Below are 283,694 nucleotides of genomic sequence, written 5' to 3' on the forward strand. Positions count from 1 at the left end.
GCCCACCATTTTATTTAACTCACTCTGGAAACTTACTTAGTTCCATATACCATCAGAGACATCATAATTTTCATCCTATATGGCAACAAAACACTAATATGCATGTTCACACATTATTTATCACAAGGAAATTGTTGAGACTCAAGACTAAGTGTTGCATTAGGGATGTCATAATTCTCAATCCACCTGATGCACATGAACAAAGATCTCATGGAGTTCTCCTTAAGATTTATGTTCATAGGCTCCAGGTTCCCTATGATATCTTTATTTTGGTTAACATAAATCCAAAATCCTGATAACATGCAATTCAGTTCTGATCCACAACACCGTTGGGCAGAAGATGGAAAAGAACTTAATGGAGTCTGGCACATGATTATAAACGACGTTGGTCAGAAATATAATCATAATCCACATAATACTGACAAACTTGCCACTCGAACATTCATGTGTGATTCTCATAACGTTCATGAGGGATTAAAGTACATAATAAAAGGAGTGTGACTTTTATATTCATTCTCCAAGTAAGACTTGGTGATTCATTTTCCAAGTAAAACTTGGTGAAATCATGCTCCAAGTAAGACTTCTCGTTGGTTCCATCTTACTTGGAGACATTCATCATTTCTATCCCATATTTAATGAGACTTTTCATTCTCCCCCTCGAAATGTGGACATAACCATAATATCGATGAGGTCTCATTATTAACTTCTCTTATATCTTTAATTGTGTCATAGCACACATAATCATTACAAAGGTCATTCGGTTTAGACAAAACTTGTACTGCCTCATTGCGAGATTAGCATTTGGTACATACATGATCAATGCCATCCATTATAGAGACAGAAATTAAGTTCCTCCAGTAATTAACTAGGAGCATACAATAATAACATCAGCCATCTCGTAACATTAGTGTATAAATTCAATTGTTTCAACTTTATCACCTTAATTTGCATCAGCAATGTGCACAACGACACCTAATTCAAATCAACATAAAGAAATATCCTGAAATTTGGCTCCAAGGATAGGAAGCCCTTGTAGTAGTCCTCAATAGAGGAGAAATATTCACATTAGCATTCTGGAATTAGGGATTGCTCCCCCATACCCAATATAAACATTAATTAATGACATCTATGTGACATAAGACTCCACTCCCATTTTCTGTCATAACATCATCATCATCATCATCATTAATAATAATAACAAAAAAAAATAACTTTAGCGACAGAAGCTATGAGAGATTCCATATGTTGATTTGAATTATTGCTCTAATCTGTATCACCGTTGGGTAGAAAAACAAAAAAGAACTTAATTTATTCACAACTGACACATGACAATAATCAACGTTGGTCAGAATATTATCATATGACATAAGAACATCTGGTCATTAATTGAATCTCTAACCAAAACTTCCCGTTGGTTCCGTTTTGACTAGAGAAACTTAAAATTAGATAATGACCAGTAAGAACATTTGCTAAATTAATATCCATCATTTACATAGTACAATAATATTATGAAATCCATGATGTTATTGTACACATGGATTCATAACTTGTTACTGATCATTAACCGTTCAATGACATGTTACACAAATAACATTCATTTTGAACATTAGCGTGAGCAGTCATAAAATGACATCTCTGAGATTGACCTCAGTGTGAAAAAGACATTGGTATTAATAATAAAAAATTTGTACAAATGATATTTGGATATCAAATTACATCCGTGGTAACCAAATTATAATACTTGGTGAGTGATAATTGCCAAATAAATGACAATGAGACCATGATGTTAAGGATGACATTAAAATTCCTTAAACATAGGCATTAAAAATACTTAAACATAAAAACCTTTCTTATTTAGAGAATTAACTTAAATTTGGTCAACATCATTATGAGCCTTTATGACCTTTTAGAAAGTTCATGCCAAAAGGCATAAATACACCAACAGAATACTTTAACATATTGGCTCAACATTATTAGTCAGCACAATACGTTACGGAAAACCGTACCACACATTAATTAAAATTTCCGTTTACAATTAAACTACATCAACTCATTAGAGATGATCATATTAAGAAATGACATAATTATGATATCAACATTAACTCAGTAGTTATGAACATACAAATAATAAAATGACATAACATGACATTATCATAGACTTTCATCATTAATTCTAACAATAAAAAATATATCGAAATATGATACAAGCATCAAAATTGACATTATACATTAAAATTCTCTATACAAAATTTCTCGCTAGATCAATTTTGTTTAGATAATCAAACACCATTTTCAGCATCAACATTTTGGGCGATTAACATTAAAATATAGCGCAAAACAACATTTTAATCATCAACTTTTTATATGGTAAATGCACTCGAATAAAGAAAATACATTAAACCTTATTTCGGCCACATATTGGGTTGGCCCATGAGCATAGCCCGCGTGGTGTGCAGCGGAAAACATAAGTCGCGTGGGCTGTTTCTATGCTCAGCCCGAAAACATTCACGGCCCACCTAAACTTGGGCCGAAGCCTCTAGGCCAAATCGGCCATTTTCATTTCCGCAGTCGAACAAAAACAGCAGAAAAACCCTAGCCGCCTGGTCATTTTCTCTTTCTCTTCCGGATCTCACCGAGACAGCGGCGATGCACATGCGGTCAGTGGCCATGGTGGCGTGGTGGCGATGCTCGCTAGAGCAGCGTGCGCTGGACTCGGTCACGTGCGCTCCTCCATCGAGCACTGCCGTCGGCGCCGACGTTCTTTCGTGTGGGGCGGTGGCGAGGAGGTCCAGCGAGCCGCGGTTCATTCCACATGCCGGCGAGGGCGGTGTACTGGCAGCATGACCCCATGGAAAAAATATGTTGATTCCCATCCTTACTTCTTGCTAACCGAACATGCATGACCCCATGGAAAAAATAAAACCCACGGCATAGTACAATCCGATTGCATTCTTAGGCTAATTAACAGTGCTAATTTAACACTAACAAAATCTAATTAAACATTATTAGCACTAAATCGGATTAATTCCTAATCACGTTGAATTGCTGCCCACATGAAGGCCCATTATACCACCGCATCGACCCAATTCATCACCTCATAAAAGACCCCTATTGCTATTCATGCATGAAAAGTGCTAAAAATTCCAGAGACTTTTTTTAAAATTAGCCAAACAGCAGCAATCAGTTATTAACAAAGGCTAACTAAAACCAAAATATGATTAATTAGCACTAATCCATAGCAATTCAGATTAACTAGGGCTCTAAGATGATCAGATCAGCTCTGATACCGATGTTAGATTTTATTTACATAAGGGAGATCTTGATCGTTAACTGATAATGCATTAGAGCACCTAATAGATGTTGATTTGGGATATTTTACATGTAATGTGTGTAGACATGGCATGATGCAGAATCGACGTGGTCGTACCAGTGGAGCGACGCAGATGATGGTGCTCCTCCCATCTGTACTGGCGCTTTTCATATGCAGGAACGTCGATGGCACTGGTCGGCGGTGGCAGCGGCCTTCCCGTGCGCTTCAGCACCTCCCTATATTGGTAGGGACCGTTAGGTTGTCGGGTGTGGCGATATTCTCACATGAACTCGACCAAATGTGTGGGAGCCGAACTCCCCTTTATATAAGGTGCTGCGCGACGGGGGGCCGAAACCATAAGTTGGTTAGTGCCCCCGATCAGGGCGTGATTAATGAGATTAAGGCCATAAACAACATTGGTTTATGGCCTCTCCTCATCAATTTCCGAAATCAACGTCCTCTGATAAATGGCGTGATCTACGGCATCTATTGCATTTAATTCGGCTAAAACCAGATCAACCAACAGGCTGGTCACAGGTGATTTCAATTTGATGCTATCTGCGGCAGATAAAAGCAATGGAAACATCAACCGCAGGTTCATTAAGATGTTTCGGGAAACTATCAATAGACGTGATCTTGGAGACATCAAGCTTCAGGGGAGGCGTTTCACATGGTGTAATGAGCAGCATCCCCCTATTCTGGCGAAACTTGATCGTGTGCTTTGCTCTGCTGATTGGTCTAACCGTTTTCAGTCATATGCCCTCATTCCTTTGGCCTCGTCCATTTCAGATCATTGCCCGATGTTGTTCTTCCCTGAGCACTCAGGTTTCAGAACTCATCGTTTTAAATTCGAAAATTTCTGGAGATTTTTAGATGGTTTTGCTGAAGCTGTCAGTCAGTCCTGGACGAAGGCGATTGTTGCATCTGGGCCAGCTCACGCCCTAGCCTTAAAGCTACGCCGTCTGGGCAGAGATCTGCGCAGATGGTATGCCAAGCGTGTTGGTGACATTGCCCTTCAGCTGTCAATTGGCCTGAACATTATCGCCCAGCTCGACGCTGCTATGGATTTCAGGTTGCTCAGCACTGCAGAGTTCAATCTTCGTAAGGAGCTTAAACTCAGGGTCCTCGGCCTTGCCGCCCTTGACCGAATCAAATGGAGGTAGCATTCCAGGACGATGTGGTTAAGGCTGGGAGATGCAAACACTAGAGTTTTCCATTCTAAAACCTCGGGTCGACGTAAGAAAAACACAATCCGCACCTTGTTCGTCAACGGTGTTCTATGTGCATCTCATGCCGCCAAGGCTGATGCCCTTCGTGCTCATTTTGTTGCTCTTCTTGGCACGCCGTGTCCTTACTCCAACTCATTTGATTGGAGTGCGCTTGGTCTTTCTCAATTAAATCTGCAGGAGCTTGATTCCCCTTTCAGCCTTGATGAACTGTCGTCTGCAGTGCGTGCCATGCCCGCCGACAAGGCGCCCGGTCCCGACGGTTTCTCCGGCATGTTCTTTCACGCATGTTGGGATGTCATCAAATTTGATTTTTCAGAATGGTACAGTCCTTTGGTGCCGGAAATTGTGCAGGTCTTGGACAGGTTAATTCAGCCTCAATTGTTTTACTGCCCAAAAAGGATGATGCTACCTGTATCAGTGACTTCCGGCCTATAAGTCTTATTCATGGGGTTGGTCGTTTCCTCTCCAAGATGCTCGCCCGGCGGCTGGGGCCGCGTATGCATGAGTTGATCTCGCAGAGTTAGAGTGCTTTCATCAAAGAGAGATGTCTTCAAGATAATTTCCTTTTCGTCCAGAATTTAGCAAGAAGGTTCCACCGTTCCAAAGAGGCCATGTTGCTCGTCAAGCTCGATTTTGCAAAAGCGTTTGATTCAATATCATGGCCATACCTCTTGAGCGCACTGCGTGCTCGTGGCTTCCGTGATCGATTTCTGTCCTGGATTTCGGCCCTACTTTCATCTGCTTCAATGCGTTCCCTATGTAATGGCATTGAGGGGGATAGTTTTCGTCACGCAAGAGGACTGCGGCAGGGCGATGCCCTATCCCCTTATCTTTTCAACATTGCGCTGGAACCCCTAAACCAATTGTTGCATCTTGCGACTGATCAAGGCCTGCTGCATCCTTTGCCGACCTGGGTGGCAAGGCTTCGAGTCTCCTTATACGCCGACGACGTGGTACTTTTCATTGCCCCTTTGCAAGACGATCTTGCATGCTTATCTGCAGTGCTTAATGCTTTCGGGGAAATATCAGGTCTGCGTGTTAATGTTCAGAAAAGTCTCATCATTCCTATCCGATGTGCTGGGATTAATATTCAAGAAATTACAGAGGCGTTCCCAGCACCGCTTGGATCAATGCCGGTTACTTATTTGGGGTTGCCTCTTTCTCTTCACAAGCCTCGGAAGGTTCTGTTCCAAACCTTGCTAGACAAAATTGAAAGTAAATTGGCAGGTTTCAAGTCCAGATTTATGTCTAAAGGTGGCAGGCTGACACTGCTACGTTCAGTTCTTTCAGCTATCCCAACCTTTCATCTCACCGTGTTCAAATTGCCAGCTTGGATACATAGCCGTATAACCAATTGCATGAGAAGCTGGTTGTGGAAGGGTGATACTCAGGGTGGTGCCGCTTGTTGCCTTGTTCGTTGGGATGTTGTTTGTCGACCGAAGGATTTTGGCGGTCTTGGGGTGATCGAGATCGATAAATTTGGCCGGGCTCTTCGCTTGAGTTGGGAATGGCTGAGATGGACGTGTCCATCGAAACCATGGGCTCTCATGGAAACTCCGCTGGATGAGCAGGACAGGTTCCTTTTCTCCGCCTTAACAAAGATTTGCGTTAATGATGGCCGCACTGCTTCCTTTTGGTGCAATGCATGGCTCCAAGGCGAAAGAGCGAGGGATATTGCGCCTATGCTTTTTCAGGCGGCGAGAAGGAAAAACAGATCGGTTAAGGATGCGATCACTGAGCATAATTGGATTAGGGACATCAGGCAGAATTTTGAGCACCACATGATCCATCAATTCGCTAACTTGTACATGCGCGTGGTCCAGGTTCACCTGCAGGAGGACGACCCAGACACAATTAGTTGGAAATTAACTTCTAGTGGCAAATATTCAGCTAAATCGGCATACATTGCTCAATTTCAGGGGCTTACTTGTCAGCCTTTCAACCTCTTCATTTGGAAGGTTTGGGCCCCAGAAAAATGTCGTTTCTTCGCCTGGCTGCTTGTTCAAGAGCGTATCCTGACTGCTGATATCCTAACTATCAAAGGAATTCTGAACGACAAATGGTGTCCTTTTTGTCAGAGCGTGGAAGAAACGGCTATTCATCTCCTCCTTGAGTGCACATTTGCCAACCAGATCTGTTGACAAGTGGCCATTTGGACGGGGGCTAGTTTCTGGAACCCAAACACCTAGTAGTCTCAAATGTCAGTCAAGGAGTGGTGGTTATATATCTTTGATTCCGCTTGTTTGTCGAGTAAGGCCCACGCAAAGGCTGCCTCGACAGTCTCGATCGTTGTCCTATGGGAGACTTGGAAAGAGCGGAACCGTCGTGTTTTCCAAAACAAGCTGAGTTCCTCTTCTCGTGTCCTGACAATCATCAAAGAAGAAGCTGCTGCTTGGAAGTGTGCAGGGGCTGATGTCGGAGCGTTGGCATCTGGTTCGGATGACGTGCCTTGATTCTAGGTCTCGATGACCATGTATATTCTGATTTTTTCTTTTTCTTCTTCTTTTTTTGTTTTTCCTTGTAAACTTCCAGGCCGTATTTCGCGACCTCTTCGGCAATAAATGGATCGCGGTATCCGTTTCGTCAAAAAAAAATTAAGATAAAAAAGGAGGTCGTAGTCTAGTTTTTTTTGACAGTTTGTGCAACCCGGCTAATATGTCTATGCGATTGTACGTTCGTCTTGGAACCCCAGTAAGAAGAAAATAAGAAAGTAGGAAAGCTTCGTGTGACCGACTGAATTATGCCTTGTGGCATATTCAGACAGAGTTAACAAATTGCAATATTGTTTCAACCAGCTAAGTTGCTGTCTACCTAACCTCCAGAAGGAAAACGAAGATAACATACAGTATTGAACACAGAGAGCACTTTGCAAACCATGTAGTATTGCTCCTCTATTTTAGTTGTGCAAACTATATATAGTATTACGACTAATACCGTGGGGACAAGCATGAGCCAGATACTTCCTTAGACATGAGCAGATTAGATATGACAAAGGACGTGCAATTAAGTTGCTGTATGATCGAGCTGGTGCATGCATACTTGACTACTTGAGCAAAGCTTAGCCTTAATTGTGAACTGAGCCTAGTTCAAGTGGTGTGGTTCCTTGTGGTGAAACCACCTCTCCAGGTTCAAATACTAGACTTGACATGGGTGCTCACATTTATCTGAATTTATTTCAGGGTTTAACCGACACTATTCTTTCGGTGGTAGGTGACGTACCTGTCAACAACGAGGCGCCTGCGGTGACTTCGTCAATCTCTCAAATCTGCCGGCCCGATCTTTCGGAGGTGTTCATAGGGATAGGGATAGGGTGTGCGTGTGTGCGTTTATAGGGATGAGTGTATATGCGCGTGTGAGCGTCTGCGTTTGTACTGTGTTAAAAAAAAAGCTTAGCCTTAATTGGGAATGGGAGGGAGAGGAGGGGCTGCATGATTGATTAAATTTCTGCTGGTTCAGATCGTGTAGCCAGTGCTTCCTATGCATGGATATATGCATCATGCAGGTGTGCATTCAAGTGTGCACAGTAACGGTTACCGACCTCATTAACAAAGGGTCATGCATATACTGTATACACAGGGTGATCCAGCAGACCCCAGGCCTTTAAAAGGTTAAGCCTTTTCCTCTCTGGTCTTCGTCAATTCCCATAAATACCGCATGATCTTTCATCTTGTCTTCTATGTCACCCAAAGTTCAATCTAGATTGATCTTGTAACTTAGATGATTAATCCATTAGCCAAAAGCAGCAGCACGAGATGTTTGAAAATACCGTGTAATAGGGATAGGAGGCACGGGGAAGTTCGCAAAGGCATTATGACTCAATGAGATAGCGATCGTTGTATGTGAATCGTGAACCAAACGACGAGCATTTCTATGCATCGGTGCCAAAGGTTGTGTCGGAGGTCAACATGGGGGCGAGCCGTCGACCACACCATCTTGAAGTTCCTTCACGGTCACATGCGAGTTCAGTATTGGTAATTGGCTGTGTGAATTGTAGGTTTACTCCATGTCTACGGAGGACTTTGGCAGATACCGCTCGACTGTTCGCTTGGCCACCCAAGGGAAGCGAGATATTGCAATGTGTGCTTGCGTATTATTCAGTAAATAAGATCTTCAGCTTTGTTTTGTATGTCACCCAAAGTCCTATCGAGATCGTTTTCGTCAGCCAAAAATAGTAACATGAGATGTTCGAAAAATGTCAAAATACTATTTCCACCATGTCGTCGACGCATACGAATAGGAGACATGGAGAACTTGGGCTAATAGCCTAATGCACCTCACATGTTCGCTTGGCCATCCAAGTCAAGCAAGATATCCCAGCTTACGTTGCTGCGTGAGGAACAAGACAGAATGGCCGCACATGCATGCATACGACCAAAGATTTTTTGCATTCCGATGATTTTGCATTAATTATATTTTTCTAACCCATGATTTGTGAGTTGTGGCGCGACTGATTAATTGCGCGGGAACATTGTTGTTGTGTACCCTTCATGTGACTGACCGTGTTCATCTTTTCGATGCAGAGGCGGAACTTCCATCCCTCTTTTCGAAAAAAAATGTGACTGACTGAGTTATTATGCCCTCTGGCATATTGAGACAGAGTTGGACGACGAAGCTTTCCTCCTCCTCCAGACGAGCCACGACAAGGACGTGCTCAAGTTAGCATCGATCGAGCGGTGCATACCTAAACAGCTTACTTAGCCTTTGGGCCTAAAACTGGCTGCACAAGAGTAATATAAAAGTATTAAACGCCGCTGATTCAAATCGTGGTAGCTAGCTAGTGCATGGAGCCTGGATCCATTATTCAAGCCTCAAGGCATATATGCACACAACGGACAAGCCAGCGAGCAACGAAGGCCGGCCGGGCGCGGGACCCTTCGATGCATGCAGGTGTGTATTCAAGTGTCCACAGTAATAGTCACCTACCTCATTACTACTACCAACAAGGATCACGTACACGTACACAGGCCCATTCCCTTCTCCTGAACCCTGATCTCATCGATCCATCCAAGTATCCAACACATTCTAGCTAGCTTCTCTATTTTTTAGAGAAACCAAGCATGTACAACACACACTAGTGTCACCATAATTTTAAGAGACCCCACCCTCCTGCATCGCTGTCGTTGCTTCACTCTTCACTCTTCTCCGGCTCCCAATGCATATTGCCATTGCCTCGAGCTCAAAATTATTCGAGAGAATGAAGAAAGAACCTTCCTGGCAAAACGTGGTTTAAAGCACTAAGATCACACAAAGATCACGGGCACACCATGCAAAAGCAAAAGCAGATCGAGTAAGCAGCAGCGGTCAGCTCAACACTGTGTCTATCTACATGGAACATGCATGGCATCAAGGAAAAGAAAAGGAAAAGAAAAGATGAATGTAAGCAGAGGAGCATGTGATCCGACGACTCCGACCGCTCACCATCAAAGTTGTTTACCAGGGAGAAATGGGTCCACGGCCACAGGGTCCTTAATCAATTAACTATCCACAAAGAAATGCCATGCTGCCAGCCTTGCAATTCCTCCCACTCTCCAAAACTGGCTTTGACTCGTGTCCCCGAAGCAATCCAGTATAAAAACACCTGAGCACAAATTACGGAGGAATTTTTTTCATGCTTGAACAAATTCGTGCTTGCTCCCCATGCATACACGAATGAACAAACACAACGAAGAGCGGGACGACGACAAGGAGGACACTAGTAGCAGTACGGTACACTAGACCCATCATCATCATTCAGACAAGCACAGGCTGGCATTGGTTCTTGTCCTCGCCTTTGCCCTTTTCCCAAAGTCCCTCCTCATCACTCCCCCTGTCCCACACTCTCTTCACTTAATTACTTGCTTACCACAGACTAATCACTCACTGCCATCGTGCTAATTTGATCTCGCTAATCCGAAGCTCACTTCGTCGGAGCTAGCACTTGTTGGGGGAGAACCCGACGGTGTTCTTGGCGGTGTCGAAGCTGACCCGGATCCCCTGCTGCTGCACGTTGCCGACGATGGACACCGCGCCCCCCGTGGCCGCGAAGGCCAGGCAGTAGGTGCCGGCGCCGTCGACCGGGATCAGGTAGTTCTTCGCCGGCAGCTTCAGCTCCCCGCCGCCCTCGAACCGCAGCGACACGGCCGGCACCTGCACGCTGCTCCGGCCGGCCAGGTCGTAGCACGTGTCGAACAGCGACACCCCGGACGCCCGCGGCAGCGCCTGCGTGCCCCTGACGAAGGCGTCCCGGAGCGCGGAGTAGGCGGAGGACTGGAGCCGGGTGACGGCCGTGCCGGAGTCCACGATGACGCCGCCGGAGCCTTGCTCGTCCATGGCGAACGCGGCGGGCGGGATGTCGGAGAGCGTCTCTCCCCCGACGGAGATCCCGTTTAGAGCCACGTAGTAGAACGTGTTGCTCCTCGGGCTCCGCATGAGCGGCGCGGTCACCGTGGAGCTGTCGGAGGCGCCGAACTGGAGGGTTGAGGCGGAGGGGGAGTCTCGGTCGACGAGGCAGTAGGAGAACTCCGTGGCGGAGATCTGCGACGGGAACGACAGCGGGCCGCCGCCCAGGGCCAGAAGCCCTGCGGCGCCCACGAAGAGCCCCTCGTTGTCGTGGCCGCATCCGATGGCCACGTCGTGCACCGCCGCGGAGCCGTCCCCGCCCAGCGTGAGCGTCTCCGTCGCGAAGTCGCCCACGGTGTAGGAGCCGTCGCCGTAGGCCACCTCGTAGACGCAGGAGCTGTTGCCGTTAGCGGCGTTGTTGTGGCAGGCGGAGGCGTCGAGGGCGCGGCAGTGCGGGGAGTCGCAGGGGACGGTGGCGTAGGAGGAGGAGAGCGCCGGGTCGAAGAGCGGGTCGGACTGCGCGTAGCAGTCGGCGCAGGGCGCGCACTGCAGCCAGGTGACGTCGCTGCCGGTGTCGAGCACCATGTAGAGCTGCCGCGCCGGGCTGCCGATGCCGATGCGGGAGAAGTACTCGCCGCTGCCCTGCCCGACCCCGGACACCACGGGGCCTTGGAGGAGCGCCGCGGCGGATGCGGCGGAGGCGGAGAAGATGGGCGTTTGGTCGGAGGGGATGAGGCCGCCGGCGGAGGAGATGGTGAGGCCCTCGGAGGAGAGGGACGCCCGGGCCGAGACTGCCGCGGCCCGGGCTGCGTCGCGGCGGAGGCGCGCGTGGATTAGGGACTCGTAGGTCGCGTGGCGGGGCGCCATTGAAGAGCTCGGCCTGAAGGTCCTCGTGGGGAGGAAGTCTCTGGAGTGGAGGTGGAGGGTGAGGCGGTTGTTGTTGTTGCCGGTGAGGTCGCCATTGAATGTCTCGCTGGTGGTGGTGGTGGCGGTGGCGAGGGAGGAGTGGTGGAGGAGCTGGTCGGCGGTGGAGACGAGGGCGGCGCGGGCGAGGGAGAGGGAGGCGGCGACGTCGAGCGTCTCGGTGGTGGTGGTGGTGTCCGGAGGCGCGTGGCGGCGGGCGAGCGCCGGCGAGGCCAGGGCTAGGAGGAAGAGGAAGAGGAGGAGGAGAGGGAGCTGCATTGTTGGTTGGTCGGAGCGGTGGTTGGGGAGGAGTCAAGACTGGAGAAGACCCACGCACACACTGTGGTGTGGGGGAATGAATGTGTGGATCGATGGTGGATGGAATGAAAAGAAGGGGAGATTGAACTAGATCGAATCTCACGTCATTCTTCTTCCTCCGGTGCTCCAACGGAGCAGTACATGACACATTATCTGCTGGAAGCACAGCAGCAGGGCCAAAGGCCAAGATGAAGATGGAAAACGGAAAGACGCAGAAAACAGAGCACGGAGGGGGCAGAAGAGGCACGCTCTTCAGGTCTCATCACTTATCCTTTTGCTTTTGTTTACACTCTCGTCCCTTGCTGCAGGTGGGTTGCAGAGGCTGCAAGGAGGCAACGTCCTCGTTATAACTTTTCGACACGAAATAATTCATGCACACGTCCATTCGTGCTCCGCCTGGCGGCTGGAATAGATCGACTTGGAATTTACAAGTGTGTAACGCCAGGTGTGTTGCGGATCTAACATCAAGTCCGGGGGGTGTTGGTAGCACAACGACCAGAACCTGAACGCGTTATTAATTCTGGAGGGTGCTAGTGGTTGCAGTAATTAATCGCATAGCAATGGATGTATGTATGTACTATGTATGATCAGGGGACAGGTAAATAAAACGGCAACAAATGCTTGGGTGCTTCGTTGCTCAGGGCTGAGAGTACCACGGTGCACCCGGTGGACGGAGCCCACGTCACGTCAAGTCGTTCAGCACAGTAACACATGCACAGGAGTGAACCACGAAAGTCTCGCTGTCAGAGGATCTCCGCCCGCGCCCTCTAAAGGCCCGGGCTTGGGAGCGCCAGCGCGTAAAATCCGACCCATTCGGTCTCTCCAATTTGTGTTTTTAGCCGGCGCGGCCCAAAAAGTTAGCCGGCGCCGGCAGAAGTTGAAAATCAATGCGGGCCACACCTGTCGGCGAGATAATTGTTGTTTTCCTCCAAATTTTCGGCGGCTACCCTTTTCCCTCCACTCCCCCACCCCCGCCTGGGCGCCAAGCCATCCCGCCATTTCCCCCCCATTCTCGCCGCCGTCAAAGCGCCTCGCCGACTCCGGCGCCGCTCCAAGAAAAAACCATGCCGCCGAAGAGGTATGCAGCGCCTCGCACGCTAGCCGGCGACCCAGCACCGAAGAAACCCAGGGAAAAGGAGCGGCCGCTTGGGATGAGCAACACCGACTAGGCGGCGGATGTTACCCGCCGCAACGTCGAGAACGCCTCCCGCCATGAACGGGAGGCGTGGGCCAAGGAGAGGAACGCCGACCTGGCCCGGCAGATGGAGGCGCAGAGGGCCGCGGCCTCGGCTGGCATTCCTATGCCGCGGCCACCGTCCACCCAACACTGGAGCGGCAGTGGCAGTCAAGGGAGCTTTTCGTCGTCCCCGTCGCCGGTGTCGCCTCACATGCCCCATGACCACCAGGGGAATGCCACGCCGTCCCTCTCGCGGTTTTTCTTGCCGGACTACCCCGACACCGATCCCCTCGGCGGCTTCAACCCCCACACCTTCGCCTCACCTCCTCTGCGGCGGGGGCCTCTATCCTACGGCGGTTCCTCGCCGTCCACCTCTTTCCAACAGTTCCCCGCCGGATGCAGCCAGCCCGCGCCCAACCCGTTCGGCGGAATGTCGTAAGGCGAGTCCATCATGGCCGACATGATCAACGACGGCTCCCAGCACGCCCACTACACCTACACCCAAAAAGAGGAGGAGCCTTACACCGCCGAGGACACCGAAGAGCGAGAAGAATGGGCCGACGGGATAGAGGAGCCCGTCGTCGCCGCGCCGAAGGGGAAGAAGAAGGGTGCGGCCAAGAAGAAGTCCGGCGGCGGAGGTTGAGGCCCCAAATGGACCGCCAAGGAAGACGAGTGCCTCGCCAAAGCTTGGAAGGTCGTGAGCTTGGATCCCTTCACCGGCGCGAATCAATCCGACAACACCTATTGCCAGCGTGTGAAGACTGCGTATGATGAGCGCCGGGTCATCAACCGGGAGTTCGCGTCGGTGACCCACGATCGCAATGAGTCCGGCTTGTCGCACCGGTGGCAAATGATCCAACAAGCGTGCAACAAGTGGCATGGCATTCAAGAAGAGGTGCGCCGGCGACCCGCAAGCGGCAGCAGCGCCCACGATCAGATGGTCGCCATGTTCACTGCCTTCCGAGACGACAACGACGGTGCTGAATTCAAGTTCATCCACGTCTTCGCAAGAATTGAGACGTGCGACAAGTAGACGGAGACGCGTGCCGGCCTCGCCAAGACCAGCACCTATGACCCGACAGCCGCTCCTCCGGCGGCAGCGGAAGGCCGGCCCATCGGCCACAATAATGCAAAGGCAATGAGGGATGCCGCGCCGGCCACAGAGCGCCTGTACAACATGCGTCGAGAAGTGCATGTCCGACGCCGCCGCACAAGCCGCCAAGAGGGAGGAGGTCGCGGCGTCACGGTGGGCGACGGTGATCAAGAAGCAAGATGACAAGCTCGAGATCCTCAAGGCGAATATCTTGGCGAAGAAGAGGCGGGAGGACTTGTTGATCTTGACATGCGACACCACCGGCATGGACGACGAGGTGAAGGCGTGGTACGACGGCCAGCGCAGGCTCATTTTGGCCGAAGCGAGAGCGCCGGTGTCGGCGCCCCAAACAGCAGCAATGGCCACCTCTACTCCATCGGCGCCCTCACCGCCCGACACAGCAACTCCGGCCACTTCTACACCACTGGCGGGCACGGAAGAGCCATCAGCGCCGGCGGAAAACGAAGCGGCCGAGTGATTTCACTTTTATTTAAGTTTGATGTTATTTTGATCGCCGAATCTTCTGATGAACTTGGACGATTTCATGATTTGGGCCGGCCTGTGAAATGGCGGCAATACTTTGTTTCAAATGTGTTTTTTGGGGGGGCGACGTTTAGGAGGGGTGGCTGGGTCGCGGCTTGGCCTCAAACGAAGAAGGTGCGCCGGCGCCCCCTCAAATGGCCTAGCGCCGGAGGTGAAATGGGGGGGCCGAGTGGAGATGCTCTTACATGGCGTGATCGGCGCCACTGTCCTGTTGATGCTAGCCTCCGGTGATAATACGCTTACATCTTCATTCTACATCGCTGACTATGACTTAGAGTTCGGTCGACTTTCAGAACTTCCCCATGTCTCCTAGTCTCATGCATCAAGAACAAGATGGATTGGCATCCTGGAATTTCTGACCACGACTAGTCTCAAATGGTCCACATCAGGTCCTGTGGACGGCAGGGCTTCATTTGCTCGCTGGCTAGCTTGTCCGTGCTGCGCATATGCCTTGCGCGGTATATCCGCCAGAGTCCACCGTGAATACGGAGTAAACCTACCATTCCCACAACCAATTACCAATCCAGAACGCATCTATTGAGGTGCGAAGGAACTTCAAGATGGCGCGATCGATGGCTCGCCCCTACCTTGATCCTTGCAGGACCCTCTGGCACTGCCAGATAGAGACGCTCGTCGTTTGGTTCACGATTCATGTACAACAATAGTTATCTCAGCAAATCACAATGGTTTTGCGAACTTCCCCGTGCCTCCTATGATCCTATCCCTATGCGTCGAGAACATGGCGGAATAGTATTTTGGTATTTTCAAACATCTCGTGCTACTGCTTTTGGCTGATGGATTATCTAAATTAAAAGAACGATCTAGATTGAACTTTGGGTGACATAGAAGACAAGATGAAAGATCCTGCGGTGTTTATTTGATGGGGAATTGACGAAGACCAGAGAGGAAAAAGGCTTAACCTTTTAAAGGCCTGGGGTGAACTCGAATGAATGCACACCTGCATGGATGCATATACGCTCCATATAATAAAAAGAATGAATGCACACCTGTGAAAAATAAAAAGAAGCTAGACAACAACGACCCCCCCTTCTTTTTTTTTCTTAATTTGCCCTACAATATTTTTCTTTTTCTTCAGCCCTTTGTTATCGGCTCTTGGTTATTTGGCTCGTACTGCTGGCTAGTACTCACACGAAGAAAAATTAAATCACGGGAATGAGATCTGTGCAGCCCGCTGGCTCTCATCCAAGCAAAGATGGACATGAACTACCTCGGGCAAATTACTCGCGAGCAAGACGGAACACACCCGGCCGTGACCCTCGGTGGAAGTCAGACATGGCGTGGTCGACGGCTCACCATGCCAGCCATCTTTGTAGCAGGTAATTTCTGCCGTACCCAATACTGCATAGAGTCCAAATGGAGTATTAGGGAAGGGTACTCTAGACTTTTCACATTAATAAAAATTAAAATAATAAATATAACACTTTTTTCCAGCGACGTCTCCCCGCGAGAATCCCGAACCCCGTTATGCGCTCGCGCCGCCGTTACCACGGATTCCCACCCCAGGACGCGCCGCCGTGTTCTCCTCGCAGACCGCGCCGCCGCCGTCCTCTTCCCACGCCGGCGCTATCCTCTGCTTGCGCCGTCGTTCTCCTCCCAGACCCTGCCGTCGCCGTCCTCTGCCCACGCTGATATATGCTCAGAAGAGATGAAATTGGACGACAAATTGAACGAGTCGCCGATATATGCTGCTTGCATCTTAATCACCAATCATGACGGCAGGAATCAGCAGGAGTTAGGTAGTTCTCTGTCTGCCCAAGCTCGTCCTCTCGCCTTCTTCGTTCGGGAATTTGGAATCCTTCGTCGTTGCAAATCAGCAAATCGCTGATTTCTGTTGTTTGTTCTCGCAAGGGAATATGCGGAGCTGGGCTGAGACGCTGCTGAGGCGCGAAGTGCGGGTGCTCGCAGGCGCGGTAGCTTTGGCGGAGGGTGGTGCTGCTGCGCTGGTGGCTCAACGTCGGCACGGGTCCGTGCACTCCGACTTCAGCGCCGACGAGGCCGAACAGATCCGCTTTACCAGCCCGTCTTCTCCTTTTTTCTTGGCAGTTGGATTACAGATTACAGTTTTGCCCTTGTCGGTTGATACTTCATCTGGAGCTACTCCATGCATCTAAATTGGAGTATTAAGGAGTAACAACTACGTTAATTTCAGGGTACTGGAGAAGGGCTTTTGTAGTAACCTCACTACTCCTCCAAGATCTTCGTCTTTTGGTGCACCACATCTGTATACTTAGTGCTAGTTCGCTATGTTATGCCGCTTCTATGAATTTCCCCATGCCTCCTACTCACATCATCAAGAATACAACGAAATAGTATCCTGGTATTTTTGAGAATCCCATGCCACTATTTTGGTCCTTGGATCATCAATATCCAAACAACAATCTAGATTAAACTTTCGGTGACGTACTAGAGTATATCCCTCACTTTTTCCTAGAAATTGTGTGTTATTTATTCAGCTAGGATGTGTGTGGAGTGAAGATCATGCGGAAAAGTTTCTCCTTTTAAAGGCATGAAAGTTAGAAGCTTGCACATGGATGTTAAATGAGAGCCCAAGGTACCAATTAAACCAAACAAACCATGCATGCGCATGTCACCTAGTTAATTTGCACGGCCTTTTCTTGTTGCATGTATCGGGCGAAAAATTAATGTGTTGACGTGCGAGTAGCTAGCTGATGTAGAAAGGAGCCTCAGATCGACCATGACTAGGTGATTTTAGGCTAGGCACACTCTGCATGAGCATGCAAGTATACGTTTTTGCCGAGAAAATCCTGCATTAAAACGCACATGTGCACGCCAAAAATCTATTTTGACCAGAGATCTAAAAAAGACATGACAACGGCACAAGATTCTGGAAAAGAACCGGTTGATATGTACAACGCCTTCTTCTATGAGAAAATTAATATCAAGTGTCGTTCTATGATACATAATTACAAAATAGGTGTGGTTCTGTGAAATTTACTCCGATCCTACTGTATTAAGACTAGTTGCTTGAAATACACCGATTTTGCAACTTCCCTGCGCTTCCAATTCTTATGCGCCGAGAACACGGCGAAATTGTATATCTGGTCCATTTGCATGCGGCCATACTATATTGTTCCTCACGCAAGCTGGCGATCGATAGCTTAACTTAGCTTGACTCCTTGGTTGGCGAGGTTCATAAAAACCGTTACTTTTTGCACGGATGGAGAGACTCTTGCTCAGCTTTCTTTCCAAATTACTTCAGTGGCCGCCTAATTCTAATTATCCTTGAGAGCCAGTAGCTAGCTAGGATCACTTACTCGCCGGCCCCATCATCTCCTAGTTAAGATCCTCGAGCCCGATACGCTTGGAGGGAAGAAGGAAAGAAGGGATGACGGTGGTGGATGGGGAGTTCTCCAGCCGGTTCTCTTTGTGGGAGCTGGAGTCCGCCGGTGATGGGATCAGACGAGGAGAGTGTGATACGGTATTCGCTAACATGTGCTGATCCACCCAGTTTGATCGGCCACTTGGGCTGCATTCGTAAAATATTCTTACATTGTAGTATTTACAATCCACAACACACTTTAATGAGGCTTGTCTGATGGCTTTGCTCGGAAGCAAACCTGTCTACACAGACATATGAGCCGTGTTGGGCAGAAGTCCTTCACTCATCTAACATGTACGGACCTTACTCCTTTTGGGACGTGCCATAAAACTCGGACATGGCGTGGTTCATGGCTCACCGCTTCAACCACCTGCAGTGCCACCACCTGCAGTGCCTGTTGTAGATCTTCGTCAATTGATTCATGATTCCCACACAGATTTTGCTAGTTCGCTGGTTTAGGATGGCTTTGCCAACCTCCCCGTGCCTCCTAATCCTATGCTTCTAGAACATGCATGACAAAAAATAGTTTCCTTCAAAGAAAAAACATGGCAAAATCCTGGTGTTTTTTGTAACATTTGGTGCTACTATTCTTGGTTGATGGATCCTTGAGAAAAGCAATCTAGACTGAACCTTGGGTGGCATACAAGACAAGATGTGATCGGTGCTCTATTTATGTGGTGAGGACATGTGTGCGATGAAACGCGAGGAGGACAAAAAAAAAATACATGAGAGTTGGAAGCTTACACATGGATGTTAAAGAGAGCAAAAGGTACCAATTTAAACCAACAAATAGACCATGCATGCATTAATGCATACACATGTCTGCAGGTTATTTTGTACTTCCTTGTCTTGGTGACGAAAAAAATAATGACACCAACACAGACGCATGTCGAACACAGCTAGATGATTAATTGGCTACTTACACCCATACATATGAACAAAGTTCTTAATACGGCGGAAAAAAACATATCCATGCATGATAATAATCTTTTGACCTATGTCTGAAAAGACCAGCACAGATCCTCTGACTTGATGCCTTGTGACTTTGAGTTGCTGTCATGTGGGGCTCACAGCTGGAGGGCGCAGCCCACCTGCAAGTGACTCAAGTCACGCGGTACCAAGTCAGACAGGTGCCTGAAAAGACACATAACAACTGCACAAGACTCTAGAAGATGATCAGTACACTTACCTGAAATTTTTTAACTCCGGTTTTATATATGTATTTATTTGTTTTTCTAAAAAAATCTAATCATGATCGGAGCAAATTAGACAAACAAATTCCACACTTCATGGATTATGACCTTTGTTGTGCTGGCGAAGGAAACATTGCTTTATTCGTTTGGTGGCTGCATTGGAATTGGAAACCCGCGAGTATTGAGGTAGCACCGATTTGGACGCTTCCTTGAAAAGAAAAAAAATATCACCAAATTGAATGAGTGAACTGAAGTTGCATGCACATTAGGATCATTAGACCTTGGTGAAATTTAATCCAGGTTTTATGCCATCATGCTCCATCTAGATATAGCGATGACCGCGACTGCTTACTCGATCGGCTTCGCTTTTCATGGTGTGGCCGTGATCTGTGATTCAGAGGTGTTGGTAGTTCTTTAAACCACGTTCTGTGCCAAGTTTCTTTCGTCATTTTATCCTGCTGATAAAACTCACCGGCGGCAGCTCTGAGCTTGTTGCAATGGCGCATGCATGAATCAACGTGCTGCTGGTGCTTTCCGCGAAAAAAAAAACTACTGCTTGTGTGGCAGAGACTCCAGCAAACGGAGAATATCTCGCTGTTTTTGGTATTCTTCGTTTGCATAAAACCACGACAAATATTTAGGAACGGAGGAAGTACTATTTCTGTTAGCTGAAAGAACACACACGCACAAAGATACGTCCATTCGTCCTGCGCTTGGTGGTTGTAATAGATCAAAAATATAGGAGGCCGAGAATTTTCAAGTGTTGAAAATAGTTGTGTTGCTGATCTAACGTCCGTCGGGGTGTTGGTACCCCACAACGACCAGAACCTGAATGTGTTGCTAATTCCGGTGTACATCCTGAGTAGGTGCATCTGACGTCGGAATAAGAGTATCAGACCGGGTGATTTATTAGGAGTTCGAGCCTACATTATAAATCAAGAAAGCAACCTCATGTTAACCCTTATAGCTAGCATCATTCTACATTACTAACTATGCGTTCGAGTCTCATCGACCTTCCTAACTTCTCCGTGCCTCCAACTCCTATTCATCAATAACAAGGTGAATTTGCATCCCAAAATTTTGAACATCTCATACATGTACTGCTACTTGATTTTCATTCGATGGAAGAAGTCTGCTCCTTTCTCTGGCAACAGATTACTGAAGGTTCTCTTCTTTTTTAGATGGAACGAAAAAGGAGTGGCGTTAGAGCTCTCCTTGTGTTCGATACTGAAGATTATCTTTTTTTTCGTTCTGGGGAGTAAAATAGTCTAGCTCTACGGCTCTTAGCTGGTTGTGACAATGCATTTTATGAACTCTATTTGAATATGCCACTTGGCATATATAATGACACTCAGTCACCCACACGAAGCTTTCCTATCCTCGTTTTTCTTTCTTTTCTTTTCTTACTGGGGTTCGAATATAAAGGTGCATTCATCATACAATGTCCCCCCAAATCGGTCGGGCACCTACTTAATCAAATACTCGCATATTCTAACAGAGTTAATAAATTGCATAGGTCCGGTTTGGGTGCTGGTTTGCATCAGAAATAAGAGACCGGCCAGCTCTCTGCCAGAATTTGTTGGACTTGTATCACTCCAATTAATCCACAATTTTGCTTGGATGGCCACGCGAACAGGTGAGTTGTATTAACCGGAGTCTTGGGGAAGAATGCTAATTCACGCATTCATTACCAATATATGCACACCCGTGACGTCAGGTGGATCTTCGACATGGCGTGGTCAATGACTTGCCGCTACCTTCATCACCATGGCAAAGATATATCCTCATTGTCTGGTTCACGATTGTCCGGTCTACACTTCTTGCTAGCTACCCGAGTTACGGTGGCTTTGCGAACTTCCCTGTACCTCCTATTCCTATGTGTCATCGAGAACAAGGCAGAATAGTTTTCGGTATTTTCGAACATCTCATGCCACACTATATGTCTTTGGCTGATGGATCATCTAAAACTTAGAAGAACAATCTAGATTGAACTTTGGGTGACATGCAAAGGTGGAAGATCGTGCGTTATTTATTTGGTGACGACTTATGGGAGATGAAAAGCGGGGAGGAGAAGGCTTGTGCTTTTAAAGACAAGAGAGTTAGAAGCTTGCACACATTGACGTTACATGAGAGAGCAAGGTAGGTACGTGCTACCAATTAAACCAAGGAAACCATGCACCCGGTCACATGCGAGTACAAGATTCTGTCACAATTATATATTCTTTAAACTGAAGTTTAAACTAAAGAAATCATGAAGGGTAGCGGTATATGATTCTGGAAGTGAGTGGGGTTGGCATGCATCATGCATTTACCCGACGCGAGCTGTTCGATCACCTACCGAATCCTCCATTTTAAGCCCGAGTTTCTTTACTTCAACACCTCATGCTCGTCTCTTTTTTTTTCGTTTCAAAAAAAAATGCTCGCCTCTTTTTTTTTCGAGGGGCCTCATGCTCGTCTCTGATAAACTATTCACTCTTCGTCACAATTTTTAACCCTATCACTAATACACGTGCGGCCCACTTCAGCATGATGGGCCGTAGGGAATGAGCTAAAAAAACATCTGCATATAAAGGTATCGCAGTGCATCATTCGGCTTTCTCAAAAAAAAAAAAAATGCAGAAGTCTTTCCACTAGTACATGCAATCTATCGGCAAGAATGCATCATTTGGCTGCATTGCAGAAGTCTTTCCACTAGTAGATAAACGTATTGCCCTGATGGCCGGTGCTCTCGTAGCTCTAGAGCTCGGAAAGTTGGGAGGGAAACTTGGTTTGAATGAGATCTCTGCAGCCTGCTTGATCGCTCAGAAGCAAGGAAGGCTAGGCAGACACATGAACTCCCTCGGGCGAATTATTCCGTGGATCCGGAGTGATCTACCGTTCACGCATCCAAGCAAAACGGCACGCACCCGGCCGTGACCCTCAGTGGAAGTCAGACATGGCGCGCGGTCCACGGCTCTCCGCGACATTCATCTCCGTAGCAACCTCACTACCACTACTCTAAGATCACCGATCTTACACTGGTTCTATGAACTTCCCTGTGCCTCCTACTCCTATCATCAAGAATACAAGGAAATAGTATCCTGGACCTTTTGAATATCCTGTGCTACTATATTTTTGGTTGTTTGGATCATCAAAATCTGAAGAACAATCTAGATTAAACTTTGGGTGACATACTAGATGTACAGGTGGGAAATTGTGCGTTATTTATTCAGCAAGGATGTGTGTGGGGTGGGGTGAAGATCGCGGGGAGTAAAAGGGTTGTCCTTTTAAAGGCATCAGAGTTAGAAGCTTTCACATGGGTGTTAAATGACAGGCTAGTCATAGTAGGAAGTAACGTATAGTAACATCCATATGCTATTGTTCTATGTTACTACTTCAATAGTGGGAAATAACATAATTTGTGGTAACATAGAAACTTTATTTATTGTATTGTAGACACATTTTACATTGAAGAGTCCACAAACCTATCTTCCCTCATTTAATACATGCCACATCATCAAATTGCTTACTTGACACCTCATGTTACCACCTATGTTACTCCCACTATGAGTAGTAAATCAAACAAACCATGCATGCATGCATGCGCATGTCTCCGGGTTAAATTGCACGTCCTTTTCTTGGTGCATGTATCCGGGCAAAAAAAAATTAATCAGTTGACGTGCGAGTAGCTCGCTGATGTAGAGAGGAGCCTCAGATCGACCGTGAGTAGGTGGTTTCTGGCTAGGTATACTCCGCACAAGCATACAACTATATGTTCTTGCCGATAAAATCGTTCATTATTTTTCAAGAAAGAAAAAAGACATGTGCATGTATGACAAAAATCTATTTTGGCCATAGGTCTGGTAAAGACATGACAACCGCACAAGATTCTAGAAGACAACCGGTTGATGATACGTACACCACGCGTTCTTTTGTGAGAAAATTAACATTAAGTGTGATTTTGTGGTACCATAATCACAAAATATGTGTATGGTTCGACTAGTTGTCTGAGTTACACCGACTTTGCAACTTCCACGTGCCTCCGATTCTCATGAGTCGAGAACATGACGAAATTGCATCGTGGTATATTTTACCATCTCGCGCTGTTTTTCGGATGATGCTCATGAAGATTAGATATACTAAACAAGATGTGAATCGGGCACTAATTATTTGGTTATCGATGATGTAGGTGGGTGAGAAAGAGAGGAAAAGGCTTGTCCTTTTAAAGATACTAGAGGTCGAAGCTCATGAGAATCTTAACCAATACAGAAGGCAATCTTGCCGCGGCGTGCCATAGTATTCTGACATGGCGTGGTTGATGACTCGACGCCGCAATCCCCACCATGGCAAGCACCTACTATTCCTGTCGTAGATGTTTTCCATTTGTTTAAAGATTCCGGCACAGTGTTTCCAACTTCGCCGGTTTACGATGGCTTTGCCAACTTCCCCGTGCCTCCTACTCCTATGCTTCTAGAACATGAATGGCGCAAAAATAGTTTCTTTCAAAGAAAAACATGGCGAAAATGTTGGTGTCTTTTGAACATCTCGTGCTACTATTATTGGTTCATGTATCCTTGAGATCAGAAGAGCAATCTAGACTGAACCTTGGGTGACATACAAGACAAGGTGCGAGATGGTGCACTATTTATGTGGTGAGCACATGCGTGATATGAAAATCGGGAGGCCAAAAAAGGTACATAAGAGTTAGAAGTTTACACATGGATGTTAAATGAGAACATAATTCACTGATTTAAACCAAACAAACCATGCAAGTATAGGCATAGGTCTCTTTTGGTCATTTTGCACTTTCTTGTCGTGGCGTATACAACTGGATGAAAAAAAAATATAAACCGTTCACCATGCGTGTATGTCGATGGTTTTTGGCTACATACACGGTACACCCATACATATGAACGATTCTTAAGAGAAAAAAGAGATCCGATAAACAAAAAGTTCTTACAGAGAAAAAACATGCCATGGTTTTACGCCTGCATGCTCCATCTAGATATAGTGCTTTTTTTGCGACCACATCTAGATATAGTGCTGACCGTAGCTGCTTATAACTTGATCTGTTTCGCTGTGCATGATGCGGCATTGTTCGATTCAGGTCTTAGTACTCCTTTAAACCATGTTTTGTACCAAGTTTATTTCGTCATTTTCTCTTGCTAATAGAACTCACGAGTAAAATGCACCACATATCCATATTCTTTTGTGAAGGTGCCAAGTTAGTTCCTAATCTTTCAAAACGCACGTTTAGATCCTAATTGCTTGTCAAGTGGTTCATCCCAGGTCCCTTTGGTGTATGCGCAGCTTCGGCTGCATGACGTGGATGCCACCTAGGTTTTGGGCCACACGTCAGCCTAGGACGTGGCTTTGCAACATTCCATGACCCCCCCCCCCCACCTATCTCCCTCTCATTTCCCGACCCTCTCTCGTCGTTCTCCTCTCCACCTCACTGGTGCTAGATGAGGCGACGGGTAGGCGGCTCCGGCAGGATTGCTGGGAACCCGGCAACAGGGGCATCTCACCAACGGTAGCACACCATCTCCAGTGCAACGACTGCTAGTGTGTGGCGGCGCCATAGGTCCTGTCCTTCTACCTCTCTTCACCGCCGATGAGCTCTTGTCAGCGGCGGTTAGGGTTCACGGGAGTGGGCAGAGGTCGACGTGGGGGAGATGATCTGCAGGGACCACAAAATGGAAGGGAATGAGACGCGGGTGGATTTCTGTAAGATGGCCAAAGCCTAGGTAGTAGGCACGTCTTGTGGCTGGAGCTGCGCATACACCAGAGTGATATGGGATGAACCACTTAACAAACAATTAGAGGCAAACGTGCGTTTTCCGAAAAAGTAGAGACTAACTTGACATCTTTGCAAAACAATAAGTACCTGTGCTGCATTTTACTCAAAACTAAACGTTACCGGCTTTGAGCTGGCTCGTGGCAATGGCACATGCATGATAAACGTGCTGCTGCCTGCTGTGCTTTCCGATTTTTTTTTAATAAAAAAAACACTGCCGGTGTGGCAGCGACGCCAGCATGGATCAAAGTGGTGCGTGTAAGAATTCGACGTGGCTGGACAGCTGGAGCTGCAGGGTCTGTACGTACAGTCGTGTCTTGTCTGGTTAAAATCTGACCCTCTGTCAAGTTTAACCATGTAAAGCTGCCGCGCCGGGCTGCGCACGCCAACGTCGCGAGTGCAAAGTACTCGCCGCTGCAAAACAGAGCATGGCGGGACGGACGGGGCAGAGGAGGCACGCACTTTGGTCTCATCATTTTGTTAAGCTCCTCGTTGCCGAAAGAAAAGTTGACTCTTTTCTTGCTGCTGCTAACTTTTTCTCTAGTCAATCACACAAATCATTCGCACACACGTCCATTAGTCCTGCGCCTGGTAGCAGGAATAGATGAAAAAACAAGAGACCTGGAATCTACAAGTGCTGAACGCCGGGTGTGTTGCGGACCTAACGCCCGTCGGGACTCGGGGTGTTGGTAGAACAACGACCACAACCTGAACGCCTTGTTAATTCCGGGTGTGGTTGGTGCAGTAATTCTATTCAAATAAAAAGCGAGTACCTCCATGTACGGGTAGAAAGAGGACCACTTGTGTAGAATAGCAAGTTACACAAAAAAATGCGTATCGGATGGCCTGATCAACGCCATTGTCCTCTGCAAGGAACACGATGCCGTTACGTGGTGTGATCAACGCCACTGTCCTGATAGAGCTAGCTTCTGGTGATGACAGATTTGCATCTTCATGCTACATTGCTGACAATGACTCAGAGTCCGGTCAATCTTCGGAACTTCCCCATGTCTCCGACTCCTATGCATCAAGAACATTACGGATTGCATCCTGAATATATTTTTTTTGAACATCTCATACTCTGCTACTTGATTTCCGGTCGATGGAAGATGGTTGCAAAATCATCTACATTTTGAACTCCTGCTAGCATAAGAGGTGGGAGATTTGACACTACCTTTGTAGGAACTTGTGTAGAATGAGAGTGGGAACAAAAGGAGCACCTTTTATAGACATGGAAGTTAAATGCTTGCATCCTGGATATAAATGTGGGCCATGACATCGTGGTAAGTCAGTAGGTCTTATTTCGGTGACGACTGGTTTACTTGTGCTTTCGGTTCTTGCCATGCGGCATGCCAGCAATTCATTAGGAATAAATGCTTGAAATGTAATTTGGTTAAATTGGTCGTCAAATTTTCACTCTTCCTTGGACGTATGAGTATGAACATTTTTAAGCCAGGGAAAAAAATTCCCTCGTCTGTAATTGCAATTGAGCAAGAATGCAGTGGAAACAATGTCATCGGCAGCAATGATTTGATATCGGTTCGTAGCTCAGAGCTGGAATTACCTCATCAACGAGAGCTGGACGGAGACCGTGCCACATGATTACACCAGTGCATTCTTTCAATGGGCGCTACTGCAGCGGGACCCTGCGAGCTTGGTCAGCCACGCGACGCCTCTGTTAGTAGAGCTCGTTCCAATTATCAAAACAAAAATGCATGCCGTCCGCTATGGCCAGACCAGCAACTTCTTGAAAATGTGCCTCTGTGTAAGACAAACGAGATAATGCCGTCCGCTTACTGCAATTTCCGTTGCTTCGTTCCAGCTGACGCCATGGAGACTTTTTGCCCGTTTGTTGCAAGCAGAGCCACTGGATGGACCAAGCACAGAGCTGAACCATACAGGTCGGAGTCCTATGTCACTACCGTTTGGAGACCATCCTTCTTCGATTCATCGTTCTTCGATATTGTTGACTAGATGGCCATGCTACAATGACTTTGCAAACTTCCTCGTGGCTCCTAATCCTATGCAGAGCATTGCGGAACTGCGTCGTGGTCTTCCTGACCATCTCTCTTGCTGCGTCGTGGATCACTTTGAAGTTGAACTTTGGGCTCGTGTTGGATGAGAGCGGGGATTGAAAGACTAGTCCTTTTAAAGACGTGAGAAGTGTGTAGATGCTTGCATGTGGATCTGAATTAAATAGAATTGTCATACAGTACATTGAAAACCCTCTAGCGTTTGAGGCCTAGTACTCCAACGCACTCCAATTATAATGGAGCACCCAAGACAACAGCATATCGAGTACCTTGATCCAAGGGCACTGGTTCGTGCATGCAATTGTTGTTTCTGTCTCACCAATGCCACAGGACAAGAATAATAATTTAGTCACTAGCTCGTACTAGTACACACGAAGAGAAACCAAAATCACCAGAATGCACGAATTCCTGGTCCAATATGGGTGCGGCCATTCTATTCTGTTCCTCATGCAACGGGGCCAGCTGGCGATCAATAGATTAGCTTAGCTTGACTCCTTGGTTGGCGAGGTTCATAAAAACTGTTACTGTATGCACGAATGGAAAGACTCTGGCTCAGCTTTCTTTCCAAATTACTTGAGTGACCGCCCAATTCTAATTATGCTCGAGAGCTAGTAGGGTCACTCACTCGCTGGCCCCACCACCTCCTAATTAAAGATTCTTGACGGGAAGAAGAACACATAAGGGAGGACGGCGGCGGATGGTGAGGTTTCCACCCCCGGTTCTATCTCTGGGAGCTGGCGATCGCCGGCGATGGCACCAGACGAGGAGAGGGAACGGGGAGGGGCCAAGGGAAGTGTGATACGGTATACTCGCTGACTTGGGCTCCCGCCAATTTGATCCGGTCACTTGGGCTTGTGTCTCCGATTCGGACGGGCCGTATATATTGGTAAAATATTCTTACAGTGTAGTATTTGCAATCCACAACCGACTTAACCAAACATGGCTTCCTGCCTGCTTGCAAGCAAACATGTCGAAGACAGACATGAGGGTCGTGTCAGGCAAAATTCCTTCACGCATCTAACCAATGCGGAACGAACTCCTTCAGTCCTGCTGCTACGTGCCATAGACTTTGGACATGGCGTTGTCGATGGCTCGCCTCTTGAAGGACCTCTTCGGTGGCAACCACCTGCAGTGTCTGTCGTAGATCTTCATCAATTGCTTCACGATTCCCGCACAGAGTTTGCTAGTTCCCCGGTTTACGATGGCTTTGCCAACTTCTCCGTGCCTCCTATTCCTACATGCATGGCGCAAAATAGTTTCCTTCAAAGAAAAGCATGGTGCCTTTTAACATCTGGTGCTACTATTCTTGGTTGATGGATCCTCGAGATCAGAAGAGCAATCTAGACTGAACTTTGGTTCACCTACAAGACAAGGTGAAAGATGGTGCACTATTTATGTGGTGAGGACTTGTGTGAGGTGAAAAGCGGGAGGCCGAAAAAGGTACATGAGAGTTTGTTAAATTCAAGCAGAAGATACCAATTTAAACCAAACAAACCATGCATGCATACACACATATCTCATGATTATTTTGCACTTCCTTGTCGTGGTGTATGCATCTGGACAAAAAAAATATTATGTTCCCTAAGGAATAACTGACATAGAGAGAGGTCTCGCGATAGAACATGGCTAGATGGTTACTTTTTGGCTACGTAGTACAACCCTGCATATGAACAAAGTTCTTACGCAGAAAAAGGTGCATCATTTTGCAGGAAAAGAAAAAAAAATGCGCATGCATGATAATAATCTATTTTTACCTGAAGTCTGAAAAGACAAATGAGAACTGCATAAGGTTCTAGAAGACGACTGTTGACACTTGCCATGTGTTCTTCGTCTACCTTAAAATTTTAGTTCCGGTTTTATATATGTATTTTTTTTAATCACGCTCGAAGCAAATTAGACAGTCAAATTCCACTATTCATGGATTATGAGCTTTTTTATTAAGCTGGCCAAGGAAACATTGCTTTATTGGATTGGTGGCTAGATCAGAATTTGGAACCCGTCCACGCAAAATATAAAATAAAATTAGAACCCAAGTATATAGTGACAAGTACCGATTTGGACGATTCTCAAAAAGGAAGGGAAAAAAAGAGCATCAAATTGAATGATCGATTAGGATCATGAGACCTTGGGAAAATATAAGCCACGTTTTATGCCATACATGCACCTTGGGGAAATAGATACTAGTGCTGACCGGCTTACTCGATCCGCTTCGCTTTTCATGTTGTGGCGGTGATCTGTGAGACTGTGACCTTTGTGCTTTAAACCACGTTTTGTACCAAATTTCTTTTCGTCATTCTCTCCTGCTAATAAAACTCACCGGCCCCATACTCATGTTCTTTGTGGTGAGGTTAATTATGGGTTGTTGTCGTTGTACGTATGGGTTGTGTCCTCGTTAATTACGTGCAAGGATAACTCTCGGACCTGCGGGTTTGGGTGGTTTGCATTAATCCAATTGTTACTCTACACCTAATTAACCTGACTGAGATATCTCGTTTGCGTTATGTCAGCGCCACTGACACAGGTGACCCACTTGTTGCTGGGCAACCAGGCTCCCCATGGCAGTGGATTAGGCATGATCAGCAAGCACCGACTAGTTGTGTCATTTCTTTCTTGTTGGGAGACTTCATCTCCTACCTCCGTAATCCTTCATATACGACTTCATCTCCTAGGAGTGAACCAATCATTCACGCATCCATTACCAATACGGAACACATCAGTCAGCCTGGACGCTTCTGGGGTCAAGCTCGGCTTGCCTGGCTCGGGGGAGTTCGAGCTCAGCCCGTAAACTAAAAAGCCCGAGCCGAGTTTGTATCTGGAGCTAGTTTTTTATTTCGGGCCGCTCGGCGAGCCCAAAGCCCAGTTAATTCTGCATGCTGATGCCCAAGACTCGACCAAAACTCCTCCCTGACAGGCCCAACCGCCGGACTCCTCCTCTCCTCAGCGCCAGGGCCCAAGACTCCCGTGCCTCTTCGTTAGGTTTTCCCCGTCTCTCTGTTCTTCGATCACCGTCCCGTGCCGCCGCTGACCGTCGCACAGTCCCGTGCTGCCCTCCGCCGCTTCCATCAGCAGCCCGGGCCGAGCCCTGTTCTGTGGCTCGCCGGAGCAACGAGCCGAGGGAAGCTTTTGGCTGGTTCGTTCCGAGCCAGGCTCGGCTCGCGTCCATCGGTGACGGCCGGCGGAACTCCGACATGGCATGGTCGACGGCTCGTCGTCGCCTTAACCGAGGCAGCAGCCTCAAGGACTGCCGCATGGCGATCCTCCTTGTTTGGTTCATGATTCACATGGATGGCGTGCTTGGTGGCTGAGCTACGATGGGTCTGCCAACTTCCCCCGCGTGCGTCCTATTCCTATTGACTCGAGAACATGGTGGAGTAGTATTTTGGTATTTTCGAACATCTTGTGCTACCGTCTTTGGCTGATGATCATCTAAATTAGAAGAATAGCCTCGCGATTGAACTTAATTTTGGTGACATACAAACACAAGACGAAAGATCTTGGCGTATTTATTTGGTGAGCAAGTGTGTGGGACGAAGACTTGGGAGGAAAAGGCTTGACCTTTTAAAGACACTGGAGTTAGAATCTTGCACGTGGATGTTAAATGAGACGTGTGGGGGTTGCGATTAAACCAAAGCATATAAAGCACTAAGCACTGCTAGCTACCATAGCCAGCCGGGCTTCATTTCACTGCTTGCTAGTTTGTCCCTGCTGCATATGTATATGCCTTGAACAATCGATCCACGCACCATGAAGCACTAGCCACCACGATTGGAACCAGCAGAAATTATAATCATTTCAGTGCCGTATCTCGTACTCTGTTGTAGTATGTGGTACTTCCTTCCCGATTGTGATGCCTATCTCGGCATCTCCTAACTCGTACATGTTAACTAAAACAAATATCTAATTATTTTTCAGACTAATCATTAACAAAGCATGTCTTCTTAAGATAGATCTTATAAACTGAAAAAACAATACTATCGATTCAAGTAAAAAACATCAAGGGTCGACGTGGCACAGTGCAGTGTAGTATTTCGCTCGCCAATTACCCGAACGTGACCTTTGCTGCCTGCTGCAAGCATAGGTGACCAGGTCAGGTAGACATTAAAGCGGTCGTACTAGTACAAAAAGGAATAAAGCTACAAGTTCCGGTAACAGCGATGAAATAAAATGACTAGCGATGCGAACTAATTATCCAAACATTACAGAACCACACTATTCATAGTTTTCAAAAACTTCCTGTCCGTCACAGGAGACTAAGACACCAGGCACAGAAGATGTTGGGAACACTACCGTAGATCTTCAATCCTCGTCGGTGATGCCAAACGCATCTGTGCTCCCTGTCTTTTCCCCTTCTTTGCCTTCATGGCCATGTATGCACGGGTGACGCGCGGTCGAAATCCGACATGGCATGGTTGACAGCTTGCCGTGGCATTCATCTCCGTAGCGACCTCTTGCACTATCCCAAGTGTTTGGTTCACGATCCTTATAGAATGTTTGCTAGAGTGCCAAGTTATATTGGTTATGTGAACTTCCGCGTGCCTCCTAATCCTACCATCAAGAATACAGCGAAATTGTATCCTGGTATTTTTGAACACCTCGTACTACTATTTCAGGATTTTGGTTGATGGATCATCAAGATTTGAAAAACAGTCTAGATTGAACTTTCGAAGGTATCATGCGGTATTTATTTGACGGGGACCTGTGTGGGATGAAGTCACGGGTAGGAAAAGGTTTGCCCTTTTAAAGACATTGGAGTTAGAAGCTTGTACATGGATATTAAATGGAAGTATGAGGTGCCAATTAAACCAAGCAGGCCATGCATACCCATATGTCTCCGGGTTAGTTTTCATGTCCTTGACATTAATCTGTTCATGTGCTTGAGCAGATGACGTGGAGGGAAACCTCGTGATCGACCACACGAGCCAGGTGGTTTTTGGCTACATACACTTTGCAGAGCATATGAGCTTAAGTTCTTAATCAATATCGTTAATTTGCTAGGAATAATCCAACAATCTCTTTGCTTATCAAGTTCATCAACCCAAAAAAATTTACAGTGCTTATCATTTTTCATAGCATTGCACCTGTATCTAGTAACATCGATCAAAATGCTAGGAACTACAATCTCCATAGAGCAAAACAACAAAAGTTTTCTTCTTCAAGTTCGTCGGACAAAATTAATAAAGTCCGACAGAGAAGTGATTTTTCATCGCTCACCGCAAAGCTTTGAGAAATTTGACACTGGTGGTCCTAAATCTAGAAGAAATTGGAAAAGGGGGTTACGACCTTCAATGAATTACCCATCGTCCCGGTGAATCCATTAAGAGAAAGAACATTTAAGAAATCAATTAAACCACAAGTCCTCGGTGAAGCATTCTAGCGCCTGTCCCATGGCTGCCGATTAGGAGCCGCGTTGCTCGGATGATGCCCGGGAATATGCTAAGCCTCTAACATCTTGATCTTCGTCCTGTCTTTGTTAGTTTGTTGAGGAGCGCTGGAGATGAGGATGAGGCTTCTTGGACTTCAACACGCGGCGATGCTCGACGTGAGGAGAGAGGAGGGTTAGCGCGGGATACAGAAGCTCGTCTGGCGCGAACTTCCCTGTGCCTCCTACTTCTAAGCGTAGATAAAATGGCAACGTATATACGTAGTATATTTTGCTATTTTCGAACATCTTGTATGTGCTATTATTTTTGTTTTTGAGGGATCATAAAAAAAAATTAGAAAACAATTTTGATTGAACTTCCATTACATACGAGACAAGGTGGAAGACCCTGCAGTATTTATTTGGTGAGGACGTGTGTGTGCCATGTGCGATGAAGAGCTGGAGGCACAGGAAAACCTTATTGCACAGATGGATATATAGCAAATGAGAGGTACTCCCTCTGTTCCTAATTAATTGGCGCCGGCCTTTTTGCAAAGAAACTCTTGTAATTGCCGAAATAAACTTGCAGTCCACATCTTCAATTAAACGTGGACTGCGCGTTAATTTTGAAAATTTACAAGAGGGTTTTCTCAAAAGTTCCAATAGAGTGGACTGCGCGTTAATTTTGAAAATTTACAGGAGGTTTTTCTCAAAAGTTCCAATAGAGCGTGGACTGCAGATTTATTTTAAAAAAATTTACAGGGGTTTTTTTGGTAAAAAACGGCACCAATTAATTAGGGACGAAGGGACTACCCATTAAACCAAAGCACACCATCCGAATACACATATTCTCTAGATTAACTTGCACGTCTTTGTCTTGGCACATGCATCTGGACACAGAAAAATTAATCTGTTCATACGCGATCAATTGAAGTACAGAGAGGCATCACGATCAACAACCACTAGTTTGGGTGGTGCCTTCAAAGTTCCACGAGGCTGTCCTTGAGAGCACTCTGCGAGTCCTTGTGCGTGTCGCTGGCAGCGGTGGGGATCGGTTGCTTGGCCACCGGGCACTCTTTCGGGATGAGGTTGTGCCGCGGCATTCCGTCGAACAGTTGGCCGGCGGCACGGAGGCGTGCATGGTGCGGCATAGGGCCTTGGGGTCATTTTGTCGAGCAGCCGAGGGGTGCGCCGTTGCCGGCATGGTCGTGCCTCCGGCAAAACTAGTACTGCTGCTACTCAAGTTTGCAAGCAGTTATCTCCGAGTATTTTTGTGTTGGCTTTACCCGTAATGCGTTAGCTAGCATAGCTGGGAAACATGTCCCAACTTCAAACAGGAATAAAGCTCCGGGCTGCATATCCCAAAATTACAGCGAGTTTTGACAGAGCCGCGTATCACGGCCTCCAAACTTCCTGTCACAAGAGACAGAAAGGCCACCTTCAGGCCTTGTCGGTGATGTGCTCCCTGTCTTGTTACCTTCAGGCCGAAGATTGCCGGGAGGAAAAGGCTTGCCCTTTTGAAGGCATGGGAGTTATAAGATTGTACATGGATTGTCTTTTTTTTGAGAATGATTGTACATGGATTGTTTTTTTTTAGCGAGTACATGGATTGTTAAACAAAAAGGAACGAGGTAGCGATTAAACCAAGCAGGCCATGCACGCATGTCAGGGTGAGCTCAGGAGCTGGCCTGGGAAATAGGGCGCGTTAGGCCTTTGGGCCGGGCCGGCTCGGCCCATCTCGCGAGCTGGAGTGGGCTGGGAACACGGCAGGCGGCAGCCCACTTGGGACGCGGCCCAGTCTACAGTCGACGCCCAGTCCCCCCGATCCACGCAGTCCATCGACGCCCTAGGGCAACTCCTCTATAGCTGCCGGCGCTCTCGCCATGGACAAGCCGCTTGCGCCGCCGCCGCTGCTCCTCTCAGCGGGTGCTGCTGCTCCCGCCGCTGCTCCCTATGCGCCAGCTTGCGGGCCAGCCCGAGCCGAGCCGGCAGGAGCAGCTTGTTTGGTCTTCGGGCCAAACCTGGCTCGGCTCGGCGGCATTGGGCTCGTGGCGAGCTCGGCAGGCCGGCGCGGCGAATCGGCGGCCCTCGGTCGGTGCCGGGTGGTGCCTTCAAGTTCCACGAGGCTATCCTTGAAGGCACTTTGCGAGTCCTTGTGCGTGTCCAGGTGCGTGTCGTGAGCAGCGGTGGGGCTCAGTTGCTTCGCCGCCGGGCACTCTTCCCGGACGAGGTTGTGCCGCGGCGTCCCGTCGAACGGCATGCAAGCAGACAGCAGTTATCTCCGAGTACTTTAGTGTAGGAGCACGTACAGTACATGCACAACAGGTGAACAGGTCACATTCTTTAGTTCCATTCGCTTGCCCGTACTGCGTTAACTAACTAGCATAGCGGAGCTTTTTCTTTTTCGAAGGGCAGCGAACAAGTTATTCCAAGTTTCCAACATTACAGACACTACAGAGCCACTTATCACCGCTCCAAAATTCCTGTCACAAGAGATGAAGCCACCAGACAAGGAAGATGTGAGGAGAAACGTCGCGGATCTTCAGGCCTTGTCGGTGATGCGCAGTGCATCCGTGCTCCCTGCCCAATTCCCCTTCTTTACCTTCATGGCCATGTATGCATTGGTGGTGCAAATCCGGCCGACTTGGCGTGGTCAACAGCTCGCCATGACATTCATCTTTGTTGCAGCCTCTTGCACCATCGGTCGTGTTTGGTTCATGATCCCTACACAATGCTTGCTACACTGTCAAGTAACACAGTTTCGCCGAACTACCGCGTGCCTCCTGCTCCTATCATCGAGCGAAATGGTATCATGGTATACTATTTCGGTTGATGGATCACCAAGAGTACAAAAACAACTTAGATTGAACTTTCGAAGTCATACGAGATGAGGTGGAAGACAACGCAGTATTTATTTGATGGGGACCTGTATTGTGGGATGAAGATCGCTGGAAGGAAAAGGCTTGCCCTTTTAAAGGCATGGGCGTTACAAGATTGTACACGGATGTTAAACAAGGCACGAGGTACCAATTAAATCAAGTAGGCCAGGCACGCATGTGCACGAGCTGACGGCCTGTAAAAAAGGGGCGCGCTTGACCGGCCCAGCTCGCGAGCTGGAGTGCGCTGGCATCACGGAAGGCGGCAGCCTACTTGGGACGCGGCGCAGTCCACAGTCGACGCCCAGTCTCACCGATTCACGCAGTCGACTCATCGACGCTGCTGCTGCTCGTGCCGCCATGGCCGCTGCTCCTTGCACGCCAGCTCGCGGGCCAGCTCGAGCCGAGCCAGCACGTGTCCCAGCTTGCTCCGCGTTTCCATATACAGGCAGGAGTTCCAGCAACATGGAAGATGTGAGAAAATTTGATCCTCAAAGTGAAAAATTAATAAAATTGAAATCTTAGTGAAGCTGGACTTAAACTTAAATGAAACTTGAAATGTTCAGAATTCAATAAAAATTCGCTGATCCGCTTTCACTATAATGGCCGGGATGCTTTCGTCGTTCGTGCTTAAGATTAATGAAGTCGCTACAGAGGTTAATTAATTACTATCAGTGGGGATTACTCCGTACTCAATCTTGAGCCGACTTGATGGACAGATTATGCCTGTTGCTTTCGAGCGCAAAGACCCCGGGAGGACCAATCACATAGTTGAACTATATTGGTCTGGGTCTTCGATGGATACGGGGTGAAATACCACGAAGCTCCTTGGTGACTACTAAGTGAATTCCAACTTGGCATGGTGGACGGCTCATCGCCACCTTCACCATAACAGCATCTTCCTTAACCACCTCATGGAGATCATCGTTCTTGGGTTAATCCGCCTTGTGCATTGTTCACCAGTTGGCCAAGTAACATTGACTATGCAAACTTCCTCATGCCTCCTACTCCTATACAGAGAGATCGTCGCAGAACTGTGTCGTGGTATTCTTGACCACCTCTCTGCTAGCTAGTACTATTTTTGATTGATGGATCACTTTGAACTTTCGGCTTGTGTTAGGAACGGGGAGTGAAAGACCTGTCCTTTTAAAGAGGTGAGGAGTGAGTAGAAACTTGCATGTGGATCTGAATTAAATAGAGTTGACATAATGTACACTGAAACTAATATGAAGCCTCTAGTGCTTGTGACCTAACACGTTACCTGGCGCATTAAGTTTGAGCAATCTGTACTCCAACACAATTATAATGAAGTACCCAACGTAACACAACGTACAGCACATCGAGTTCCATGATCCAAGGGCACTGGTTTGAATGTCCAATTGTTGATTCTTCTGACCAATGCCAAAGGCTAGGAAAAATAATTCAATCACCAGCTCGTACTAGTACATACGAAGAGAAATCAATCACCGGAATATACGAATTGGGGTAATTATACACGTGCGGCCATTCTGTTTTGTTCCTCACGCAAGCTGACGATTCATAGATTACCTTAACTTGTGAATTGACGAGGTTCACAAAAACTGTTACTACTGTATGTACGGGTGGAGAAACTCCGGCCCAGCTTTCCTTCCAAATTACTTAATTTAGACCGACTAATTCAAATTATCCTTGAGAGCTACAAGGATCACTCACCTGCTTGCCTCATCATCTCCTAATTAAGATCCTCGGCTCCAATGTGCTTAGAAGGAAGAAGAAAAGGAGTGAGGATGGCGGCAGATTGGGAGTTTTCCGGCCAATTCTCTCTTTGGAGCTGGGATATCGCCGGTGATAGTGATGGGACCAGACGAGAAGACGTTGCAACTGGCTGGTCTGTCTTGGGCTCGCCCAGTCCGATATGATCCGCTAACTTGGGCTTGTTGTCTATGATGCGGCCCACCTGGATTGGCTCCCAGAAAAACATTCTGCAAATTGAACGAGTGAATTGGTTTCGTGCATGTTAGGACCAATAAGCAAGGGCGGCAGCACATACATGGCTCGATAAATGCACCAGCAAAGTGTAGTATTTCCAATGCACATCTAACATGGACGAGATGTTGCCTGCTTAATTGGTCGCAAGGAAACATGGTCACGCAGACATATGTAGGAATTACTTTATCGGGCCAAGTTCTCCTTGGATACAAAGGGGATCTACCTTTCACGCATCTGACCAATACCAATCACACCGTTGCCGCGACGTGCATAAAACTCATACATCGCGTGTTCGACAGCTTCCCGCTACAATAACCTCTGCAGAAAGCCAGAAACGTCTGGCACAAGCGCATTGTAGATCTTCGTCATTTGGTTCACGATTCCCACACAATGACACAATGCTTGCTTGTTCGCCAATGTACGATGGATTTGCTCACTTCTCCATGCCTCCTACTCCTATTTCCAGAACATGCATGACGCGAAATAGTTTCCTACTTCCTCCGTTCTTAATTACTTGTCGCTGTTTTAGTTTAGATAACATCTGGTTCTACTATTCTTGGTTGATGGATCCTTGAGATCACACAAGAACAATCTCGACTGAACTTTGGGTGACATACAAGACAAGATGGAAGATGGTGTGTTATTTATGTGGTGAGGACATGTGAGAAGCGGGGAGGAAAAGGTACAGGGAGTTAGAAGCTTGTACATGGATCGATGTTAAATATACAAGAGCACAAAGTACCAATTGAAACCAAGCAGGACCGTGCATGCATACGCATGTGTCTCCGGTTTAGTTTGCACGTCCTTGTCATGGCGTATATATGCATCTGGACAAACAAAAAAAATCTGTTCGCCTGAGAGTAGCTGAGATAGAGAGAGAGGTCGCTCGATCGACCAAGAGTCGGTGTTTTTTTTGGCTAAGAAGTACGAACATGCCTACAAATGAGCAAAGTACTTCTTGCAGATCGAAAAAGGTGCAATGCATGATAGTAATCTATTTTGATCTGAGGTCTGAAAAAAGAAACAACAACTACACAAGATTCTAGAAGACTTGATTACCATGTGTTCTTCGTGTACCTGGAATTTTTTATTCCGATTTTGTTTATGTTAATTTTTTTAAAATATTTTTCTGATCACTCAAGCAAATTTCACAGTCAAATTCGACTCTTTGTGGATCGATGACCTTTATTAATTAATCCGGCCAAGGAAACATTGCTTTGTTCTATCGGTTCTAGTATGATGCAGTAAAATCAAGTAGCAATTAATTGAGGGAGCAAGCATCGAAATCTTGGTGAAACCGGAATGAAACATCAATAATTTTTGATATTTCACTCTGATCATTTCACTAAGTTTCAGTAATTGGTTGTAGAAGGGCTGCCGTGAGGCAGCAACCTCTAGAATTTTTTTCCCCATTTCACGGACATAGACCATGTCACATGATGTTGTTTAGGGGTTCACCTTTGATGTGCCTCCGACCACCACCGGTCTCTCCTTCCTCTTCGGCTCTCCGTGCTGTCGTATTTGCTAGAGTTCCTAAAACATTTGGTCTCACATTACTGTAAAAAAAACATTTGGTCACCTTCCATTCCACACCTTACTGATAACGGGAGGTGTGTTGCAAATATAATTAACGTCCTTATGTCACAGATAACTAGTACCGATGTCATCAGCCAGAAATGCACGCAGAGCTGGAGAGAGCTGAGACTTGAAGTTGTTACAGAGTTTAACTATACTACTTGCGGGGATTAACTAGTACCGGTGGAGCAGCACCAGCCGTCGAGTACAGGGCAAAACACCTGTGCATGCTGCTCGCAAGCAAAAGGCATTCGGAGGGCCGTGCAGATCGACTGTATTGCCCGGAGGCCTCGACGGAGAAGGCATGAACCTACCCTCACCACAACGGCAACCCTTGCAGTATCTCCATGATATCTTTGTTATTGGATTCACGATCGTTGCGAATTGCTGATAGTTAGTCTGCCAAGTTACACTCACTATGCAACTTTCCCTATGCCTCCTATTCCTATGCGTCGGAACATGGTGAAATTGTTTTTTTTTTTGAGAGATCAACGGGGGGAGGAATCCCCACCTGAATATCATTAGAGTGTTACATGGGTCAAACCCGCGAAGAGAGGTAGTCACGCCACGCGGTGGCCGCTACCTGAAGATCGACTTTCCTGAGTCGATGGGACCATAAAGTAAAGTTAGCGAGAATGTTCCTAACGATTACATGGGGTGGTAGCGATACATGCCGGAAGACCATACTGTTCCTGGCATCCTAGATTTTCCAAAGAACAATGATTACAACAGTAGGCCACAACATCGGTGAGGCGGCGGCAGAACGCGGTGGGGAAAGCCATGGCGCTGCAAGTGACGAGGAGGGGCTGAAGCCGAGGAGATCCCAGACCACTGCGCTCGCTCTGCAGCGGTAGAACGGGTGAGCGTTTGTCTCGGGGTGGTTACTGCATCTTGAACAGACATGGTGAAATTGTATCTTTGCGTTTATCATCATCTCATATGTTGCTATCTTCAGAGTTGGTGGATCATGGATTTTTGAACTTTCGATGGCATACAAGAGAATGGGGAGATCGTCATGTTATGTATTAATTTATTTGATGAGGAAGTCTGCGGAACAAAGAGGGGGGAGGGAAAGGAATGTCCTTTTAGTTAAAGACAATTTACATGTGCATCTTGAAAAAATTTAATTTGTTCACACATTAATTAGTAGTTGAGATAGAGGGATGCCCTGCGGTCGACCACAATGTTGGTGGTTTGGTTACAAACAATGTGCATAGTAGCATATGAGCAGCTTAAGATCTTGCAAAGAAAACGAGCATGCATTATTTCTTACTCCATTTTGATCCGAGGTCATAAAAAGACAGGACATCATCGGCACACGATTCTGAAAGACAGTAGTTAGTACATATGCCATCTGTTCTTCATCTGCCTGGAATTCGTCGCCAATTCTGATTTTCTTTTCACCTCTTCTGATCTTGCTCGTCCTGTAGGAACAGAGTAAGCAAATTAGTTCGTCAAATTCCACTCCTCCTGCACGTATGACCTCTCTTAAGCTGTCCAAGAAAAACATTTATTCATTGGATCGGTGGCTGGATTGGAATTAGGAAGCCGGGTAATTTAAAACTGCCGACACCATAGGTTTTTTTTTTTGAGAGGATTTCTGCCGACACCATAGGTGTGTTGCAAATCTGGCACACATCAATAGCACAACCACCTGGGCCAAGCTTTAGCTATACTGTACGAGCCCAAACGGCCCAGTGGGCGTGCGACGCATGGACGAAGTTTTGGTGTATGGGCCAAGCCCATCGCGCCGCTCCTGCTTGGCATTGCGGAAGAAAAAGATCCACGATTCCTCTGCTTTACGTTCTCAAATAAAAAGATCCACGATTCCGGAAGAAACGCCCGGCGTACGTGCCACGCGCGGCGCATCTCGCGCGTTGAAAAGAATCCAACGGCGCTGCCTAGAGTCATGAACACGGCCCTTCGTGGGACCCACAAATCAGTGACCTCTGCGTCACCTGACATACGTCAGAGGATCCGGCTCGATCCGCTACGCGTAGCTCGGAGAGCTGCGTGGGTACATTATTGTATTGCGTGTTGGTCAATGGAAACTCTGGCACACGTTTCGAGATGTTGTTAATGTATTATAGAGGTGAATTAATTAACTACTGCTTATCATCGGCGGGTAAGATAAATGGACTATAGTATTTCCAACCCACGACTTGCTCAAACAAGACTTTGCGTATGCTTGCTCACAAGCAAAGGTTGCCTTGCCTGGTAGACAAATGAGTTGTATTGGGCCAAGTCCAACGTAGGTATGGAATGCAGTTGTGGTGGGCCATAGAACTCAGACATGGTGTGGTCGACAGCTCGCCGCTACAGGGCTCTAAGCACGTGTGGAAGTGAAAGCCTCAGGGATTATTGAACGTAAATCTGTGCACAAACCCATGCAAACAGGCTTAAAAGCAGTGGATAGCCTGGTTCCTATAGGCCGTGGTCAACAAGAACTTAGTAATTCCTATGGCACCACCACTCGGAGATCTTCGTCATTTTGCTCGCGAATATTGCTACCCCTTTGTTAGTTCATTGAGTTACGATGGCTATTCGAATTTCCCCGTGCCTGCTAGTCCTATGCGTCGGGAGCATGGCAAGATAGTATCAAGCACAAAGTATGCTAAATTATCAGAGTTACTATTTGGGTTGATGGGTCATCTAAATCAGAAGAACAAGAGATCTCCAAGAACAATCTAGATTGAACCTTGGGAGGCATACAAGAAAGAGTAGACGATCTCGGGTCTTATTTATTTGGCGAGGACGTGGGCGTGACATAAAAAGCGGGTACGTATGAAAACGTACATGACATGGATGTTACATGAGAGCGCAAGGTACAAATTAAGGACGAGACTGCGCAGCGGCGATTGCGATACGGCTCCGGAACGCCTTGGAGGCGTTGCCGCGCTCACGCGCGAAGGCCCCGTACACACTGGCCATCCCGCGCGGCAGCTCTCGCCCCAGCCACGGCCCAAACGAGGACTCAACAGGCCAGACACGACCCAGATAGCTGGCCACCTCAGTTTGTTCGAGATCTGAAAATTTACTGCTCGGTCACGTTCGGTTGCCCGCATCTTTGACATGTCCCGAGTCTTTTTTTATGCTTTTGGCTGTGGCACTTGTGTCTTGTGTCCATGGAAACGAGCACCTAGTGATTAAATTATTTTCTTTAGCCGTGATTAGTCTTCAAAGAGGACAAGAACTAGCCTTTTGCCGTGAACTTCAGTTCCTTCACTGGTCTGAGAAGTTCCACGAGACATGGTAACTGACGCTACGGGCAAAGACAAATGCAACTAAGACCGAATAATCTGGCTGCGAGTGGCAATAAACATGGTAATTGAGTAGTGGTAAACAATATGACAACTAAGATGAAATAACCTGGCATAAATAGTGCATGATGTCATGTCAAAAATGACCAAAGAACATGGCAACTAGATAGTATACACATGACAACTAGTAGTGCACGATATGACAACTAGGACATGATAATCCATGCCTCTTTGACATATAAGTTATTTCTAATTACCGGGTTATGCTTACTTGCCACATCATCAATACCTAATTACCGGTTAACTGTGTGTTTTTTGCTATAACGGTCCCTGCTTGTCGTGTTATCAATGACTAATTGTCAGGTTAACCGTGCCCACCTACTAGATTAATTGTGCCTAATAGGCGGGTTAACCGTGCCTACTTACCAGGTTAACCATGCCTAATTGCCAGATTAACTATGCATACTTGCTGGGTTTTCAATGCCTACTTGCCGGGTCGTTATCAATACCTAATTGCTTGCCGGGTTATCAATGCCTACTTGCTGGATCAATAGTGCCTAACTACTGGGTGAACCGTGCCTACTTGCCGGGTTAACAATGCCTACTTGCCGGGTTAACCGTGCCTACTTGTCGGGTTATCAATGCCTAATTGCCGGGTTATCAATGCCCAACTGCCGGGTTAACCATGCCTACTTGCCGGGTTATCAATGCCTACTTGCTGGATCAACAGTGCCTAACTACCGGGTGAACCGTGCCTACTTGCCGGGTTAACAATGCCTACTTGCCGGGTTAACCGTGCCTACTTGCCGGGTTATCAATGCCTAACTGTCGGGTTATCAATGCCTAATTGCCGGTTAACCGTGCCTATTTGTGGGATTATCAATGCCTACTTGCCAATTTAACCATGCCTACTTGTCAAATTAACTTTGTCTACTTGCCACATTAACGATGCCTAATAGTCGGATTATCAATGCCTAATTGCAGAATTAACCGTCCCTACTACTTTTCAGATTAACCGTGCCTATTGCCGGGTTAACGGGGCCTAGTTGCCAAATTAGCCGTGTCTAATTGCTGTGTTAACCTTGTCTACATGCCATATTAACGTTGCCTACTTGCCGGGTTATCAATGCCTAATTGTCGGCTAACCGTGTCTACTTGTCGATTAACCATGCCTACTAAACATTAACAATGCGTATTTGTCAAATTCACTGTGTCTAATTGCCATGTTAACTTTGTCTACTTGCCACATTAACGGTGCCTAATTGCCGGGTTAGAATGTCTACTTGCCGAGTTCATCATGCCTACTTATCGGGTTACGTGGGCAGCCCGCTTACAAAGGAGCTGCCTCTCAAACTTGGCGGACCCCGCAGGCAGTAGGCAACGAGGAGGACGACATGGCGGGGACCCCCCATGGGCGTTCAGGGAACATCGATCCTGAATACTACGATCCAAAGCCACTCGAACTCCAACTGAAAAGTTTCAGACTTAAGCTCCAGCCATCGTCTGAACCAACAACTTCCAACCACCACCTTACCAAAACCACCAAGTGCAGGCACCAAAAGAACACACGGCTAGGATCAACTTCAACGCCACACCAGCACCTCCTAATCAACTTATACGTACAAAAGACATGAGTGGCTTGAGAGTTGAGACAGTCCGCCGCCGACGCGCACCGTCAGCCACCGCCGTGCGTTTGCTCCGCCGTCTTACGCGCTCCGCACCGCCGCCGCCACGCACAGCTCCGCCACCGCCGACGCGCGCATCTCCGCCGCTGCGCAGCCTGCTCCCCGCCGCGTAGCTCTGCCACCGCCGACGCGCAGCTCTGCAGCCGCCGCACGGCCTGCTCCGCCATGCATGTGGCTGGGATCTATGCAGGCCCTGGATTTCTGGAGGAGCCACTGAGGATTGAGGAGAGACGTGGGGAGGTAGGCATCGGGTGGAGGAGAAAAACTCAGGAGGCTTGGGGTAGGAGCTAGATCGGCGGAGATTAGCGCGCCGTACTGTAAGACTCCGCGGGGCACGTGCCCCACGTAGAATTTCTGACAAATTAAACCACGGTAAGCAGACCATGCTTGTGCATTCACACGCATACGTCTCTGGGTTATTAATTTGCACGTCCTAATTGTGACGTATGCATCTGGATGAAAAATATATGTTCACCTGTGAGTAGCTGACGTCACTACACCACTGCACAGGATTTCCGACAGCCAATTTGGTCGGGGAAACAGCTTTTAGCGACGGAAGATCGGTCAGGAAAGGGTTTTCTCGACCAACATTGTCTGTCACTGAAAGTCTTGTCGGCAAGGGCCTTTCCCGACCAACATTTTTTACCGACCGACTGTTTATCGCTATTATGAAATCTTTCCTGACCGACAATGTCTTTTCCGACTGACGGTCTTTTCTCGAAAGACAACCCTTTCCCGACCAACACTCCGATGGCATGCGTTTCGCCGACCGACCGTCTATTGATGGTATTCAGTTTTGCCGACCAACTTTCTGATGCCACTACATCATCTTTTCCCGACCGACTGTTAGACGATGGTAATTTTGCCAACCCAACTTTGGGTTCATTGCGTACGTACGTGCACACTCAATCAAGTTACATATATCACAACAGTAAGTTTTTGACACACATAAATAATTCATATCATCGAAACATAGTTACCATTTAGATTCTCATAAACTAAAGGAAACATCGTTCAAAGTTCAAGAAACCATACAAGTTTACAAAATAATTCATTGTTTGCTCCATTACACAAAATATCCATTTGACAGAAACCCCGACTTCATGGTTTCTTGCCCGTCAGCTTCTTGGATCTTTGTCCTTACGCATAGCATCCCTATAAAAGATAAGAAGGCCTCAATACATTTATAAGTTGGTAACACAATGACGTTCTAAACATTTGCATCATGAAAAAGTAAAATGCAATTCATGTTGTTATAAAACAGATAATGGATCTTATGTTGGAGAGAAAATTTTGATGTACTTAGACACGTAAAGGCAAGGTCTCAGGTGAATCATGTACGAAAGAGAGCACACATACATAAAAAAGCTGTTATTTTACATATCTAGGTACATGACAGCAGAGAGAAACAGCACAATGAACCAAAAACTTGTTTCACATATCAGTATAGCAATTATTCTTATGTAAACAGCCTATCTAGAATTAATCTCCACATGATTATAGCTAGATAGAGGAGCACCAATAGTTGGTCCAGTGTTACATTAACAAATAAAACAAAAACAATACACTAGCAGAACACTCTGAGCATGAAATATTTTTTAAAACAGGGCAATTTGTTGTTGCTTCTGTATTCCACAACAGACCAAGTGAGAAGATAACAAATATCCAAGATCAAAACTAATTTGGTATTACAAATAAATCCAGCCAGCAGTTCTTCTCTGAAATATATTAGCAAAAAATACAGGATTTTGTATCAAGATTACTAAACCACAGATTAACAAATACAGATAGTAGTTTTTGGCTTGTGCTTGTTGGTGTGTATAGTTTCAGACTAATGTTCTGACATAATATGAGGTGTTACTTCACATGTCTTGAACCGAAGATATCAGATAAGCACACACAAAAGAATTCTAGAACAGTACAGAACTGGATGTCGACAAAAATCAATAAGCACAGCAGCAGTGCCATCACAAAATAAAAGGCACTGTATTTTCAGATGTACTGATACTTAAAGCACAATTGCTAGAACAACTGCAGAATTAGGCATACCCAAGTGTATGTGTTTTGATGAAAACTTCATCTCTCCGAGGGGCATACCCGAGTTCATCAGCTTACAATCAGTCCAAGTTTAGTACAATGTATTAGGCTTTGAAATACAACATCATATCATTCGTAAGATAACCATTTCATGGGTAACACGGGCATCACTCTTTCTACCAGTTGTATGCGACACCGTCAACTTGGCACGATTCTCTTTCGCTCTTGCACTGCGAGCCTACAAGAATAAAAATTTGATCACCAAACTTCAGGTTAATGATTGTTAGGACAACTGAGCAAGGGGATGACCATCAACATAAAAAAAACAGTTCTTGAGGGTACTGTTGGCGTATGCAAAGTTTTATCAGCATAATATAAACTCTTCCAAGCAAGGCTGCTGCCATTCAGTTTAGTTTCTGTACATAAAGCTAAAAAAATGCTAAAATATCCAGTTCATATCAAAAGTTTAAAAAGAGCAGCTCAGTATATCTATATATATGTAGGCAGGATGGCTTACTTCAAATTCTGGAGATCGCCAATATTCAATAAGGGTAGCCCAATCACGTTTACTAATTCTCTCATCCATCTTCTCATAAGTTGTTCATCAGTCAATTCAGGATCAAACTTTGTCTTCTTTAAATCAACCTTCCATTCCTTCCATTTAGTGTGTGAAGTGTTATAAACATAGCTCAGAGCAGTGGAGTCCAGCTCATAGAAAGCCTAATAATTGAAATCAGAAAAGGACGATCATCAGCTACATAGCAACAGACATAAGAACATAAATTGTAAGTAATAAGCCATGTCTGCAACACATACCTGTAAGTGATCCCACACCAATGACTTCTGTTCTTCCAGCTCAACATCTCTCCAATCTAACTTCGCAAGTGATATATGCTTCCTCACCAAAGTACCAATGAAATTTGCAAATTCAGTTGCATCTGCCCCATAAGGCTGGCCAAGCTCATTAAATGGAATTTTGATTTTAGGCTTAGTCTGCCTCGAATAAATGTTTAACTTCTGAGTAATTTTTCTTCCACCTTTCTTTTCACCATTACCATTACCATCAAGCTCATGAATAACCTCTCCATGACAATGGTCATAGTTACTATCTAGTGCCATGAGATCACTATAATAAGGAGAAGTATAATTAACTATATGTACCTTTCGATGTTGTCCAGAATCTACAAGATCATCTTTTCTTGCGCTCGACCTTAAAACACGATGTTCATTTCTACTGTCAGGTATTTTGGAGGATGCCTGCATAGATGACGTAGGTATCAACATAGAAAAGTCATAGTTCAAACTACAATTTCTACACTTCAGGAATAGTTAGTGTTGGAAGCTCCACATGCACATGTAAAACATGTAAACATACCTTTCTTTTCTTGTTAGGAGGTTGGGTTGCTTCCATATGACCTCTAAGTGCATCTCATCTTTCACGAACAATTGCCAGCTTCTTGCTATTTTTTTCTATTTGCCTAGTTATTTGTAATTGATATTCAACTGCCTTTAGTTCGTCCGACGTGACCCCACCATCTTTATCCTTTCCTCTTGCACTTCCCATTCTTTTTCGTGAAAAAAAGACATAATGTAAGAAAGTATGTGGCTGAGTTTACAAACAAACATAAAAGCAAAATCTTACATCACACTTATTTTTTCCAATATCACTTGCCTTAAAACCTAATCCATCTACATCTGCCCTAGTAGAACCAACTTTTTGTTTCATTCGGATTAATTTGATGGAATAGAGAATCTCTAACAATGGAAGAGGACAGACTAAATTTGTGGTATGGCAAAAATCAATCGGATGAACCAAATCACCTAAATATAAAATCAGCAAAAGAGTTCTTCACAAGTACATTAAAATTCACATCAAGTCTTGGTGCAAGACTGCTACTGTTGCGGTCTAATACACTAATACACTAAATGCTTCGGTTTTATTCTTTCTAAAATACAAACTAACAGAAAAATCCCAGTACAGAACTCTCTGGCACATGGAGAGAGAGAGAGAGCAGCTCACCAGACTGAAGTCGCCGTCAGCTTGGGGGTGTGAGCACGTACAGGACCACCTCTGCGAGGAGAAACGACGGGGCTGCAGGCAGTCCAGCTCCTGTGGCGACGGGGTGGCGGTACAGATCCCGCGGTGACGGTCCAGAGAATAGCGGAGAGAAGGGATGGGGGCGGCGCTCTAGCGGCAAGGGTGGATTGGTGGCTGTCGAGCGCAACGGCAGCAGTTCTTGGCGGGGGTGGCAGGCGGCGGATGGGATAAGCCGGCGAGGAGGCGGGGCGAGGCGCGCGGCCGGTGGTGTGGGACGGGGCGGAGGCGAAGTGGTCGCACCGGCCGGATCGAAATCGGGACCAGCGGCGGCGGCCTGCTCTCGTGGACTGCTGTCTCGTGGACTGAGAAAGGGAATGGGAAGAGATAAGGCTTGGCTAGGGATTTGGAATTAGAGAGCGGAAATGTTCGCGGGCTGGGCCAAAATATGGCGCCCAAAATTTCATTTTCGGGTGGGTAAGGCCCGACCCACAGTTGGTCGGCAATTTTTTGCCGACCGACAGTTTTACACTAACACCAGAATTGCCGACCGACTGTTCGACTCCTTTGTATTTTTCATTCCCGACCAACGGTCCGTCGCCCTACATATGAATTCCTGACCGACCGTCCGACATCAACTTCCCCGACCAACCGTCATACGTCATATGTACACTTTTCCCGACCAACAACAGTCGGCAATTCTATGCAGCGGTGTAGTGCGTATATAGACAACGTCTAGGTGGTTTTTGGCTACGCACGTACACTCTGCCGGAGCATATGAGCATAAGTTCTTGCGCAGAAAAACGTGCATTATTTTTCAGAAAAGGAAAATAGAACATGTGCGCGCATGCATGACAATACTCTATTTTGACCGGAGGTGTGAATAAATTAAAAAAACACATCACAAGATCACAAGATTCTGGAAGACGAGTATGGTTCATAGCTAACAAGCGTGTTCTTCGTCTACCGAGGAAATATTCTTTCGTTCGAGCGGGGCTGGATTAGAATTGGGAATCTGGGTGATTTGAAACTCCTATTTGACAACCACGTCAACCTGCTTCAAACTGTTACTATAGTTCTAGTATGATGCGGTAAAATCCAGTAGCAATTGATCGAGTGAGCAAGAAGCAGCGAAATCTTGGTGAAACCGGAAAAACATCAATAAATCTTTAAATTTCACTCTGATCATTTCATTAAATTTCAGTAAATTGGTTGTAGAAGGGCTGCCGCGAGGCAGCGTCCTAGAGTTTTTCCCCCCATTACATGGACAGAAACCATGCCACATGATGTTGCTTAGGTTAATTAATTACAAAGGTCAGGTAGCAGCACGTATATATATACAAGAGGTGCACAGCACATCAGTGCAGTATATTGCTTCACAACTGACTTGAATGTGGCCTGTTGCCCGTTGCTCCCAAGCAAAGGCACATGGAGGAATGGGGAGGCGCATGAACTATATTTCCTGAAGTTCCTGATGCCATCGTACATGCATCCAACCAGGACGAAAATGATAAAGCGATGCGCTAGAGAACTCAGACACGCTTTAAGGATGCTTTCAACCTCTAGCAAAGTCGTTAGGAGATCTTGACAGACTGATCAAACTCCGTCTATATTGTTGAGTAGTTACATGAGCTACGTACACTGAATACGTGAACTTCCCTGTGCCTCCAATTTCCACGCGTTGAGAATATGGTGAAATTTCATTCTGGTAGTTTGTTTTACCATCTCACCCTACTTTTTTGGTTGATGGGTCATGAAGAGTAGAAGAACAATATAGACTTTAAACTTTTGGCAGTATGGAAAAAAAAGTGGTAGAAATTATTTATTTGGTGAAGAGGTATGTAAGTGGGGTGAGAGCAGGGAGCGAAAAAGGTTTGTGCTTTTAAAGACATGGGAGGTAGAGCTTGTGCCTCGATGTTAAAGAAAGTTGTTTTACGGTACCTGAAATCATTTATTTGGATGGTTATGATTGTCTACGGAGAAATAACTATTTCTAAGTTGATTGAGAATTAGACATGCGCTCTCAATTACCTAAGTGAGCAAGCAACAGGTACATTAATAAATTTATATGTTACACTAGTAACAATTATTTAGTGGTACGGGGACCAATGGAGGGCCCTGTCAACATAAAAGAAATTTAGTGAAACCAACATGAAACAAAAGATGAAATATTAATAAAATTTTGAAATTTCCAAATTTTGTGTATTTTTCATTTGGTTTCATTAAAAGAATTACGTAGGATTCAATCACATTCCACAACCAAAGCGAAGCATTAATAAATTTATAATCTTACTGACAAGAATGAAACATAAATGGAATTTGAAATGTTTAAACTTTCACTCTCATTTCCTAGTTTTAATTTAATTTAGGGAAGGGCCATGCGGTGCCCGTCCTATAGATTTTTTTCCCATCACATTAAGGGTGCTTTCTGGAGTTGGAGAGTCCTGAGAGGGTAGATGGATGAAGACCATGCCTCATAAAGTTTTTTTAGGGTAAATAATTTACACGGGTGAGGTAACAAGACTTATGTACATGAGGCACGACATCAGTCCAGTGTAGCGATTCACAAGCGACCTGGATGTTTCTTGTAGCTACCAAGAAAATTTCACAAGGAAGGATAGGTAAGACACTCAAAGAGTATTCCCCGGAGTCCTCAGTGTTGCCAGATTGAATCTATCGTAGTTGCATCTGACGAAGATAAAATTCTCAAGCGACATCCTGACAAACTCAGATTTGGTGTGGAAAAAAATTGACAACCTCAAGCAATATCGCTCGGAGATCCTATGCTTCAGTCCATGATCCTCCTACATCATTGATTAGTTGTGTGAGTTACACCGACTTTGCAAACTTCCCCATGCCCCCAATTCCCATGCATGAGAACATAGCGAAATTGCATCCTGCTATATTTTACCAAACTCGTGCTGCTGTTTGTTTTGGTTTATTGACCATGAAGATTAGAAGAATCAAAATCTAGACTTTGAACTTTTGGCAAACAAGGTGGAAGACCATGCAGTATTTATTTGGTGAGGACGTGTGGGGTGTGTGGATCTTTAAATAAAGTATAAAGTCTCTTAAATAATATAATTGCTATACATGGTACACTGAAAGTTGCATGCGGAATCCACGAACTCTTGGTCCTATACACGCGTGCGGCAATTCTGTTTTGTTCTCGCGCAAGCTAGCGATTGATATACTACTAGCTTAGCTAGACTCCCTGGTTGGCGAGGTTCTTTAATTTGGCTGAAAGTTCAAAGTAGTAATAAAAACTTAACCTGTACATACTGGTATGTACGAACGGAGAGCCTTCGCTGTAGCTTTCTTTCCAACTAACCACGAGAGCTACAGGTATCTTTCCAACTTCACTCCTCGCGCGCCCCAGTAGTGATCCAGTACTACAGACCAGCGATCTCACGTACTTAGCACAACGCCAGTGCAGTGCACTCCAGTACTGCACGCAGGCGCGCAGGCCGCACTGAACCCTGAACGATCGAAGTCCCCCGCGGATACTACCATTCACAGCCATTAACCCATTGTACATATTCGCCATTTGGTTCATGCTATACATGCATTATTTGCTAGTTCCTTGATCTGGGATGGCTTTGCCAACTTCCCTGTGCCTCCTACTCCTATTATGCTTCAAGAACGTGCATGGCACGAAATAGTTTCCTTCAAAGAAAAACATGGCAATAGAACCATGGTATTTTCTAACATCTCGTGCTATGATATATTCTTGGTTGATGGATCATCGAGATCAGAAGCAATCTAGACTAAACTTTGGGTCGTTATATGCAAGATAGGTTGAAGATGGTGCACTATTTATGTGGTGAGGGGCATGTGGGAAATGAAAAGCTGAAGAAGATACAAGAAGCTTGCACATGGGATGGGTATTAAATGAGCAGCACAAGGTACCAATTAAACCAAGAAGACCATGCATGCATGCATAAGCATATGTCTCCGGATTAATTTGCACGCCCTTATATGAAAATAGTATGTTCACCTGCGAGTAGCTGACGTAAAGAGATGCGTCCGATGACTGAGGTCTAAAAAGAACATGACAACTGCACAAGATTATAGAAGACGACTGGTTTATACCATGTGTTCATCGTCAACCTAATTTTTTTAGTTCCGGTTTTATTTATGTATTTGTTTGTTATAATATTTTTCTGTACTGTAAAATTTCACTCTTCCTGGATGTATGGCCTTTATTAAGCTGGCCAAGGAAAAAGTTGCTTCATTCTATTGTGGCTGGATAAGTATTTGGAACCCAGGTAATTTGAAACTTTTTGACGTTACATGTGCTGCAAATCTAACGTCTGTCGCGGTAGCACAACCACCTCAATGGGTCAACCTAGTTGGTTTTGTTACTATTTCTGGTGAATTGTAGTAAAAATGTGATCGGCAACGAGCCAACGAGGGAAATTGCCGAGATAACTGAAATTTAGTGAAAACCAATGTAAAATCAAAATGAAATATTAATAAAATTTTGTATATTTATTTTGTGTTGACTAGATTTTACTCGGTTTCACAGCACTGCACAACAGGCTGCCTGTTCGTGACGGTTACTATATATCAGGATTTTCTGTCTTTCCGTGACACCTTGCTCCTGACGGTCACTGTCAGGAATAGATGTTCCCTGATGGTTTCCGCCATCTGCAGGAACTTCCACATCCCATTGTACATCTCCGCCGTTTGGTTCATGCTATGAATGACCTATTTGCTAGTACTCCGATCAGCGATGGCTTTGACAACTTCCCTGTGACTCCTACTCCTATGCTCAAGAATGTGCATGGCACGAAATAGTTTCCTTCAAAGAAGAACATGCATGGCAAATACAACCATGGTATTTTCTAACATCTCGTGCTACGATATATTCTTGGTTGATGGATCCTTGAGATCAGAAGAGCAATCTAGACTGAACTTTGGGTAATACTGATACGCAAGACAAGATAGAAGGTTGTGCATTGTTTATATGGTGATTGGTGAGGGCATGTGTGAAATGAAAAGCAAGGAGAAGGTACAAGAAGCTTGCACATGGATGTTAAATGAGAGCAGAAGAGCACAAGGTGCCAATTAAACCAAGTAGACCAACATGCATAGGCATATGTCACCGGGTGAATTTGTACGTCCTTATATGAAAATAATATGTTCATCTGCGAGTAGCTTACGCAGAGAGAGAGAGAGAGAGAGAGACGCCTTTGATAATAAAATGTGATCGTCAACGAGACATTGCCTAAATAACTGAAATTTAGTGAAACCAATGTAAAATCAAAACGAAATATTAATAAAATTTGAAATTTCCATATACATTATTTTGATTTGACTAAGATTTTACTCGATTTCACATAAGTGTACAACAGACTGTCTCCTTGTGACGGTTACTGCAGGATTGTTTGTCTTCTCCTAATACCTTGTTTCTGACGATCACTGTCAGGAATGGAATCGGGAATGGATATTCCTGACGGTTTTTGCACCATTCCAAATGGTTTCTAGCCGTCGGGATTTTGTCTGTTTGTGGTAGTGTGTACCCCTTCAAGAACTTTTGTGTATTATTGAGTAGTATCGGTTTGGATGCCTCCTCGAAAAAAAAACATCTTATTTGAATGGACGAATTGAAGTTGTGTGGACATTAGAATCATGACCTTCCAGAAATTTAAACCACGTTTTGTGCCATGCCATGCATGCATGCAGCACATTTTCCATCTAGATAGATAGTGCTGACCGGCTTACACTCTCGATCGATCTGCTTTGCATAATGTGGCCGTGATTCTTGATCTTAGTGAGTGTGTGTGTGGGAACAAAACGAAGATATACAAGTATCAGAATACGAGATCGGCCAGCTCTAATGCAAGGATCAGAAATACGACCGGCTGAATGTGTTGTATTACTGCAATTAATCTACTCCCTCCGACCGGAATTACTTGTCGAAATGTTACATGTATCTAGACGCTTTTTACATATAAATACATCCATGTTTGGACAAATTTGAGACAAGTAATACCTATGGGAGCCTCGGAGGGAGTACTACTAAACTGAGATGTCTTGCTCGACTTAGATGGCCAAGCGAGCTTGTGAGTTGTACTGGCCCGAGTTTTCCGTGGATACGGGCATACGGGACTGCGCTTGCCATGCAAGTGAGTCGCAATGGTTCTATGAATTTTCTTGTGCCCCCTATTCCTAATTTCCTATGCGTCGAGAACATAGCGGAGTAACTTTTGCACCTCGTGTTCCTATTTTTGGTTGATGGGTCATCGAGATCAGACGAAGAACAAAATTGATTGAACTTTTCGTTGGCATAAAAGACAAGGTGGAAGTGCATACGTGCCCTCTCTGTAGCTAGCACGGATACCAGACACACACTAGCATGTGACAACAAAGCTCATCTCGGAGGTAGAAGCTTGTAGGTGAGTGTTAAATAGATTTGGTTTAGGGTACCTAAAACCAATATATTGTCTAGTGTTTGAGGAGCAACGTGTATGTAACTAATATTTACTCCTAGAAAATCACAAAGCAAAAGTTGGTTCTATCAGATGTAGAAGTATCACCTAGGCAATATGCAAAAGGACTGAATGCCTCTATCAAGGGGAAAAACTGTATTCTGTTGCTACGGCCCATACTCAGCACCTCTCTTGTAGGTGGCTTATGTTTCCCACACACGGCCCACGTAATGGCAAGAAGACGTATTGCTCTAAGGGTGATGATTTTGTCGCTCGGATACATTTTCCTGGCGGTATACCATAGCATTATGAACACCCCCCAGGTGGCTCAGCATATATGATTAGAACAATAGAAGACAAGAGTTGGATCTCGAGGCGAGCCCAAACTGCCTCCGATGCCGATCAAGTTACGAAGTGGCGGCAATCGTCGATCGACAACGGACGGGCATTGAGTGTGGTTCAGGATCCTTGTATATTATTGACTAGTTCCCCGAGTTACATGGATTTTGCAAACTTCCCTTTGTCTCCTACTCCTATGCATACAGAACATGGCTTCGAACTTTCGGTAGCTTACAATACAAGGTGGGAATGAAAATCAGTTGCAATATATTCTTTTTTGTGACGACTTGTAGTGTGGGATGAGAGCCAGGGAGGAAGAAGCCTATCCTTTTAAAGAGACCGGCCTAAGAGGAAGAACCTTACACGTGGATCTCAAATACATTTGGTTTACAGTAGACTAGAACTAATATGAGTCATCAGGTTTTTCAGATTGAACGTGTGGTGTGAGTAATTGTACTCAATTACAAAGGAATACCAACACAACAGCACATAGAGTACCATGATCTAAAGTGTAAAAACCTGTACCTGAGACCATTAATTTATGTTTGTATGGGTATCATTCTATTTTTTTGGAAGCTGCGGGTAAATAAATCCTCCCTGAAAGGAGAGTGAGAGAGTGGTTATATCCTTCCTCGTGATGCAATTTTAGAGATGCAGATTAATCGGTTAATTGGACCATCAAATTTTCACTCTTCCTGCGCATTATGACCTTTCTTAAGCTGGCACAAAAACATTCCTTCATTCAGTCGATGACTCTATTGCATTTAGGAAGCGGGGTAATTGAAAACCGAATTGCTAGTCCTCGGGGCGACTGAGAAAAATTTGTGTGCGGCTTTTTTTTTTCTTTCACGGACAAGCTAGGGGCTGAGCATTATTCTTGGACCAGGCACCGTGTGGGTGTGGCCGTGTGGGGCTGTGTGTGTTTTGTTTCAGTGTGCCCATGTGTTTTGTTTGTTCTTTTAGAAAATTGGTGGATTATTTTCTAATTTTTTCTTGACCTTGCTTCGAGTGTTTGACATGCGATTTTATTTTACACTTAGTATTATCAGTTTTGTTAGTGTCCAGTCGTCTGAGAAATAGCTCGATTGTATGAGTCACCGATTTTGGACGTTGAGATCTGTGCATGATTTTCTTGCAACTTGTTTGCGTTGTATCACCGTGAGAATAGGCTAACGATCTTTCTGTCCGAGCATGCCACGTGAGGAGGTCGGGCCTGGTCTGTGACGTTTTGTGGGCTGGCTCCTGATTAGACTGTGAGTCTATTTTCTACTGTGTACTTATGGGCTTTTTTTATTTGCTCTTTTTGTTCGTGTGGAGCGTGGACACGGCAAAGTGGGCTCTACGAAATATATATAGTTCTTGCCTTGTTCTGTTACTCTCGTCTTCTTCTCTTTTTAAAATCACTTGATATTTTAAAATCCTTTGGTACTTTCTTACTTGTATTATCTTGTTAATATTTTCATGGCAGTACTCTTTTATGGAATTTAAGTTTCCTTCCTTCTCCTTCAAAGCTTCTTGTTCATTGCACTTTTTGCAACTGCATCCTAGTTTAATAATTGTAATTTTTTTTTGCAGTTGCAACTTAGTGTCTTTTCATAAATTACAATCGAAATTTGTCTGCTGACTTTTGCAACTGCAACTCAGTTTATTTATACAGCACTACCGTAAAATAGCAGTATGGCTGCGACTGCAATTTTCTCGGTTGCATGCATATTGCAGCTGTAATTTTTGCAGCCACACGGTAATATTCTTCGTTGCAAGCAGTTGCAACTATGTTTTTTTCAACCTTAGTTGGGTCTCGCCTAGATTTATGGTGTGGGCTCGGTCTATGGTTTTTTTTGTCATGGGAGGCCCATTTTAGGGGGATGCTAAGGGATGCCTACATTTCTTCTTTTTAAAAATGTGCAATGGATAGTTTCAGCCTAAGAAAATTGCACATAAATTTCAGTTCAATTTTAAAAAATTCACGCGCAATTTTTAAAAATTCACATGCAATGTTTAAAAATTCATGCAAATTTTTTAACCTTTCAGTGCAGATTTTTAAAATGTGATTGTTGTTCTTTTTATTGGCTTTTTTTTCCTTTCTCCTTTTTCAAAGAAATTGTCACAGCGATGCAACGTTTGGTTTGTCTTGCATGTGTTATGTTTTGGTCCGGAACGGTCAATTTTTTTCCAGCCGAAGCATTGGTTTGGCAAGCAAAGTACTACTCCTTACGCTTGGGCTTATATGGCCCCTATTGAAGATTTTGCCATACTTTGACCAACAATTATTCAAATTATATTTAGTATATGTATCTGAAGTTATAACATTAGAAATAGTTTTCAATACGAATTCAACAATATATCTTTTGTGCCGCAATAATCTCATATTAAATGTAATTTTTGATCAAAGTTTGGCATAAAATTTCGGTCTTACAAACCCAAAAGGAGGGAGGCCAATTTTTATTGTGATTAACCTGCTGGGTCAGTGTACCAAGGAAAGTCCGTTGCTACTACGTACTTATCGACAATCACAAGAAGGTTTGCTTGCTTTGTGTACAACACCCATCGGTAATTAACAGAATCATTAAATCAAGCTAGTTAGGCCGGTCGACTGAGAAATTAGAATTCTCAGTCGACTGAGCCATATTGAGACCCAATTGAAAACTGGTGACGCCAGGTGTGTTGCAAATATAATTAAGGTCCGTATGTCAGAGGTAGCACAACCACCCGAGCCTGCATGCCTGGATGGCTGGTGTTGTTAAAAAATTCGGTGGATGCAGTAAAATCTACTGCCAGCAGAAATCATGCAGTGGAAATTAACGTTTCATCGACAGGAATGCATGCATTAAGGGTGGTTCATAGCTCAGAGCCGGAGAGAGCTGACTTGAAGAGTACTCACTAATTAGGGAATTAGAACTAATCGATGGAGTAGGAGCAGCAAATACATGGCACAACAGCGCTGCGGTATTTCACGCCACGGTAACATAAGGAAGGCCTGTTGCGTGTTGCTCACAATCAGAAGGCATTCGGAGGGCCGTGCAGATCGACGGTATTGCCCGGAGACCTCGATTGAGAAGGAATGAACCTATCAAAGACCTGGCGAGTGGCGACGTGCTGCAAACACCTGGGCATGGCGTGTTCCACGGCTCGCCACCGCCCTCATCACCACAACGGCAACCCTTGCAGTATCTCCAGGAGATATTTCTTCTTGGAATCACGATCCGTGATCGTTAGTTTGCCAAGTTACACTCACTCTGCAAGTTTCCCTATGCCTCCTATTCCTATGCGTCGGAACATGGTGGAATTGTATATATCTTTGCGGTTCTCATCATGGACAGTATTAGAAATGCAATATAGAGTTTTGAATTTTTTCGATGACATACAAGAGAAGGTGGAGAGAATCGTCGTGCTATTTATTAGTTTATTTGATGAGGAAGTCTGCGGAACAAGAGTGGGGAGGGAAAGGCATGGTCCTTTTAATTAAAGACAATTTTGCATGTGCATCTGGAAGGAAATTAATTTGTTCACACAGGAGTAGTTGAGACAGAGAGTTGCCCTGCGATCAACCACGACTCCACGATGTTGGTGGTTTGGCTTGGCTACAAACAGTGCGCATAGGAACGGAGTAAGAAAACGAAATGTGCATTATTTCTTATAGAGTAAATTTCATAGAACCACGCTTCTTAGGTCAGGCTTCTCATGGAACCTCACATTTGCTAATTCTGTCGCAAAACCATAGTTCTTCGGGCAGACTGTCTCACTTTACCCAAAACAGGTGTTTAGGCCGATTTGACAGTATTCCTTACAAGTGGGGCCCACTGTCAGTTGCCACGTCGGATTGAAACCCGACCCGACCCGTTAACCCGTCTAGACGGTCCTGTGAGCATGGACGAGGTTTTGGCCTTTGGGCCAAGCCCATCTCGCCGCTCCTGCTTGGCATCGCGGGATTCCGGTTCCGATTCCTCTGCCCTTACGATCACATCAAACTCTCCGCCACTGCTCGCTTCTCCGGCACCGAACCACGATTCGTCGGGGGAGTTCCAGAAGTCGGTCTGCGGCGCCGGCGGAGGAGAGCTGCTCGTGCGAAGTGAATTGACGGAGAGAAGGGTTTTTTCAAACCTCTTCTTTTTTCGTTCTTTGCGGGTTTACATTTTTACGCATGCCTGCACTATACTCCATCTTGTTTCCACGTGATATTCCACACATTCGAATTGACGTATCAAGGAAGGAGTATCGACTCATCGAAATGGACGATCTGAATTAATTTCGGGATATAGAGCTCTTATATACATACTATATACTGTATATACCAAGTTGTTAGACTAAAATAATTGGTATTCACTTGGACACCTTTGACTTGAACTGAGCACGTCCCATCTTGCTCGCACCAATAGGAGGGGCAGGGACAAAAGTGAACTATATGTACCCCAGACCATGCCGGTTATGGAGTGAATTTACCATAGACCTCCTGATGAAGTCAAACATGGCGTTGTTGACAGCTTGCCGCAACCTTTACCACCATGACAACCTCTTACAATATCATTTGAAGATTTTCATTCTTGAGTTCACGGTCCTCCTATGTTATTGCCTAATTGTACACTGACTATGCCAACTTCCCTGTGCCTCTTACTCCCATGCATAAAGGACCTGGCTTTGATTTTTCGGAGGCTTACAAAATAAGGTGGATATCTCAGGCGCTATTTTTTCCAGGGAAAACATGTGTGGGATGAGTGCGAGGGAGGAAATGGCTTGTCCTTTTAAGGACCTGAGAGATATTAGGCTTATACATGGATCTTAAATAGAGTTGCCTTACCAGGTTACACTAGCACTAATATGAGCCGTCCAGTGTTCCAGTATCGAACGTGTGTGAGTAATAATTTCCATGGCAATAATTACAACGCAGTGCTAGCACATGGCATCTTGCTGCTGGACAGAATAAACGGAGAGATCTGAAATCATTCTGGCCTCCTCCAGTGCACGTATCGTACCAATTAATTACTAGTACCAAGTAAAGCCAATACAGGTGAGGAAGAAGGGTCGAAGAGAGAGAGACACACATTCTTGGAAGCTGCAGGTAAAGAAATCCTGGTTGAAAAGAGAGTGATTACAGGATATATACTTCCCAACGATTCACTAACGCAGATTAATTGGTTAATTAGATCGAAGCATTCCTTCACTTCGGTGGTGGTTGTATTAGATTTTTAGGAAGCCGGCCCGGTAATTTAAAACAGTTGATGCCAGGTTTGCTATACAAATTAATCCGGAGTACTAATTGTAATTCACTGGCGATGATATGTACGGCTAGTAGTATCTAGCGGCGATCGAGATCCAGTTAGCAATGCATGCAATGAAAACGATATCATTGGCATGAATGCATTAAGAGTGTGTGGTTCGTCTCTCAATTCATTGAGAGAGTTGACCGACGACACGTTACGTACATGGAAGGAAACGATATGCCCTTGCTTCGATTAACACTCATCAACGATATCTGGATACAAGTTTGCAGTAGAAGAAAGCAACGGAGGCTAGAGTCAGATTAGAGATGATGAAGAGGAGCAAGGGAGGCTGGGACTCAGTACGCTGAGCATGTAGCAGGAGCAATTACATACGGCGCAACACCGGTGCAGTATCTCACCCCACGGCTGACTTGATTGAGACAGCCTCAATTCAAGTATATCTGATTGGTTGGAGCCGTCCAGTGATACCGACCGAATATATCAAATACCAAGGACAACGAAGGCTTGATTCGCTGCAGTGATTCGACCTGACCCCACAATCTGAACCACAGGGGCATCCTCAGGCAATATTTTTAGGAGATCTTGGCTATTCCACTGATGATCTATGTACGTTATTGACTAGTCGATCAAGAAACATTGACTCCGCAAATTTCCCCATGCCTTCTATTCCTATGCGTAGCATGTTGAGATTGTATCCTCGAGCTTTTCTTTATCTCTCGTGCTACTATTTTTGGCTCATGGATCATGAACATTTTTTTTCTTGAGAATGGATCATGTGCACTACAAATATAGGCTAGACTTTGAACTTCGGGTGGCATACAAGGCAAGGTAGAGATCATGCGCTATTTATTCGGCGAAGTCGTGTGTGGAGCAAGAGTCAGACTGAAAGACTTGTCTTTTCAATTAAAGGCACGGGAGGTAGAATATAACCAACCTTACTGCACGAGGACAAACGAGCCAAGTTAGTAAGGTACAGTAACAATACGATTATACGAGCCCAAACGGATGTGTACATTTTGTGATTTTGTTTTGACGGGCATGTGTACATTTTGTTCTGTCTGGCTGCTCCATGGATGTTCAGGTGATTGAATTTAGGTGTACACTATGGTTTTTGTGCCTGATTGGCAGTGGAAACTACAAAATTGATGTCCAGATTGAAACATTGGCTGCACCGAACGGGACAAGTGTGGTTGCTTGCTGTTGTTATCACGCCATTCATTCTTGCTGTGCTTTGCCCCAACCACCTCCTACCACATGTGCATCCTAAACAGAGTTTATTTCCTCTGTCTCCGCATCCCTAACTCCTTGGCATTGACAGCCATAAATTTGTTGAAATCCATCACTCGAATATCTGATGCATATTGGAAATCAAAGGTCGATCTATCCATATTGGACGGCTACAGTCCAAGGCTCCAACCCCCTTCCCAGGGGCTTCCACCGGAGACGGAGAATTATTCTGATTCCGGTTCCCCCAAGGAGAAATTCTCTTCCTCCCAGCAATATATCCGGCATGCTGCGTGGATTAAGAGTTATTATAGGGGTTAATTAGCTCGTTAATTAACTACATACTACTTGTGGTTAACTAGTACAACACTGGTGCAGTATATTTCACGCCAGCGCTAACATGATGCAGACCTGTTGCAACTGCATGTTGCTAGCAAGCAAAAGGCATTCGGAGGGCCGTGCAGTTTGACCATGCTGTCCTGAGGCCTCGATGGATAAGGTGTAAACCTACAAAAGATGGATCCAACCAGCAGGGGTCAGTTACGCGCTTGAACACTTGGATATGGCGTGGTCGCGGCTCGTCGCCACCCTCACCTCAACGGCAACCCTTGGTAGTATATCCAGGAGATCTATCTTCTTGGCTTCACGATCCTTGTAATTTTATTTTTTTTACAAATAAAGGGCTCTTCCTCCGGTTTCATTAAAAGAAACCATATGCCTTTTACATAAATAGTCTTGCAGTTAACACAAAAAGAAAGCACAGGATTACATCAAAACTTAGTTGAGCAACCCACACTATCCAGGCAGCAACAAACACACCGTTGCTCCTCCCAGTTTTGTCGACAAGCTCTTACTGCTACAACACTCACAACGAGCTCATATCCCCTCAGGCAGTTAACCTCGATATTTGTCGGCGCCCATCCTTGCGACCGGCGGAAGGCCTCACCCGTTGCTTGCCACAACCGCTAAGAACAGCCCTGCAGCAGCTCTTGGGATGATTTTTCCCGCAAGCCGGCCCACGAGCCAATGGTCGATCAAATAACAAATATCACAGCAGCAGGGTCATTTGGCCAAATATTACGAAAACAAGCGTCGTTTTCATGTTTTCTAAATTGACCACAGAACAGCAGACATACCAACAAAAACCAAAACAAATTCCTTCCTACAGAAGCACAGCAGCCAGAGATCAAATAAGTCCTGAACAGACACAGGAGCAGACTGAAATCCAGAGCTACAAAGCACAACTTGCCAGACACACCTAGCAAGCGAGCACGAGAAGAACAGGTGATCAATACTCTCCTTTCTTGCACAGAAAAGGCAAAGATCATCCCCCTCCCTGCCCCTTTCCTTGTACATTATTGATCACTAGTTGGCCAAGTTACACTAACTCCGCGAGTTTCCCCGTGCCTTCTATTCCTCTGCGTTAGAACATGGTGGAACAGTATCCTCGTATCTATCATCATCTCATTCATCCTACTATTATTTTCGAGTTGGGTTAATGGATCATCCATGAACAATATTATAAATAGAATCTAGATTTTTTAAATTTCTAATCGCATGGATCTTAAACGGGCACACTCCACGGGCGCGTGACATCGTTCACGAGATTTGAGGGAGATGGCAGGTGGCCTGAATCGAAGGAAGCATCGAGATCGTTCTATACAGGGACTTTTTTTTTGAGAATGTATATAGAGGGACCTGATTTGGCCCAAGATGCAGGTCGGGTCCAAGCTGGGCAAAACCGGCAAACATGAGCCATTTGCCCGTTGGACTCCGTGAGGACTACGCCGGGCCGGGCCCAAAAAGCATGATCGCGATCGTTCTGTGGCTTTGGCATGATAGCAAGCGTCCTGTAGCTTGGGCGTGATTTTCACTGGCTCGTAGATCAAAGCTCGAGACAGAGAACTAGGTAGCAACAGCAAGTACGTACTGGTACTGCTGCAGAATTTCGCACAATACCGGTGCAGTATTTCACAGCGTGGAAGACTTGATTACCGGGACTTCTTTCTTGTTGCCCGCAAACATACCGCCGTGAGTCATCCATGGATAGCTAGTGAATGTATCAAAGACGCCCAAGGTTTCGGTGATGCCATCGCTGCAGCACTCGGTTATGATCCCACCACCGACCCCATGAAGGCAACCTCTCGGAGTACCTCTAGATGATCTCCGTTCTTTCGGTTCATGACTAGTTAGGCAAGTGACACCGGCTCCGCCATCTTCCCCGTGCCTCCTATTCCTATGCATCTTAGCATAATAGTCCTTGTGTTTCTCATCATTTCGTGCGACACTATTTTTGGTTCATGGATCATGAACACTAGAAATACAATATAGACCTTTGAACTTTTGGTGGTCTACAAAATAGGTTGGAGATCTTGCACAATTTATTTGGTGAAGTCGTGTGTGGAAAAGGGCAGAAGTGAAAGAGTTGTCCTTTTAATTAATTAAAGACATCGGTGATAGTAGAAGGTAGCACGGGATCTTAAATAAAAGTACAGAGTATATATCATAAAGAAAAGCTCATATACTAGATAATCATTACACGTACAATACGCTTCGGATCATATACGAAAGAAACTGCAAAAATAACTCGATCGTATAACTAAAGATTAAAATGAAATATCTCAAATATATATCTTCTCCATGGTATCACTCTTTGCGACACGAACTACAATCGACGCTTCAGCAAAGAGATTGCAATTAGACTGGAGCGGCAATACTGCCACTCGTGCCCCTGCACAAACTTCAAAAGGCTCCTTGAGTCGTCCATCCAAAAAGATGAGAAGCCATGGACGTGAACATACTTGAAACGGGGATGATCCTCTAAAGGTATACGTTGTCGAACTGGAAGATTTTCACCAAAATATCCGAAAAGGATTCCAAAGCCACAAACGACCCTACCAACAAAAGCATCTTGACACACTCACAAAAATATACTCAATGAAACTGTATGAACAGAGTTGTGAGAACATAAAACCAAAATCCGCAAAACCAGACCTCAGACCCTGCCGCAGCAGAGGAAGAACCAGCATATCTTTATTCTCATCGGCATCAGACCCTTCGTCATAGTGTTGCCGATTAGGTCCACAAGATTCAAATAGCTAAAAGCTTCTAGATGCTTTCTCCCCACCTTGCAGCACTGGAAGGCGGTGAACATGCGATTCTGATGGCATTGACTCTGTCTGATTGCGATTGTGTTGTCATCGAAGATGTTGCGAGATGAACTCCGGGGCGGGAACGTCGAAGGCAACGAAGGTACTGAGGGCCGTGACGGAGTCAAGGCGGCCGCAGTCCAGGTTGGCCTGGACGAGCGCCAAGGAGAAGATCCTGGAGCTGCAGCCCGAGAAGTCGCACCAGGATCTGAAATAGACCGAGGTGACAAGATTTTTTTTAGAGCCTTTTTCTTTTTCTTTTGGTTGAGTCGAAGGTATCGGTATACAGAGGGACGTGATTTGGCCCGGGATGCGGGTCGGGTCCAAGCTGGCCCAAACCGGCAAACATGGGCCATTTGCCCGTTGGACTCAAAGAAAAGAGAGAAAAGATCGAAACACGGTCGGGCCGGGCCCAAAAAGCATGATCGCAAGGCACGGTTCGGCAGAGACGCGAGCGTCCTGTCGCTCGGGCTCGGAAACGTACCGCCGTGAGTCATCTATGGATAGCGAGTAAATCTAAGTCATCTACGGAAGGATTTGATGACGCTTTAGCCGCAGCACTAGGTCATGATCTCACCACTAATCCCACAAAAGCAACCTCTCGGAGTATCTTTCTGGGAGATCCATTCTTTCGATTCATGACTAGTTAAGCAAGTGATACCAGCTCTGTGCCTCCTATTCCTATGCATCAGAGTATGGTGATGAAACTTTATCATCGCATGCATTTGTCACTATCTCGTGCTACTATTTTTGGATCATGCATGAACATTAGAAATACACTATAGAGTTTGAACTTTTGGTGGTATAAGTTGTATATCTTGCACTATTTATTTGGTGAAGACATATGTGGAAAAGAGCTGAACGAAAGACTTGTCCATTTAATTAGTTAAAGACATAGGTCATACTATAAGCTACTCCAGCTTGCACAAGCATGGGATCTTAAATAAAAGTAGAGTATCATAAAGACAAGCTCAGGAGTCAGGCCTCCTGCCGTATCTTTTTTAAATCATAACTTATTCAAACTAGATAATCATTACAGGTACAGTTCTTCGGATCATATAACAAGGAAATTACAAAATAACCCCTATAACTAAAAATCAAAATGAAATATCTCGAACATATATCTTCTTCATGGTATCACTCTTTGCGACACGAAGTACTATTGACGCTTGAGCAAAGAGATTGCAATTACACTGGAGCGGCAACACTGCCACTTGTGTCTCTACACTAACTTGACTAACTTTAAAAGTTTCAATAGCCTATTTGAGTCGCTCATCCAAAAAGATGAGAAGCAGGCCATGAATGTTGAACATACTTGGAACGGGGATGATTCCGTAAAGGTATACATCGTCGAACCGGAAGATTTTCACCATAAATCCGAGAAGGACTCCAAAGCCACAAATGATCATACCAACAAAAGCATCTTGACACGATGACAAAAACGTACTCATCGAATCCTTATGAATGGAATTGCAAGAACATAAAACCAAAACCCGCATGACAAGACACATCAAACCTGCAGTGAGTAAATCTCTCTGGCCCTGAGACACTGCTGCAGTAGAGGAAGAATCAGACTATCTTTATTATCGACGGCGCCACACCCTTCGCCACAGTGTTTCTGATTATGACCACAACGCAGCTTCCTCCCGAACTCGCAACCACCACGGCCTAGGTAGGGGAGCAGAAGAGGAACGGTGCCCAAAGCCGCAAGATCTAGAGGGGTAAGGAGATTGGGGTCCGGCTGCAGCTGCTCTAAATCCCGAAACTTCTGCACCGACCATGTCGATAGTGAAGGAGTAAATTTCACAAAACCACACTTCTTGAGGCTAGGGTTTCAATGAGCCACAATTATGACTAATAGTCTCCCAAAACCACACTTTTTCGGACAGATCTTCTCACAGAACCCAAATTAGGTAATTAAGAGCGTTTGATGGTGTTTCTGACAAGTGTGGGACCCACATGTCGGATGCCAGGATCGAATCGGGATTTCCCAGGTAGACAGAGGAGCTTAACGGGGTGTCATGCAAAAGCTGACGTGGACAAAAACGGTTCGACCGGTCCGACCTGGCATCCGACTTGTGGGTCCCACTTGTCAGAAACACCATCAAATGCTCTTAGTTACCTGATTTGGGTTTTGTGAGAAAATCTGCCCGAAAAAGTGTGGTTTTGTGAGACTATTAGTCATAATTGTGGCCCGTTGAAACCATAGCCACAAGAAGTGTGGTTTTGTGAAATTTAATCATAGTGAAGAGCAGATCGAAGCATCAACACAGCAAATTCCGGCGGGAGGTCCAACCTGATGATGTACGGACCATAAACGGCATCTCGCCAGGTGCCTCTAAGGCAACAACGTCATGGATCCATCCAACCATACCACCACCCTGCAAAATCGAACATGGATAAGTCGTATCACTCGTAGGTCTTCGTTCTTGGGCTCACGATGTTTGTGCATTGTTGGCTACATGGATAAGTCACACAGACTTTGGGAACTTCCCAGTGTCTCCTACTCCTATACACAAAGAAGATGACAAAACTGCCGTGCGGTATTTTGAGCTTCCCGTGCTACTGTTTCTTTATTATGTTGATGGATTCACCAAGAATAGAAAAACAACAATCTAGACTTTGAACTTTTGGTTGCATACAAGACAAGGTCGGAGATCATATTTTTTTGACGAAAGAAGCACATCGTGCTTTTCATTAAATAAGTAGTCGAGAAAACTCAACCAGGAGAAAAGTAACAAGATACGGATTTACAAAGGGAAAGGAAAAGAAGAAGAAACAACACAAGAAAAAACCAAAAGAAAATCACGTTCTCAGACAAAGAGAAACCAAAGGTCGGAAATCATATTGACGAGGACTTGTGTGGGATAAGAGCGGGAAGGGAAAAGCTTCTCCTTTTATAGTCTTGAGTGTGGTAGAAGATCGCAGCTGGTGGGTACAGAGTTTCTTTACGGCAGAAACTAATATGAGCCATCCATCCAGTACTTCGTATCTAACGTGTATGAGTATACCTGTACTCCAAAGAAAAACTTGCAACAGAGTACGGAGTACCAAATCACACTAGATGCTGGGGCGTGCAGGGGGCGCCTCCTGGGCGTCAATGAATCTACCTGATGTGTACCATTTGGTGGATATATACATGAGCTGCAGAACGGTGACAAAGTTTTCTGTGCAGTTTCCTAGGAATTCAAATATATTCAAATATAGGAGCAAAGCAAACAAAGAAAGGAATATCCAGACCACCGAGTTTTCTCATATTCGTCCATCTCGCTAGGCGTACGAGGGAGAGGAGGCACACCTGTTTTACAGGGGCAGAACAGAAAACATGTGAATCCAGCTTTACCGTGATATGCACCATAAAGCAAACAGAAAACATGACAAAGCGAAGAGCTATAGCACAACAGGAACACAGGAGGAGGTGAGATGACTGACCTATTTTAAACAAAGAGAAACCAAAGATGCGCATCACATAGACATTAACATTAGCTGACAGAAGTCATAGAGCTTATACACACCAGCAATCCAAGAGTATTATAACATCATAACAAAAGATTGTAACAACGTAATACTGCAATTTCATGCAGACATAAGACGGCGCCTTCATTGCCACATTCGTGCTAAGATCTTGTATCATACAGTGCACCCGAATTGACAGTAGTCTAAAGCAAAATAACTGACCTGCCTGAGCTACGCTGCTAGCAAAGGACATGTCGGAGGCCTCGACGGAGAAGGAATGAACCTACCGGGAGGCCTCGACGGAGAAGGCATGAACCTTCCAAAAAAGGATCCGGCCAATATGGAGATCTCCTGCGACGTGCGGCAAGCACTTGAGCATGGCGTGTTCGATGGCTCGCCGGGCACCCTAACCACAACGGCAACCCCGGAAGTATCTCCATGACATCTTTGTAGTTGGATTCACGATCCTTGTAAGTTATTGATTGTTAGTTTGCCAACTTACATTCACTCTGCAACTTTCCCTATGCCTCCTATTCCTATGCGTCGGAACATGGTGGAATTGTATGTTTGCGTTTTTCATCATCTCATGTTGCTATCTTCAGAGTTGATGGATCATGGATTTTTGAAGTTTCGATGGCATACAAGAGAAGGTGGAGAGAATTGTCGTGCTATTTATTAGTTTATTTGATGAGGAAGTCTGCGGAACAAGAGCGGGGAGGGAAAGGCATGTCCTTCTAATTAAAGACAGTTTGCATGTGCATCCGGAAGAAAATTAATTTGTTCACACATGAGTAGTTGAGATAGAGAGATGCCCCGCGATCGACCACGATGTTGGTGGTTTGGCTACAAGCAATGTGCATAGGAGCATATCAACAGCTAAAGATCTTGCAAAGAAAACGAGCGTGCAGTATTTCTAAGGAAAAGAATACAAAACACTTGTACATGCATCATAATTCATTTTTATCTGAGGTCATAAAAAGATAGGACATCGGCACAAGATTCTGAAAGACAGTAGTTAGTACATATACCATCTGTTCTTCGTCTACCTGGAATTCGCCGCCAATTCTGTTTTACTTTTCACCCTCTTCTGATCGTGCTCGTGCTGTAAGAACAGAGTAAGCAAATTAGGTCGTCAATTTCCACTCTTCCTGTACATATATATGACCTCTATTAAGCTGGCCAAGAAAAAACATTCCGTTCATTCAATTGGATCGGTGGCTGGGCAAATCTTTGATAACATATGCATGATCGCGGGTGTTTCTTCCGTCTGCAGGGACGGCGGGGGGAGTGGAGCCGGTATGCGCTCGTGCGAAGTGAATCGACATTTTCTTTCTTCCTTTCTGTGGTTTTACATTTTTACCTCTGTCCGCCCGATGCTCCATCTTGTTTCCACGTGATACTTCGTACATACAAATTGAAATATCAAGAGTAGCAACTCATCCAAGCCTTTAGATCAACGTAAATGGACGGCCCAAATTAATTTTGGGTACAGGGCATATTTATACAGATTATATACCAACTTATTTGACAAAAACAATTTGTATCCACTTGGATACCTTTGACTTGAATTGCCCGCACCAAAGACACTCGAAGGACCAGCGACAAAAGTGAAACTATATAGAGCAAAGACGTCCTGAAAGGTTATGGAATGAATTTACCATAGACCTCCTGCTGAAGTCAAACATAACGTGGTTGACAGCTTGCCACCACCTTTACTACGACAAAAACATCTTACAACATCCCTTGAAGATCTTCATTCTTGGGTTCACGATCCTCATATATTATTGTCTAGGTCACCAAGTTTCACTGACGATGCAAACTTCCCTGTGCCTCTTACTCCCATGCATAGTAGAGAACATGTCTTTGAATTTTGGTTGGATTACAAGATAAGGTGGAAGATGAGAGTGAGGGAGGAAAAAGCCTGTCCTTTTAAGGACCCGAGAGATAGAAAGTTGTACATGGATCTTTAATAGAGTTGCATTGCTAGGGTACACCAGTACCAAGTAACATGAGCCGTCCAATACGTGTTCCAGTCTTCCAGATCGAATGCGTGTGCGTAATTTCCATGGCAATTACAACGCAGTACTAACACATGGCGTCTCGCAGCTGCTGGACAGAATGAACGGAGAGAGCTGAAATCATTCCGGCCTCCTCCGGTGCAGTTACCAATTAGTAATTACTAGTACTACAGAAGTACAGAGTAAAGCCAAGAGAGATGAGGAAGAAGGGTAGGGGAGAGAGAGAGAGAGAGACGTTCTTGGAAGCTGCAGGTAAAGAAATCCTGGTTGAAAAGAACGGAAAATAATTTGTTCACGCGCGAGTAATTGAGGTAGAGCGATGTGCCCCGATCGACCACGATGTTGGTGGTTTGTAACGTATACCATCTGTTTTTCGTCTACTTGGAATTCTTCCCCAACTCTGTTTTTTCTTTTCATCTTCTCATCATGCTCGATCATCCTATAGGCGTGAACAATAAAACAGAGTAAACAATAAAACGCCAATTCTTGCTAGGAACAGGGTAAGCAAATTTGATCATCAAATTCCATTCTTTCTGCACGTATATATGACCTCTCTTAAGCTTGCCAATAAAACATTCCTTCTGGATCATGGATTAGGATTAGGAAGCCGGGTAATTAATTTTAAACTGCAGGCACCAGGCGTGTTGCAAATCTATCTCACATCGGTACATAGCACAACCACCTGAACATGCCTCCGTTTGTCACTGTTACTCGCAGGTGCTACATTCCGTTTGTTACGATCATATCGGTAGCACAGCCTGATAGCCACATGAAGCTGATACATAAGTGAATTAACTACTTCCTCCGTCCAACAAAGGATGTCTCAAGTTTGGCTAAATTTGAATACATCTATACACTAAGTCATATCTAGATACATTCAAATTTTGACAAACTTGACATCTTTTGTTGGACAGAGGGAGCAGTACGATTGATAGGGTGGAAGCACATACAAGTCACAACACGCGATAGTGCACTATATGGCTAACTTAACTGAGACTTGTTACAAGTTGCTCACAACCAAAGGCACTGGGAGGAACAAGGAGACAAGTGAACTACGAGCGTGAACTATATGGGCCAGAGTCCTCGATGGCGGATATGAAGTGAATCTACCATAGTTGCGTCCAACCAATCAAGAAGGATCCGACGTCTTGCTGTTGAAGTTGACCATGGCGTGGTCGATAGCTTGCCGCCACCTTCACCACAGCAACAACCTCTTGCAATATCTCCCGAAGATCTTCATTAACCCTTCGGTTCACGAAGCTCATATACCACAAGCTAGTTGCCCAAGTTACACTGACTATATGAACTTCCCTGTACCTCCTACTCCCATGCATATAGAACTTGGCTTTGAGTTGGCTTACGAGATAAGGTGGAAATATCACTCTCTATTTCTTGAGGAAGACATGAGTAGGATGAGAGCTAGGGAAAAAGCTTTTCTTTTAAAGACCTGCGAGATATAAGCTTATGTGTGGATCTTAAATTGAGTTTCTCTGCGTAGGGTACACTAGACTAATATAAGCAATCTGCTAGTGTTTTATATCGAACGTGTTTTAAGTGTACTTCATGGCAATCACAATGCAGTACTGCTTTGTCAGCCGTGAGATCCTTGCCCTGCTGAGCAATTTCAACAGTTTCTCTTGTATTTGGATTGGTCGGGATAGTAATTTGGTTGCCCATAGCATTGCTCAGTATGCTAGGATGAGTAGAACGTCAGGTTGTTTGGTAGGCTCTCTGCCGACGCTGATGGTCGGTAATGCCGGGAATTTCTGTAATCCGTTGAACATGAATTAATGGATTGTTTTTCCCTTTAAAAAAAATCACAACGCAGTACTAACGCATTAAATGGGATGGATCCCGAGCGCCTCGATGCTCTTTCTTTTTTTCTTATCCCTGTCCGGCGGTTTTGAAAACAATGACCATGAATACTGGGCCTAGAACTGGTGTATGTTTCCAGAAATACGTTGGTTAGCCCAGTTATAGGTATTTTTGGCAGCTCTATACTGGACCAAACAAGGGTTATATCCTGGGCCAAATGGCAGGCAACGATGGGATCTCGAAGGCCAGGGGCCGTCCATCCCGGCACACTCCACGGGCGCGCGACTTCGTCACGAGATTCGAGGGAGATGGCAGGTGGCCTGAATCGAAGGAAGCATCGAGATCGGTCTATAGAGGGACTTTTTTTTTCAGAATGTATATAGAGGGACCTATTTGGCCCAAGATGCAGGTCGGGTCCAAGCTGGGCAAAACCGGCAAACACGGGCCATTTGCCCGTTGGAGTCTGTGAGGACTACGCCGGGCCAGGCCCAAAAAGCATGGTCGCGAGCGTCCGGTAGCTTTGGCATGATAGCAAGCGTCCTGTAGCTTGGGCGTGATTTTCACTGGTTGGTAGATCAAAGCTCAAGACAGAGAACTAGGTAGCAACAGCAAGTACGTACTGGTACTGCTGCAGTATTTCGCACAATACCGGTGCAGTATTTCGCAGTGTGGAAGACTCAACCGGGACTTCTTTCTTGTTGCCCGCAAACATACCGCCGTGAGTCATCCATGGATAGCGAGTGAATGTATCAAAGACGCCCAAGGTTTCGGTGCTGCCATCGCTGCAGCACTCGGTTATGATCCCACCACCGACCCCACGAAGGCAACCTCTCGGAGTACCTCTAGGTGATCTCCATTCTTTCGGTTCATGACTAGTTAGGCAAGTGACACCGGCTCCGCCATCTTCCCCGTGCCTCCTATTCCTATGCATCTTAGCATAATAGTCCTTGTGTTTCTCATCATTTCGTGCGACACTATTTTTGGTTCATGGATCATGAACACTAGAAATACAATATAGACCTTTGAACTTTTGGTGGTGTACAAAATAGGTTGGAGATCTTGCACAATTTATTTGGTGAAGTCGTGTGTGGAAAAGGGCAGAAGTGAAAGAGTTGTCCTTTTAATTAATTAAAGACATGGGTGATAGTAGAAGGTAGCACGGGATCTTAAATAAAAGTATAGAGTATATATCATAAAGAAAAGCTCATATACTAGATAATCATTACACGTACAATACGCTTCGGATCATATACGAAAGAAATTGCAAAAATAACTCGATCGTATAACTAAAGATTAAAATGAAATATCTCAAATATATATCTTCTCCATGGTATCACTCTTTGCAACACGAACTACAATCGACGCTTCAGCAAAGAGATTGCAATTAGACTGGAGCGGCAATACTGCCGCTTGTGCCCCTGCACAAATTTGACTAAGTTTGGCAGTTTCAAAAGGCTCCTTGAGTCGTCCATCCAAACAGATGAGAAGCCGTGGACGTGAACATACTTGAAACAGGGATGATCCTCTAAAGGTATACGTTGTCGAACTGGAAGATTTTCAGCAGAATATCCGAGAAGGATTCCAAAGCCACAAACGACCCTACCAACAAAAGCATCATGACACACTCACAAAAATATACTCAATGAAACTGTATGAGCATAGTTGTGAGAGCATAAAACCAAAATCCGCAAAATCAGACCTCAGACACTGCCGCAGCAGAGGAAGAACCAGCATATCTTTATTCTCATCGGCATCAGACCCTTCGTCATAGTGTTGTCGATTATGTCCACAAGATTCAAATAGCTAAAAGCTTCTAGATGCTTTCTCCCCACCTCACAGCACTGGAAGGCGGTGAACATGCGATTCTGATGACATTGATTCTATCTGATTGCGATGGCGTTGTCATCAAAGACGTTGCGAGATGAACTCCGGGGTGTGAATGTCGAAGGCAACGAAGGTACTGAGGGCCGGGACGGAGTCAAGGAGGCCGTAGTCCAGGTTGGCCTGGACGAGCACCAAGGAGAAGATCCTGGCGCTGCAGCCCGAGAGGTCGCACCAGGATCTGAAATAGACCGAGGTGACGAGATTTTTTTTTAGAGCCTTTTTCTTTTTCTTTTGGTTGAGTCGAAGGTATCAGTATACAGAGGGATGTGATTTGGCCCGAGATGCGGGTCAGGTCCAAGCTGGCCCAAACCGGCAAACATGGGACATTTGCCCGTTGGACTCGAAGAAAAGAGGGAAAAGATCAAAACATGCTCGGGCCGGGCCCAAAAAGCATGATCGCGAGGCACGGTTCGGCAGTGACGCGAGCGTCCTATCGCTCAGGCTCGCAAACGTACCGCCGTGAGTTATCTATGGATAGCGAGTAAATCTAAGTCATCTACAGAAGGATTGGATGATGCTTTAGCCGCAGCACTCGGTCATGATCTCACCACTAATCCCACAAAGGCAACCTCTCGAAGTATCTGTCCAGGAGATCCGTTCTTTCGATTCATGACTAGTTAAGCAAGTGATACCGGCTCTGCAAGCTTCTCCGTGCCTCCTATTCCTATGCATCAGAGTATGGTGATGAAATTGTATCATTACATTTCTCATCGTCTCGTGCTACTATTTTTGGATCGTGAACATTAGAAATAAGCTATAAAGTTTGAACTTTTGGTGGTATACAAAATAAGTTGGAGATCTTGCACTATTTATTCGGTGAAGCCGTGTGTGTGGAAAATAATGGATGGGAAAGACTTGTCCTTTGAATTAATTAAAGACATACTCCTGCTAATTTATTTGGTGATGGAAAAGAGTAGATGCTAGCTTGCACATGCATGGGATCTTAAGTAAAAGTAGAGAGTATCATAAATATAAACTCAGGAGTCAGGCGTCCCTCAGTGTTTTTTAAATCATATTACTCCCTCCAGCCCATATTACATCTCGAAATATTACATGTATGTAGACGTTTTTTAAACATAGATACATTCATATTTGGGCAAATTTGAGACAAGTAATATGGGTCGGAGGGAGTAACATTATTCAAACTAGATAATCTTTACATGTACAGTGCTTCGGATCTATCGAAGAAATTACAAAAATAACTCCTATAGCTAAATATTAAAATGAAATATATCGAATATATATCTTCTCCATGGTATCAATCTTTGCAACATGAAATAACATCGACCCTTCAGCAAAGAAATTGCAATAAGACTGGAGCGGCAACACTGCAACTCGTGCTCCTGCACTGACCTTTGAAGGTTTCAAAAGGCTCCTTAAGTCTCACATCCAAAAAGATGAGAAACCATGGACATACATTGAACGGGGATGATACCTTAAAGGTATACGTTGTCGAACCGGAAGATTTTCACCGGAACTTCTGAGAAGGACTCCAAAGCCACAAATGACCTTACCAACAAAAGCACATCGTGACACATTGCCAAAACAAACTCATCAAATCCGGATGAACTGAGTTGTGAGAACATAAAGCCAACATCCACAAAATCAAACACATCAAACACGCGGTGAGAAACTCTCTGACCCTGTAACACTGCCACAATAGAGGAAGAAAAAGAGTATATTTATTCTCGACGGCATCACACGCTCGCCATAGTGTTTCCGGTTATGACCACATGATTCAAATTCCTAAAAGCTTCTAGATGCTTCTAGGAGGATCGGAGGTTCTCTCCCCACCTCGCAGTGTCGCCACCAGGAGGTGAGGGGAACAGGCGATCCTAACGACGACCATGCGTTATGCCTCGAAAACCCCGGATTCTCTCATGCAGCGGCCGTACCGTAGCATCTTTTTGTGGCCCCTAACAAATTACTATTCCCTCTGTTTCTAAATACTTGTCGCTGTTTTAGTGCAAATGAACAGAGGGAGTAGATCGGAGACAAGGAGATTTACGTACATGCCCCCCCTCCATGGCTATCACAAAGACTAGACACTAGCAGAGGCAGCAAAGCTTTACGGGACAACTTCTCTCCTCAGTATCGGTCTCCTTAGACATAGCTCTTTTTTTTTAGCGAATCCTTAGATCCCAGCTGATGCTGCTTCTACTGTACGTATCCAAATTAACCGTAGATATAATATGAGACCAAATGGCCCACTGGGCGTCAGACACATCAACGAGCCACGGTATATGGGCCAAGCCCATATCTGGGCCTGGTTGGTTCCACCGGAGATGGAATTGCCTCGGTATCGCGGGATAATTCCTCTGACTTACGGTAACGCCAACTTTTTTTTTATTGCTGGAGTATCGAGTACGGTCGATCAGCAGAACGCGTGCGAACTGCTCATGTCAAGCAACATGTGTAGATTCGACATGTGTGTGAATTATGGTCTTCGCGACGAGCGCTCCATCGTGGTCTAGTCTCTAGTGTGTACCAGTGAACACTGATGCTAGAGTGCAACTGAGTCTTCATGGATCCTGTCTGGCTGGCTACTGCACGGATGTTCAGGCGTATTCGCCTCTTGCTTGGTAGTGGGTACTAGGAAACTGATTGGACGAGTGCCTACACCGAATGGAAGATGTTTGGTTTTTGGCATCCACACCAGAACGACAACCTATAGGAGATATTCGTATACCATTGGCTAGTTGACTCGGCGACGTTGACTCCGCAAACTTCCCCGTGTCTCCTAATCCTATGTGTGAGACCGTAGTGGATTTAATTGTGTATCCTTGTTTTCTTTTTCACCATGTCGTGCTACTATAATTTCTGGTTTCATGAATCACGAACAATATTGGAAAAACAATCTAGATATACTTTTCAGCTTCCGGTGGCATAGTACAACACAAGGTGGAGACGCTCTATTTATTTGGCGAAGTCGTGTACATGTGGAAGAAGAATGCGGAGGTAAACACTATATATGAGAAACATAAGAGGTATAGAAGCTAGCTTGCAAATGCATGAATTCATTTATTTTAAATAAGAGTACAGGTACCATACAATACGCTCAGGAGTTACGGCTAGACACACGCTGTGTGTACCCTCTCCATAGCAGAGAGGCTACATACTAGTAGGTGACGGCAAAGCACCACTCGATTTACATCGTGTGGCATTGTTCAATTTTCCTGACCAATTAAACCAAAACAGACCATGTATGCACGCGCGTACATAGTTTGCACATCATCATTGTCGTGGCACAACATATGCATGCATCTGGACAAAATTTATTTTCTTCACAACATATGCATTGACGCTGAGAGCTCGACTGCTCGCGAGATAGAAGGGAGGCCCTGCGATCGACCACGACTTAATAGTTTGGCTAGCTAGCTACACTGTACATCAGCATATTATACAAAGCATAAGTTGTTAAAAAGAACCACGTTCGTTCTTACAAAGATCGAACCTAACATGCGTGAGTAACTTGTAATCCAAAATAAAACTTACAGGTACACAACAGAGTACCAACACATGGAAGTACCATGATCTAAAAGGTTAAAACCGTAACTGTGACCATCTAACTCATGTTCGTATGTGTATATTGTTTTTTTTCGCACATAATCTAGTCATATACAAGTAAACACTTGGTTCTATAGATTTGGTAAAGAATTAAAAACAAATGTACTAGCATCAGAGGTCGAACGGCGAAGGAGACGGTGAGGCCGTCAGAGGTGCGTGGGTGGGGTGGTTGGAGTGGAGTGAAGAGTGAGCTGAGAGTGAAATACTGCACCGTGGTGTTGTGACTCCGGTGGAGACTTGTTTGATAGGTAGCTATAGAATTAGAAATAGTGTAGTCTAAAGGTTAATTTGATCGGGGTTTGTTGCCTTTTGCTCGCAACAAAGGCACTCGGAACGCCATGCATATCGATTATACTGGACGGAGGCCTCAATGCATACAGAATGAAACTATCAAAGACCCAAATTAATACAGAAGGCTTAGCAATGTGCTGCCGCACTCGAACAAGGCAGCTCATCCCCGACACGACAAGGGGAAACCTCTCGCGGTATATCTAGCAGATCGGGGATCCACGGTTCATAATCCGTGTAAATAACTACAAAGGCCAAGAAACACCGCCTCTGCAATCTTCCCCGTCCCTCCTATTCCTACGTGTCAAAAAATGATAGAACTGTATCTTCATGTTTTTCACCGTCCCGTCATACTATTTTTTTCGTCATGGATCATAAACATAAGAAATACTCTCCCTCAGTTCTATAATTCTTGTTTCAAATTTATCAAAATATGGATTTTTTTGAGAGCCTTTTTCTTTTTCTTTTGGTTGAGTCGAAGCTTGCCAAGATGCAGGTCGGGTCCAAGCTTGCCAAAACAGGCAAACATGGGCCATTTGCCCGTTGGCTAAAAAGATAACAAGCCAAATACGCTCGGGCTGTGACCAATACGCCGGGCTGGGCTCAACAAGCATGATCTCGGTGGCACATGGAGCTGCAAAATTTCAAAATAACACAACTTTTTAAAAATCTAGTTCATTTGTTTGAATTAAGAAGAGTCAAAAGGTACCCTGAGGGTCACCATGTTGCACCTCTAGTGACACAACACTTGTGCAGTGTTGCACTCCTCGGCAGACTCGACTAGGACTTGTTTCCCCGTTGCCCGCAAGCATACCGCCGTGAGTCGTCCATGGACAGCGAGTGAATCTCTCAAAAACGCAGAAGGCTTCGGCGACGCCTTAGCTGCAGCAGTGCAGCACTCGGTCATGATCCCACCACCAACCCCACAAAGGCAACCGATATCCTTTCTTTCGACTCGTGACTAGTCAAGCAAGTGTCACCAGCTCTTCAAGCTTCCTCGTGTCTCCTATTCCTATGCATCAGAACATGGTGATGAAATTGTATCATCGCATTTCTCATCATCTCGTGCTACTATTTTTGGATCATGAACATTACAAATACGCTATAGACTGTGAACTTTTGGTGGTATACAAACTAAGTTGGAGATCTTGCACTATTTATATGGTGAAGTCTGTGTGTGGAAAAGAGCGGAAGGGAACTTTTGGTGATCTACCGACCAACGCTCCATCGTGGTCTAGTCTCTAGTGTGTACCAGTCCAATTGAGTTATTAAGGATCCGCTCTGTCTGGGTACTGCATGGATGTTCAGGCGTATTCACTGCCTGCTTCGTAGTGTGTACTAGGAAATTGATTGGACGGGTGCCTACACCGAAAGGAAGATGTTTGGTTTTTGGCATCCACGCCACAACAACAACCTACAGGAGATCTTCGTTCTTTGATTGATGATCCTCATGCATTATTGACTAGGTTACTCGGCGACCTTGATTCCGCAAACTTCCCCGTGTCTCCTAATCCTATGTGTGAGAGCAGAGTGGAATTAATTGCATATCTCATTGTATTTTTCATCCTCTCGTGCTACCTTTTCAGGTTTCATGAATCATGAACGATATTAGAAAAACAATCAAGACTTTTGAGCTTCCTCGTGGCATACAACACAAGGTGGAGAAGCTCTATCTATTTGGTGAAGCGGTATGTTGAACAAGAATGGAAAGGTAGAGAGTATGAAAAACATATATAGAGGTATAGAAGCTAGCTTGCACATGCATGCATAAAAGAGTACAGGGTACCACAAATGACCCTGAGGAGTTAGGGCCGTTCACACACTATGCCTCTCCGTAGGACGGAGACTACACACTAGCATGTGACGTCCAAGCTCTACGGACCAATCAACTTCTTCTCGAACAATTGTTGCTACATCTAACGTACGCGTCCTTCTGCACTCAATTTACATCGGGTGACATTGCTTAATTCTCCGTGCCCGTTAAAACTCATGTAAGCATGCACGCACATCGATCTATGTACTGTATCAGTTTGCACATCATCATTATCGTGGCGGCCCATATGCATGCATCTAGGCAAAAATTATTCTGTTCACGCATGGTGATCAGTAGCTGAGAGCTCGGCTGCTCGTGAGATAGAAGGGAGGGCCCGCGATCGACCACGACTTGAGAAGTTGATAGTTTGGCTGGCTAGCCACACTGTGCACGAGCATGTGCATAGCATAAGTTAATCCAAAACAGCACACCAACACACGGAAGTACCTTGATCTAAAGCTTGAAACCGTAACCGTGATCATTATTTATATAGAAGTATATGCACTTGGTTCGATAGATTAGGATAGAAACAATTGTACTTCTTCCGTTCCAAAACACAACTCATATAGATTTGTACATTTGGACCAAGCCAGCTCTCGTTTGTAGTGCCTGGCCACTCATATTGGATTAATAGTAATAGATGTGAGTAGTTATTGGCCGGGTACGGATACCAAAAAAAAATGAGGTGTATTGTGAAACAAATGAGAAAAATCTATATGAGTTGTGTTTTGGAATGGAGGGAGTAGTAGTATGGGAGATCGAACGGCGGAGGAGATGATAAGGCAGTCGCAGGTGCGTGCGTGGATTGGTCGGAGTGGAGTGAAGAGTGAGATCAGATTGAATTACCACACTCCAGTGTTGCAGTGTTGTGCCTCCGGTTAATTTGATAGATTATCTTAAGAATTAGAGTAAATTTCGGAAAAGCACAGTTGTCAGTCATCTTGCTGAAGAATCGCAATTAACACAAAAACATCCACAGAACCACACATTTCTTAGTCATTTTTTTGTGTCAACTAGTTCGAAACCGGGTGGTTGGGTGATTTCACTCGATTAAAAACAGTATAATCTCAAGTTAAAGACTTAGTTGACCAGCGTCTGTTGCCTTTTGCTCGCAAGCAAATTAAGGCACTCAGAACGCCATGCAGATCGATTACATTGATTGGAGGCCTCGTTGCACAAAGACCGACACTATCAAATAGCCAAATCCAACCAAATGAGGAATGCTCGGCCACGAGCGGGCCGACGAATGCTGCCGCACTCGAGCACGACATGACCGTACACGACAAGGGCAACCTCTGGCAGCGTTTCTAGGAGATCTTTCTTCTTCTGTTACACTATTGACTACCTATCCCAAGAAACAGCGGCTCCGCAATCTTCCCCGTCCCTCCTATTCCTACGGGTCAGAACATCCTCACATTTTTCACCATCTTGTGCTACTCTCTTTTTTGCCATGGGTCATAAACATAAGAAATACATTCTAGACTTTGAACCCACACAAGACAAGGTGGAGATCATGCGCTATTTATTTGGTGTAGTCCTAAGGGGAACGAGAGAGGGAAGGGAAGACTTGTCACATGGAAGATGCACATGGATCTTAAATAAGAGTGTGCATAGTATCATAAAAGTATGGTAATTAAGTAGGAGTCAGGCCCTCTTCGTACTACACGCTATCAGGTGGCAGCAAAAAACGCTCTACAGCTGGCTGGACACATTGTGCATGCTGCGTTTTTTTTTCTTTTTGAGCGAACATTGTGCATGCTGCATGCATGACCGAGCCGTGAGCTGGGCTTTCTTTTCCGGAGCATGCATGACCAAAACCAACCAGGGGAAACGGCCCGGTGGGCGTCAGACACATGGAGGCTGCCTAGGTACATGGGCCAACCAAGCCCATCGTGCGGCCTGCTTGGGGAGACAGAGAGATCAGAGATGCCTCGGTGGTATCGCGGGATTCCAGCTCCGATTCCTCCATGATCCATTCGACCGTTCCACGAGCAGCTCGCGCTTTGATTCAGGGAGAGAAGAAAAAATCGGAGAAGGAAGAGGATAAACAGGTAGGAGGCGGAGGTGGGTGGCAGGCAGATCCCGGCGGCTCAGCGCGCGGGCGGAGGCAATCCGGCAGGCAGGCAGGCAGGCAGCAGAGCACTTTTCTCGTCTTCCTTTTTCTCTCCAGGCGAGGAGGAGACGGAGATCTCCCTCGCGAGGTACGTGCGTGCGCGCTGCGGGCAGATCTCTCCTCTTCTCTTCCTTCCGCTTCGAGAACCGTAGGTGCATGAGGGGTGCGCCGCGCCAGTAGTGCTTGAAACCGGATTAGTTCCCCGATTCTCGCGCAGCAGCGGCGGCCGGCCGCATCAAAATCGGAGGAGGAGGTAATTGAGGGGGAACAGCGCTAGCACGGCGCGGGCAGGCTGCGAGGAGGGGCGTTCTTCCCGTGTGGGCGGGCCGAGCAACGATAACTGCAGCAATTGTTGCCTCGATGCGAGCCACCGCGGTTGTTTTTGTTTGTTCCGACGAGTACCAGGAATGTTTGTTCATTTCTAACCGGCTGCTAGTCTAATAATAATAGTACCTCCTCCGTCCAAAATAAGTGACTTGGATTATACAAATCCACTTATTTTGGGACGGAGGGAGTAGTACTAATAAAGGATGCACTGATCCGGGTCGTCTTATTCGCAGTTTCATCATCTGAGCTTTAGTGTTGAGGTCTGGCGGCACTCCACCCTCACCCCCACACGAAACTTGAAATGATGTCTATTAGATTGGCTGCATTGGACATTGTCATCATACGTGCTGTGCACTGCATGTTCAGCGGAAGTCAAGCAAGCAGATATGGAGTTTTTTGTTTGTTGGACATGTGTGTGAATTTCGTCCCACCAACGGTTCCATTGTGGTCTAGTGTGTATCCGATTCTGTCTTCCTGCTTTATGAATGTTCAGGTGATTGAACTTGGGTATATGTGTTTTAATGCCCTGCTTGGCAATGGCCACCACGAAATTGATGTCCAGATTGAAAGAGTGGCTGCACCAAATGGGACAGGTGTGGTTGCTGCTGTTGTTATCACGTCATTCATTCTTGCTATGCTTTGCCCCAACCAACTGCTACACCACATCCACACCCTTAACTCCTTAGCATTGACAACCATAAGTTTGTTGGAAACAATCGCTCCAATTTCGATGCATAAGTTTATAGGAAAGCAAAGGGAAAAGATACTGCACAGATAACATGCTCGAATTAGCTTGTTTTGAATAATGGGTTTTGATTTCATCTATTGTCTGTGCATTTGTTTGATTCTCTGTTCATTCCTCTTCTGACGTGTTGAATTGACAGTTTGGGTTTGAAGCTTAACTTCTTGGAACTCCTCTGATCTCGTGGGTATTTGTATGAGCTCACGAGACATTCAGCATGAAGCTTTTAGAATACACCCCGTTCGACAGGTAAACATGGCGTCTTTTGCTTCTAACTTGTCGTCAAAGACTCAAAAGTGCTATTGGTAAAATGCATCCCCCCCCCCCCCCCGTAATTTTGTACATTTGTTTTTCTTTTCAGTTTAAATGTGTTCCTTGATGAACTGAACCTTGGTGATTGTACAATTAGGGGAACCCTTGAAGCCTTCTCATGTAAGAATATGCTCCATTGGTTTTTTATCGAGTATATTACTCTGTGGCAATGCTCAATCTCTGTGCTAATTTACAGGCAAACATGCTGGGAATGATCGTCGGCTTTCAATAAGTCTAGAACATGAGGTACATACTTCCAGCACATGTATTCTTGTGACAATTGGTATGCCTTCACTTTTTCCGTGATTCAGTGGGCATTTCCACTTGTGTGGTTATAGTTTTTTTTTTTACCAAAAACTGTAGGAGAGGCTCCGACAATATACATATGGTTATAGTTAGGAGATTATATGTTCAGTATGACCTTTTCCCCGGATAAGCATCTTTTTCGAAGATAGCATATCATGCCCTTTGAAAGCTGAATGATTTGCCCCTTTGGAAGTTTACAGAGTGTATTTAATATGTATGCATCTTTTTCAAAATGTAGGTATCTTGATATGCCAGCATTAAATTTCCACATATACATGCCAATCTATCTTCTCTGTTGTGCGTATAGATTCTTGATTACCTCGGGAAGTCTTCTGACAGTGATCCTCCTTCACCTGTGGAGCATTTGTCTTGTAGATCCAGGTATCAGTGTGTGTATATTACCTTCATTGTACACATTTTCTGTTTAATCAGCCTGATTCCTTTTTGTTTTTCCTGTTTATTTCAGCCGGAAAATGCTGATTTATCTAGTTCTCACTCTTGGTCATATGTATCCGGATTATGATTTCAGGTATTTTTTTCTTACAACGAGTGTGTTCTATTTAATCTGGAAGGAAGGATATTGGGTAATGTCATAGTCAGCTTTTTTGGGCGATATGACAACCCGCTTTTGTCCTTTCCAACCAGCCTAAGGGGGTGTTGTCAAATGGAATGACAGACGGATTAATAACCGTTGCTCTTTGAGCTGAGAGTTCAATTCTCTCCATTTCCCTTTAACATTTTGGTATTTGGTGGTGCTGTAACTTTCTTAAGGTCTTCTTGCTGTTATGCGACACATGCATGATGGGATGACCTTGAGATTAAATTTAACATCCTCTTTGTCAACATTTGTTCGGTTAGCAGTGCTGTTCGGGCACACCTATTCTTCAGAGAAGAAGATTGGGAAAGTTTCAAGCAGATGCTAGACACCTACTTATCAGAGACTTCCACGGTAATTCTCTCACCATGAACTTTACTCTCGGTCAATACGCATGTCTACAAATATAGTTGTCACTCTACTAACTGCAAATTATACGGAGCACTGTTTTCCTTCACTGGTTTTACATGCTTAACCTGAAAATCACACTATTCAGCTCTGGGCGGCAAACACTGATGGTTGTTCTCTTCTAGACAGTATGACTAAAGTTATAGATGAGGTGAGAATTGCAGTAAATGCTTAGTCCAGAAAAGCTGGCAATCCTGTATTATACCTTTATACCTTATTTTGTAGGTTATCAAAATCAGGGAGTGTGACATCTACAGCTACAACCCAGACTCTGACGGGGATCCATTTCTGGAGAAAGGGGCCATGTATGACCAGCTTATAAACCATATTTGAATCCAACTTAAGCACTGCAGGGCACCTGATATCGAAATGACATTTGATTTTTCTCGTAGATGGTCGTTCAACTTTTTCTTCTACAATCGGAAGCTAAAGCGGGTCGTGAGCTTTCGGTGCTGTTGTACCAGGTAGGCGCAATTGTTAAAAAAAAATGAGAAACACAATATGAAATGTTTTGAAGCTGGATGAATTACTAACTAGCAAGTTTGAATCCCAACCTAGCAAATTAGCAGGAGATGACTTCCTAGCCGGTGCAATCTCCGATGGCGAGGAGGAAGATGCGTTGATCGACATGGACATATGACTGACTCGGCCCCGCTAGGAAACATGACCAACCAACCAGTGTGACCTGTTTGTGTAATATACCATGACACATATATGATGGCAGTTCCCTGTAGGAACCTCCTAGCGTATCTGGAGATCATACGACCAGACCAGGACTCTGTTACCTATGTTTATGTAATTATGTTTGTAGATTCAATATGCCCTATACATTTGTTAGATTATGAGAACTGACTTCAATTCTGCACGGTTTTAACTATACATGTAGCAGTCTTATGGCTGTAAACTGGGTTGTCAAATTCAGATTAGGTCCATCATCTGTAATACTGTGCACGTTTGATCCCTGTGAGACTTGTCGTTTCTGCAGTGTAATGGTGTATGCAGTCCAGGTTGAATAAATAAGGGTGTGCTGCACTTCAGATGTGTTCCCGTGCAAACTGCAACGCATCAAAAGAAAAATGAAAAACTAATCCAGTAGGCGTACGTACGTGATTGGCAGGCATTACCAAGAGCAGCCTTTTCTTACTCGAGTTCCATTAAAAATCATACACAAGTACGTTGTTACCGTACGGTACAAGATCCGTGGACACGGTCTTTCTTTTGGCGTCTCCCGTGCCACGGCCAAGTTCCTGTTCCCTCGTGAACCAACGGAATGAAGGTAGGTAGGATTACTAATTAAATAAACATTCTAGCCTTGGTGTGTGTACTCAGTCAAGCTTAAGCTAAGCCGCTAAGCTTGTTCCTTCCTTGACCCAGACAAAACCGAATCACAGTACTGCTAAGCTGTTGTTGGCGCGCACGTCGCGGCACGAACTGAGATTAGATTAGATCAGAGAGCCCGAGAGAGAGAGAGAGTGTCCCTGCAATCATGGCGCGATTAGATGGAGTAATTGCTTTGGGGGTCCCGTGGCCATCCATCCATCCCTCCTCACGTGATTCGCATCTCGCTTTATTGCCGACGGCCAACGCTTCTCCGCCGTCCGATCCACCGCGCCCAGATCCAACGCCTCCTCTGCCATCGCAATCCCCTCGTCTTCTTCCTTTGCTCCGCTTCGCTGCCTTCCTTCCCCACTACTGCTCCACCACCACCCTGCGCTCCGGCGGAAGCAGAGCAAAATTCCCCAAACCCCAGCGAAATTCGAATCAAGCTCCAATGCAGCTCCTCCTCCTGCTGCTCCTCGCCGCCGCCGCCGCCCGCGCCTCCTCCTCCGACGACCCCTTCCTCTCCGGCGGTAAGCACCTCTAAACCCGCCTAAACCAACTCAAACCAAGCTCATCTGCACTAACGCTCCCTCTCCGTTCCCCCCCGCGGCGTGCGTGCGTTTGCAGCGCAGGCGAACCACAGCTACAACATCGACTGCGGGGGGACGTCCAACTTCACCAGCGCCTTCGGCCGCAGGTGGCTCTCCGACCGCTACTTCTCGGCGGGGGGGAACGCCGGGATGGTGGCGGAGCCGCACCGGTTCCCGCAGCCGCAGGAGCGCACGCTGCGCTTCTTCCCGCCTTCCTCCGCCGGCAAGTCCTCCTGCTACTCCCTCCCGCTCCAGTCGCCCGGCCGCTACTACCTCCGCGTCTTCACCGTCTACGACAACTACGACTCCAAGCTCCGCTCCCCGTCCTTCGACGTCTCCGCCGCCGCCACGCTCGTGCTCTCCTTCCGCTCCCCATGGCCCGAGACCGCCGCGCGCTACGGCGCCTACTCCGACCTCATCTTCCCCTCCGACGACTCCGGCTCCGGCGCAACCGACGTCTGCTTCTACTCGCTCTCCACCGACGCCCCCGTCGTCGCGTCCATCGAGGTCGCCCCCGTCCACCCGCTCGCCTACGACGGGGCGTCCACGGGCTCCGGCCTCGTCCTCGTCAACTACGGCCGCCTCACCTGCGGGAACTCCCTCTTCGGCCCCGGCTTCACCAACGACTCCGACGCCTTCTCCAGGGTCTGGCAGGCGGGCACGGACTTCCGCAACAACGACCTCACCTACGACGCCATCACCGCCGGCGGCCGGAAGATCTTCGGCAGCAACCAGCCGCCCAATTACTTCCCCACCAAGATGTACAGGTCCGCCGTCACCACCGGCGGGGACGACACCAACGAGATCGAGTACCTCATGCCGGTCGACACCAGGATGTCCTACATGGTCTGGCTGCATTTCGCCGAGATCGACGCCGGGGTCAGGGCCCCTGGGCAGAGGGTGTTCGACGTTATGCTCGCCGGGAAGAATGTCACCAGGATCGACATCTTCAAGCAGGTCGGAGGCTTCACGGCGTTCAAGTGGACCTACATTGTGGAGAATCTGACGAGCTCCATCATGAGTGTGAAGCTTGTGCCGGTGGTTGGACGGCCCATTCTTTGCGGGCTAGAGAACTATGCAATGGTGCCGCTTGAGATGAGGACGGTGCCAAACCAAGGTAATTAATTGTTTGATCAAGCTAATTGGAGAACACCTCCCTGCGTATTCGGCTGAGTCTGTTGCATTGGTCTTGGCAGCGGCTGCAATGAAGGCACTGAAGGATTCACTCAAAATTCCAGCCAGGATGGGTTGGAATGGGGACCCTTGTGCCCCAAAGAGGTGGGATGCATGGGAGGGAGTCACTTGCCATCGCGGTAACAAAGGGCTTGTGATCACTCAGCTGTGAGTACCTTTGGACATCCCAATGCTATTTTTATCCACTTGCTATTTCATTAGAGTATTTCTGCTTTGCAGACAAGCACTCATTAATCTAAGTTTGATCTACCAAGTGTATTCCTGTTTTTTTCTCCTAAAAGATGATAGTATTATTTTTCCAAAAATACTGGCAGCGGTTTAAGAAATACAGTCGCACATAGCTAGCAGCAAACCTGTGTACCTCAATGAGTGCTGCTCTACCACTCAACCAATCTGAACTGCACTGAAAAGCTGAAGTGCACAATTATTTGTCTTAAACCTTAATTGTGTTTTTAGTTTAAGCTGCTGGTCTTGGTGTTGTTCTAATTTCAGTACCGGTAGCTAAAAGTGTGGTGTCCTACAGCATAGTACGTCCGTATCGTTATGTGGACCTAGACCAAACTTCACTGTAGAAGTATTGATTGTCCTTTTAAAAAAACTGCCCAGAGTTTTATCTTGTGAAATTGTTCTAATTTCAGTGCCAGTTGCTAAAAGTGTGGTGTCCTACAGCATAGTACATCTGTATTCATTATGTGGACGTGGACCTGGATCAAACATCACAGTAGAAGTATTCAATAGTCCTTAGAAAAACTGTTCAGAGTTATATCTTGTGAATAGTTGAAATGGTTACTTATTTTTTTGCGAACAAGTTGAAATGGTTACTGCTATAACTCTTATGTTATTTGATCTGCCTCGATAGGGATCTTGCAAGTCAAGGACTGAAAGGTTTCATCACTGATGAAATAAGTCATCTGACAGACTTGGTAAGCTTGTAAGTATCATTGCACACACTTAAGTTGATTTCAAATTGATCCAGGTCATCGTTGGTATTTGAAGTTTACGCATATCAACACTTGTTTAGTTTCATGTCATTAGCTTTACAGGAGCCATGAACTCGAACTTTCAAATTTAAAATTTGGTAGTTTTATGACAACTGGTTGACCTTTTATGTCATCTGAGAGAAGTAAATAAAATAACATACCTTGTTATTTTCTCTCTACGAACTACAGTAAAACTGCTACAGTGTCACCTGGAAACAAATGAAATCTGAAGCTTCAATGTGAAAGTATATTATTGGAAGTTTCCCAAGTCAAAATAGGACCAACAGCACATGGGTATATAATGAAAGTATGTCAAGGAGTGGTAGAGCACTATGAATAGCAATCCTTGACCTGGACAGGCATGCTAGCACACATCTGGATTCTGGAATGAGCAGAGTGGTTTTCCCAACCCCACCTAGAACCCACAGTTACATTGGAAATGCAATCTCCCAACAGAGGATGTGCTAGCTATTTCATCAGAATTCTGCAACTTCTTGTAGAAGGTTTTAGCAAAAGAAAAAAAGAATCTCTAGCAAGCCTCCATTATCCCATTCATATTAATCCTATTGTAATAGGTTTATCATGTCTTTAGATGTTTCTATCGACTGAGGATCTGTGGTCCTCACAGCCCGTTTTAATTGCATATTCAGTTATTCACATTTCTTGTAGTTTGTTTTTTTCCAGATAGGGTTTGAGGGTAATACTCTTTCCTATTCTGACTATCTTGAGCTGGTAGTCCTTTGGTATTGTTTTCCTTTCTGTGAGACTTCTGCAACTTTCTAATCTAAGGCTGGGTTAGTTTCGCATGGTCTAAAAAACAGCTCATGAAATTCATTCATGCTCAAAAGTGAGACAGTTAAATTGAGTCCTTATGTTCTTAACACTAGATTCTGTCATAAACATTCTGGAATCTTTAGGGGGTGTGAGTTCTAACCACCAGGTTTGTTCTCTCATAAATTGCACATTGATGATTTGACTCATGCAGCAAATGGGGTGTTCTTATTTCTTAAGCCAAACTATTGATGTATGAATACCAAATGACCAAAAAGGATGCTCCAACTTGTGTATAGATTCTGTTGGTTTTCTTTAGTGAAAAGCTGGGTTTTTTCGCCTAGTATATAGCTTTTTTTTTCCGAAAAGGAGGCATCCCCCTAGTATATAGCTAATGCCAAGAGGCTGGAGAGGAGAGAAAATGGGATTGCTGGAAGGTTTTTTCTTTTATTGTTATGTTTCCATCTGTTTGATGAAATTACAGTTGTCAAGTTCTGGTCAGATTGTCCATGCAGAGCATACAGGTCCAGTGGTAGTGGGTAGTGCCAGTAGGTGTTGTTCCTCAAAGATAGTATTTTCTCTTTTGTATTCTTTGCTTTGAAACAATATCGATCCATCTCTGCAAACGACGACTACAATGTTAAACTACAGACAGTATTAGTTGCATGATGCATCATGCCAATACCTCACTTCCGTACTAATTTCTCCAGAACCTGCTTAATTGATACCTCTCTGTTCCAGATATATTATCGGTAATATCAAGTTTATACATTGTTTACCATTTCATATTTTTATCTATGCTCATATGTTCTCTGAACATACTTGGTTCTAAGCTGTAGAAATGCGAGTTATCTTACTTTTGTGGTTTACGCTTCGTAATATGTCCTTGTAGAATGGTGATAATTGTTAGTTCTGTCTGGCCAGGAACTTGAGCTCTAATTCCTTGACTGGAAGCTTGCCACCAGGTTTAGGCCAACCTTCACTTGCGACACTGTGAGTGCAATATTTCTTTTACCATAAGGTGCAGAATTGTAATATTTCAATTCACGCTACAAATTTGGCGCATTATTATCACTTATTACACCCACATTCTGCAGCAACATGCTCTAGACATGTTTCTGACAAAACGTTATGATGTCTATTCATCATGAAACTTTCAAGAATATAATTTAGTAAAATTGACCTGCCCTGCACAAGTAGCATTCTCATGCAGAATCATAAAGTTGGTCGGTACCAAGAAAGTAGTTCTAGGCATACTTTCTGTGGCTTTAGGAGCTAATGGTTTTAATGACAATCTTAGCTGGTAATTGTCTACACTGACTAGATAATGCATAATACTACTGGATGCGATAGTATAATATTTTGACTATAATGCCCATTCTCAGTTTTCTCTTGTCTTTCTGCACACGCTTGGCTGTAGTGGTCCTGATCTTTCTTAGTTAACTTCAGCATGTTGTATTTGTTAAAAATATATACTAAATTAACTTTGCTCGTTCATTCTGGCTTAGTGTTCTACCGTCTACGTTTGTCTTCCAATTCATAAACATAGTGTATTTACGTTCTTGTTGCTCTTATGCTTCTACAAGACCTGGTTCTCTAATAAGTTCTAGTCATTTGAGCAACTGTTCTGTTTGGTTCTTAGGGATCTGTCCTCGAACCAGTTTACTGGGAGTATTCCTGGCACCATTGGCTCATCTAAATTACAGACTGTGTAAGCACATTGTTTGACAGTATTATTCAATTTGTTCATGTAGGTTAATAGCTATGCGTAGGCGTATGTATGCAGCAATACTGACTTCTTAGATGCTACCTCCTGTGCAGTTTACTAAATAGCAATCAGCTCGACGGGCAAGTTCCAGAAGTACTTTATTCAGTTGGTGTGCATGGTGGTGTGATAGAGTAAGATGTCTTCACAATTTTCATAGAACAGAACTTTCACTTCATGTACAGTTTGAATAGCATATTCAGGGGTGGTCGTCAAGAAGAGTTACTGTACCTTAGGTTGTCTGTCCTGGGCTCCCAAATGAGGTCCAAGACATGAGGATTAGGTGTGTCATCATGCCATGCTGAGTGATTTATAGATAATGACATGAAGTATAATCCTCATCTTTCCTCGTCACCTTACGAGAACTTAGGTGTGCAAACCCAAAGGTGAATTGGGTGCATCGAACTCAGTAGGTGAACCTGTTGTTTGGGAGCTGGATAATGTCTTGGGGATTGGTTAGCTAAATTGCAGTCCTAGAACGAGTTGCACACATGCACTACTTTGAAAATATTCTGTTATATATTACTTGTGTCTTACAATGACGCATTGTGTTGGCAGTCTGTCAGGTAATAAAGGTCTGTGTGGGGTGCCTACTCTACCTGCTTGTGCATTATTCTGGGAGAAAGGAGGCTTGAACAAAACCGGGAAAATTGCACTTGGAGCCTCATTTGGACTTCTTCTGCTCGTCATACTTATAGTGGTCTACATAGTGTGCATAAGACGGGGACCATATGACTACGATTTTGAGTTCCCTCAAGATTTGACTTGTAAGTATCCCGTAACTCTTCCACCTTTATTCATTCAGCTTCAGACATGATTAGAGTTGCTCAAATGGCCATCATTTTGATGTTATACGTTACTGCTGTATTTCACGAACTGTAGTTTGGCTATTCATATCAGTTATCAACCTGTCGTGCTAGTCTTAAAACTTCAGTTGGGTTCATATGTACTGAAATTGCAATATAGCAGGTCTCAGTTATTCAAACTGCCATAGTCTGGGTTATTTATTTGTGAACTAGCTGACACAAGTCAATTGTCTATCTTCACAAATGTATTATCATCGCTTGTATGAAGCCACTATTAAATTTGAGAATTTTTCCTCTGCAGCGATATCAGCAATCTCAGCAAAAAGGAACAGGTATCAGCGGGCGAAGTCAGTGATGCTTGCAGAGATGGAGGCACACAGCACAGACGGTTTCTACACGAACGGGGGCACTCATTGAGTGACGCACGCTGGAAACGGCCTCCGGTCAGTGTATATTCAAAGAGTGAACATTCATGCATATGATGGCTGCAGGCTTGAAGCGGGGACAGAACGTGGCGGTTTAATTTTGCCAGCATCATCGGCATGGTGCACTTGTAGGCTCCATTCCATGCCATTCTTTTGCAGATACAGGAACCCACGATGTAACATATGTCAGATGTGTAGTAATGTACTATATGAGGGGTTTAGTGGCAATTTTCCTCTTCGGAGGCATTTGATCCAGGTTAAGTTCGCCGTTGGTTGTAGCTTTAGGCAGTCATGTCCAGTAATTAAATTTAAATGGACCATGTAAGAGCAACCAAAAGACTGGCGGATTCAGGCGTTGTATGCTGCTGGGGTGTGTATTGTGTAACTAGTTAGGTTAATTACTGACCAAGGCAGGAAAGCCAAGAGTTTGCTTTTGAATTAGTGTTGTTACCACACGAAGTAACTCGAGTTTTTTTTTTCCCTTACGGGCTGGAAATCCCAAGTTGAAGTGTTGACGGAGCCAGCTGCTGAAGCCTGTACGTGTCCGGGTCTAGCTAGTTAATTGGTTGTGCTGCATTCAAAGGCAAAAAGAAGAGGCAGTACAATGTGGAAAAGTCAAGTGAGAACGAGACACTCTTGACTTTTCCTAGAGAGATATAGAGATGGATATATATGAGCTAGCTAGCTCCAAGCCAAGTTGCCTCGTCGTAAAGAAAAAGAGAAGAGAAGGTACAAGGAAATTAATACTGTCAAGTTGAGCTAGCAGCTGATAGATTGCTGTCTGCATCTCCTTTTTCCACGTACGGGTTACATATGCAGAAGCTGGCTAACATATATGCTTTCAGGTCCACGCGGATGGCAACGGGGGTTTCGCCAAGCCAGCAGATAGGAAGGTTCCATGGATCGAGTCTTGTTCTTCTTCTTTTGTTGCTGCTTCATGGTGGACTTCCAAGAAGACAAGAAGCCGGCCGGTTTGCGAGACCGCGTGCACTTGGGTAATACCATGACGGCATCGGCATGACCTGACCACACTTGGGCGCATGGCCACACGTACGGCCGGGGAACCACGTCAGTCCTTAACTCCATCTCACTTGGCGACATTCTTTAAACTCTCGTGAAAGGAAAGAGACCATGCTGAGAATGCATGTATAGATGCACGCGAGCCAAACAACTTAACGACGACCGGCGACCAGCTTTTAGCTGCATTTAGCTCTAGCCAGCTAGCTAAGCTCGTCTCATCCTTGACGTTGAGAGTTGAAACCAGCCATAACCAATCGTGCGGGTGCTGACACCTGAGAATACTTCCTCCCTCCAGCCAATAAAAGATCTCGCTCGCTAAGGTTTGGAAACTGAAAAACAAAATGTTTGCGTTCCAATAATGGGGTCGGAAATTGTGCAACCAAGATCATACAAATTTGATTTAGGACAAAGCTAGAACATCTTACATTTATAAAATGGAGACAGTATACCTTCCTAGCTAAGTAAACAGAAAGCCCAACCTAGTATGAATCTCAGCTAAAATAAGCATCAAAATGCATGCAGCTAGCTTTGTAGGCAGTAACCACCAAACATGAACAAAAATGTATAGTACGATCGTACGACAGTCGACAAATTAACACTGGATAGATGGATCGATGGGCCCCGGCCCGAAAGTGAAGGAAGGGATGCATCTAGTCCATTCATCTCTACATTCAGCCCTGTCACGCACCACGCATGCATGAATCCATCTCTGCTGCCTCCACTTGGCCTTCTTGCCTGACCAATCATCAACATGGCAACATGCAGATAGGAGTACCACTCAAACTCTGTATGTATACCAGTTTCAAAGAATACATATCACTACCACGCTAGCTAGTTGACCATCCAATGACTGTCCTAGTGTTTGTTTCCTTATATATATTTTTTCTTATGTTTGTTTTCTTATAGTATGCCACGTTCTAGTAGATCTGTATGCAGGTTAAAAAAAACCACACATAAGAAGAGATAATATTTGTAATTTTCCTCAAAGGTAATTTGATCAATACTAAGAATTTTTGAGTCTCTAATTGGAAACTGGATATATTTAATTGGAACCGTTGCCAACTTTGGATGATCTATTTGGAAATGTATAGCCTTTTGAGTGACATATTTACAGCCGATCTGTGATATTAATGAAGTTTTCTTGTGCAGTACGCGTCAGGTGAAAAGTATCAAAATTCTAACATCGACCTCAAAAGTATAGATTTGTATTTAAGCCGACCACATAAATAGTACCGGTCAATATGTGCATAATTGTATTTTGTGCCTCCTCTTTCCGTGATTTTTATGTATGATGCTCTATCACATAATAAAGAGGATCCAATGTGATGGTTATTACAAAGACCCGGATGACCTCCAATATGTCAGCAAGTACCTCGTTTTAACTAATGAGAGCGCTTCTGAAAATTCATCAATATTACTAGATTACATGATACTGGCAGAGATAAAGCTAAAAAAACGTGTTCTCCTTATTTTTCACATTTATAAAAGTTAGTCATGTAAGTGGCCAACAAAAGGTGTGCCCTCATCCATGGGTTCCCAACTTGAAAAGCACCCAGCCACTAGGTTTAATATTGACTTCACCCATGATTTTCAAGTTACCCTATATTTATTCAGTCAACTTTCATTTATTTGGTCATGGAAAACTTCAACCTTGTTGAAGAAATGGACAAATTTTATTATGGACAATTTCGCTCGTAATTTCCTTGTCCTTGAAAATTTATCTGTTGTTTCACCTGATAATTCATCAGTTAACCCATGTTCCAAGATTATGAGTTGGTGATCACCTTGACACTAGTTAATTGAACAACTGTGTCTAGAAGTGTGTATAAAAGGCGTCGCTTCGATATACATAGACAAAATTATATACCACCTCATTTTCAGAATATAAGGCGTACGTGTTAGATTAATTTTGTCAAGACAATGGTACGTTTTGACCAAGAATTACTATTAATAGATGGTTTATATGCATTGACATGATATTTGTATCACTGGATTCATTTTAAAAAGTACTCACTGATAATTAACTGTGAATTCTAGCATATAAATTAACTATGTAGTAATATATACTAGTCAAAGGCTTGCCTTAACGGAACCTAATGTGTCTTGTATTAAGAAAAGGAGAACAATGTAAGTATATATAATGAGCTACTTCTCTCCCTAAAAAAGTGACAATTAATTTTAACATGCCCGTGGTAAAACTTTGAATAATAATTTGATTGCAGATATCTGTCTAGCTAAGTATTTACATTGGAAACTTAGAAAATTCACATATATAAATTTGTCTTTTGAAGTACTTCCAAAATATATATTTGTTGCCCGTTATACATATAAACTGCGTCAGTAGATGTCCAATGATGAACACTTACACAAGTGGCGACAAACTACATTTCAGAAGGCAAAATAATTGAACCCTGACGTGAAAAAAAAAGTTCACAAGAAGACAACATGCACACACATGTATATATGTACAGCATAAAATAACAGCTTTGACAGCTTAAAGCTGCAGATAAAAGCATATCCAGACGCCAACATAATTAAACACACAACCACACAGAAAATCCATATAGTACAAGCTAGCTAGCAAGTGAAATGGAAACTCAAATTAAATTAAACTCAATATATACACAAGAAATCACCGACCGGCTAGCTACAATAATGTCGAGAGAGATCCCCACGATGGCGTTCGGCAACGAGAGTAGTAGTACAGCAACACCCCAAATAATGGATGACGACATGCCGGAGCCGGACTACTCCTCCACAGAGTCAGCCATGGAAATGGAGTGCGAGGCGCCGGCGCCGGGCTCGTCGTCGTCTTCTCCGGCGCCGGCCTCGGGCGCGCCGCGGCCGGCGGCAGCGGCAACATCCTCCTCGTCTTCTTCGTCGCGGTTCAAGGGCGTGGTGCCGCAGCCCAACGGGCGCTGGGGCGCGCAGATCTACGAGAAGCACGCGCGCGTGTGGCTCGGCACCTTCCCCGACGAGCCCTCCGCGGCGCGCGCCTACGACGTGGCCGCGCTCCGCTTCCGCGGCCGCGACGCCGTCACCAATTACCACCACCAAATTAGCTCGAGCTCTTCTTCGCCTTCGTCATCGTCTTCTTCGTCTCCGGCCGCCACGGCTAGCGAGCTCGCGTTCCTGGCGGAGCACTCCAAGGCGGAGATCGTGGACATGCTCCGGAAGCACACGTACGCGGACGAGCTCCGCCAGGGCCTGCTCCGCGGCCATGGCGCCGGCGCGCGCGTGCGCACCCCGGCGTGGGCGCGCGAGGTGCTCTTCGAGAAGGCCGTGACGCCCAGCGACGTCGGCAAGCTCAACCGGCTCGTGGTGCCCAAGCAGCACGCCGAGAGGCACTTCCCGGAGCCGGAGAAGACGACCGGCAGCAAGGGCGTGCTGCTCAACTTCGAGGACGGGGAAGGGAAAGTGTGGAGGTTCAGGTACTCTTACTGGAACAGCAGCCAGAGCTACGTGCTCACCAAAGGCTGGAGCCGGTTCGTCAGGGAGAAAGGGCTCGCCGCTGGCGACACCATCGTCTTCTCCTGCGCCTCGGCGGCGTATGGGAATGGGGATCAGAGGCAGCTCTTCATCGACTACAGGAAGATGGCGACGACGAGCAACAAGGATGATGCCATGGAGAGCCATTCTGTGGTCAAGCTTTTCGGCGTTGACATTGCCGGAGGACAAGGAGGAGGAGATCGATCAGCTGAAAGGTACACGGTACGTTAATTACTATGTAGTTCTTGAAGAGATGGATAGCATTATATCTTCGTTAAGTTCTGCCCTAGCTAGCTGCTTGTTGCAATTTCATTGCATATTAGATGGATTGCTGGCTAATCGATCGATTCATCTGCACTTCAAAATTGGGGGGATCAATTAGGAGAGACGCAGCTGGCTAATCGATCGATTCATCTGCACTTCAAAAATACTACCACATTCAGATGCATGATCACACACATATAGACGCTGGAGCCTGAGATGGATCGGAGCAAGAGATTGATCGAAGACTAGTGCGAGTCAAGAAGTACTGAAGATTCGATTGATCATTCGATAGGGTTGTAAGAGAGAAACAGTTTCTTGTACTTATGTTTTCTGTTTATCCTAAATTAAATTTTGCAATTCTCTCTTACTTTTATTAATTGTTTTCGAAATCTTTGTTATTCTTGAAACAGTGCATGCTCATGCCTACAATAATACTAGATCGGGTGATCAGGAGCGGCCATAATTAAATATATGACAGTTGCAAAGCATATATTTAATTACTAACGATGTCAATGTTTGTTTTGGAAAAAAAACAATAAGTAGTGCTACAACTACTTATTAGGTTCATTTGATGACCGCCATTAAGGGAGCGAAAAGTATTGCCATCATGCATGGAAGCGTTATTAACTTTATTGAGTCTTGCATGGATATTCAAGAGGACCCTGAGAAAACTATCAAAATGTTCATTCTTAGAGGATCATGAAGTATATGTCATTTTGACATCGATCAACATTGCTTACGTATGCAGAAGTCATATGAAAAGGAATCAAAATAACAAGGAAACACATGTATGCTATCATGAGACAAAGGAGCAAAGCTAGCCAAAAAGACCACACAAATTACTTCTGGTATGTTGGTGTCTTTATGTACAGATAAACACAGATTATCATCAATTTATAGAACAAATCACAGTGTGTCATCAGTGTCAACTGGTATTTATACTCAACTTAGCAACGCCCATGGATGTCGAAGTGCGTGTGACAAAATACTATCCACACATTTGAAGCAAATGAGGGGTGCACGCTTAGAGAATCTCTAGTAGATCCCGTAAATATCCGGCCCTTAAAACTCATATAAGGTAGACCTGAACAGATCCCTTAGAGCATCTCCACTCAGCCCCCCTAAAGGCCCCCCAAACTGGTTATGGGGCGCCGATACCAAAAATCTCACCCAGCCCGCCCCCTAAATAAAAAAGAAGTTGGCATGGCCCATCAATTCCGCGCGCCCAGGCCGCACCCTACTCATAGGGGGGCTAGCTGGGGCATCGGATGAAGCTGAAAAGCAGTGCGGTCCACCCCCTATTGGCGAGAAAAACCAAATTTGGGGGGCCGACGTTTGGGGGTGCGACTGCGTGCCGGTTCCACCCCAAATGAATTTCGTGCTCCGGCTATTAGAGCGCACACAATGGTTCAGCTCAGCTACTCGCACATGAGCTGGCGCCTTACCGGCCGAGGTCCACGGGAGCCCACAACAAATAAGGCCTTGAGCCTAACTCAACCCAAAAGACCGATCTGATATGTGAGGTTTGCTCCACCTTATATGTTGTGCTCCCCCACAGTCAATTCCCGATGTGGGACTAAACTCAACACCGGCACCACCCCATATGGCCATGCGTTGGACGCCTTATGGAGGGGGGACGAGTGGAGATGCTCTTAAACTTGTATATTTTTACGGAACTGTGCAGGCTCGGGCGGATTTGACCGGATTTGGTGGTGGCAGACGTGGGGGAGGTGGAAAAAAACGAAGAGTTAGATAAACGCTTGCTAGAATACTCGATATAGCGTGTGGGTGGAAATTTTTACAGTGACCCATACAAATTTTTAAATACCGATGTTTTAAGGGGTCTTTTGATTTGGAGCAATTTTTTTTCTCAAAATCCAAAATATTTACGAGTCAACGCTGTATAAGGGATCGGCTCGAGCTCTTAATGTCGTGAAAACATGTTTCAGAGATACCTATTTACGGTCTACCAGCTGGTCCTGGATGAAAGTGCAATTTATTTTTTCTCTCTACACATATATATGTTTGAAAGGGAGACCTTAACGGAAGTATGTATTTGCAGACCTTGGATGTGCAACTATTCACTTAGTATATTGCAAAGAGAACGTCGTTTACTAAGGCAGAACATTATTCTTGCAATGATTTGGTGTGTGTAATAATGCATCACTTCACATATTGATGGGAATTATACCGATCTATATATGTTTCGACATCATACTTAAGCAATTTCAAGGTGGCTTCGCCCCAAATCTATTTGTGTCATGATCGATCTTTAGTTGTTATTATTTCTGTCCTCTACAAGATCCATGTACTCCATCTTTTTTATGAAATATATGCACATTTATGTTGTATTTCAAAATATCTCATCGGGTACAAAGAACTACGTTGCACGTCAATGATGTCATCATATACTATGTATCACATCCAGTTAAGAGTGAACTCCATTTTTTAGCCCATAGTTTGGTTTGAGACCCAAATTATCTCATTTAGCAGGATTTCTCTCCATTTGCGTACCCTAGTTAGTGAAACTTGTTCCTTTTTTTTATCTCATCTAAGTTTTTCCCCGTATGGACATGTAGGGCTTGATTTTCAGGATTGCGTGGCTTGCCATATGGATGGCTTATTTTTCTTGTTATCTTTGATTCAAAGGATTTTCACTCAAATTTTGGAGGGTTGGAATCTTTTGGATTTTTTCCTGGGCAGGCCGTTTAATTTGTAGGAATTAAAACTATATGATTTTTTCGTAAGAATTCATTTGCACTTCATATTACTCTTTGTTCCTAAAAAACATGGAGTATTTTGTTTCCTTTGACTAAGCATTTGACCAATGATTACTCCATCAAAATATGACTTGTGTGGTACGAATTGTAACCATAAACAAGTACTTTTGAATACAAATGCAATAATTTTTATTTAAAAAAAATATTAATAGACCAATTCTTGGTCAAAGTTCGGTCAAAGGAAACAAAATACGCAATATTTTTTTGAACGGAGGGAGTATAAGATACTTTCTATCTACTCTCTTGGAAAGAAATCTTTGGTTTTCCTTTGGTTCAACCAAACAGATATAGCAATAATCCTGCACTGTTTTTCCAATTCTTTTAATCAGAGAGGCCAATATGTGGTTCGATACCAGCAAATGGATTGCACTTTGAGGCCTAATATTGCAAGAACATGCACAAATACAGGGAAAGCTATGCGCATCCGAAGATGTTATATGCATGGCACTAAAGACAAGTGAGATGGTTTTACATCACGTGCACTAATCTGTGCTAGCTAGCTAGCTATATGTAGCTGCAGGTCTTGTCCCAACCGGCCGGACCCAATAATACTAAGGATTGGCTGAAACATTCTTTGCCGCCACAGGGCCGGGACACGTGACTTATCCAGCTTGGTTGTAAACGGACCATAACAATCTTTTCTTTTTATGTGTGAAATTAAGCTAAATTAACTTGTTGCCGCTTGCCGCTCAAACAAACTGCATTATAGGGTGTACTGGCTGGGACTTAATTACGAGGGGAATACAATGCTAGGGGACCTTTGCTGTTGACACATACGCATGGTGGTTTAATTTGGAGCATTATACTTAAGGTCCCTCCCATGGCAGCTAGCTGCCTGCTGCCTGCCGGCGACAGTTCAGATCGTGACGACTCTTGCTGCAATCATGCATGCTCTGCTCTCCTCTTGGACGTATATATGAATCTATAGCTTGTAGAAGATAGCTAGGATGGGGTATATATATATCGATCGATCCTTCTCCAATCAGGACATGGATCTGAAATTTGTTGTCGTGAGACTTTTCAGCGGCTGCATTAATCCATATCCCCATGTGTTAGTTCGATGGTGCATGGTTTGTTCTGTGTGGCAAACAGTACTACTCGTAGATATGTCCATGGCATGGTGTGATTTTTGTGCCCATTCCCTGGAATGGTTAGACGCAAGTTCTTGGACACTTTCCTCTTCTGTAACGAAAATAATGATGCATGTTGTCATGCGCACGCCCATGAATTTCAATTTATGGTAAGATTTTAATTTACGTCGATCCCGTCGACATTGGCCTACCGCCGTCGATCCATGTGCCAAGGGGCATCTCCGGCCACGAGACCCAAACGGACCACTTTCTGTGGTCGTTTTCGTCCGTTTGGGTCGCGTGCCGGATAGAAAATGGCCCGAGTCCGGCCTTCGTCCATTTGGGTCGGGCCGCACGTCCAGCGGGGAGACGCAAATTGAGAAAAAAAACATGCGGAAGAACACAACATGAATCTAAATATTTGCTTCATTTCATAGATGGCCCCTGAGCGGTCTTCGTCCTCCTACACCAGGAGGGAAATGATGGTTATAACAGAGTGGGTTGTGAACCACTTTTAGGAAAATTAAATTTCCAAAATGGTTCATAACCCACCCCAGTGTAGCCAGCTTTCCACTCCCGTAATCTACTCGTCCTCGCCGGGGAACCGGAGTAGCGGCGCCACGTCCTTGTCGGCTTGCTAGGCCCGACGTTTTATTTCGAACGCATGGTGTGCCGCCATCCCCCTGGCGATCTCCGCGTTGTCCAAGGCCTTCCGGCGGGCGTCGTCCTTGGCGCCATGTTCTGATGAGGCCTTCTTCGCGAGGGAAACGAGGCGCTCCTCCTCTTCCTCAAGAGGCGATCAATAGGCGCTGCCACTTCTTCCACGCGCGGCCCCTTCTTCCTCCGGCCGGCGCCGCCGCGCCTCCTATTGCAACGCCGTCCGGATCCATGGCTGGCGCCCACGTTCGTACTGAACGCCGACGGTGGCCAGATGCCGAGGAATCCATGGTGGCGGTGTCCGACGGGACAGGTGCCGAGGATTCCATGGTGGCGGTGGCCGACGAGAGAGATGTCGAGGATGCCATGGTGGTGGTGGCCGACGGGAGAGATGCCGAGGATTCCATCCTAGGTTTTTGGCGAGGTGGGTGGAATGGGGATGTCGACAGGGGCTGGTCACCTTTTAATATGACCGGGACGCGTGTTTCTGCGTCGCTGCCATGTGAGGACGGGGAGGCGAAAAGGTTTGACCGAGCGGACGTGTGCGGACCGAGCCGGCGCTCCGTTTCTCGGTCCGTGGGGACGCAAATTTGGCACAGATTTGTGCCCGGAATGCGTCTTTGTAGACGACCCGCCCAAATGCGTCGCCCCGCTGGACCATGCTTTTGGTCCGTTTCCCGCAAACGGACCGTGCCGGCCCAAATGGGTCGCCTTGGAGGTGACCTAAGGTTCCTTCCACCCAAAAAATCATTGTATATCTATTAAATGATTCAAACCATAGGACAACAAATCACCTCGTTTGTCACCAGTTCTTCTACTAATTAAGCTAAATGATTCATTCGGTCATGGACCGTGGATCCTGATTATACATAACTGTTAACATGACACGTACCACTACTACAGAAAGGCTTATCAGTAACGGTCGAAAAACCACATCAGTAACGGGCGGGGTGACCGTTACTAACTTCCTGTTACTGATGATGGCATCATCAGTAACGGTCGGAGCGACCGTTACTGATGTACAATCATCAGTGGCGGGCAGCCTACGTGGTGACCGACAGTGATGAGTTTTGAGCGAAATTAAAAAAAAAACTCATGGCCGGCATATTATTATGCTAGCCATGATTTTCTTTTTCTAATTGCGTACAAAATTCTGCAGTAGAGATAGTAGCAGCAGTACGGGAAAATCAACATCAAAACGTCGAATGCATTCATAGCAGAAGATAATTAGTAATCAAGTTGCGTGCATTCGCAGCAGAATAGAATTAGAAATAAAAAATTACATGGTCCCATCCATTCACAACAGAGATTACAAAAACAAATCACGAAAGAAAAGCCGATGTCCATGATCTGCTATACACAGCGACGGGAGGCCGGATCCGGCGGCGATGGTCGTGGCCTATGAGAGAGAGACAGTGAGAGAGAGAACGAGATAGATAGACAGACGGAGAGAGAGAGAGAGAGAGAGAGAGAGATGGGGGGTTACTGGCGGCTGGCGACGGGGGAGCCCGGATCCGGCCGCTGCTGGGCCGAGGGAGAGGTTGGATCCGGTGCCGTACTGGGTTGGTGCCTGCGAATCCGGCGATGCCGCGCCACGAGGAAGGAGACCGGGGGGCGGGAAGAAGATGGGCGGGCCTCCATGGCAGCTGCTTCGGTACCTGCAGGACAGGGAAGAGAGCGTGAGAGAGGGAGGATTGTGCGAGGGGAGGGGAGGAGATGGCAAGGGCGGAGGCGGCCAGGGATGGGATTAGGGGCGGATCCGGCGGTGGCTTCCCACGGCAGCACGAGGCAGGAGGCAGGCGGCCGGTGCTGAGGTTAGGGGTCGCCGGCTTCCCATGGCGCTGGCAAAAGAAAGAAGGGGTGGGGCTTGGGGATCGCGTGAGAGAAGAGATCGCGCGGGCAGAAGAGAGGGAGAGCAGATCGCGTGAGAGAAGAGAGCAGAGGGAGAGAAGAGAGAAGGGGTGGGGCTTGGGGAGGGGTTATTTATACCATCCTCTCAAACCCTAGCAAATACTGGGCTGGCCCAATTAAAGAGCTGGGCACAAATGTCTCCAGGGCTCATTAGTGGCGGGTTTAGATTTTAAGCCCGCCACTGATGTGTGTTTTTGTGAATTTTGTTATTTTTCACATCAAATCATTAGTGACGGGTCTTGCGAGCCCGTTACTGATGAGTGGTCATTAGTGACGGGCTCTGTGTGCCCGTTGCTGATGAGTGGTTATCAGTGACGGACGTACCACACCCGTCACTGATAAGGGGTCATCAGTGACGAGCGAGCACGCGACCGTCACTGATGAACACTCATCAATGACGGACGTGGTGTGTCCGGTCACTGATGACTCGTCACATATACACTGTTTTATATACACTGTTTTGTAGCAGTGCACGTGCAGCCTAATTAACCAGCTACAGTTTTGAGAATGACGAAGTTCGCCTGAGGCCGGGCACGTATATATGTACGTACACGATCCAGAGACTTTTTGCATGTGGGTAGCAGCGGACCACCACGAACGTACGTACGTATACGTACCACATGCAAATTAATTTGCCCGATCGTTATTGCATATGCCACAGGATATGTACGTACGCCTGTTTATTAAACTTTGCTGCATGCGTCCACTGCTTAATTAAATTTAGCTAATGCTTATCATAATAATATATATACTAATACTGCTACGTACGTGCTGTCGACACGTAGCAAGCATGCATGTCCACATGTACCTGCAGACAGCCACTGCACTATACTGCTGTACTGCAGCATGTTGCATGTACATAAAGTCTCTGTCAGAAACTTTATACGCAATGCATGTGACCGCCTCGTCGTCTAAATCGCTTAAATATATACGGTTTTGATACGAGGAAGAAGTTTATCTGTTTTTTAGTCTTTTAGATTTTTTTTCTCATCGGATCTTAATCCAATCCAAAGACGGCACGTGGAGAAGCAACCTGATGACATCTAGATTTTAAGCAAACTGATTAATACGTCTATTAAGATTAAAATCTTTTAAAAATCAGACACATGATCAGTCGACCCAGCCACAACCCTACTACTCTCTCCATCCCATTTTAAATGACTTTCTATTACATTTATTTTTAAATAAATTGGAGTCAGTTAATATAAAACGGAAGGAGTATATACCAACGGCAATTACTTAACAAGCTCGCATATGCGTAAGGACAATAACGAACTAAAAGACAGACATTGAGATAAATATCTAGTGAGAGGCGCCTTGCTTGGGTCTGGTGCTGGCATGGACCAGGTTTTCTCATTGGGTGAGTCGACAGGACCCGTACGTAGTGCTTTAAAGTTAGCGCTTCCAATTGCGGCAGAGAGACCCGCATGGGCTTTAATGTCCGAACGTTGCAGCAGCCTGCAGCGTGATCGTACGTACCTACATATGCTAGTGAGTAGCAAAGGCTCTGCAGCTTTCAACACGAGCCGTCGATCAGCAGCAGCAAATGTTTCTTGTCGTTTGCTCAGGACAAGAGAGCTAGCTTTCTCTGAATGATCGACCCACTTCTCTGTGCCTTCACCTGCACATGCTCTTGTTTCGCTTAATTTCTTTGCCCGGCCCACGGTAGAATTGTCAAACATGCATGTCTGCCTCTTAATTTATTTCCTCTCCTAGTACATGAAAAATTACTAAATGTAGTAATGTGTGCATGGTCCTCTTCTGGCTACTACTAGCTAGGAGGAAGATGCACCAACCGAATGTTGATGTTTTCTTAGGATACCAAATGTAGTATGGCCCATGATAGGCGTTTTTTTTACACGAACCTTGAGTTACTCAAGGGTGAGTATCCATTTGTCCTTGCTACTTGTTGATTTGAAGATTGTTCGGACAAATAAGGGTAGACAAATTAAAATGGTACTCAATGGGTCATTTGTCCTCGTTTTCCTAAATTATTCCTATTTTGTGTTTGTATTGACGTTAATTATTTTACAATTACTATCCTCTTGCTTCGATGTATGAGAAATTCAATGTCGCCCCTCCGACGCCTCCACCGTTGGTAAATTATGATGATGTTACTCCTGCTTGCTGAAGAACCGCATGGTTGAGGCTCTATGACAAATTGCTCCACTCCTCCTGCACCGAGAACAGAGACAAAACATTTACTTATGGGTTCATCTTCTATAAATAAAATTAAACATTTTTTTGAGAGAAATTAAACATTTATTATGATATACAGTAGTAGTGTCTTAAGACTTAAATATCGTAGTGTCTGCGTTACCAAAACAACACGCAAAAGCATGCACATACGCTTCCATTGGCATGAAGATCCCTAACTTTCTGCAAAACTAATCTACACTCAGTGATGAAACGGTACACGTAACACGTTTCACAACATGCTAATTGAACAAGCCGCCGTTGATTGGCTGCATGCATGCATGGTAGAAAGTGCCCCCAAATATTATAAACACAAAGAGAAGCCAGCCGTCATTCTAGAATCAATGCGTCAAGACTTGAACACGAGCGTCAAGGCATGGGAATTTTGGCGGGAATAGACCAAAATAGAAACAGCACGAGTACTACTAGCTAGGACTATCTTATTACACACTGATTTCTTTATAGCTAGTGTCTTATTGCATGTTTATATGTTAGTTAGCCCAAGAAATTAAAGGGAGAACAAAGCATGCACGCAGCCACGAAGATGCATGCATGTATCCATCTGGAGTAATTTATTTATTTATTTATTTATGATTTCAAGAGTGACTACCGTATATATGAAACTGAATGGACTTAACTATAATTAAGTGTATGGTTGATCGATATTGCTGCACATGCCAGAATTAGTGGATATATCTGGAAGCCTATTGATCGTGCCAGGTGAATATTACATATACAAAAACTAGAATCAACTTGATGCAGTGGACGAACCGGACCAATCTCTCTAATTTGTCCAGCTATGGACCACTACTCCACTTGGAATTATTATATATGCATTATGCAGGATTTTCCAAGCATTTAGCACGAGGGTTTTTACCTTTGAAGCTAGCTAGCTAGCTACTTCGAATACAAAAAACTTACAGTATTGAAGCCAACTTGTTTGCGTTGACCCTTTGAATTATCTCTAAAAGAATTCCAAGAATATATAATGGTTAAAAATATTAAGGCTACTTAATTAAGTATTTAAGTTGCTACTGTTTTTGGTTAGGTTAATTATATATACAATAAAAAAAAGCAACGATAAAGTCGGCAGGAGAAAGAGAGCCGACATGTGTATTTTTATTTGAGGTGCATGCGACAAGTTGCAAGGTAGCGGCAACATATCTCTGTCGTCGAGAGAGAAAAGCATTTAAATTTCCCATTTTTAAGCCACTTGAGTACGTGCTGCAGTCCAGAGGCACGTGGCGACAAAGTTAAATAATGGGGCCGCATCGCCGCCTCGATAATTACAGTGGGCCACGCTGGGCATACTTATGCAACTAGCGTCGTATACGGACGTACCTTTGCCGTGGTTTTTGCAAGTTGTTCTAGAAATATGTTACCGGCGGAGCTGAGGTTCAACAGGAATCCCGTTTAATTGATGCATGCTAGTTCGAAAAAATTGTTCAATACAGTAGTTCTTTCGTCTCGTATTAAATGTCACAATTTTATTTAGGTATGAATATAGTCACGCACGTACTCTATCTGATCCTAAATTTTTGGTTTAAATTTGCTAAATATGGATGTATCTATTCTTAAAAAGCGTCTAAATACATGTTTTTCAACAACAATTTAGGATCGAAGGAAGTACTAAAACACTATAAATACATGCGTATCTAGTCAAAGTTGCAGCACTTTATATAGGACAGAAGAAATATTTAGTTTGAAGATTTGAATATTGGTTCAGAAAGAGAACATCTGTAGGATCCTGTTTGCATCCCTAACTCTTGGAATGGTACCGACAGCTGAATTGGCGGTGCGATACGATACTAGAATAAGGACTTCTTTAAAAAAACTAGAATGTATGCCTATATATGCACTGTATAACAAACAAATGGTGAAAATTGTAGCGTTAAGGACTTCTTTAATTTGTAGTAACTTATTAGCAGAAAATAAGACTTCTTGGAAATACAAAAAATATAAAGTTGAAATGTAGTGGCATTGTTTAATGTTGCCTAGGAAAACACAGGTAATTTTGAGATCAGAAAGAGACAAACATGCATCTAAATACAGGATAAGATTATCAATTTGGAAGGTTCCAAGCAATGCAAGGAAGCAAAGCAAGCATGGAAGCTTAGCTCAATTAGCCTAGCGAAGGAGGCGCGCAATCAACGCATGGTCGGCTGAAACGTCACCAGTACCAGTAGGTGGTGGTGTGCGCACACTTAATTGCCATCATCATATTCATCGCTATGAACATACACACACATGCCTGAACGCGACTGGACCGGACGGACGGAGACGATAAGCATCAAAAAATAGCAGGATGCAAACAGGAAAAGTCGACGGGAGACGACAATAGAGACGAGAGATGTGTGTGTACAGACATATGGGCCCGGATGCTTTACTACAGGGATGAGGGAGAGATCGAGAGCTAGTCAGTGAGGGGAGCTGCACTTGGCTGGCTGCTGGCTGCTCGATGATCAGCCTGTCACACTCCATCTGCCACTTGCATGCCCACCATGGCCACCTTGCTTGCAGCTTGCTGCTCAGACAGCAATATCAAATGTTAGGCGCGCGCACACATGCATGCATATATGCAACCGGCCCGACAAGGACAAAGTTCAATTCCAAACCGCGGCCGCCGGAGATTTTCAAGTCTCCGACCCATGGAAAACATCAACGGAAGGAAAAATAATCTATACGACGGTAAAGATCTGAGTTGGTGGTCGCGAGTTCACTCCAACGAAATTATCCCTCAATAGCTACGGACTCATCTAATTGCTACTCATTTTATACGTATCACGATCTTTTGACTATTCTGAATAGGTTTTGATGACTTTCAAGACAATTGTTTAAAAAAAATATTTTGAGATAATAATTATTTATCGGAAATGTAACAAAAACAAAAAAAAAATAACAAAAAAAGTAATGAGAGCGTAATTAAGTATGAGTAGGCTTACTAAAAGAAAATATAGTATTAGCCACCAACCACAACCATTAGTAACCAGTCTGTCTGGAAGTTAGAGTGTAGCGATAAATTAGAAGCGACCAGGTAGTGTCAGTGACAATAAATCAATAGTAACCAATTTTGGAATTATAGCAACCAGTAGCCTCCTTGCAATTGGTAGCTTAATACCATATCTCTAGTAGTGTTTGGTTTTATTGTATTTTCATTTTATATATTACACCATCATAATATACCTATATTTTTATTTGAAACTATGCTGCACACATATTTTTATTTTCCTAAAAGTAAACTACTAACAAAAACAGGTAATGATGGTGTAATCAGGCAGGGTTTTTTCTTCTGTATTCTACCTACCGTAGATCGCTACTTCGCGGGTAGAACGTTTTATTCTTCTTTTGGCCGGATATTATGGGCAAAATTTAGGGAGCACGTCGCGGAAGATTACACATGACATTTAAAATTAATATTTAGCTATCTTGGTGACCTTGCGAATGATATATAATCAGAGATGATGCTCATTAAATACCATTTTTTGCAACATCCTTCTGTTTGTTCAAAAACTCTGAAATGTCTTAGAAATCAACTATGTTGGAATTCGCTACAGTGTACTCCACCAGTTTATTTGCTAGTTGGACTCAGCTGGTTTTGGCTGCAGCATCGATCCAACCAATCAGACCCCACATAATCATCGTCCCACATATGTATGTCCGTACTACATGTCAGTGACACAATAAATCAACGGAAACCAACATTTGTATAGTGACAAATAGTAGATATTTCAATATCATTTAACACTAACCGTTGCGAGTAAACGTACAGGGAGTCGTGTGGTCACTGTATATATATAACCGGAGAAAATGCTTGGCTCAACAACCATCTCTCTTTCTAAGAATCTTCTTCTCTTGATTGACCTACTTATTAGTTATTTTAGTTAGTTGACCTATATACCTTCACTTTACTAATCCGTCACATGCTATTATCTTAACCACATGAAACTAAGCTAGCTTGATCGGCTTTACATTTTCTTTTGATTGTATAAATTTTCGTTTTTGTCTCACTGCGTTTAATTTTCTTGCTGCGTATTCCAAGCAGAAATTTTTGTATCTTACTCCATATATTTAATTTGTATATGTGCCAACCACACTCCAGTAAAAGGATGACATCCCAAGCATACCTATTCCTCAATGACGTACGATACCAGCCTTAATTGACTTTTCCATACACGTGCACATCGAATGGGATCACAACTGATTATGTATGTATATGCTTATCTCACGATAATGATTGTTATGATCACCTAATCATATAATGTAGGCAAAGCATGACTTTGGAAAATCTAGGACAATTATTCAAACAAAAACTTACAGTTAGTACTAAGCTAGGTTGTTTATTTTACTTCAACCGGAAATAATTAATGGAAGGACCAGAGAAAGTATTGTTTCCTGTTTTCATGTACCTAGCTTGTCCATTTACTTTGGTGTCATATGATGCGATATTGTAATGATTTTGTGATAATTTGAGTTGTATATATGCATATTTTGATGCAAATTAAAGACCATGACACAATTTCTGGCTTTTACAGATGTAGTATTAATATTTGTGATCACACTTTGTACATGCACCAACACCGAATCGTAATAGTTAGAGTGATTAAAAAGCCCACTCAAACTATGGCAAGTACACACTGGAGATCAAATATGAACATAAATAGGATTAGTCTGGATTTTGTTAGTTGTATAGAAACACTTTTTAGATCAAAAGACCTAACCAAATTCGATAGCATAAGCTATCATATTAAGTAACTTTTCATGCAACAATTTTCATATTAATTAGTGTTGAAAAGTTGAGAACATAGGAATGATAATCATAAAGTATATATTATATATACCACCACATGATTGATACCTAATCAAATATGCAACTTGCAGGAAACAAAATTAGCCCGCCGGGAACCTTTAAAAATTGGTTGGAAAATGTCAACATTATTTGATTCGTTGGTCTTGTACCGGTGTGAAAGCATGTCGCTTCTAGATGAGGAAGATCGAAGAAAGTCCTAAGTAGAAAGAACAAAGAACAGGACCGAAAAAAGGAAAACTTACATCGTGTACTGTACATATACAAGAATTTAAAACAGAACAAAACATTAATTATATAATTATCAAGAACTAGAAGATATATTCTTCATGCAGATCCTCTATTCAATTTTACACATTTCCCATGGATTTTGGATAAGCAGCATGTCATCGACCAACACATCAAGTGCGTTGTACCACAGCTCATGCATCAACATCCAAGTGGCTAAAAATAAAAAAAATCTAGCTCCCACTTTTTTACTCCTCATGCCAGAAAAACCAATATGTAATATGAATCTATGTGAGGGTGCAAACAGCAAAATCTCCACTCTAACAATCACTCTTACCTTGAACGACACAAACTAAATACGTCTGAAAAGTATTACCACTTCCTATCTCCACCCACAGTCACACAAATGCACACATGGATCCAAAATAGAAACCCCACAGTATCTATATATACACCACCAACACGTAGCACACCCTTCATGTCCCCACAGCAACCACCTCATCATCATCGATCTTGGCCAGCCCTAGCTACAACAGCAACTCCCCACATCTTACTCTCATCATCCATACTAATACGATCTTTACATCCACCTAGCTTGCAAGAGCTTAAGCTAAGTAGCTACTAGTACTACCACAGCATCACAGTTCACAGCCCACACAGAGGTTTACCAAGAAGGCAAGAAGAACACAGGCCAAGAGAAGACAAACCAAAGTAAAGCAGCAAGCTTTCGCTCCCAAATCAGGCCATGGGGGTGGAAACGGAAATCCTGAGCTCCACGGCCACCCAGTACTCCTCCGCGGCTTCCACGGCCACCACGGAGTCCGGCGCCGGTCGGATTCCGACCGCGGCCCTGCCGGCTGTCACCTCGCGGCCGCCGACGTCATCGTCTTCTTCGTCTTCCTCGCGGTTCAAGGGCGTGGTGCCGCAGCCCAACGGGCGCTGGGGCGCGCAGATCTACGAGAGGCACTCGCGCGTGTGGCTCGGCACCTTCCCCGACGAGTCCTCGGCCGCGCGCGCCTACGACGTGGCCGCGCTCCGGTACCGCGGCCGCGACGCCGCCACCAACCACCCCTCCACGGCCGGCGCCGCTGCCTCCGTCTCCGGCGCCGAGCTCGCGTTCCTGGCGGCGCACTCCAAGGCGGAGATCGTGGACATGCTCCGGAAGCACACGTACGCGGACGAGCTGCGGCAGGGCCTGCGCCGCGGCCAAGGCGCCGGCGCGCGCGTGCGCACCCCGGCGTGGGCGCGCCAGGTGCTCTTCGAGAAGGCCGTGACCCCCAGTGACGTCGGCAAGCTCAACCGGCTCGTGGTGCCCAAGCAGCACGCCGAGAAGCACTTCCCTCTCAAGCGCCGCGCGTCCTCCCAGCTGCCGGAGCCGGAGAAGACGGCCGGCGCCGGCATCGGCGCCGGCAACAAGGGCGTACTGCTCAACTTCGAGGACGGGGAAGGGAAGGTGTGGCGCTTCCGATACTCGTACTGGAACAGCAGCCAGAGCTACGTGCTCACCAAGGGGTGGAGCCGCTTCGTCAGGGAGAAGGGGCTCGGCGCCGGGGACGCCATCGTCTTCTCCTGCAGCTCGGCCTACGGGGAGAAGCAGTTCTTCATCGACTGCAAGAAGAAGAATGGCAAGCTCGTCTCCATGCCTACGGCATGCGCGTCGGCAACGAAGGGGGGAGAAGAAGAAGCAGGACGTGTGGTCAGGCTGTTTGGCGTCAACATCGGCGCCGGAGAGAAGAGAGCGGCGCCGGCAGAGCAAGGAGGGTTGTTCAAGAGGCAATGCGTGCAGGCTGATCGTCGGCAGCAGCAGTCTCCTGCCCTAGGTGCCTTCGTCTGCTTATAGTAGATCTCTGCACATACATAGATCATATATTCGATCCCGGCCCGGACACTTGTTGCTAGTGATGGATATGTTAATTTGTTTGTGGATTTGAGTTGTTTTGTTCCTCAATTTTGCATTGGAGAAATCAGTTTCAAGTTAGATTGCGAAATGAGTTGTATGTAATTAATTATGTACTGCTATATGTGTAGCTGTTTTTACACACTTAGGAATTGTAGATATCATCATAATAAGCCTGAGATAGATCTTGTCCTACTCCTGGCTAGGTGTACATCAGTAGGTTCCATTCTGCCTGTTTTAAAGATGTGAACTCTCTGTATTGTTTTGATGATATTGTATATTCATGACTTATATGGAGTATTGCTGAGATTAATTGGCTAGTTTTCAATACCAACAATATTCCCTCAGCAATTAAGCAAGTTAAGATACATGCATCCATGGAGCATTTTGGGGATTTTTTTTTCAGGAGAGAACATTCGGGGGTTCGAGAGCTTACATGGAAACTATTTGAAACGTGTAGTACTGATTTCAACTTGTCCATTGCTATATATCTCCCTTGGCATTCACACAGGACGTAGTTGCTATTTCTTTCTTGAGAGAATCATAAAGTACTTTGAACATCCATCTTGTTTTGAACCTCCATTGCCTATATGATTGAACTAATTACTTGTCCACTCCGCCGGGTTGCTTCAGCTTGCTGTCTTACATGCTTTTTCCCTATACCAAAACCATGTATCGCAAAAAGAAAGACAAGGCATTGATCTTATTCTGTCGATCATTGCATTTCTGTTCCTATATATATATCTTGACTGATTTCTTGTATGCTCATGATCATATTGTTCCAGGTTATGTTACCTTAATTTATTGTTAACCGACTTGTCCGTGAAATTTCACATAATACTTCAAACTACTGACTTTTCCCCCCAAAATGTGGAGTAATCAAGCATATGGCTTAATGTGTATATATAATTAAAAGGTAACTAGCTAGGTTTATGTTGTTTTCTTTAATTTTTTGTAAGATTTGAGTCGGTCATGCAATCAGTGAAATCATATTATTTGAATTGGCAGTTTTCGGTAGATCATGTGTCACGCCATGATTCTCTAACATAGATTCTAGCAAAAATCACTTCAGTTTGAGAGTAGTATTTCACATGGATATGAAAGCTTCTACCCAAATGTTGCTATTCTTTTCTGCTGTAACACATCATAGTTAGCCATGAGTACATCCAAAGATCAACATATATACATACAAACTAAAGTGATTTTTCGTTCAAATATATGGATGAATGCACATGATTTCTAATTGCATACTTCTACATGCATGTAAAAATCATACGGAAGTCATACATTTTTGCCTTGTTTTTTATACTAGTTTATAGATGTATGCCCCGTGTTTATTACACACCATGTTGCATTATAAAATTGAACTTAATTAGACTGCTGAAAAAAGGCAATAGGTTATAGCCGTACTGTTCATAAGTTGTTTTGCATACTCTCCGCATAGAATGCGGAAGAAAAAAAAAGCAATAGGTACCGAGTGTCGGCTTGTGCCAAGTGTTTTCTTCCAGCATTTGGAATGCGGATCGGGGTTGTTGCTGAGTGCTCGATAAAATGCACTCGGCAACTACAGCATTTCCGGTAGTGCTTGGTCATATTTTTACATGGTTTTTAGGTGCAGATAAGATCGATTTCTGGGGGGGTCTTTGTTTATTGACAACAATTAAACATGATCGTTGTCCGAAATTGTGTGCATCTACCCATATATGTACATTTTGTTTTTCATTCCTATATGTACAATCACTTTAGTTCTACTTCTGAAGATACAACCACATTTTTACATAGCTATTTTTGCAAATATTTTCATGTGGCAATTAGTTCTGAAATTATTATCATAATTGTTTCAGATAGATGTCTCATCTCCCACGTTTATGTCAAAGAATGTATACCTCATGTTAACATCGACAGGGTCTTAAATGTTCCATCAGACAACATGAAACTATAATTGACAAAATATAATGGTAGGGATCATACTGGTTGAAAAATTGCAGAAATCATGATTATCATTCCTGAAGTTAACCCACATATATGTACGCAAGCAGCAAAACCAATATGCATGAAACCTGAATTTAGGATCGGAGTACCTTGATTTGTACTTGATTACTGTTCATCTCTTGTTGAGCGGTTAATTTAGGATCGGAGTACCTTGGTTTGTATATTTTTGAAGGAAAATTAATGGCAGGAACCAATATATAGAAAATATCTTACATCCACTTGCATGATCGATGCACTCACACTCGGTACTACAGACTGTAACAGCAGCCAACTTGCATGAGCAGGAACTTGTAGCTATAGCAGGTTCATTGTACCGAAGAAGACACATACGCAAACATTGCAGTTCAAGATGAAGCTAGCTGCTTATAATTAACCTGTCATTGATTTTTATTACTCTGTTGCTGCATATATGCATATACTCTTCTAAAATGTAGGACATATAACTTAATTTTGCGAAATGTCAAACTTTCTAAAATTTGACCAAAATTATATAAAATTAAATATCGACATATACAGTGTCAAATCAAAATAATATGAAGATGTATTTCATAATGGATCTAATGATATTTATTTCGCATCCTGGATGTTGATGTTGATTTTTTTTTTTGCTATAGGTTCAGTCAAAGTTTATAAAATTTGACTATCAGTAAAAAATATGTTGAAGCGAAGGAGTATGTGCAGAAGACAGGAAAGCAGTAATTCTTAGCTAGGATTAACCATTAATTACTGGATGGTGTACGTGGTAAAATTGAGGATTTAAGGTGGGTGGGGGTCTCACACTCAGCATTAGTAGCAAGCAAGCAAGCACGATCTTAGCTTACCCTTGTCCACTTATGATATGTAGCACAGTTCGAGCATATACGACAAGCTGGGCTATATATAGACAGTACGATTCAAGTGGACAGTCGATCTCTCACCGCATAGATATAGATCTAGCATATCTTTCTATCTACTCCCTGTGCAGCATATACTGTGTGGTCTGTCATAGGCCAGCCAGCCAGCCATGAGCATGCATGCTGCTCTCCGGCCGTACTGAGACGAGACACATTTACGTGTCGATCGAGCCATTAATTTCTATCTATTCTAGGCCAATGTAGATGTAGTCCATTTCCTCTTTTAGAGCAGTACTATATAGCTCACTCACTCAATACGACAAATTAAGCCTAGCTAGCTGCTGCACACTGCTCCTACAGTTACTTCATTGCATTTGCTGCGTCGCCACCAATGGACGTCAGAATATGTTTGTCCATCAGAGAGATTCTTTGCTCCGTTTCTTGTCGCGACCTTCCTCTTCTTCCTCGAGGCAGGTTTAGGCCAACCTTCACTTGCGACCTTCCTTTCCTTCCTCGATGTTCTGCCCGCTCCGTTTCATAATTCTCGTCGAAATATTATATGTATCTAGATATTTTTTAAATAGTTATATCATTAATAGTTATATCTAGTTTTGAGCGAATGTGAAACAAAAATTATGTAAGGAAGGAAGAGTAGCTCGGCAAGAAGGCCAAAAACTTTCGTCGTGCATGCATGCATGCGTGGTCAATGGTCATTGGTCAATGTACATGTTCCCGCGTGTACATATGCATGCGTGCCCGCTGCGTACGTCAAGGGAGCTAGTCTTGCGATCATGTCAATTTAAGCGGTGATGTCAGGATACATTTATGTCTATGATTTTTGCATTCTTTTTTTATGTAATTTTGTTTGGTATATAAAAGTTTTGCCAAAAAGCTGTTAGGTCATTTGACTACACATCTTGTAGTGTCGCTTCGCCACTGGCACCGACCCCCTAAACTTAGCTTCAGCGCTGGCATTGAACAAAAGGGACATGTTTTGGTTAAAACTTTCCATGCAAAGTTCATTAATTCTGCGCTCACGTTTCCGAAAGAGGTCATCAGGGTTCTCGAATTTTCACCAAGTAAGAGGTTATTCATCCATCCACCCAAATTAAGGCAACATGGATAGATGATATATCACCACAAAAATCTTTGTGGGTAAGCTAGCTAGCGATGTGGGGGTGGAGCAACTTGTTGGGTTTCCATGGGAAAACCTTTAATTTGCCCGGCAGCACACAGTTTCTTACTCAGCAACACAGCAAGTTGCCGGCTCAAGTTCCCATCCATATCATCAGCCAACCTCTTGCAACTTGCAGCCTTGTGTTCATATCAAAAGGACAACTATAAAACACCCTTCCCCATCAACCTTTAAAGATCTATCGATCGATGCATGGTTCAAAGAATAAAGCTTGCCACTTGCAGGTACTGTATAATACTATACTATATACAGTAAATTAATAATTAATGTGAATATATTTCTAGCTAGTTTCTGGTGAATCGATCTGCTCCATGGAGCATGCAGGTCAATTCTGTCGTCCATGGCGTCACGCAATGATCCATGTATCCATCCGTGAATAGATAAGCATAAATATTGTGCGTTTTACCTTTCTTTATGTACTTTTTAATTGCCTTGAAATCAATCCCCTTGCTGCAACTTGCATATATTTTATTGATTCTGCAAGCTGTTCATCCATTGGTGGTTTTCACAAGTCCATGCATGAATGGATATGCATGCTGCAGACGCAGTATTCGATCCATTGGCCAGGTACACGGAATCCATTTTTGGAGCATGCACATGCAGGTGGCATATATACTTAATTTGACAGGAGTTAATTTGTTAATTTGTTTTGGAATTAGCTTGTGGCAACGTAGCTGCTTCGCATTTGCCCACATGTATATATAGTTCATGCATTTCATGGAAAACTTAATTAATATAACATTCCCAACTTTTTTGACTGATTAATTTATTTTATATTTATATGTTAGTAAAAGTTAGGAATTATCACACTTCCAGGTACAGAGAATGAATAAAAAAATCAATAGGCGTACAATGTAGAATGATGCCTTGCAAGGATTGTCTGGAAAAAATGCAGTATTGATGGTTAATCCCATGCATGATGGGAAATATCATCAGACATTCTATCCACGTTTAGTCAGGTTTTAGCATCTCTATCTCAATTAACTACTGCAAAATGTGTGTCATCATTGACGGCTGAAAAAGTTTTGGCACGTTTCACCAAAAATTGACGACAGATATCCTTGAGAGGGAAAATGAATAAATAGGGAAGGTAGCTAGCTAGCTAGCTAGCTGGTCGTGATATTTTCCACCATGGAAAGACTGCCCACTTGTCAGGTTTTAAACATGCCAAAAGGATGAAGTTTGGAATAAAGTCTCCCCAAAATTCAATTGACCACTTTGAAATCATCAACTGTATTAAAATATACTAACTATATATAGGTGAAAATGACATATACCACCTGTACATACATGCATGCGTGAACCTCTCTTTGTCTTATGTGTTTCTTTCTTGTGCTTAACAATTAGTATATGTATATGTACGCATTTTGACATGTGGGTATATTAGCTATTCCCTCCGGTCGGTATTAATTGTCGAAATATTACATGTATCGTCTAGACATTTTTTAAACATAGATACATTCATATTTGAACAAATTTGACATAAGTAATATGGGTCGGAGGGAGTAGTTATTCTTTTCAACAATTAACAGAGGGAAGTACAGATTCCACTCTCCTCCCACCGGGCATGTGTTTAGAGGTTGTACTTTGCATTGGTGCATGGTGCATTTAAGGATTATTTGATCTGAGAAAACAAATAGTACTACAACATTAATTCTCTTATGAAATATTGATAGCAATATTTTACGGACGTCCACTTGCATGATGCACTCAAAGTCACAGTCACAGCAGCCAACTTGCATGATGCAGGAACTTGTACGTAGCTATAGCTATGGCAGGTTCACTGTATTGAATTAAGGAGACACGTACTCCACTCAACATTGCAATTCAATTAAGGTGAATTGGAGCTAGCTGCTTAATAATGAACCCGCCCGCCGCCATTGATTTCACTCTGCTGCTTAATAATGAATCCGCCATTGGTTTCACTCTGCTGCTGTACTATATATGCATACAGGAGCTGCATCAACAACAACGGTAAAGCATATAAAGACATGTACAATTAAATTAAGACCGTACCAGTCCTCACGTACGTCATGTACGGTACGTGGTATTGCTGCCTGCCATGAAGAAGAAGAGTCGTGGTATAAAAAAAAGGGTGTGTTCATGTTTCTGATTTTTAAGCAAAATACATAAATCTCACTCGATGGTATCAGAGCCGTCAAATTAGTATCTGAACGTCATCCCTACTCCCTATTTCCTCTTATCGATTGTTCTTCTTCCCGATTCTTAAAAAATGATCTAGATCCAACGGCTGAGCAATCAACTTATCTTTATATTTGTCACGCGACTTGGATATAGCAAAGTGGCATAAAGATGTGCAATTCCTGGCTTGGATTATACTCCCTCTAATTCTAAATTTTTGACTCAAATTTATCCAAATATGAGTGTATCTATTCTTAAAAATCATGTAGATCGACAACAATTTAAAGTCGGAAGGAGTATTAAGATGGGTGGGGTCTCACTCTCATACTCAGCATTAAGCAAGCAAGCAGCTCCGGCAAGCAGCAGATCAGCAGAGCTGCTGCAGCTGCACTGTGGCTATACGACAAGGTCGCCTATAGTACAGTACGATCTATCTATATGTGGCATCTGCTGTGTGGTCTGTCACAGCTAGCTTTAGCTGCCCGATCGATGTAGTCCATTCATGGCCATGATAATGCCGATTTCTGTACTGTGACGGGACATGCATATTTACTCGTCGAGTTATTTCTGTTCTGTTCTTGGCCAACATATATAGTCCATTTCCTCTTTTGAGCCATATAGGCATATAGCCCAATACGACAAAATCTATAGCTAGCTGGAGACTGGAATACTACTTCATTGCACTGCATTGCATTTGCATCACCACCAATGACGGTCAGAATATGTACTGTCAATGGTTTGTCCAGAGATCGAGAGAGAGATTCTTTGCTCCCTTTCTTGTCGCGATCTCTTATTCTTCTTGCAGGCAAAGCTACATATATACTCCTATAAGCTTACAGTATACGTACTCTTCCCCAAATGAATACGTTACGTCAGAGGGTGAAAAACTTTCTTCGTGCATGCATGGTCAATGGTCAATGGTCTACGTTAATTCCCGCGTGTACATGCATGCGTGGCGCCAAGGAGCTAGTCTTGCGATCATGTCATAATTCATGCCGTGTCGTTTCATATATGTCATGTATCCATAACGATTTAATTAGTACAAAATTTATATTTATTACGGAGCGGAGGGAGTAATTCATATTGTGACACACGCACGATATATACATGCTTTGACTAGCTAAGTTAAATTGGTAAAGCCCTCAAATTAAGGGTATCCATCGTACCTACCTTGTGATATCCTGAAAACGTTTAATTTGTGTGGCGCTGACCTTGGCAATATGGATCTAAGCTCACACAGCTTAGCGCCAATGCCTCTGGTTTTGAGCATCGGCGCCGATTTAAATGGTGTGGAGGTCACGCAGCTTGGTGCCAAGGCGTTATTGCGGCGACCCCCTAAACTTCACTCCGCTTGTGAGTTTGCAAGGTTTTTCCAATGCCGAGGTGTACATAAGACACTAAAGTAACAAAGTTCGGCGCGTCGGAGTGTCTGGATTGAGCAAAAAGGGACATATTTGGTTGATCTTTCCAAGCAAGTTTATTTTTGGCTTAAGTTTCAAACGGCGGTCAAATTTGTCAATTTTCACCAAATAAGAAGTAATTATTCATTCGGTCAAATTCAACATCAAACATAACATGGGGATAGAAGATCACCACAAAAATCTTTGCCGGTGGGAGTGGAGCAACTTCTTGGGTTTAACAAGGGAAAACCTTTTGCCCGGCAGCACACAGTTTCAACAAGTTGCCGGCTCAAGTTTCCATCCATCCATCCATCCACCAGCCACGTCCTCTTCTTCCAACTTGCAGCCATGTGTTCAGATCAAAAGGACAAGCATTATATGTTGTGTGTCCTTGTCCCCTAGCTGGCTATATGGTTCAAAGAATGAAGCTTTGCCACTTGCATTGCATGAACATGTTTCTAGCTATAGTTTCTGGTGACTAAATTCCAGGGAATCGATGTGCTCCACGGAGACGCTGCAGGTCAATTCTGTTGTCGATGGCGTCACGCAAAGATATATCCATCCGTGAAGAATAGGTAAGCATAATATTGTTCCAATGTAGTATATACTTTTTAATTGCCTTGAATCGATCCCCTTTAATTTGTTGCAAACTTGGATATAATTTATGGATTCTGCAAACTGCTCGTCCAATTGGTGGTTTCCAGAAGTCCATGCATGAGCAATTTTAGAGCATGCATGCATGTGGCATATTACTTTTGACAGGACCTTTTTTTTAATTAACCTGTGGCAACGTAGCTGCTTCGCATTGCGCACATTTATATGTATAGTTTGATGAATTTCATGGAATACTTAATACTAGTACAATATTCCCCACTTTTTTGGCTGCTACTAGAGTACTACTGCAAAATGTGTGTCATCATTGGCGGCTGAAACGATTTTGGCACGTTTTACCAAAATTGACGGTCCTTAATTGGGAGAGGATAAAAATAGGGAAGCTAGCTAGCTGGTCATGATATTTTCCACCATGGAAAGACTGTCCACTTGTCAGGTTTTAAACATGCCAAAAGGGTGAAAGTTTGGAAAGCCACTCCAATTAAGTTCAATTGACCACACTTTGGAACCATCAACTGGGTTTAAAATAAGAAGGTGATGAAAAGGACATATCCCACCTGTACATGCATACATTAAACTCTTTTGTGTTATGTGTTTCTTTCTTGTGATTAACAATTATTAGTATACGCACACAATTGGACACGTTGGCGTATTAGCTGTAGTTGTTTTGTCAACTGTGGATGGATTATCTTAACCCCAGTTTTATGTTCAGTACTGCTGACTTAAGACCCTAAACTTGTTACGTTGCCTCAATTTAATCCGGAAACTCGCCAGCAAGGAAAATGAAGCCTACGTGGAAATTAAGAGATGAACACTGAGAAGCAATGAACCACCCATAACTCGAGCAGCTTGTGCATGCTTTCTTGAGTCTTGACCAAACCGTTTTTGCGAACAACATTTGTTTTTGCTCGCACATACGATCTGCAAACCAACCAATTTGTTGTCCCTAAGAACAATTGCTGGTGTGATTATGTAGAGGGAAACTGATTCAAATCGTACCCAAGTCTTAAGGTAATGCACAATGCACAGGACAGTGTAGACCTCTTCTGTCAAGTTGGAGCTTCAGCCCAGCACCAATCTTCAACCACATATGATAGAACAAAAAGTTATGAAATTTACTTTCTTAGATGTTAAATTTCTGAATTAAGGATATCAGCAGTAATTGCAAGAACAAAACACAAAGAACGAGTAGAAATCAGATGCAGGCTGCACCACAAGAACTCCCCACAATAAGAATTATTATTCCTTAATACACTTGTGGAAAATTCCAAGTATAACGGAGTGTAAAAATCAAATGAGTTGACAACACAGGCACAATGATAGCCCAGCATAATAAAGCCGCCGTAAGTTAAGCACAGTAAGGCTACCAGAGTGTACAGATCTGCGAATCTAACCCCAACAAGCGGAACAATCAAAGTTTGGTAAGCAATATACATTTCTGTGGTGCAGCTGTGCATAAGATGGGGGCATTCACGTACGGCGTATCAACCCTCCTCGCCGAACTCTTTCGTAAACCTCTCGTGCACCTCCAGGTCCTTCTTGCCGACTGTCGGTCTCTGCCTCGCGAGGACTTTCTCGAAATCAGTCTTCGAGATTGGGGGTGGAAGAATCTGCAGCCATGCAGTACTCCCTTAGTAACTCGATAAATACTTCTCTAACAACTAATATGGAGGAAATGGCATCAAATCGTGTCTTACCTGTGAGGCTAGGCCTTTGGATGCAAGCTCCTGCATGGTGGTCTGTACAGCGCCTGGTTGCTTTGATCCACAGGGCATCCACATGTCACCATCCGTCTTAAAGAAGTACATCGCATCCTGTGTTTTGCGCACGGGCTCAAATAACACATCCTTCACCTGTTAACAAATAGCAAGAATCAGATATGTGTCACATTGTACAGACCCATGTGAGTGTTGTGCAAAATTTACTTACGCAAACAGCAATATCAGAACCAGAAAACCCATCTGTCCGACGACCCAAGACCTCAAAATCACTTTCAGTCAAGTTGTGTGGTGTATCCCCAAGATGGACCTGAATGAATTAAAGTACCCAGCTTTAAGCAAAGAATCATGGCAACTTTTCTGAACAGAACCATTTTATGTTGTGTTGTACGAATGTTACTCAAGTACCTTAAACATATGCTGCCTTGCTTTCGCGTCAGGTAGAGGAATGTAAATACGTTTGTCAAACCGCCGCCGCACAGCCTGAGGTAATAAATATGTAAAGTACGAAATTGGTAAAAAGATACTGAGAAAAGTTTATGAAGTGCAAATTGCAGAACAGAGTATCTGAGTTTTCTGGAACCTGGTCCAAAGCATATGGCGTATTCGTAGCAGCAAGAATGAGAACTTTATCATCATTATGGCCAACTCCCTGGGAAATTACACGAAAACAAAGCAAAAGGTAAGTTAGTTTGACACAGGAATGTATTTAAAAATGGTGCATCACATAGAACTGTTCTGTGGATAAGAATTAACATGTTCTACAAAATGGTCGAAAATAGAGTGTTAATAGCAACAAACTTGGCAAAGTTTGAAGCCCAGCAAATTCACTGGTCAACTATGATGGCCAAACTGTGTGTTAATAATAAGAAATTATGCGTAATTTCCTCAGATGGAGGAGTTAGTTATTGGCACAGATTTTAGTAATAACATCTATAGTTAATGAGGTCACATCCCATACTAGGTTCATCTATCCAGAAAGCAAATAATCTGGGCAATAGTCAACTTATGTAAACTTACTTAGCACACAGAAGAAATGTTAAGCTTTGGCCAAGATTCCTAAAAATGGTACACGCTGGATACTACTTAGTAGTATTTGCTAGCAAATATATCCATCAATGTTAGTGTGCTACAAGGGGTGGCCAGTCCAGTATTAGCCAAAACTTTTGCCTTTTTGGATGAGGAAGTACAAAAACTTAGCTCAATTGTAATTCTGTAGCCTGGTACAGTGCTTGGAAACACTAGCCATTGCTTGACCCCCCCCCCCCCTATATACAAGGAAAATATGAATATAATTTTTAGGGACTTGTAGTTTTTATTTGGCAGAGCTCATGACATTGCTTAGCCAAAAAAAACATCCTTTAGAATATTTCAGAGTATCATATATGCCTCCGTGTCTGATCTTTTGGAAGCATTACCATCCTAGGTAGGAAACTTCCACTAAGCATGTCTAGTCATCATGTTCTGCCGAAGAATGTATATTCAAAAATAGTTCCGGATATAATAAGCTACAAGGACTCACCTGCATCTGTACAAGAAGTTCAGTCTTGATTCTCCTAGAAGCTTCACTTTCATTGCCTTCCCCGCGTGTACCGCACAAGGAATCAATTTCATCAACAAAGATAATGGAAGGAGCATTTTCGCGGGCCATTTGGAAAAGATTAGCAACTAATTTCTCGCTTTCTCCCATCCATTTTGAAACAAGGTCTGATGAAGATATGCTGCAGTAAATCAAACACGTTGATATGAAATAAACTGAAGGATATTATAATAGAAGTAAATAAAAATAGAAATATAGTAGAAATTATTTGCAACATACATGGAGCAATTATGTAAAAAGAAAAGAACATGCAAGTTTGTTCAGACATCTCCTGTAAAACTTGTACTGAGCGGTGGCACGAGCACCCCACATAAACATACATGGTATTGCTTGAACCATTCATTTGGAAGTTCGAAGTCATTTGCATGGTATGGTTACAAAGTTTACTCAAATATTCGTATCAGGATTAGGGATGTCCGGACATGGGGAGTACAGTTGTTTTACTACTTCAAAACTGATGGCAAAATTATATGTTCAAGAACATGGTTTTCAAGTCGCGAGTCGAGTCACCCTCTCACAGACTAGGGGACTAGGTAGACTAGTCTGGGACTAGGCTGAACTAGTCAACCCAAGTCGACTTGACTAATATGAATATTTATAGCTCATTTAGTGTATCAGGAATATAGTTGTATGCAAAATACACAGACCTGGCGACTAGTCACCGATTCAAAAACCATGCTCAAGAATACACAATTTGACCCAGCGATTGTTACAGGATTATATCTCTCATGAACTTCCTTTTGTGGATTCATAAAAATGCATGACTAAAGTAGTAAGATTCTTTGGTATGATACTATGATAATAATATGGCTACCACATCATCTTCCAAAACAAATTCCATGTAGCACCTAGAGTTCCGAAGTTGAGAACAAATAAGGAAACATGCAGAAGTTCTTTCGAGCGATTAACGTTTGTTTCTTGATATGTAGGAACTAGGAAGGACAGGAGCACCTGCTTCTGTCATTTGAATCTTAGATCACTGCAGTAATTAGATGACCATTATGTTCAAGTGATTAGCCACTTGCCTTCGATTTCAACCAGCATCATATATTAGGTAACTGGAAGTCAGTGATAACTGCTAACCCAAATATTTTGGCTAGTGTTCAACAACCCGTATACGCCATTATGTGATGACTATCATGTCCAGGACAACTGATGTGGAGTGAAGTAAATAGAATATAAAATCAGATAGAGTGCGCCATGTAATGTGTAAGTGTAACCTTATATCAAGCTACCAACATGATGGCAGGAGATCAAGTCCTACCAGTCCTACCATAAGGACTGCCAATATGCCAGAGAAACTAAAGTGGTATAGACTTAACGTGTTAAATGATAGTGTTAAGAAGAATTCAAATTTAATTAAGCATAAATACCTACCCGCAAAAAAAAAGCATAAATACCGCATAGTCAAACATGTGAAGGAATTTGTGAGATGATTACTCCAAAAGGATAAAGAGTAACAAACTAAAACTCAGGATAGAGAATATAATTGAAATGAGAAGCTTCCTTAAATTTTGGCCAATGGCTTTTATATATTATAGCTACAGTACGTACATGAAAAAGCGAAACTCATACCAAGTGTAATTATATTAGAGCTGCTATCTTAGGACACACGTTGCAAATGACAGCTTTCCTAGTTTTGCAAAAGTTCTTTTTATAGCAAAACTCTCTTTCCTGCATCGACATACAATTTTCAGGAAGTGGCCTCCGAACAATCTTTAATGTTGCTACTGTAGCAAGAGAACAAAAAATGAATCCTAACAATCTAGTATGTAAGGTTGTTAACTTGGCACACACTCAAGGTCGGCAGATAATGAATTACCGAAGATAAACTTAAGGGGTAATAATAAAGGATGTTGTGTAGGTGAAATACATAATTGCTACCTGAAGAATGTCGAATCAGCTTCGGTTGCAACAGCTTTAGCCAAATAAGACTTTCCTGTTCCTGGTGGACCATATAAAAGAAAAGCCCTCCATGGCCTCCGCTTGCCTAAAAGAAAAGCATTTTCCATTAGTATAGCATACGAGAGCTAAGAACACAAAATCCCTAGACCACACACCAGTTGTGAATAGTGTTTCAAGATCAGAATTAACTGGAAAATGTCCTTGATGTTCAAATTACATTAATTAAGACCACTGGATGCACAAGGCAAACGAACAATTAGGAACTGAAGCTATCTTTTCGCATATTAAACAACTGAAGTCCATTAGTACAAAATTTGATCTACCCTAATTTGATAATCACCTTTTAATTAACACTGCCTATAAATGAAGAATTTGATTCTACCCTGTATTGGTATCTGGTATGATACAAGGTAATTTCATGTTCAACAAGCTTCATTACGAAGACTGGACAGCAAATAAAATCCTGGATGTAACTTGCCAGACACCCCTATACTGCAGTGATATAGCAATAAGCTTGTACAGTCTACAACAGAAATATTGGCACCCACCCAATCTCTAGTCGGCCGCCCAGGGCAGTAGGTTCATAACAAATGTTCATTGAGTTAAACCATCACCTACAGACGAAAGCCATTATTTGTAGCATCTTTTCAGTTAACTACATCTGCACTATGCAGCAACAATCACAACTGAATAACTAGGAAATATATGCATGAACGAACTTATTCCCCCCCTATCTGATTCAATCAACATCAAAATCCACGCAGCCTACAAGATGATCCACGACAAGCTACAATACTCTCATCCTTGGCAACAAACAAGATAAAATTACTGCCTTTCCCTTGCACAAACGCTCACCTGTGAAGAACTGGGGGAACTTGACGGGCAATATGACGGCCTCCTGCAGCGCCTGCTTAGCGCTCTCAAGTCCGGCGACGTCGTTCCACTTGATGTTGGGCTTCTCGGTGATGATGGCCGAGTTGAGCCCGGCCCTCAGCTTGGACTGCTCCGAGTCATCCCCGCCGTCGCCGCCGCCGCCGCCGTCCTTGCCCTTGCTCTTGGGCTTCGTGGCGACGGCCGCGTCTCCGCCGTTGGGCGCGCCCGGCCCACCGCCGCCCCCCTCATCGAGGACGGCGCGGATCTCCTCGGCGCGACGGAGGTACTCGGTGAACTTGGCGGTGATGGCCTCCTTGATCTTGGGGTTCTTCTCGTACTTGAGGTGGGTCTTGAAGTACTCGAGCGCGTTCATGTAGAGCGGGAACGCCTTGACGTAGTTGCCGGCATTGTCCTCCTGGACCGCCTGCTTCACGTACTCGATCGCCTGCTCCTTGAAGTTGCTGTACATCGGATCCGGAGGGGGGGAGCTAAAGGCGCCGCCTTTGCGGCGGATTACGGCGGATCGGCGGCGAGGGTCGATCGGGGCGCGGCCGGGAGGGGTCTGGGGCGACGAATTCGGGGACGGCGGCGGTTGCTTGGCCCCTGAGGTTTGACGAAGGAGATGAGGACGAGGAGAGGAGGAGGAAAGGGGAACGAAGACGGAGTGGGGAAGAGGAAACGAAGACGGGGGGAGAAGCGTGTTTTCTTTTCTTCTTTTTGGTTTTTTCTTTTCTCTTCTTTACTTATTTTTTTTACATCGTTTTCTTATAATTGGAAAAAGGAGAAAGGGATCATGTTGCTCTATATTTAGATTTAGGTCCTTCTTTAGGTTTTTCTTTTAGAGACAAGTTCACATATATTTGGAGATAATTCAAGTCTTAGATGGATTAGAATATTTCTTTGACTACCCTACGTAGCTACCTTCTATTTTTTTACGGCTTTACCATTCTCTCCAAACTCATCTCTCTCCATCACTTATATGCACAATATTGTTATGGTGTAAATTTACCTATCTCTCCGAGTCCCGGACAGACTTGTTCAATCTTGAGGCGTAATCCTGTTATGATGTAAATTAACCTATTTCTCCGGATTCCGGATATGCTTGTTCAAAATTAAGGGGTAAACCACTTTATTCCAAGTAAAAAAATTTAGACGAGACTTCAACCTCTTTTGCCGACCCCCGATCAATATGGCCCTTCAACATGTTGACGAAAATACTTACATCTCTCTTATGTTTGTTGAGGCTATCCATCTATCTTTCATTCACCGTGTTTCACCGCCCAAGCAGCACATCTTAGTGGACTATATATATGTGCGCGCGTGGAATACTTGATAAGGATTGGAACCCTAGACTATCATATCTTGCATTGTCCCGCTTGCTCGCACATCTCCTCATCTTGGTGTGCCACGATGACGTCTCTCTGGGTCGGGATCGATGATCACTGAACTTTCTCTCCTATTAAAATTTTGGTCATGACCAAAACTTCGGTCCTTGTTGGATAAAAGCCAACTTTTTGACAAGCCAAAGACCTATTACCAGCTCTAGTTTATTTTCCTAGTTGTCCGTTGACCTCACTAGCTTTGGCCGGAGGGGCGACGAGCCGCTCGCTAGCTAAGATGAGATTGTGAACGTCCTCATGTTAGTTCTTTTTTCCAATCAGTTGTTGCGGCCATTCTCGATGACTCGTCGTCGGCCAGAAACAAACAGAGGTCCGTCCTCCAGTCCAGGTCGTGGTGGTAAATAAACCGTGTGGACGACTGCGCACCCCGTGTGATATGATCTTAAAAAGAAAAAACAAAGGAAAAATGACGTACAGGCCCATGCATGGACGTGCGGCCCAATGTATCGATCGAGCGAGCCCATGGGCGCGGAGCCCGATGGAATAAAATTGATCAAAACTAACCAAAGTACGTACGCACCCGTGTTTGAATTCGCATACGTATAATAAACCGAGCTGTACGTACCCTACAGTACGCTACTCAGGCTACGTAGCATGCATGGCTAGCCTATGGCTTAGCTAGAGGACGCCGCTGGACGCCCTCCGGTGCCGCAGAGTACCCTCCTGCGTGCACCACGCAGCCGTCGCCGGCTTCCGTCCCCTGCATAGTCGTCTCCTTCTTCTTCTCTGCCGTCTCGAGCGTCTCATGGGCCTGGAGTTCCTGGGCCATGGCAGCGAAGCGGTGGTCGCGGGGCGCGAGGGCGGCGCCGGCGAGGAGCGCGGCGCGGGCGGACCCCAGCCTGCCGAGGCCCAGGCAGGCGCGGGCCCGGCGGAGGTGCGCGCGGGCCATGGTGGGGTCCATCTCCGCGGCCCTTCCCGCGTCGGCGGCCGCCGCCGTCGAGGAACGCGCGCGCGCGCTCCGCGTACAGCGCCGCCGTCGCCGGGCGTCCCTCGTGGATCGCCTCCGTGAACAGCAGCAGCGCCCCCGCCAAGTCCTCCTCCTCCCTGTCGCCGTCCTCCATGTATATATTCAGGTAAAGCAATCGGTCGATCCAAATTAAAGTTTGCTTTGATTCGACTCGTTCGATCGAGCTAGCGTTGTTGCTGTGGTCGATCTCGAGCTAGCTGTGTGTGTGTGTGTATATATATATAATATATATACACATGTCGAGCTCGACCGATGGACCGGCTCGGTGAATTGACGCGTGATCGATCCATGCATATATACGGAGTATACAGATATGCAGCAGATACGGATCGGGAGGCGGGTGCTTGGAACTTGCATAGCCAAACACTTGCCAAATCTCACATGCCTCTATAAACAATGTACTGTATATTAATTTTCCTTCAATAAAGGATTGCCTTCGTAAATTGAATATCTATCTGGAGGGCACGTCAAGTTATCACTAGCAGTACCAAACTCGGTTATTTATTAATCAGTCAACCAACAGTTATGGAGATCGAGATCGAAGCAAATCCCAAACGTGTACACTTTCTTCTTCTTGTTATAAATGAAGTGCAAAGTGTGGCACTGTATATGTGGACATGACATATACTCCTTCTAATTCTAAATTCTTGACTCAAATTTGTCCAAATATGAATGTATCTATTCTTAAAAGCGTTTAGATACATGTAAATATTTCGACAACAATTTAGGAGCAGAATCGGGTGCACCCGCAGTCCTACTATTATTTACGAATAAAACTCTTTTGAAATTGAAATGAAACTGTTTTTGAATGTGCCCCCTTGCCGACGTGTACGGGGTCAACTTGCCACATAGGCAAGTCAAACGGGTCGGAATCAACTTGACACGTAGGCAAGTCAAACAAGTAAAATTAGGACCTAAGTGTGTAATTTCATAATTTTAGGACTAAACCGACACCTGCTAAATAATAGTAGAACCGCGGATGTATTTACCTCTATAGGAGCACGACATATACCGGTCAAAGTCCCAAGGATACGGTTCCGCGGTAAATACGAAATGAAGTGCAAAACGTTAAAACCTGAATTCGGCGCAAACTGTGCAAACTCCATAAAAACTATGTACTCCCTCCGTCCCATATTAAGTGATGTAATATTACATGTATCTATACGCCTTTTGGGTATAGATACATCCAAAATTGAGCAAATTTGAGTTACTTAATATGAGACGAATGGAGTATAAACTTTTCAAAAAAATCCTATAAAAATAGCAAATGTTAGAGGTGTGGTGGGCTACAAACATGCAATGTCAAGTTCAAAATCAAATGAATAGTGTCAACACTGATGTCCCACTACTCATGCTGAATTTGTCTTTTCTTTTTCATGCTACCAAACACAATTAAGTTTGGAATTGAAATTTACGCTACACATATATAAAACATCCTTCTCTGACGTTTGTAATTTTTTGAGATTTTTTTTAAACTTTTTCCCGTGGAGTTCTCCCAGTTTGCACCATCGTTTCACCTGATATTTTCCCTTAGAAATTTGTTCTTTTTGCTGCAACTTAAAACCAGTGGACTGTAAGCGGCGCTACCTATCCTTCCACGGGTTCTTCTACCCACTGGCGAGCTCAGTCCATAGGACCAACGGAGCATGCTCTCCGTCGGCGGCCGCTTCCATGGCGGAGCTCCCCCATGGCAAAGGCCCCGGCCGACCTCGTGCCTGACGTCGCCGCCGGCCTCCAGCAGCGGCGGCGGTGCCCCCGCCGACGACTCCGAGTTCGTCCCTAGATTGACTCCACCGCTCACTTTCTCCAAATTCCTGCCACGATTTCTTCCCCTCTTTCTCTTTTCTGAAGGACAAGTGTGCTTCTCTTGCAGAAAGTTGAGGCCTTTGCTCGTGGAGAGGTACCGGGACGGCGTCGCCAAGAGGTCTCTTTACTTCTGATGAAATCATTTGGTTTGCTGATACATCATACACCTGACTGGAACTAGCAAATAATTGCCAATTCTGCATTTGGAACCGTGGATGATGAGCTTCGCGATAGTGCCGTGTTTCACGTCATCTGATTATTGTGATGAACAGGTACATGTTGGACGGCGACTCTAAACTGCAAGTTCGTTTGGAGAAGCATGAACACCTGTTGAACAACGCGGAAGATGGAAAACCAGATTCTTCGATTCCCCGGGCTATTACGGATTTCGTGCTCCCGGCCGGGTTTCCAGGTGAGAGCCTGCCGGCATCCCTGTGTGGCTTGGTGTCCATCCATGTACAAATTTTCTTTTGCTCTTTATCATGGGGTGAATTGAGGTGTTCTCTGATCATGATGCAGCAAACAAATTATTTTGCTTGAAAGTTGTTACTTTTATTAATATGGTGCATCACGGGGCTACAGATGTTACGACTATCGCTGTCAGGTGTAGTCATGTAGAGGCGTAGAGCTTTATTTTCAATAGGAAATTTCCTCCTCTTCTCTGTTTATCCTGCATAAGAGGTCACTATTGCAGAGTGCAGACAGATAATGGAAGTCTGAAGTGCACTACTTCTCAAACCTATATCTCTCTGTTGTCTGTTGTTTATACATTCCAGGATCTGTTTCTGATGATTACCTGCAGTACATGCTATGGCAATTCCCAACAAACGTGACAGGATGGATCTGTCACACATTGGTCACATCAAGTCTTTTGAAGGTATCACATAATTTATTGCTTAAGATGTTAGAAAATGTAATTAATGTTTTTGTCACTGAAACAATGCGCTCAGAAACTTCAAGAAAATATCATTTGCGGGTAGCCATCTTATGTATTGTGATATCTGATCCTATGGATTGTATTATGTGATAGCGCAGTTATGTGTTGACCCTGTGCTCCAAAACAATCATAATCTTGAGATTTCCAAGTCAATACTATTTGGCTATAATTTTATGCCACAACTGATGATTAGCTGATTATAGATTGGCACAGGCTGTAGGTGTTGGGTCCTTTACAGGAACTTCAGCAGCTGCTTCTGCTGCTGCTATCAGGTCATTACCATCTTTGCTAAGTTGTATGGATTATTAGAAACTTGAAACTTTGAAATTATTTCTTTCAAAGAGATGGAATCTTGATATTGGTTCTTGCTTAATTTGTTCCATCATGGTTTAAAGAGAATGTGATGAAAACACAATTTAAAAAACAAGTGATGCAAACAAAGTAAAGTGACACAGTCCGAAGGTGCGGACCGCCGCCACCAATCATGTCTTCTATAGGAGTAAATATAAAGGTTGCTTGAAAATACTAGAAAGCACCTTCATTTTGTGCTGATGTAAATCCTTTTCTGCAGATGGGTATCAAAAGATGGCATAGGAGCTTTTGGGCGTCTTCTCATTGGTACGATTATTCCTAACCATCTGAATCCATTATCCTGTAAGATTTACGAATGACTTTTGACTTGTTTTAGGTGGACGTTTTGGAACGCTTTTTGATAATGACCCAAAAAAGTGGAGGATGTATGCAGATTTCATTGGGAGTGTTGGAAGGTTCATCCATTAACCCTCTTAAATAATAATAACAGTAATTATATAAAATCAACGGAAGAAGCAAAACCCACTTATAATTTCATCTGTTCAATACGGCAGTATCTTTGAGCTCACCACTCCCCTTTATCCTGGTTACTTTCTCCCACTTGCATCATTGGGGAATCTTGCAAAGGTATATTGAAAACAACAGATGTTAATCCCTTCACATTTATTTTCACATGTAACTAAAGCCTAACTTGAAATTTGTAGACCTCCCTGTATAGAAAACCATTGACTCCTGACTTCTTAAGCAGGCGGTAGGAAGAGGATTTAGAGATCCTTCTAATCGTGTTATCCAAAATCACTTCGCAAAATCTGGAAATCTTGGGGAGATTGCTGCAAAGGTACTTAATTCATTCCAGTTCTCTCCATGACTATCAGTTCATGTCCAATTGTCCAATCAATTTTGTGAAACTGCAGAACAATATTACTTGTGTATGGGAAAAAGAATAGTATTATGATCATCCAAAAGCGCCTTTGGAATGTGATCATGAAACTGACTAAAACTTCTTTGGTTATGCACTATTTCGCACTTTTTGTCTCAGTATATAAGAAATCTTTCCAGATATTTTGCTGATTTTCACCAAGAGACTGATTTATTTTTCAGGAGGAAGTATGGGGAGTAGGAGCTCAGCTGTTAGGACTTTCTATCGGTGTACTTATTCTGGTATACTGTGCATTAAGTTCTTGTACTAGTAACATGGAACCTCCTTTTGGCATGCCGACCTTAACTTTATTACAGTTTGATGATTAATTTCTAGTTGGTATTTCATTCCAGGACACATCAGGTGTACAGTCATCATACCCAACCCTTACTTTGACATGGCTGGGTGTTCGTCTTCTACATCTTTGGTTTCGTTACCAGTCCCTAATAGTTCTCAAGTTCCGCACAGTAAGGTGCTTGACTTAAATTATGTTTGGTCAATTTAATAAAGCTCAATTCTTGCATGTTAGTCATGTTTTCCATTCATATAAATAAATACATAAGGTATTGGTTGGTGTTACTAGTTTTTGATTCATCACCTTTGTTCCCTCTTCATGTCTATGTTGGTAGGTAAACCTAAAACGTGCTCGGATTCTTGTGAGATCACATGTTGCACACCATACAGTTCCTGGTGACATGTTCTTTACCTTTTGATTTTGAAATTTTCTTCCTTTCTTTATGACGGAATTGTTAATACTTATTTTGTTCCTTCTATTCTAGGCTATGTTGCTTGCAATGAGGAAGAGAATATTTTAACATGGGAGAGATTCTTACAGCCCCAAATTTCTTTTGGTGTGCCCATGGAGAGGATGCTCGGTGGAGGGGAACCCAGTGACATGGTACGAGTCTTTTGCAGACGGCCAAATTGTATAGAAAATGTGCAGTGACATATACAGTCATAACAACTGTTTTAGGACTCATCCATAGCTAATTTTCCAATGAGGCACTATCATCAGTCTTCACCCCACTAGCCAGTATCTTTAAAATTTACTACTACGCTGAGTTGCAAACTGTACTTCAATCCTTCTATCATTTCAGAATAGTATGGTCATGCACAATATTTTCTATCAAAGAAAAAAATATAAAAGCAGTTTGTGTCAACTAAAATCAGTTAATTAGTCTGACAGAGTTGAAATCAACATGCCTCATACCTAGTCCTCACCAGGACAAAAGACACTAGTGGTTACCGACCAGTTCCCAGTGATATTTACCACCAATGTCTTTTGGTGTCACTTGTTGATGCGTGCTCTGAACTCTCAAAAGCAGGTGAGTAGGCTGCTGAAGCTATACAAGAATGAGATGTACATCCTCTTTGTTGATCAGTCCGAGTCAAAAGAGCCAGCTTTTGTTGTTACATTCAAGGTGATGTACTGCTAAAAGTCGTGTAGGCAAATAATTTGGTGTCATACTAACAAATGCATATGATCTGTCTGCTTCCCTTGTTCTCAGGAAGCGGCAACGAGCATGTCGGTTCTAAGGAGCCTATGGCAAGCGCATTGGCTGCACAAAAACAAGCCAAAGCAGGACGATGTCTTCGCTTTGCTAGAGGAGAGCCTTGCAGCATTGGAGGGTGGATTCACTGATTTCATCGAACAAATGGAGAGAGCTGGTTGGGATCAAAGCCAAATCTTTTTGAAGGTGCCAAAAGAACCTGTATTGGTGTTAGAGCAGGAGCACCTTGACCAAGAAGCGTAAGATAACAACCACCTCGTAGTGGCAGGGCAGCCAAACTTGCGATTTTTGGGGTTAGACCGGTGCTAACCAAACCGATTTCAACTGAACAACCAATAGAAGCCCAAAGCCTCTGATGGCAGATATTCAGTGAGCTAACAATCTAGTAAATTGCAAGAAATTTTGTTTGGCATGTGACCCAATCTTCTCACTGTCAAAAAAGAAATTTACTGCTAATTCATCAGTTTGTTTTGATTCTCCTTAATTTGAACAATGAGGTATCTAACTCCTGTCAACTGTGGGAATTGAATTGTTACACACTTGCACTGATCTCTCTATCCAACATCACCTGGCAAAATCAGTAGTTCAGTACAATGATATTTGACTTGATACATAAGCAATACAGACTTCACGTAATGCTACATGCTTCTCCATGCAAGAGTTGCTTAGTTTATTCACTCTTCACCCTTCGGCATGGACGCATGGACAAAAAAACAGAAAATAAACACATACGGCTGTGTACATAACTTTTTTTTTTGCAAACGGCTGTGTACATAACTGCATTCAAGCAACAGAGCAGGGGGTTATATATAATTTTTTTTAAAGATATATACACACATAGTTAATGATTCAAAGCAACAGAAGCCTAATTCTAAATGTTTGTCGCTTAGGATGGCTATGACATACTACCATGGGCAATATGGTACCAGTACCACCAAAAGAAGCTACAGCAGCTGCTGTTAACAAGTTGTTTCTGCCAAAATTGCTGCCGCACTAACTACATTTATAATCAAACTTTGGATTTGCCCTTTTCCTTTCCCTTTGCAGTATGAGTGAAGCGAGTCTTCTTTGCTTTCTTCTTCTTTCCATCACAACCACCATCTGAGTCGTCGTCACTACTATTGTCATGCTTGCCATTTGCTTTCTTCTGTGAACCTGACCCATATACATATTCCTTGACCTTCTGGCTGGTCCTCTCTTCTGTATGGTCAACGCCAGTCTTTGGTTTCCAAATGAAAATGGACCTGCATGGACAGAACCTTGTAAGAATGAAAAAGATCAAGATTTGGTAGGTATGCTGGGTAAATACAGATTGATTGGTCTACCTTGAGCTTCCTGTAGCCAGGATATCATCTTGAGGATGTAGCTTGTTCACCGGGCTGATAGTTGTTATGTCGGGGTCCATCACCTCAGCCAGAAGCTTCCCACTGCTGGTGTCTATGAAATCAATGGGATGTAGAGCAGCCCCATTGTAGTTTTCACTGATGTAACGACCAATAACTGCAACTGATTCTGAGTAATCCTGTAGAGAGTTACCATTCTATATCAGAATTACTCATGTAAATTGTTGCAACATGATCACAAAAAAATCTGGAAAAAAGAAAGAAGCAATCTATATCCAGAACTGAACCTTTGGATCCCACTCGGCTTTAAAGGGAGTTAAGTGGCGGTTGAAGTCATGGCTGTGCACGATTTCTCTACTTGGGGATTCCAGATTACCAAAAATATAATCCCATACACGAATTCGGTTGTCCTGACATGTTGTCAAGATCTTATTCCCACTCCGGGGAGAAAAATATCCGGAATTAACAACCCGGCCATGAGCAAGGCTGGCAAGGGAGGAGTTGGGCTCGAGTTTCCTTGTATCCCAAATACGGGCCTAACAGAGTGATGTGAAAATGTTATTTATCAGATAAAGAAAGGGATATGATGTACATATGCAGCGCAGAGCGTACTCACATAGTGATCATTTCCGCTGCTTAGAAGAATGTCAGGTTGAGCAGGGTTGCAATGGAGGCCAGTTACTTTGCTGCCCTTTTTATGTATAAGAATTGGTTGCCCAACTCTTGTCTTCGACCGTCTATCCAGTCTGCAAGAATAAGGCATAAGAAACACATACATAGCTCACAACAGATGCCAGATACTATGATATGTTGAAGAAATATATGGTATATGTCAAATATGACAATATGCAATGATATCCCCAAATCACATACGACAGTATACAGCAATGTGTCCAACTCAAATACAAACTCATCATTTATAACAAACTATTTGGAACCAAGCTAACAAATGCATGGAATAAATCATATTAACATCCAAGTCAACAGTTTCGAAGGAAGCTGCATACAGTGCATCTAAGGTATTAACTGATCTCACGGAAGATGTCAAACCGCCCCTAGGGATACTCACAAGTAAATAAAGCCAAAACTATCCGCCACCAAAAGAAGACTTTTTTCGGTGTTTAAGTCCATCCCGTATATCATGCGCCAAGTGTTCGGACCCTGTTGAGAGCAACAACCAGGGTTTATGAAATAAAGCGCAAAGTCAACGCAAATTTGCTCAGAATAGTGCAAACAAATGATTGTATAACTAGTTAACTACAACAAAATATGCATAACCTGCAAAAGAAGCGATGCATAAATATAAGATTAAATGCCTTTTGAGCTCAGCATTCTATATGAGCATGATGTGAAAGCAATGGGGAAAACTTACATTCCAACCATCTGGGTTGAGATTTAATAAGGGTGAGCCTAATCCAGTGTCCAAGTCTGTACAACTGATAGTCCCATCCGAGGAAGCTGTGTATAGCACTCCATCATTGGCAGCATCAACCCTGAATAAGACCACATCAAATTTCCATATTCCATCTTGAACAAAAGAACTGATAATAGCCATCAAGGAAAAGCTCTTACTTCATACTGTTCAGGATGCAGGAGTGCACAGAGTCATAAGTAATCTTCTCATGCAACTTAACATAATCCCAGATACCAAGTAGCCCTTTCTGTGTGGAAATAACACAAAAGGGATTATTACGCTTATATGTTCCTGCAATGCGACTATGTTCATACAGAATTAAGTGGATAACGAAGCCCAAATTGTGTGACTGCAATACCTTGTCTCCCGATAAAAGCACATTGTTTTTAGTTGGATGAAATTCCAAGCAAGTCACACGTCTTTGGTGAAATTTAATGTTCCCGCACTCCAATTGGTTGGGTACCAGAAACTGAGGCTTGACCTAAAATTAGGGAGAGAAACTTATTTTGGCATGAACGGTGCAAGCAAAAATAGTGATATAAAGTATTTCAACTGACGAGTATATGGAAAAAAGGAGAGCAATCATCGACTCACGCACCATGGGGATCTTGCCTTTCACTTGGCTCTGAAAGACGTAATCCAATGAAGTGTTTGTGTTCCTTCTAGGGGCTGGGATAACACCATGCTCCATTGCTACCCTATGTGGGCAAGTCAAGGTCGTATGACCTGCAAAGTGCAAATCATGAGAAAATCATGGCGTCAGCGACTCAGAAAGCCTCCATTGATGTCACTTTCATCTAAGGATGCATAATGCTAGCGGACTCCACATTTTATCTGGCACTCCCTCTGGTCCATAATAAGTGTCTCAGATTTAGTACAAAGTTGAACTAAGTCCGAGACACTTATTATGGATCGGAGGGAGTACAATTTTCAGCCAAATATCTCAAGTTCCAAATGCATATATACAAGTCATCATGGAACATCAAAGGAAACAGCTATTTGACACTCCTGTCTGAATACACGAGAAAATTAATATGTGACAGTTCATAAACACCAAACAATTTTTGTCCCTCTCATCAGAATAGAAGTGCAACATTCTTTCTGAAACCATCTGGAACAAGCAGTTGGTCTAAAATCCTGTGAACATGTGCACAAGAAAGTTCTGATTCATAAACCCGAGTTCTTGAACTACCACATTCTTACTACTTCACAAAGTACAAACAAACAGGCATAGTTAGAGATATCAGGACCTGGCATCTTGCATAGGAAGCAAGGCTTCATGGGGCAATCTATATACACTGCCCCCTTAAACCCTGCCTCATGCCCTGTCTTCTTGCAGACCTGCAACCAGACACGACAAAGCACACATCAGAACTGCACTAGAAGAACACCCACTGCAAACTTCAGGCAACATTAATGAAGTAAATCTTTCCAACAAAGAAGCTCGAAGAAATGATGCTGAGGTGGATAGGGAAGAAGGCAACTTAATTAGGCCTTTCCCTACAGAGACCCCAATATAAATGCTGAATGAAGCAGACATTTGCCCAGCAAACGCGAGGAAAGCGTCAGATTGTACCAAGGGGAAGCAACTGTCTTCTACCTCTAAACCACCAAAACACAGCAACATGCGCTTGCGATGGCAGCCGCTTCAGGGCCAAGGATAAGCCCAGAACCTCAGTATAATCGAACGCACGTAATAGCAAAATCGAGAGAAAGGCAGGCTAATAAGCTCAAAGAAGAAGAAATTAGGTGAAACCCCGGCGTCGGGCGGCCACTACCTTGCACACTTTCTTGAGGCTGATGGTAATCGGGCCCTTCCTCCCGTTCCTCCCCGCCGCCGGAGACGGAGACTCCACGGCCGCCGGCTCCTCCTCCTCGTCGGCGACGACTTGTCCGGGACCCTCCTCCTCTTCTTCTTCCTCCTCGTTGTCGTCGGAGGACGAGGACTCCACCTGCTGCTGTTCGTCATCGGAGGAGGACTCCTCGTCGCCGCGGCGGCGGCGGCTGTTGTGGACGAAGCGGGCGCGGGTCGCCATTGTGTGGGCCCAAGTGTCGGCTGGGATGGGCTTGGGCTGGGCGGCCTCGGGAGGCGGGAAGGTAAAAGGTGTGGTGTGGCGAGAGACGCGAAGGCGACGCGACGGGGAGACGAAGAAGCGGTTGCCTGGGAGAAAAAACCAGTCTTGCTTCCGATTTCCGAACAAGAAAGAACATGTCTCACATTTTAATTTTCGTTTTCTCTTGGTGCCTCTTTGATTTTAAAGGATCTTCTTTTTTAATACATATTTTATTGTCTTACTAGCCGAAATGTCCATGTGTTGCAACGGAACGAAATAAAATGAATTTTTTCTTCGGGTATTCCAGGGAGCATAACCAAGGAATTGTACTCCTAGATCTTTGTTCTCTTCGTTCATGTGATTGTTCAATTTGCAGTAGTTGTTACGTTTCATCTCTTCCAAAACGACCACCACGGGCGTCGTACTTGCGGTTCCCCGTCGTTGCCGGACGATCGAACAGAACCATAAAAGAGAAAAATTCAAAGGGCTGAGCAAATCATGGAAAGAATCATCACCATGGATAGTAAAGTGGAGAGGAAAATCCACTATGATCTAAGGACCGAGAACCAATCTACACAGCGAATCAAACCCATGCCATGAAGAATCCATCCTTGGTGAAAAAGAACCTTCAAGATAAATGAATAACCCATCCGTATATCCAACTTCTTTTGGCGGGGAACGACCCATGGACGGGGCGGCGGTCGCGCAGCAGGAGGTGGCCAAACATGCTGATTTTCCCATTTGTAAAACCAGGTTCCAAAGCACAGGCGAACGAACAAGCTGCATCCCAGACGATCCCAGTACCATAATATTTACAAATTTTCTCCAAACAAGAAATACCAAAACAAGACGTTTCTCAACTTTTCAATTCGAGCTGTTCTTCAGTTCAGACATCAGAAGGTCGGGCTGAGAATGTTGAGCAAGGAGACTCTAGTGTTGACCAGAGCTTGGAACACCTTCTCGCCGCTGCAATCGACGCTAGCGATGCACCGTTCCAGGTTCTCATGGAGTTCGAACACGGCCTTCCGCGTCTACTCCTCCGGCTTCATGCGGCCCTCGGGTCGAAGCTACACGGTGGATGACTCATTGCCATTGTTGTCGGCGCTGCTGTTACGTTTCCCTACCGACCAGTGCTTGGCGAGCGACATCCAGCGCATGAGGTCGGCCACCCACCATATGCTTTGTCTGGCTCTCGGCGCGTCCGACGAAGCAGCGATGAATCCTGAGCGGGACGTGAGCCAGCAAGGCGTGGAGGCGACGTCGACACGAGCGGCGGCGGCGTTGGAGAGCACGGACACGCCGGAGAAGAAGGCCGTGGAGGCGGAAGCAACGGCGACGGTCGAGTCTGCAACCGCCGCGGCAAGCGCCGGTCTCCGGCTGGAGGTCCTCGGGCAGCGCAACGGCGGCGAGACGTGGGAGGTCGCGCTCGGAGGCGGTAGGCGCTAGCACGGCGGGATGTGGCGGTGGTACGTGGGCGACAGCGCGGAGGGATGCAGCGACGGCGTCGCTCAAGCTTCAAGGGAGGGGAGACAGAGAGGACACACAGAGAGAAAGAAAATCTAGCAGGGGGGAAAACGGACGAAGCGGGGTGGGGCCACGCGAGCGGAGAGCGACGAAAAAGATGGAAAGTTTGATAGGCGACGAAACCGCACGGTGAAGGGAACGGTCCGTATTTTTTAGATAGGTATAGATATCTTTCTCTTCTTTGATAGACCCACATGTCATATTCTCTATTTTCTTGGTACCCGTGTAGTACTGGTTACTTGTACAAATAACCACTACTTACTTGTGATACTCATCCCTCCTCCATATTGGTTAACATTTTCTTGGTACCCGCGTAGTACCCATTGTTGAAGATGCCCTAATCATTTGAATTTTGTCCGACGCGTATCGATTGATTCAAAGAATTGCAAATCATGGAAATGTTTCATTATCTATTTTGAGCTAGATTTATAGAAAAAACATACATCTTGTTGTTTTTGTGAAAAAAATACATCTACTCCCTCCGTCTCATATTAAATGACTTAAATTTGCCCAAATATGAATGTATATATGCCTAAAAACGTTTAGATACATGTAATAGAAAGTCACTTAATATGAGACGGAGGGAGTAGTTTACTCTAAGCTTGTTGCAAGAATAAAACATTCACGAAAAGTCGGAAAGTAAATTTTTGCTCCACGTGGACACACTTTTCCCATCCGCATTTTAGAGTCTTGTTTGTTTGTGTGTGTCGTAAAAATAGGTCCACATGTCATCACTTACGATACAAGTCCCAACCACCTTAAAAACTCAGACGCATCATAGGAAACTCAAATTATTCGGACACATTTCTACACCAGTAAGATTCATCCATATTACCAGCCATGTCTATTTGTATGGATATTCTCGTAAAAAATCTTTGAAATAATGAAATACTTAAACTCGATAGATGTGGTGCTACCCACGCGCATCTATGCTAATACGTGACTTCATGCATGGTGTTATCTTATCCATGTTGATATCCTACATGCACTGGCAGAGCTACGAAGTCTCTTGTATTATTTAGCAGTGATCTTAACATAAATGCTAATTAGATTGGTTTATCCTCTATATCTAAATAGAGGCAACCCACTAACCTATTTCTTTTAACATGCAGCCTATCCACATCAGCAACCAATCATGTCAACAATTTGACATGTCAAGCATCCCAATTTTTGGTGGACTAGCTCTTCCTCTTTTTTTCCTTTTTCCCCTGGACCTTCGACCGATCGCCTACTGAGCCCATCACGCCTGATGCTTCGTTCGCTTCGTCGTTGTTACTCCATATCAAATCACATGTCCGTCCGTTCACCTCATAACCGTTAATGTCAAATGGCATGTCCATCCGTTCCCCTTGAGTTCCAGCTTCAATTTCCCATTCAATACGAGTCCTGTGACTTCTCCACTTCCTCTTCTTTCTCCTCACCACATCCTATATATCTCCAAGAATTTCAGTGCGAATCTGGAAGCCACCACAGATCAACAAAAAAAAAGATCGACGTCACAGATCAATAGAAAACTGAAAAGAAAAAACCTGGCATCACAGCATCAAGAACTGAGCAGGAGGATGCAGACGGCGACGCACGGTGGCGGGCTGGAGGCGCCATGCGGGGGCGGGCGAGGTGGGGCGGAGCACGGTGATGAGCGAGCCGGAGACGGTGCGCGGTCGCGGGCGGGCGGAGGCGCTGTGGCAGGCGCTGGCGGCGCACCGACTATAAGGGTTTAGGAGTTTCTGGTTGGGGTGAGGAATCAGAGGGCGATTGGTATAAGAATCAGGTATCGGTACGTATAGGGGGATTGGGGGGTACGAGATGGGCCTTTTTCAGAGATGGGCCTGCTAGATGGAGTAGGTATCAGGGGGATTTCGGTTCAGGTTTTTTTGGATGGGCTGCTCGAGACATACCAACGATCTATGATCATGTTTCAACACTACCTAGCCAGCACAACGATAAGAAAGGTGGAAATAGAAAAAAGAAAATCCTCTTTTCTTATTTCTCATGTTGTGTTTACAGTACAAATCATCTTCATCAAATAATGTATTATATAATACACTCTTCATATTATTTTAGTATGTCTCCTAAATCGCGAATCAAAATATCAGGTCCGCGAACTACAGACAGGCCGGCTCCGTCAATGCATTTTATTTTTTTCTCTCCTTTTTCCTTGCATGCCATCAATGGAAGAGGAAGGGAAGGTTCCTCGGCCACCTTGCCGTTTCTGGAAAAAGACAAGATTTGAATAAACCATTAACTGAAAGTTTGAAAGAAAATTTTTGGCGCCATGTAGGACGTCTCCAATGTGGTTAGAATCCAGGTCTCAAGGAAAGAAGAAATAATTATGACCCACCCTTATACGTTGTGAGAGCGATCTTAAAGAAAAATTCTCAGAATTCACTCTTAACACTATGACTAGGCCAAAAAAAAATACAATATTCAAACACTAAAACTATCTATGAAATTTGGGTTACATCTAAAAAGATATTGTAGGTGGGGTCCATCTTAAAATCCAAACTACTACTAGGTTTTAAACATTGTAAATTTTCTAGGAAGGTGTAACCCATCTGATGATTTAGTTGGGAAATAAGAAGTTCTTACCGTTTTCCTATCTTATGCTTTGGTTCGGAGTCTTGTTTGGGGGTAAGACCACCTGGAAGATTCAGAAGCAATTTAAAAGAAACTCAAAATGTGGGTTAAAGCGGTGAAATTAGGCCAATTGCATTCTACGACGACCGTGTACTTATAAACAGAGGAAGTACTAGTACATCTAGAACATCTTATACTGTAGGAGTGTTTTCAAAATAGCTCTGAGTATCTTCCATAAACTACGGTACTTTTTAACAAAGGTCCAGGTTCATCCCCACAGATTCAAATTGCCAAGACAGATTAACAGGTAGATTCAAGATGCCTTCACATCACTGTCACCACATTTACTGCCTCCTCCAAGCACTTCCTAAACACACACAGGGGTCCAGGTCCAGTCACACTCACTCCTCCCCACCAGTGGAGTACATTTCTCAAAACCCAGATGAATTCAAACCTCAAGTTAATTATACTAACAGGAGTACTAGTACAGCTCTTTTAATTAGTCCCCACCCAGACCCAATTCAAACTTCATCCCAAAGCCAGAGCCTTTGTCCTGCTTCTCTCCTCTCTCGTCGCCGTTTGCTTCACTCTCACTGCTCTTGCTTCCGTTGCTGCTGCTGCTCACGGGCGCAGGCTAGGCTAGCCCACCCAACCCACTGACTTGCTCGCGCGCTAGATCTCCCCTTGAAACCCTAGCCAGACAGCAGGCCCTGCAATGCCGGCGGAGTGAGGCGGCGAGTGGATCGACCGATGCATCGGGTGGCCGCCGCGATGGGGGACGGCGGCGGCGGCGAGGGGAGGGGGAGGACGCTAGGGGCGGTCATCAAGGAGAAGGACGACGAGCTGGCGCTGTTCCTCGAGATGCGCCGCCGCGACAAGGAGCGCGGCGCCGCCGAGCTGCTGCTCTCCGGCGACGGCGCCGACGCGGCCGGGGACGGGCTACTGCTGCTCGACCCTCCCCCTCAGCCGCCGCCGCCGCCGCCACCCGCCGGTAAGACAAGAGCTCCGAGCTTTCTTTTCGGACCTGTCCGTTTTTGTTTTCGATTCGGCTCGTGCTTTTGGGCGAAAACCCTAGCTTAACCCTCGTCTGGGTTTAATGGGGCGGCAGAACCCAAGGCTGCGCCGGCGGCGTACAGGATGGGCGGCGGATTCAGGAGGGCGCCCGGCGGAGCTGACGACTTCCTCAATTCGGACGCCGGGGACAAAAACGATTACGACTGGTCTGTGCTCCCGCTGCATTTCACTGTATCGTCTGATAAATTTGTGCTCTTTTTTTTTCTTTTATATCTCGGGCAATATGAGCAATCGGGCTTTCCGATTTTGAATTTAACTTTGCGGCAAAGTTTGAGCTCTCAGTTTCATCAGGAGTGAAAAAAAGTCCTTACTTGGTAGGGGTTTCTGAACCTTACTATTTGAGGGATTCTGTTTTAGGTGGTCTCAGTTGAGGCCCCATTCTTCAATTGGCAACTACATTAATGTAGGACCATACTTCAAATTTGTATGTAGTTTCGCGTGCAGAGTTCTAGAATATATTCGGGGTTGCAGCAAGTTGTGCTTTCAGCTTCTGTTGCGGCCATTTCCCTGCCAAATTTAATGCAAAGCGATAAAGTTTGGCTTTTTGCGTAACTTTAGTGGTTGTTAGAATTTAGCTGTTGTTGCTGGAAAAGTTGGGTCTTAGGTGGTTGTTGGAGGTAACAGTTGGCTCCCTTGTTGACCCTGCCTTCTGCTTCTTTCTTTGATTGATTGCAATTACTTAATTCGTTGTAATCAAGTTGTGCTCTTTCCTTGAAGTTGTTGCGCTTTAGGGCTCTCAATCTGCATGGAGATGTGACTGTTAGATCTTCCAGATGTGTATTTGATTGGTGTGGTTTGATATAGAATTATAAATCATATAATGATACCTTAGCCCCCTACAAGCTACTTATCTTAGCCCTAGTTAATATGAAGTGTATTTGGACTTTGGTCGCTGTGGTTTGCCTTGTTTGCTAAATTTCTGTCCTAGTATCAGCTCAATCATTTAGTGTGTCAGTAGGTATGTGAGCGTTAGGTCTGTCAGCATAGGCAGCCATGTTAACTTTTCAATCATATTCTTTTTGTCAAGAGGACTATTGGATTGCTTGGTGGTGCTTGGTTGGTTGGTGGCAGACTGGCACGTGGGCTATGGAACAAGTTCACATGATATTTGTCTTGGTTGGCTACTTGACTTTGTAGGCATGACATTACTTAGTGATTACTGAAATGCGTTAGCACGAGTGATGAAATGGATTTGAGCGCGCACTTTTTATTTCAGCTACTCAGTGTTGGTGCATGAATTTCATCATAAACACTGCCAGCGCAATGAGATTTTATTACTTCATATCGATATTTATTTGTAAGTTAATCAAACAACATAGGACGGTTTTTGTTGTCTTCACGGACCCGTCTAACATGTTACAAATGATCGTTTTTTTGCTCGCCTCTTTCAGTTTTCAACTTCCAAGTTCATTCTGCTGCACCATACATTTTATTTGGAGGCCATAGCTGGGCTGCACTTTCAAATTATTTATTTAACCTCTGCCACGATGAACTTGTTTGCTTTCAGGCTTCTCACTCCACCTGGAACTCCACTATTCCCATCTCATGAAGCTGCACCAAAAAGGTCTCCAGTAAGCCAAACTGGAACACCAAAGACTCGCCAAGCCGCCTTAAAATCAAGGGTGAGCCACTTGAACATGAACATTATTTGGTTTCTTCGCGAGTAGTACCTAGCATGTCGAATACTTTTTATTATCCCCACATAATTTAACAAAATTTCCTCTCATGGTAGATATAAAGTGACATGAGCTTTGAACCTGTAAACCACTTTATAGTCTACTAGTTGATTTCTTCACTGTATCATTTCGAATTTTCAAAGATGATCAGACAAGCTCTCAATAAATAATCCGTTGTCTGCTAACTGAAGCTTTCAAAGATGACCAGACAAGTTCTCAAAGATAGTACTTTTGATACATTTGTAATGTATTTGACTGAAGCTTTTTACCTGTCTATATATTAGATGGTTTAGTAATAAATCCTCTATAGTGTTGGCAATTAATTGTTTCTATTGTTAGAAGTCCTCTTAAGAATCTAGTTTTGGGGTTACTGCTTTCTGTCAGTGTGATAGGTGCTCATATCATAAGCATTATGGTGTTCGATCTTCATTAACTTTCTTTCTATCTGCTCTTGCATGGTATTTTAGTTGGCCAATCATCAAGATCCTCCAGCAAGAACCACACTTCCTTTGAGAACAGCATCATCGAACAGCTTGAACTCAGCTGTGACAACTCGTCGTCCGTCATCATCTGGAGGGCTTACGTCTAATTCATCTAGGCCTTCAACACCAACTGGACGTGCTGCATTGACCACTACCTCCAAAGTTTCACGACCTTCAGCTCCCAATTCTCGGGCAACTCTGCCTGCAAAGACTGGACCTACTGCCCCAAGATCTTCGACGCCCACTTCCAGGTCAACACTTCCTTCAGCAAGGTCAACAACCCCTACGTCAAGGACCTCTGGCCCTGCTACCAGGACATCGGTTCCTTCAGGCAGAGCATCAGCACCTGCTAGCCGATCATCAACACCTACTTCAAGATCATCGATACCTGCTACTAGGTCAACCACACCATTGTCCAGGCCATCCTTACCAGCACAGAGCAATCCTGCATCAAGGTCATCAACTCCAACAAGACGATCTTCTGCCCCTTCTGCCCTGCATGGGAACTTGCCAGGACCAGTTCGACCTTCCTCAGTCTCAAGATCAGGATCTACAGTATCCAAAAGTTCTGCACCGGCAGCGGCAACAATAGCGCCACCATCTTCAAGGGGTAGCTCACCTACTGTCAAATCAAGATCATGGAAACCATCTGAAATGCCAGGCTTCTCACTTGATGCGCCTCCAAATCTGAGGACGTCGTTGCCAGAGAGACCAACCTCTGCTACTCGAGGTAGACCAGGAGCACCTAGTTCTAGATCTTCCTCTGTGGAGCCTGGTCCAGCTGCTCGACCAAAACGTCAGTCTTGCTCTCCTTCAAGAGGGAGGACTTCAAACGGCAGCGTGCCTTCAGGGAGTTCCATGCCGGCAGTGAGAAGATCACATCTTAATGGAGGTGACAGTGTGAACCCAGTTCAAATGGGTAATAAGATGGTTGAGAGGGTAGTGAACATGAGAAGACTAGTTCCTCCAAAACATGATGATCAAAGATCCAGCCTCAATAGTCTATCTGGAAAATCATTAAATTCTCCAGATAGCTCTGGTTTTGGTAGGTCATTGTCCAAAAAGTCATTGGACATGGCACTTCGGCACATGGTAATAATTTTTTCCCCTCAGTTTAGTAAACACACAAATTTCTTTATTTACTTAAATTAAACATGAGGTGTAATATTGTTCACAGGACATACGCCGCAGCATACCGAACAATTTACGGCCTCTTATGACGAGCATTCCAGCGTCATCTGTGCACAGCGCTCGGTCGGGATCCACAAGGGGCAGGCCAATGAGTGTTTCAGACTCCCCTCTTGCAACAAGCAGCAATGCCAGCTCCGAGCCGAGCGTCAACAACAACCTGATGTGCTTTGACAGTATCGACATTGACGATGAGCTGTGCAGCGATAGAGCAGGACAGTATGGGCGGTGATTTGCCACTTTGCTAGTAAAGAGTTCTGACTGTGATGAATATTCATGACCACTGAATATTCAGAGCGGCTGCATAGAAGATCATCTCCAAGATGACCTGATGAGCTCTATTCTCATATGTAGGTTATTTGAGTGTCTAATATTTATCCATTCATGTTATGTGGGAGCTGCTCCATGCCTGACTATCATCTGGACCTTATATGTTATTGATAAGAATCTGTCTTTTTTTTCTGTTCCTTCTTCGACCAGTTCACTACGAGCAATTCGTGCTACATGCTGGTAGCAAAGCATTTCCCTCTGGATGATCTGTGTGATTTGTTGTACCAGCAATGTAAATTAGTTAGCTTTTTCTTGGGAGTATATGATTTTGGAGTTCCAGTTATGGTAGGTATCACTGAATGTAGAATCATATACATTTCAGTTCTACTAGATTAATGACACTGATGGTGACAACGTTCTGAAATTTGTACTGGTAAATTGCATGTCAGGTCTGTTCATAGCAAAATTGCTACTAGTTGCAAGAATCTGTCATAAACTGATCAGCACAACTCATCACATAACAGCTACAGCCTGCAGCAATGTATGGGACCATATTGTTCTACTCTGCTCAAGTATCCTGCTAAATACAAGGATAACACTAGCACACTAACACAAGAAAAACTCCTGCTTTTATTTTGCTACTGCAAGGAGCAATGGAGCGTCAAAGGCTCCAAGGAATTGTGAAGGTGAAAAACATCTCACGGATACAGTTGGAGGAAGAGAAGCTTGATAGTTTTTGCTCACTGTTTCTTCACAAGTCAAAGTCAGTCAGTTGTGATGGGTCAAAGGGGAATGGGTATGGCAGGCAGACCAGAAGCCCCAGGAACAAAATGGCGACACCGATGCCAATGTAGTTGTTCTCGGGCTCTGTAATCTCCTCAGAGAGAGGAGCAATTGGACCCCTCTGTAGGAAGAAGATGAGCACCACCCAGTAGAATGCAACGTCACTGAAGAGAGACGAGAGCCCCAGCAATCCGATGGTTACGCTGCTGAGCCGAGATGATATCTGTCACAAATGCAAGTTTGGGTTCATCAGAGAGTGCATCACAAGTCAAGGGAACAGAGGTTCTTCATAGCTTCAGTTAAAAGTTCAATCTTCCTTATGGTCCAAACAGCAGCATCTTTACCTTTCTTCCCCACATGGCGAATGCTATGCGACCGCCATCAAGCTCTCCTGCAGGGATGCTATTGATGGCGTTGATTAGGAGACCAGCCCAAGCCCACAAAACCAGTGGGTTGATGGCTAGTTGTGTTCCTTCTTTCAGGGCATCTCCAAGAATAAGCTTTGCTGTGCCAAGAAAAAATAGGTCAAACTAAACAAATTTTCCATAGTTCAACACCACACTACTGTTTGTGCAGTACACAAAGCAATGCAATATTGCAAAATTGTTTTATGAACATCCAAGTGCTGATTAACATCCAAAATAGAAGGGTCCCTTTTTAAGTTATTATGAACACGTACCAAGACCACCCAAAAGGAATGATTCGTGAAAGACGGTTGGATCTACCACGAGACCAAGACCATCGCTTGGAGGCAAGATGAAGCCTAGTAGCAGAAGAACAAATCCGAGGGAGAATCCTGCCACTGGTCCAGCAGCTGCTACCTTCAGTAGGTCCTCGCGATTGCGGACAATATTGACTATTCTTGTAATGGCACCAAAAGATCCTATCTGCAACAGTAAGACACCCATATATTATGGCGAGATAGATAAGTTAGCAATGGTGCAACAATAAATCTTACTGCCGTAGCCATGGAAATATCCCATATTTACAGTTTTTATATTAGGATATGCAATCAAACCAAAACAATGTTTAACAAAGCTCTTCCAGTTTCTCATAATCCAGAATAACATGCTTCAGTTAAAGAAGATAAACAATGACATTTCAGACATTATTTTCCTTTTATAGAAAATGACAAAACTAAAAAGAATTACTGATAATAAAAACATATATTCCATAGTTGAAAGTGTATGCCTGCAGCTTACTTGCCAGCTAGGAACAAAATATGGTACTGCAAGCTTGACACCAACATCCTTAGCAGCAAGGATATGCCCAATTTCATGAACGCCTACTATGAGCGCAGTTACTAGGGCACCAGAAAGTCCATCCTTCAATAGCTCGAGGTTATCAAATGTTGATCTGGAGAAGAAAAAACTCATGAGCAGAACTTGTAGACCAGTTTCTGGCTTGTGGCATGAGAAGGTGTTTGAGAAAATATAGGTTTTCTTTTAAAATAATTAAAATCAACCGCAATCGGTGGCTCAAAACAATGCAAAAGCATACAATTATTCACATGAATCAGAATGCTAAACTAATATAATTGACATTAGAAATTTCATGTCTATTAAGAAGACATCACCATAACAAGAAGGCACAAGTTTTAGAAGCCAATATCAAGTGTCGAGTATAGCATCACTTGACCCCCACATGAGCCTTCAAAGTTGTGAACACACGGGTATAAGGACGTGTTGTAATTGAAGATAATATGAAGCAAAATAGTTTACCTTAACTCTTTACATTATAGAGGAATGAAGAATTTAACACAAGATAATATGAAGCAAAATGTTGAATAAATGGAAAAGGAACCTCATACAGCAAGTTGTCCTGCAAGACAGGTACATTTCGAAGCAATAGCGTGAAGATGGTAACAACCCCGAATACAGCAGCAGCAGCCCACTCTGGGATGGCTGAAATTTAATTTACCAAGAATCAGATCAGCAAGCTTAACATGAACTTCAGAAAAATATTAGACCAGTCCGAGTAGTGAGCATTGACCCTGGTGAAGATACGAGGAATTTTTTTTATTACCTCCAGTTGCAGGCTCCAATGTCTGTTTAGGTACAACTACTGCAACTGGCTTCTCATCCTCTGGATTAATGAGAAGAAAAACCTTATATTCATCACCAAATTTGTTCTGTTGATAACCAGGAGTTGCACACAGGTCAGAACATTCACATATTTCTACAAGCTTTAGATTTCTGAAAGGATCAGCTTTTAAAGTAGCTCGCTACCTGTAGTCGAGTTGTGATCTTCTCAAAACTTTTGGCTGGCACACCGCGCAAGTTCCCCTTAAATAGTATTCCGCCCTTATGTAAACAAACAAAAGTACTAAATATAGGCAGTTATTCTAAGCAATTTTATATCTCATGAGGACCTTCAAAATCTGAATATAAATCATATACATGATCATAGCCATATTTTGTAAGAGCATTTGGTTTGTTTTGCCCAACTGCATGCCTTCTCGTGTCACCAGGTATTAGTTAGATTACGCATGCAAATTTATAAACACAATTAGTAAAGAAAAATTGCAACTGATCTTCAAGAATCTGATGTGTGCACATGAAGCTAAACCATGATATCTCAGATATTCACCTCATAGGGCTCGTGGCTGGTCACGAAGAAGGTGTCAAAACCAAAGACTTGGTCCTTCAGAATGTCTATTGTAGCCTTGGGAATCGTAACAGATTCATCAAGCTGTTGCTGCACATCATTGCGATTTAAAAAGTAAATCTTAAGGCTCATTACCTCATTCGGTTCCAGAGTTCAGAAACATTAAATTAAATAGCCCAAGGGAGTAATACATAGTTTCCCATTAATTAAATAACCACTCTACCCATAAAGATATTGATGACCAAGAAGTAATATGTCTGATTTTTGATGCCCCAGTCAACTTATGAACATATACACCGAGAAAATTAATATGGAGACGGTTACCTTCATTCCAGGCAAAGGCGAGCCACTAGCAACATCAACAACCTCCACCTGCTCCTATTTTGTAACAGAATATCAGATATTCCATGATTGCATTCTCAATGTCTAGTAGTTGAGATCATCTAAAAAAATGTCTAGTAGTTGGTCAAGTTGTTGTGGCATCAACTAAGATTACTACAAGCATAGATACCTGCACATCGCTGTCACTGGCCGCATTAGCTCTAGCATCTCCATCGATGTTCTGAACTGTGTCGCTGGCCGAATCAGCTCTAGCATCTCCATCGACGTTCTGAACTGTGTCGATGGAGTTTAGCAGTTCTGCACTCGGGGATTCATCTTTCGTCTGGCGAGGCATGGGAAAGCTAAATATTATAGTTCAGTTACATGTTCATCTAGCTAGGATCCTAAGTCTGACAGAGTGGCATGCATTAGGAAGCACACACTGCAGACCCAGCTTGAGAAACTGTAGAAGTAAGGATCGTACATTATCTGCACTGGAGTCAATCTCTGTAACTCCATTTGCTTCTGCAACACTACCAACTGAAGGCGATGAATTAGACTCATACCCAGCCTCTTTTTTCTCCTGGAAGAAGAAAGAAATCTGAATATTTACTGTCTGGATTTTTTTTCTTCCATTAGAATAATTATCATTCATAGTATGCCAAAGCAGCGTGTTTAGCTGGATAATTCCAGAAGTTTCTACCGAAGCTCTGAAAGGGGAGAGCTTTCCTCCTTACCTCATCATCGCCATTGCTCGCAGGCACAGGCTCAGGCTCATCCACAGCTTGGCACGCAACCCTTCGACTCCCAAACCTTCAATCATCGCCATGAAATCGACGATGAGAAATCTCACAAACCACAATTAAATTCCCTTTCCCAGACAAAAAAACCCAAGAAAGAAAAAACATAGCTAAGCTAGCTCACCGAGGCCCGGCGGCAAGCTGCGGGAGGGCGAGCGTGAAGCGAGAAGCTCCGCTCCTCCTCGCCGGCACGGCGGTCGACGCGATGGGGAGCCGGCGGCAGCAGCATCCGTACGAGGAGGACGACGACGACGGAGAAGAAGAAGCAGAAGCAGAAATCATGGCGGGCATTCGAGGGAGGAGAAGGAGAAGAAGCGCGCGCCTTATCTCTTCGGGAAACAGAGAGAAGAATAGATAGGAGATCTTTTCTGCGGCCAGGATTCGTCGCCGGCACGAATCTCAAAGCTGAAAGAGCTTCTCTCTGGCTCTCTGCCCTCCTAACCTACTACGGCTTGTCGCCGCCGCCGCGAAGAAGAAGAAGACGAAGGAGAAGCCGGAGCTCATCGCCGGCGAGCGGCATGAAGAGCTTCCCGGTGGCCCGCGGCCACAGCGTCTCCCTCGCGCTCTTCTCCGATGTCTCCAACAGCCGGTACGTTTCCTCTTTCACTCCAGAGTCCAGCCTCCCCTTTTCTACAAATCCTATGGAGTTCTTGCTTGGCTCAAGGGTTCTGCTTTTCTGGTGCTGGATGAACAACCGCAGGGAGCTCCTGGACCTGATGCAGTCTGGGAAGCTGGAGCCGGAGGTCGCTTTCCTCAACGCATCGCTGGTACTCTCTTTCTGTATCCTGAATCAGCAATTTATGTATATAACTGAAGTCTATATCATCAGCTGTCTGTAATGTGTGCAAGTTCATACTTTTTTTATGCTTCTGTGTGACCAAATTAGCCGGTGTATATCTATCAGGTGCCGGATGTGTTCCCGGTTCTCGCGGCGGCGCACAAGGCGCTGCTCGCCAAGTCGAGGGAGGCGCTGACCACAAGGACCCTTCACTCGGAACTCGTCTACAACTACTCCGGTTCCAAGCATGTGGGTTACTCTGCCTTTTCTTTTCTTTGTTTCTAGGGAATTACTCTAGCATTACATGATGGCATTATTCTCGTTGCGGTGGCTGTGACAGTTTGTATGGTTTCTTGTTTCAGATAACGGAATCCCTGAAGCGATGCGGTGTCGCTGATGACACGCAGTATATCCTCGCGGCTCGGTTTGATGCTTCGGATGAGGAGGTACTACGTATAATGTTTAGGATCCACCCCTTGTTCAGTCATGGTTTTGAACCTGCCAGTTTCTTGGTAGTAACCCTGCAGCAATCGACCTTGTATCTCCTTTCATAAATTGCATTCTTGAGCAGGTTAGTCTACGTGAAATGTGGTTGGATATGGAGTCCATAGACTACTTTGAATCATGAGATATATGCTAGATTTCCAGCATGCCTTGGCGTGAGTACCACAAATCTGAAGTTTTAAACTCTTGTCCTGTAAAAGCTGAAAATTGTTTAAACATCTTGCTGAAACTTTCTGTAGCTGGAGACCTAGTGTTAGTACTCTCTTTGTGGACCTTGAATCAAGAGCTTCTTGGAATGACCTTAGTAACTAACTTGAAGCATGCTATGTGCGGCACAATCTGATATCATGGTACACTGATATCCGTGGCTCCATATTTGTTTTCTTGTAATAACAACCTAGCAAAAATGTATGAGTTCAACTGTGTTGATGAACTGCGCAACATACCTGCAAGCATTGTCTGATGAACTGATGGGGGCTCATCTCCATCTCCTTCTCAATGCAGACCACTCTAATTGTTTCGTAAGCACTATGAGATGAATCGAACAGGTAGTGTTATTCTATGTCGTGCTCTCTAAGGGAACTGCATTCATCCTCATTTTCGTGCCATTTATATTCCATTATTCCATATGCATTTGTGCGAGTCGTTATTCTTCTGAGTTGAGGAATATATTTTTTAGATGAACTGAGTTGAGGAATATAAACAAGTGATTACTATTGAATTTCAAATTGTATCATCCCAGATGAAAGCAGTGCAAGAACTCATCAGCGGAACGGACATTGATCTATCAGAATTGGAAACAAGAGCGAACCAGCCAAAGATTCTGAAGGTTTTTTTTCCTTCAAATCGACACTAGTTATATGCTAATATGGGTTTTGTAATAATAATGTTTTATTGTATTGTGATTCTGAGTATCATAACTATTTTATTTTTCCTTCTCTTGACCCCCTTTTTTCTGCTGGCAGCAATTTAAAATAACACCCCAGGAACTATCGATATCTACACTGCCAGAGGCAATCGTATGCAGGATCGCCGCTCGAGATGCTCTCTAAGATCTTACGACAGAAGACTTTTTCCACCGTTGCGTGTTGAATTCTCTGGACGAAAACATTGGTTGCACCTCTCTTTCACTTGGTCCTCAATGTTGTGTGTGTGTCTGTAATAGCACTTAGTCAGTGTTGTAGCAACAGCTAAATACTTGTAAGGTCACAGTTGAATGTCTGCAAGGTCATTTTATCAAGATTTCGTGCAAGCAATCTGCAATGACATTTCTGATGTTGACTCAGAACTTATCTTTCGGTTCACGTGTTCTGTCCAAATGTTTCCTGCAAAACTGACCCAAAGTCCAAATTGGGTCATCCTCTTTTTGCAAGCTGAATTTGTGCAGACTACATTTTCAAAATCTTTCGTAGGTCATATTTTTTTTTCCGAACCGGAATCTATTACGGAGTAATTAAAAAGAATAGAGACGGAAAACCGGGTAAAAACAAAAACCGGACCTCGAAGGTCATACTAGTATTTGCTGTTAGCATTCCAGCAGTAGATGCTCCATGGACAGCAAAAAACTTGCAGTGGAATATACCCAGCACAACATCATAGGTGGACGCATGAATTTAGTAGATAAAAATGACATGAGATCTGAGCTCCCCCCAGCTGAAACAACCAAAACAAGATGAGCCCAATTAGTATTTTCTTGTTAGGCTGAGACCAATTAGTATTTTCTTTTAGGAGTAACTTTTCTTCTTCTTGTTGGGCTGGGCCCAATTAGTCTTTCTCTTTTTTGCTCCTTGCTGGGCTGGGGAAGGGCCGGGCCTTTTACAGGCCCGTCTGGACCCTACACAGCCGGGCTTGAGGGGCTCGGTCCTGGCTTAGGCCCGTTTAACAAGGGCCGGGCCGGTGGCCATCTATGCCCCCATCTCGCTGCCGAGCGCCCCAGTCCCCTCGCTCCCTGGCTCGTCTTCTTCCTCGCGCGAGCGCCGCCGCCCCTCCCTCCCCATCCGGCGCCGCCTAGCGCCCAGACCCCCTAGCTCGTCTTCCTCCTCACGGGAGCGCCGCCACCGCAGGTTGGTCTCCCCTTCGATTTCCCTCGCCCCCGATCGTTTCTCCTCCCATCACCCCACGAACGGATCTCGCCCTTAATCTTCCCAAATTCAGTAACTGAGGCAAAATTCAAGCCGCCCTACCTTGCCCTACTGGGTCCTCCGCCCGTGCGGGTGGTGCGTGGGGGTCTGGGGGGAGTTTAACTGAACCAGTTCACTGATGCTTCCATTACTATCTAGAAAAATGGTTCAGTGATACTTTTTTCCTGCCGTTCGAATGGCTCCTTCTTGCATTAATTAATGACTGCGTGCTTGTGCTTAATTTTGGTACCATTGGAATGGCTCTTTCTGCCGTTAATGCTTACTGGATTGGATCTTTCTTGCGTTAATGGCTACTGATGTTTGCAGGGTGAAGGTGTGAGGTGGGAGTTTCTTCCGTTGCCGTCGAGTTTGCTGATGTTTTCTGTAAGGCAGGATAAGTAGTTTTGTCCATCCTATAGAGCTGCTCAATGATGGAAGGCAACAAGGTTACAGTTGAGCCAGCAGATGGTCAGGTTATGGTTGAGCGGGAAGACGACCAGGTTTCAGTTGAGCTGGAAGAAGACCAGGTTTTAGTCGAAACGGATGATGACCAGGCCTTAGTTGAGCCAGAGCAGGACCTTGCACTGCGTGAGCAATTCCTTGTCATCGGCCAAGAGTTTGCGAATGTTGATGCTTGCCGGAGAGCCATCAAGGACATGGCCATTGCTTTGCATTTCCAGCTTCGCGTCGTGAAATCTGATCGTAGCCGGTTCATCGCCAAATGCTCCTCAGAAGGCTGCCCGTGGCGTGTGCATGTCGCCAAGTGCCACGGTGTTCCGACTTTCACAGTCCGGACATTGCATGGGGAGCACACATGTGAGGGTGTTCAGGACTTGCATCATCAGCAGGCCACTGTTAATTGGGTGGCTAGGTCCGTTGAGGCAAGGCTAAGAGATAATCCACAGATTAAGCCAAAGGAGATATTGCAGGATATTCGGGACCAGCATGGGGTTGCTGTTTCTTACATGCAGGCATGGCGCGGAAAGGAGAGAAGCATGGCTGCTGTTCATGGTACTCTTGAGGATGGATATCGATTTCTTCCTTCATACTGTGAGCAGATTGTGAAGACGAATCCTGGTAGTGTTGCGGTATATAAAGGTTCTGGACCGGAGAATTCCTTCCAGCGGCTCTTTGTTTCATTTCGTGCATCTATTTATGGTTTCTTAAATGGGTGTAGACCCCTTTTAGAAATTGACAAGTCAGACCTGAAGGGAAAGTATCTTGGGACGTTGCTATGTGCTTCAGCTGTTGATGCTGATCATATGATGTTCCCTGTAGCATTTGGTGTTGTTGACTCTGAGAGCGATGAGAACTGGATGTGGTTTGTTTCAGAACTGAGGAAGATGCTTGGAGTTAACACAGATAAGATGCCTGTCTTAACAATACTCTCAGAGAGACAAACACAAGTGGTTGAAGCTGTTGAGGTCAACTTCCCCACTGCTTTTCATGGATTTTGCTTGAGATACGTGAGTGAGAATTTCCGTGAGGAGTTCAAGAGTCCTAAACTTCTGAACCTTTTCTGGAGTGCTGTCTATGCTCTCACAACAGCAGAATTTGATTCAAAGGTAAAAGATATGATGCATATCCAAGATGTCATGCCATGGTTTGAGCATTTTCCACCAAATCTCTGGGCAGTTGCTTACTTTGACGGTATCCGATATGGCCATTTTAATCTCGGGATAACCGAGATATTATATAACTGGGCCCTGGAGTGTCATGAGCTTCCCCTTGTGCAAACTGTAGAGTACATCAGGAACCAACTGACCTGCTGGTTCACTGAACGAGATAAGCTGGCACTATCCCTCAACTCAGTCCTTGTTCCATCTGCTGAGAAACTTATTTCTGAAGCTATTGCTGATTCACGATGTTACCAAGTCCTCAGAGCAAACAAGGTGGAGTTTGAGATCGTGTCATCCGAGCGAACAAACATTGTGGATACTCAAACCAGGTTCTGCTCGTGCCGCCGGTGGCAAATTTATGGCATTCCATGTGCACATGCTGTTGCTGCACTGCTTTCATGTGGTGAAGATCCTCGTCTTTATGCACATGAGTGCTTCAGCGTAACAAAGTATCTGGAAACTTACTCTCAGCGGATCCATCCAATTCCAGATAGGAGCCAATGGAGCAGTTCATGCTCTGGGCTACGAGGCCCAGGCTACAAATCAGACGCGATACTTCGTCCACCCAGGATCCGGAGGCCTCCTGGCCGTCCCAAAATGAAGATCCTCAAGATGGAAAGCTTGAAACGGCCGAAACGGATCGTTCAATGTGGCCGATGTCATCTTCTTGGACATTCTCAGAAGAAGTGTTCATTATGAAGCTGACACATACTTGTATCCATCTTGCTTCTTTGTATGGTCAATAGAATTAGTATCTATTAGTTTCTTACTGGCTTTTGGTTAGGTAGGCAGTTTTGTTTTACTGTTGTGCATCTGACTACTGTCCTAGGTCTCCTTTTCTGCACATATATTTAGGTTGGTTACATGTCATTCAAGCAGATACAAGAAAATTTGCTGGATAATTGTTTGACTGAAGATGTTTCAAGCGAGAACTGAGTCAACTGAGTTCTTGTAAAGACCCTGACCTGACTGGTAGTGTTAGTTCATATGTATATTTATGCCTTCTGTAATCAGAATTTTCTAGGAGCCTTCCCTGTTTCTTTCCTGGACATGCCTGCTGGATTATGGTTATGGATGCAAACACTTTTAGAATAGATACATATTGGGCTTCTTGATTCTTCCTTTTGATCTGTAGTATCCAGCAATCAGCTAGGCGAAGGAACGTTGGCGGGCACTGGAGTTAGAAGATGTTCGTTCCCTGCTGAGCCAATGCATCTCTTCTTTGGAGGTGTGCACTTCTATCCTAGAAACGCCGATGGATAAAGCCATTGAGGTGATTGCCTTGCTGTGGTGCTGGTGAATGAATAGTAACAAGGCATTGAGGGGAGAGCCTATATCTTCTGTGGGCGACTTTCAGTATACAGTCTGCTACCATGTTCACGAATGGCGGACGTTCCTGAACAAGAAGAAATGAGAATTTCCACCGAGTGAGGATTTCATATTCAATTGTGATGGAGCATTCTCTTCAGCGACCATGCAGGGTGGATGGGGATCAATGTGTTGCTCGAGAGTCGAGACTCAAGACTGCACCAGTGACATCTTGTTTGAATCTCAAAGCTGGAAGAGCTTCTCCCTGACCTACTAACCTACTACAGCTTGTCGCCACCACCGCGGAAAAGAAGAAAAGAAGACGAAGAAGGAGAAACCGGTGCTCATCGCAGGCGAGCGGCATGAAGAGCTTCCCGGTGGCCAGCGGCTGCAGCATCTCCCTCTTTCCCTCCAGAGTCCAGCCTCCCCTTTTCTACAATTCTATGGAGTTCTTGCTTGGCTCAAGAGTTCTGCCTTTCTGGTGCTGGACGAACAACGCAGGGAGCTCCTGGTCCTGAATACCTGATGCAGTTGGGGAAGCTGGAGCCGGAGGTCGCTTTCCTCAATGCATCGCTGGTACTCTCTTCTGTATCCTGAATCAGCAATTTATTTATACAACTGAAGTCTATCATTAGCTGTCTGTACTGTACCGCGTGCAAGATCATACTTTTTTTATGCTTCTGTGTTTTCAAATTAGCCGGTGTATATCTATCAGGTGCCGGATGCGTTCCCGGTTCTCGCCAAGTCGAGGGAGGCGCTGACCACGAGGACCCTGCACTCGGAGCTTGTCTACAACTACTCCGGCTCCAGGCATGTGGGTTACTCCCTCTAGCTGTTATTTTTTGGGGAATTACTCTAGCTTGTTCTTGGTCTTGCATTACATGACGGCATTGTTTGCGGTGACAGTTTATGTGATTTTGGGTTTCAGATAACAGAGTCCCTGAAGGCTGAAGCGATGTGGTATCGCTGATGACACAGTACATGTACATCCTTGCGGCACGGTTTGATGCTTCGCATGCAGAGGTATAATGTTTTTGAGTAAAATGCATCAGAGGTCCCAATTCTCTCGCAAAAGTTCCAATTTAGTCCTAATTTTTTGATACTGCACATTTTAGTCCTAATAGTTTCATAAGTGATTCATCACAGGTCCTATTGTGTTTCGGGCGTGTCTCTCCTACTCACGTGGCTATTTGGGCCCACATGTCAGGTGCCAAGGTGGACGCACTTTTGCTAAAACAAAACCTGCCAAGGGCCGACGGCAGAGAAGGAAGAAAGAGGCAGGGGATTTCTAGCACAAATGCGTCCACCCTAGCACCTGATATGTGGGCCCAAATAGCCACATCGGCAGGAGACACGCGCCCGAACCACGATAGGACCTGGGATGAACCAATTATGAAACTATTAGGACTTAAATGTGCAGTTTCAAAGAATTGGGACTAACTTGGGACCTTTGCGAAAGAATTGGGACCTTTGATGCATTTTACTCAATGTTTTTTATGCGCCCCTTGTTCAGTCATGGTTTTCAACCTATCAGTTTCTTGCTAGTAACCCTGCACAGATCTCGTTCCTAAATTGAGTTCTTGAGCTGGTTAGTGTACGTGAAATGTGGATGGATCTGGAGTCCGCAGACCACTTTGAATCATCAGATATATGTTAGATTTGCAACATGCCTTGGCGCGAGTGCCACAAATCTGATGTTTAAAACTTTCTTGTCCTGACGGTTAGTGTAAAAACTGAAAATTGTTTAAAAATCTTGCTAAAACTTTCTGCATTTGGAGATGTAGTGTTAGTACTCCTTTTGTGGTCCTAACCAATAGCGTCTTGTAATGACTAACGATTTTAGTAACTAACTTGAAGCATGCTATGTGTGGCACAATCTGATTTCATGGTAGGCTGCTATCCTTGATTCCATCTTTCATTCTTGCAACTATAACCTAGAAAAAATATAAAGTTGAAAAGAACAGGTTGAAACATGTACATCTTTACCCACAGATGTATGATCATTATATACCAGAATTACCTATCCCTGTAATCAGCATAATGGTGTGGATGAGCTTCAGAACATAGCCGCAAGCATTGTCTGACAAACTGATGGGGCACTTCTCCCTCTCCTTCTCAACGCAGACCACTATTTGTGTTGGAAGTACAATGAGTTGAATCGAACGAGTAGTGTTACTGTATGTGGTGCACTCTAAGGAAATGTTACTTTCTGCATGCACCCTCAGATTTTGTACTATTAGATATGCATTCGTGTGAGTCATCCTTCTGAATGGAGGAATACAGACAATGATTGAATTTCAAATTGCATCATCGCAGATGAAAGAAGTGGAAGAACTCATCAGCGGGACCGAGATTGATCTATCAGAATTGGAATCAAGAGCAAACCAGCCAAAGATTCTGAAGGTTTTTAGTTGAACTCGGCACTAGTTATATGCTACTAATATGGGTTCTGTAATAATAATGTTTTAGTGTATTGTGATTCTGAGTATCATAACTACTCCCTCCGATCCATATTAATTGTCGAAATATTACATGCATCTAGATGCTTGTTGGGCAAATTTGAGACAATTAATATGGATCGGAGGGAATATTTTATTTTTCCTTTTCTTGACCGAATTCCCCTGTTTCCACTGGCAGCAATTTAAAATAATTCCCCAGGAACTATCAATATCTGCCAGAGGCAATCGTATGCACGATTGCTGCTCGAGATGCTCTCTGGGATCTTAAACATCCAGAAGACATTTTCCACCGATGCGCGTTGAATTCTCTGGACGAAAACATGGGTTGCACCTCTCCTTCATGGTTAAGCCGTTGTGTGTTGTAATAGCATTTAGTCCTCAATGTTCTAGCAACAGCTAAATACTTGTAAGGTCACAGTTCCATGTTTGCAAGGTCATTTTATCAAGATTTCGTGCAAGCAACATGCAAAGACATTGCCTATGTTGACTCAGAACTTATCTGTTGGTGACATCATAGACTGATAGTAAAATATGTGCATCATGTGTGACCTAGGTTCAATGGTTGTATGGCTTTATTATGCACATAACGATGCGGCACCGCTGGTATATTGTCTCCATGTTAATTTTTTGTACTATTGGTTGTTTTGAAAGTTATATACTATTGGTTGTTGGCTCCCCCGGTTCACATGTTCTGTCCAAATGAAGTATGAATATGATATTGTTCTTTGTATTCTGCCAGTTTGCCAGCAGAGCATAGCTTGAACTCTTTGCAAAACTGACACAAAGTCCAAATTGGGTCATCCTCTTTTTGCAAGCTGAATTTGTGCACACTACATCTTCAAAATCCTTTGTAGGTCATACTAGTATTTACTGTTAGCATTCCAGTAGTAGATGCTCGATGGACAGCAAAAAACTTCATAGGAATATACCCAGCACAACATCATAGATGGACCACATGAATTGAATAGATAAAATTGACCTGAGATCTGATCTCCCAGCTGAACCAACCAAAGCAAGATGAAGTGACAACTATTAAATCCCCCAAAATGAACACCATTATCATCCTGTATTTCCAATTTTTACACACTTTTCTCAAGGCTATCCATGGGTTTCTTCTTCTTTTTGAAGGCTATATCCATCAGTATTTTCTTGTGTCGCTCTCTTCACTCTTGTCACTGCATTGAAAGGCACTAGCATTGACCTTGTTCTCCTGCTAGGCTCCAAGGATTTCTTCTGAGAAATTTTTTATTCTTACAAGTGCCTATATTTAGCAACTAACTTAGCATGGCAGGCAACTCAGCTGCACACTTGCACATCACTAGAGATTGGATTGGGTGCGAAAGATTTGGGTTTCAATAATTGCAAAAGAAAAAAAATGCAATTTGGGAAAGAGAGTGAGAGACATGAGATGAGAGGGGAGGAGATCTTGGAGGCAAAAGCATATGCTTTGCAAAGTTCCCTCCAATATCCCCTTCTCCTCCAATGGAATATCCCCCAAATTCTTCCAACTCCCAGCTCCAATCCCGCATCTCTCTTCGCTCTTATATATATACGCAGCACGAACTCGCCGTCTTTCTTGCTCGCTCCCACACGCTGCGCCAACCCAGCGCGTACACGCAAACAATTTGTAGCTGGTAGCAACACACAATAGGTATAGCGCCGGCAAGAGATTCTTCTCCGGTTCTTGCTGGTTTCTTGCGGGGGTGGTGGTAATGGCGATCGGTGGCGAGATCAAGGACGACCTGGAGGAGGCGCCGCCGCCGCCGCTCCTCGACGAGGCCTCTCTGCGCCCGCGCCGCGTGGCGCTCTTCGTCGAGCCCTCGCCGTTCGCGTAAGGAATTCGCCCCTCCTTGAGGGTTCTTGGCCTTGTGACTGTACACATGCTTGGCTGGTTTGGTTGGATTGGATTGTTCTTGAACTAGTTGGGAGATTTCCACTGGCAGTAAGGTCTGGTCTGATATTGCGGCGTCCTCACTAGGTTTCTGGGTTAGTCCAAAAGTTGGGATCTTTGCTGTGTCTTGGGATGTGTGAAGATATGATAAAAAGTTGATTAAGTTTCTGGTGAATTTCTCTAAATCAATTGGTTGAGTTTAGTACTTTGTACAGCTACGGTAGTATGTGAAGAACGGGAAACGGAAAATTGTGAATTTCAGATACTAAACCGTGGAATGCAATTTTGTTTGGTAGTACCTTGGAAGGGAGAAGTGGTTACTGCTGATGGTGATTAAACTGTATTTGAATGTATGTTTTTGCATTTTAAGCTAAGTTTGTGTTCTCCGTGTTTGCAGCTACATCTCTGGGTATAAGAACCGGTTTCAGAACTTCATCAAGCACTTGCGTGAAATGGGCGACGAGGTGCAACTCTTTCTGTCATTTGTTATTTTGTTGAGTACTGGAGTTATACTGTTGTGGCGGTTTTTGCACAACATTACAAGGTTGAGGACAATAGATTAGTAGTATATGCGACATAATTTGGCTTTCTGGTGTGCTGTGCAGGTCATTGTTGTGACTAACCATGAGGGAGTTCCACAAGAGTTCCATGGTGCCAAGGTTATTGGTTCATGGAGGTAAGTTCTGAAGAGACATATTTCTTTTTCTGCCATGGTATACCAATTTAGGCAATAGTTCTTTAAGGCCTAAATTTAAAAGTAAATGGGAACTTTAAAAACTTTAGCCTCTTGTATGAACCATAGTGAATTAATCTGAAGTTATAGTACATGATTTGAAATGCTAGTTTTAAGGTTCAGGACATTCCGTTAGTTTATACTCCCTCCGTTTGGGTTTATAAGGCTCATATTGAAGTTCGTGCCACACTTTGACTAACAATATTCAAATTATATTTAGTAATATTTATATAAAAATTATACCATTAGAAAGAGTTTTTCAATACGAATACAACAATATATCTTTTTTGCCGCACTAATCTCATATTAGCAAAGTTTGACATAAAATTCCGCGTGGGCTTATAAACCCAAACGGAGGGAGTAGTTCATAAGCATCGTAAATGCAATTAAGTAACACGTAGTAAAGAAGTATAACTCATGAACTGTATGATAATCAAGCTGTAATAGGTCCGAAATGTTGCAATCCTTTCGATTGAATCGCATGATCTGCTGCGCCTTTTGATGGCCTCTTATGCCTATTTCTGATCTTTTCCAGCTTTCCATGTCCATTGTATGGAAAAGTTCCTCTCTCGCTTGCACTCAGTCCTAGGATCATTTCAGAGGTTGCAAAGTTCAAGCCTGATATTATTCATGCATCATCACCTGGAATTATGGTAACTTTATTCTACAGTCATTTTGTTAATCATATGTTCTCTGGTGGTTAGCCACTAAGTATGATGACACTCTGCTCCACTTTCAGGTTTTTGGGGCTCTTGCTATTGCAAAGCTGCTCAGCGTCCCCCTAGTGATGTCCTACCACACCCATGTCCCAGTGTAAGTTAACGTTAAATAAACTGTAAAATATGTTAAGTTATCTGGCTAGTTCAATACTGTACTTGACATATTCCATTTTGAAGTTCTTTCTCTTAATACTGCTTGTATGGATGTAAATTAAATAATACTGCAGTTTCTCACGGGCAGTTAATAATTAAATCGAGCACATTCCAAAAGAATTCAAAGTGCCCTGTGATAACAAGCCATATACCATTGAATGATTTAGAATTGGATGTTGCTTATAGCGATATCATGCAATTCACGATTAAGATTTGTATATAACATAGAAGTACATTAACATTTTGGATTACCATTTTTTGAATACAAAAATACTTAAGCAAGTAACACAGAGATAGAAAGCCCTTTATTAACATAGAAGTGAGCAGACTTATAAGAACTATTTGATCTGTCTGCCATAGATGCTGAATTGTATCTATATTTCCCATGCAGATACATACCAAGATATACGTTTAGCTGGCTTGTAGAACCAATGTGGCAAATCATCAGTAAGCCATCTACTCACACCTAATCTGCGCTTACTACTTACATAGAGTCAGCTTTTGTGCAACGAAAACACTGATTCTGTCTCCTTGTTCTCTGCAGGGTTCCTTCATAGAGCTGCTGATCTAACTTTGGTACCGTCTGCTGCTATCAGCAAGGATTTTGAAACAGCCCATGTTATTTCAGGTTTGTTGATATCTGCTACAATCTACATTGATATTACATGTCTGGTTTTATTTTTATCTTGTTAACGATATGTTTTACATCCTTATTCAGCTAACAGAATACGCCTTTGGAACAAAGGTGTTGATTCTGCCAGCTTCCATCCCAGATTTCGCAGCCATGAGATGCGAGTTAGGCTAAGGTGACAACTTGTTTTTTCCTGAATGTTCTGTACATAACACATACTGATTGAGATTAACTGTTAACACTTCTACTGTGTGACCTATTATTTTCAGTGACGGTGAGCCTGAAAAACCACTGATAATTCATGTTGGGCGCTTTGGGCGTGAGAAAAGCTTAGATTTTCTGAAAACGTGAGCAATATTCCTACTTTACACTGTGAATGTTATCTTTGACAAGCGTAAAGTTTCTACACAAAATGGGAAAACTACCATTTGCCCTGTGTTTTGTCCTCTACACTACAAGCTGCTTGGTATTAATCCTGCTTTATGATTGAGCAGGGTAATGGATCAGTTGCCTGGTGTAAGAATTGCATTTGTTGGAGATGGACCATATAGGTATGTCCCATGTCACTCCTTTTATTTCTCAGGCTCAGATGTTCTCAGCCAGTTCAATTATCTCAACGTTAGTTTAGAATTTATGCCAGTAATGATATTCTGTGTTAACTAACTTAGTCTTGCAACAGTAACGTAATGTCGTGCGAATCAGTGTTGCTGACATTTTACCACCAGTGTGCTGACATGCTTCCTGCAATTACCTTACAGGACTGAGCTAGAGAAGATGTTCGAGGGGATGCCTGCAGTGTTCACTGGAATGATGCAAGGAGAGGAGCTCTCTCAGGCATACGCCAGCGGTGATATTTTCGTTATGCCTTCAGAGTCTGAAACACTCGGCCAAGTAGTCCTGGAGTCCATGTCATCTGGAGTCCCTGTAGTCGCAGCACGTGCCGGTGGGATCCCCGACATAATTCCAGAAGAGGAGGAGGGCAAGACCAGCTTCCTCTTCACCCCAGGAAACCTCGACGATTGTGTGGGCAAGATCAAGCTGCTGCTGACAGACAGGGAGTTCAGAGACAGCATGGGGAGAACCGCTAGAGCCGAGATGGAGAAATGCGACTGGAGGACGGCCTCGAGGACGATCCGCAACGAGTTCTACAACACGGCGATCTTCTACTGGAGGAAGAAGCGCGCGGAGCTTGTCCAACCTTTGCAGTGGCTGGCGCAAATGTTCCTGCCGGCAACTGATCGCACCCGCAGCATCACCCAACATTGATGCACAGTGATGGCCAGATCCACACATTCCCTGTAAATTCCTGATCTATATAGTGCAGTGTCAATAGGTGAGATAGCTCTTCCTTCTGTGTGGGATTGGAATACAGTGATTGGTTGTAGTTCTTTTTGGGGTAATATTGTAATGGTGCAAAAAAAATGTGATGGAACTTTGTGTTGACCATGATCCATGCATACATCATCAAGATGCTGTTGTTGGAACTTTGGACGCAAGAAGAATCCATATAAGCTTATGAAATGTTAACTCTTTTGTCAGATATAACATTCTAAATTCAAAAAACATGTCAGATCTATTTCATGGGTACACACCTGTGATTGCATGGACAGGGTTTGCTGGGATCTTAATAGGTTCCGTTGTATGCTAAATGCTTATTAAAAAACTTAATGCCTAAACTAACAAGCAAGTCGTTGTAGTATAGTGGTAAGTATTCCCGCCTGTCACGCGGGTGACCCGGGTTCGATCCCCGGCAACGGCGAGCTCGTTTTTATTTTGGCCAAGGAATGTGCTTTCCCAAAGATATTTCCTCCTTTGGCTTTGCTCCCAGAAGGAAAAGAGGCATTTGCTCTTCTCTTAAACCTCCATCTGCACATCACATTCATCTTCTTTGTCCTTTATGACTCGATGATGAATCATGTATCCCTGCTGTGCTCAACCTCTTCTTTTCCTTGATGAATTTTTCCTCATGTTGCATTAAACAAAACCAAAAATAAAATAAGTTACTGAACCTGTTATTTTCTTCCTGTATGTACACACAAACACACACATGCAATGCAAATCTGAAACCTTGACTCATTTCGCCTGCTAGCACATGGCATGTCTCACACTGGTTTGCAAAGCTGATGATGACAAGCGATACTAGGCACTAGCACCAGCACACCTTTCATCCGGACCAGTTCCATCAGGCTACAGTGCCCCTTATTTCTTGGCAAGGTTTCGCAAGAGGAACCCAAATGGCCTTCCAAGTTGCTCGCCCCAATTCAGCATCCCCTGATAACGCCTCCGCCCCCAAAGGAAAAGCAAAGCAGATCCATATTCTTCCAGCTTTGCTCAATCAATCATACCAGGGATTATTTATCATCTCTTGTTCTTCTCTGTGTTTTTTTTTATGATGGTGGTACTGGTACTGAAAGTCTGAAACCAGTCCAAGGACAGCGAGATCGGTTTCGATCGATCGGGCTTCGGGGATGATTACTGCTGACAAATCTTGTTTGAGAACTTTGTTTGTTCCTGTCAAACTCGATATTGGTTTAAATAAAAAAAAATCTGAAACCATTTAGTTAGTTTTATATGATAACTGTCATTGTTCATCAAGGTGAGTTAGGGGCTTTGCAATAATTTTGAGACAAAAGGGGGGTAGATCTTTCTGATGGGAATGCTACCATTATTGGCTCCTGCTGCCACTTCTCCTTCCTGATAGATGTTCTTCTGGCCATATTAGAATAGATTCTGGTTTCTGCAGCAGCATTGTCAGTTGCAGTGCACCACACTACACCTTGTCTGCATCCTGGATGCAGAAGGTCCATCAACTTGAAAAGGAAAAAAACTGAATCCTGGATGCAGAAGGCCCATCAATCTGACACTGTAACTGTTTGTCAGGCAATGTGGTGAGATTGCTTGGGACGATTGTGATTCTTGGAGAAGTGATTATTCCTTTTAAATGCTCTCATCTTTTGATTTACAGAAAGAAAAAGGCTGGTGTTTTTGTTGTTGTTTAAAAAAATGTTTCACATGCTTCCGACGGTACTAAAGTCGTTGTTAGATGACAGAACCATAACAAAGAACCAGGTTTTATGGTAAGAAAAAACAGCACGAGAAGTTGTCGAATACCACGTATTTCCACTTTGATCGTTCATGCCTATAGAATGGATGAATTTGTCCATAAAAATATTATTATATAATAATGTGATATTGGAAGGAATTAAAAGAACTATAAACAGGTGACATGGAAAGGCAACAGGCCTGAAGAAATGCTGCTTGAGGCAGCAGCAACCACATCTATCACACCCAGAAGCTTCTGTTGATGCAACAGTGCCTCCTCCATCATCATCGTCATCAGCAGCAGCACAGAGTTGAGTGAGTGGTTTTGTGTCTCTGTACTGCAACTTGCATAAAAGCACAAGCACCCACACAAGTTGGCAAAGAGACAGAGAAATAAAAATTGGGGCTCTCTATTCTGTTCTTTACTCTTGTCACAAGGATCTGCCTCATATCTGTGTGGATGCCTTTCTCAAGGAGGGAAAGAACAGGGCCAAAAAGGAGGCAGAAAAGGATTTTGAAAAAGTTGATGGAAAGAAAGGCAGCCAAAGCATGAGATGCCATATGTAGTGCAAGTCTGACTCATTTCCAATTTCATAGTTTTGGTGGAATCAGCATCATCAGTAGTATAGAGCTACACAGGAATAACCCTGTCTGTGTAGGACTTAATTGCACACAAACAATGAAAAGGTCAATCTACAGACTGAAAAAATGGGAGCTCGTAATCAAGAAAATTGTTGACCGGGTGGGAAGGGCCAGGTAAGGTAATGCTGAATGACTCACTGCAAACTCATTTTGCGCTTATCCGAAAAAATAATATATATGTGCAAACATGAGGTGCATGGTGCATATACACCAATAGGTTAAAATGATAGTTGTGGATAAGTGTGCTGCATGAGTAAGGTTTCCAATACATGAGCTGACCAAAAAGGCAGGATCCATGAAGATTGAAAAATAAGTCCACTTGGTAATGTACATGATCAGCATTGAGTACTGTGTCACTCACTGTCTGAAAATACCACATGCATAAGTTCTTGGACTCTTTTTTGTTACATCCTCAGTATCATCACCAGCAATTATGGACTACCAATAACATCCCCTCTCTGTTATGTTCTGAAAATTTCCCATAATTAATTACTCCAATACAGGTAACCGAAGCTAAAGTAAAGACCATATTACACTAGACATATGATCCGTGGGCGCCAGGTGGATCGACAGATCGCCATCTAATACAGCATACTCCGGTTCGGGGCCAACTGATCATGTAGAGGCCCACACTGCAGGCCTTGATCTTGCAAGCTCACCCCATAAGGCGGCATCCCCGAACACGGCGAATCGAAGGCCGCATTCGGGGCTCCACCATGCTGCTTGGCGTCACCTGGCAATGAGAACTGGCCTACTGACACGCTCGGGGTCGATGGTGCGTTGGACTGGTTGCTGGTGATCAGGGATGACTGGGACGGCGAGGGAGGCCGGTCGTCGGTCAGGTGAACCGTGGTGATGTCGTGAATGCTCGACCTCCGCTTGTCCTTGCCGCCCCCTGAGCTGAGCCTGATGAAGTACTTCTGCGCGTGGCTGGCCACCTGCGTCGGCGTCCTCGTCTGCACAAAGTTGCGCGATATGTTCCTCCAATCCCCTTTGCCATACTTCTTCAGGCCCAAGAGGAACAACCTGACCAATGATCAAAGCATGATCAGCAACCAATATTGATCATGAAATCTTGCTTTGAAATATTAAGGCCTAAACTCATCACACATCAAGCTAGATGACTGTGTCGATCCCTAGTGAAGAAAGATACAAAGTCGCAGTTCTTCATGGTCTGAATCATTCAAATTTCCTTGAGTTTTAAAGGCCAGCAGAGCCATCGGATGATGTAAAGCCCATTGAATTGATGGCGAATTCAAGAGAACGAAAAATTTAGCTCCTAAGAAGTCTTGCGCATGACACAGAGCAATCGCTCTCACAGCTTTCACAAGTCAATGAGATGCATACAAGCTAAGTGCTAAAGTATGACAAGGAACAGAGTACTCACTTGTGCTCGTCCTCGGTCCATGGCACGCCCTTCTTCCTCTCCTGCTCCGGCGTGCGCCCGGCGTGCCGCTTGGCGCCGCACCCTCCGCCGAACCTGTACCCTCCATGCCGGAACTCCCCCGCCCCGCCATGGCCACCAGCGCCGTCCCACTGCAAGGTGAAGGCCGCCGAGCCGCCATGGCCGCCGCCGGCGTAGAAGGGGAAGGGCACCATACCGGACTCGATCTGGCGCACGTCGAGCTCGAGGTCCTTGAAGTGGGTCATGACCTCGAGCACCGTCTTCCCCGTGTCGCGCGCCACCCTGTCCCAGTCCGGGCAGCGCAGGTCCAGCGCCGCCAGCGCCCGCTCGAACTGCTTGTTCTCCTGCGCCGTCCACGCCGGCGGCGGCGCCATGAACCACCCCCGGGACGCCGCCGCCGCGTAGTGGTCCATCGCCGGCAGCACGTCCATCCACGACTCCCTCATCATCTCAGCTCAGCGCACAGCAGGGGGGATCGCTGCAGGAGAAATCACACGGCTTTTGTCAGCTGAGATTACCTTTTGGGGGCATCTTGTAAAAGAAGATCGGATTTTCAGCTCAGGATTTTCGGTAACAATAATATGATCTCTCGTTGATATGCGGATCAGTGAAGGTGAGCACGGAATTGGCGGGGGAGAATTGCAGGAAAAGCGGGATCTTTGTTTCTGTTTGACGAACAAAAAAGCTGGTTTGGATTCAAGAACAGCAAGTACCAGTACTACCACACCAAGGACCTCCGAGCTAACTGCTCTCCCCAAATTACACGATCAGGATCGCGAATTACTCCAACCCAAACCCAAAATTCGCGTCCCCAATTCTGCACGAACGGTTCCATCCAATCCCTAAACTAAAATTCCACTCAATCACCAAACACCCACAGCAGCAAAACCTCCGAATTTCGCCAGGAAGAAGCGGAATTCCGCCCCCAGTAACAGACTAACAGCAGCAAGAACTAAAAAAACATCAAAAAAGGAGCAAAAATCTCTGACCTCTCGTTGATCTCCGGCGGCTGCGTCCGGCTTAGTAGCAGCCCCTGTTCTTGGGCTTGGAGGACAAAAAGGCGATCTTCTTGCTCGGATTCTTAATTATCTGAGCTGAGCAGAGCTTCTATCTCTCTGTCTCTCTGTCTCCGAGAGCACTAGAAAAGAGATGGATCTCTCCAAAGGGCAAAGGGCAGTAGCAGCTCAGGTTCCGTTCTTGAGAGAAAGAGGGAGGGGAGAGTGTCAGCTGGTGATTGGGTGGAGCTTTGTGGCCGACTTTTGCGTATATATATACGATATACTCGCATTTATAATTAGTGCCAAAAATTGAAGCATACTTGTGCGTGCGCACACACGGGATGCACACTTGGGATTGTTCTTGGCTTCTCTAGCTTCTTACATCTGCTTGCCACAAGGTTTTCTCTTATTGGTCACCTATTTTAATCTCTTCCAAAAAATTAAATAAATTTAGACGCCTTCTTTTTCCTCACGTAGTATATCAATATGTGTTTTTTAATACATGCAATTTATATCAATAAATTCGTCTTCAAAAGTTTTTTCTGATAAATATGGTTTCTATTATCATGCTCCTTATGGAACATGTAGAGTATGGGGCCACCTGACAGTGACTCGTCTCTGCGATTTCGTTCTTAACCCCGCTTATCTGGAAAGCTTTAACTATATGCTCAACTACAAACAAATGTACTACAATGATCACCCCTTTGCTAATATTCTTTTGGTGCTTAGATCTGTAGAGTTTTGATTAGTTGGGCCTTGAAAGTATAGTTTTTTTTTTAAAGTAAAGCCTTGAAAGTATAGTGGAGCTGATTAATCGCTGCACTTTGTGGTGGCCATGATTAATTAGTTGCCGTTGACAAGTAGCTTTAGCTTAGCTTAGCTCTAGGAAGGGGCAAGCATGCACGTTTGATGTTGCTGTCAGGCGTTTTGGCAAAGCACATGCATGATTTGATTTGATTTGCCCCTCTCTGCTGGCAGATGTGTTAATTGGGCGGTCATTGTTTTATTTCTAGGATGGATCGATGCAACACACACTAACACGTTGCTTTCTTCTACTACTTACTTGGCAGCTAGTACATCAGCTGTTTCTACTTGGCTTATTCGTCTAGCTCAATATATTACCCAAATTAACCTTGACCAAGATGGCTAATTGCTGCCTCACACCATCTAATTAAACCCCATCTAATAATACTCACTACGTGCCGAATTAACTGACGTGGATTTATCTAGATTATTATACAAATCCACGTCAGTTAATCTGTGACGGAAGGAGTACTTGATATCCAGCTCCATCTAATTAATCTCTAATTTCAACGTGTTAATTCCTCTGTCTCTTATTTTGCCGATGACGTCCCCTTATTACAACGTGCATGCTTTTCAGTTGCAAGTGACAAGATTCTGAAATTACAGCAGCAGGCCGGCAGGCTGCATACTTGATTCACAGAATCTCCCTGCGATTAGCATCCCTTTCAATTTCTTGAAAGCAAAAGGAAAAGATAGGAAACAAGTATTCTTTCCAGAAAACCCGATGGGATCACTGCCTATTTCATTAAGGATGCAGATAAATAAGTTTATTACACCATGCTACTTTGACACAGAAAACATATTTCCTGGACCTTCTGACTAATGAGAGAGATTCTTCCGTTGTAATATACTCCCTCCGTCTCATATTAAGTGACTCAAATTTGCCCGGATATGAATGTATCTATGCCTAAAAAACGTCTAGATAAGTCACTTAATATGGAACGGAGGGAGTAGCTAATAATCAAATAATCACATTGATTTGCTGCTCGATTAATTAGCAATATGTGAAGACAGCTGAGCTATCCTTCTGCTAGTTTTCATAATTATTTGAAAATTTCATTTGTGTCAGGCAGGCAGATGCTTGCTCGACAGCATAATAAGTAACCCAGGTGTTCATCCAGATGAGATCGCCACGAAAGCAGGAGCAGGGATTAAATTAATTTAATCGTGTAATTTTAAAACACAGAGAGAGAGAGAGAGTACGGCAGAAGCTGAGGACTAAAGCTCTCTCATGGATCTGACCATGAACAAGCCCATGGTCATGGTCATGTCAAGATCTACAACTGACTACAGTTTTTAAAATAAATAAAAAATAAAGATTTTGAACAGCCGCCTAGCTTTGATTCCAAGCAACATAGTGGTAGTAGTATGATGTAAGGAATTGAAGGAACCTACAATCCTTTTATGCTTTCTACCCTCCCAATGGAGCTTTGACCAATCATGCCGACCCGAAAATCAAATTGTTTTTCCGTCAAAAAAAATCAAATTGTTTCCGCGTATCGCTCCAATTATATCGGATGAAGTAATGCGAGGGACTGAAATATGTTAGAAGGGGGGAAAAGATTGCACGAACTTTCCCTTTTTTCAGGGGAAGAAAATGGTGTTCTTGGACCACAAATGATTACTCTCTCTCTCTCTATATATATATATATATTATATTATATTATACACAAGAACCTTATACTACTACTAGCACTTAATTAAGCTATAAGATTCGCAACTAACTAACCAGGGCTACTTAATTTCCCGGCACGTTGGCAGTTTGACCTTGTTTTTCCCCCTATACAAAACTGCTGAAAGTTCAGTTGATTAACCCCTGAGTCAACAATGCAAATCATTTCAGTTCAGTTGGAAGCATTATACAATTCTTCAACAACAGAGTACTAATTTGGTGATTCTGATGGGCATATGAGGGCATCAATGGGCTTAGGTCCGTTTGAATGCCAGCTGATATGAAGGTAGTTATTAATCAGGGGTCAGATTAGGAACTAAACAAGAGGCGTTTTGGGGGCAGAGATGGGACTGAAGCATATACACGGCAGTGGCTCTTGTGTGCTCCATGAGCCACTGTACGTTAAGCACTGGATCTCCTCATGAGTCTCCTGCTGCTTTAGCTTGCAGAATTAGATCACTGGCTACCTCCTGTTGCTTGCCCATTTGTTTATGCACTTACAAACTGGGTCTCCTGGTCGGGTTGGTCAGCCTTCAACTCCAAGAAAGCGGCAAGAACTTGAAAAGGGTTTTGTTTTGATTTTGTTAATTGATTTGGTCGTCGCCTGCTCGTATTATTATTATCCCAAACTAATTGACTAGTGGCGGTCATCTTCTCTTATTATTAGCATATATTGGTTTGATTTTTGTGCAGTCTTGTTTACACCGTCATGTCTGTGTCGCATCTGTTGGACGATGCTCTGTGTATGTAACATAGTACCATTCATCATGAAACCAGGCAGTAACAGTCTTAACAGTTCAACGAAAACAAAAACAAAAACAAAAACAAAATAATAGGAAGAACAGCGACCATTTCGCTAAGTTTCGCAAAGGCATAGACGCTCCACAGCAGTTTTCATTTCTCAGCTCGAGCATCGCGCCTCAGCCTGTGCATCAGGCAAACCTCCCGGAGCTTCTCTTGTAAAGTTGGGTTTGGGAATGGCAGCACAGAGTTTGGGCTTGCAGCTATGAGCTTCAGGGTGTGGAGGGAGCGCCCAGCAGCTTCAGAGATCGAAAGCTTCAAACACCCAGCAGCTTCAGAGATCGAAAGCTTCGAACAGCTGCCCACCAGCCCGGCCTTGTCCATATAGCAGCAGCATCAGGTGAAAAGAAGCTAACATAGCTCACACCCAGGTAACCAGATGGGGGCTGTTGATGATCAAGGAGATCGGCCGAGAGACAACCACCATCTGGGGTAACAGGTCCACCTTGAGCAGGATTTCCCATTTCTTTATGGTTTTCAGTATGATCCACCAAATCTGCTTGATATCAGACCAAGAAGAGTTGTTAAAAATTAAATCATTTCTATGAGTCCATAGACACCATAGAACAGCAGCACAAACTACATTCATTATGGAATGTTTTTTGTTAGCAATCCAGAACTGTGAAATTTTATAACTATTTCATAACTATGGAATGATAAACACTCACAACTATTTCATTTTTTTTTTGGAAATTTTATAGTGGGAGGAACGGTTTTAGGAAATACATGCTCCTCTTTTTATTTGATTCGATCCAATGTAGATCAGGTGATCACACACACACACACACACACACACACACACACACACACACATCCCTTGCATATTTTACTACTTCGTAGTACTGTTTACTTTCTTTTTAGAATCATCTGGAAATCAGCAAACCGGAATCATCTGGAAATCAATGTAAATCAGAATTACAGAGCTGATAACAGGCATATGGAAACTCTGGATTGCAGCGCGAATGGTCTTGGAGCACGGCATTTTAAGTTGCCCAACATCCTCGCCCAACTGTTCCATAACTGCATCACATGAAGAAAAGAAACATGAGAACGGATCAAAACTCCAGTGAGTCAAAAGCAAATAACACAACTCAAGCACTGTGACATATCATAACATTCTGATCGGTATTGAAATATTTATACATTCAAGATTCTAAATACTGAAAAAAGGATGACTCGAAATTGCAGTATGTGCAGCAGCGCAAGCGTGTGGTCTTCCGATTTGCTCGAGGATCCATTGGTGTTGCCATTATATGATCAAAAGTACCTGAAGAAAGAAAAATAAATCATAGAAACCTAAAAGAAAAAAAAAAACAGCTTCATAAAACTTACTCCCTCCGATCCTAAATTGTTGTCGAAATATTATATGTATCTAGACGCTTTTTAAGAATAGATACATCCATATTTGAGCAAATTTGAGTCAAGAATTTAGGATCAGAGGGAGTAGATCACAAGCCTCCAACCTCCTGGGACAAGCCTAGAAAAACTAGACATCTTTGGCTGTTCAAGGAAATGATCAAGATATAAGAAGCTATTATGTCAGTACGTAAATACATATGGTCAAAAGGTGATTATTGATGACTTTACATGAAGGATGCTGCAATAGCAATCTGATTTCATACAAACAAGTACTCCCTCTGATCCTAAATTCTTGACTTAAATTTGCCCAAATATGGATGTATCTATTCTTAAAAAACGTCTAGATACATGTAATATTTCGGCAACAATTTAGGATCGGAGGGAGTATACTACAACTAGTAGCAGATAACAATGTGGTAACTATAGAATGCAAGCAATAATGTTAAACAGTCTGTTTGTAATCAATATACATTTGCACCTTAGCAACAGTTACTACATATACAAATTGGCCTGCATTGTACAAAAGCTCCAATAAACAGAGCACTTGTGACCTAGGCAAATCCGAACAGTCTGTATATTGTGATAACAAAAACTGCAAACTAGTCAGAAATTTGATGGTTTCGCTCCTACCAAATATCAAAATATCATAGGCAGGCAATGCATGAAACATGAAACCATTGTAGTCCCAAATAAATGTATAATTAGAAAGTACAGAGAAAACCGAAATGTAATATCCCAGACAGCTGTGTTGGCTGCTAAATAGTAAATAATACTTACATGTGCGCACATCCTTGTTCCAAACGCAGGCAGACCCAGGAGGCCAGGATAAATAGTAATCTAGATATAAATTAGTAAAGCAAGAAAGTGTTGTTAAATTCCATCAGTAAAATCGTAGGGAATATTGACAACATTTGCTCCTAGCTACGTCAGGTAATAAAGATTTCTCAATGAAGAGTTCAAGCAAGAATTTTGATATATATAGAATGGAGACATTCAAACTCTCATTTCATATGCAAGACCTGTAGCAGTCCCTATATCCATCAAAGATGACCCGACATTTTTGTATGATGGGTTTAACATGAGCAAAATCAACATTTACCAACTCGGGAACCTGGAACGAGAATTGGACATTCAATTTCTATAAATTAGTACATGTGTCTGACATTCTCAAGTTGATTCTTCTGCCTTTTGTGATATACTGCAGACATCACTTACACACAATTTACTATCAATCTACCAACAATAACCAGATAACTTTGCCCCCTGCATATGGACCTACCAGTTATAGATGGAGGCGGAGAAGTGTATGAACTCCACCCCACAGCACCTCTCCTTCCAGCACTAAAAGCTTAGATATTAGAGCAATAGATAATCAATCAAGTAACTGTCAGTGCTATGAAAACTGCAGATAAAATACTGAATTTTGTTGACTAAGTCTTAGCTATCATTGACAATATAAAAATGTTACACATGTAACTAGTTCATCTTTTATTAGGTTAAATTTGTATTATAAAACATTGAGTTAGCCATTTAACATTGAATTGTTCAAGAATATAATCAGGATTTAAGTAGGGACGCAAACATCAGAAACAAACAGGTCAAGCACAACAGGAGATAAAGGACAAGTAACAGTCATAAAGGTCTGCCAAAAGCCCAAAAGCATTGCCATACAGCAAATGTCTTTCTCATACGGGCCTAAGGGGCATGTAGATAGGGAGACAAGGAGTTCAAAATGCTCAAAAACAAGCATGATGATTAATAGCTATCTCTTTATTGTGTCAAAGTCTTTGAAATTAATGAATGAATTAGTGCCAGTATGCCGCAATATTACAACGTACAACAAATGGAGTACAGAAAAACTCCAGTATGTGTGCTCCTATGGTATTAAGACATCATACAAAAAAAAACTCCTCAGAACCTCCAAATCTCATCCCAACATTTGTCAATCACTCTCCAAACCCTCTTACGCCGGCAAACACCTCTCACTACCATCTCCAAAACGGCAGCCTCTGGCACAATATACTTGGCCAGCATCACCATTAAGACCTCTCCAGCTGCCTTATTCCTTTTTCTATTGCATAACCTCACCACTAGACCCTCCAAGAACTCCTGCCCTTTTTGTCCAACCTCAATCTCCCGCAAGAACGTATTGCAAGTCACTGTGTCTGGATCACAAGCTTGGTCAAGCATCTGGTTGAGCAAGTCCATTGCCCGAGGAAGGTCCTTCGCACGGAGCAACCCATCAAGCAATACATTGTAACAGATGACATCTGGATGAGTATCGCCCCTTGCAAGCATGTCATAAAACAGCCGTAAACCAGCATCCACCATCCCAGAAACACAAAAGCCCTTGATCATTGAAGTATAAGCAATTGTATCAGGGACACAGCCACGGCCAAGCATATGCTTCCAGACCATCATAGCATCCTTCGATCTCCCTACATTGCACAATCCATTGATCAACACGCTGTAAGTAACAGCATTTGGTGTGCATCCAATCCTTAACATATCCTCCCAGAAAGAAAGAGCCTGTGATGAATCTCCAATTTGGAAATATCCCCGAACCATCGAGCTATAAGTCATAATATTTGGTACACATTTTGCCTCAATCATCTCCCTGAATAACAGCTCGGCCTCAGTCATCTTCCCACACCGAGCAAGGCCATCAATCATTGCTGAATACAAGACAACATTTGGCTTTATCCCAGCAGCTACCATTGTGTCCCACACCCTTGATGCCCTATCAACCTCTCCTAACTTGCAAAACCCAGTGATCACAGGCGAGAACACAAACTCATTAGGCACAAGGCCCTTGCTCCTCATTTCCTCAATCACCTTACATGCATCCTCCAATCTTCCACACCTCACTAATCCATCTACCACTGCCCCATAGGTCATCACGCCCGGCACCACCTCCGCCCTCTCCATTCTCCTCATAACCCCCATGGCCGCTTTGGCCCTACCGCAGAGCAACAAACCATGCAGCAGCACATTGTAAGTCGCGGCCGAAGGAGCACATCCCTTCAGCTGCATGAAAGAAAACAGCTTGGCCGCGCCTGTAACATCCCCGGTGCGCAGCATTGCACCCAGCACAGGATTAAACGCCTCGGCGGCCACCACCCCATCCACCACCATCTCGTGCACCAGTGCCACGGCATCGTCGACCCGCCCTGCATCCGCCAGCGCCGACACGACCGTCGAGTACGTGAACTTATCCGGTACAAGTTTCCACGCCGGAATGCTTCGGTGGACAACCCGTAAAGCGAGTTCGAGATAGAGCTGGTGGTTCCTTGGGACGAGCGAGGAGCAGACGCACTTGAGGAGGAGGTTGAAGGAGAGGAGGGTGGGGGCGAGGCGGGTGAAGCGGCGGAGGGAGTGGGAGAAGAAGGCGGGGAGCAGGTGAGGGGGGAGCGGGAAGCGGAGGAGGGCGGAGTTGAAGGAGTGGTGGGTGATGGCGGCGGAGGTGGGCGGGCGGAGGAAGAGGCGGAGCGCGAGGAGGGGCCGGGGCGAGCGGGAGAGGGCGGCGATGAGGTGGGGGAAGAGGTGCGGGGAGGCGTCGGTTGGCAGGCGGCGGAGGAAGCCGAGGACGGAGGCGGCGGATGGGCTGGGGGAGTTGGCGAGCGAGCGCGCGACGGATAGCAGAGTCGGGGCGCCGGCGGCGGGGAAGAGTTCGTGGGCGAGGGGTGGATCATTGTCGTCGGATGAGGAGGAGACGAAGTGGTCGGAGTGGCAGAGGCGAGCGGCGGCGGCGGGGTGGAAGCGTGGATTGGGGGTGAGGCGTCGTAGGGACTGGACAAAAGCCGGACCGAGCCGGGCTCGGCCCGAGCTCGCCACTTGATCGCCGTCGGCGAGCCGAGCCGGCTCGGTCCGTGGCTGCCGGCGAGCCGCCAGGAGCAGCTCGGCCCCCGCGAGCTGCCGCAGTCAGCAGACAACACCAGCGTGGAAGCGGAAGGTGGCGGGGTGGTTTGCTGTCCTTGCCGCGGACGGCGAGGACGAGGACGACGATGAGGAGCTGCCCCCGCCCAGCAGCGGTGGGCGTGGCCGCTGATGAAGAAGAAGCAGGGCGCGGAGTTGGAGGGGGCGAAGACGGTCGAGGCGGAGGAAGGGGAAATGTGCGGCGGCTGTGTGCTGCGGGAGACGGGAGGGAGCTGATTTCTGGCGGCGGCGGCGGCGGCGGCGGCGGCCGAATCGTGTGAGGGAGGGGGCGAGCGGGGGAAGGAGGCCGGGAATGAGAGGAGGGCTGCAGACGTGTTGGATGCCATAGCCCATAATGGCCTATCTCCTTAGTCCTTACTGGACAGCGCGGGATGAGTCGGGCCGCGTAGAATGGGCCTTATCTTCGGGCCGCAAAATGGGCCTATGGTTTTGAGGAGCTCTCTTTTTTCCGGCAACTCAAGGGCTTTTTTGAAACCTCTAACAGCTCGTTTGGCACCTTTAATTTTTGATATGATTTTATTTGGTTGAATTTGAATTTCGGGTTCAAAAATCATGTTTGTTTACCACACGGAATCGTAGAGTGAGAGACAATTCCAGAGAAATGATGACTTTTAGAGAGGAATTGAGGTTGGTTACAGAGTAATTCCATGAAATTGCAAATTGAATTCATGTAGCCAATTTCGTGCCAACCAAACAAATTAGTTTGTAGAATTCGAGATGATTCCACAATTTTAGACCCAAATGATGGGTGTCAAACGAGCTGTAAAAAGGCAGTAAGTCCATGCAGGAGTCTGAGCGAGGTGTTGCTGCTTCAGTCTAATTGCAAATCTCTCTATTGAGACATTCATAGCATTTCATGTTTGCAAAGAATGATGCCGCGAAGAAAATGTGTTTGAAAGATTTCATTATAATTCTTAATTATATAAGTTACCACATATTTTGTTGGGTTTACGATCCAAAACATCGTACCGTACTAGTGCGTGTTTGAATAGTTACATGTTATTTTTCCTCTGTCCGGATGGAGTATAAAAAGCTCTTATTCGTTCGATACTGATACTAGAAAATTAACTTTGGATCAAGCATTGGACAACAAACTACCATAATGTACTCCTTTCCTGCCAAATTCTTCCAAGACACCAACAACAACAAACATCAATCCAGCTGCTAGTCACAAACACTACACATTCAGTTTCCCCCTACCAGACCACTACCAAATTCCATCCACCTTCTTCCAAGAATCCCTTCTGTTATCTTCTCTCTTCTGAACTTCTCAACAGCAGCATCAGTACACACATTCAGACAAGAACAGAGCCACTCCACTCACTGCTCATGCTGACGACCATCTTCTCCTTTCAACTTATCCTCCGCCGGCGCCGGGCCATCCTCCGCCGTCTTCTTATACGTATACCAGCTCGCAATCACCAGGTAAACAGCGAAATTCGCCACGCTAAGCGCGGCGAGCAGCCAGAAGAAGTAATCGAGGTGGCCGACATTCAGATTATCCGGGATCCACCCAACATTGCCGCCTTTCGTCGTCACCTTGCTGACCACGGTGACGAGCAGCGTGCTGAGGTAGCTCCCGAGCGCCACCGTGGTGAGCGCGAGCGCCGAGCACATGCTCCTCATGGCGTCCGGCGCCTGGTCGTAGAAGAACTCGAGCTGCCCCACGAACGTGAACACCTCGGCGGCGCCGATGACGAAGTACTGCGGCACCTGCCAGAAGATGGAGATGGGGATTATATCCTTCTTCCCGTAGAGACCATGGGCGGCGATGGAGCGGAGGCGGACGAGCTCGAGGATGCCGGCGGCGAGCATGGCGAAGATGGAGATCACTAAGCCGATCCCCATCCTCTGCAGCTGCGTGAACCCGCGGGGTTTTCCGGTGACGGAGCGGGCGAGGGGCACGAGGAGCTTGTCGTAGACGGGCACCCAGGCGATGACGGAGAGCGTGTCGAAGATGGAGAGCGAGGCGGAGGGGATCTTGAAATGGGGTCCCATGGAGGCGTCGAGGGTGTTCCCCTGGAGCACGAAGAGGGTGCCCATCTGGCCGTAGACGGTGGCGAAGACGATGCCGCTCGCCCAGATCGGGAGCAGCCGCACCACGCTCTTCAGCTCCTCCACCTGCGTCACCGTGCACAGCCGCCACGACGAGCTCGCCGGCGCCGGAGACGAAGAAGCGGATTTCTTGTCGGAATCGGTCTCGATGGCGGCCCTGTCGAGGAAGGCGAACTGCGGGGTGTGCTCGAGCTTGCGGCTGCCCTCGATGCCGGACTCCTTGTCCGCCGTCTCGTGCAGCGCCGAGGGGTCCTCCGGCAACGGGAGGCTCCATTTCCGGGCGGCGGCGACGAGCACCTGGGCGACGCGCGTCAGGGGCGACCCGCCGGGCCGCTGGTGGCGGTAGAGCGGGGTGCCGACAAAGAAGCTGCCGACGGCGATGGCCATGACGACGGCGGGGATGCCGAAGCCCCAGCTCCAGCCGACGTGGGTCTGCACGTAGACGAGCACCGACGAGGCCACGAGCGCGCCGATGTTGATGGAGAAGTAGAACCAGTTGAAGAAGCTGCTCTTGCTGCGGCGCTCCAGAGCGTCGTGCTCGTCGAACTGGTCGGCGCCGAACGAGGACACGCACGGCTTGATGCCGCCGGTGCCTAAAGCGATTAAGTAGAGCGCCACGAACACCGCCGCCGTCTGCCCCGACGTCGGCGAGCACGTCCCGCCGGTGCAGGTCGGCACCAGGCCGTGCACCGAGGTCGCCATCGTCAGCAGCCCCAGCCCCTGCATCAAATTAGATCGACATTACAGATAATACAGATTATCAAAAAGAGAAATTGAGCTTAGATTTGTGATTTCTTACGAGGATGTAGATGATCATGAAGGAGGCGATGGTCCAGAAGCGGCCGAGGTAGGCGTCGGCGAGGAAGGCGCCGATGAGGGGCGTGATGTAGCAGGTGCCGGACCAGTTGGTGACGCTGTTGGCGGCCAGGGCGTTCTCCATGCCCAGACGGTCCTTCATGAAGTTCACCAGGTTCGTGCTCATGCCGTAGTACGCCAGACGCTCGCAGCACTCGTTCGCTGCGGATTTCAATTTCGTTCCATTCAGTCAATCAATCGCCATGGATTCAAGCAGGAAGGAAGGACACCAAGAACAATGGGGTACGGGGTACCGAGGATGTAGGGGCAGGCGCGCCAGTTGCCGGTGTTCTCCTTGAGGGCCGGGTTGCCTTTGAGGTCCACGGTGCCGTCTTGGGTGTACATCTCTGCTGCTGCCACCTCCCCCATGGCTGGACCTGGACTGCCTGCTCTGCTCTAACTCTTCTCTTCTTGCTGCTTCGGACAGAGATTCAGAGTAGCTGCAGCTGCTTCCTGCCAAGTTATTCATTTAACTGAAATGAGATGGAATTTTAATCTGGATTGCAAGACACTACTACTCCACTCAAGGGGATTATGATAATCTAGACAAGAACTTGGGTCTAATTTGAGACGGGGCTGAATGGAATGGACCAGAGCTGCTAGTCCTCTGTTCCTCACTCTCCCTCAACAGACACCTACTACTGCCTGGTTAAGCTAGCCAGTGGTCACATACTAGCTAGCTATGAACACTGGAATCAAAGAAGACGAACCCAATTGTATCTAGCAAACTCCCCTGTTGATTAATCAGAGCAAACAAGTTCCTGCATCGATACTGCGAAGCAGAAACAGATACCAAGGTATACCTGCTGGAATTCAACGGGCTACAACATACAGTGAGGATTCAGCTGAATCTGAATCCGAATCCTCACTCGCAGTTGCAGCAGTGAGACGCACGTCCATCAATTCCATCCATGTAAGCTGCAAGACGAGGACGAAGAAGAAGAAGATAGCTAGCTAGGCAAGGTAGCAACGAAAGAAGAGCCCAGATATATCTCCAGTTCCAGCCAGCAGCCAGCAGCTGTACTAGGGACCAACCAGCCAAAGCAAGTTTTCCTTTTGCAGGAGACTGCCTACACGGCTACACCCACCATACTTTCAAGGACTGTGGAGTAGTAGGATCTTCTTCTCCGTGCCGACTGACTCGTGTGGCAGCAATCCAATGCAACGCAACACGTTTGAATCTTCAGAAACGACCCGTGTTTTGTCCAGACCAGGAATGTATGTACAAGTGGCGTAGACGAAGAAGAGCCGTTCTGAGCTCATCTCATCTGATCTTGATCTTGATCTCTTGGGGGGGTGTGTGCTGTGGCTGGCAGCTAGCGTGGGGCCTGGAAGGAATCTTAAGAGCAAAAGGAGCTCTGGTTGTTGTGATTAGCATTCGATCCATCGATCTCCTCACTCTACTCCTTCAGTAGCTAGTGGTGGCACTCCTTTTCTTTTTTTTCGAGGGAGTGGCACACTCTTTCTTGAAGATTTGCAAAGGTGAGACAATAATGCAAAGCTTGCAACTCCCTATGATGGAGATGTTGGACGTGGACCAGCAGAAATTTTTTCTCTCTTTTTTTTTGGGTGAATTTTGTCCGCCGGCTTTTAATTCTTTCCATGGTTTCATCCAATTCTAGTGTTCTTTCCATGGGTGTTCTTATAATTCTTTTAATGTAATCTCTAGTGAGTTACAAGTGGCATCATGGTAATCATGTTGCTGTTAAGGCTGTAAAAAGAACACTAGAATTATGCAACTCAAGATTGGGTGAGGTACAGGTGAAAGCTCAGCCATGGGCACTGGTTAGTTTATTTTTCTGTGCCATAATCTCCATCACAGTGAAAAGGTCTGATTAGCTAGCACCACAAAGATAGTACTAACAGCAGGAGTACACTACTTAACAACCTAGGAGTAGTCAAGAGGCAGCAGAAAGAAGGGCACGCAACAGCAAACAGTGACGTGCGCTGACTTGGACTAAACAGCGCACGCCCGCACGCATGATGCCATCCTTCCTTTCCTACGTTCCCACTGCGGACAAGGACGCAGCCTCTTGTCTGCAGAAGAATTCTGCGTCCAGAACACGATTTGGATGAAACAAGTATTTTTCTTTACTTTTCTTTTCTTTTCTGGATGAAACAAGTATTTTTATTTTCTTTTCAATTGGTGCTCAGCTGAATTAGGCTCCCGTCAAAAAGCACCTTGGGTGGCTGACTTGTGGGCCAACGAGTGGTGGAACCCACATGTCAGTCACCCAAAGTCAAAAGTCATGTGAAGTTATTTCACGCCCTAAATTTCTTCCACGGCTGGGGCACAAAGGATCAACACTCACCAGGTGTCATCCATGACAAAATGTTTCTCTTTGCAGGTTGTTTGTTTGCTTGCTCGACTGGTTGGACGAATGAGCTGTTATCACTTATCAATCACAATCAGTCTTCCATGACAGATGACATTACGGAACTTTCACAAGTAAAATCAAAACAAACAAACAAACAAACTCCAATAGTACCTGTCCTTGTAAGAAAATGATCACTGGTGGGCTCAATACATAAGAATCTTGAAGTAATCCGAAAACGATTTGAATGAAATTTCTATTCTTTTTGGTGGTCTGAATTAAGCTCCCGTCCAAAAACGGCTGGGGGCCCGGATCAAGCATGACTCATCACGTATATCAGTGCTTGAATTGATTGATCGCAGGCTGTTTGTTTGCTTGATTTGGTGGACGAATGAACTATCAGTCGACAACCATCATCAGTCTTCCATGACAGATGACATTATTGACGTTTCCCAGGCAAAAAAAAATTAAAATACACCAGTTCATGAAATCAGCAAAAATGAGCACTTTAATCACGAAATCGAAAAACGCACACTTAGACCCTTAAACTAGGACCATTATGTCACTTGAGTCAAAAACGGTTCGAAGAGTTTTAAACACGTCACGTGGCCGTCACGTCGGCTTCGGCCAGGACCACCACGAGCTGCTACTCGATTTTCTCAGTTTTTTTTTTACAAAATCACCATGCCCGAGCCGGCCGCGAGGGGCAAAGCGGCCACGCCCAGACGGGGATCTTAGGACCCTGAGAACCACGCCACCGCCGCCGCCTCGCCTAAGGTTGCTATCAAGTCCACAATGTTTAATTTTGACGAGAGGACGCCGGTGAAGGGGTCACCGAAGCCAACGTGGTGATCACGTGGCGTGTTTAATTCTCACCGAACCGTTTTTGGACTAAAGTGACACGCTAGTTCCAGTTTAAGGGTTTAAGTGTGCGTTTTCCGAGTTCATGGATTAAAGTGTTCATTTTTGCCGAGTTCATGGACTGGTGGTGAATTTTACTCCCAAAAAAATTACTCCCTCCGATTCATATTACTTGTCGAAATATTACATGTATCTAAACGTTTTTTAGACATAGATACATTCATATTTAGACAAATTTGAGACAATTATGGATCAGATGGAGCAACAAAGAGACTCCAATACTACCTGTCGTTGTAAATAAAATGATCATTGGTGTGGTCAATGGTACATAAGAATCTTAATTAATTTCGGCCTAGCTAAGAGTCCTACTACAGTAGTATAAGATCCAATACTCCTTTACTAATGGAAACTCTAAGCAATACTAGTACTACTCCCTCCCATCCATATTAATTGTCTCAAATTCGTATGGATGTATCTGTATATCTAAAAAGTTGTTCAGGTACATATAATATTTCGGCAATTAATATGAATCGGAGGGGCAGTACTTTGTTTTGCTTGCTTGCTTTCTGTTGGACACCTACCTGATCAACCTCCCAGAATAAAATTATATATTAACCTGCCTGTTTATGTAGAGGTTAAATAACTGAGGATGATGCATGTGTGAACAAACAACCCAGTCAGCTTTATTACAGATTAATCACTCCCTGCCTGTTTACCAAGAAAACACAAGCAACGGTCGGCCCAAAGGGAGTGTCGTGGACGTACGATGAATAGATGACTAATTGCCAAGCGGCCAGAAAAATGAAATAATCTCAATTAACAAGAAACTTGGAATTCATCGAGCGACTATCAGTACTAGTATTATTATTCGTCGATGGATGTTATGTTATTTTACAGCCGGGAGGGGTGAAATTATCACACGAACACAGCCGGTTAATATTTGCGGCCAAATAGGAGTAGTGCTGTACTGTATCTGTATTCCTGTAGAGAGGAAACGGTCTCTGAATCCCATTCATTCGGTCGACATTCATTCAGTCTCCCCTTTCCAACAACCGGAATGAAAATTACTTAAAACGGAGAGAAGACAAAGGAAAGGATCCCCCCAATATACGGACGAACGATCGATTAAGCACTGCACTAACAACAACAGCTAGTTCGTTCGTTCGCCCAAGACGAAGATCCTTGTCAAGTTCTGAACCGAAAAGGAGACTAGACCGCATGGAATGAACGCGTGATGGAAGCTATGATGGACGAGGGCAGGAGGAGTTAAATCTTACCTGGGACGGAAACGGCGGCGGAATCGATCAGAGTAGGGGATCTCTCCTGTCTTCCTTATTAATTGGTTCGTCGGAATCGGACGAAATTCCCCTCGATCGATCTGCAGCTTCTGCAATCAGCACTGCCGGCTTTCCTCTCCTCTCTTCGGGCCGGCCGGCCGGCTGGTCTGTTGTGTGACTGACTGATTTGTGTTGTCTGAATATCCCTGCCCGACCCACACTACACGGGTCTGTATTTATAGTAGCAAGGAGCCAACGCAAAGGAAGGAAGGAGCCTCAAGTCACATAGATTAGCCCATAGATTAGGCAGGCAGGCAGGAGTGTATCTCTCTCGTCCCAGATGACCTTGATTACGACTCCAATTAACAAACAAACAAGATGGTCTCGTCTGAAATCTCCGGCGGATCAACTTTCCATTGGCGCCGAGACCTCCTACAGGTCAGTCAGAGATACGTACGTAGACGTACAATGATTCCTTTTTCTTTACGGCCAGTATAAAACCAAAAGTACGTATATACTCACTCAGTCTCATAATTCTTGTCTCAAATTTGCCTAAAAATGAATGTATCTAGTCTTAAAAAACGTTTAGATACATGTAATATTTCGACAAGAATTATGAGACGGAGGTAGTAGATACTTACAGACTACATATTACATTACAGAGTGAACGCAACGCACCCGCCGTTTTCCTGATTTGTGAGCTTTGATTATTAGTAGAGATGGATGGGCGTCAGGGCTACGGCGTTCGTTGCGAGTATAGGATTATTGAATTCCTCTTTGAAATGAGGACCCCCGTTTAATGCACGATGGGCTCATATCTTTGCTCCTATGCTCGTATCCTATTTCCTTTCCTTGGACTGCGATTGGGCGGGTGCTTTTTTTTTCTGTGAAGTCAACGATCCTGGGTTGGTCAGATTGGGCTCGGCCCATTTTCTATCGAACTTGGGCCTCTCTTCACACCCATCGCTTCTTCTTCTTCTCTCCTCCGAGCAGGCCTGCAGCAACGGACTGCGCCGTGATGTAAAAGAACCAGAGTTCATATGCGTCCGGCTCGTCAGGCCCAAGTTACTCTGTTAGCAGGAAGCCCATGCAGTTCTTACTGTTGAAGCCTAAGCCCGTTTTACTGTATTTTGTTGTTGAACAGCATGTATTTTCCACTTCTTCTTTTTTGAAAGTGGCGGTGTGTTACATAATAAAGTTTGCATTAAAATCATGCATAACTTGGCACATCGTGTAGGACGACACAGAATCACAAAACACCACCTCTCGACACACTACAACGACATCAACGGACAATACAATTTCCTACATTTCATAGATAAACGTTGCAAACTATCCACCGCCAAGCATGGGATAAGTACGTCAAGTTATGTGAAAAACGTTTTTAAGTGATTGTTTTGATTCCCACCTTTGATTTGCGCCCGCACATTTTCAGGTTCGATAATGCACCTGGATACTCTAACCATTCAAGTGTTTTAGAGACAAAATGAGTTAGAGAAACCGAATTGCAACTCGTTCTTCCTTTTCAGATTTCTATACAATTAATTACTCCCTCCGATCCATATTACTTGTCGAAATATTACATGTATGTATCTGGACGTTTTTTAGACTTAGATACATCCATATTTAAGCAAATCTGAGACAATTAATATGTATAAGAGGGAGTACATCATTTATTTATTTATTCTCGAATCTCAGCTGCTCAGCTCCACCCCACTCACTCTTAGGATTGTACCGTTAAATATTTTTAGGTTCAATTTGTATTCTGAAAAGCCAAAAAAGTATCTAACGAAATACGAAATACTTTTTATGCCACAAACGTTATACGGAGTATATTGATACAATTGATGGTCAAAGTTGTACTTTTAGAAATACATGCATGAAACGGAAAGAGTACCATGTACTACCGTGGCATATGTGGCTAGTCAGCTAGTCCCCTCTATCCTAACAATCCATAAAAGCTAGTACGAACTACTAACAGATCCATGCAAGTTAGGTCGCCGCCTCATCACCAGTTAATTAATTGGGAAAATTTGCTGGAGTACACCGTTATTTTGTGGCCTTTGTCAAAACACACCGTCGGAATGTGTTTTTGCCCAGTACCATTACAATTTTGTGGACATTTGCTGGAACACACTGCATCGACTAAAATTAACAATTTGACATTTTTACTTGGGCGACAACCATCTTAAATCCGATTTTGAACACTTTTTTCCTTTGTACGAATCGATATTTGACATCTACTAGGGTTCGCTGTTGGTTGGGGTGGGCATTTGTCCCTATGTTGCTGCACTCTGTAGGATAGGAAAACGCTTCGAACAAAGAGTTTGAAAAATTCTAGACACATTTGCTAAAGGGTAGAATGATAATTCAATGTGAAAGAAAAGTCAAACTTTCCGTTTTGGACCATACAATGTGTTCTAGCAAATGTCCACAAAATTGTAATGGTACTGGACAAAGACACATTCCGGCGGTGTGTTTCAGCAAAAGCCACGAAATAACGATGTCCTCTAACCAATTTTCTCTTAATTAATTAAGCAACCATTGGCACATGGTGTAAGTCTCATCAGCGATGGGCATCGATCTCAAGGAAGACTGGGCTGGATCATGCATGAGACCTTCAATTCCAGTCAAAGCTAGCGCCAGCTGATCAGCATCGATCCGGTATTCTTGTTACTTAACCAACTTGTTTATATACACTAATATGTGCCATGGTACTTATATAGATGTGTTTGTTATTCAGAAAGGTCCATCGACAGTCTTAATAAAAAAGATCCCTACCTTGGCTCTGCTTTTCAAATTTGTTTAATACTATATAATACATATTTGGGTCTACCCAATGCATCTGATGGTCACATGGTTAGAGACGAGTAGCGCATGCTTTCGGCAATAAATTGATTAATTTCCTCTTGATCTATATAACCCAAGCAAGGAATTACTAGTATTGTTTTTACAATTGAAGAAATTAACCATAGGTTCCATGGAATTAGCTGGTAGGAATAGATCGAGCAAGGTAATTAATTAACTGCAAGGACACTAGCAAGAACTTCAGGTGAATTATCAACACGCATGGAGAGCTTAATTTCTTTTTTTTTTGCGAGGAGAGAGAGAGAGCTTAATTTCTACTTGTGTTGATCATGATTCATGAACTTTTGAATAGTAGAAGATAAGAACAGAGGCACTACTAACCTCTGGCATATACGTAATCGCGTCTCAAGCTCGATCTCGAGTGATTGATCATGCATGCTGTTGCTTATGAAACATCCAACAAATCGTCAGCAGAACATGATAGACTTGGAGCAATCGATTGACAGCATACCTTGTAACAGAAACCTGCAGCTCATTCAAGCATGGAGATGAAGACGATCGATCGAAGCAACAAATAGCGAGTTAGCTAGCAATGGAATTAATGGAATGCTTAGTGTAGTAATGGCTAGAGGAAGCCTCCAAAAGGATCGCATGATCCGTCGTCGACAATCAGCAGACGATGACGAACACCATTAATGGAGTCGAAGGATCAATGCGATCCCTTTGGATGCTTCCCCAAGACATTGTTGCCCTCTCGCTCTCATACAATATTTCTCTCTCTAAGAAGAGAGAAGAGACAGAGGTGTTGTGCAAGAAAGCTTCAGAGGTCCTTATATATAGGTACTTAAGCAACCTTGCTTAAGTTTTGCCCATAAGTTTCTTCCACGGTTGCTTTTCACCAAATACATTTCGATTAATTTATTTTGCCCATTCTTCTTTTCCCATGGATTTCTCGTGTTGATAAGATCTAAAGAGGTTTTATTTATTTATTCACGCCGCTAATCAAGAAAAGCAGATTTTCTGAGTATGGGCATCTCCAGTTAATGATGATTCTTCTGCTTTTCTTCCAAACTTTAAACCCATGATCTGAATTCCCAAATATGCACTGAGCTTATAATGATAGTACCAGATATAGAATTTGGCAATTTGCAGCCACAGTATTTTTAAACTTCATTTGTAAGCTTTTTTAGGAAGTTGTTAGCAGTGGACGTCAGATTTATGCCATGACATTGTTAATTAGCATAAGCAATGGTTTGTTTATGCTGTAAGCAATTATGGCTGCATCATTAGGTGAAGCACAAACCGAGGCTTCTCAACAGATAGATGCCCTTTTCACTTTTTTTCCTGAACTTTTATCCATCTTGTAGCTAGTTTACAGGCGTGGCTTTACAAGCAAAATATGCTTGTGAATGATAGATTAAGCAAGCTAGAAAACGTTGGGTGACTGTATCAGCACCTGTATGATCTCTTGATGAGATTGAGGATGCAGTTTCTTTAATTAAGAAAACCGAGATTAGAGATGCATGTCAGCTTGTGGCCCTGGGAACAACTAATTGCAGCCATTCAATCATTAAAATCCACCCATTACTGTGATTCCTCCTACCTTGTGCTGATGTGCCCCTAACTGCTTTCTAGCTACTACTGCTATTCTCTTGGCATCTTGCCCTCTATCTTAATGACAAGTGCTTAATAGCATTTCGAACAGTAGCTAGTTAGCTAAGGTTGGTTTAAATATTTAAAAGGTCCTAGATTGGCAAGTGTGTCATGCAGATCTGAGTAGCAATCAAGCCATGTACGTTAGTTGTGTCTAGGACATTCTTATATTACTTATTTGCCATGTTACAGAGGTTGTTAATTAGAGTGGTGCAAGAGGCCTGAATGTCCTATTTTATATACTGCCTCCTCATGTTCTTCTGTTGTTGCCTTGCCAGTTTTGCTACAGTGCTGCAGAAGAGGCTGCAAGCTGCAGGGCAACAATCAGACAGATGGGCTATGAAACTGACATATTTCCGGTGCTCCATATATTTTCAATGTAATTGTATATTCTCTAGTTCACGGGTGTTACAAAACCTGAAATCCTTAATGAATTGAGTCATTACGCGATCAATTGCTGCTGCCATGTATTTATTCTTTCGGCATCCATATGATTTCTTTTCGCCTTTTCGGCCTAGCCGAAAGAAGAGATATGAGCTCACGATCTGCCATGTGCATACCTATGATTCCTCCTGACAAAGCTCAAAACATTCTTTGTGTATGTGTGATCAACCACCAGATGCAATCTTATCATACTAGCTAGCTAAGCTCATCAGGCTCCTTCTAGGACATTGCTCACATGTCTGCAATCCAACCACATGAAGAGAAAAGAGCCGAAAGATCAAATGTTTCTGCAATGCTGGTGCCCCAACAGTATGTAACCCATGAACTCACATGTAGAGATCTGCAAAATGGGCATATGTTCTACCACTCACATGCAAGGCATACATGCCCATGTTGCCATCCATCTCTTCCTTTGTCATGTGTCAACTGTGAACAGAGATACATAAATATACACAAGATGAAAGGGAAAAACAGTTATCGCTTCATCCACTATTCTTTGATGCAGCAATAATTGTGGAAATTCTGGGTGGTTGTAGATCTGAATGCCCAGTAACTGAAAGTCTGAAGAACTGTTCAGTCTGAACTTAATAGAAGGCCCCCCTATTCTTTTTATATGTACACTGGAAGAATTGGCACAGATAATCTTAGGCTGAACAAATTTGATTAGATTATATATGTACTTACACCAAGTGACATAAATCTACAAATATTCAGAACTGAAGGATGGGAATGAAAGTATGAAACCCTGAATGAACGTTGTACATCACGTTACAAAAACCACCTAATTAAGGATTCGTTTGTTTCTGAAAGTATTTCATATTTGATAACAGATCCAGGAATGAAGAATGCGTCGTGGGAATGGCTGTTCTTCTACGCAACAATAATTGGAGAAATTGAGGTGCAGTACTGCACGTGAATGCCCAGGTCATGAAAATCTGAACAACTGTTCATTCAGTCTGAAGACTCTGAACAAAATTAGGTCTTCTCCATTTGTACACGCTACAAATTGGCACTAGTGCCTTAAACTCAGCAGATTTCAATACCAAAATTTCTTTCAACATGATTGTAGCTTCTACATATCCCAAGTGAAATAAATTACAGATTCAGAAAATGGAGGATGCAAATCAGAGCACTGAACATCACCTGATGGCCACTCCCTAGGATTCTTTCTGAAAATATGTCATCTTAATTTGTCCTCCAGGACTGGAATCATTGTCATCGAGGATCCGGTTGGCACATTGTGAAACAAAGATTTTGGCTCACCTAAAAGCGTAGGGGATTTTCAGAGATGATTGCAGTTAAGAACGGCCGTCCTCACATGCACCGGAGAAAATCGCATACCGTTTTCTTGAGCACATGCGCTTGGATTGGAGCTTTTCTTTCCTTGTTTCTTCCTTCTCCAATGATTGAAGTGTACACTCCACAAAGAGACGGACGTCCAAATGTGAAATGTGGGTCAGATAGTTCTTCCTTTTCTTGCTGCATCTTATAATAAAGCTGATTTGACTAATCTTAGTTATTAGGGACCCGCTGATCTGATCTGGCCGTTTATAAAGCTGCCCAATCATTTGCGCCGATGATGAAACCCATCATTAGGTGTTACTTAATCATATAAAGCTTTGCTCTTTTTCTTTTTAAGTAGAATGCATCCACGGTCCTATAACTACTGGAAGCGTGTCGATTCAGTCCTAACTACATAAAACTGCATATTTGGGTTCTAATTCAATTTAAGTTGTAGATCGCTAGTCTTAAATGTGTCCGACAAACCGCTGACTTGACATCACGGTGATTACTGATCGATTAGGAGGAGCTGAACCTGAACATTCTTTCAGTTTTTTGCAAGAAGAGAGAGGCGGGCCTGGATCCTATCAATCTCAGCTAGCTGCGCGGGTTTGTAGAGCGGGCAGCGCTCGCGGGCGTTGCCATGCACACCCAGGTCGCAGAGGTTGCAGGAGAAAGGAGCAATGGAGGAACCGCCGGTGGGGCAGAAGAACAGAGGATTTTTTGTTTGCAAGTTTATCCAGTGGATGGACGTGAACCGGTCAGCAGGGGCCAGCATAGTAATTTTACGATCCAGACGTGCGTTTAAAAAAATTCAGAACTTTACGAAAAAAAATTAAAACTGTGATTGCGTTTTATTTTATTTTGTTCAACTTTAGAATGATGTAGTTAATTTGTTCCGTAATTCGGGTGTCGTCATGGGTTAAAATTTACTCCGGTTAATTTTTCATTTTTGGCTACAATGCCCGTCTGACTTGTTGGGTCTCGATGAAAAAGTTGGGACCCTGGTCATCTAATTTTTTTTCTTTCTTTTCATTTTTGCGCATGGCGCCTTTGGGCCGGAGGGTGCCCCTACTTAATTAGTTATGCAATTTCTGGTACCATCATGCATGTTTTTTTTTTTTGAGGGAACCATCATGCATGTTTGGGACATGTGAGTAAATGAATGAATCATTTTGTAGATAAATGAGTCAAGCGTTAAGCTTCTGCATTAACCGATGCGCTCGCTGTACAGGTTTTGAGGGTTTTAGGGTTTAGGATTTTTAGCTGATGTTGGACGATTATTTCCCGCCTACTTGCTAATACTTCCAACTCATCTGTTACAAACTCCAAATTTCCGTTGTTGTTTTCTTGTACTAGTTACTACCCAGCAGGTCAGGGCAGCAGCTGCGCATTTCACATGCTCCTGTGTTCTTCCTGCTGTCTGCAGCCAAATGCAGAGGCAATTTAACTGTGTCCAAGATGACATGTACAACATGTGCATCAGTGACGACGACAGTGCTGCAAAACGTGTGTGTGTGTATGCAAGTTCATTTCAATCATCCTTTCAAAAATAAGTTCGTTCCGATCGAAATGACTGACTGATGAGAACTCGTGTGTATGCTCGGTAACTTTCAGGAGCTGTTTTACGTTTACGCACGTGGTGATGATCTGTGAATGTTTTAGCATTGCTTAAGCGAAACTGATCAAAGAACTGTAGTTGTCTCTGAAAATCTGCAGGGCGCAAATGTCACAGATAGACGGCAGCAGATACTCCTTTTCAATCCGTGAAGCAGTCCATCAGCAAAAGCTACACAAAACACGTGCCTACCAAACAACTTCTGGGATTATTTTTTTCCGGGGATTCATAATTCTGGTAACGACGCTGCCATGTCATTACAAACAACGTTTTAGGTTGTAGAACATGCTATTGAAGATTAATCTTACCTTTGTCTTGTCACGGCCTAAATTGTAAGGTGTCACACACAGAGAATTACAGACAGGGATTCAGTATAATCTGAGATAGAGTACAATTTGACGGGGGAACAAGACAAACAGTGAAAGGGAAAGGTAGCGCTTTCGTTTCGCTACCGTATATTTCTTTTATCCTTTTCCTCACGCTCCCTCCAGCAGTTACACTGGACGCAGCCAGCCAGGGTCGAGTCAACTTGCTCTCTAGGTTGGCTCGGACCGGTGCGGTGCATGTCTTCTCCTTTGTGGTAGACGCGCAGGAAGAAGGGATGCGACATTTTCAGCATGTTCCTTAGGATTGAAGGGGGAAATCAGAAAGGCACACACGGTAGGCTCCAGATAAAATTCGGAATTATGCTTTTGTTAAGCCTTCATTGCAGGCACATTGGGACCGATATAAGTCTTTTAGGTGTGCATGTAAACCTAACTAGCCAAGATTCAGGGGATGTTATAAGCATTTTGACTGCACTAAGCATAGTTTTGGAATGTGGCTTAATTCCTACATTTCCTAAGTATAAGATGTTTTGGATTTTTCCTAAGTAAATCTTTTAAAAATTGACCAAGTTATAGAAAAATGTAATAACATCTACAACATCGAATAAGTATAATACAGAAATATATATCATGACGGATTTAATTAAACTAATTTAGAGTTGGAAATATCAATATATATTTTGAAAAAAAAAGATAGGTCAAATTTGAAGATGTTTGACTTTAGGACATATGTAGAAGTAGAACATCCTATATTTTGGATCAAAGAGAGTATATTACAATCTATGCCAAAGCAACAAACAAAAATGACTACGATGCAAGTACTAAATGTAGTTATGGGAGTTATAGAAGGCGACAACGCTGTTAACTTTTGAGAGAAAGGGACATATGATTTTCTTCTATTGACTTGAGGCCCAAAGGGTTATATATATATATACCACAAGAGAAGACTAGTCCTAAGCTAGCGTGGAATACCACAAATATTCTAACACACTCCCTACTGCTATCCTTACATATATTTGGACACCACTCTCACACATCCGGGTGTCACCTTCACACATTCAGTTACTGCATGTAGATAACTGCGCCAGCTTGTGGAGAGAGGTACGTACGTTGCGAGCAGGGGCAATTAGTGTGAATTGCCCACTTTAAACCGTGGCTTGGTATTTGAGTTTGATCCAATATACGACGTTTAAAATGGTAATATTTAATAAGCCAAGTAACATAAACACTTGAACATAAATGTATAAATATTATCATACCTTTACAACCTTATAAGGGGCGGAGAATTGCTGACGTGAAAGCGAGAGAAACGAAGAAAGACATAAGTTTTCTCTTAGCTAAGAGATGACCCCTTCTTAGAAGGATAAGGCAAAAAAAAATCAAATTACTAGATTTCACCTTTTCTCAACATTTATTTTATTCATCTAAGCATTAACTGTAAAATATAACATTAAGAAATGATCCATTTGTTTTGTTGTTTTTTCTAGATACACGTAAGAAAAGTCACGTGCCCTAATGCCTGTCGTCTGTTTTTTGGTACTGTGTTTGGCCGGGGTCAGCGTCGAGCTGCATGCGCGTCGATGCCGGCTCGATCTGGGGGTTTCAGAATCGTGCGCGCTGGTTTTTCTAATCTTAGTGTTCATAGTTGCTATGTTTTTTTTTAGTGGACCCAACCAGTGCTGCTAGTCTCTTCTTTTCTGGAAGTGTGTTAATGAGCGGTTTGAATTCAACCCATGGAAACTAGCTGGATGTGGGCTAGTTAAATTTCTTTCATTGATTACAAAACTTTTTTGAAGACACCTTAGGGCCTCTTTGGCCAGGAGGGTTTCTATGATTTTTTTTGTTTGAGCGAAACGGGGGTTTCTATGAGTGTATAGTGTTTTATCCCGGTCCAGCCCAGAAACACTTCAAAACGTTATTGGGCTGTATGGTAGCCCGGTTTCAGCTGGTCCAAACTATAGGTGGCTATCGGGCTGGCCTGGCCCGGCTCCGGCCCGGCACGTGTTAATCGGGCCAGGCTCAGGCACGGCCCGACGAAGCCCGGTATTAAATGTGCCGGGCCGGGCTGGCACCTTAACGCAATCTCTCGGCCCAGGCGCGGCTCCAGGCACGGCTCGCGCCGGCACGGCCCGGTAAGCCCGACGGGCCTTAAAGAGGCCCCCTTGAAAGCACCAGCCCGACAGCCCTTTTTTTGTGTAGCAGCAACTGAAACTGGCTCAAAACCGGCCTTTTCTGGAACTAGGCAGAACATGTAAGGCTAGCATAGTGGTTAGCACGCGGAAGGAAACTAGGAGAGGTCACAGGTTCGGTTCGAGTGCCAAGGCTTACACATTTTAATTCCTACTATTGTGAGTTGCTGTGATTTAAATTAAAAAAAATAACTTGCTAATCGGGCCGGGCCGGGCCAGCCCGGGGGCCTGAGGATGAGGCTCGGGCGCGGCACAACCGGGCCAAGCCCGTCGGGCTTCCGAGCTTTTGAGAAAAGCCGGCCCGATAGCCACCCACAGTCCAAACCCTAGAAGACACGCGAAGCGAAAACACGCCGGGTCCGGGTCGCGTTTCAGCGCTCGACGCGTGCGGCGGCGCCTTCGCCCACCTCCGCTCGCCTCCGTCATCGTCGCCTTCGCCCGCCTCACTCTCTTCCCTAGCCAACAAGGGCGGCTGCTGCTGCGCCTCTAGGTCACCGTCGTCCACCTCCGAGGCCGTTGTAGCCCTCTTCGCGCTGTAGCCACCAGCCTCCACGCCGTATCCGCCTGCCTCCGGCCGCCCGCCCGCGACCTCTGCTTCCCGCCGCAGCGGCAGCGACCTCAGGCGCACCGCCGGGGAGTACGAGTCCACGGTACGCCCCCTCCCTCTCCCCTCTTTGTATTTCCTACCCTAATCTGCGCCACCATTGACATCATCCGTCTAACCCTATCAAGCAGAGCAGAGGACTCCGCTGCCGTTGGCTTCTCTTCTCTGGTTGCCGTTGACCTCTCCTGCCAGACGCAAGCAGGCTTTCTGTCCGGTAAAATCCTCTTGTCCTTCCTCTCCTCATCAGCAGGCCAATTTTGGGATCATGTGTTTCTTGTTGTTAGTTATCACATAAGATACTTTTCTTGCAAATTTTGGTGACAATTGATGCGTTCTTGTTTCATTTCCTACAAGAAATTTTTATTAGATTATTTCACAGAAGCTACATACCGATCTGTAGTTGGATTTTGGTAATCTTAGTTTATCACAACAAATTTTGGCAACGATAGATTGTTGCTATCACACAAGATACTGACCTGATTATCTTCTCTGAAGATGTCATGAAATGTGGTGGCAGCCTAGAATTTTTATTTTTTGGTTGGGAAATTAAGTGACTGTAATTTGCATCATCAATTGCTACCTTGTCGTGCAGCATAAGCATGTGATGGCATCCTGGGAAGCAATTTCTAATGCTTCATACATAGCCTGAGCAAGTTGGCAAAATAACCTGTGTATTGAAAATGTATTGCCATCACTGTTTGTAGCTAATGCATACATGAAATTTAGCATACATGGTTTGGACATGTATAGTCTTTTTTTTCTTCCAAAGTTAGATGTGGGTCAAGTGCATCTCTATGTAGTTAATGCATATATGAAGCTTGATTTTATATGCATTTAATTTTAGTCTTCATAGTTGCTATTTGATCCAACGAGTGCTTCTAGTTTTTTTTTTCTTTTGGAGATTAAGTTTGTTAATGAATGGTTATATTAGCATGTTTTAACAACAGTTTTGATATTCATTTTGCAGCATTTAAATGGCTCTGGTTAATCTAACAAGTTGGGCATTCTACCTTTTGTGCCTGCTCCCTTCCATGCTCTATATGATACCGACTGTCCGCCCTTACTGTTTCACCAGTCCATTTACTATCTTCAGCCCGCTTGTCATTTATGCAAGTCCAGTTTTAGAGTTTATACTATCCGACCATGTTCACAAGACAGCTTGGTTTTTGTTGGTTGCGGTATGGCCCAATTGGATGCTAAGCCTAGTTGTAAGTTAGCTACCTGTACTATATTGTCAAATTTTTTACAATATATAATATTTTGTGGTTGAAAACTAACTTTTTTTTTATGTTTGAAAGCTGACAAGTGAGAAGTCTATCGATGAATATGTCCTTGCAAATCCAGTAACCAGAAAATATACAATGGCTGATGGCAGCAGGATGTTCATTTGTACTCCGGAAGGACTAAGGTTCTGGGCTGGCTACATCAATGTTATCATCAAGGCATACCGACATAAGAAAAGTTGGGCGGGGACATTTTCTTTGAGTGATCTGAGAATGAGTGGGCATCAGTGCCGCGTCAGTTTATTACCTGTCCATGCAGCCTCCTTTGAGAATTTACTCTTGGACTTATCGAAATTGGCTACCCTATTAGTCAATTATTATAAGGATAGTGATAATAACAACCAGCCAGAAGTTTATGTGAATTTGCTTTATATATCAATTTCAAGCTTTCCAAAATTTCCACCTTCCGATCTCTCTGCACATGAGAAGTACATCAATTTTATCCAAACACATTTGGCAATGCGATCAGCTAGGCAACGAAGAATGTTCCTTTCGAACCTATCAAAAGCACACAATGCGATGGGTCCAGCTGAGAGGTCGTTATTTGACAGTTCAGTGAATAGGGTAAATGTGGGCGATTGGAGGCTTCTTGCTCTGAACAATGTGTTCATGAACCGTGTGGTTACCTATAAACCGCGAAAGGCGCCATATGCATATTGTATTGGGCCACTGCCTCTATTTCGGTTCATCAGAAACTTCATAGAGCATGGTGGTGATAGGGTAAGTTAGTTGGAATTTGAGTTCTTATTAGTTTTAGCTGGAATTTGAGTTCTTATTAGTATTATTATTAACCTCGATATGATATAATGAATGTCTATGATGATTATGACAGGATGCTGCTGGCGTACAGCTCTGTAGCAACCTAACTGATCTCAAACTGCTAGGCGAGGATTTTATTGCTCAATTCACTGTCAATCTTATGTATGAACTGATTAAAGGATCAAACCTCACTGGGACGTAAGTTATCCTGTTCATAATACGTAAATCATATGTTAGTTGTTATTTCTGCGGGAAAAGGGGTGCAACAGTGGTTACAGTTTCAGTTTCAATTACAGTTAATGTTTCAAAAATGCTGTGATATGTCATTAACAAAACTGAGGTGTTTCAATTCACCATTTTTCTTTGTGCGAGGTTAAATAAGATATTTTTCTGTCTTAAAAATGTTCTTGATGTCCTCGAAGTTTGTTTATGTCAGAGTAAATCCGTATCGTATCATTCTACCTTTTCTACTAGGGGTGGAGTTTGTTCCTGAATTCATAGTCCATACGTTGTATGAACTCAAGTTATCCATAATACTTAAACTCATAAATTGACCAGTTTTTTTTGAGCGAGGCTAGATAATATATTTTTTGTCTTAAACATGTTTTCTATCCTTTAATTTTTGTTATTTCATAGAGTTGACTACCTTTGTAGAGATTTTACTGGCGGTGACCCTAACACCCACTCTTGAGGACCTTTGCACAGTACACTACTTGGGATATCAAACTTGTGGGAACTCAACACTTTATTCACTATTTCAATAATGGTACAACACTCTAGTGGCTACCCTACACACAACCCTATCATGATAGCTCACTTATCTACTTGGTATGGTGATACAATACTTGTGGTGGTTGTGGTACAACTCATGGGGAGGGGGATCACCCCTATTTATAGTTCTACAAGAGCATGTGGTACACCTTACTAAAATTCTCTAGAATACTCTACATGTACTTAGTTCTAGAGAATTCTCACTTATTCTTGAAAGTTACCCTAAGACCTTTCCTTGGTAAATAGCAACCCTCTTCAAGCAACCTCTCAAGCCTTCTAATATATTCCAATCTTCTCATATCCACTAGAAGGCTCCTTGTAAATATCTTCTCCTCCAATAAGCCAAAGTATTCTATAATCTTCTCAAATATGCATAACTAATTCCTAATTCTATCCAATTATCCAGAATGTTTCAGAATATTCTCAAGTATGCATTGCTATTTCTCAACACTCCTCCTCAATGCATACTTGACTCTCAATCATCCCTTCAATGATGTCCTTGGATCTTCTGAGCTCTTCCATTGCGAACTTTCTTCTTTTCTTCGTGCTTTGAGTTCTTCTTAACCTCATTGCATTTTCGCAGCTCAGTTCTCTTCTTTGTCCTTATCCAAACTTGACCTTTTACTATTTCCATGTATGAAGATACTTGAGAAAGGGAACCATGGACATACCTCGGGTCTGGTGGCTTTGTCCTCCATACTTCACGTTTCTTGACCTCCTGTTGACTCCGTTGGAGTTCCTTGACTCTATGTTGATTCATACAATTGTTCTCCATTACCTTCATTGATGGTTCATCTTGCATGATTAATGCTCCATCACCATCTCCATTATACTTAGATTTCTCATGTGGCTTCTCGTCCACATAATGTATAAGCCCTTGTTCCTTTGGCTTATCCTCATGATCCTCCAAGTCTCCATCGTCACTATCATATCCAAACACTGGAAGCTAATGCATGAGTTCTAGATTTCTCACCTCGGTAGAGAAGCCATTTTCTATATCACATTCTTCTTTATCATCATTCTCCTCTTTGTCTGGATTCTTCTAGATCCTCTATGAAGAAGCCACCTTTAGCATTCCTTTCTTCTTGCTCCATCATTCTCTTCTTCTCCGGATTCTTCTAGATCCTCTATGAAGGAGCCACCTTCAGCATCCCATTCCTCTTCATCCTCATTCTCTTCCTCTCTAAATTCTTCTAGAGCCACAACTTGGATTAATGGATGATCACCTTCAGTTAGGTATTCAACAAAATAGACTTCGTCTTTCATCATACTTAATCCTTCTTGAGCATCCCACTCTTCCTCCTCTAGGACCACATCTGCCATAGTCACTACTTCTTTCCCCGAGTGCTTCTAACTCTAACAGTCCCTAGCAAAATGACCACTTTTCCCACAATTAAAGCACTCACCTTTCTTTCTCCTTTCATGTATCAGCTCCCGCTGATCTTCTTTTCTTCTTTGAGCTCCCCCTGAATAGCTGCTCTCCCTTGGGCACCACCTCTCATCTTTTGTCCACTTCTCCTTCACCGCTTCTCGACTCCTTAGTGGACTCTTCTTCCTAGAGGTGAAGAGCGCATCCTCTTCATCTCTTTCTTTAAAAGTGATACTGCGCATCTACTTGGCTAGCTCCTCTTGATTAGCCAATAAATTCTCCAACTCCACTACTGAAGGTTGAGTAGGCCATCCCATCACCGCAGCCAAGAACCCATTGTATTCGGGTCTAAGACCATGGATGATGATTCTCCTCATCCGAGCCTCACTCACCTTCTCATCCGGGGCAAGTTGGGATATCTCACGACAAATATTTTTCACTTTTGTAAAGTACTGACTAATAGTTAAAGTGCCTTGTGAGATACCTGCGATCTCATTTTCTAGGAGCTGAAGTCGTGCCTCGTTCTTCCTTGAAAACAGCTTCGCCAATGTGTCCAAGCCTCCTTCGGTGTCTTTGCATCTCTGATGTGCTCCACTAGGTCCTCCTCAATCGTCGTCTTCAGCACGAACATAGCTTTGCCTGCCTTGATGCGCCACTTTCGCAGAGCTTCTACATTCTCTGGAGGAGTTGTCTCGGTGCCCGCAATGACCTCCCATAGGTCATGACCTTGCAGGTAGGACTCCATGCAGGTCTGCCAATAGCCATAGTTATGACTATTGAGCCTCCACATGCCATTGCCTGCGATCATGAGATCCGCCATCTCGATTGACGCCCTGCGTCCACTTCATTTGGTCCCAGACCAGTGATCTCCACAGTCCCAGACTCTGCTCCGGCAGAATCTCCCCTTAGCGCCTCTCAGTGCCACACTGAGCAGCTATGTAAGCGCTATGCTTACCACACCGGCCGATGACTCCTCCCCAAATGGTCTCGACCAACCTGCTCTGATACCAACTGTAGAGATTTTACCGGCAGCGACCCTAACACCCACTCTTGAGGATCTTTGCACACTACACTACTTGAGATATCAAACTTGTGGGAACTCAACACTTTATTCACTATTTCAATGTTGGTACAACACTCTCTTTAGTGGCTACCCTACACACAACCCTACCATGATAGCTCACTTATCTACTTGGTGTGGTGATACAATACTTGTGGTGGTTGCGGTACAACTCATGGGGAGGGAGATCACCCATATTTATAGTTCTACAAGAGCATGTGGTACACTTTACTAAAATTCTCTAGAATACTCTACATGTACTTAGTTCTAGAGAATTCTCACTTATTCTTGAAAGTTACCCTAAGACCTTTCCTTGGTAAATAGCAATCCTTTTCAAGCAACCTCTCAAGCCTTCTAGAATATTCCAATCTTCTCATATTCACTAGAAGGTTCCTTGTAAATATCTTCTCCTCCAATAAGCCAAAGTATTTTAGAATCTTCTCAAATATGCATAACTAATTCCCAATTCTATCCAATTATCCAGAATTTTCCAGAATATTCTCAAGTATGCATTGCTAGATCTCAACAACCTTGTTGATCTTTCCGGTTAATGCGATAATTGTTTCGATGCAGAGCTGCTCTTGCATGGCAGCGATACACCCAAGAGCAGCCGGCTGAATGAATCTGGTCTCCTTCTTGAGAATGTTGATTTAGGGGTTAAAAGACTGTTAACTGTGTTGCTGTTGCAGCTGGGCATTGAAGTTTCTGAGTATTCATCCCGGGATTTACTGAAAATGATCTGAGGCTTCTGTGAAAAACAATCTGAGTTAGGAGTAGAAAGAGATTTCGCACTTCTGCAGTCTGCTGTGGGAGGCAGTCTGATTTAGGAGCAGTTTCCAAACTTTTTTCTAGGGGCTGCTGTGAGAGGCAGTCAGTTAGGAGTGTAGAAAAGGGATTTAACTTGGCTCATTTTCCCTCAAACCATGATTCAGAGGATGCTGTTGAAAGCACTCTGATTTTTTCTGCTTGTTTTGAGTAGGCGATTTGAGAGGCAACAATTGAATGAAGTTCCGTGCTTGTCGAACATGATTTCAGTAGACATATTTAATATAGGAACAGAAAATGATTGCAGATCTGTTATCCGAGATATATGGGTTTTGTTAAATTACCTAGGGCATTCTTAAGGGTCTTAACCGACTCTTGTTTGAAATTGTTTGTGTGAAGAAAAGATAAATAAAAGAGAGAAGAGAAGAGACGAGTCAACATTCTTAAAAAAAAAAATTGACTGACGACCTATTTACCATTGTACATCATCATATTTCATGCTAACAAATCATTTTATAGTTAGTCTAAAAACAACCTATTACATGTATTGTCTCGTCGACGGTAGATGACATGGACAGTGACTATTGTGGATGCTCTTACAGCCACGCTGCCATGTTGGTCTACACACATTCCTTAATTTTTCTTCCAATCATTGTAGAGCAGAATAGGGGATGTACTGTAGCTATGTGGATTTGTCCTATCGACTTCAGATATATCACGAACAATAAAAGGCCAAATCTCGTGTGACCAAATAGATATTAAAATTGTTATAATTATAATTATCACAGGTTAAGCACGTGCTCCCTCCGATTCAAAATTCTTGTCGATTTGATTTAAAACAACGACAAGAATTTTATGATCAGAAGGATAAGCTCTTATGCTATATATACCTTAGCAAAGAGTACACTTGAATCATTTGCTTTGTTCTCAATCTCTCTTGTACATGTCTACTCTGAACAGGCACGACGGCAACATCAAGGATTTGAAGAAGAGAAGAGTAGACAGGGGCTTCAAGTCCCCGTACGACGAGAAATCTAATCTTCAATCTCGACTTCTGTAGTCAAGACTACCGATCAGAATTCTTGATCTTAAATGCATGGAAGATGAAGGTCAAAAGTATCCTGCACACGGTGCGCGCGCACACACACCGGAAGAAATCAATCTCTTGGGATCGATCAAGCACATCATGCAAATAGAGAAGAAAATCGATCACGACCGATTGATCACACGCAATTTGCAAGATTCAATACATTCCCTGTAATACTCTACTATGGCTTAAACTAACATGTCGATTCTTGTCTCCGCTTACAGAATGAGGAAATCTGGTAGGAAACCAACCAAACAAGATCTGTTGTCATCACCAACAACGAGCGACCTGCCATGCACACAACCAAGATTCAGATTGCGACGACATCTTCTCCAGCGGCGACATCAGCGTCCGCCCCATCCCCCGTGGCTCAAGCCTTCGGGCGGTGGCAGACTCCTCGGTCACAGCAGCGGCAGCCTACTTGATTCCTCACGATACAACATCTACTCCATGGAGTTCATTTTCAGTACAGAATTTAAAGTAGATTATTGGTACTTGAAATGAAACACTTGCTACTACAGTATGTTTTTTAAGCAGAAAGGGGAGGGGAGTACTACCTCCTCTCAGTGTCATTGCTTCTATTTTTTCTAGAATAGTCATTTGCTTCTATGGCATGGCCTACAACACATGAAATGAAACGCCTACTACTGCATCGCAAATCAAAAAGGAATTCAACTGTGGCTAGCCGTTAGTTACTCAGTTATCAGCACATGTCGACCTTCAATCTCAATACAGATTGCTTAGTTACCTAAAAAGGCATTTCAACTCAAGTAATAGGGGTATCGAAGTAGGATAGCTGACCTTCGCAAGTCGCAACCCCTAACACAGATAGGTTGACATCCTCAACAAACGCCAATCTCAACAAACGCAGACGCTCAGCATATATATACATATATATAGAGGAGAGGCTACAAATTTGACAGTGACAGTATTACTTTCTGGGCGCATTCGTTTCACATTAATCTGCAGAGTCAAGAAAACTGAAGAATATCATATCTTAGTATATTGCAGCCACAACAAGAAGCATGGTCAGGGTGTCCCAGAAACAGCACGACTTTCTGATTGCAACAAACACAAAAGTGAAAGTCCTCCAAGACAGAAGTATTAACTACGGAGTAGTGCAATCACAAATCTAGAACAAAAACGGTGTCCTACAACTATGGCGTTAATTATGTCAATGCAGAGGGTAGGTTCTGCACACCTGATATTCCTCATTACTTGTACAAAGCAAGGATCAGCTGCAGAAAATTTCAGTTTCACGTGGTCAGAAACTACTATGTTACAGCATATTTTTCTTGGAATCCATAAAAAAGTGTGTCGCCCGTTCTATACTAAGTTGGTACAAATATTGTACTCCCTCCATCCCATTTTAGGAGGCGTACTACTCAAATTCTCATGTCCCAGTTTAGCAGGCGCAGTACTCCTTTTACCCTTCGCTTCCGAGAATACCCTCACTTCTGGTCCCACGCGAGCTGCCCGCATGCATGCGTAATGACTCTTTCCTTCCCCATGCATGCTGCGTCCCATCAACTTCTCCAGCCCCACGATTCCATCTCCTTCCTTCTCACGGGCCACAGCCATCCAGTACTTCTTCCTCCTTCGGTTCTTCTTCACAGCCATGCCCATGACCATGCCCATGGAGCTCGCGGATTCGCTCGACGCCGCGCAAGTGCAGCTGCAGCACCTCGATGCCGTGCAGGAGCACCTGCAACACCTCAACGCCGTGCAAGAGCAGATGCAGCACCTCCACGCCGAGCGCGCGCAGCGACTGGATGCCATGCGGGAGAGGCTGAACCGCCTCAACGCTGTGCAGGAACAGCTGCATCACCTCCACGACGTGCGCCTGCAGGAGCTCGACGCCGCGCGGGAGCAGAAGGGCCACCTCGATGCCATCAAGAGATGCTGCAGCACCTCGTTACCGTGCGCGCTCAGCACGTTGACACCATAAAGGCACTGCCTGCCGGAGCAGTGCTGGTGGAGCCGCTGGGCGTCGAGGCGGTGCATGCTCAGCACCCCGACGGCGTTGAGCAGCAGCTGCTCAACGCTGAAGCGTGTAGTACAAATATTGTAGTAAGTGGACGACACTAGAATGTGTGGCGAAAACATTTCTCCATGTTCTTACAGGACAAATCAAGAAAAAACACAGATAAATCCTCCAATTTTGTTTGTTGCTTTGAACAGGTGAAAGCAAGTGAGGTGTTGCTAAATCTAACAGATTTAAACCAGTAACTTATTTTGCCAAAAAAAAATAAACCAGTAACTTATATGAGTGTTCAGATGACGAGCAAAACCAAAGCAACAGTCGTGGACTTACAGCAGTCAAAACACGACCTGGACATTTTGAGAGACACAATCACATGCACCTTTCTTCAGCAAACTTAGGTTCTAGAGCAAAACATGATTCATGCAGAAAGTTTCCCAACTTGTCAAGAGTGCCTTTATGAAGGCAAACTGCAACAAAAAGGTTCTCGTTCACACACACAGCAACAAGGATCAGGTTCATCAACCAACCACAACCAAAATTAACCACCATCCAACACCTAGTTCCAGAACATGCTTCTGCTTGTCATATTTTTTGTTAGACAAGATATAAAGCTAACGACTATTAAGACATCGAGATGAGACGATACGCCACTACTGCTGCAAAGGACGCTGCTGTCAATATGCTGAGGATGAAACTGAAATACAATCCAAATCGGACATCCTGAACCTCCGCTGGATTCTTCTTCTTCTTCTTACCCCCCCTCTTCCTCCTCTTCTTCTGCTGAGGCACTTGAGGGACGATCGCTGGATTTAGCATGTCTGCTGCTTGCAAAAAAAAAAATGTAACAGGAATTAGGTACAAATACGGGGAAAGAAATGCATATAACTTCTCAAGGGAGCAATTTTTATGGCCGCCTTGTCACAACCAAGTTATGATCAGATCTTGAGAAACAATTGAGCCCTGAGGCTACAAATGTTGCTCTCTTTCTTTCTTCCAGATTTCATCACTGTACCATGAGTGATTCTATATACAGTACTCCCTCCGTCCAACAAAGGATGTCTCAACTTTGATCAAATTTGAATGCACCTATACACGGTGCATTCAAATTTGATCAAAGTTGAGACATCCTTTGTTGGACGGAGGAAGTACTAGATTTCGAGCTGAATGTGGCCTGGCAAGAGCTATTTTGATACGGTAGGCTAGCTAGGCACTAACAACTAACGAGATAGCAGGACATTCAAAACTGAAGAGGTAACAAAATAAACAATGGATAAAAGAGACAGCACATGGGATCGTTAAAAACAAGGATGCAATTTGATCTCGGAGTTACCTTCTTTTTCTTCATGCAAGTTGTAGCCCTTTGTATAGCCTGGTTTCTCAAGTCCTCCTATTTGGCATGATCCTTCTGCAGTCACTGTTGGTGCTGTAATTTGCAAGGGACTGAAAAGATGGAAAAGTTAAAGACAAATCACAAAATAATTCGTTTTGATAATGAAGCAGAGACATTTTCTGTGTAATAAACTTTGTTGAACTCATCCTAGCAAAAGGCATGCAACAGCAGTAATCAATAAGAAGCCAGTATATAGAAAATAGCATACTGGAACAAGTAAATGTAGAAATATATGAATTACCTCAGCAGGACGAATGGATCAGCCACATCTGCCTCTGCAAAAATTTGGACAAAGAAACAGTTACATACAAAAGACGGGAAAGAAATGCAAATTAACTTCTCAAAGGAGCAATCATTATTTGTGGTGGTGGTGGGGGGGGGGGGGGGTCATGAACAGATCATGGACCAATTCAGCCAACACCATCCGACAGTGGTAAAATTGGGTCTGGTTATGCGGAGGTTAGTCCACCAGACATGGCATGAAAGACCGACAACATGGTAACAAAAGGGCGTTGCTTACAAATAGACATTGTTACAAGAGGCTTGGATGTCTGGAGTGGCAATTTCATTACAGTTGATGCATTTTCCGAGAGAGCCACTTGTATTTTGGTACTTTGTGGTCCAAATGCCACCTGAGGATAAACATGTCTATTCGTTGAAACTTTAATTTGATTTGAGGACTAGATTTGAATTAGCATCAACAGTTCCTTGCTATTTTTTCTGTTTATTTAGTTAGAGGAATAGTATGAGTCAGTTCATTACCGCCTCAATTCACAAAGCGCTGTGCTAATAATAAAATAAGTTAATTAGGTACGAGACCATCCTACAAAAGTCAGGAAATGACCCCATGATTCACCATGGTTGTCAGACAATATCAGCAGCTATATTAGCTTGCATACTTGCCCCTAACCATAACGTGAATCTATATAACATGGAGGTTACGGAACTGGTAGCTGAGCATGCTCGCTGCCTACTTGTGTGGGCGGGGACTTTTTAGAGCAAAGGCACATACTGCTAGCACATTGTTTGATCATGGCTGCAGCCTCAAGCCAATTTCTAACATAAGAAACATGTATGAAGATTGACAAACAGCTAACAATCCAATGGCAACAGCGTTGATACTGAAAGGTACATCCGTAACAAACAGACAACCAAGGGTCCAAAAGTTAACATAGTATACTGCTGGCTAACTCACATGACACAAGGAGAGAAAAAGAAGGTGAAATTACCATACCTGGTGTCATGTAGTTGAGGTACTTGGGGAAGGAACATGGGAAGTACATGGGGAAAGTGCAGGACGTTTTGGTAGAAACCGGGGCTACTGCCTTCACAGCCACATGTTCCATGTCAACTGCAATGATCCAAGATGTCCCTTCTTCAAACTTCAACTTGGACATCATGTAAAGAAGATTATCATCTTGCATGCTCAAGGTAGGGACAAGGGAAATCAGGTTCTTCAGCTTAAGTTGATTGGTATTTTTGTCTAGCAGTTCTGGCAACAAAGCTGCATAGCTCGAATCAATTGAGATGTCATCAACATCAACCGTGTAAAGCTTGCGCCAATTGTCCCACGAGACTTTCCTGCTCCATGTGATTGCTTTCCAAGTGCTGCCGTTGCTCCTGCACTCATCGCACTCTATCTCAACGAACTTGATGAGGTCCTTGCAGCAAATGACATCACAAACATACTCAACAGCAATGGAAGGGGTGCGGCTATCGTCGTCAGGAATGCGGACCCTTGACGCGGGGAACGGGATATACTTGATGACTGGCTGCTGGTCAAACACGTCAGAGAGAAGAATAACCCCACGCTTCAAATCAACCCAGGCCAGTGAGGTGCTTCCGACAGCCATCTGCTTGGTGATGTCATGTGCATCAACAAATAGAGCTTTTTCAGACTTGTGCAGGTTCAGCAGAACCTTCTTCCTGGTCCATGACCGTTTCTTCGACGAGAATACGTAAGCATAGTACTGCGGGTACGCAATATCAGCCGACTGCCACTCCCACTCAAGGAAAGCCACAGCATAGTCACGGTGGTGGTCGCCGCAAGAGGGCAAGATTGCAAAGTACTGGTTTTCGAAGTCCTCAACCACGTGATCGGCAGGTTCCGGAAGCAGCTGGAGTGACGGCTCCTCAGAAGCTGTGTAGAGGAAGAGGTGGAAAGAGCGCCAACTAGGGACGTCGAGGACGACGCAGAAGAGGACGAAGGGTCCCTCGGCGCAGATGATGAAGGGCGGGTGGGAGTGCAAGTCTTTCTCTGGGATGCCGGGGCAGTCGACGGAGAAAGAGGAGACATCCGGCGCGTCGACGAGCCAGAAGGACACCGCCACGGGTTGGCCCTCGCTCGTCGTGCACTCGGCCGTGGTCTCGTTCCGGTCGACGGAGATAAGACCGGTCTTGTCGAGCAAGACCCATTCGGGGAAGACGGGGCGCGGGGAGGGTGCCAGGGCGTCCGGCCGGAAGGAAACGATGGAGGGCGGCCGCGGCATGGATCTGCAGATGGTGGGTCGGCGCAGCCGCAGCCTCTGGTGGAGGAGAACGAGAAGAACTTGGCAGCGGAGAACGAGGAGGCTTTGGCGGCAACGATGTGGCGGCGGCGGCGGGGCGCTAGGGTTTCCGTGCCCGCAATCGCCCCAAGTTCTGTCGGGGCGAAAGAGAGGGGGGATTTTTTTTTTCTTTTTCTTTTTCTGCCGTGGCGAACTGGTAAGCGAGTGGCAGCGTAGGTAATTTCCACCAAGTACAGCGTCTCCGGGAGCTTTTTTTTTTGTTTTTTTGAGAATCAGCGCCTCCGGGAGCTTGGTGTGGCACTGTGGCCATCGGGCCGGGGGCCATTAAAAAGCCCGAAGCCTCTATCCTGAGCCCTGACCGCGGGCCGGCCCGTATGCCGTGCCGGAGATAAGATTTTTTTTCTACATTGGATCCATCGTCTCTCCAAATTCTGGCCCAACCCAACTATTTTGGCATCTGTCCAGTTCCTGCCCAATCTAACCTTTTTATAATAAAAAGAAAAATCTTATTACAGCCTTATGAAATGGTTGGCTTTCCTCAGGCCGCCAGGTGAGGTTTCAACTCCCCCCACTCTCACCTTCCAATCTACGGACTAGAATGTTTTTCACGAGAGCTCCGTCCTAGCCGTCACCGTTGAAAATTTAGCGTTCCCCTCGCCTCCGGCCGCTGTCTTGCGCTGCGAGGTGGGGGAACCTCGGTTCCTCCTAAGAGTATTCAGAAGTGTCTGCCTATTTCATTTGTTTGGTTCTGATTGGCAACGCAATGACGGAGTTTGTGATGCTGTCACGAATAAAGATACTCTGGTTCTTCCTCTGCTGTGGTGGTGCCTCAACTGGCGTTGCTACGGAGCCAGAAATTTTTAATCCCCGTGGGTTTAGTGTACCCGATCCTGTGGATCTTGGGTTCATGTACTCGCAGATCCGTTTATACGTATTTGTTAAGTTTTTGTTAGTGCGTCATGATGCTTTTGTTGGTTTTATCTTTTGTAATTTTGGAATACTTCTCTGGCGTTTTGATGAAGATCTTGCGGTTTGACAACCTGCACGTTTAGGGGATCATCCCCGGCCCAAGTACGTTCAACGCTCATGGCTTCTCATCTTTTTGGATGAGCGACTCAAGGGGCTTTTCAAAATCTTTAAAGGTAGTCAAGTTCGTGCAGGGATACTGGTAGCGATGTTGCTGCTACAGTCTGATTGCAGTCTCTATGTTGAAGACTCAGCAGAATTTCATGTTGCAAAGTATGATATCATGGAAGAGATGTCTTTAAGAGATTTCATTGTAATTCTTAGTTATAGGAGTTATCTTATAGTTTTTAGAGTCCATGATCCAAAGCATTGTACCTATAATGGTGACCATGTTTGAATAAAGTTACAGGTTATTCAAAAAATAAAATCTACGAACTAGATATTCTCACAAAAAAAAACTACGAACTAGATCGTGAATCCCTAGCCGCCACCGGGAAAAAAACCACAGGTGTCGTCTTCGTCGGTTTCCTCGTCTCCGGTAGCCTATTGGTCATCAGGAGGTGGAGGGGAACCACGGATCAACAACTGGCCATCGTCTTGGTACCTTTTTTTTGTAAGATTTTGTGTATCCTTGGTGACGGCGTCCTGACGATGGAGGCGATGATTTTGGTCTCCCGGCTCCATCCCCGTTCTGACGTGGCTATCATGGTCTACTCCATGGAGTTTGTTTATCTCACGGTTCGTTCTTGATTTTGGTCTACTTCCTCATCGGTTCGGCGATGATTCGTTGGTTTGACAACCTGTCTTTCGAGGGGTGTGTCCCCAGCCACCGCGTGTTCAACGATCTTAAGTTCTCACCCGTTGGGGCGGACGGCTCATGCGGCTCAGTAAAACCTACAAGGTTAGTCCAGCTTATGCAGATTTGGTCTTCTACTGTTTCATCACCAGAGATTTGGAGAAACATCAAGATGCATAAGACGCAACTAGAGAAGTTGGCTTCAAAGATTTTTTATGTAACTTTCGGTTTATCCGAAACCTTTGTTGTCGTTTTAGTTTTACAGTTGTACTTTATTCGTTGAATAAATAAAGCCAGATCGTTGTTTTAAAAAAAAACTCCCGCACTCTCGGTACGGAGAGCTGCCGAACGGGTTTTAAATACTTGGAGAACAATACCAAGAACTCTAAAACCTAGTAATCTAACTAAGAGCTCCAAAAGCAAATCTAAAGACAGAAGAAAGTATATGTTCGTCTACCAACTTGCCATATTATGCTTCATGGAAAACCCTAGATCCGGTGTCATCTCCATGTCGCGGCACAGCCGCCGCCTCCTTGCCGCAACGCACACTACCACAGAAACCCATATCAGTAACGGGCGCAAAAGGCCATCGGTGGCGGCCCGAGCACCCGCCGCAACCTGCTTGCCACTGATGTACCCCTCTATCAGTGGCGGGCGCTAACTCGACCGACACTGATGATATACACTATCAGTGTCAGTCAACCTCTGACCGACACTGATGTTGTATGTGTCGGTCCCCTGACCGACACTGATACCTTTTCAGTGTGCGAGGATGTGTTTGAGAGCTTGGTTCAGTGTCTCAACTGTCACTCAAAGCTCTCATTCACTTGGATGCGCTTCTGGGAGTACTCCGATTACATTCAGAGTAACTAATGTGTTGAAACTGTCTCTTGCCAAATTGTGTTTTCTGAAGCCTGTTGGAGTGGGAGAAAATAAGAGAATCCTGAAGAAGATTTTCAAAAAATGTGTGTTTTTGTAGTGCTCCCTACGCATATGTGTGTTTGTGTAGTGCAGCTTCTGAACACGAGAATTCTGAGCATATGGTTCACAAAATTAGGTACATATCCGTGCAGGGACGTGCGAGATGAAAACATGAATGAGTTTGCTGGCCCTCACTCTGGAGGTGAGCTCAACCAATTTCCACACTATTTCTCAAAATTGACAGCAAAAGAAAATTCCCGTTGAGGGGTTGTTTTTTTGCGAAGGGATAGCTTGAATACTTGATGTATGGAGACCATGTCTGTGTTCGTAAGGTTCTAGGTTGTTTCTCTTGTGTGTGTGTGTGTGTGCGCATGTGTGTTGAGCAAAATAATGTTTGGGTTCTTTGGGGGTAAAGCTTGGTGCACATGTATGGAAGTTGTCTGGGTTCCATATAGTGCTGGCCATTATGCAATACTCCCTCCGTCCCATATTAAGTGACTTTCTATTACATGTATCTAGACGCTTTTTAGGTGTAGATATATTCATATTTGGACAAATTTGAGTCACTTAATATGGGACGGAGGGAGTACAATATCGGCAATATTTTAACTGTAAATGGGTGACATTGTGTTAGTACAGGTTTGATAGTTCATGAGTTCTGCGATAATGTACACGGCAATAGCACTTTGTTGCTTATATGAAGGTTGATGTTAAATTATAAAAAACGCCAGCATCTGTATTCTCTGCAGTTTCATGCACATGAAAGGGGTTTGTTCTGTCATTGCAGTCTCAGTTTGGTTCTTGTAGTCTAGATTAAGGGGCTAGATACATATCTGTTAACTGTTACCTAAAATAGATGTTCACAGGATGAAGCTGTAAGTTCCGCGGCTCTTAAGAAGATATATGAAGTAGTTTCTAGAATCCAGATCACCAGACAAAAAGGAACATGCTCGGAGTAATGCTTTTAAATGGTCTTCCTGCAAGATCTCAAAATAATAACAATGATGGTTGGCATGTAGATGCAATTAAGTTGTTGTAAGATATGACAAATTTACTGTTGGTTGTTGTGGAATGTGAGAGATGCAAGCCACTCCTGGTTTATAATACCATGTACACTTGTAGTGAGACTTGAATTAAGCCTGCATAAAGGACACAATTGCGTGACACTGAGAGCTGATATCCTGTAAGAGTCTATATGTTGTGTTATCATGTGATTTATACAATAATAGGCTCCATTATTAATTTTTACACTGAACTGATACAATTAAAAGGGTTACTTAATCTCATATGGTTATCGCGTGTGATCATGCCATTGCGATGCATATGGTTATTGAGATGCTGTGTTAAAGCTCTCAGGTTACACTCCGTAAGACCGTTGCAACGCACGAGCATTTCAACTAGTTTAATATGGTTCTACACTTTGTTATTATCCCTGTACCTTATGCAGCTGGTATTCTGTTAAATGGAGTCTTAGTGTTGGTGTTCAAACATATTTGAACAAGTGGTGGTAAAGGATTGTTCTGCATTTGCAGAGTAGTCACATTTAACCGAATATGCATATCTAATTTTTCAGGAAGGAGAGCAGGTTTTCTTTGGCAGATGTTTCGTTCTGTTCATTATATTTCTTTTCTTTATAGGTGATTTGGTTCCATGCTTGAGCAAGGAGAGCTTATAGATGGATGTAATTGTGTATCTATCGTCATGTTCAAGTAGATATCATGTTCTCTTACATGCATACAACTATAAAAGTACCTTGTATACATTTCTATTGTTCAGATTCAGATTAGCCATGAATTCAGAATTGCCTAACTTATATAGTTTATGATCCCATTGAAAACAAAAGAATACCATTTAATAGTACATTACTTGCACGATACTTTAGCTAATTTACTGACATGATTCTCTTTTTCACACATGTTTTACTTAGTATACTATTCTAAGAAGATTTCTGCTCCAGTTTATGATACTGGCATCAGTGGAGGGACTTAGTATACTATTCTAAAAAGATTTCTGCACGATACTTTAGTTAATACCTTTTATGCTCTGAAGGATTTTACATCTGTTTTAACTTTATTTGCAGATTTTGCCACAAATTTCTGCCACAATGCACGGGGTGTCATGTACTTGCATCAGTGAAGGGACTGATAAATTTTGCAAGCATCCTTGGACCGAAGTCCGGCTGGAGGCGCTCGTGATGCATCCTGGTTTATCTATGATCCAATTTTCATTGTTGAGAAACCTGAGACGGGCAATGAAATGGTACTATTGCATCTCATTATCTCCTCTGGAATGAAATAAAAGAAAATCCAATCTATGAATATTTTTCTTTTCTGGAGCCATCACCACATATTTTATTCCATTTCTATTTTGCTATTAGTTTAGAGCAGGTGCTTCAGGGCACATTCAATCATATTGGCTATCTACTCCATTAATAAATTCTACAACTTTTAATGAATTTTATGCTTTTGGTTTCCGCATGTAATAGTCATTCACATGCCATTTTTTACAGTCACATTGGAGCAGATGCACAAAGCAGATCCTATCATGTCTTCAGATGGAATGCTTATTGAGGATATAAACGATTATTACCTCCGTGCCAAGCTCCACTTGGTAGATCTTGTGGGTTCGGAACGGGCTAAGAGAACTTGTTCTGATGGCCTTCGGTTCAAGGAAGGTATTTGACATATTTGTTGATTTAGATGAACCCTTCATCCAGGATAATCTCGGCCCCGAACTAAAGCTAATTTGCGCTTCTTAGCATTAGGCGTTCATATAAACAGAGGACTTCTTGCTCTTGGAGATGAGAAGAAGAGGAGAGAAGGTGCCCATGTCCCTTATCGGGAGAGCAAACTCACTCGCATTATGCAGGTTATATTCTTCTAACGTAGCTGCACAAATGTGGCCTTCAAACGATCTTACCTTTTTATTCTCTGCTTTTGGAGGAAACTATACACTCCATAATATTTTCCACCAGAATATTTTTTTCTAGAAACGGTTATTCTACAAAGGATCAAAATTAGAGGAGAGTGCCATGCCTGCTTTGGTTAAAGACTTTGGCATTTTCTGCAGAAAAGGAGAGAGAGTTAGGACATGCATACAGTGAAATAAAAGGCCTGAAGGTGACAGAAGCTCTGAAGGACAAGGCTATTGCTGAGGTAATTTGCTTCACGAGTTAACTTTCCCTTTTGCTTGCTTGAGTGTTTAGCCTAAGTTAACTTGTACTTCCAACTGCTTGCTAACTGAATGCAACTTTTGAATATTCATTGTGCTAAAGTAGACAGTAAAAGTAACTTTACTTGGCATCGCTGCAGCTGAGCAAGGAGCTGAAGAAGCAGGACGAGAAGCTGAGGATCCTGGAGAAGCATCTTGGGCAGAAGGTTGCTTACTTACCTAGCTCATCCAGTTTGAACATAAAATCAAGTACCTCTATTTTCTTTCTTTCCCAGTTATCTGATTTTGGTCAATTTTTTGGCGGTGGTGATTGCATTGCTCCATTCTTGATGTGCTTCTGATTCTTGCAGGGCCATTCCATGTATGCTGAAATTCCTGGTTCTGAAGCTGCAAAGTTCAAGAAGCTGATCAAAGAACACAATGTGTATGCACTGAGAAAGTTTCTGGTTGGTCCTAACAAGCAGGCGTACAGGCCATTCCTTGGCCAGTACATGATCAGGTTCACCCCTTGGACTGTTGTTGAACAGAAGGCTGATGTTTCTGATGATTTTCCAAAGCATGTGTACAGCTTAACGCCTTTCTCCAATCTTTCAACTCGTGTTGGGTCGCAGGAGTGCTTCATAGGTACGACATGGTATGCAGTGCACATATAAATATGGATATAAATTGTGCGCCGAATGAAGTAATTTTCCTTGTCTTCTGCAGATGTGTTGGCCCAGGTCGTTGGTGTTTCCAAAGTAGCCTATGTTCGGTTATCGTCTAACACATCTGACACTGCGAAAAGGGTTATTGCGCTGAAAGATGCCAGGTGCAAGCCTTGGTCCTATTATGCTGTTTTCGGAAATATCCTGTTTGGAGCCTATTTTTACTGGTTTTCACGTTGTGTGTTTTGCAGGAACGTAGAGATTAAACTTGTGTTGTGGGGTGAAAGGGCTGACGAATTTGATTCTCAGCTGGTTTACGATGCAGGGCAGGAGTCGGCTGTGGTTGGTGTTTTACAACAGTGAGTTTCTTATTTGTTATACGCACGTGTTTTCTGAGCCGCTCACTGATGTGACGATGAAATTTATTCCGTTCAGGCGAGGAGACTTTGAGTGGTGGCTCTCCTTGCAGGTGGTATCTGAATGAATATCTTCCTGAGATAGATTCCTTTTTTGAGAGGTAAGCATGTGGGTGGTCTGTGCTTCTGTTCTATTAATTGTGTGCATGGAATAGTGTTGGGAATTTCGGCCTGTTCGAAACAATGTCGAGTCAGGGGTCATGGTTTTTCTGTCTTGCTGAGAATGCCGAAATACTATATTGCAGCTCATAATCTATGTGTCTCGTTGTCTTAGAAGCAGACAAAAAAATGAATTTAATTAGAGGGTGCTTATTTTTTTTACGGAGTATGGTTCTTTGTGCTTGTACATACAGTTGAATTCGTCTGGAGAAACCGAGTTAAAGCTTCTGGATCACCCTTCCTCGAAGGATAAATTTATTAACAAAGTTCGCTGCCTTCTGCAGGATTTAGCTATGTAGGCTAGGGGGCTGTCCCCTGTTATTATTTTAATACAATACTTCAATTTTGATAGATATTAGAAATGGAATAAGAGATAATGACTGCTCAAAGACTCGCTTGTTTCTGCAAGTCGTCTATTTCCTTGTTAGCGATAGTATGATCAGGCTCCCGTCTTTTGAACTCCGACTGGAAGAAACAATAGTGTCAAAACTTTGTTACAAGACTTAACAGCCTGTGGTGCATGCATACCTTTAGATTTCTTATTGTATTTTCAAAATTATCATGCTCCAACAATGCCTGCTGCAATTTTTGATCCATTAGAGCATAAGCTTCAACCATCCTCTCATGTTCAGCTGAGGTAAGGAAACAATAAATAAGCTTCAAGGGTGAGACCAAAACTCCGAATATTTAAGCATGCATAACAAAACAAGCATGATATGCATATATTTAACTAATGTGCTATAACTGAAGGGGCTAAGAAGGTTCACCAGAAAAATTACCTCGTTCATCTAAAATAAGCTCAGCTTTCTCTTCTATTTCATGCAAGACCTATTGTACAGAAGATAATTCAATATTACTCCAATAACAGGCGCAATAAAGAATAGGATGTACTACAAAGAAGCAAAATAATTAATTTCTGCTTTATTTTTTGGAGAATTAAATGGTAGTCAAATCTACAAAAGAAGTAAAGTAACTAAATAATAGTAGTGGAGTTGTCATCAAAAGTACTTGCTATGTTCAAAAAATTATATGTATTTCAAAACTGCAGTGCAGCACAACCTTAGACTATGGCCAAAGATATATAAGGTCTGTTTAGATTGGTTTTGGACCTAGAGTTTGTTCCCCTAGAGGTGTCTTTCGACGACTTCTAAATAGAATTTTGTGTCACCCTGTCCGTTAGTTGAGTAGCAGGCCAGCAGTGCTCTGCTCCCTGCCATATATTTTCAAAGAAAAAATGGTTTTGGGCTTCATACTACCATATTAGCCGTTAAACATACTTTCATATGACAACAATATATAAATGTTTGCACTTGATATAAAATAGAAGGACTATGATAATGATATATGTTCCGAGTCATACCTATGTCCAAAATATTGCCTATATTGTTAACAGAGGAAACAATATGTCGGTGTCAAATGACATCTATTTGAAAACAAAGGGAGCAGCTGAGAGATGCTTGTACCAAATATCATCTGCTTTTCAAATGTGTCTAACTTACACGTGAGGATCAAAATATATGCAAAAGGAATAAAATGATGATGCATATTTTACAGTTTAAAAATAAAATATGTTTGATTTCCACAGCAAAATCACTAAGGCTCAAAAGGTCTGCCCTAAAATGCTTGGCCCCTTTATGCTTTGCTTGCGCTTTGGGAAGGGCCTCTCATCTGATTGGTTTCCCAACTTATTTGTTTGTGGCAGTCTTTTCATTCACCTGTATTGTTCTACCTTTTCTACATTATTATTTAATTTGTGTCTGCTACTATTCTGTCAAAAAAACACCTTACGAACAATGGCCAGTTTCTTCTTTTCTCGCTGGCCTGCACATGAAGCATCTGCTTCTGGCCTGCACATGAAGCATCTCCCAAATCAATAGAGCATCATGTCATTTGAGTGATTTCATGCACTGTTTACCCTTTTCTTCCTTGGGTCTGTTGAGAATTAGCTTCACATTTTTCCTGCATCTAATACTTCCCCGTTTGCTCTTTGAGGTATGCCTGTGCTTAGGTTTACAAATGAAAGCATGAGGATTGTTATGGTAATTGTTATTGGAGTGGTCTTGGGATTCTTCATTGGGATTTCGTTCCCATCAGTGAGCATAACTAATTTATCAGCGTAACTGCACTATTTGAATTGATTGAATTGAGTAACTTATCTATGTTTGGAATGTGTCAGTTACACTTCCCATGCATCCAGCTTTGTTTCATATGTAGAAGAAGGGAACTCAGCGCTCACAATCCAAGCTTTACTTAATCCTGCCTGGACTTCTGCCAGAAATGCAAGGAATAACAATTTCGAACCAAACTCAAACGGTACTTTGAAGATTTGTTCTATTGACTTGATTATTTTTCACAGAGTGACAGACTACTATAGTACTATACTATGGTCACTGTTTACCTCTGATATTTTTTTCACTAAAAAATGATTTTCTGTATTAATGCAGAATCATGTCCCAACGAACCCAAAGGGTGCAGAGAGGCTAGCACCAGGCATTGTTGTGCCAGATACTGACTTCCATTTGCGCAGGTTGTGGGGAGACCCAAGTGAGGTACATTTTCTTATGCAGTATGCTCATATCACCTAACTGATGTTCTGAATCCCCAAAATCTCATGTCTTTGTCAACTATTTAGAGTTGCAAGCATTTAGGCCCTCTATTTACGCTTGTTCTTTAATATTTCATTTCCCTTTTCCAAAAAACTGTGCTCTGAAATTGGAATTAATGCTAATATTATTACTCCACTATTCAATAAATATTTAGTAACTTCACATGTTAAAATTTGAAGACCTAAATTCTACAGCCTTCTGAAGTATGTTCTGATGTATTTGCCATTCCTTTGATAATTCAGTTTGAAATGTATTTTCTTCTAAACGCTTGTTTATGCATACCTAGGTGGTATGCCAAAAGGTTCTTGCATCCTGATATTGTGGCAGCTTACGAGTACATATTCATCTGGGATGAGGACCTTGGCGTGGATCATCTCAATGCAGAGGAGTATGCTTCCACCTTCGTTTCTCCGATCAATGTTTCTTTGTATGATTAACTGACATATGCTTGTTGATGTTGGATTACAGGTACAACAAACTTGTTAAGAAATACGGTCTGGATATCTCCCAAACTGGTTTAGATCCTGACTGTGGATTAACTTGGCAGATGACAAAAATAAGAGGTGAGCATGAGGTCCACAAGTAGTGGAGCAGTTTTAATCCAAAGCAATGTTGTTTGCTATTGACTTTTTTAATCTAACTTTTTATTGGCTGCGACGGTTGACCTAGCTAACTTGGGTTGCCATTTTTTTGCAGGAACACAGAGGAGAGGCTAGGCTGGTGCGCAGATCCTCATCTTCCGCCCTGTGTTGCGTATGTGCTTATTATCCTCAACTCCTTGTCAATAAGCATGATGTACTATTGCATATAGATCTAACTGGTGTATCCTTGATTGCTACATGAATTTTCCCACAGTGTATAGGTTTGTCGAAATAATGGCTCCAGTCTTCTCTTGAGACGTGTGGCGGTGCATATGGCACATGATTTAGGTATCTACATTTCACAAACCTGAACAGCTTGCAAGTCAATAAAGAATCCTCAAGCGAAAGTTTTGTGAAATTCGTTTGTTACTACATCAATCCATTTTTATTTCTTAGGGAGTGAGTGTGCGTGCGTGTTTGTGGGCGTCTGCGTCTGTATTGTGTTTTCTAAAATAAAAAATCCATTTTTATTTCTTATTTGTTTTGTTGAAGAACAACAACTTATTATCTGGAATTTTACCTGATTCACTAGCCATAGTTAATGGCCTTGTTACCGTATGTTCTGTCAATATCTTTATAGTTATGTCTGTTTTCCTCTCCTTCGTGTACTGTAATAAAATATACCTTTGTAGCAGAAAAGAATGTTAATTTTTTGTCCTAAAATATACCTTTGTAGCAGAAAAGAATGGTAACAAAGAATTAACCTTGCATTTGGAAAATCCATGCCACCGTTCTCTATTATTTGTCCTAAAAATGCTGGTCATCTTAGTTTGCGCAAAAATACACTGACATGCTATTATTATGACATATCAAACCTGCCGGCAAGGCGGTAACTTGATTCACTTTTGGTATTTCAATCGTTTTATTATTATTTAGAGTATCTCTTGCATGTTAACATTAGAAGATCGACCGGTCTTGACAATTGAAATTATTGCAACTCACTCACAATGTTTTTTTTGCCCGCAATGCTAATTAGTGCATTGTTTTTAGTTTTGTTCCTCAAATACCTAACCTGCTATTTCTGCCTTTCATCATTAGGTAATTCTCCGTTTCAATAGTTGCATGTTAAAGTGCTATTAAATCAAGCGGAGATCATTTTCAGCAGCTAGGTGTAGTTCTCAGGTGACCAATTGTTTAAGTTTTGTTCATCATTTATTTTTAACTTGGTTGTTATTTGCATCTAATAGAGGTGTAGTTCGCGGCAGTTTGAGGTAGGTGCTCTTCTGGATTATCAGCTTTTTCGAACAGATGGTTAGGTTTTATTACTCGGCAAGAGATTACATTCTTATTTCTGCTCATTTGTGTGTTCTTATAACCTAACGATATCTAACCAATATCTTACAAACTACAAAGATCTAAGCCATGACATGTCTTATATAAATTGTGGGGATCAAGACACCAAGTTGCCTAAAATTCGAGAAGCTCAAGATGCCTTATATCTTTGCTGGACATACCTTGTTGCTGATCGAGAACGAGTACAGGAGGGCCAATCCGAATGAAAGGCCGTTGAAATGAGCACTTTCTCCATCTTAGCAGCCCCTTCATCTCTCTGCAGAAGATGCCATTGAAATGAGCACTTTCTCCATCTTAGCAGCCCCTTCATCTCTCTGCACCACATCGTAGATTACTCACATGGCAGAAGGGATAGAAGACGTCCGCGGCTGATGGATTGATCGGAGGAGCCGGCCATGGATCAAGAGAAATCAAAGGCAGCCCTGAAATTCTCCCGTATGGTCGACTGCAGCCGCATCCTGCTCTGGCCCTGTCGGGTGGCCACGCTTTGTCCCACGTCCGCGGCCTGCTCCGGCCTTGCCCTGCTCCGCGGCGCCGCGAGGCCTCGCCTTGCTCCGCCGCGCCCGCCTTCCAACCCACCGGGCGGGCGCACCCTGCCCTACCCCGCCGCCTCGCCTTGCTCCCCCGCGCAAGCCTCCAACCCGCCGGGCGGCCGCGCCCTGCCCTGCTCCGCCGCCTTGGCCTGCTCCGGTGCGCCAGAAAGATCTTCTCCACCGCCTCGCCTTGCTCCGCCGCCGCGATTTGGGGCTGTGCCTGCTCCGCCAATGGGGATCTCGGGATTTAGAGAGGAGGAGCAGAGAGAGAGAGAGCCGTCGAGAGGAGAGAATGGGAGAGAGCAAGGAAAGGGGGAACACCCCGATCGAGAGACAGAGGTGGATCGGACGGCCAGAGAAACGTCGATTTAGAATGTCCGTTTTTTCTTTAGTTGGGCCTTATACAACATGGGCTTTTCTCAGGCCCCGTCTGGCCTTAACGGGCCCGGGCCGGCTCGGTCGGGCTCGGTGCCACGCCTGGTCCTGGAGGAGGACATTTCGGGCTGGTCCGTCCTGGCACATATATTGGCGGGCTTCAGCGGGCCGCGCCCGGGCCTGGCCATTTTATCTTTAGACGGGCCCGTGCCGGTCCGTTGGCCACCTATATCCGTGAGGCGCTGCAGTTGGTGGAAATTACCCACGCTGCCACTCCCTTAGTCCCTTACCAGTTCGCCACGGCAGAAAAAGAAAAAGAAAAAAAACCTAAGTGTTTAAAAGTGCCTATGCACTTCCTGTCGTTGTCGGGCGCACACGCTACATCGCCGTCCGATGCGTTGATGGGCAAGTAGACCGTGCGATTGAATCCTTGCCGCAGCGCTGTTTTTCGGACACGACTGGACGGTGTAGGTACACGTTTTGGGGCGGGGCCCAGCTGTCGGCGTAATTATTTGCCTCATCTCTCTCTTCCTTTCCCCACATCGCTTTCCCCCTCGATTTCTCTCCTCCGTGCAGGCATTTCTTCGGTGGCGATTTCGGAGACGATGGATTTTAATTTCAATGGCGAGCGGCGCCGCTGCGTCGAACGAGAAGCTGCATGCGAGACGGCGAGAGGCGCGCATCGTGGGGTACCAATAGCGGCGTTCGTGGCCGGCGTCCTTTTTCTGCGTGGCGACGAAGGGAGCTCACCGGTGAGTTCGTTAGGGCTGGGGTCGGGCGGGGGTTAATTGCATGTTGCGTGGGGAAGTCGATGGCGTGTCCTGTTGTGTTCTTGAGAAGAGTTTGGGGATTTTAGTGTCGCATCGAGCCCGACGGGACGGATCGAGTAGAGTGGGGGCTGAGTTCGAGCATGTTTACCTAAGCAATTTCCAGATCATTCCTGTGCAAATCCCGCAGCGTTCGTGCCGTTTTTGTAGCTCCTCGGTTGAATCTAGGCGTCGGCGATTTTTGTCCTTATTTTTAGGCTGGTGGGTTTCGAACACCTTGTGGGCGGTGGAGCTCAGCGCGGTGTAGAAGCCAGCAAGTGTCGTGAATGGCGGGCAACGGCGAGGTCGCTGCGGTGGAGCTCGAGGAGGCGCCAGGCGACGACCAGCTCGGCGCTGTGGAGGAGCCGACCACTGCTCGATGTGCCCGTGGTGGAGGAGCCGGCCACAGCTCTCCTGGTGTCCGGCAGCGGGAGGAGATGAGGAAGGGGGATGACGGCGGGGCTGCAGGAAGGGAGGAGAGGGGAGGGTCGAGTGAGTTGTTGTACCAAATTAGGCCAAATCAACTTTGTTTGAACCATGAGTTACTAGACCAAGTGTGTAATTAGTTGCTTTTCGGCACTCAACTATTCAGGTAAAAGTTGCATCCCTCATCCCAAATTTTGGACTACAAGTCGCTACACTAGCTAACCTTTTTTCCAGATTTGCTTGTAGTTTGTTTTTTCTTAGCTTTTTATGAAGTTCTCACTAGAAATTGCATTAGATTGTCAATTTTATGAAGCAGCTTCTTTTAGTCATTGAGATTCAGTTGATTCAGTTAAAGTAAAATTTGCGTTTTTGTTTAATTTTTTTGAGTAAAAGTTGCATCATATTCAGGGTCGACAACGTGTTGCAGGTTTGGAGTTTTTGCTCCCCCCACACTCCCTCAAGTTGCTTTTCTGTAAATTCCTTAACTAATCATTTTTGCTAATTTGTGTTTGCACTGTCTATTTGTTTCGAGGTGCCCGAAAATACTGATATCCAATGCAGGCATCCCAGAGGCATAGGGCAAGAGGTGATCCTCTGGTTTTTCAAAAAAAAAAAAGACTCAACCCATGCGTGCACGGTTTTCAACATACTAAATCATTCTATGCCCTATATAGCCCCTGTAAGTGCCTCGTTTTGATACAGACGGCGTACGCTAATATAGTTGTAGTTGCATGCCTTAGCTAATATAGGGGAGGAGATGGGGGCTTTTTTGCCAATGCAACTTTTATTTGCTTATCTATATGTCTAGATTTAGGTCATGTTTGTCGGGTTTTTTTCTTAAGCAATATACCTGCCCACGCGCCCTCCCCTATAGTTGCTTTTTAATCTTAGCTAATGTAGTTTCTTTTAATTGTTTTAGTCGCTCACGCACCGCCTTATAATTGCTTCTTTTAATATAGCTGGCAGTATGCTAACATAGTTGGCATGCTTCAGCTAATGTTTGTCGCTTTTTTTAAAGCAACTTTATGTTTTTTGTTATTTCTTAGGACCCTTCTTTTTTAATAATTAGTTTGCTTACCTGTATGTTGAGATTTAGGTTGTCGCTTTTTCTTGTCAAAATAATTGCTCTCACACCCATCCCCTATATAGTTACCTTTTACCAACTTAACTAATGTAGTTGCTTTTAATTACCCTTTAATTACTTAGTCGCCCACACACCACCTTTTAAGCCACCTTTTAAGTTGCTTCTGTTTTTTTTTTGCCTAGGCATGGTGCCGATATGAATTATGAAATCGGTTGCTTTATGATCATTTAGTTGCTTCCTCATAATTCATCTAGTGTCTGCAACTTTATTTTAGGTTATTGGTTTCTTCATAAACTCTTTCCCTAATTAGTTGCTTACTTGTATGTTGAGAGTCCGTTGAGATTTTAGGTTGTCGCCTTGTCTTGTCAATATAGTTGCTTCACACCCCACCCACTATATAGTTGCTTTTTCCAACTTAACTAATGTAGTTTTTAATTACTTAGCTGCTCACACACCACATTCTAAGTTGCTTCTGTTTTTTTTTGCCTAAGCATGGTGCCTGTATGAAATCGGTTGCTTTATGATCATTTAGTTGCTTCATTAGAATTCATCTAGTGCGTGAAACTTTATTTTAGGTTATTGGTTTCTTCAGAAACTCTTTCCCTAATTAGCTGCTTACCTATATGTTCAGATTTTAGATTTTTTTTTTCTTTTCCTATCAATACAATTTGCTTCACACCCCGCCCTGCAGTTTAAACTTCGCTAATTATAGGTGCATCTGATTGAATTATGGTTCACGTTGCAACTATCCTTATTTAGCAAATCTACTCACATTTATGTGTTGTTTTTGTAAATATACAAATCAAATTGCTTACACATTGACTAATATTCACAAACTTGATTTTTTTAAATTCTTTCTTACAATCTGACTTATTCTTGCAACTATGCCTATACAAACTTGCTTACATCTGACTTATTCTTGCAACTATACCTAAACAATTTGCTTACATTATAGTTTATTCCTAGTTTATTTGTTGCAAACTAGAAATGGCGAGTTGCTAATGTACCAGCTAAGTCTTGCTACTTTACTTTTCAGCAATTTTTTCTTACGTTCCATTGTTATTTCTGCAATTATACCTGCACAACCTGCTTACAATCTGACTTACTATTGCAACTGTACCTATACAAACTTACTTAAATATGGGTTATTTTTGTAACTATACCTATGTAAACTTGATTATATCTGACTTATTCTTGCGACTATATCTAAACAATTTGCTTTCCTTATAGTTTAGTCCTGGTTTAATTGTTGCAAACTAGACAAGGCAAATTTCTAATATAATAGCTAAGTTTGCAACTTTACTTTTCAGTAAGTTCTCCTTACATTCCACTATTATTTCCGCAACTATACATACACAATTGCTTACAGTCTGACTTATTCTGGCAACTTTACACATACAAACTTACTTAAATCTGGGTTATTTTGGAACTATACCTGTATAAACTTGCTTATATCTGACTTATTCTTGCTGCTATACATAAACAATTTGCTTACATTATAGTTTATTCCTAGTTTATTTGTTGCAAACTAGACAAGTTAAATTGCTAATATACTAGCTAAGTCTCGTGACTTTACTTTTCAACAAGTTCTCCTCACATTCCACTGTTGTTTCCGCAACTATACCTACACAAACTTGCACACATTTGAGAGTATTATTGCGACTACACAGTACAGAAATTGCTTAAATCCTGGTTTACCCGTCAATATAGCAAATGCAAATTTGCTAAACTTACTTGCTAAACCAGGCGTTGTTTACTTGCAACTATGCCCTTTAACAAGTTGCATTGACAGCGGTATCAGTTGCAACTACACCTTCTTTTAGCATCTTTGATTTCATCATGGATACCTACGCAAAGTGTTAATGAGCTCTAATTGCAGAAAACCAACCGTACATTTTTTGCCTATAAGGATTTTTATACTCAATTGTTCCTAATGTTTTTTCCAATAACAAAATTGAATGCATGTATTCGTCCAGGGGGTCGAATTTGCAAACAACCTCCGGGTTGCAATTTATTCACGGAACAAAGGCTTTCAACTGCACACTAACAATTGTACCTTAAAATACACAGGTTACAACGAGACGAAGACCTTCAGATATGTACATACCAGGAGGTGTGTGTGTGTTGGGGGGGGGGGGGGGGGGGGTGTTGGTGCATTAGATAATGAGGAGCAGAAGACCTCAAGAACTAATGAATCTTGGACGAATATATATGTTTCAACTTACCTAGTTCGAAGCTTCAAAGTTTGTTGTGATTGTTTTGTTCTATGCCTATAAAATTGCATACTATGTACAGGGGTATGAAATCTGGTCTGAACATATCTAGACCTACCAAGATTGAAGTTGTATATTGCATTCCTATGTTGATAAACTGATCTATTAAGCCTTCTTTTCCACTGTGTGCCTGCGAGTTCTTTTGATTCTGAACTACAAGATGCTTTCTTTTTCCCACAGAGGATGCAGTAGAGAAGGTTGCGTAGTCTGCCAGCAAGTTTTTCTTGCTCGAGGGGTTGGTTCCCGATGGGTTTCAGCGCGTCGGCATGCGTCCAGCGAAAAAGTGCGGGAGGCGGCAGGGGCGGGGGTAAGTGGTGGGTAGACGACGCCCTAGAAACAACTGGCGGGGGGACCAGGATACTAATCGGGACAGAGGGGTTTTTCTAATTAGTCGTGCACCCTGGGCTACCAAAAAGTAACCGTGCACACCCTAGTCCCGTCCGAAAAGAATGTTAGGATAATCCTGAGCATGAGTCTAGATAGGCGCATGTGTTTGTGTCCTAATGGGATTAGGAGTGTGTCCACGTGCGGTTAGTGTTCTTGTGTATTTAGGATTAGAGTCCGAGTCCTAATTTTGTTATGCATCCGTATAGGATACTAGTCGGAGTTGAACTAGGAGTTCATGTTCTGATAGGTTTGTTCCTTGGTTGTCATGTAATACATGGGTAGGCAGTTTGTACCGGGGGATTTAAAAAGAAATAAAAAGATTAATAGAGGTCCTTGTCAAATAATCCGGTGATCCTTGGTCAAACCCAACAAAGAAATCCCTCTCTCTTTCGCCCCGACAGAACTTGGGGCGATTGCGGGCAAGGAAACCCTGGCGTCCCGCCGCCGCCGCCACATCGTTGCCGCCAAAGCCTCCTCGTTCTCCGCCGCCAAGTTCTTCTCGTTCTCCTCCACCAGAGGCTGCGGCTGCGCCGACCCACCATCTGCAGATCCATGCCGCGGCCGCCCTCCATCGTTTCCTTCCGGCCGGACGCCCTGGCACCCTCCCCGCGCCCCGTCTTCCCCGAATGGGTCTTGCTCGACAAGACCGGTCTTATCTCCGTCGACCGGAACGAGACCACGGCCGAGTGCACGACGAGCGAGGGCCAACCCGTGGCGGTGTCCTTTCTGGCTCGTCGACGCGCCGGATGTCTCCTCTTTCTCCGTCGACTGCCCCGGCATCCCAGAGAAAGACTTGCACTCCCACCCGCCCTTCATCATCTGCGCCGAGGGACCCTTCGTCCTCTTCTGCGTCGTCCTCGACGTCCCTAGTTGGCGCTCTTTCCACCTCTTCCTCTACACAGCTTCTGAGGAGCCGTCACTCCAGCTGCTTCCGGAACCTGCCGATCACGTGGTTGAGGACTTCGAAAACCAGTACTTTGCAATCTTGCCCTCAAGCGGCGACCACCACCGTGACTATGCTGTGGCTTTCCTTGAGTGGGAGTGGCAGTCGGCTGATATTGCGTACCCGCAGTACTATGCTTACGTATTCTCGTCAAAGAAACGGTCATGGACCAGGAAGAAGGTTCTGCTGAACCTGCACAAGTCTGAAGAAGCTCTATTTGTTGATGCATATGACATCACCAAGCAGATGGCTGTCGGAAGCACCTCACTGGCCTGGGTTGATTTGATGCGTGGGGTTATTCTTCTCTCTAACGTGTTTGACCAGCAGCCAGTCATCAAGTATATCCCGTTCCCCGCGTCAAGGGTCCGCATTCCTGACGACGATAGCCGCACCCCTTCCATTGCTGTTGAGTATGTTTGTGATGTCATTTGCTGCAAGGAACTCATCAAGTTTGTTGAGATAGATTGCGATGAGTGCAGCAACGGCAGCACTTGGAAAGCAATCACATGGAGCAGGAAAGTCTCGTGGGACAATTGGCGCAAGCTTTACACGGTTGATGTTGATGACATCTCAATTGATTCGAGCTATGCAGCTTTGTTGCCAGAACTGCTAGACAAAAATACCAATCAACTTAAGCTGAAGAACCTGATTTGCCTTGTCCCTACCTTGAGCATGCAAGATGATAATCTTCTTTACATGATGTCCAAGGTGAAGTTTGAAGAAGGGACATCTTGGATCATTGCAGTTGACATGGAACATGTGGCTGTGAAGGCAGTAGCCCCGGTTTCTACCAAAACGTCCTGCACTTTCCCCATGTACTTCCCATGTTCCTTCCCCAAGTACCTCAACTACATGACACCAGGTATGGTAATTTCACCTTCTTTTTCTCTCCTTGTGTCATGTGAGTTAGCCAGCAGTATACTATGTTAACTTTTGGACCCTTGGTTGTCTGTTTGTTACGGATGTACCTTTCAGTATCAACGCTGTTGCCATTGGATTGTTAGCTGTTTGTCAATCTTCATACATGTTTCTTATGTTAGAAATTGGCTTGAGGCTGCAGCCATGATCAAACAATGTGCTAGCAGTATGTGCCTTTGCTCTAAAAAGTCCCCGCCCACACAAGTAGGCAGCCAGCATGCTCAGTTACCAGTTCCGTAACCTCCATGTTATATAGATTCACGTTATGGTTAGGGGCAAGTACGCAAGATAATATAGCTGCTGATATTGTCTGACAGCCATGGTGAATCATGGGGTCATTTCCTGACTTTTGTAGGATGGTCTCGTACCTAATTAACTTATTTTGCTAACTTATTTTATTATTAGAACAGCGCTTTGTGAATTGAGGCGGTAATGAACTGACTCATACTATTCCTCTAACTAAATAAACAGAAAAAATAGCAGGGAACTGTTGATGCTAATTCAAATCTAGTCCTCAAATCAAATTAAAGTTTCAACGAATAGACATGTTTATCCTCAGGTGGCATTTGGACCACAAAGTACCAAAATACAAGTGGCTCTCTCGGAAAATGCATCAACTGTAATGAAATTGCCACTCCAGACATCCAAGCCTCTTGTAACAATGTCTATTTGTAAGCAACGTCCTTTTGTTACCATGTTGTGGGTCTTTCATGCCATGTCTGGTGGACTAACCTCCGCATAACCAGACCCAATTTTACCACTGTCGGATGGTGTTGGCTGAATTGGTCCATGATCTGTTCATGACCCCCCCCCCCCCAAGTTATATGCTTTTCTTTCCTTGTATTTGTACCTAATTCTTCTGTCTCATTTTTTTTTTTGCGAGGAGCAGAAATGGTAAATCCAGCTATTGTCCCTCAAGTGCCTCAGCAGAAGAAGAGGAGGAGGGGGAGTAAGAAGAAGAAGAAGAAGAATCCAGCGGAGGTTCTGGATGACCGATTTCGGTTGTATTTCCATTTCATCCTCGGCATATTGACAGCAGCGTCCTTCGCAGCAGTAGTGGCGTATCGTCTCATCTCGATGTCTTAGAGTCGTTAGCTTTATATCTTGTCTAACAAAAATATGACAAACAGAAGCATGTTCTGGAACTTATTGTTGGATGGTGGTTAATTTTGGTTGCGGTGGTTTATGAACCTGATCCTTGTTGCTGTGTGCGTGGTCGAGAACCTTTTTGTTGCAGTTTGCCTTCGTAAAGTTACTGGTGACAAGTTGGGAAAGTTTCTTCATGAATCATGTTTTGCTCTAGAACCTAAGTTTGCTGAAGAAAGATGCATGTGATTGTGTCTGTCAAAATGTCTAGGTCCTGATTTGTCTGCTGTAAGAGCACGACTGTTGGTCGCTGGTTGCACACCCTAGACCAGTCCACACGTTTTATATGAATGAGACCTCTGCAAGATATCTGAAATTTATGTGCACCTCGCTGCTTGCTAGAGGCTTTGGTTTTGAACACTCATAAGTTACTGGTTTAAATCTGTTGATTTTGCAACACCTCACTTGCTTTCACCTGTTCAAAGCAACAAACAAAATTGGAGGATTTATCTGTGTTTTTTCTTGATTTTATTTCTGTAGTCCTGTAAGAACATGGAGAAATGTTTTCACAACACATTCAGGTTGTGCAACTTCTCTTTGGGTGCAGAAACTATCTTCCATTGTAAAGAAGAAGAATCCATCCAGATAAGTTTGCTGAAGAAAGATGCATGTGATTGTGTCTGTCAAAATGTCCAGGTCCTGATTAATATCCCTCATCGATTACGTAATGAGATTGATTAAAATGATGAAGGGTAAAGCCTATGAGACAATTTCCATGTACTGTGACCCAGCTTCCTTCGTAACCTGTGGTCGGTTCTACACCTGAAAACAAGAATTGGACTGAGCAATGTACTCTGTGTAGTGTAACATGTATCTGCTCGAAACATCAGGTATTTGCCAATAGTAGTAGCTGATGCGCACATTTATGATACCCTCAACGTCTATCACCGGAACTGGAAGCTTGATGAAAAGATTTAGTGATGTAATCTGTAATGAAGTGCCTCGGCAGCTTTTGAGTTTGTATCTCCTGATGTAACAGACTTGGTTTTTCCCTCTTCTATAATGAATTGGCAGAACACCTGCCTTAGCCCGTCAAAAAAAAAAATCTCCTCTTCAGTTAATCAGTGTGGAAACGGTCCGTGCCAAGTGCAGATCTCCTCTTGCAGCACTCATACTCATACATCAGTGGCCCTGAATATTCAGGTATGTGTTTGATCAGTGGCAGATGTCCTTTTGGATCTATAACGGCTAGTGCTGTTCACTAGTTGGTCGATAACATCTGTTTTATCCTGGTGACTGACCGATAATCTTTTGGTCCAGCCTTGAAAAGTCGGAGCAAAACTGGGCCTCCAAGATGATCATTATTGATCAGAAGGCTGGTTAATTTGTGAGGTAAGGCTTGCAGTCAATTGTACCTCCGACTTCCGACTTTACTTTCATAAATAAAATGGAATAAACTGTCATGATTTTCTAGGCTACCATGCAGGAAACCGATTAGGATTAACATGGACAGACAGAAACATATAGCTGGATGATTAATCTGTATTTTTAACTCATCGCAACAACATTTTTTGTTGTTCGGTATGTATGCTGCATATAGTTGCAGTTTTAGGACCCTACTGCTGAATCTGTATGGTGCACAGCTTTACTATGCTAAATTGTTCCAAAATGTAAAATAGCAAGTTTGCAGTGACGTCTGTTAATATCTTCTATGCCCTGTATAGATTCAGTGAGGCTTGTCTCATTTTGAAAGCATGTTAACATATCTTGTTCATTCATTTTCAGCCTTCGATTTTCCGCCATTCCCTGAGACAAGTCACCTGGTGTTTTGGGTGGATCTGTGGCGCTGAGTTCGTCTGATCTATGGTAGCCATACTAGAATCTTTGCTTGGGTCATGTGCCAAGAAGCTGCAAGAAATAGTTACTAATGAGGCCAAACTAATCCTTGTGGTGGAAGAAAAGCTCGAAGAACTGCTGCGACGAGTAGAACTAATACAGCGTTGTATTGCTGATGCTGAGAAACAGAGGACAAAAGATCTTTCAGTGAACACTTGGCTTGGTCAACTGAGAGATGTTATCTATGATGTTGATGAGCTCTTGGACGTGGCTACTGCCTGACCATCCTTCATCATCATCAAGCAAATCAGCTGCATGTAAAACCTTTCAGTTTCTTCTTGCTTTTGTAACATCGGGCCACGTCGTGATGTTGCTGTTCTCAACAAGATAGAAAACATTTTGAAGGACAAGATATTTTTAACATTCAACAGTAGTACACACAACCTACTGGAAGTTGTCCGACATCCAAACTGATAGGACGTTCCAACCTTGTTGAGCCCAACCTTGTCGGAAACGAGATCAGACATTCCAGCAGAAAGTTGGTGGACTTGGTGCTTGCACACAAGGAAAATAAGTCCTACAAGCTTGCTATTGTTGGAACTGTAGGAGTTGACAAGACAACACTAGCTCAGAAAATATACAATGGCCAAAACATAAAAGGAAGCTTCAACATATCACTACACCACGTATCAAGTTCAGAGGCATTCTGAAAAGCCTAAAAAAGGGTGCAAAATGCCTTCAAAAGTCTTTGGAGGCTTTATAAAAAATGACAAGAAGTTGGGGAAGGGAATGTCATTTAAGGCATTTTAAAAAAAAGCCTCCAAAGATAAATAATCAAGGCGTTCTTAAAAAAGCCTTCGATTACTAAGTGTGGCAATCCTGATAATGACTCCAAATGGCAAATTGAGGCTTTAAAAAGAAAAACAGTGCCCGAAGGCACCAGCGTGCGTGACCTTTGCTATCCAGTGACTCGTTAACGGCCGGATTACTCGTATCTCTTTTCTTTTCTAGGGATATATATGATTATTATTATTAACTATTTAACTCAATGTGCTTAGGTTAATAGGAGCATGGGTGTTTCTACCCCGTGTCCAATAGAATTCAAAACTATTTGTTTAAAATGATAGGATTGAATAATGATGCTTTTGTGCAAATGACCAAACCCCTCCTTGCCAAATACTGCATGTACTTGATAGGTTCTGTTATAACTCTTTGGTGAACTTACCAATACATTCAATATATTGACCCCCCAGTGGCTGCGACGTTTAAATGTTGCAGGTGAAGAGTGAGGTACAAATTGTTAGGGTTGCGAGTTTACATTTCAACATGTTTCGACTGTGGAGTTGTTATGGGACTCCTGTATCTTCTTCCGCTGCAAGATTTTATTTTCTTCTGAGCTAACCCATGTGGTTATGCAATATGTAAGGTATTATTAAATTATGGATCAATGTGATGTAATATACTTTTGACCTTTGTATCTTGATATTACACCTTAAAACTGTGTGTGCTAACGAGTCGATCCAGAGACTAGCACTGTAAGCACAGATATCGAACTCTAGTAAGGGGGATGATACTGTGCTAGTGCTTTTCAGTTTTCGCCATGGATGGATGTAGCCCTTGGTTTGCTGGTTTGTTTTTCTTGAATTCTCAACCTGTTCATATATAGTAGCTAGAAATTCAGACACGACTGGGGAAATGCAGTAGCTAGAGGCCTAGAGGGTACTCTGATGATTGAGAGCACTTGGAGAATGATTTGGGGACATTGAGGTTTCGTTTCCATTTCATCCTCGTGAGCGTAGAGTTCCAAGTTCTGCTGAGGCATGGACTCGCCATCTTGGCTCCACCATCGATCCGAAATTACCACGCTACCCTTATAGCCTGGTATTTCACCTCGTTCGCTCGCATGGATGCGATGGTACCGCAGGGCAACCTACCATCGGCATCTAATGCTCTACATCTAAAATAGCAAAAACCAAAAGAGATACAAATGAAAAAGGTGTGCAGCATGCTGTCCCGGCCGGTACAGTATGAAGGAAGGCCACCAGAGGTATGGCCAAAGACCCATTGGTGGTGGTATGTGATCCTCTACGTTACCAATTTCCTATGAATTCCCTGATTTCCCACTGCCTCCTTTTCCTACATAGACTTATGTAGGACTAAAGTCATGCGATCTCATACATACGTACTGTAGTTCTTTGGATCGATATATTTAACTATGGAATACTCTTGACTCTATTTATATAAACATAACCACAAGTTGCATATGACCGGCACAAGCGAACCCCAGCAGGTCCAATTAATAGGCTGGCATATATATGGTCGGTAAGTAGGTTGCAATGCATGTGCTTGCATCCGAACAGACAGGAGTGGAACAGACATCAAATTGATGTCACCACATCTTAGTCATGCACACGTAGTGTTCAAACAAATTCACATTCTGGAATTAATCTACTTCTCCAAAGATCCCCAATTTTCCTTGGCTAGCTAGCTAGCCTTTTTCTCAGAAGCAACTAGCTTGGTCCTACTTTTACTTAATTGCACCTGAACCAATTGTATTTTTAATCTCCATTAATTTGTATGTTCACAACTTTTTGTGGAGATCATGCTAACTTCACTTGGACATACGTTTAAAATAAACATCTTGCAAGTGATGGACCACTTTGAGATATTTTTGTGATGGAGTGAACACTATGTTGATTGGGGGTGGATGGGAATTATCACTTAACAAGAAAGGTATTAAATAATTAATTTGGTGAAGAAAAGGAGCTATAATTGATTGGGGGTGGATGGAAATTGAGCAGCTGTTGCATACATGTGTTTGGGGTGAAATCACTCCGTTCAACATAAAGGTGCTCGGACGACATACGTGCATATCAATTGAGTGAACATGAAAGCATAGGAAACAATCGATGCTTCTCAATACGATGGCGTAGCTGGACTTTCAGCCACCGTTTGAGAGCCAGGTGGCGCACCAAGATGGAATATTATCACTGATGAGAAAATATGGAACTCCGACGATCTCCACGCCTACATGGTTTTCTGCCATTTCCATATGTCTCCTTTTCCTACAAATACATATAGACTCATGTATGTGCATACATACAGTTCATTCATCCGATCTCATATATATACGTATATATGTACGGTTGTTGTTGCTACTGTACACATTTACGGTTGCGTACTAACTTGGATCGGACCTGTATATGTCTTCTTCTGCTTTTGTTGCTATAGCCAACATATATATAGCTAGCTTGTGGAGAAACGCTACTTTTGAAAAAACCGGAATCGGAGCCCTTCGCAGTCTGTTTAGTGCACTGGACCGGACGGGCCACCGGACCGTAAAAAACCTGCTGAACCGGCGGTTGGACCGGAAAAACCGGAACCGAAAGCCTTGCCGGTTTGATCACCTGTTCCGTTTTCAAAACTAGGGGAGAAATTCTTGGTGCGGTGGTGGAGTTGTGGTTGCATGACTGCACCCAGCAGAATTTAAATCGTGATGCTCGCAAATATGCTGTAGGGCTTCCCTTACCGTCTTTCATAAAAAAAAAAGCTATCTTGGGTACTACTCGATCCGTAGTACATGCTAGGAATGGTGTTAACATGATTCATAAAAAGAAGTCGTACGTCGTCCTTCTAACTTATAAAATGAATAAATTATTTGCGGTCCCTTATTTGTAAGAGACACTTGGCGGGTTTTTTAACGCAAGAGAGACACTTCTAGTTGATTATGTACGTTATGGCTATGGCTGGTTCGGTTTTCAATGCTTCGAGTCACAGCCCATCTGGAGCGTGTAAGAAATACAAAAGCTCCATCATATTCGGCCCATCTCGCGGAAGAAAGTGGACTGGGCCGCGGCCCAGCCCAGCTCGATTGGAGCCCGAAGTACACAAACACCGCCAACGCCGAGGCCTGAAGAGGCCTGTTCTTCATCTTCCCCGGTCCCGATCTAGCATATCAAATCAGGACGAGCCGCCGCAGAGAGCGGGCTAGCTGTTTGGGTCTCTATGGTGAAAGATCTTGTGATGAAACATGTTTTGGCAGGTCAATACGCTGCATGTGCGTGCCAAGGCGTGGACTCGTCGTCACCATCTTGACGCCACCATCGATTCAAAATTACCACGCTACATATAATTTTCTACATCAAAAATAGCAAAAACCAAAAGAGATACAAACGAAAAAATAGTGCAGCATGCTATCCCGGCCGTTACAATATGAGGGAGTGCCACCCAGGTATGGCCAAAAACCCATTGGCGGTGGTATGTGATCATCTATGCTACCAATTTCCTCTGAAATCCCTGATTTCCCACTGCCTCCTTCTCCTACATATAATTGCGCACAACTGAAGGCATGTGACCTTATACATACGTACTGTAGTTTTCTTTTGGATCGATATATTTGGCTATATTTATATATATAATATAACCACAAGTTGCATATGGCCGGCACAAGCGATCCAGGTCCAATTAATATACTTACTGATAGGCTGGCATATGGTTGGTAAGTAGGTTGCAATGCATGTGCTTGTATCCAAGTGGATAGGAGTGGAACAGACATCAAATTGATGTCACCACACACCATGTCTTGGTCAACAAATTCACCTTCTGAAAATAATCTGCTCCTCCAATGATCCTCAATTTTCCTTGGCTAGCATTTTTCTCAGAAGCAAACTAGCTCGGTCCTAATTTACTTAATTGCACCTAAACCAATTGTATTTTTTTAATCTCCATTAGTTTGTATGTTCACAACTTTTGTGGAGAGGGTACGGTAGTTAAATACTAAGACATGTCTCCAGTGTGGATAGATCGGGTCCTGCAATCATGGTGACTTCACTTGGACATATGTGGAAAATAAACATGTTGCAAGTGCTGGACCACTTTGATCTTTTTTTTCTGTAATAAAGAGAGTCAGTGAGTCACTCGTCGTTGATTCTGTACATTACGGCTCTTTGCGTGGTTTGGTTTTCAACACTTCGAGTCACAGCCCATCTGGAGCATGGAGGAAATACAAAAGCTCCATTCGGCCCAGATAGCGGAAAAAGGTGGACTGGGCCGCGGGCCGGCCCAGTTCGAGTCGAGCCCGAGACGCCACGGGAGGATGAGGCGCATCGCCATCTCTGAAGAAGAGACGCCCAATGGCCACCGTCAAGCCAAGCGGCGGCAGCGGCAGACGAGGGAATCAGTGCTCGATGAGCCTTCTGTGAGAACATACAGTTTCGATCGAATTCCCATTGCCTCCTTTTCCTAAATGCCACTGTGTCACACTTGCACATACAGTTGAGAGACACACATGCATGCAACATTATTTTTACATACAGTTGATCGATGTTGGCTGTATAAACTTATATAGGCCACACATTGCACATGCATGATGCATGGCCGGTATGAGAGAAAGCAGCTCCAATTAATTGAAATGTATTTATTACTGGCTTGGCTTGCAGTTGGCACGAAGATATATACAGTGGAATTTTCTCGCTGGTGATCGTCTGGACAGGATCCCCTCCTCCCTGTCCTCGCTCTCGTGGTGCGCCTAGCGCTGGTGGACGGTACAAACAAATGAAAGAAAGGTGCGTCACACTATTTGGGATGGTACGTTAAGGAGCAAAGTGACTGAGTCGCACGGAAAAAGGCAATGGTACATGTTGCCCTGTCCTAGCCAATTGCTCTGAATTCCCCTGTTTCCTGCTGCCTCCTTTTCCTAGATACACCTATATGCACGATTTTTCTACACGCATACAGTTTATGCATATATTTAAGTTGTGTTTTAGATATATTTGGTTGTATATATCAACTTATATGTTTAGCCTTCTCGCAAAACAAAACATATATAGATAGCCGCGCATTGTCTCATTGCATAGGCCAGAAGGTACGAGAGAACAGAGAAAGCTCCAATTAATGTACTATTGTTTACTAGCGCGGCTTGGCATGGAGGAGGTTTCAATGCAAGTCTTGTTAATTAACAGAGAAAAATAGTTTTCTGTCCTTCAGCTTTTAAAAGTGCACGCGGTCCTTCCTTCAACTTTCAAAATCGGACGGACCAAAAATGGGTTTTTTTTGTCCATGTGGCATGGTTTCTCCCCAAACCCACCACTGTGGATGGTTCTCTATCCCACCATACTCGCCGACGGGCATGAAGCCGCCGCTGCATCCGAAGAGGGTGTCCTTGGACCCGTCGGTTTCCTATCCCATCTGCCTTGAGATTGCGAACACGTCATCTCTGTCGTCCATCATTTCAGGTCTAAAAAACATTCAAGATGACGGGTTCCAACTTTATTGAAACCATAGATAGATAGGTAAGTTCAGAGTATTCATTGTGCCGAAGTTACAGAAAAGAAGCACGCGACTTTACAGCTCAAGTAAAACGATCGACGAGCATCAAATGGTGGAGCCCGAGCAAACACTGAACTCTTTTCCAGCACCTTGTGCACTGTGCAGCTTGGCCGAACTACTAACTCCCTTGAGGCCGAACTGGGCCTGGGCTCCACAGTCCTGGACATGGTGTTGTGCAAGGAAGTAGATATTGGGCCAGCCCAATAACTAGTTCGGCAACCTCTCTTCTCATCGTTGCAGTTGTGCCCCTCGTTCGGTTTCAGAGTCGGTTTCCGTTCCGAGTTCCGACTAGTCAAATTCTATTCGCTCAAAAAAAAAAACTAGTCAAATTCTATTTATTCCCAAAAGCGATCTTGACCTCGAATCCTCGATCCTCAAAACATGGCGCCGCTCGCCACCGATTCCGTCCCCCGCTCCTCGCTGACCACGGTTCGCTCCGGCGGCGGCTTCCCGGAGCGGGTCTTGCTCGACAAGACGGGCCGCATCGCCGCCGACCGGAACGCGACGACCGCGGAGGCCGAGACGAGCGAGGGGCGACCCGTGGCCGTCTCCTTCTGGCTCGTCGACGCGCCGGAGATCTCCTCCTTCTCCGTCGACTGCCCCGGCCTCCCGGAGAAAGACTACCACCACGGCCTCCCGCCCTTCATCATCTGCGCCGAGGGGCGCTTCGTCCTCTTCTGCGTCGTCCTCAACGTCCCTCGCTGGAAGTCCTTCCACCTCTTCCTCTACACGGCTTCTTCTTCAGAGGAGCCGTCGCTGCACCTGCTCCCGGAACCTGCCGACTGCGTGGTTGAGCGCTTCGAGTACCAGAATTTCGCCATCTTGCCCTCCTCCGGCGGCGCCGACCGCCGGCGGGACTATGCCGTGGCGTTCCTCGATTGGAAGTGGAATCCCCATGATAATCCTTGCCCGCAGTATTACGTCAACGTCTTCTCGTCCGAGACACGGTCGTGGACCAGGAGGAAGGCTCTGTTGGATGTGCCGGAGTCTGAGAAGGCCCTTCTCCAATTACATGAGATCACCAAGCAGATCGCTGTCGGAACGAGTTCATTGGCCTGGGTTGATCTTGTGCGTGGCATTATCCTCCTCTCCGACCTGTTTGAGCAGCAGCCCGTCGTCAGACACATCCCGTTCCCGGCGTCGAGGTTTTGCTTCGCTGATACGGATGATGATGGTCTCGATTCCAAAATTTCTGTCGAGTACTTTCGCGACGTCGCCTGCTGCGACGGTCTGATCAAGTTTGTGGAGATAGACTTCGATGATTACCCTGACTGCAGAAGCAATGGCAGCGCTTGGAAAGCCACCACCTGGAACATGGAGGTCTCTTGGAACGGTTGGCGCAAGCGTTGCACGGTTGATGTCGACGGAATCTCGGTTGACTCGAGCTATTCGGCTATTTTGCCCATGCTGTCGGATGAACACAGCGAGCAGCTGAAACTGAAGAATCTTATCTTCCTTGTCCCCACCCTGAGCATGCAAGATGATGATCTTCTTTACATCATGGCTAAGGTGGATTATGAAGACGACACAGCCTGGGTCATTGCTGTTGACATGAAACATGCGTCTGTGGAGGCATTAGCCCTGGTTACTGAACCGTCCTACTCTTCTCCGATGTACTATCCATGCGCCTTCCCCAAGTATCTCAGCGACATGACACCAGGAACACCTAAGGATTATGAGAAGCCAGGCTACACAAACGATTACAAATTGCTCGGCTTGCCTCAGGCTAAGCTGCTCCCCCGCAACAAGAAGTCAGCAGGCCACGCAGAGCAAAAGTCTCACAAGAGGAAGCAAGAGAGATTTGACAACCCCAGTAGCTCTCATGGGGATAATAAGCAGGAGCTGGCACTGGGCGGGACTTGGAGCTCTAGATGCCAACGACTAGCTGTGGTTCTACTGGAGCTGGATCACCGGTGGGTGTACTTTGTTTGCTGGCTAGTACTGCCGATGCTTTACATCATCTTCGGCTTAGTAATACCGTTCATTGCAAAGCTAATTTGACTGCAAATATTGCTCCTGTCCCAACTATATGTATGTAAAAAACAAGAGCATACTAGTATGAACTGCAGTAGTGGCTTGTTGTTAGAAGGTTCTTTTTATGAATCATATTTGGAGATGGCACTAACAACAATATCTATAGTTAAACCGCCTATTTTCCCTTGATGTATTTATTCTTAGCCTATATTGTAGTTGTTGGTTACTTCAGCAAAAATAGTCTAATTTCCGTTATCCATTATGGCGTGTGTTATGTTTCGTTAGGCTGCATCACGCAAATACATTTCTCACGTCTCATTATATTTGTACTTCTGGAAAATGAAAACATTTTATCTCAATTCTGAAGATTAGTTGCGACTTTCTGAAGAGTTCTCTTAAGTTTATACTTTCTCTGTTTTGTTCCCCATGTGACTGAAATTTTCTGGGCTGTTCTTAAGCATCACGATTGATTGTGGGAATGCAACTTTTTAAACTAGCTTTTGTCTAGTTTGTACCATGCATCTGGCTAATCGATTTTTATGACTATTTTCTGCAAGAGATTATAAAATAAAATAACAACACATTGTTATTTGTATTTCAATGCCAGTTATTTCTGTAAACTAGTAGACAACTATATGACCACCGAGAAATTAATCATCCTGTGTTGGATGCTTATCTTCCATCTATATGGCCCTTCGCACTAATTTGTAGCAGCAATAAGATTGTCTTCTGCAGAAATATAGACATGCTTATCTTTTAGGAAAAGATAATTGTTAATTGTTATACTATTTGAGCAGTTGGATAGGAAGCAAACAAATTTAATTACAGAGAGGCAATCATAGTTTCACAAATAGGCATTGCCAGCTGTCGAGACTCTATAGGCTGACGTTATCCCAGTGTGCGGAAACTGTCAAGTCTCCCAGATGCTACGATACGTGTCCTCGAACAATTACGGCCATCGATCGACATCCAAGCCCAAGGCACATAGTCGTGCCGTGAGAAAAAAAAACTGCAGTTCCTGTCCGTCGAGATGCCCAAAAGACATGCTTTAATTCACTTGTGAAACTGTATGTGTTCCAATCAGAACTAGCAGATGATGACCTCGTTATCTATTAGCTTGTATGATAGATAAGGGTGCAAACGGGATCCCGCGAAAGTCCCGCTTCTAGTTCAATTCTCAAATCTCTTATTCAATTTCTGAACAAAATTTTGAATAAAAGATTTTTAGGCATAGATTCAAGGTAGATGTTTGTATGTTCAGCGATAGTGCTCAACAGTCAACACCCTCCATCTATTCCGGCTGCTGGTTTTGTATTCAGTATTGAAGGTGGATCAGAGTATACCTGTAGTAACAAATCATCCTGAAGAAAGAGGCCCTGTACGTAGCTGAACATGTCACGTGCAGAACATCTGGGCGCAGATGACTGAAGAATGAAGCTCGGCTAACACTATTTGAATGGGTTCTCTGTTAGCTTTGTTCACAGCAATTCTTTCTTTGAATGAGTTTGAATGTCCATGACTTCAGAGCCATTATTCAGATAGCGCAATTGTTTATTTGTTAGTTTTGTTGCTTCAGAGTTTTAATGAATATAGCTAGCAGTGCAAATGCTAGCTACACTTCTACAACACAGGTGGCGCATTGCCTGTATTTTTAGAGTTTTGATTGACAACATGAGTGAGCAGATGGAGAGGTTCATGCTCTTTACCTTTGAATTCACTGAGACTAGTGGTACGATATTTACCTCTCCTATATGATCATTTTTTTACATTGTGTACAGTGTGTTGTGGTTGAAAACGAATCCCTGTTTTTTTTTATGATTGAAAGATGCTGAAGGAAAAGTCAATAGATGGCTACATTCTGTCCAATCCAGTGATAAGAAGACATAACATAACCAGGGGCAATGAGGTGTTCATTTGCACCCAGGAGGGGCTACGGCTTTGGGCACTCCCAGTCCTGCCCAATGTAACACTCTGCTCAGTGCTCACCGGCTTCTCCGTTGATAGACCGGATGCATGGAATTTCTGTTGCCTCCCAAACCTAGATTCTACCAGGGTCTTATACACGATCAATTAGTTTTTCTGTATGCTATAGTGCAGCTACACTTCTACAGCACAGGTGGCGCATTGGTGTTCTACTCTCTATTATAATTGTTCCGCACCTTGAGGGTTAATCCTGACAAGACAAATGGGAGAATAACAAGGTCGTCTGATATATATAGTGTGAGACATCGATGAATGAAATGGGAGAGTTATGTGTTATGTGCAACTACCATGAGTGAAGTGGTTTATTAATTGGATCTCGATCTCATCAGTGTGTTCTCTTGCTACTGCACCTACCACTTTGCAGGTATTCTTGGGCATGTGAGGGAATGAAGTGGTTAATTCTGGTGTTTGCGGATGCCCAATATATACGCAGTAGTCTAAGAGAGGAGTGGAACGTTTATTATGGATGATATGTCTCATTAACTATTAATTCCCCTTTGCCAATACCAATATGATGATGGCCGTTGCTGGACGGCGGATCGTCTCCAGCCGCGTGGGTTGAATCATCCAGGTCGTTGTCCGCTCTGCGACCAAGTTCCTGAGGATATCTCCCACTTGTTGGTTGGTTGTTCTGTGCATGGGGAGGTTTGGTGGCAGGTGCTTAGAGGCTGGGACAAGCTTGATTGTCTGCCGGAGCTGAGAGATAGCTTCGTCAACTGGTGGTCCTCCATCCCTTTGATCGGCAATGATCGCAAACAATTCGCTACTAGTAATGCTCTCATCTTTTGGTCCATTTGGAAGGAGAGAAACAAGGTGGTCTTTGACGGAGCCACAACGAATAGAGCTAGCATTATACATGCGATTAGTCTTGTCTTGAGGCGGTCTCTTGGTGGCAGGCTAAGCTCATTAGTGGAGTTGGGTTTGGTTGTATCCCGGATGCGTTCGAGTGGAGAACAATGGTTAGTTTCTTTATGTAAACTCAGCCCGTAATGGGCTTTTAGCTGCTCCGCAGCTTCTCCTTCTTTAATTGATGATACACCAGGTTTAGTGTATTTAGAAAAAAAATACCAATATGATAGGATTCCGTACATGTGAGTGGTAACATGACTCCGGACATATCTTGCTCTCTGGCTCTCTGCTTCAAATTAAGCTGAGCCTTGTGAAACCGGTATAGACAGCCAGGTCTTTCACAGTAGTAACATGTGAACATGAGCCTTCCATCGCGTTGATCCAAAGCCTCAGATCTATTGATATTGGAAACACAAAGAACAGTATTAATATTTTTTTTGTCAAAAGGTTAAAATGGGTAAGGTGGCAAAAAAAAATCCCGCACGCCCAGGGCCTAATTCAGAGGAATTTTGTGGTAAGTGCTGTGGTCCGGATCAATCCATTTTCTATCCCCTCGTCTGCAGGGCTATCTCGGCCTCTCGGGAGAAGAAAGTCGCGGTGGGCAGCGTCAAGCCGAGCGGCGGCAGGGCCGGATGAGGGAATTAGTTCTTGATGTGCCTTCGGTAAGGAGATCTGGAGAGATACAGTTTCAATCGAATTACCATTGCCTCCTTTTCCTATAATTATAATTATACACCTGAATGGCACTTTTACACATACATGCAGTTCAGGGACACATGCAACCATATTTTTACATACAGTTGATCGATATTGTTGGCTATATATATAGGCCACACATTGCTCAGGCATACATGGCCGGTACGAGAAAACCAGCTCAAGTTGAAATGTACTACCTGAATTTATTATTGGCTTGGCATGCAGTTGGTATGTTCAATCTGCTCACAACCTGAATTTGCTTCCACGTGTGTCTAGGTGCATCGACAAGCTGATGCATACATGGAAAATTCTATCTATCGCAGGAAATTCATGTAAAATCGTAAAGATCCGAAGAAGAACAGATGGAAAAAGGGCGCAGCATGCTCAGGGCCGGTCCCACTGTCTTAGAACATAATAAGTGTCTCAAATTTTGTACTAATTTAATACAAAATTGTACTAGATCTGAGACATTTATTATGGATCGAAGTGAGTATCAAAAAAATAGAGGTGTCACACGCTATGCATACGTAAAACATATCAAATAAAGTGATTCTAGATTCGATGTCCGGTGCAACACTCTAGCAACGGCCCTGAGCACGCTATTTGAGCATGTAAATTCAGCAGCAATGACACTGAGGTATGGGAAAGAACCAAGCAGCTAGCCAATTGTTCTGAATTCCCCCGTTTCCTGCTACCTCCTTTTCCGATATATACCTACGTACGATTTGTTGTATGGCTTGTATGCACGTACAGTTCGTGCTTATATGTAAGCTGTGCTTTGGATATATTTGGCTATATATATAGCCACACATTGTAATGTTGCATACGAGAGAATTACTGGCTCCAATTAATGTACTCTTCTGATCCTAAATTCTTGACTCAAATTTGTCAAAATATGAATGTATCTATTCTTAAAAAACGTCTAGATACATATAATATTTCGACAATAATTTAGAATCGGATGGAGTATTTACTAGCGGCTTGGCATGCAGTTGGTATGTAAGGTTCAAGCGGTACTCCCTCCTTCCATCCAAAAATATAAAGCTACTCCGTATTATTGAAACGTAGGCCTACATTACCAACTGTATGCCAAGCTGCTAGTAGATAGATCGGACTAATATGGGGAAGGGTCCTTAAGCTTCCTTCGAGGTCTCATTGCTGAATTCCCTTGTGGCAAAACATCTTGCAAGTTCCAACACATATGTACATATATCAGCTGAACCATTAATTTTCATCTTTTACTCTGAGATATTCTGTGATGGGGTAAACGCTGATGTTAGCTAGGAGTGCTTAACGAATCATCTTAATTATCACTTACTGACTACGTATTAGAAAAACCCGCAAAAAAACTACGTATTAGAAAAGAATAAAATAATTTGATAAGAAAGAAACTAATTAACCGGGGCAGATGTATTAATTGCTTTACTCAGTTTTACTAGAGACCGCGACGCGCTCGTTCATATACCGCGGGCCTGGATATATAGAACAAATTTACAGCAACAGTAATTGAAACAGAAACAACTTAAATCTCCAAGAGACAAGATTGCGCAGAGTATGATCAGGAGGGACTAAACCTCCAACAGATGGAATAAGGAACATCTGAAAATTCTACATTTTGAAGCATCAACCACATGCAGCTTGACAAATTGGGAAAGCTCAATCTTCGATCGAGCAGGCCAGTACATTGAGAAGCAATGTCACTGAGGTGCGACCGCAGAAGCCAATCAGTGATGGTCTGTACGTGTTCCTCTGTGCTTGGCAATTTTTCTGGATTCCCCCGTTTCCCGCTGCCTCCTTTTCCCATGAATGCATGCATATGTACGATTTTCCATGCCTGCCCATTGTCTCCCAAGCGTACCTTATATATTGCTCCTCCGTTCTTAAATTCTTGTCGTTTTAGTTCCTCAATTTGAACTAACACCACGACAAGAATTTAAGTACGGAGTGAGTATTTACGATCGGTGCCGATGATTATTTTATGTCATTAACAAGAAAACATATCGGGTGAAACATCTCGATTCAGTTCAAATTTGAAAACAGATCCTGATGTTATGTACTGTCCGAACTTCTGGGTCCCCTCAAAATAAGCCATGCACATACGTGCATACAAGTGGGCAGACATGCAACCATAGCAAGGGATGCCCGTCTGAACAAGCTAATACCTAGGCCTTCTGACCCCTATCCCCTCTCTCCCTCGAACGCCAACCCTGTCAGCCGATCGACCCATTCTCGCCCCGATCCATGTCTCGGCCCACCTCGCCCCCGATCCGCCTCCCGATCTCAATCTCCCCCTACCGAATCCCCCGTGCCATCTCCCTGGTCACCACCGTCTCCTGAATCCCCAACACCGCCACCATCTCCTGATCCCGCGCCCCAGGACGTCTGCGTACGTCGCTGTCCTCCGGCCACCCCAAGCTCTGCCGCCGCTTTGATTTAATTTGCTGCAGCCTTGATTCACTCCGTGGCAGGCTCAATTTGCCTTGCCCCGACTCCACTGTCATCATGGTCTCCTTTGCAGCCGCTGGAAGACGGACAGCCGAGGCACCGGGCGGAAGCGGTAGGGTGGCACGAGCACGCGGCAGGGGCACGCGGCGAGTGTAGGTGGAGGGCGGTGCGAGCACGCGGGCAGGGGCACGCCGCGAGTGCAGGTGGGCAATGGCATGGAGGTTGCAAGCAAATGCTGCAGGGGCATGGTAGGGTGGCGCGAGCACGCGGCAGGGGCACGCGGGCAGGGGCACGCCGCGAGCGCAGGTGGGCAATGGCGAGCACGAGCAGATGGGGTCGGGCGGGGTCCCGCGCAGGCGAGCAGTCAGGCGCAGATAGGTAACGGGCGATGGCAATGGCATGGAGATTGCAAGCAAATGCTGCCGAGAGAAGAAGAAAACATGGAGTCACTGACAAAGGGGGTCCACGTGTCATTAGGATCTAAAGAAAATACATATAATAAATTATGGGAAATCTGCTATGGGCTTACTTTGACTCGGCAAGAGTTTGGAAGTAGCAACAGAGAAACAAAAGAAAACGGTCTATACTTATCCGATACAAAATTCCACAAGGTAGATCATTCACCGTTCAAACTCTTGCAAAGGATTTTTAACTGCGGAGGTAGGCATGTGTGCATACACTATTCTGTTTAATTTTGTCATTTGTTTGCTTGAAACAATCATACATCTGTTATTCACATGTTGTGCTACAAAATTGCACCAAATATACACCGACATACCAAACCGAGTAACATGTTGTCGGGACGCTTGAACCAAGGGATCGAATGAAAGAGAGAAAAAGAGAAGGAAGGTTGTTCCTACTTTCATGACGTTGTGATATTTTATTTTACTTTTTATATTTATGTTTATTTTTCGTAGCAACGCACGGGCTTTTGACTAATATAGTACACATATGAGTATATACGGTGATAGTTGGCAACATATTTGCTGCCGGTAGCATATATGTAGCTCGGACGCTGTATATATAGCTACTTGTGAGCTAGATAAACTAGGAATGATGGTGTGCTTGCCATGTGCAAATATTAGGTCGCAAAAAGAACGTCATTTAAAGTTCTAATTAACTTGCCAGTAGTGCAGGCTGCAAGAAAGGTACCAGGGAGTACTAGCTAGTACGTATATTTAAATTTAAATAGAGCAGCAGCACCATTAACATCACAACATCTACTGAAGACAATGAGGAGAAAAATCAATGTTGTCATTGGAGCTCTACACGGTACTCCACTACAGAACGGAAATATCTTTTCTCTACTTTAAAATCAAATGGAACCATTTTTTCTCTCTCCCTGTGAATCATCTGGTTTGCTCTTGAACCTGAATTTGAGTTGGCATGGATACATCTGATTGCAGGCCAGGTTCTAGTCAGATTACACTTTTCAGTATTTGTCCGTTCTCTTGATTAATAAGAAGAGCTGCAAATATACGTGGTGCTAAAATCTACTTCCTCCATTTTATAATTCTTGTCGAAATCTTACATGTATTTAGACACTTTTTAGGAATAGATACATCCATTTTTGGACAAATTTGAAACAAGAATTGTGGAATGGAGGGAGTAGAAAACAACCACAGTATAGAACTTTCCGCAATCTCGCATGTATGAAAATATCTGCTGAAACATGCTCTTTGCAAGAGCAAGACCCTGCTTGTGGGTGGTGTGCGTCCTTGCGGAGCCGTGGACTCGCCGTCCGTCAACATCTTGGCGCCACGATCTATCGATCCTTGGTATCCCCTCCTGCGGATTCTCGCAGAAGCCCCAGCAAGGTGTAGTAGTGAGGCTCTCTATGGTGGAGGATTCGGCAATGCAATGGCTCTCGCATGGTACTTCGGCTCGTTCGGTCGAATATAAGCGATGGTACTTGCAGGGCAACCTAGCTACCATCGGTGTCTGATGCTCTGTCCAAATTAGCAAAAACCGAGAGAGCAACAAATGAAACCAGTGTGCAGCATGCTACCAAGCCAGCACACCTGAGAAGGAATCTGACTGGGACGTGGTAAAAGACCAATCAGCGATGCTGTGCGATCCTCTGTTCCAGCCATTTCCTCTGAATTCCCCTATTTCCCTCTGCCTCTTTTTCCTATATATATGTATATATACCTGCGTACGACTGAACGCACAGACAGTTCATGCATATGCGATCTCATATGTACTTACAGTAGCTATCATTTGGATCGATATATTTGGCTATGGCTATATATATATAACCACGTATTGATTTGGCCGGTACAAGTGAACCAGCTCCAATTAATCTATTTGCTCCTAGGCTGGCATGTGGTTGGTAAGTAGGTTGCAATACATGTACTTGCCAAAAAATTAGATCAAACTTGCAACGGCGGAACAAAATGATTCTCCTTGGGTAATAAAAGAATAGATATAGGAGTGGAAAAGATATTGGTTCATTTGCATCCGATTATAAAGAACACCTTTTGTTACCACTTTACACAAGTAAAGCTAGCTGCATTTGTGCTTTAACTGGAAAACCAATTTCCACAGCCTGAGCATGTACAGGCCGGTTCAATAACCAATCCACTAGTACTGCTTAGGAATTAAAGAGATTCTGTGCCATAATTCAACCCATAGTTGCCAAACTGCAGAAGCGATTGGTTTCAGATACAACTAGTACTATTTCAGAGGATTCAGAGGATCACGACGGTGTTCTTTCTTTCTAATTTTGTTACTGTAATCATGCTCTGGCGTGATGCTCGATCTTCCCATCACGCAAGGAAGTTACTACTAGACATGATACTGTCCAATTAAGTTACTATTTCAGATCGACATGCAGGAGTTTTGTACACGTACTGTTGCTCTGGGTTCAGCTGTGCTCGGCATATATTGCACCGAACCTTAATTCTCACGCTGCTCATTTGAGTAGATCCCACCTTGTATCCTCTAATTTCAATTTCGTGACGCAATTTAGCCTATTTAGGGGACTTCTTTTTTTACAAATTTACTTCATTTAAGCAAACTTTTGACACTAATTGTCACATTCAGTATTTATTTCCTCACTTCCGACGAATTACGACATCAGGCGCACAAGTTCAGTCCCAGGCCGTGCAGTGGCTTGTGGCTGCGGTGAGGCATTTCGTCGAGCAGCCAGCAGGCGTCGTCCATGCGGCCGGACGACTCGTAGAATCGCAAAGATCGCCAGGACAGCAGATGAAGATCATGCGCATCACGCTATTTGAGCCGGTACTTTCAGTAGCAAGGTGACTGAGGCACGGGACAAGGCCCCGCAGCGATGGTACGTGTTGCCCTGTCCTAGCAAACTGCTCTGAATTCCCCTGTTTCCTGCTGCCTCCTTTTCCTATGCCATGCATACCTGTGTTCTATTCTTTTTGCACCCAAACAGTTCATGCATATTTGTAAGTTGTGCTTTAGATATGTTTGGCTATATATATATATAGCCACACACGTTGTAACATACAGACGGTATATGAGGAAATTAGTGGCTGCAATTTATTATATATTAAATGTACATGACGGGGCAACAAAAAAGATAGGAATGCTAGAAAATTTCAAAAAAAAGCAAAACATCTGCCCATTTGCTTCGCTAATCGGACGACAATGGACGCTTAGGATCTTCCATACGATCCGTGTGGTGGTTGCCCCTCGTGCCTGGCCTCTTCCGACCTGAGTCTCCCCCTTTCCGAAGACCTTCCCAACCCCTTCCCCTTCCTGTTCCCTGTCTCTCTCCGACTCTCCCTGACTCACACCTCCGCCCCTGATCGCCGCCACCCGCCATAGGCGTCTCCCAGAAGAGTCAGCGCTCTTCCCCTGAGGCCCTGGCCCCCTGCTTCATCTCTGTTGCCAATCTAGACGAGTACCCCCCCCCCTCCCCCCCCACACCGCGGCGCCCAATCCTTGGACCTAATCCTCTCGCACCATTACTCTGTTCAGATCAATCGGTGCAGAGCACGGACGAGGACGAAGGTGCGGAACACGACTTCGTCAGTCATTGTTCCTCCTGATGCCTCCCTGATCCCTCCCAACATTACTTGCAGCAGCCCCACTGGTGCTTTGCCCTCGCATCGCATCGTTTCTGTTCAGATCGGTGCAGAATGCACCTTCATCGGATCCGATTGCTCGACCTCGCAGTCCTCTGCTGTCAACTTCTCCCTCATACAACACAGTATTCTTGAGGTAGACTTTCTTCCCATGGTTATGGCAGCAAAATTTCAGATTACCTTTTTTTTTTTATCTCAAGTCATGACCCGTGGATTGTTGTTACATGTTTCTGTAGAGATAGTGTTGCATTGTTGCATTATATTAGCTGTTTCTGATAACCAAATCACCTGTCTTAAAACTAAATTAACAAGTCACGGCCCCCGTCTACTCGGTGTTCTGGTGTGCTTTCGGTTTTCTTTCAAGCGGAGGAAGAAGATGCAGGTTCGAAGTAGCAATTAGAATGTCAGTTTCATCTATAGTACTCTTTATTTTATATACACAGTACACTACCAGTTCTCTTCCTTGCCTATTTTTTTTGACCGAAAACTGTAGGGGAAACCCCTATTATTCTCTTCCTTGCCTAGAGACACGGCTACTAAAAGATCTCAGAATAAAACAGGCAGGTTTGTGCACTTTCTTCATTGTGGTTATGGCATCTTCAATTGTTAAGTTTTTTTTTTCTAGAACTAGCCCCGGCAATTAAATAAAGATTTAAGGTGTAAGTCATCTTTTCCACTTTCAAGTGATTCCACTTGAGTCATGCATGTTACTAGGTTATCATATTCTACCCCAACTACTCGACAACATGTGAGCTAGCATAAAATGGAAAAGATGTAATTAACACCAAAAAATTATGACCTGCTCTTCTATTGATATTTTATTTGTGCTACCTGCTCTTCCATTTATGTTTTATTTGTTCAGAATAGATTATGATATTTATATAAGTACAGATGGGTAAACGCTCTCATGTAATTGCAGTATTAATCTATCATTTATTATTAGTTGGCTATACGTGTTGTGTGCCTATGCAATATTTTTTGTTTGGTTTTTTTAGCTTCGGTTCCTTTGTCTGCTAAAACAGTGGGTAATGGTATGATAGCACATACAAGTGCTTAGGTGACTGTCATGGTATGTAATACACAACACATGACACCATAGAAAGCGTAGCACAGAACTGAAACAATTACTTATTACCTCACCGTCATGGTGGATGCAATGGACTTACAGGTTTTTACTAATTTTTTATAAAACACCTATGTTAGCACCAAAAATACACCTGACATTTAGACCAACGCTCTTGACAATCTACTTAACCGCATAGATTAGGTCATCAGGCTCGCACATGTGTGTGGTCCCCGTGCTAGATTAATTACATCAAACAATTGCTTTTAACTCCCACGCTTGAGAGCTCTCTTTATTTGAAAAAATACATATCAAGAGGTGCATCTACAAGTTTCAAATATCTCCAAACAATCTCTTTGTTGGGAACACACTATGCATTTGTACATTTTCATGAAAATATGCTTTCATTTGCAGGGAACAGAAAAGTGGTGGTCTACATCAGCAAAAAAATGCAGCTAGCCAGCTACTATGTAATATTCTAAATCATCATAGTGTCATATTTGTGAATCCCTTGAAACTTATAAATGCACTATTTAAATAAAAATAAAAGGATCGCTAGAGCTTAGGAGCCAAAAAATCCTCTCAAGGCACACCACATCTGGTAAAGCATGTACGTTGGCTTTCTTCGTTGATGTGTCAGGTTATCTCTTTTTTCTGTCCTTCAATCTTCCTATACAAAGTTTCCTCGAATGTTTGCTTTATGTACAAAAGAATCACTAGAATTGTTTAACCATATCTGTCAACTGATCGGACACTTTCTGTTTCTGTTAAGGAAGGGCTGACATACAAAGTGTTGTGTGTAATTGTGTATATGAGCAACTGTGTGCTTAGCTCCCAAGATACAACACCACCAGAGGTAAAAACTGCATCATGTTTATTATCTGTAGGTGAAGTCATGACTCAGATTTAATGTATTGCAGATAAAAGAAATTGAAAACTTCAAAAGGCAACTCTGGGGTAATTTGTCTTTCGTTTCGAATTATGCATGAGTACACTCACAACAATAAGTTCGGCTTCATCAGAAGTTTTTCTTGATACAAAAAACATGTCGGGTTGATATATACATTAGTCAAGTTCTGCAGATGCAAAATAAATTACTTTAGTTTATACAGGAAAATAGAAATAAAGTGTTTTCTTTGAAGGCTACCATTTCTTATAGTTGCGCATTCAAGTTTAAGCTCCGACGTAAGATTTTGCTTCGGTTGGTATCCCAAAGAAGATCTATTGAGCTGAGAATGCCATGTGTTGTTACACTTGAGGTTGCAATCTATTATGTATTGTGTATTTCATGCTTTACCTAGCTCTATTGTGCATTTCTTATGTATTTTTTATTATTATAAATGAACCCAAAACCGAGTACCTTTCACATTCCTGCCTTTTTTCTGTAACTTCGATTCTATTGATTATATATGTTTGTTCAGAAGGTTAATACCTTGCTCAATGGATTATATACATAACAGATGTAAATAGTATCCTGTTCTTATTAAACTTGGCAACTTTAATGATATTTGGCAAGAATTTGCTTGCGACCTCCTACAAAACTACCCATCCCTTTTTCCGGACAAGCTACTCATTTCATGATTTGAGCATAGAGAATAGCAATGAAGTTGTATGTATGTTCTATACCACAGTTCATGCGTTGTTTGATGAAATTGGCAAGTTTTTTTACTAGCACTTCTAAAAAATGTTTCAGCATATGTGTCGGCAGCTTGGTTAAAGATGAAGCTGGCCCATTTTCCTGTAATAGCATTGAAAATTATATAATTCTTCTTGGGTTCAATTTGCTTTTATGTAAAAATCATGATATGGGTAAGCTTTAGCACTTGCTCCGCATGTCTACAAATAGTTTTTTAATCTCTTTCGAGAGTTTACAAATTATTCATATCATGGAATTAGCACAAAAAACATTCTTTAAGTGTTCCCTTTTATAAGATGTTTTTTTCAACCATGCTTTGGAACTTAGCACGTTGGTTTGGTTTGTTCCCGGGGTAGACACTAAATCATTTGTTTACATTCATAAGGAATTATTTTACTTTGATTTTGCCTTCTGGCTTGGAGATTTAACATGCATTTTTCTTTCCGGTTACTTGGGAAGGCAAAAGGATGAGTTGGATGTTGTCATGTCAATTATGAATATTTGCATTCAATCTTAATGCTTTTTAAACTTCACATTTATAGCTATAATTATTTACAGGTGAATTGCATGTATATGTGGTCATCTTCATTATCTACTTGGTACAGAGGTAATATATGATCATCTTCATCAGGCACGGTTGCAAAGAACTCGCCATGGTGTGAAAACTCACCAACTGGATAGCAAGGGCGTAAGTACAACAGTACCTATTGGCTACCATTTTCTCTTTTTGCAAACATAGATGATTGTGCATTTAGAGTTGTGAATTAGTTTGTCCATGGAAACTGTTTTATGCTATCCATGATTTGTTGTAAGTCCATTCCCTAGATTTCTTTATTCCTTTCGAAGTTGCATGTACCAAAGAATTTGTTGTAGAAATTGGACGAAAATATTTTAATCAAGTGCATCTGCAATTTCTTTGTAAAAGAAAACAAAGCTCTAATTTTCCCTTGCTATTATTGCTCTTCCAATTTAAACCGACCGCTGGCAAATAGATACGGTATGTATTTCTCTTCTATTTAAAAGTTCTCAGGTGAGTCTGTCAATGTCACTAAGAAAATAGTTTTTTTACATCGAATTAAAAGAGATTTTGATGTGAATGGTGTGCAGATTAAACAACTGCGGAGCTACTTCTGTAGATGACCAGTCACGTGAGAGTAGAAAGAAATGTCAATAAAGAGTGGAAAGAATCAACCATTTTTTCTTGATTATCAGGTTTATTGATTAATTCAAATCTTGAAGTTTTAATCCATTTTCCTGTATGCCAAAAAGTACGAGGTCTGTTGTTTTCAATTTAAAATTGAAATAATGAGCACTAAAGGTACTGCCCTCGCATTTGTGAGGGCCGCTGGACTAGTTAATGTAAGAGGAATTGTTTGGTTAGAAGGAATTGAATTTTAAGAGAGACCAACTTCCACCATTTAATAACAGTGGGAGATGTGTGAATTTGTAGAGAATTGTTTCGTAGAAATGATCTCAACCGTTGATCCCATCCCGTACAAACAAGTGATGAGACTAAAAATCAATTACCACATCTAATATCCTTTAAACTCCCTCCTCTAAATTTTCAGTCCTCTTTCCTGATATTGCCAGCCAAACATGTTGTATATGTCTATTTTGTTGACTAATAGCTAGATAAATGTTGGCACGCTAAAAAAATAAAAATATAAATGAATATTGGTTCCAGCCGTAGCATTTGAATTTTAAAGGACATAATAATTACGTACCTGACTATATCGAGTGTGTAATCAATTTTGATTGATCTCACCGTAATTGGAATCATCCTAAGTTTTCTTTCTACCATTATTGACACTTTTAACCCTGCATTTCCTTTTTATTTTCCCATGAAAGAGAGAGACATAGATTTGTTTATTTGAGAGGACGATATAGATTTATTAATCAAACATGTTACTCCGTAGTACAATACTCTCTTTGTTCCTAAATACTTGTTGCACTAAAACAGCGACAAGTATTTAGAAACGGAGGAAGTAGGTTGCACTAAAACAGCGCCAAGTATTTAGTATTTAGGAAACCGGTCATGAGCTATGAAGTTGGGTACAAACAGGCCGCGCGTTGCATGTTGACGATAACGAGCCAGGCCTCACGCGGGCCGTGCGGCAGGAGGCCAAACTGGGCTGCGAAGGCAGAGATGGGTTCCCTTGAGGCCCATGGGCTGAACATTGGAAGTGGTTCCCCAGTCCGGGACGTTGACAGAAGAGGCTCCCTCGGCGCATGGGATGACCGACGGCCGCTGTTTTTACGGAGTAGAAAATATGGTTAACACAAACTATCCGATATTGTAACAGAAACCTTGGCACAAGGTAGCTAATGGAGAAGGAAAATTGCAAGACAAACCGATCCATCTGTCAAATCTGTTCAAAGGAGAAAATTGCCGAGTTGACCTATCATATAGTGATATATATAGGGTCGGCTGCTGTATCTAAAATAGCGTCAACAACAAGAAGAGCAGCAGTTGAAAAAGGTATGCACCATGCTACTCGAGCAGGTATACTTCTACAACTCGTGGTTGGCACATTTTGTGTTCTACTGTCTGTTATAATGTTTAATGTCCCATTAGCTTGGGGATTAGTTCTGGCAAGACGAATGGGAGAATAACAAGGTACTCGGATATACATAGTGTAACCTCAATGAAGGAATGTCCCAGGGAGATATGGCTAAAGACCCATTGCCGATAGTATGTGATCCTCTGTGTTAGCAATTTCTTATGGATTCTCCAATTTCCCACTGCCTCCTTTTCCTACATATACTTGCGTATGGCTGAAGTTATGCTATCTCATAGCTAGGTATACATATATACAGTATCTGTTCTTTGGATCGATATACTCTATTTGGCAATGCCATACTCTTGGCTATATATACCCACACCCACAGGAGCACTGCTAGGCTGGCATGTGGATGTGGTTGCTATGCAGGTAGTAATACATCCACTCGTTAGAGTAATTATTCCGATCCAACTTTTCCACGGTGAAATTAAACTACTCTTCTTCTTAAAGACTCAAAAATTTAGGATCGGAGGGAGGAACTAATAGAGATAATAGTGAAAAAGATTTTTTTTTTAAGAAAACACAGTACAAACGCAGATGCTCAGAAACACGCACGTGCACTGAGCAGGCAAATCTTGAGGTTGATGAAGTCATCACATGTGTCGGGTACGCCACTCCCACTCAAAGGACAACGTTGGTTAAATCCTGCAATAAATCTAGGAAATGCAATCACCCACATCAAGTTTAGGATTTGAACCGGGTTGCTAGTTTTGCCACAAGGAACTAATCACGCTAGTGGAAAATATATTGGTTCCTTTGCATCCAGATTAGCAAAAATCCGTGACGTACTCCGTGAGAAGAATGCTCTAAAAACTGCGGTTCGGTGAAATCACTCTTGAAATTAAGCCGAGCCTTGTGGGGCTGGTATAGCTAGACCGCCAAGGACAGGTGTACATGACCCTTCCGTCATGTTGATCCATGCCTGATAGGATACGGTACGCAGCGCTGTCTCTCTCTCCCTAGCTAGCGCCTTTGCACTGCTCGATCCCAAGCAGGCCGCTGACGAGTGAGCAGCCACTGGAGGATGAGGCGCGTCGCCATCGCTGGAGAAGAGACGCGCAATGGGCAGTTTCAAGCCGAGCGGCGGCAGGGGTAGAGGAGGGAATTAGTGTTCGATGTGCGTTCAGTGTGGATCAGCTACAGTTTCGGTCGGAATCCCATTGCCTCCTTTTCCTATGAATGTATGGTTTACCACCTACATGCCACTGTAACACACAGATACAGTAGTTCACACACACATGTGCAACCTTATTTTTTTGCATACAGTGATCGATGTTGGCTCTACATATATATAGGCCACACATGCATATGCATATGGCCGGTACCAGAGAAACCGGCTCCAACTGAAATGTAGTTATTACTGGCTTGGCATGCAGTTGGCATGAAGTGATGAAGAGACAGTGGAATTTTCCGGCATTTAGCTCCCGTGATCCGGTGCTTCCTATAGCTCAAACATCATGAAAATCAATAGCGCTATTATACATCCCAACACTACAGAAATTATCACAGTTAAAAAATTGAAATTGAAATCCCAGTGTTTTTTTTTGTCCCACCCGATATAAACTTCGTCTCACCCGGCAGCAGCATTAGCATGATAGCCGAGGATTCTGTTGCTGGGCTCTGAAGACAGAATGCATCGCTGGGCTTCGAAGGCTCGGTCAGGCGCCGCGGGCCGGATGTGGAAGCATGTGGACGGACGGCCGAGCTGTGGCCGAGTGGAGCACGCAGAGGAGCACGAGACGACCAACGGCGGCTGACCGGAGAAATTTCTGGGTCCGGCCAGGCAGGGCCAGTGGACGCGCGGAGAAGAAGAAGACTCCAGGCGGGTCTACGTGCCAGAAGGACACCGGGAGGCCTGGCCGTCGCTAGTCTCGCACCCGGCGGTGATGGAATTCGCCAAAACCAATAGAGAAACTGATGAAATAAATGTGCAGCATGCTATCAAGCCAGAACACCCAAGGAATATGACAGGGGTGTGCCCAAAGAACAGCCGGTGATGCTACACGAGCCTCTAGGCTAGCCATTTCCGGCCTCTGAATTCCCCTATTTCCCTCTGCCTCCTTTTCCTATGTATACCCTGCGTAGGCTCAAGTTGTGCGCACATACAATTCATGCATATGCGATCTCATATGTAGTTACAATAGCTATCATGTGGACAATATATTTGGCTATGGAATACTCTTGGCTATATATATAACCATGTATCCGTATGGCCAGTACGAGTGACCAGCTCCAATTAATCTATTTACTGCTAGGCTTGACATGTGGTTGGTCAGTAGGTTGCAATACAGGTACTCTTGCTAAAAATCGAACTTGCCATGGCGGAATAAAATTACTCTTCTTGGGTAATAAACTAATAGTACATATAGGAGTGGAAAAGGTATTGGTTCATTAGCATCCGAATTTAAAGAACATGCATAAACGCCTTTTGTTACCACTTTACACAAATAGCTAGCTGCATTTGTGAGGCGGTTCACTTTAATTTGAATTGCGTTCCTCTGCTTGGCTCAAAGGCTTGAGACAGAAAAAAAAATCTATGGGACAATCTCGTCCTCGTTGCCGAAATTTTAGCGGAACTTGAGTCAAATCTTAGTAAACCGGAATAAACTAAAACATTAATGAAATTTGTTTTCTTAATTTCCACAGCCTGAGCATGTACAGGTCGGTTCAACATCCAATATAATCCACTAGTATTGCTTAGGAATTAGGGAGATTTTGTGCCACAATTTAACTCATACTCCGTACTTGCTAATTTGTAGCAGCGATTTGTATACTATTGCAGATTCAGAGGACGACGGAGTTCTTTCTTTCTAATTTTGGTACTGTAATCATAATATAGGAGCACGGATCGAGATATATCAGGCGAATGCATGGGATGGCCTAAGCTAAGCTCCACGGCCAGAGCCCGGCAGATACACCTGCAGAGCCTGCGGCCACGGGTGAAGTCTTGCGAACCGAGTCATTGGGACATGAGTCCTATCGCAGAATCGTCGGGCTTGTATTTGCAGGAATTACTTATGAGCAAAATCATCAGTCTTGTGTTCTCACCAAGGTGTCATAAAAGAGCTCTATAATAAAGCAACAAGATATCTTGAGCCCATTTTTGGGTGAGGCTTGGTAACTGATATCCCGTTGCCTCTCAAACCTATAGATCTACTACACCTATGTTTGTGCCCTTAAGATCTTAACATATAACATCAACAACAATATGCACTTCTATTTGTTCTAGGTGGAGAAAGTGGGAACTAAAAATTGTGATTTTGAGTTTGAGCCCATTTTCAAAAAGAAAGAAGTAATGGAGGATATGCAAGTATATATAGTAAGATATTAAGAAGCTAGTGTGATTTTGAGGACCTAATATGAGAATTCTTATGAGATTGTAGATGATCAAAAAGAGGTTTGTTTTGGTGTTGGCGGAGGATGTGGGATTAGTTGTTTGATGCAGAAAGTGAAGTTGTGTGCAACTCCATATGCATGATGGCTCTGTCTCACTCACTATTTATTTGCCAAGGTGCACCTACCAGTGGCCCTGAAGTAATATATTCAGGTTAAATGCAAAGAAAATTGCTCTTCTGCCTACACTAGTACCTTCATGTAATCTACTGTGTCTAAATGAGTAACTCCTATTAATCCCTATGTCAAGAATACTAAGGAAAGCAAACACATGGCATACCAATCGATGAAATGTGCTCAACGCACAAATTTAATTAAGCGATGACAATTTTTTTGTCTGCCTTCACCCAGGAGCAGCAGTCGTTGGGGTTTGGGCTCGAGAGCAGACCTAGAGATGGATCGAGTAAACCAAGTGGCCAGTCCGGGACGTTGAGGACGACGCACAGAGACGAAATGAAGCATCGTTGCGGATGATGAACGGCGCGGCGGCTGGTCGTCAGAGATGTCATTTTCTCGACCGGAGGCCGGGGCGCGGTGAACGGAGAATGAGCTAGAAGGTGACGGACGGCGACGGCTTTCATGTCCTTGTACGCCAGTTGTTCGGTGAACTCTTGCAACCGGAGTTAGCTCGGGTAAGCGGAGTCAAACCAGCCTATCTCGTTCAGTTTGCTGCTCAACATTCTTATACTGGTCTTTGATGTTAGATGATACTCAGCATGAAATTCTCGATACCTCCCAAGCTTATATTATCCATGATTTGTGACAGCCCCACGATAAATCAATGTCACCAAATTTGTGTGCATACATGCTAGCTAGTGCAAGTGCAATGTTGAAAAATAGCAATGCATACTTGAGAATATTTTGGACCACTCTGGATAATTGGAGAGTGTTGGGAATTGGTTATGTATATTTGAGAAGATTTTAAAATAGTTTGGATTATTAGAGGAGAAGATATTTACAAGGAGCCATCTAGTGTTATGAGAGAGGATATGAATATTTTAGAAGGCTTGAAAGGTTATTTAAAGAGTGTTGCAATTTACCATGGCAGGACCTAGTTAGGGTAGATTTCAAGAATAAGTTAGAATTCTCTAAAACTAGGATACATGTAAAGTATTCTAGAGAATTGTAATGGGATGTACCACATCGTCTTGTACAAGTATAAATAGGGACGCTTCCCACCTTATAGGTGTACCACAATCACCACAAGTAGTGTATCACCACACAAAGTAGAGAAGTGAGCTATCATGGTAGAGTTGTGTGCAGGGTAGCCACTAAAGAGAGTGTTGTATCAACATTGAAATAGTGAATAAAGTGTTAAGTTCCCACAAGTTTGATATCCCAAGTAGTGTAGTGTGCAAAGGTCCTTAAGAGTGGGTGTTAGGGTCGCACACATGTCCACAACACACTTGGTGCATCATGAGCTCCTCCTCACCACTATCAATCGGTATATAACCAATCCCTATATATAGCTAGGTTCTATGGGTTTAACTCGGAGGAGAGAGTGGCTCAAGAAGAACAGAAAGTTGTAGTTAACATATATAGTAGAGGTAAATGCACCCGCGGTCCTACTATTATTGACCCTGTGTCAGTTTAGTTCTAAAATTATGAAATTGCACACCGAGGTCTTAATTTTATTAATTGCAGCCGTTTCTTCCGCTCCTCTTCCAATCCGTTTCATTTCGATTTCAAAAGAGTTTCATTCATAAACTTCTCACATTCAAATTTAAAAGCAGTTTCATTTCAATTTCAAAAGAGTTTCATTCATAAACTTCTCGCATTCTCCTCCCACAATCAAGGAGGGGAGCAAGCTCTGCCGTCCGTGGTCCGCCCCTGCTCCGCCGTCTTCCTCCTCTGCTCTGCCCCTCATTGCCAGCGACAACCCCTCCTCCAATCGCAGTGGCCGTCAACGACCAGTCCCCTCTCTGCCGTCGGACGCCAGCGACCCTCCTCCGACAGCAACAGGTGCACATCAACAGAACTATTGGTATTCATCAACCGGGAAACCCAGCGAACGCCAAAGCACTCTGCGCGGTCTCAGCTGGAGCATCACTGTTAATAAGTCTAAGTCTACAGAGTTTTGGTTGGCAAGAAATCCCACATGCCATCACTGTCAATAAACAAGGACTCGTTTTCCTTTGTTGATGTGATCAACTTCAGCTCCAGTTCAGCGCTCAATGGACCTCCTGGCTCGCCCATCTCTTTCGGGGCATCAAGAAGCCACCAAGTGCTCTAGTGACTGCTAACTGACCATTCAAATTGCCACCATATATCGACATAGCCACCTAGTGATTCTACACCTTTTTTCTTTCATTTAAGGCAGAAAGTCCTGTGGTCCTTGGGCATTTCAATTGCGGCACCACGCCGAGAAAGGACTGCTCAACAATCACCAGCATTAGCAACTAGAGAAGACCTGCACAAGAGATGCTAATGACGATTAGCATTGCTAATCACTTGGTATCATCCAACAATGAAGCAACTTACAGTAGAAAGTACTGCAAAACTCTAATTTTTTTGACATTCTGAATATATTATTTTTGCCCAAGAGGACGTGTTTCTGCCCAACCCAGGCCTACTCGGTTAGTTGCTTTGGCAAGAAAATGTTCATAAGTTCAATGGAAGTTCACACCATCAATTGCAATGCATAGACGGCTCAGAATCTGGACCTCCATTGTTGCTATATACAAGTCGTCAGCATCCTATCGGTAGTTCTCACCGTGCAATTGGTGCAAGTCATTCGCAGTCTCCTTCACGATACAAAACCCACAAATAAGGAAGAACCAATACTCTCATATCTGACACGTGACAAGTAGCTCGATTCATACTCTTCCGTGAGAAAGAAACTAAAACCACTACTCCGAGAAAAGATGAGGTATATGTTTCCATCTCCTACGAGTGTCCACAAACTACTAATTCCCTAGAGACGTCTTGCAAGTTGCAACGCAGCGCAGACATGGTAGTCAAGTAGGTAAGAATGCAAGCATACCAGACGATAGATGCCGGAGTTAGCAACAGCGTAGCTTGATCCCATGGTTTGAGAGCCAGGTGGCGCGCCCAGATGGAATATTGTCACTGATGTACAGATACAAGGCGGCGACGATCTACAAGGCTTCATGCTTTTCTCCCATTTCCCAGCGCCTCCTTTTCCTAACTTTTACATACAATTGTTGGTACGTGTATACATGCATACATACATATACATTTGGCACCGTACGTGATCAATACATCCAAGGTTGTGTGCTAACTTGGATTGGATCTGTATGTGTTCTTATGCTTCCGTTGCTACAGCCAGCATATGTGCTAGAATCTAGATATATAAAGTAGCTAGGGATGGTGTTAATGCCAGATATGCATGTGCAAATTGACATGATTCGTACAAAGAAGCGTACGTCCTTCTAACTTTGCTACTAATGCAGACTGCAAGAAAGGTACTGTATTTATACAGCGGCAGCACCATTAACATCACACATAAGGCTTATTAGGCCCACAAAAATAGAATATTTTTTATATAATTAAAGAGGGCTAGTTCTCGTTTTGATCCTGTACATTGCGGCCGGTTGCGTGGTTTGGTTTTTCCCATCTCGACCGTCGAAGGAAACAAAAGCACTACATGACCAGCTTCGGATCAATCACTACATCCACAGTATAATTTGCAAATTCTAATAGCTTGCAGAGATGCTGCGGTCTATTGGATGTGGAATGTCTTGGGAAAGCATATGCATGCAAAGGCATCAAATTGATGTCACCACACACCATGTCTTAGTTTTGGATGCACACGTACTGTTTAAAAAATTCACCTTCTGGAATCTACTCCTCCAATGATCCCCAAATTTCCTTGGCTAGCCTTTTTCTTAGAAGCAACTAGCTTGGTCCTACTTTACTTGATTGCTCCTGAACCAATTGTATTTTTAATCTCCTTTTTTTGCGGGTAATTGTATTTTTAATCTCCATTAGTTTGTATTATTTATTTTCAAAAAGACGAGTAACTGCGGCCTCTGCATCGATTGATGCACACAACCGTTGTATTGTTAAAGCATCCATCAATGTATCATTCTTAAAAGTTACATAAAAATGGAAAAAAAGAAGACAATACAATCATCCATCTTGAAGCTAAGACTGCACGCCACCCAAACAGGTAATTAAATAAGGCACATCTCCAGTGTGGATAAATCGGGTCCTGCAATCATGCTGACTTCACTTGGACTTATTGGAAAATAAACATTTTGCAGGGTTTGCAAAACACAAATGTGCATATCGATCAGCTGGACCATTTGATATTTTGTGCTGGAGTAAACACTGGTGTTAGGAGTGCTTAACAAGATAGTGTTAATTATCACTTAACTACACAGGAATTAAATAATTAATATGGTGAAGAAAATAAACTAATTAACTGGGGTGGTTGTAATCTTTGTGGTATTCTCAAGGAACCGATGCTAGTCTCAACAACAGCGTACCCGCATATGCAACAATAGCCTGCTCGCATATGGACTCACTGTTTGAGAGCCAGGTGGTGCGCCAAGGTGGAATGTTGTAACTGATGAACAAATACGGGGTTGCGGCGATCCTCAAGAATTGAGGTTTTCTCCAATTTCCTGGTGTCTCCTTTTCCTACGTATACGGAGCCACAGAATTGTTGTTACGTCCACCCGTTCTGAAGCACATGTACAGTAGTTTTTGGCACTCTCTAACACATTTGCGTACGGTTGTATACTAACTTGGATGGGATGTGTATATACTCCCTCCGTCCCACATTAAGTGACTCAAATTTGTCCAAATATGAATGTATCTATGCTTAAAAAACGTCTAGATACATGTAATAATAGAGCTCTTCTACTGTACCCTCTAATTAATTCAGACCGTTCATTTCATTAGATCTAAAGGCTCAGATTACTTGCTACTCCTCGATACTCCAATTTGATTGTACGGAGTATCAACTCAACACCCGATGGAGTATCAGAACACAGGGGCAAAAACGTAATTCAAGGAGCGATATAATCAAGAGAGAGAAAAAGAAGTTGCTGCCGGTCAGCCGGTGCCGGCAGGGAGGAGGGCGGCGGCCGGTGCGCGCAGTGGTAAGGGCGGCGGCGCAGCCTGGGAGGTGGGTGGGCAGGCGGCTTGGGAGGAGCGGCGGCCGCCGGGGGGCAGGGAGGAAGCTGCGTGCGGGCGGCCTGGGAGGAGCGCGGGCAGGGAGGGAGGCGCGACGCGCTGGCAGGGAGGTGGGTGGCCGGCGCGGGTAGGGACGTGGGCGGCGGCACGGTTTTAGGGAATTTTTTTGTTTTTTGCATAATGTGAATTGTCTAAAATGCCCTTGCCTAATACTCTGTTTAGTCCTGTGGAGTATCAGGTACCGTAGAAAATGTCTAATAAAAAGTCACTTAATATGGGACGGAGGGCGTATATGTCTTATTCTACTTCCTTCGCTATAGCTAGCCAGCATATATCTAGCCTACTTGTGTGCTAGACAAACTGGGAAATGGTATTAATATGCCATGTGCAAAGCAACATGATTCATAAAAAGGAACGTCCTTCCTTCTAACTTTACATCACGCATGAGTATATATTAGGTCCGTAATATATCAAGGCTAGATCGAGGACATATGGAAGCCTTGATGTACCGTATTGCTTAGGTCGGGGTGATTGCTGCCCGGCGAGATGCATATCCTCCAACAAGTACTCCTAGTATGTTATACTGCATATATAACCGCAAATATCATCCGGTTACAATTGAGAATTAACCCTGTCTAACACTGGTATGGATCGAACAAGCCTCAACTCGTGCCTTCCATTCGTTGGGTGATTAATCACCATGAATATCAATGATTCAATTAGACCATATACAGGTTTGCATCTGCTTTTTCAAAAATTTGAAGCTTTGCCGATCTCAACATCTCATCAAAAGGTTGTATCAGTAGACACACCGGCGATTTTTTCCCCCACTCGCCCGCAACAATCATCAATTATCATGCTTCCATTTGAATCACATCGACATTTTTCCATTTTCTTGAACGTATGTAGCAATTAATCGTGCATGTAGATCTAAAAAACAATGCATGTTATGAATAGAGTAAAACATATATACTCATTGTCATTGAACTTGTCCCCAATACCCGCAAAAAAAGAACATTCTGAAAACTCAATTTAGTCATTGTATTATGAAAATCAAAACTTATGGTCCTTATATTTGACAAAATGTCTCACGGAGGGTCACTGTCCCTGTATTTAGACCATATTTGTATGGCGCCCTTGACAGCTCAGCAAATCTTTTCTGTTTTGGCTGCTGCGAAATCCCACGAGGCAGTTTGGGTGCGAGGAACTAGGGATTGGAGACGGGGAGGGAAATTTTGTGGGGCCTCGTGGGAAAATTCTTGTACAAACTGCCCAGCTTTATGATCCAAACGAGAGGCCACAGCCGATCCAAACCCTGCGCTACCAGCAAATTGCGTTTTACCTAATGAGCCGATAAAGGGCATTCTTGTCTGATCTCCAGCTAATCGAACCTTATCAGCCCGACGGGAAGCCAAGGCCACTCAAGATTGTGGTATCCGGCTTAGTCATGAGCCGTGCGCAGTGTGAGATTAATTCCTGATGCCTCCCAAGCATAGTATACAATTAATACTGATGATATGTTTCGTGGTTAATTTGTGTAACAGATTCAATTTCTGTGTGCGCTGGTGCAACTACATGTTCACGGTCGATGTATAAAGTCATATGTGCTTCTTTGCCACAAGTATATATAATATGTGTGGTGATACCTTCTTGGGTTTCTGAGAAGAGAAATTAAAGAATAAAAAGGTGTGCACATATCAAGTGAGATACGAGTGTGGTCTCATGAATGCAAAATGAGAGAGTTATGTGCAATTATAGAATCGAGGTACGTACTTTATGAAGGCTTTTATCTCTACCTTTTGTTTTATGGTGCTATGTGTGCATCAAGCTACCACTTTGCAGTGAATCTTACTCACATTAGAGGAGGGAGGGAAGGAATAATGAAGCGGCTGGTTTAAGTTTTGTGAATCCTTACTCGCAAAAAGTAAATGGTTTTATGAATCCTTACAATTAAGGACAAAGAACTTATGGTAGCTAGGATTGCAAGAAATTGGAGCAGTAGCTAGAGGATATATTTAGAATGAAATACACCACTGGTTCATAAACTCGGAGCGAATGCACGGTTTAGTAAACGAACTCAGAAAACACACACATAAATCCGTAAACTCGTATTAGTGTAACACTTAGGTCCAAAAACGGTTCAACGGGATTAATTTTGGCCACGTGGCAGCCACGTCAGCTTAAGCCAGGACCACGGGTTGCTGTTTGTTTTTTTTCGCAAAAATTTAACATTAATTCTCCGTGTGTTACTATTAAATTAGCAAAAAATTAACATAATTCTCTGCAGGTTGCTGTTAAATTTTTGCTAAAACTTTCCCAAGAAACCCCAACGGCTTTTGTGGAGAGGGTACGGTAGTTAAATAAGACATATCTCCAGTCTGAATAGATCAGGTCCTGCAATCATACTGACATACCTGGAAAATAAACATCTTCCAAGTGCTGGACCACTTTGATCTTTTACTTTGAGATATTTCGTAATGGAGTAAACACTCTGTTAGGAGTGCTTAATAAGATGGCATTAATTATTCATAATTCTTGTCTCAAATTTGTCCAAAAAGTGATGTATCTATTTCTAAAAAGTGTCTAGATAAATGTAAGATTTCGACAAGAATTATGAAGCGGAGAGAGTAATTAACTAGAAGGGAATTAAATAATTAATTTGGTTAAAAAAAACGAACAGATCAACTGGGTTGGATGGAAATTGAGCAGCTGTTGCATACATGTGTTTGGGGTACCGTGAAATCACTCATTCGTGCGTATCAGTTGAGTGAACATGAAGGCATGGGAAACAATCGATGCTTGTCAAAACAATAGCGTAGCTGCACTTTAACCCACGGCTCGAGAGTCAGGTGGCGCACCGAGATGGAATATTATCACTGATGAGAAAATGCGGAAGTCCGACGATCTCCAAGCCTATATGGTTTTCTTCCATTTCCCTATGTCTCCTTTTCCTACAAATACATACGATTTCTGTATATATGTGCATACATACAGTTCATTCATCCGGTCTCATATATATGTACGGTTGTTGTTGCCGCCGTACACATTCGAATAACTTGAATCAATGTGTGTATGTCTTCTTCTGCTTCTGTTGCAATTGCTTGCCAGCATATATATATATAGCCTGTGTACTACTCGATCCGTACTAGCTAGGAATGGGGTTAACATGATTCATAAAAAGAAGTCGTACGTCATCCTAACTTACAAACGAATAAGTTTTTTGTGGTGCCTTATTTGTATTATACCGTCGTTATTATGTTTTTTCTTTGTCCCAGGAAGTTTATCCGTGAAGTGAATACCATTATTTCTTCGAATAAAGAGGAGTAAATTTCACAAAACCATTTTTTTTTGTTAGGGTTTCATCGGGTTACAGTTATCACTAATAGTCTCACAAAACCACAGTTTTTGGGGCAAGCTGTCTCACAGAACCCAAATTAGGTAGATTAGGCCGTGTGATGGTATTTTTGACAGGTGGGACCCACTTGACATATGTCAAGTCAGACCCATTTCGTTGCCACGTCAGCTTCCGGACCCATTAAGGGTTATTTCTCTACCTAAATCGCCATCTTGGGTTGGGTCCGGGAGCTGATATGGCAACGAAACGGGTTGTTCGCCTGAGGTGGCGTGTGACAGGTGGGCCCCACTTGTCAGAAAAACCATTAAACGACATAATCTACCTGATTTGGGTTCTGTGAGACAGAGTGTCCCAAAAACTGTGATAACTGTGGCCCGATGAAACCCTAACCTCAGGAAGTGTGGTTTTGTGAAATTTACTCAAGAAAGAGAGCCATGTCGTTGATTCTGTACATTACGGCCGTTTGTGTGGTTCGGTTTTCAACGCTTCGAGTCACAACCCCATCTGGAGCGTGGAGGAAATACAAAAGCTCAATTCGGCCCATCTCGCGGAGGAAGGTGGACTGGGCCGCGGCCCGGCCTGGCTCGATTGCAGCGGGTAGTACACAAACACCGCCAATGCCTAGAGGCCAGAAGAGGCGTATCCTGTCGCATTTTTCTGTGAGCTCCAGCTCCCTGAGCAGGCCGCCGACGAGCTTCGTGCGAGGGTGGAGGAGCAACGTCGGCAGGTCAAGGGAAGCTGCGAGTGGGTAGCCACAGGAGGATGAGGTGCATCGCCATCTCTAAAGAAGAGACGCCCAATGGCAACCGTCAAGCCGAGCAGCGGCAGGGGCAGATGAGGGAATCAGTGCTCGATGTGCCTTCCGTGAGAAGAGAAAGTTTCCATGGAATTCCCATTGCCTCCTTTTCCTACATGCCACTGTTACACTTACACATACAGTTGTTTTCCCATCCTCCATTTGAATCACATCGACATTTTCCCATTTTCTTGAATGTATGTAGCAATTAATCGTGCATGTAGATCTCAAAAACCATGCATGTTTGTTGAATGATTTAATAATGGATAGAGTAAAACACACTCATTGTCATTAAAATTGTCCCCAATACCCACAAAAACGAAAGAAAATTAAACTTGTCCCAAAAACTCAATTTAGCTATTGTATTATGAGAATCGAGACTTATGGTCCTTATATTTGACATAATGTCTTACGTAGGGTCATTGTCCCTGTATTTAGACCATATTCGTATGGCGCCCTTGATAACTCAGTGACTCTCTTCTGTTTTGGCTGCTGCGAAATCCAGCCATGCAGTTTATGTGTGAGAAACTAGGGATTGGAGACGGGAGGGAAATTTTGTGAGGCCTTGTGGGAAGATTCTTGTACAAACTGGCCAGCTTTATGATCCAAACGAGAGGCCACAGCCGATCCAAACCCTGCGCTACCAGCAAATTGCGTTTTATCTAATGAGCCGATAAAGGGCATTCTTGTCTGATCTCTAGCTAATCGAACCTTATCAGCCCGAGCGCAGTGTGAGATTAATTCCTGATGCCTCCCAAGCATATATAGTATACAATACTGATGATATGTGACAGTTTCGTGGTTAATTTGTGTAACAGATTCAGTTTGTGTGTGCGCTGGTGCAACTACATGTCCACGGTCGACGTATAAAGTCATATGCGCTTCTTTGCCACAAGTATATATAATATGTGTGGTGATACCTTCTTGGGATTTTGAGAAAAGAAATTAAAGAATAACAAGGTGTGTACATATCAAGTGAGATACGTACGAGTGTGGTCTCATGAATGCAAAATGAGAGAGTTATGTGCAATTATAGGACTGAAGTACTTTATGGAGGCTTTTATCTCTACCTTTTTGTTTTATGGTGCTACGTGTGCAGCAAGCTACCACTTTGCAGTTAATCTGATGGCATTAACTGACAACGAAGGACAAAGAACTTACGGTAGCTAGGATTGCAAGAAATTGGAGCGGTAGCTAGAGGATATATTAATGTTCCAACATGGATGAGCTCGTTGAAGAACATGGATCATGTACCTTCAGTTTTAGTTTATGCCTTGCTTGACAAATATTTCTTTTTTCGCCTTCTCAATGATCGATCCGTTTGGTTACGTGCAACTCTATTGATAACAATGGAAATCATAATTAATCTCTTCAATTCTCTGCTGAAACTATGACACAAAAAAGCTTACATATATTCTATGAGCTGCTGTTAAAGTAGAAGGTTCTGGAACAACTGTCGAATTATGACACAAAATGACTGAGGTGCGGGAATTAAAAGGGCAAGCAGTGATGGTACGTGTTCCCTGTGCTAGCCAATTGTTCTGAAGAATGCCGCTGCAGGTCATAATGCGCTGCAGCAGCTGCGGCACGGTCGAGGAGGCGTCCGACGGCGGCGCGTCGAGCGGGACCGCAGCGGGAACAGCTAGACCTCAGTCCGAACTGACTTGCTCTTCCATTAGTTTGGCCAAACTTCTTCAGAACTGATGCTGCTAGTGCTTTTCGCCATGGATGGATGTAGCGCCCTTGCTGGGTTTGTTTTTCTTGAATTCGCAACCTGTTCACAGAAATTCAGATACGACTGGGGAAATGCAGTATAGGATACTCTGATGATTGAGAGCACTGGGGCAATGATTTGGGGCATTGAGGTTTTTGTTTAAATTTCATCCCTATTTCCATGTTTGTTTTGACTATGCTGATACTTGGTTGAATTTACGACATGTTTATAGTAGTTCTTGTTCACTTGTTCATAGAGCAGACATTTGGATGCGATTTTGGGGAAATGCAGAACAGAATGTACTCTGCTTGGAGCAGATACTTGAGAGGAAGAAAAAATGGGGACAGAAGTGTACACATGTCCATTTGTTCCAGGACAAAATAAGGATGTTTACAGACAAAATTTGAGTATCTCATCGAATATGCTATCAGTTTGCACGGGCCACTGGCGAGCCGCCGCAGAGAGCGGGCTAGCTGTTTGGGTCTCTGCCGTCAAAGATGCATGTGCGTGCCAAAGGCGTGGACTCGTCGTCACCATCTTGACGCCACCATCGATTCGAAATTACCACGCAACCCTTATCGCCCGGTATTTCACATAGTTCGCTCGCATGGACGGGATGGTACCGCTGGGCAACCTACCATCGGTGTCTAATGTTCTATATCTACAATAGCCAAAACCAAAAGAGATACAAACGAAAAAAGTGTGCATCATGCTATCCCGGCCGTTACAATATGAAGGAGTGCCACCCAGGTATGGCCAAAAACCCATTGACGGTGGTATGTGATCATCTATGCTACCAATTTCCTCCGAAATCCCTGATTTCCCAGTGCCTCCTTTTCCTACATATAATTGCACACGACTGAAGGCATGTGACATTATACATACGTACTGTAGTTTTCCTTTGGATCGATATATTTGGCTATATTTATATATATAATATAACCACAAGTTGCATATGGCCGGCACAAGCGATCCAGGTCCAATTAATATATTTACTGATAGGCTGACATATGGTTGGTACGTAGGTTGCAATGCATGTGCTTGTATCCGAGTGGACAGGAGTGGAACAGACATCAAATTGATGTCACCACACACCATGTCTTGGTCAACAAATTCACCTTTTGAAAATAATAATCTGCTCCTCCAATGATCCCCAATTTTCTGGAGCCGGATCCAGTGCCCTGACGTGGTGAAGGCACCGCATGCCCTGCGGCCTTCCATCCACCATCCACTGAGATCGAACGGCTAGCAGCCCATAACATGTAAAAATCCCACGAGCGCAACAGAGGAAGCAGCGGGCCTGCCGTCGCCGCCGCCGCCAGCGCGGGAGGAGGAGGAGAGCAAGCTCTGCCGGTCGCCCCTGGCTCCTCCGCCCCCGGTCTGACGGCCTCCCTCGCCCCGTCTCTCCGTGCCCCGACGGCCTCCACCTGCCCCGACGGCCTCGTCTGCCCGCCTCTCCCGGCTCCGATGGTGGGAGAAATTGGTCGACGGCCTCGTCCGCCCGCTTCTCCTCAGCCCCGGTCCAACGGCCTCCCTCGCCCCAGCTCTCCGTGCCCCGACGGCCTCGGCCACCCGCTGCCGCCGGACTGCAGCAGTGGAAGTAAAAAGAAGAACGGAATCGCAATCTGAATTTGAGGCAAGGAAGAATTTGAGGCAACTTATAAATTTCAATTGCTCAGACCGTATATTATGTCCTTGTAAAAAATTCAGTTCTTCAGATTTGACTTTCAAGGTTTGTTCTTATTGAAACCTGTTGTATGCCCTATTGTTCAGATTTCAATTATTCAGGCGTATAAAAGTGTTCCGTTTTTGATTGATATTTGTCTTTGCAAAATTTACGATTGTTCAGAATTTCAGATGGCTTGTATAAACCTGCTGCTGTACTACTGTTCTTCTGCCTAAACCTCCTGTTCAAGTCGTTGTGTCTAAAATCGTTTCCGGCCGTCCGATCTCAATGAATGGTGGATGGAAGGCCGCAGGGCACGCGGCGTCTTCACCACGGCAGGGCACTGGATCCGGGCTCCAATTTTCCTTGGCTAGCATTTTTCTCAGAAGCAAACTAGCTCGGTCCTAATTTACTTAATTGCACCTAAACCAATTGTATTTTTGTAATCTCCATTAGTTTGTATGTTCACAACTTTTGTGGAGAGGGGACGGGTAGTTAAATACTAAGACATGTCTCCAGTGTGGATAGATCGGGTCCTGCAATCATGCGGACTTCACTTGGACATACGTGGAAAATAAACATCTTGCAAGTGCTGGACCACTTTGATCTTTTGTTTTTCGTAATAAAGAGAGGCAGTGAGTCACTCGTCGTTGATTCTGTACATTACGGCTCTTTGCGTGGTTTGGTTTTCAACACTTCGAGTCGCAGCCCATCTAGAGCGTGGAGGAAATACAAAAGCTCCATTCGGCCCAGATAGCGGAAGAAGGTGGACTGGGCCGCGGGCCGGCCCAGTTCGAGTCGAGCCCGAGACGCCACTGGAGGATGAGGTGCATCCCCATCTCTGAAGAAGAGACGCCCAATGGCCACCGTCAAGCCGAGCGGCGGCAGGGGCATATGAGGGAATCAGTGCTCGATGAGCCTTCTGTGAGAACATATACTTTCCATCGAATTCCCATTGCCTCCTTTTCCTAAATGCCAGTGTCACACTTGCACATACAGCTGAGAGACACACATGCATGCAACATTATTTTTACATACAGTTGATCGATGTTGGCTGTATAAACTTATATAGACCACACATTGCAAATGCATGATGCATGGCCGGTACGAGAGAAAGCAGCTCCAATTAATTGAAATGTATTTATTACTGGCTTGGCATGCGTTGGCATGAAGATATATACAGTGGACTTTTCTCACCGGTGATCATCTGGACATGATCCTCTCCTCCCTGTCCTCGCTCTCGGGGTGCGCCTAGCTAGCGCTGGTGGACGGTACAACAAATGAAAAAAAGGTGCATCACACTATTTGGGACGGTACATTCAGGAGCAAAGTGACTGAGGCACACGGGAAAAGGCAATGGTACATGTTGCCCCTGTCCTAGCCAATTGCTCTGAATTCCCCTGTTTCTTACTGCCTCCTTTTCCTGGATACACCTATATGCACGATTTTTCTACACGCATACAGTTTATGCATATATTTAAGTTGTGCTTTAGATATATTTGGTTGTCTATATCAACTTATATGTGTAGCCTTCTCGCAAAACAAAACATATATAGATAGCCACGCATTGTCACATTGCATCGCCAGAAGGTATGAGAGAACAGAGAAGGCTCCAATTAATGTACTAGTGTTTGCTAGCGCGGCTTGGCATGCAGCTGGTGTGGAGGTTTCAATACAATTTTTGTTAGTTAACAGAGAAAAATACTTTTCTATCCTTCAACTTTCAAAAGTGCACGCAGTCCGTCCTTCAACTTTTAAAATCGGACAGACCAAAAATGGTATGGTTTCTCCCCAAACCCACCACGGTGGATGGTTTCTATCCCACCATACTCGCCGACGGGCAGGAATCCGCCGCCACATCCGAAGATGATGACCTTGGACCCGTCGGTGTCCTACCCCATCTGCCTTGAGATTGCGAACACGTCATCTCTGTCGTCCATCATTTCAGCCTTTCAGGTCTAAAAAGCATTCAAGATGACGGGTTCCAACTTTATTGAAACCATAAATAGGTAAGTTCAGAGTATTCATTGTGCCGAAGTTACAGAAAAGAAGCACGCGGCTTTTACAGCTCAAGTAAAACGATCGACGAGCATCAAATGGTGGAGCCCGAGCAAACACTGAACTCTTTTCCAGCACCTTGTGCAGCTTGGCCTTCAGAAAACATCCTGTGCAGCAGCACCTTGTGCAACTTGCTACAGCTAGCCTGATCGAGCCTCTGTACAGATTCAACAACCAATCCACTAGTATTCCGTGGAAAATAAATTATCCACCATAATTTATCTCATAAATAGTTGTCGATTTGCAAGAGCAAGTTGGTTTCTGCAGATAACCGAGTACTGAGTCTCGTGTTAGACGCAGATTAAGAAGATGCGTCGTACACTTCGTTTCATCACAAATTTAATCGAGGGCAACAACGACAAATATTACTAATCAGCCTTGATTCCATATGATTACATCCGAAGAAGGCGCATTTGGTTGATTGCCGAACAGTGGTTCAAATTAGCCAGATTTGTACATCTTCACGGGTTGTTTGTCAAACCAGCCAAGCTGGTTCAGCCTGCGGGTCAACACCTTGATACTCAGCGTGAAATTCTCGATACCTCCCAAGCTTATATTATCCATGATTTGTGACAGCCCCGCGATATTTATATATCAGTGTGTCACCAAATTTGTGTGCATGCATGCTAGCTAGTGAAAGTACACACATGACACATCATGACCACAACACACTTGGGGCTGTGCTGCAACATGAGCTCCTCCTCACTGTCACCGACCGGTATATATAACCTGCCCCTATAGCTTCTATGGGTTTAACTCTGAGGAGAGAGTGGCGGAATTGAAGACAGAAAGTTGTACTATCTCGATCTATATTATTTGTCGCAATCTTTTCTAGACATGCATGTACCTACACAATAAAACACGTTAGCCGCGACAAGTAATATGGATCAGAAAGAGTAGTTAATATATATAAGTATGATTCGTTGCGCACATTCATGTATTTGGAAGTAGTTGATGGTTCACTTTGAAACAGCGAAGGTACATAATGTCCGTACGATACTTTTACAAAGATGACTCATCTCTTTTTGTGGGCCATTGGAAAACAACAAGCGATTCAGGTGCTGATTTACTGAAAGTCGTACACCAGGCATTTCCGACTTTCAAAACCGATTTCTCTCGTCCGAACAACCATATAGCTCAAATGCTAGCTCTTTTTTTTTGATGAATTCATGACATTTTTGCACATGTGTCATTATCTTGCCAATGACGATAAACGACGGCACTGCATGTCTGCCTTTGACATCCATCTATAGCACTATAGATAGCAGGCCAAAAATAGTATGCAGTGGCTTTGGCATGGAAGCAACTACGTACGCAACTTCTGTATCTGTACTTCCTCGGTATCGCGTTTTTAGAAGCTATACTACTCACTTGATTCACAAATTGTGGTTTACTCCAAATTATTTTCTCTTCTAAAGTCTATTTTATTCCCAAATTAAATTGACACAAGTAATTAAATTTATGCAAGGTACGTAGACTTTAGTGAATGCAAAGAGGCAAGGAATGAAGTGGCTGGTTTAAGTGTCTGTGGATCTCGGCTGACTGAGAACCGGAACTTCTTTTTTTTTATTAATGGATGAATGAGAACTGAACTACTAGTACTAAGTGGAAAGAAGTTGAAGGCGGTTGCTTCAGCAAGCATCTCTGGCGTGAGAGGAGAGCCAGCGATTTGTAACAGTCAGGTATCTTCAGAAGCGTGGAGATGTAGCAGCAAAAAGTTGTTATCTGCTCCTCCATCTTGGCCCCGTTTAACTTCTCGCCACAGTACTGTGAAACCCTGACCTGGCACCGTTTGATCCTCTCGGTCCGCTCAAGCATATAGGCGGGCAGATATGCAAGTATAGCCACGATGCTTGTCAGAACAAGTTCGCACCTGGGCTTCAACACACGGTTTGAGAGCCAGGCGGCGTGCCGAGATGGAATTTTCTCACCGTTCCGTCACATTTCCCTCTGCCTCCTTTTCCTACGTATACGCTACGATTGTTGTATTCACATACATGCATGCATGGAATTCATGCATGCCTGCCATCTCTATACGGTAATACTACTATATAGATGTTCACGGCTGTATACAGTATACTAATTTAGATCGGGTGTTTACATGTTCTTCTTATATATACTTCCGTTGGTAGCCAGCATGCATGTATATACTTTCTTCGTCCCAAATTAACTGTCGTGGATTTGCATATCCACGACAGTTAATTTGGGACGGAGGAAGTGTATACTTGTGAGCTACGAGCAGATAAACTAGAAAACATGGTGGTGTTGCGGTGTTGATGCCATGAAGGTGCAAACATTAAGTCGTAAATTAAAGGAAGGAACGTTCCCCTAAAAAAATAATTAAAGGAACGTTACTTTAAGTTCTAATTTGCCACTAGTGTAGATTGCAAGAGAGGGAGTACGATTATATACGAAAATGCATTAATATACGAGCACAGTCAATGCAACCAATGATCAGAAGACATGAATGCCATGGGGCCCACCAACATCAGGACAAAAAAAGACAGTACTCAATGACGTGGACTGATATGCACGAATCTAAAGCAGACATTCATGGTGGATTCTTTACTCGTAGGTCTCGGACTTGATAATAAAATTGACTTGTACTAGTACGTGTATATACAGCAGCACCACCATTAACTGGGCTTTGAATGCAGAATGCATCGCTGGGCTTTGAAGGCTCGGGCACAGCGGGCCGGATGTGGAGGCAGGTGGAGGGACGGCCCATTGCTCGAGTAGAGCACGCAGAGGAGCAGGAAGGCTCTACTTTCTGGACCAGGAAGGCTCTACTTTCTGGGCGCAGACGACCAACGGCGGCTGATCGGAGAAGTTTTTGGGTCCGTACGGCCCATTGGCTGAGTGGACGTGCGGAGAAGGAGCCAGAAGGAAACTTTTTCAAGCTTGTGGAAATTAATCAACTTGACTGTTCGTTCTTCACTTGACATTACATCTCATCTGAATACAATGTCTCATCGATCATTCCTAGACCTTTGGACAGTTTCGATAAACTACTCCTATGCACATCAGCAAGAGCATGATGCTCAATGGAATTGTAGTGGAATGCAACACAATTTGAGACCCATTATTGTGCAAGTCAGAATGGTACTGACGGCCATAGACAGATGGAAAAAAGACGTTTTCAATGATTTCCCGGTGCCTCCCTTTCCAACTTACATGTGAAAAGTTGTTGTGCATTACTCTACGCCAAATAGATTAACTTGGATATGCCTAGTCTATTTCTACTGCGTGCTGAATACTACAAAATGCTCCTGCCAAAAGCGGTACATTTTTTGGTCCAGGGACGGAGCCAGAAATTCAACATGAGGAGAGCGATTTGGGTTTAGGGGGACGAAATTAGAGAGCTAACCTATTTTTAAGGGATTCTTAATAAACCAATTAGTGCATATTAAACAAAACAAATTTTATAGGGGGGCAAAGCCCCCCGACGCCCCCTTGTCTCCGTTCCTGTTTTGTCCACATGTGATGGTTTCTCCCTGAATCCATCACCGTGGATGGTTCTCTATCCCACCATACTTGCCGACGGGCATGAAGCCGCCACCACATCTGAGGAGGATGAGTTGGACCCGTCGGTGTCCTACCCCCATCTGCCTTGAGATGGCGAACATGTCATCGCCGCCGTCCCATCATCATCCACACGGGCGGTGGCCACATCGACAAGGATGAGAAAGCGAAGAAACAAAAGGAACTGCCAGGACAACGCCCAGCAGAACCAGCACTCCAACCACGGACCAAATTACAGCTATTAACAAAGTACCAAAACTTCAGAATTAACAGACTTTCAGCCAAAAAAAACTCTCTAGATTGCTTCCAGTCTTTTCAACACCCCCCAGCTGTGAGACTTGTTCAAAATGTCGGTCACTGTCCCCTGCAGCGTCACAGGATCAGATGAGAGCAGCTTCAGCAAGCATCTCTGGTGTTGTGAGGGGAGCCGGCAATTTGGACCAAGCGATCCACAGGCAGTGAGGTGTCTTCAGAAGCGTGGAGATGAGGGAGCAGAAATTGAAGTTGTTATCTGCTCCTCCATCTTGGCCTCGTTTAACCTCTCGCCACACTGTGTGCAGGCCAATTGGGTACGTCCTGCTGCCCTTCAGTTTGCCCTAGACGAGATTTATCCAAGAAAGAAGGAAAGAAACTCTGATCTGGCACCATTTGAAATTGTGGCGCCGCTCAAGCAGATAGGTGGGCAGACATGCAAGCATAGCCACGATGCCCGTCTCTACACCTTCGTGCCCGGGCTTCAACACACGGCTTGAAAGACAGGTAGCGTTCCAAGATGGAATTTTCTCGCCCATGATATCCTGAACATAATTGTTTCGTCACATTTCCTGGTGCCTCCTTTTCCTACCAATTCATGCATGTGATCTCATACGTATGAATATACACGGTAGTAGCTGTTCGCTGCTGTATACTAATTTGGATCGGGTGTGTATATGTTTTTTTTATGCTTCCATTAAGTTGATGGCCAACATGCATATACATAAGTACATATACATATATACCATGTTCGATACCGGTACAGCATTGAGGCTTTGCTGGCAGCGTGCACATACATATATATACATAGACCTCTAACACTACCCGTTTTCTCTCATTTCCCAGTGCCTCCCTTTCCAACTTATTCAAAAAGTACAGTACATGTGAAAGGTTGCTCTGAATAACTACGCGCCAAATAGATTAACTTGGATATGACGACTAGTCTATTTCTACTGCGTACTGGATACTACAAAATGGACTAGGTGGGCTCTGTATTTATTTATATGGAAGCTGCTAGGGAGAGGAACACATCGACCCCATATATTCAACCGTCGATTCGAGGAGGGGCTCGATCGGGGTTTTCTAAAGTAATCATTCCTCTCGTACGTTTCTTGACTATCTTTTCCTTTAGTAACAAGGTAGTTTTGGGTCCCGTCCTAATGGTTCCTGACCTGACAATAGGCGGCCAGCAATTAAGCGGCGCATTGGCCAGTGACCATGGACATACAATCACTTAAATGCAATCCCCGGCCTTGCAGTGCATAACTACTGATATATATAATCGCCGATTAATTAGTGATGGAATTGGTATGTCTAAGAAGAGAGCTGCAACCATTCATGGTTAATTATAAAAGCCTAAAATCCATAAAACAATCAGACTCTAGAACGGATTACGATATCTCGCATGTTTTATCAAGATTAATTGCTGAAGTCATGCAATCTCGTACTTACATACAGTAGCTGTTCTTTCCATTGATATATATATTCTGCACCCCCAGCCGATTGAGGCTTGAGGACCAGCCAGGATTCGTTCGCTAACCCAGGCGGCCAAACACAAATGTTGCATGCGACCTAAGAAACTTACGTCCGACCGATCGAGCGCACGTCCGGACGTCTCGCGCGCTGGAGCGGTTATTTTGCATGCGACATGATAATATTACGTTGGCTTCCGGCGACATAATTTGCAACGCAAGGGCAATTTGTTTTGCATGTGTGACGTAAGAAACTTATGTTGGCAGCTTCCAGTGTAATTGGCCAGGAGGTTGTAAGATTATGTTGCATTCAACGATTTCTATTTTTAGCGAGTAAATGCCTAATATTACACGGGGCAGTAATACATTAATTCATATTGCGCCAAAGCTTTTAGCCAATCTTAAAAAAAACAATTAGCCAATCACTGAAGTAAGAAATCTTGGTACAATATAAAATAGAAAATCGATGTTAAAAGCAGCTGTACCCTAATTAGACACAAAATACCCATAAGAATTCTCAATGCCAATAAATACAAACTCCAGGTCAACGTAAGAATTCTAAGTGCCAACATAAAATACAAATTCTTTGTACAGAAGGTAGACGATTAACAGTTAGCCATACTCCATTCGACTTGTTACCATCTAACATAATGCCACTGGCCCTCGGTTCACATAAGGATCTCGCGAAAGCAAGCGCTGTGGTAGATTGGCAGTTTTATGGTGCCCCTTTATTTTATTTCAAATGGCCACCACATGGTACCAAGCAGAGCTGTCAGTTCAGCAACCTGCATATACGGAGAATAAGCTAAACCTCTTCAACAATGGAATAGAAGAATTATCTAAGCACTGGAGCTCCACAAACATAGACTTTTACCAAGAGGTAAGATTATTGCCATGGTACATTAGGCCAGGTAGTAAGAAGTCAACAGATCTGACCTCCATTGCCTCATCACCAACATGATCTTGGCAAGCAGGGTACACTCCATCTTCCAAATGAGTTTCACTGTAGAGTAAAAAACAACAGAACGCTAAAAAAAAAACAGAAGTTGCATTCTGAAATATTAAGTAAGAGAAGAAATTGAGCTAACTAAGTGTCTTACATGATCAAACCATGTCCGAACATTGTCACCAGAAAAAACAAAAGCTATATTCGAACAGTTAAGGAATCTAGCTACAATCAAACAACAAAATACATAGCTAGAAGCCACCTATGCATTGCAGGTTGAATATCGGAGGAACTGAAAATATGTCCTTACACTATTGCACACAATGCACATATATTACAGCTGAGTATGTCGTGTTCCAGCCATGATTCAGTGATTTTGGTGTGTGTGTTTACAAGTTTTTTGAGTTTGAACTCAACAACAACTGCTTTCTACACTACCGAAACAATAGACGTTTTCTGCATTACTGAAAATCAGCACCTCCTGAAATCTGCATTAGCTTTTTTCAGTTGCATTGAATGGCAGAAAATGAACCTCTTGAATTCCAGCAGGAGCTTTTTATCGAACAAACCAAGTCCGAAAAGAAAAGGAAAAAGGAAAATAGCAGTATATCACAAACATAAATGATGTTGGATATACTACCTTGGGGTCAGCAAGCACACCAATCATCGTGGCATCTATCTCAAGCTGATTATCTATACACGAAGCTCTGGCGGCCATTAGTATACAGTGTCCTGATCAATGCCCCTTTGGAAAAACTGATTCAGTTAAGAACATGTTAATTGAGATGACCTATATCATGACAAGGCTGTTCTACTGACAAGTAAATATCAGAAGCCTAACCTCTATAAGATTCTTGTCCACAGCCAACTTGTTCAAGGTTACTGTCCGTGTCTTGTCACTACACGGAACATCCATGCCAGCCATCTCCTCAATTCCTGTCATCCTCTTTGTAATTGCTCCATGACACCAACTTGTCTCCATATATCTCAAAATAAACTGAAATAATGAAGAATCAGATGATCCTCCATGGAGATAAAATCATACGATCTCAGTAAAACATAGCACATGATTTACATTTAGTACTGTTGGAGAAATCAATGATTAGAGGAGATACGTACACACTTTATTCACATATGTTCATGTTAGAGATTTCATCAAACACCTTGAAGGCATACTAAGATTCAGAGTCAGCACATTTACATACCACATTGGTGCCATCCCGCGCACTTGAAACAGAAAAAGAGGAAAGCCAAGCAAGAATTAACCGTGCCATCCATACAAGTATTGGGGGAATTAAATTGGTTAAACCTGAACAGGACGTTGGAGAGCTGCAGGGGGATCTGGATGGAGAGACCTGAAGGCATCAATGGGAGGAAGCGGAAAGCAGGAGAAGAGAAAACGAGCAGAGCTGAGAAAGTGAGAAGCACCTCCGAAAATAAATTCTCCAGATCGCTGCCTCACTCTGGAGTGGAGTGGAGTTCGTCGACGCACAGAGGGTGCAGGCCGGCCACCAAATCCCCTCCAGTAACAGAGCCGCTGCCTCCGCCGCAGCCCACGGTGGCGTGGCGTCACTGGCTCGCCTCCCCGAACTGTCGGCAGACGCGGACTAGGGATGCGTCGGTGCTCTTGCTCGCCGCTCCTCCCCGTCGTTGCCGCTGCAGCCGCTGCCGCCGCCTAGGCTCGCCGCAATTCCCGAAGAAACCGCCTTTTTGGTACTACCAGGGGTAATTACCCCCTAAACATCAGTCGTCCATCAGGCTCCGACGAATCCAACTCTGATCGGGTTATTGGATTTGGTTCTACCCGATAGCCAGCAAGCTAATTATTTTCTAATTAATTAATCCAGTCTGTTTGTTACGTGGATGTTCCAACAACCAACACCTATCGCCATGAATCCAGCAATTTGGTTGGGCTTGCTGCCTACCCTTCGCTCTATATAAGGCCAGGCACTAGAGGGGAGGGTGCGAGGGCGGCCAGGCGGAGTGCAGAGGCGCAGAGCAGAAGATTGCATGGACGCAGATTGAGCAGCTCCTCTTAATCTATCAGCACGAGTACTGCTTTTGCTACAGTATGTGGTGTACTACTTTGTTGCAGCTCCCAACCATGAAATCTCTAGAAACTTTGAAGGTGTTCTACCGTGTGATTGCAAACTTTTGTTGATTGTTTTCCAGGGATGCAACTTTCTATCTGCTCCAATACCGAAAAAGATGAAGATGAATTTTATGAACGCAAGGAGTTAGGCCCGGAGT

At 44.0% G+C, this 283,694-nt stretch overlaps 21 protein-coding genes, 5 long non-coding RNA genes, 2 other non-coding genes and 2 pseudogenes across 69 annotated transcripts in view; 18 read left to right on the forward strand and 12 right to left on the reverse strand.

Annotated features, from left to right (window-relative positions):
- Positions 1-10,082: 10,082 nt before the first annotated feature.
- Positions 10,083-12,450, reverse strand: LOC100837769 (protein ASPARTIC PROTEASE IN GUARD CELL 1). Its single transcript, XM_003565269.4, has one exon. It carries the CDS (start codon positions 12,037-12,039, stop codon positions 10,450-10,452), a length of 1,590 nt encoding a protein of 529 aa, XP_003565317.2. The 5' UTR covers positions 12,040-12,450; the 3' UTR covers positions 10,083-10,449.
- A 3,642-nt stretch (positions 12,451-16,092) lies between these two features.
- On the forward strand, positions 16,093-17,176 carry LOC112270979. Its single transcript, XM_024459784.1, has 2 exons — positions 16,093-16,648; positions 16,761-17,176. The coding sequence occupies exons 1-2, from the start codon at positions 16,105-16,107 to the stop codon at positions 17,021-17,023; spliced, it is 807 nt and encodes a 268-aa protein (XP_024315552.1). The 5' UTR covers positions 16,093-16,104; the 3' UTR covers positions 17,024-17,176.
- Positions 17,177-43,660: 26,484 nt separating this feature from the next.
- On the forward strand, positions 43,661-45,098 carry LOC112271008. Its single transcript, XR_002963785.1, has 2 exons — positions 43,661-44,349; positions 44,488-45,098. It is a non-coding gene; the product is annotated as an uncharacterized LOC112271008 (long non-coding RNA).
- LOC100838372 lies at positions 44,940-48,427 on the reverse strand. Of its 4 annotated transcripts, none has more exons than XR_730212.3 (7): positions 48,035-48,427; positions 47,390-47,579; positions 47,176-47,271; positions 46,831-47,096; positions 46,532-46,734; positions 46,027-46,252; positions 44,940-45,132 (listed from the first exon to the last, which is right to left on the reverse strand). XR_730212.3 is itself a non-coding variant. In XM_024459884.1 (7 exons), exons 2-6 carry the CDS (start codon positions 47,423-47,425, stop codon positions 46,213-46,215), a joined length of 510 nt encoding a protein of 169 aa, XP_024315652.1. In that variant the 5' UTR covers positions 47,426-47,579; positions 48,035-48,426; the 3' UTR covers positions 44,940-45,132; positions 46,027-46,212. The 4 variants fall into 4 exon arrangements, 2 of the variants coding, with proteins under 2 accessions (XP_024315652.1, XP_024315651.1); XR_001405779.2 differs by having other exon boundaries at positions 46,831-46,952; positions 48,035-48,426; XM_024459884.1 differs by having other exon boundaries at positions 46,831-46,965; positions 48,035-48,426.
- Positions 48,428-81,197: 32,770 nt separating this feature from the next.
- Positions 81,198-85,042, forward strand: LOC100827775 (repressor of RNA polymerase III transcription MAF1 homolog). 3 transcript variants are annotated; one of them, XM_010232135.3, is made up of 11 exons: positions 81,198-81,456; positions 82,580-82,686; positions 82,799-82,869; positions 82,946-82,995; positions 83,363-83,436; positions 83,522-83,584; positions 83,917-84,004; positions 84,147-84,209; positions 84,284-84,363; positions 84,451-84,522; positions 84,628-85,042. In XM_010232135.3, the coding sequence occupies exons 2-11, from the start codon at positions 82,655-82,657 to the stop codon at positions 84,632-84,634; spliced, it is 600 nt and encodes a 199-aa protein (XP_010230437.1). In that variant the 5' UTR covers positions 81,198-81,456; positions 82,580-82,654; the 3' UTR covers positions 84,635-85,042. The 3 variants fall into 3 exon arrangements, with proteins under 3 accessions (XP_010230437.1, XP_010230436.1, XP_003568345.1); XM_010232134.3 differs by having other exon boundaries at positions 81,201-81,456; positions 84,617-85,042; XM_003568297.4 differs by lacking the exon at positions 81,198-81,456 and adding an exon at positions 81,516-82,288 and having other exon boundaries at positions 84,617-85,042.
- A 683-nt stretch (positions 85,043-85,725) lies between these two features.
- Positions 85,726-92,387, forward strand: LOC100829800 (receptor like protein 4). Its single transcript, XM_003568304.4, has 9 exons — positions 85,726-85,908; positions 86,006-87,085; positions 87,165-87,309; positions 88,022-88,093; positions 89,838-89,906; positions 90,556-90,624; positions 90,735-90,812; positions 91,237-91,445; positions 91,786-92,387. Exons 1-9 carry the CDS (start codon positions 85,830-85,832, stop codon positions 91,899-91,901), a joined length of 1,917 nt encoding a protein of 638 aa, XP_003568352.1. The 5' UTR covers positions 85,726-85,829; the 3' UTR covers positions 91,902-92,387.
- Positions 92,388-95,481: 3,094 nt separating this feature from the next.
- On the forward strand, positions 95,482-97,111 carry LOC100838675 (putative AP2/ERF and B3 domain-containing protein Os01g0140700). Of its 4 annotated transcripts, none has more exons than XM_024458216.1 (2): positions 95,482-96,633; positions 96,742-97,111. In XM_024458216.1, the coding sequence occupies exons 1-2, from the start codon at positions 95,519-95,521 to the stop codon at positions 96,755-96,757; spliced, it is 1,131 nt and encodes a 376-aa protein (XP_024313984.1). In that variant the 5' UTR covers positions 95,482-95,518; the 3' UTR covers positions 96,758-97,111. The 4 variants fall into 4 exon arrangements, with proteins under 4 accessions (XP_024313984.1, XP_024313983.1, XP_010230439.2 ...); XM_024458215.1 differs by having other exon boundaries at positions 95,485-96,640; XM_010232137.3 differs by having other exon boundaries at positions 95,487-96,633; positions 96,801-97,111.
- Positions 97,112-110,785: 13,674 nt separating this feature from the next.
- LOC100838978 (AP2/ERF and B3 domain-containing protein Os01g0141000) lies at positions 110,786-112,545 on the forward strand. The gene has a single exon (XM_003565273.4). The coding sequence runs from the start codon at positions 111,074-111,076 to the stop codon at positions 112,166-112,168; it is 1,095 nt and encodes a 364-aa protein (XP_003565321.1). The 5' UTR covers positions 110,786-111,073; the 3' UTR covers positions 112,169-112,545.
- A 2,242-nt stretch (positions 112,546-114,787) lies between these two features.
- Positions 114,788-118,951, forward strand: LOC112270635. The gene is made up of 2 exons (XR_002962962.1): positions 114,788-116,640; positions 118,657-118,951. It is a non-coding gene; the product is annotated as an uncharacterized LOC112270635 (long non-coding RNA).
- A 2,635-nt stretch (positions 118,952-121,586) lies between these two features.
- Positions 121,587-127,181, reverse strand: LOC100837561 (protein SUPPRESSOR OF K(+) TRANSPORT GROWTH DEFECT 1). Its single transcript, XM_003568329.4, has 8 exons — positions 126,478-127,181; positions 125,602-125,707; positions 123,640-123,838; positions 122,701-122,769; positions 122,526-122,600; positions 122,329-122,427; positions 122,097-122,252; positions 121,587-122,009 (listed from the first exon to the last, which is right to left on the reverse strand). The coding sequence occupies exons 1-8, from the start codon at positions 126,962-126,964 to the stop codon at positions 121,884-121,886; spliced, it is 1,317 nt and encodes a 438-aa protein (XP_003568377.1). The 5' UTR covers positions 126,965-127,181; the 3' UTR covers positions 121,587-121,883.
- Positions 127,182-130,435: 3,254 nt separating this feature from the next.
- On the forward strand, positions 130,436-134,894 carry LOC100839286 (protein root UVB sensitive 5). Of its 2 annotated transcripts, none has more exons than XM_010232138.3 (15): positions 130,436-130,633; positions 130,736-130,786; positions 130,941-131,080; positions 131,445-131,545; positions 131,819-131,877; positions 132,177-132,223; positions 132,294-132,372; positions 132,472-132,544; positions 132,666-132,755; positions 133,019-133,078; positions 133,190-133,303; positions 133,466-133,526; positions 133,616-133,734; positions 134,159-134,257; positions 134,345-134,894. In XM_010232138.3, exons 1-15 carry the CDS (start codon positions 130,509-130,511, stop codon positions 134,588-134,590), a joined length of 1,464 nt encoding a protein of 487 aa, XP_010230440.1. In that variant the 5' UTR covers positions 130,436-130,508; the 3' UTR covers positions 134,591-134,894. The 2 variants fall into 2 exon arrangements, with proteins under 2 accessions (XP_010230440.1, XP_003565322.1); XM_003565274.4 differs by having other exon boundaries at positions 130,437-130,633; positions 134,162-134,257; positions 134,345-134,893.
- Positions 134,895-135,082: 188 nt separating this feature from the next.
- LOC100842647 (DNA damage-binding protein 2) lies at positions 135,083-139,284 on the reverse strand. The gene is made up of 11 exons (XM_003568345.4): positions 138,883-139,284; positions 138,355-138,445; positions 137,703-137,830; positions 137,463-137,585; positions 137,263-137,351; positions 137,063-137,183; positions 136,760-136,851; positions 136,307-136,436; positions 135,978-136,226; positions 135,673-135,869; positions 135,083-135,591 (listed from the first exon to the last, which is right to left on the reverse strand). Exons 1-11 carry the CDS (start codon positions 139,138-139,140, stop codon positions 135,357-135,359), a joined length of 1,713 nt encoding a protein of 570 aa, XP_003568393.1. The 5' UTR covers positions 139,141-139,284; the 3' UTR covers positions 135,083-135,356.
- A 4,464-nt stretch (positions 139,285-143,748) lies between these two features.
- On the forward strand, positions 143,749-148,166 carry LOC100846200 (nascent polypeptide-associated complex subunit alpha, muscle-specific form). The gene is made up of 5 exons (XM_003568356.4): positions 143,749-144,250; positions 144,368-144,479; positions 145,841-145,955; positions 146,477-147,583; positions 147,669-148,166. The coding sequence occupies exons 1-5, from the start codon at positions 144,010-144,012 to the stop codon at positions 147,909-147,911; spliced, it is 1,818 nt and encodes a 605-aa protein (XP_003568404.1). The 5' UTR covers positions 143,749-144,009; the 3' UTR covers positions 147,912-148,166.
- Positions 148,167-148,368: 202 nt separating this feature from the next.
- On the reverse strand, positions 148,369-152,796 carry LOC100822953 (probable zinc metalloprotease EGY2, chloroplastic). Of its 2 annotated transcripts, XM_003568366.4 has the most exons (13): positions 152,585-152,796; positions 152,398-152,473; positions 152,145-152,243; positions 151,851-152,003; positions 151,664-151,717; positions 151,322-151,429; positions 150,961-151,035; positions 150,758-150,863; positions 150,543-150,636; positions 149,935-150,088; positions 149,412-149,619; positions 149,077-149,237; positions 148,369-148,955 (listed from the first exon to the last, which is right to left on the reverse strand). In XM_003568366.4, exons 1-13 carry the CDS (start codon positions 152,749-152,751, stop codon positions 148,701-148,703), a joined length of 1,710 nt encoding a protein of 569 aa, XP_003568414.1. In that variant the 5' UTR covers positions 152,752-152,796; the 3' UTR covers positions 148,369-148,700. The 2 variants fall into 2 exon arrangements, with proteins under 2 accessions (XP_003568414.1, XP_024315809.1); XM_024460041.1 differs by lacking the exons at positions 152,398-152,473; positions 152,585-152,796 and having other exon boundaries at positions 151,851-152,022; positions 152,145-152,239.
- A 34-nt stretch (positions 152,797-152,830) lies between these two features.
- Positions 152,831-155,030, forward strand: LOC100827271 (EKC/KEOPS complex subunit TPRKB). The gene is made up of 6 exons (XM_003568379.4): positions 152,831-153,049; positions 153,161-153,227; positions 153,365-153,487; positions 153,601-153,684; positions 154,485-154,571; positions 154,708-155,030. Exons 1-6 carry the CDS (start codon positions 152,979-152,981, stop codon positions 154,792-154,794), a joined length of 519 nt encoding a protein of 172 aa, XP_003568427.1. The 5' UTR covers positions 152,831-152,978; the 3' UTR covers positions 154,795-155,030.
- A 634-nt stretch (positions 155,031-155,664) lies between these two features.
- LOC100828991 lies at positions 155,665-158,521 on the forward strand. The gene is made up of 2 exons (XM_010232140.2): positions 155,665-155,805; positions 156,190-158,521. Exon 2 carries the CDS (start codon positions 156,291-156,293, stop codon positions 158,178-158,180), a length of 1,890 nt encoding a protein of 629 aa, XP_010230442.1. The 5' UTR covers positions 155,665-155,805; positions 156,190-156,290; the 3' UTR covers positions 158,181-158,521.
- A 215-nt stretch (positions 158,522-158,736) lies between these two features.
- On the forward strand, positions 158,737-161,902 carry LOC100839899 (annotated as a pseudogene).
- A 639-nt stretch (positions 161,903-162,541) lies between these two features.
- On the forward strand, positions 162,542-166,913 carry LOC100832140 (sulfoquinovosyl transferase SQD2). The gene is made up of 11 exons (XM_003568395.4): positions 162,542-163,079; positions 163,537-163,603; positions 163,745-163,815; positions 164,408-164,525; positions 164,612-164,685; positions 165,136-165,191; positions 165,289-165,372; positions 165,463-165,550; positions 165,645-165,722; positions 165,870-165,926; positions 166,134-166,913. Exons 1-11 carry the CDS (start codon positions 162,961-162,963, stop codon positions 166,639-166,641), a joined length of 1,320 nt encoding a protein of 439 aa, XP_003568443.1. The 5' UTR covers positions 162,542-162,960; the 3' UTR covers positions 166,642-166,913.
- Positions 166,914-167,062: 149 nt separating this feature from the next.
- TRNAD-GUC lies at positions 167,063-167,134 on the forward strand. Its single transcript has one exon. It is a non-coding gene; the product is annotated as a tRNA-Asp (tRNA).
- A 2,200-nt stretch (positions 167,135-169,334) lies between these two features.
- LOC100833882 (transcription factor DIVARICATA) lies at positions 169,335-171,737 on the reverse strand. Its single transcript, XM_003568401.4, has 3 exons — positions 171,454-171,737; positions 170,447-170,942; positions 169,335-170,085 (listed from the first exon to the last, which is right to left on the reverse strand). The coding sequence occupies exons 2-3, from the start codon at positions 170,911-170,913 to the stop codon at positions 169,641-169,643; spliced, it is 912 nt and encodes a 303-aa protein (XP_003568449.1). The 5' UTR covers positions 170,914-170,942; positions 171,454-171,737; the 3' UTR covers positions 169,335-169,640.
- Positions 171,738-177,831: 6,094 nt separating this feature from the next.
- LOC100840200 (pentatricopeptide repeat-containing protein At4g20090) lies at positions 177,832-180,019 on the reverse strand (the record flags this gene model as incomplete). The annotated part of the gene is made up of 1 exon (XM_014898486.2): positions 177,832-180,019. A coding segment is annotated over one exon (2,010 nt), but the record flags the coding sequence as incomplete, so codon positions are not given.
- Positions 180,020-181,077: 1,058 nt separating this feature from the next.
- Positions 181,078-187,619, reverse strand: LOC100837483 (protein NRT1/ PTR FAMILY 8.2). Of its 2 annotated transcripts, none has more exons than XM_010232142.3 (4): positions 187,398-187,619; positions 183,199-183,397; positions 182,889-183,106; positions 181,078-182,809 (listed from the first exon to the last, which is right to left on the reverse strand). In XM_010232142.3, exons 2-4 carry the CDS (start codon positions 183,311-183,313, stop codon positions 181,355-181,357), a joined length of 1,788 nt encoding a protein of 595 aa, XP_010230444.1. In that variant the 5' UTR covers positions 183,314-183,397; positions 187,398-187,619; the 3' UTR covers positions 181,078-181,354. The 2 variants fall into 2 exon arrangements, with proteins under 2 accessions (XP_010230444.1, XP_003568460.1); XM_003568412.4 differs by lacking the exon at positions 187,398-187,619 and adding an exon at positions 183,748-184,384.
- A 3,190-nt stretch (positions 187,620-190,809) lies between these two features.
- Positions 190,810-190,968, reverse strand: MIR393A (microRNA MIR393a). Its single transcript, NR_126894.1, has one exon. It is a non-coding gene; the product is annotated as a microRNA MIR393a (primary transcript).
- A 16,792-nt stretch (positions 190,969-207,760) lies between these two features.
- Positions 207,761-211,497, reverse strand: LOC100840509. Of its 2 annotated transcripts, none has more exons than XM_014898250.2 (4): positions 210,023-211,497; positions 209,030-209,063; positions 208,729-208,838; positions 207,761-208,216 (listed from the first exon to the last, which is right to left on the reverse strand). In XM_014898250.2, the coding sequence occupies exons 1-4, from the start codon at positions 211,275-211,277 to the stop codon at positions 208,020-208,022; spliced, it is 1,596 nt and encodes a 531-aa protein (XP_014753736.1). In that variant the 5' UTR covers positions 211,278-211,497; the 3' UTR covers positions 207,761-208,019. The 2 variants fall into 2 exon arrangements, with proteins under 2 accessions (XP_014753736.1, XP_010230445.1); XM_010232143.3 differs by having other exon boundaries at positions 207,761-208,219; positions 210,023-211,496.
- A 5,380-nt stretch (positions 211,498-216,877) lies between these two features.
- LOC104582489 lies at positions 216,878-223,776 on the reverse strand. Of its 7 annotated transcripts, none has more exons than XR_002964003.1 (6): positions 223,248-223,776; positions 223,070-223,164; positions 220,152-220,215; positions 219,148-219,196; positions 218,897-219,000; positions 216,878-217,536 (listed from the first exon to the last, which is right to left on the reverse strand). It is a non-coding gene; the product is annotated as a nuclear-pore anchor (long non-coding RNA). The 7 variants fall into 7 exon arrangements; XR_002964001.1 differs by having other exon boundaries at positions 216,878-217,041; positions 217,275-217,536; positions 223,070-223,776; XR_002964000.1 differs by having other exon boundaries at positions 223,070-223,776.
- A 9,819-nt stretch (positions 223,777-233,595) lies between these two features.
- LOC100841418 lies at positions 233,596-234,285 on the forward strand (annotated as a pseudogene).
- A 5,927-nt stretch (positions 234,286-240,212) lies between these two features.
- On the forward strand, positions 240,213-242,133 carry LOC100841721. Its single transcript, XM_003565278.4, has one exon. The coding sequence runs from the start codon at positions 240,284-240,286 to the stop codon at positions 241,901-241,903; it is 1,620 nt and encodes a 539-aa protein (XP_003565326.1). The 5' UTR covers positions 240,213-240,283; the 3' UTR covers positions 241,904-242,133.
- Positions 242,134-251,398: 9,265 nt separating this feature from the next.
- LOC104582490 lies at positions 251,399-255,535 on the forward strand. Of its 21 annotated transcripts, XM_024460050.1 has the most exons (5): positions 251,504-252,471; positions 253,385-253,440; positions 253,743-253,826; positions 253,891-253,927; positions 255,165-255,535. In XM_024460050.1, the coding sequence occupies exons 1-5, from the start codon at positions 252,309-252,311 to the stop codon at positions 255,215-255,217; spliced, it is 393 nt and encodes a 130-aa protein (XP_024315818.1). In that variant the 5' UTR covers positions 251,504-252,308; the 3' UTR covers positions 255,218-255,535. The 21 variants fall into 21 exon arrangements, 1 of the variants encoding a protein (XP_024315818.1); XR_002963954.1 differs by having other exon boundaries at positions 251,399-251,833; positions 251,905-252,043; positions 253,743-255,535; XR_002963949.1 differs by having other exon boundaries at positions 251,406-251,833; positions 251,905-252,043; positions 253,521-255,535.
- A 25,364-nt stretch (positions 255,536-280,899) lies between these two features.
- On the reverse strand, positions 280,900-283,191 carry LOC104582491. Of its 4 annotated transcripts, none has more exons than XR_001405948.2 (6): positions 282,873-283,191; positions 282,564-282,785; positions 282,286-282,441; positions 282,085-282,200; positions 281,373-281,501; positions 280,900-281,283 (listed from the first exon to the last, which is right to left on the reverse strand). It is a non-coding gene; the product is annotated as an uncharacterized LOC104582491 (long non-coding RNA). The 4 variants fall into 4 exon arrangements; XR_001405947.2 differs by having other exon boundaries at positions 282,286-282,467; XR_730219.3 differs by having other exon boundaries at positions 282,286-282,785.
- A 10-nt stretch (positions 283,192-283,201) lies between these two features.
- The window catches only part of LOC112271175, an 844-nt gene continuing 351 nt past the window's right edge, over positions 283,202-283,694 (forward strand). The window contains exons 1-2 of the long non-coding RNA XR_002964146.1: positions 283,202-283,513; positions 283,617-283,694. The exon at positions 283,617-283,694 is cut by the window's right edge and continues 351 nt beyond it. This is a non-coding gene — a long non-coding RNA (uncharacterized LOC112271175). The remainder of the gene's footprint in view (positions 283,514-283,616) is intronic.

The sequence above is a fragment of the Brachypodium distachyon genome, chromosome 2 (assembly GCF_000005505.3).
Source record: "Brachypodium distachyon strain Bd21 chromosome 2, Brachypodium_distachyon_v3.0, whole genome shotgun sequence".
Lineage (NCBI taxonomy): Eukaryota > Viridiplantae > Streptophyta > Magnoliopsida > Poales > Poaceae > Brachypodium > Brachypodium distachyon.

Coding starts and splice junctions, on each gene's coding strand:
- LOC100822953 (XM_003568366.4), bottom strand. CDS start 152,751: ATGCCCGCCATGATTTCTGCTTCTGCTTCTTCTTCTCCGTCGTCGTCG. Junction 152,004..152,144: donor TTGACTCCAGTGCAGATAAT/GTACGATCCTTA, acceptor ATGCCTCGCCAG/ACGAAAGATGAATCCCCGAG. Junction 151,718..151,850: donor CCAGTGACAGCGATGTGCAG/GTATCTATGCTT, acceptor GTTACAAAATAG/GAGCAGGTGGAGGTTGTTGA.
- LOC100832140 (XM_003568395.4), top strand. CDS start 162,961: ATGGCGATCGGTGGCGAGATCAAGGACGACCTGGAGGAGGCGCCGCCG. Junction 165,192..165,288: donor ACCAATGTGGCAAATCATCA/GTAAGCCATCTA, acceptor TGTTCTCTGCAG/GGTTCCTTCATAGAGCTGCT. Junction 165,373..165,462: donor AACAGCCCATGTTATTTCAG/GTTTGTTGATAT, acceptor ATCCTTATTCAG/CTAACAGAATACGCCTTTGG.
- LOC100837561 (XM_003568329.4), bottom strand. CDS start 126,964: ATGTACAGCAACTTCAAGGAGCAGGCGATCGAGTACGTGAAGCAGGCG. Junction 125,708..126,477: donor GTTCCCCCAGTTCTTCACAG/GTGAGCGTTTGT, acceptor CTTTTCTTTTAG/GCAAGCGGAGGCCATGGAGG. Junction 122,770..123,639: donor AACTTCTTGTACAGATGCAG/GTGAGTCCTTGT, acceptor GTAATTTCCCAG/GGAGTTGGCCATAATGATGA.
- LOC100828991 (XM_010232140.2), top strand. CDS start 156,291: ATGATGGAAGGCAACAAGGTTACAGTTGAGCCAGCAGATGGTCAGGTT.
- LOC100841721 (XM_003565278.4), top strand. CDS start 240,284: ATGGCGCCGCTCGCCACCGATTCCGTCCCCCGCTCCTCGCTGACCACG.
- LOC100839286 (XM_010232138.3), top strand. CDS start 130,509: ATGCTCTCCGTCGGCGGCCGCTTCCATGGCGGAGCTCCCCCATGGCAA. Junction 130,634..130,735: donor GCCCCCGCCGACGACTCCGA/GTTCGTCCCTAG, acceptor CTTCTCTTGCAG/AAAGTTGAGGCCTTTGCTCG. Junction 133,079..133,189: donor CTATCGGTGTACTTATTCTG/GTATACTGTGCA, acceptor ATTTCATTCCAG/GACACATCAGGTGTACAGTC.
- LOC100827271 (XM_003568379.4), top strand. CDS start 152,979: ATGAAGAGCTTCCCGGTGGCCCGCGGCCACAGCGTCTCCCTCGCGCTC. Junction 153,488..153,600: donor ACTACTCCGGTTCCAAGCAT/GTGGGTTACTCT, acceptor TTCTTGTTTCAG/ATAACGGAATCCCTGAAGCG. Junction 154,572..154,707: donor ACCAGCCAAAGATTCTGAAG/GTTTTTTTTCCT, acceptor TTCTGCTGGCAG/CAATTTAAAATAACACCCCA.
- LOC100838372 (XM_024459883.1), bottom strand. CDS start 47,133: ATGGCACTAGATAGTAACTATGACCATTGTCATGGAGAGGTTATTCAT. Junction 46,735..46,830: donor TGGTGTGGGATCACTTACAG/GTATGTGTTGCA, acceptor TTCAATTATTAG/GCTTTCTATGAGCTGGACTC. Junction 46,253..46,531: donor GGCGATCTCCAGAATTTGAA/GTAAGCCATCCT, acceptor TTATTCTTGTAG/GCTCGCAGTGCAAGAGCGAA.
- LOC100840509 (XM_010232143.3), bottom strand. CDS start 211,277: ATGCCGCGGCCGCCCTCCATCGTTTCCTTCCGGCCGGACGCCCTGGCA. Junction 209,064..210,022: donor CCTCAACTACATGACACCAG/GTATGGTAATTT, acceptor AAATTTTTGCAG/AGGCAGATGTGGCTGATCCA. Junction 208,220..208,728: donor CTTGCATGAAGAAAAAGAAG/GTAACTCCGAGA, acceptor TTTTGCAAGCAG/CAGACATGCTAAATCCAGCG.
- LOC104582490 (XM_024460050.1), top strand. CDS start 252,309: ATGTCAGTTTCATCTATAGTACTCTTTATTTTATATACACAGTACACT. Junction 253,441..253,742: donor TGCAGCTAGCCAGCTACTAT/GTAATATTCTAA, acceptor GTTTCTGTTAAG/GAAGGGCTGACATACAAAGT. Junction 253,928..255,164: donor CTTCAAAAGGCAACTCTGGG/GTAATTTGTCTT, acceptor AATTATTTACAG/GTGAATTGCATGTATATGTG.
- LOC100837769 (XM_003565269.4), bottom strand. CDS start 12,039: ATGCAGCTCCCTCTCCTCCTCCTCTTCCTCTTCCTCCTAGCCCTGGCC.
- LOC100838675 (XM_024458215.1), top strand. CDS start 95,519: ATGGAAACTCAAATTAAATTAAACTCAATATATACACAAGAAATCACC. Junction 96,641..96,741: donor GATCAGCTGAAAGGTACACG/GTACGTTAATTA, acceptor ATTGCATATTAG/ATGGATTGCTGGCTAATCGA.
- LOC100837483 (XM_010232142.3), bottom strand. CDS start 183,313: ATGGGGGAGGTGGCAGCAGCAGAGATGTACACCCAAGACGGCACCGTG. Junction 183,107..183,198: donor CGCCTGCCCCTACATCCTCG/GTACCCCGTACC, acceptor TGAAATCCGCAG/CGAACGAGTGCTGCGAGCGT. Junction 182,810..182,888: donor TCATGATCATCTACATCCTC/GTAAGAAATCAC, acceptor AATTTGATGCAG/GGGCTGGGGCTGCTGACGAT.
- LOC100846200 (XM_003568356.4), top strand. CDS start 144,010: ATGCATCGGGTGGCCGCCGCGATGGGGGACGGCGGCGGCGGCGAGGGG. Junction 144,251..144,367: donor GCCGCCGCCGCCACCCGCCG/GTAAGACAAGAG, acceptor ATGGGGCGGCAG/AACCCAAGGCTGCGCCGGCG. Junction 144,480..145,840: donor GACAAAAACGATTACGACTG/GTCTGTGCTCCC, acceptor GTTTGCTTTCAG/GCTTCTCACTCCACCTGGAA.
- LOC112270979 (XM_024459784.1), top strand. CDS start 16,105: ATGGACATGAACTACCTCGGGCAAATTACTCGCGAGCAAGACGGAACA. Junction 16,649..16,760: donor CAGGAATCAGCAGGAGTTAG/GTAGTTCTCTGT, acceptor TGTTCTCGCAAG/GGAATATGCGGAGCTGGGCT.
- LOC100827775 (XM_010232134.3), top strand. CDS start 82,655: ATGAAGCTTTTAGAATACACCCCGTTCGACAG. Junction 82,996..83,362: donor CAATAAGTCTAGAACATGAG/GTACATACTTCC, acceptor TTGTGCGTATAG/ATTCTTGATTACCTCGGGAA. Junction 84,005..84,146: donor ACTTATCAGAGACTTCCACG/GTAATTCTCTCA, acceptor CACACTATTCAG/CTCTGGGCGGCAAACACTGA.
- LOC100833882 (XM_003568401.4), bottom strand. CDS start 170,913: ATGATGAGGGAGTCGTGGATGGACGTGCTGCCGGCGATGGACCACTAC. Junction 170,086..170,446: donor TGGACCGAGGACGAGCACAA/GTGAGTACTCTG, acceptor ATCATTGGTCAG/GTTGTTCCTCTTGGGCCTGA.
- LOC100838978 (XM_003565273.4), top strand. CDS start 111,074: ATGGGGGTGGAAACGGAAATCCTGAGCTCCACGGCCACCCAGTACTCC.
- LOC100829800 (XM_003568304.4), top strand. CDS start 85,830: ATGCAGCTCCTCCTCCTGCTGCTCCTCGCCGCCGCCGCCGCCCGCGCC. Junction 89,907..90,555: donor CAACCTTCACTTGCGACACT/GTGAGTGCAATA, acceptor TTTGGTTCTTAG/GGATCTGTCCTCGAACCAGT. Junction 91,446..91,785: donor GTTCCCTCAAGATTTGACTT/GTAAGTATCCCG, acceptor TTTCCTCTGCAG/CGATATCAGCAATCTCAGCA.
- LOC100842647 (XM_003568345.4), bottom strand. CDS start 139,140: ATGGCGACCCGCGCCCGCTTCGTCCACAACAGCCGCCGCCGCCGCGGC. Junction 137,586..137,702: donor TGAAAGGCAAGATCCCCATG/GTGCGTGAGTCG, acceptor CCCTAATTTTAG/GTCAAGCCTCAGTTTCTGGT. Junction 136,437..136,759: donor AGTTTTGGCTTTATTTACTT/GTGAGTATCCCT, acceptor TTATTCTTGCAG/ACTGGATAGACGGTCGAAGA.